Genomic DNA, 288,358 nt, shown 5'->3' with positions numbered 1-288,358 from the left:
ATTTTGAGTATTTTCAACATAAAGAAATGTTAACTGTTTGAGGATATGTTTGAGACATGTTTAACCTGATTTAAATATTATACAATGTATACATGTATCAAAACATCACAGGGTACCCCATAAATAAGAACAGTTTCCATGTTTTAATGTAATGAGTGAATGAAAGAAAGAAAAACCACACCCTAACTTTGGGGTGAAACCACCTGAGCAGTATCCAGCCCAGCATCCTGGGTCCTCCGACCCCAGATCAGGGAGGGTGGGATGGCCGAGCATCTCTTCCCTGTCAACAGCTCTCTGAAGTGCTGCAGGCAGCCCAGCGTCTATTGTCTTCCTTAGAAATCTCTCCAATCTGGAGTAAATTTCAGTCATTTACCAAACATGCTCCACATAAATTATTCTAAACCATGTTTACTTATTCGGGTCTAAAATCCTGTAGATGGACAAAGCACACATGGCCACAGAAAGAGAAAAAAAATCCTCACTGGAACCCAGCCCGGTGAATGTAATTTTTCCCTCTCCAAGAAGTTAAGTCCAGGTTTTAACCCTCTGGCATTAGATGTGGCCACACAACAGAATATATTGAATTACGAGACTTTTATATTTCCCTTTTTGGTCAAAGGCATGTAAATAAATGATCAGGAGAAAGAAAGTTAATATGAAAAAGAGATTCACCAATGAACTCATCAAGAATAGAAGAGAGGGTTCTATAGTCCTTTAAAGATTTTTGTCCCCAGCTCATTCTCCTGTAACTTGATACACTATGACAAGAGTATAATTAGCTTTTTCTTCCAATTTGAACATACAACTTTAAGGATTTTCTGGATTTTTTTTTTTCCCCAAAACACTTTCTTAGGCAATTGGTAAAAGAAAAGCTTCTCTCTCAGGTAATAAGATGTATTTCTACTTGATTCCCCAGCTCATTCAACCTGAGGTTTCAAGGGCTGCATTACTAATTCACAGGACTGTTGTGAGAATTAATTAATTAGCATTTGCAAGATGTTCATATAAAAGGTGCTAGAGAAGAATCAAATCTGGTATAACAGAGGGGCCTCCAAATTGAGAGCTCCTTCTATTATTATTATTATTTTTTAAAATTCTAACTAAAAGTCGGAATTTGGCCAAAGCCAAGATATTGTCTGGAAACACTTGGACAATGGAATTCTGAGGTTTGCAATCCAATTTTTTTTTTTTTTTTTTTTTTTTTTGCGGCATGCTGTTGGTATTGTATTCCTATTAGGACATAATTAAGATAGTATCCCAGGATGGCAGTATTTTCTTTATAACTTTTTTCATTTGGGAGAATGTTTTGTTCAAAGGCAAATAATCCAAGTATATCACAGTGTTCTGGTGGGTAAGAACTCTTGGTCAGGACTCCAGCTTATTTTCAATTTTGACCACTCTTCCTATTTTCCAGATCATCAATGTCAGAGATGAGCTTCTTTTGTCCTTCATGTGGAAGATGTCTGTAGCCATAGCCCCTGAAATTATTCTCTGGAGCCTTCAGGTCTGTACAGATTATTTTCTTTGTTGCACAATTTCTAATCATTTTGGTGCTGTTATCCAGCCCAGCATTATTTCTAAGGTCCATCAACTTCTGGTCCCGAGTCATTGAAGCTCCTATTTCCCCTCTTAGGGTTGTAGGAATGTGCATAGCATCCAGAGCAATGCACCCGCAAAGGCTGCAGCCATCAGTAATTTTACCTGGTTCAATTTCCTAAGAAAATTTCAGCAATCTTACTCACCAGATCCTACCATGCAAGGGACTTTGGCCCTGCAGAAGCAGAGGATTTGATGGCAGAAGGGACTTTATCCTACCCACTGCTTACCGTGAGACAGCAGGCAGGAAGCCTTATGTGCCCAAGAAGGCACTGCCATGTCCAGTGGCATTTTCTTGCTTCTTTTCACTCTGCCTTGTTAGATTGAAATGTTCATCTGGCATTTGTGGTAACAAATCATACAGCCAGCAAGTCTTGTTGAGCTCCTACTAGGTGCCAGGTAACTTGTGCTGAAAGCGGGATACAGCAGTGGAAGGACAGATGTAGCCACTGTCTTCATGGAGTTTATAGTCTTGCATGGAGGAAGGATGAAAAGGTGTTTCCCAGAACTGTATAAGCACAACCAGCCAGTTTTTAAAATCCAGGTCTAATGGACTGCAACCTCTCAATAATAAAAAGTTTTGGCCTTTTGGCTCTTCTTCTCCAAGATAATAGCTGTAAATTCTATTTGACCTTAGCTGCGACTTTGCCATTCTCGCAGAAAAGCATCCAAAAGTGCTTTCATTCCATCCCTGTCCATGGTCCCTTTAAAACAGAAACTCTTAGAACATTCTGATTTGAAGTTAGTATAAAGAGTGTCATGGCCCAGCCACTTGAAGGACTGAAAGAACCTAGAACTTTGCTCCCAGGATGGCATGGTCCTTTATTGTCTCCCTGAGGGTCTGTGCTCCTTCAATGTGCCTGCCCTCCTCCAGTCTGAGGCCATGCAGCAAGTGACTGCAGTGGCACAGTGTGACTCAATGATGACTCCAGTAACGGAGCAACACTTTTTCAACCGTTTGGCTAAAGTCACGATTGTGTCACACACACCACCTTTATCTGCTAATTCAGTTATTCTATCAGAAAAAGAAAGAAATGATATCTGAGAGGATTTATTGTTTGAGGCTTCAGCAGATGACCTTAGGGCCCCAGTTGTTGTTGTTGTTGTTGTTTCCTATAACTTGCAAGCAAATAACCTTATTAGCAAAGTACCTTGTGTGATGCCACATCCTAAGTCTCCTAGACATATGTGTGGTTTGAAATCTCTCCTCCACCAACAGTTTTCTAGCAGGGTAAGATGCTCAGCTCCTCCAGAATATTCCCGAATGTCTGCTGCATTCAGCTTTAAGGGAAAACTTCATCTTTCTACTTCTTTTTTTTTTTTTTTCTTTTTTCATTTCCAGGGGCTGATGTGTTTAGCCGAGGTTGCATTTTTTTTCTATATAAAATACAGATTCTTAATACTATGGAAAGCCACACTGGCATATTTGAGGATTAATTTCCTAGTAACAATGGATTTAATACAAAACATACTTCTATTGTAGCAAAGAAAAAAGCCAAAGGGAGCAATATGCATTTTGCAGATTCTGCCAAACAAGGCAATGTTTGTTTATTATGCTTTAGAGAAAATAAATTAATGTGTTTTGTTTACATTTGCATGCATCTTTCTAAAACACATGTATACACAAAACACAGTTGCTGTTCTGTTATTATTAATATTTTTATGGGGCCTTTTCCTGTTAGTCCATATGTTTTTCTCTAAATGACTTTACCTTTATACCCAAGACTGAATCTTACAACCCTTTCTCACCTGCTGTGACCTCTGCTACCTAAGGAATAACCCTCCAAAGCATGGACTTCTGCAGGGCACTGACTTTCCACTGAATTTTATGGGGACATGGAGATATCATGAAAAAAATATATATATATATGTATATATATATTCTATATTAATTCTTTGTAGAATATCAACATACACATTCCTCCCATAAACTCCCATTTACTCCATTGAATACATACCAATTGTATTCAATGGAGTAAATCAGTGAACTTTTTCTAAAAATGTTAGTCAAACTGAACAAGTAACTACAAGTTTGGAAAATCTAAATTTACAGGCAAAATTCTCATCCCCCTTAAGAAATATATATTCAAGCCTTAAGTTTTATTCAAAAGAATTTTTTTTTACTCTGCAGTATTACAAAAAGTCCTCTTTGTGAAAGGTCTTTGCCTTAATATAACTTTAACAGTAAGAGATCATATTCTTTCCCCTATTGCTTTCTTATTGTTTTGTTGTTGCTTATCTTTTACAGTTTGAATTCAATCACAAATGCATAAGCCAAATACACAAATTACTTATTACTTATTAAAACCCTATCTAACATTTTTTTCCTCTCCTTACTTTCCTGCTTTCTTCACTCCTTTGCTTTTCTGTCTTAATGTGTACATACCTATAGAGAAATATTTATGTATTTAAGTATGTATGTACGTTTATGAAGATGTATGCTTATGTGGATACATCAAAATAAATTTATTTCCAAGATCTATCCAGTGAGAACCATGAAATGATACACCAGCAGCACTGATCACACCAAACACCCAGATCTTGGTCTCTAAATACCTTTCTCCACTAACAGGAACAAGGGTTCTTTGGAGAAATGACTCATTTTAGAGCTAGCACTGGTAACGTACAAAACAAACTTGAAAGAGCTTATGGGAAAAAAAGTTAACAAATGCTCAAAAAATAATGAACAGATGTAAAAAATACACAGGAAGGAACTGCCTTTGACCATTTGGGGAAGCATTTGGATATCCCTCTAAATAATGATTAAAATGAAATTTGATCATTTAAATTAAGTTAGAATGCATGAGACCATACTGACAATGAACAAAAGCAAAAATTCCTTCTTAAAATAAAACACCATGTAATATATATGGAAGAAATTATTTGAGTAGAAAATTGCCATAATGCAGCTACCAGAGTGGTAACTGGTTCATTTAGGAGTTTGCAATGGAGGACAAGATTTCAAATTTTTGCTCTCAAATGTTTCTAGCTGCTTCTAAGTCATCTGAATTTCTAATCTCTAGTAGGATTATTGGGAGCATTAAATACATTTACTGTATGATTTGGGCACAGAGCAATGACTAGACATAATGGACTCCTCAGGGAATAGTAACTGTTACTGCTTTTAACATATTACCTTTGCTAAACAATGGCGGGCACAATGGCCTGATTCAATCATTCCACAGTGTACACATGTATAAAAACACCATGTTGCATCCCAGAGATACACATATGGTTATTATGGTCAATTAAAAACAAAGTAGAAATTTTAAAAGAGAGGTACAGAATATGGAGGCTCTGACTGTCAACTGATTGGCTTTGGGTAAGGAAGAACATGCATGCCACTCCACTCATGTTCCTTTGTTGTGACATCATCATCGCTGTTGTCCTCCTCCTCCTCAGTATGAGCATTATTGTCATCAATAGGAGGCATGTTGCATTTATTTACTCGGTTCCTATGTCACCTCATTTTATTCTTACCACAACTCTCTAAGATGGTGCCTGTTATTTTCTTTTACTAAAAGATTAAGTAACTTGTCCAAAGTAGGACTGGAATTCAAATTTCAGCAATCTGACTCCAAACATACATACACACACTTAAATACATAAATATTTCTTCTAGCATATTATCTCCCTAAAGAACTCCTGATGGTATTGTCTTCCAAGTTTCAAAAAAATTAGATAGTTATATCTGAGTCTTGGCTCTGATGTGAATTTTCTGGCTTTAAAAATTCTTGAGCTACACTAGAATTCTTTTAAATCCTGCAAAGAGCAAGAACCAGCTATCAGATGATGAGATTTAATGACATAAACAGAGGCCTTGCTATGCCTAGGGTATGTCAGATATGCGTGCTAAGCAGTGCAGATAACCTTTAGATTAGGCCCTGAAGCCCCAACCCTAATGTTTGGTAGTAGAATCCAGTCTCATGAGAGAAGAATTTATACTCCATTGTCACACCACCATCTCCACAATACTAAGCATGATGAAAAAAAAAAAAAAAAAAAAAGCAGGAGTTAAATGATTACTGAGTGAGCAAATAAACTCTTTTGTACTATTTAGTGACAATTAGCAAAGGCTTGTGTCTCTGCCACTTTGCCTCAGTTTCTCTATCTGTATAAATCAGATCATAACAGATGCTTCAGAGGACTTCTTGAGGATTCAATAAATCTATGCATGAATAGTGCTTAGAATGGACCCTGCCGCAAGAACACAGTCAACAAATGTTGGCTATCACTATTATTTATCATAAGACCCGAAAACCCTGAAGAAGTCAATTCAACCCTCAACACATGTCTCATTTACTTCTAGAGAGTGGCTGGTAACACTGACTCCTAAAGCCCTTGCATGTGTCTGCATGTGTACATCATCATCTTTTAATTTTACCAAGCATCCATGTCATGCCTACCGGGCAAAACCAGGATTCGTAGAGCTATTCTTACATTTCCCATTCATCTTAGAGAGCTTCCAATCTGGCACATTTCACAACTAATTATAAATAGCTTCATAAGTGATAGCCAATTCCCTTTCACCCCTGCTTGCATGTGATTTCTTATTTTTCCATATTTCAAACCTTGGCTGAAAATTTTTTTATCAATCATTTTTTTCTTTTCCAATTTTCTTCATTAATTTCTAATGGAAGAATTTCTTACTTGCAATCTTGGGATTTAAATAAAATTTAAATTACAGATGTTCAGGGTTTTTGCCATTTTTATATTCATCACATTTCCTTGCCTTTTTTATTTAACTTTATAAATATATTTTCTTAAGAAAACTTTTTCATCTTAATATCACTTAATCTCATTTCATTAAAATTTATATATACAACACAGTGAATCTCACCATTGTGTACATCTACAAGACTGGGGTCCTAATTAAAATAAGACATATTCCATACTTGTATAATTATGTCAAAATGGACTCTACCATCATGTATAACTGAGTAGAACCAATAAAAAATTAAAAAAAAAAATAGGGGCTGGGGTTGTGGCTCAGTAGTGCAGCGCTTGCCTGGCACCTGTGGGGCACTGGGGTTGATCCTCAGCACATATAAAAATAAATAAATAAAATGAAAGTATTGTGTCCACCTACAACCCCCTCAATTTTTTAAAAAAATAATAACATACAAATAAAAGTAAAAATTGATTCATTCAATCCTTGCATCTTTTCCCCATTTATTATATATCTTACTTTTAATCTCTTCTTTTTCTAAATCTAATTCATCATTTCTCTGGCTATGGAGAATTTGAAACATTTCTTCATCTAAGACTCATTACATTTTACTTTATTAATTTCAAGAGAAATTACAACTTTTATCTAATGACGTTCCCATATTCTTTGATACTTACCAGTTTATGTTTTTCCTCTTGTTCTGCAATTCATTATATTTCTTAAACTTCACAATTTAAAATGTAAACACTAGCATGAATCAGACATTACTTTCCTATGTTCTTATATGAATATGCAACCAGTGTAAGTTCACATCATTTACAACAACTAAAATGGGAAGTTATACTGTCCATGTATGTATGATATGTCAAAATACATGCTACTATCATGTGTAACTGAAATAAAAATTAAAAAAAAAATAAAATGTAAACACTAACGCAAACTTGTTGGGGGAGGGCAAGGAGGGAAAAAATAAACTACCTTTTATTGAGTATGTACAGGTGCACAATGTTCCAACAGATTTGCTGAGCACTTTGCCTGCGTTATTGAGTTGAATATTCACTGGGAACTTGTGAAGCTTATGGCCGTTATGTAAATTGCCCAATGTCATATAGTCATTTGGTTGCAAATCCGTATCTGTTAACTTTAGAGCAAGGATGTAATCATTTCCCCTCCAGTCTTCCCTAAAGAGATACTAATTTAATTCTCCTTTTTTTATCATTCATTTTTTACATCAAAATAATGGTGAAATTCTTCCATTACCTATTAAGAAAAGAGCATTGTGAAAGGGGAGGTAGCAAATGGGAGACCAGAACCAGCTGAGGACGCAAAAGCCACACAGGGTGTGGGTTCATCCTGCAGGCAATGGAGTCTCCAGAACCATCTTTCTGTTATGCCAGTGCCAACAAAGAGGGTAGAGAAAGAGATCAGCCATAGTCCAAGCAATAGTGATGTCATTCTAAGACAGACTCAGTGACAATAAAAGAAGAGGATCAGCTTGTTGGCTGCTAAAGAGTAGAATCATCACAATTTAGTGACTCAGTAGATTTGGAGAGGGAAAATTAGGTGTCGGAAGTGACTCACAGATCCCCAGCTTGCATGTGCAGGTAGAGAGGATAGTGTCAGCAGCAGATGTAGGAAAAAAGCTAAGAAGACAGTCTTTTCCGTCTTTGCCTTGGTTCACTCACCATCTTTACCATTAATTCTACTTTTCCTGGAAATTCTGCTAAATGTCCAAAGCCTTGTTCACATGCCTCCTTCCACAAAAGCATGAGTCTTGACTAGGTGGGGAAGGAGTGATGCTTCCCTCCTCTGAATCCCTACTGAATTTGATGGTGTTGCTTGTTTGGTACCTCCCCCATTCTGCTTTGTATGAGAATTGTCTGTGAATCCTCTGATGGTTCATAAAATCCCTTAGGACTGAAACCACATCTATTCTTTTTTTTTTTTATGCATCTTTTTTTTTTTTATTGGTTGTTCAAAACATTACAGAGCTCAAGACATATCATCTTTCATACATTCGACTCAATTGGGTTTTGAACTCCCCAAATACATAATACAGACTCACTTCTGTTACATACTCACATTTTTACATAATGGCATATTAGTGACTGTTGTATTCTGCTACCTTTCCTATCCCCTACTCACATCTATTCTTTTTAACTTCCTATTTCAAAAGAGCTCAACACTGATATATATGATAAATAAATAAATCCAACTAATTTTAAATAGGTGAAATGAAGTCTGATGTTAGCTTTCATTTGTGTGTGTGTGTGTGTGTGTGTGTGTTGTGTGTGTGTTTTAGAGAACAGAGCATCTGTCACAAAACTGGAAGCACCTTGAAAACAGGCAATGTATTGTACAACTCTTGTATGCTACTGTCTCAGAAGGCTCAATTCAATTTCATGGTTCTCTCAATGCTAATTAATTGACATTTATTTTAAAAAAGACTTTTGATATAGATGCTCCCTCTTCATCTTTTTTTCCCCTTAATCCAATTCTTCTATGGTAATTATCTTTTAAGGATGGAATCTTAGCAATGAACATGATCTTAGCAGATTTTGTTTATCTAAATGTAGTCATAACCTCCTTCACTCAGATACACAGTTATCTTCTTGCCAACGTCCTATAGCCCTTGAATTTGTAGAAAGACATTTTAGTACTTTTGTGGCTTTTTTTTTCCATCTTTCATCATATGCTACAGGAAATTATATCCTCTGCCTATTTTTTTTAAAGCTGCTAGCCTGCCAGTTTTGGCAGAGCAAACTAGGAAATAGAGTCTGGCACCAAAAAGGCACCAAGCAACAGACAAAACTCTAGGTTTGAAAAGTAGTGATGCTCCTCAACCTGCTGTATTGGGTGTGAAATTAGATCCTATCAATGTCACGCTCACCCCCGGAGCAAATGTCCCCTTGTGACAACTACATGCTGTGCTTCAAGCCAAATGATAGAATACAATTCCCAACAATTATGTTTCTGGAGCAGAATCTCTCCAAAAGTATTAGCATGTTATTGATTGGCCTGTAGCTAATCCCAAAGCATCTCTGGGAACAAGTGGCCACCACCAGCTTAAAAAGCAGATGTTGTGGGATAATTGGAAGTAAGACAAACATTCACTAAGGGGATGACAGCAACCGTCCAGGGTATGGCATGGTACAATGTCAAATGGAGATGCTACTTCCAAAAACTGGAAGAAACCACTCAGATTATAATAGCAGGGAATATAAGAGTCCCTGGTCTTTCTTCTTTCTTTCCTCCTTTCCTTATGTCTTCCCTCCCTCCACAACCTCTTTTGTTTATTTCCATAATCTTTTAATGAACATCTATCAATTCTAGACCAGAAACTGCTTAATACTGAAAATAAAGTGATGACCTCATCAGAAAAGAGTGAGGATGAAGAGAAAGGAATTCTTGCACAGAGCACAAAGACCATAGATCCCAGCGTGGTATGGGCTGCAGGTTTATGTCCTCTTAAAATTCATGTCTGGAAGCCCACTCACCAATGTGATAGTGTAAGGTGGTTGGGCCCTGAGGATTGGTCAGGTGAGAAGGCATTGTTCTAATGGAAGGCCTAGGCAGCACCACAGGAAGACTGAGTAAGAAGACGTCATCTATGAACCAGAAAGCCAGGCCTCGCAGGCACTTGTTCCCGGATGCTCCAGTCTTAAGAATTGTGAGACATAAATTTCTGCTGTTGATAAGCTACCCAGCTCATGGCATTTTGTCTTAGTGGCCCCAATGGCCTAAAACCCCAGGAAAGCCTCAAAAAGCTGCACCATTCTCAGCTGGTTTCCAAGAATGAGCAGGTGAACATAATTTACACAGTCTTGAAGCCAACATCTCTCTCTATACATATATGTGGAAGAATAATCAGAGATAGGATACCCCCATTTCAGGAAAATTACCAAAACATCCTACAAACAAGAAGTCCTACTTCTATGACTTTCACCTTAAAAAGTAACTTTGTGTTGAAGAGGATTAGGATTTGGAATATTTAGGAAGCTGTGACTCCTGGTGAGAGTTGTAATTCGGATAGACGTCATTTACAACAAACACTTCAAAAAAGAGGTGAATTGAACTTAGAATGAGCTACAAATATGGTGGTTCATAAAGTAGGGGATTGGGGGAGAAATGCTTAGAACAAAGATGTAAGTATATAGTGTGTATGTATCTGTGTGCATGTGTGCACAGACATCAATTATGAAGTCTTGATCAGCACCTTAAGATCATGATTCTCAGAAAAATAGTTCCAAAGTGTGTCAACAGTTAACAGGAAAAAAAAATGTTTGGAAATGTTCTTTTAAACCAAGCAAAGCATGTGTCTTCATTACAAGCTTTCAGAATCTGTAAGTGCCTTTGTGCATTAGGAACCTCAGAGAGAAAGTATAAGATGTGGTATGTTCCATCATAGAATGAGACTATATTTCGAAAAATTGTTAAAAAGCAACCTCTTTTTTTAAAAGCTACACTTCAGGGACGTTAATGAAATCCTCCAAAGCCACCAGCCAGCACTTTCAATTTGGTTCTATTGCTCTTTCTGCTACCTCACAATAGACACCCATTTCCTAAATGTTCCCCTAATTTTAATGGTACAACTTTCTTCTCCTTAAATCTTTTTGCTTTACTATAAAGGAAATCCAATGTTACTGCATCTGCCTGACTTTTAGATGGCACCAGATATCAAAGAAAAAAAGACCTCTTATCCATTCTTAGAAGTAGGATAGAAAGCTCTTGGACTTACATCTCAAAGACAACATCCCCCAGAACAAAAATGTTTACACAAAACTTTCATATCAGACCAATGTAACAAATGTTCTTCCTGTCCTTTGGCAGCATGGCTTTGGGTTTACTCTTAGGATAAGCTCTCTCTCTCTCTCTCTCTCTCTCTCTCTCTCTCTCTCTCTGTGTGTGTGTGTGTGTGTGTGTGTGTGTGTGTGAGATCACTGTTGACTTTTCTGCTAGCACATCTTGACCATTCCCTAATATCTGAGATAATTTCCAAGAGTATAGATTTATTGAATTTATTCATTGACTAATTCATTCATTTACCAATACATTCAACAAATATTAATTGAGCCTGACAACTCTCAACTCGCAGGACTTGATGCCAGTCTTCATTCCTTCAACTTCCCTACTCTGAGTGGGTGCATTTAAATAGTGGAAACATCTACGGAGAGACATTTCCACCTGAACCCACGTTGAGCTAACCATGCAGGTCGCTTTGCCCTAATGCTGAGATCAACTCAAAATGTTCCACTTAGAGAATGAAGATTCCCTCTGTATAGAGCCCTCAGTGGTGTCCTGGGGGCAAAGGCAGAGCTTCCTCCCCTTACACTGGTGCAGGGAAGTTTGCCTCTCAGTACAGAAGTGAGGGGAACAGTCAATACCTGGCCACATATACCTGGGCAACAACCAAGGATGAAAAATCTTCCCAAAGAATCTATGGTTAATACTATGTATAACTATAAGCTCTAAGAAAGAGAGCGGGGTGGGGAGGGAGAGAGAAAAGTATCAAGTACATTTCTTTTGGAATTGACCAAATATATGTATATATAGCAATACGTCAAGAAATATATGTATGGAAAATTCAAAGTCTTCCTTTATCAAATATATCTTTTAATTTTTTTTAAAAAAAGAATCTATGGTTCATATTTTGGAAATTGGTGCTTTGAGCTGCTTCCCATATAAATCTAAACCTGGATGAACTGCAAGAGCACAGCGAGGACCCTTTCCTTCCCTCACCTCATGTCATTGTCCCCACCGTACAGCATTGTCACGTCTCATTTCCTTTATTTCAGCCTATTTATCCTTCCATGAAATCATCTTTTTAATTCGTTTTCTTTTTTCTTTTGTCTGTGTGGACCCTAGAACTTACGTTGCTTGAGGGTAGAGTTTACTTGTTTTGTTCTGTCCCCAGCATTTAGAATCCTATTAACACATGGTAGTCAACCAGCAATACTTGTTGAATGAATGAACTGTTGGATGAATTAATGTATGAAGCAACTAAAAGCCTCTTTTATTTTCCTACCTTATCTTATGTCTATAATAACCTATTTTTTCCCTTTGAATTCCCACTAGAGTTTCTGAAATATTTAAACTAATTAGTACAAAAAATACATCAAATTTCTCTGGAGGTCTATTATAAATTCAAAGGAAAATAATCACATGCAATTAGATTTAATTTGTGAAGGTGAGGCCATGCAATAGTATGAAAAACTATTTTCAGGCTGTTTCAAGCATCATTTAAAAAAAAAAAGTGTTCAATGTGAGTAAACACCAAAATGCAGTTTTTATATGAGAATCCTATATCAGAAATCTTCCCCGAGGCTGAATCCTTTCAGGCACTAGGCCCAGGCCCCTTGCGAATTTGCCTAGCTGACCCCATAATCACAGAAGCAGTTTGCAGCCTAAATCTTTTCACAAAAGATTACTATTTGTAAAATTCATTTCCATATGCTTTGATTGGTATTTTTTGAATCACAATCAGTTATCTCGGAAAAAAAAAAAAGAAAAAAAGAAAAGCATGAATGTTGCAGACATCTTCCTCAGCAAGGAAGAAAGGCTTCTAGAAGCATTTCTCTGGTCTTGAGAAGCAGGCACCTCTTCCGAAACAATCGCCAAGCACAGCATCTTTGATCACCAGGCACCTGTTCATTTCCTTTCTCCACAGTCTACATCAAGTCAGCCACAAAGCCCATTATGAATGCAGTTTTGAGTTTGCCTGGATGAAGTGGTTAGTAATTAGTTCCTTTTACATTTGGTAATTTTGTTAACACAACTCAGTAGGTGTCTTGTTAATTTGTTCATTACTAGGTGGATGAAAATGTGCATCTCTTCTGTGAATACCAATTATTCCTAGATGAGGCAATTTCACCCAGACAGTGAAATTTCCTCATTCTTCCCTGGTTTAAGAATATCATTGCCAGGAAAGAACAGTCCCAAACAAAGAAAGCTGTGGGAGGTGGCAAATGCTGCTCTTCCTTGAAAAAGCTGGGGCATGCTTGACTTTTGCCATCTTAAAAGTAAATCCACTTTCGGGGTGAAAAGGAATTTAGAGGGAAGCGGCAGGGCATGGTGGTGGTGGTATTGCTGTTTCATACTTAGGTGGCTCTGGGTCCTTGGCTTCTTTTTTTGCGGCCATTAAAGGGAAAAGTCACTGAAGGGAGGTAGGAAGGAGGAGAAGGAGGAGTCATCTCAACACCATCAGAGCGACTTTTGTCATGCCCCAGGACTTTTGCCACCAGCGAAACAAAATAAATAAATAAAATTTGAGATTTTCAATGAAGAATTTCTGATCCCCTGCCCATCTTCTGCTCTCTAACATTTCTTCTTTCAGTAAGTCTCAGCCTTCAGATATTTGAGTTTGGGAGGGTAAAACAAAACAAAACAAGACAAAACACTAAGATCTTTGGTAGTATTACCTTTGGTATTATTTACCTCTGAGAAGAAATGAGAGAAGGGAAGCATTTGCATTCCATGGTCATGGACAGGATTCCTTCTTGCATTTGTATCCTTGAGCGCTGCATTTTCCTGGAACACAGCTAACACATTTGCAGACCCCTATTGCCCTCTGCATGGCTCCTGTTGTATCCTCCTTGTTCAGACACATACTCCCTACTATGGTTTGGATCTGAAATGTTTCCCAAAGCCCATGTATTGAAGGCATTGTCCCCAAGGCAACGGTGCTCAAGGTGGGGCTTTTGGAAGGTATTTGATCATGTGGGCTCTAGCCTTAATGGACCAAGCCAGTGATGGAGTCATAATTTAATGGGTTATTGGGAGATGGTTGGAGGAAGAAGGTCACTGGTGGTGTGCTTTTGAAGGGTACATCTCAACTTCTCTCTCTTCCTGCTTCCTGGCTGCCATGATGAGGTGAGCTGCTGTCTTTCACCCTGCCCTCTGCCGCTTACTGCCTCACACAGGCCCAGAAAAAAAACGGAGCCTTGTGACCATGGACTAAAACCTCTGAAACTGTTAGCCAAAATAAATCTTTCCTTCTTTAAGTTGGTTTTCTCAGGTATTTTTTCCTAGTGACAGAAGGCTAACTAACACAGTCGCAGAAAGTCCTGAGAAAACTGATTTCTGCCCTTTGGTTAAAAAAGAGTTTATTCAAATGAAAAATGGCGGGGTTTAGGCTCCTCTTCTCCTCCCTGCTTTTTCCACATTCCGAACCACAGAGGACAGGTAATACTATTGATAAACTTTCAGAACTCCTTTGGGGGGTCTTAATAGGGAAGATTCAATGACCCGAGATCCCAGGAGAAGACCATGACATCGTCAAGGGTCCCTGTTTCCATTCCCCTTAGCTGTGCCCATAGGAGCTTCTCAGCTTCCTGTTCTTTTGGCTGTCTCCAACATACTTTTGTTTGTTTGTAGAGAAGTTAGGTAACAGCTATTGGTTATCTCAATATTTTGTTCTCTCTGTCTCTCAAGTAAAAGAAAGTATTGCCTAAAGGAGATTGCATCTCCTTACCATTGGAATTACTATTGGGGCTACTTTCATTCAATACATCACTATCAGTCCCAGAGTGATGAGCATAGTGTCTACCACGTAGGAGTTGCACAATGAATAATAATAAAAAATAATAAACAGATAACAATTCTCAGATCCTCAAAGCACTGTCCCAGTGATTTTACAAAGTTTAGCATTTTTAATCCTCAAAATAATCATAAGAAATAGGAAGCATTGCCAAGCCTATTCTAATGATGAAGAAATGGAGACACAGAAGCTAAAGGAAGGATCCAAGATGATACTGCTGTTAAGTGGCAGTGCAGGGAGTGAGTGGTTGCTTTCTCGATTTTCGTTAAGTTTCAGAGAACAGGAATCAGGTCAGGTTTTTCCTGGTATCTCTCACGATGTTTAGCAAATAGTCTTGCCTTGAAGCACCACAGTGGAGCTGTTAAGAACTCAGGACTTTGGGATTGTCTGCATTCAAGTCTTTGCTCCATGACTTGCTAGGTCTGTGACATTATGCAACGTCTTTCAGGGGCCATTGCCTCCTCTTACCATGGAGATACCACAGGACCATCTCCAGGGCTGTGAGGCTCAAACTTATCACAGGGCCCGCTCTGAAGAAAATTTTAGCCATGGTGTCTCAGTGACCAACCTGGGGCCCAACCCAACAGGAGCTCAGTAACTACATAATGCCATGTAAGTAAAAGCCTGATGATATGAGTAAAAGAGAATAAACATGCCTATATGCTACTATTTTCTTCCAAACCAGGAACAAAACTCCACTCACCAATTCTAGTGCTCTCACAGCATGGTTGTCAGCTCAAGGATCCTGGTCATCTGTTCACACCTCAAAAGCAGTAGAGGGAACATTGAGCAGGAGGTGTCTGATTCCACAGGGCACTGCTAAAAGCAGAACTGATACAATCTGCACTTTTTTTAGCTGAGACCCTATAGAGAGGCTTCTTGGCTTAAACGGGGGATGGGGACACATAAGGGGAAAATGAGTCTCCAGGTTGAAGTCTTTACAATGTCCTATGCCACAGATGTAGGAAATCTGCTGAGCCCAATGAAATGGGGACACCTGAGTTAAAGACGGGCTCTGGGACACATCAACTCGATATGTTTCCCATGCTGGATGGGAGCCAAGTCCATGAGAAATTCTGCTGTCATTTCCTTTCACAGCCACTGGCAAAATGAGTGTAAAATCTAGTGAGCTGAAGAGACAGGCATGGTGGCAGGGATTTAACAGCAGAGTTAAATAGATGAGACAGAAATATGCTTTAGGACTCGGGAGAGCTGAAATATGGGAGACGGAGAGCAGAGGCCCGTCTACCCAGAGACCAGAGCACTTAGGAATGGCCCTGCTTTCAAGGAGAGAAGTAAGCAAAGCAAGAGGATCCGACTGGGCTGGAAGCCATGTGGGGGCTGCTGGATCCATTTCTCCTGGGTCCCTTCTTTACCATACTAGAAGCCTGCAGCTGGGTCTGAATATAAACACTACTTCTTCAGAGGAGCATATGTAGAATGTAACAAATTAATGCTAACACATTCATTCAATTTCCATTTATTGACACATCATTTTTCATTTTGACGTTTTATCCCCCAAAGGGCTGTTTCAGCAGGCATGGAAAAAGAGCATCAACAAAGGAGGATGACTTTATGATGGCTTTTGGTTGACTCAATAGCTCTGCCAACACCAAAGACCACAAGGAGGCTTTTACACAGATGGGTTCAGAGAGAACATGGTCCTGCCACAGAAGCTGGTTCCTAATGGCATCTGGTCCTAAAGGGTGGCGGGTGGTGGTGGGGGACCGGGGGTCTTTGCGGTAGGTGAGAAGACCTCGTGTGCAAAACCACCATGTGACATAGTCCTAAAGGAAATCATCTGTGCTTACCAAGATTAGAACAAAAAACTTCAAGGAAATTTTAATTTCCTCACTATGGATTTCAAGACCTCCAAAGAGGGAAGCTCAGACTTGGCAACATGAACAATGGAGCTTCCTAAAAAAAATACATAGAGACTTCAAGCAGGTAAAAAGCTCTGGAGGTTTCCATCACCTTACCAGCCATGACTGGTAATGCCTAAACCATAAAACTTTCCCGTCAGGAAATGGTGTGTTAATTTCTCTAGGTTTTGCAGATGAATAAATTGGTGCAAAGAGAAGAGAAGATGAGTGGGTTTGCCTCCGGCCTTTCAATGAATCACTGCCAATCCAAGAATTACAACTCTGAACTCCCAACTTGGAGCTCTGAGCTCACACCTTCGGGATCAATCTTTTAGATCCACCAGACAATGGCTTCAAACGCTTTTTATGGCAATTAGACTAGGAACACTGTCTCCTATTAGGACACACCTACCCAATTCTCCTTTTGGACCTTGGCACAGTTGCTGCCAGTGAGCAGGGAGAAAGAGATATAATTTAGTGCTTGGAGTCTTCCATCTCCAGACAGACTTTTTAATGGCAGAAGCCACACCTTATAAGGAGAAAAGTCTAGAGATGGGAGTTCTCTCCCTGGCATAGCTTGGCAGGAGGAAAGCTTGGATGTGGGGGAGCAGAGAACCAGGGATCTCATCTGTTTGTTCTTGAACTTGAAGCTGACATTAACTATCTTTAGCTAATATGATGCCATAGCATTGTTCCTAACAAGATAACCCACAGCTCTTGAGTCAATGTCTTTCTTCACTGAAAATGTGTACCATATATTAAGAAGCGCTTACAGAGACTTAAAAAAAAAAAAAATGAGCTCTGAGTTTCCTGCTCTAGCTGCTGCCCTCTTCCAGGTAGGCAGTGGCAATGACATTTAGAGATTTCACTGTGGTCTAGACCATTTAGGTCCTATGGGGTGAGGTGGGGAAGAAATGATCCCAAGGAATATTTCGAGTCTAACACCTATCTTCACATATGTTAGAACAAGGGGCTATGGAAAATTCAATTAAAAAGAAAAGGGAGGGGAGGATGCTAATGATGAGTCTGTGAACACCACCATTTCATCTTTTCTTGGCCAGCGTGGGGATGGGGAGTGGGAGGGCAGCTGCTCCAGAAGTTCACAGACTAAATGTGGCAAACTAAATTAATTATTGATGCTCTTCTCCAGGAAAAACACTTGTGCTTTAACACCCCCTCTACTTTAGCTTGTCAACTGTACTTTTAAATCAAATGGCATTTGTTGTGCACTTACTTTTCTGGCAAGGGCGATGCTGCCTAAGTTTTAGAGAGCAGTTTTTCTGGCTCTTGTGGAACCTTCTCCAGGTCTGTACGAAGACCACAGGTGGTCTGTCTGAAATCCACTTTCCATTCCTGAAGGGAAAGCCTGGGAGCTGCAGTTAGACTCCGTGGCCATGCCCTGATCTTACAGAGGTTTCTTAACCTGTCTGAATACTGAGTGGGCTCTTCATGTACTAAGAATTGGCAAGCTTGCCACCCCCAATCTACCAGCAGCACTCTGATCTCTGATCATGGCAATTCACACACCAGCTGGGTTCCAGTCAGGGGACATAGACATCATGTTATGCCAGAGAGAAAGTTATTTTGTTCTTTATACAAAGATTTAACTTCTCGTCTTTAATGCTCATTTTCTCTGGGGTCCCTAAAAGGCAATTCATCCTGGTGCCCAGGCACTATGACTGCCTACAATCTTACTTCTGAAATTTTAAAGTAGAGTAGCCAAGTTTAAAAGTTGGATTTCAAAAGGTTTTGAAAGTACTTACATAAGCTGAGATGGGGAGGCTTGATTGATATTCACTGGGAATTATTTGGGGGAAGAAATGCATGACTCAACTCAGGATACGCCCCAGGACCATATCACCCTTTGAGCTTTCTGCAACCCAGGGATGCCTTTCTGCTCTGAGGCCTTAGAACCATCCAGCCAGGCCTTCACAATAATAGCCAGGCAAAACTTTATCAAAGGGAGAAACAAAAAGCCTGACAGATGATGCTGCCAGCATTTCAGCAGCCAGGTTAGCTTTGTTCTAATGCCATTCTGTCAGGTTTAACAAGCAGATATTAAGAAAACTTTATAGAGAATCCAGATGAAAGGTTGTCGGTAGAGATGAGAGCTGCCAGTGGGCACCGCAAATCACAGCTGGGTGTAGACTCTGCCGCAACTGGCTGAGAGAAAAGGAGGTTTGATATGGGAGCAGCTGCTTCCAACCCCTGCTAGAAGCAAGGCTTAATCATCTGGCACCCGAGAGTCTGGAGCTCCACCTGGAGAGAGACACAGCAAATGGGAGGATTCTGGGTGTGAGCCTCATCATTAGATTAGAAACAAATGATGTATTTGCAGAAATCGGTTCTTGACTGGTCCTGACCTCGTATGACATTTTATATCCGGAATGTGTTCACCTAAGCACACCAGGACAATGAAAGCAAGAAATAAGGAGGAAGCTCAAGGAGGAGATTAGTAATTTGACTTAAGGGCTTGGGGTAGGCTTGAGAAAGGAGGGGAACTGGAGAATCAGAAAGGCTGGTAGCAACCTAAGAAAGAAAAATAGAAGACAGAGTGATTATGTTGTGGCACGTAGGGCAAGCTAATGGAGCTCTTTTATCAATTTGCAGTCACACTAAATTCTTCCTGTCCACATTCCTTTCAACTGAGTGTTTTTTGAAATTTGGATGAGTCAAGATGCTGTAGAAGGGCTGTGTATCAACAATGCACCAAAGGTTAAGTTTCAAGCCCCTGCAATGATGCTGTAACTCACTCGACCACTCATTTGTTCCGTCTCTCTCTCTCAGCTAAGCCCTATTTCTACAAATTAAAATCAATCAGAAAAATTATGTTGGTTTGCAAAAACAAAAACAAAACTCAGCTTTTAAGAAAAACAACTCATCCTCTAAATGCATATCTAAATGAATATCTGTCTCTTCTACTTCTGCCATGCATCTTTTCCAATGAAGCCTGTTCGTGCCTAAAAGAAGAAAAAAAAAACAGAATTATAAATTGCCACCATCCTATTTCAAACCACTAAAAATCCCTTATGCATATCTGCTGGAATGATGCGATAATGCCTGCATTGAGTGAACTCCTTTTCACCCAAATCACATATTTATAGATAGAGATAGAGATAGAGACACAGAGGTGAAATGCAAATAATATAGAGTAACCAGTTAAAAGTAAATCAGTGATTAGTTCATTCAAATGTTGTGCAACCTCTGCCTCCATCTAGTTCCAAAAGATACTTAATCATCCCAAAGGGGAGCTCCAGACCCATTAAGCAGTTCCTTCCAGACCCCTCTTGGTCTCTGCCACCAGCCCCTGGCACCATCATGGTTTAGAAAAGTGTTCCCACAGGCTTTGTTGTGGTGGAGTAAGCACCACTATTCCCATTAGAAGACCCCCCCAGTCATATTGGTTTAGAAGTTTTCTCAAGGTCTGACCACAGTTAAGATCTTGGGTCTAGACACAAATGCTCCCAAAGACGAGGTCGCCCCCACTTTCGGATTGCATTACATTGATCAAAGCCACCACAGCCATGAGCCAAGCTTTCTACAGTCTTTTCAAGATGATTGTCTTTATTCTTTTGTGTAGCTGGTGGGTTTTTCTTTGAGCCAAATGATATACCTAAAGTTCATGTCATTGAGACTTCTCTGAGTTCTCCATTTTACAGGGAAGGAGCACACAGGTGACTACTCAGGGTTAAATGACCAGCCAACAGATTTATATCTGCCAACAGATTTAAAATCACAATCCCTGAGTCTCCTTCCCATACCTCCTCAGCTGTTCCAAGGCTTTACATACATGCACACCGACTTCCATTATAACCCCTATTTTTAGTTACACATAACTTTTAAAGAAGTTCCTCTTGGAAAGTTTGAGGATTTTCAGCAGTTATTTTTGTGATTCCTGAGGAGGAAGACCTAGCTTTTTCCACCTCAGAAATGCCAATTTTTTTTTTCTTTTTACATGTGACTCAAACAGCCAGATTGTCATGCCCTAATTCTTTCTCTTATGGCTCTTCTTCATTCAAGGAGAGCAGTTTTACTGAATTCAGAAGGCTCCCATGTACAGTAAAAAAAAAAAAAAAAATTGTCTAATAAGGTTCATTTACATTGTTACCTGAGGCCATTGGGAGTTGTGCAAAGCGCATTGCATAATCCTCTAGGCTGCTAGTAGGTGTGCTTTACCCCAAAAAGTAAAGAGGAGAGAATTTTCAAAAAGATCAGATGCCAAAAGGGAAATATATTTATATATATAAAAAATGTTCATACTGGTGCAATGAAGAGAGGTTTTTTTTTTTTCCTGCTCTGGGTATTTAGATTTCTATTTTTAAAAACTAGATTTTTGTTTTTAAGAATCTATTCTGCAAACATCATAAATAAATGGCACTGATAAGACCTAATGTACACTGAAATATTCTAGGTATGTGGCCCCCCCTAGAATGGTGAGTTCTGAATTCTCTCCCTTTCCAGTTCAACTAAGAGGTCACCCGTGTCACTCTTGAAAACAGTTGTCAAGGAATGGACGCTCTGGTCATGAAGAGAGGACACCTGAGGCTGTGGATAATGGGCAGGTTCAATCGTGCAACAATTATTTTTAGCTTTTACTCTGTTCTTTCTTTCTATTCTCAAAAACATATTTGATGTTGAAGAAATTGGACAAGGTTTACTCCACACCAGAAAATACCACCAACACTTCGGCAGTCACAAAAAGGAATTATTCTTTCAGGTTGGTGATGGTTAACTCAAGACCATATTAGAACCCAGCAGGATGATAGGACTGTACGTCTAGGCACTTGACCTGGGAAGGGTGGTAAATCTGAAGCCCAATATTGAAGTTCTGTACTTATATGTCCACCCATTTGGACATAAGTCTCTGTAACATAGTCATCATGAGCACTCAAGAGTCCTAACCAACAACCCTTATGTGCTTCAGTGACCACCATGGAATTGTGAGACAAAGAAGGGAAACAGGCCCTAACTCATCAATTCAGTCATCCATCACTCGCTTCTTGGTAAACTTGTAGTCATTGATTATACCAAAAATAGTACTGTTAGCATTAGAATAATGAGAAAGAAGAGAATAATGGAATGCAGGGAGCCCCCTCGAGTCTTAAGTATTAATTCAAGTATTAACTAAAATACCCTCATAAGATATAGTCAAGCATGGCCATGCTTACATCCACTCATGGATTCACATGACAACTGTAGAACATTCCATCCTCAGTCTAATGGGAAAAGACTTAAATGAACCCCTCACCACAGTTCACAGAGCTGATACTGATGCCAAGTCCTCTGCCTGTCAGTATGTGTGTTCAACATGGGTGTAGACCCTGGCATCTCACATTTAAAATACATGATCAAGTGACAGTTTCTACTCAACTCCACAGAAGTTTAGTGAGCGGCCGGAATTCTTCCTGTCATCATGCTAGGAAATGTGACTCTGTGAAAGGTAGATAAAGCACACTCCCTCAGGTCAAGGATGTGAGGTCAAGGGTGCAAAAACCCAGAGAAAAATATCCTTGTCACCACAGAAGAAGGCCAGAATGCAGTCGTGGTTCAGAGAAGGGACAGAAGGAAAGTCCTAGGAGCACATGATGGAGAAACTAAATTCCAGTTGGACCCCAAGGCAGGGGGTGATCGCAGGAGACTCACTAAACCACAGAACTGAGTCAGGTGATCACAGGGAGCATCTCAGCCTGGGGAGCACCCCCGTCATGAGTGCCTTGCTCACAGCCAGTCCCTGGCTCTTCTTCTTTCTCATTTCTCCGAGAGCAGAGTAGAGTTATAAGTCAAGCTTCTGATAGGCCTACACTCTTAAAAATGACTGTATCCCAAATGGAACGTTGGGATTTCCCTGGTCCTTTTCCGTGTGTGTGTGTGTGTGTGTGTGTGTGTGTGTGTGTGTGTGTGTGTGTGTGAGAGAGAGAGAGAGAGAGAGAGAGAGAGAGAAATAATGAATCCAGGATCATTTGTGTTGTTAACTGATAGTAAACATATTAAATGTGCCAAATACACACAGAGACTTGGCAGGGTAAAGACAGAGACAAAATTATGTTTTCTCCATGTGAGGTGGAATAGAGGCAATATCGTGTGTCTGTTCTCCAGAGTTCTGGCAGCTGAAGGCCCACCCTCAAGGACTTGTGCCACAGGATGGTAGTGAATGCCTAACTACTGAACTGCAGAGCTGGTGGACCATGTACCTGCCTTAAGAGACCAGCTGTTGATCTGGGATAGAAGGTGGGGCTCGGACCAGAGATTTCATCTGAAATATTTTGGATCATTGACTCAGAAATATGACTAGAAAGTAAGGTAGACTTTCAAAACTTAGTAATCAGCCTGAGGAGAGAAGCAGACAGGGCTGCAAAGAGATGCAGGAGAACATTTCAAGGTCACCCACATGAGTGAAGACCAGTCCCAAGAGAAGGAGATAGAAGGCTACAGAAACGTAACTTACAGTTCGTATTTTTTTCTCTGTCACCCATTCTGTCATCTTTATGCCCTCCAATCTTTCTTTAATTCCCTCCTTTTTTTTCTGTTTTAGATATGGCTTTTATTTACAAAGGTAGAAATAGTCTTTTTTCAAAAACAATTTTGGCTGTATATCAGACACAGAGGAATTTTCTGGAAACTGCATCTCTTCCATCTTCAACCTAAAAAGGGTAATTCTTTTTGCACTGCCTTTTCTTTCAAGATACAGTTTGATAAGACATCATGAAAATAAACTATCTTCAATTAATCTCCATATCAACATCTCATTAGCACAGAGGTGAGCCAAGGACACAGAGGGTGGCAGCCACTGGGCTGGTCTTGCCACTGAGGTGGAAGCTGACTTGAAAGGTAAAAAAACACAGATTTCAGCCTTAGCCAGCCTGGCTGCTGCTCTTCATCCACACCCACTATGCAGTAGCACATGTAAACCCACACGGGTGGAGTCCTGGAAGGAGAACAACAGAAGAATCATTCAGCAAGAAGGCAGTCCATGTCTGTGACCCCAACGCCTCACTACCCGCGTCGAGAGAGAGAGAGAGAGAGAGAGAGAGAGAGAGAGAGAGAGAGAGAGAGGGTGGGGAGGAGTATTACAGTGTTATCCAATCATTGACCACATTCCAGGTGGTGATAGGTCCAGAATGATGATTATTGACACTCTGAAGAGTCCCCAAGCCAACATGACATTTGGCTAGAAATAGCAAAATTATTATTTTGATAAATAGTATTTCCAAATGTTATAATTGGAAAGGAATGAGCTATTTTAGGTTCTACTTGGATGTGTACCCCAATTATGGTCATCCTGTGTAAGATGATGGTCAAGGGTGGAGGGGCACCTAAATCTTTGAGGAGTTTTGTGTTTTTTTTTTTAAATAGGAAACATATGATTTTCTTGACTCATTTCTATTTTTAAGTCCAAAGTACACATTACCCTTTTTTTTTTTTTTTGCAAAGATGAATCACTGCAGACATTTCATTTTCAATGAAGTTTCATGTCTAAAGGACAGAATTGGCCCATCAGCAGAGATATCAGTGTGGCCACAAGTGAAATAAATGTCCCCAAGTATTTATTATGATATAAATTGGGAATCTAAAACTACTCAAAAACTTAAAAGATGATACCAAGGGTCTTTAGAAAAAAATGGGGAACAAAACAAAACAAAACAAAATCACAGAGGAGTAGAAAATGAAAGAAAAGGGATGTTAAATTTTTTCCCATTTGATCATAAACAAGTATATTGGGAACCAATAAAGAGCTCAGTATGGTTTTGTTGTGAGAGAGCTGGGTTCAAATCCTGGTCCTGGAACCTACTAGTTGTATGACCTGAAGTTAATTACTTCTCATGGAGCTGCACTTTCCCCACCTGTGAAATGGGTCCACTTGTACTGCATAAAGTTTTTACGAGCACTGTGGAGACTGCATTAGAATATAAGCTTTAAGAGAACAAGGCATCTTACCATTTGGAGCCCTCAGAACCAAGTACCATGCAGCAATAGCAACACGGATGCCTAATGCTGTGCCAGATCCTGTTCTAAATATTTCACACATTTCAACACACATATTCCTCACAGTCCTATGTAATGGGTGATATTATTCCCTGCTTTGTGGGTGAGGAAACTGAGGCACTGAGAGATTGGATTACCAAGGTTATGCTAAGAGCCAAAATTTGAACACTGACTTTTTCATGCCATAGACTAATATTTATGGAATGAATTTGATGAAATGGCATAGCACACACTAAGCATTTAGAAATATTCATCCACAAGGTCAGCACTCAGCAAATATTGGTTTACTCTGTTTTTTTTTTCCTTTTGCCTTTATATTTGGGAGGACAGTGAGTATACAAAAAAAAAAAAGTATAGTTGCTGCCTCAGAGAGATGTCATATTATTGAAGAAATCTAAACAATGATGACAACTAGAGAATTATATGAAAGTATATTTAAAACAAAATTGTTTGACATAGACAAGTTGTCTCAGTCTGCTTTATGATGCTATAATGCTACTATAATATAATATTACAGTTCTGATTGGGCAATTTAGCATGAACATAAATTTATTTGACTCATGATTTTGGAGGATAGGAAATCCAAGAATATGGCACCAGCACCTGGCAAGGGCCTTTGTGATGTGTCATTCCATGGTGAAAGGCAGAAGGTTAAGAGAGGGAGGGAGGGAGAGAACCAAATTTCCCTTTATAAAACCTGTTCAGCCACAACAACACTAATGGATTATGAGAGTGAATGAAACTCACAATCTAAGCACTCACATTAGGCCTCACCTCTTAACATTGTTGCAGTAGGGATTAAATTTTCAACACATACTTTTGGTCAAACTATACCACCAATGGTCCCAAACAAGGGTCATTTTGCTCCCCCAGACCATTTGGCAATATGGGAAGAGGTTTTTGATTGTTACAACTTGGGGAATGTGTTCTACTGACACAATTGGGTAAAAGTGAGAGATACAGTTAAATATTCTACAAAGCAAAGAACATGCCCCATAACCAATTCCCGGCTTAGGCGGTAAGGCTATAGTAGTTCTAAGGTGAGAAAGAGAAATACCTGGGAGCTAGAAGAGCCTGAGTTGATTTTGCTAATGAGGTAAGATTTTTTTTTTAAGTAGATGTGAAATGGCATGTTGAAGGAGAAAGCAAAACCTCCATCACCAGTCATCTGAGTTCTATGCACTAGCAAATATATATACTTCTCTCATACCCATGGGCATAAGAATGAGGATTCATGGATTAATCCTAGAAGTAGTCTGAAAGGTTTGACCTGTGCTCACAATTAGGAAAACAATGATCAAGACTAGAAATTATTAACACTACAAATGAACGGATGACACTTTCGTCAACCCAATTAATAAGAACATTTTTCCTTTCTTTATTCACAAGTTTGAGAAGAGGCTTACTTGGGAACCTCATAGATACTCATATATTTACCTTCTCCACCCCAAACCTATAAATCTCTTAGCAAGAGCTCCAACTAAACCCTCAAATGAGATTTAAACATTCCAGGTCATGTGTAATGAGCAGGTAAGACTGATTACAACACCCTCCTTTACTAGAAATCCCTTTTCATGTGTTCCCACAGATCCCCTCTGAAGAGAATTAACCTAAGGGAGCTAGACTCAACCGGATTGATTCACTTAAAAAAGCCTCAATCACTGAAGACCAATGATGAGTGATAATGCCCACAACACCTTGCTATCAAATCCAGTCAAACCCAACCCCATTATCTCACAAAACCATTCTCAGAAAACGAGTATCCAATAGAAGCTAAAAGCACAACCCAGGGATCAAGTGCCAGGATTCATATTCCAGTTCCACTTCTTATGAGCTATGTAACCTTGGACAAATTACTTAGGTTTTCTGAGCCTTCAACTGTGAAAATTAGTTAATAAATTGTCATAAGTATTAAATGCATTAATTGACATAAAGGGCTAATTTACAGTGCTTGACACAGTATAAGCACTCAGTAAAACCTAGATAATTAGTGTTTAGAAAAAAGAGGTATACTAGAGATTAAATTATCTGATGTACTAGAATTTCTTTATAATATTTTAGTGTCAACTATGCTGTTTAGATTTCTTCCAATGGAGGGTGACAAAAAAGATAGTAGATAGTTCTTGCTTATTCCACCACTGGAATCTCTTCTCTTTAGTGCCTTTGGAGTATCTCAGTATTCTCAGGGACTTCTCAGGAAGTTGGTAAATTGTACCCTGGAGGACTCCAGTAGTTCTTTTGACCCAACTTCCTGGGTGCTAAAGTTTCTTGATGAATGAATGATCACAAGAGGCAGCATTATCGATATAATCCCATCATATTTATGTTCACAAAAATCTCACATCCCAAATCTAATGCATAGAGCCATTGATTTTATGTTAACAAACAGCAAATTCTAAATTACTTGCCCAAAGTAACACAAAAACAAATTATAGAACTAGCATTCAAAGCCCTGTGATCATGCTTGGAAGTCCATATATTTCCATTGTTCTATCCAGTCCAGTTGACCACAGAGCCAGCCCAAGAAGTATCTAATTGCTCTGCTATTTTTATCCCATCATTTGCCACAATAAAACAGGGTTAATTAGCCTTGCATTCCTGAGCACTAACTAGGTCGAGACCAGATCCAAAGTAATCAAGTGTATTGAGCAGGATATTTTAGTTACATGTGACAGGCACCCAACTGAAACTGGATCAAGAACGACAATAAATATATTAGATGGTACCTTTACAAATCTCAAACTCTGAGCTTGCTTCACAAGCACAGCAGGACTCAAGTGTTCAACTAGTCTGTCAAGTCCTCCAAACCTTCTTCTCTATCCCCAATCCCCAGAGACTATGTAAGATACCCCCATAATAAATTATGCTTTATTGTTAACAATATTGTACCACAACGGGATCTTTTTATCCATTTTCACTTTTTATTTCAAGACAGGGTCTTGCTAAGCTGCTAAGGATCTTGTTAAGTTGCTCAGGCTGGCCTTAAACTTGCAATCCTCCTGCATCAGCCATCTGAGTTGCTGGGATTACAGGCATGCAACCCCATACCAAGCCATGGGCTCTTCGTTTATCTGATTCATGCTACTCTTTGAGGGAAGAGTCATGAATTTTATGACATAGCTCCAGTACCTGCTATGATTTCAATCACTTTTTTAAAAAAAAGAAGTCAAAGAAAATGAACAAAAATTTAACTGATTCACCATACCATTGCTTAGTTCTTCTCAGTTTATTAAGGGCATAACTTTTGAAACATAAACAACTGATGAAAACGTAACTTTGCCAACAATTTTCCCAAATTTTGTATAAGCTCTTTCAACACAGCCCGTTACTAGTATATAGTCATGGCATACTCTTATCATAAAACCTCTGAAATATTTAGTTTTTTAATAAAAGCATTAAAAGGCTTTCCCATATCACCTATTACAGCCCTGACACACTGAATTTGTGATTTGTTTTTGGTGTGTTTTGCTTGTCGGTCACTTAACTGTATACAGAATAGTAGGAAATAACTAGAGATATTGAAGGAGTGAAAAGATTGTGAACTTTGGAATTATTCAAAACTGAAGTCGACCTCCAGATTCTTCATCTGGTTAATCATTCATTCATTCATGTGTCTATTTCACAAATGATTAGTAAATACTAGAGATATCCAAAAGTCAACTCCCTGTGAGTTTTTCACCAACATGAGTGTTTTTATTCACACACTCCAATCCCCTTCTTTATTTAAATAATGTATTTGGGTTGATTGTAATGGGTTTTGGTGCTTGTAAATAAATGATAACTGAATGATACAGAACCACATGAATTCCAGTTCTCAGAACACGTCGCGACAACAGTGAGCATGTGATGAATATTAATGGCGGGAATGATCAAATGGTTCAACCAGAGCATAGACATAGCTTAGCATGGTGGCAGGAAGGCCCTTCTATGACAGGCAATATTTAAACAAGCTTAGGCAAATGGTAAACCTCAGTGCTTTGCAGGGTTTCAAAACAGCAGGAGGTCCTTGTGCAGTGAACTCTGAGGTCCCTGTGCTTTCAGTTCATATTCAGATACAATTTGGATAAAATTTGGGATTTCATACTTTCTGAGGAAAAGTATTGTGTCCCCATTGGAAAGAATTTCACATTCAGATTTATCTCCAATCCATCTTGCCAACACCATTTTTTTTTTAAAGAACTGAAAACCCTGATGGCCATCTACTAAATATTGTGGAAGTGACTTGGAAAGGCTCATTATTGACACTCAACAGAGAGTTACTACCCTCTTGTTTGATTCTCTTTTAATACTTTGATATATGTCATGGATTTGTCTAAAATATTCCTGCCTGTTATTTGTGCTTTGGGGTGTTTATATGCAATAAATATCTTTAAATATGAAAAAATAGCTAGTGTGTGAACAAGAACTACTGAGACAGATGGGCCTACAACAAACACATTTGGCCTGTTGCAACACATAATTTCATCTTTAAGAAACTGCTATATAACTCATACGATGTACTCAGCTGCAAAACAATCCAGATAACATGGAAGGAACTGGCAGTGATGGATGACGGAATGATTGTTCACTTATTCAACATATGACATTTGCTCTCATAGATTTATCTTCCATTTGAGGAAAGTAATGACAGTTCTATCACCATGTTTATCATTTACTTGCCTCAGTTATCTTCTGCATACAGGTCCACTCCCTTGCTGCTAGGTGTATAAGATTTTATCATCCTATATGCAAAGTGGGTTTGACAGGTCCATAAACTGTACTTGAAAAGAAAAGCAAGTAAAGTAACTTGTTCCCTGGATGATATCTTAAAGTTGATGTTGTATACAATTAATCTACTTCTGCTGGTTTTTCTTCCTCAATGGATAATAATTTATGTGTGACAGGGCACTTGGATATTGATGTGATTGGATGAAAGATAGAAATCCCTTATGAAACTCAGTGCTGATTCATGTAGTACCTGTGGATCTTGCCATTAATTTTATTATAGAAAAAAAATGAGTTATTTGATAACATTTTTATTTTACTTTTTGCCCTAAAATGCCAATTGTATGTATATCTCACTGCATGGCTACCAGTAGAAAACCATGGTTTGGCATAGGAAAATGTATGAAGTTTCGCTTAAGTTAGAACACTATTCAGTGTCCATGTAGAGATGAGAGGAATTTTATCTGGCCAGAGACTGTGGCATTTAGGGTATATGCAATTAGAAAGCAGAAGAGTTGATTTACCATAGCAACTTCATACAAACATGTAAACCATCTCTTAGGAGAAAATGAACTCTGATGAGATAGAAAACTTGGTGCCAATGCTCTTAAAGAACACGGGTCTATCAAAGCAATCAATGAATACTTATCGACTACCTATATTTTCAACAATGAAGTCCACTAAGAAGGAAATTCTGAAGAAGGAAGAACACAGGATAAATTTGAATAAGAAAGGCTTTATGGGTCAGAAGGAAGATAGAAAACTTAAGCAAATCTGTTTTCTACACATGGGGATACTTGTTAACAGATCCCCTCCTCAAAATACTGAGAAAAAAAGAGATTTCTGTTTTAAATCATTAGCCAAACACAATTGGTCAGAGTGTTTCTATTTTCAGACATAAGAGATAAAAAGATGAGTAAGACATTGTTCTTTTCCTAAAATGAGCTCACATATAGGAAAGTTAAAGAAGTTATATTATGATAAAGTGATTCCACAATGCTAAGCATTGTTATCTGAATATCACACACAAGGCATCAGAATTCAGAATGGCTTTGGACTTCTCAATAGCAACACCAGAGGAAAGCCATAGAAATTCCAAGGTGTTGGTGGACAGCAATCTCAGGGTTAGCAGCTGAAGCCAGTGTCAAAGGCATCCAATCCAGATTGTAGCAGGACGTAGGCTCTTGATTTGGCTTTTCAATACTTCTTTAATTGTGATAGGGGGACCAATATCAGCATTATCTAAAATTGGTTACAAATACAAATTCCTATCTCAAAACACCTGAACCTTTAGGATTGGAACCAAGGAAACAGTGCCATAATGAGCCATCCAAGTAAGTGAAGAGCCATTCCTCAAGCTTGGAAGTTACTGCTTTAGGTCATTCTTCAAGGAGATAAAATCCTTAGAGCATCTGATACATGTGAACATCTTATGAAGAAAATTAGGAAATTGTCAACGAGTTTAGGAATGAATTCATAAGTGCAATATGAAAGATACCAAGAAAAGGATAAGAAATGAAAATAAGTAAATTCAGCTAAAGCAAATGTTCCAACAAAAAGACTAAGTAACCTTGGTCTACCTTGTGACTCAAGTTTCACTCACACACTTAGTCACAATCATGTAAATACCAGATATTGACCTAAGGAAACTGAGGTGTAACTATGCTGGGAGACAGGGTGAGTGACAAGAAGTGGGCTTACTTGGTGGGGGTTAGAGGATTGGGAGAGCATGGAGATTCTCCATCATACACAGTAGAAACTTGGAAGATAGTATCTGAAACATTCATTAAGAGCAATATATATCTATAATATTTAAAGATATGAAAGTTATCCCAGAAAGATTGAGCTAAAGAAGTTGAAAATGACTGGTTCTCAGACAAGTGAATGGGGGAGATGGATACTTTTTCACAGTAAATCTTGCAGAACATATTGACTCTACATATTTTGGGCAAGTTTAACTTGGATGAAAAATGAAATCCACAATAAACAAATAACAAAAACATCCCCTCTTCTCCTTGAAGAAACATTCCCAGTTTTTTAATCATCATTTTTCCTTCTTGACTTTTAGAGCCCTTGCTCTCTATCCCAGGGTTGATAAATTATAGATCTGCCCATTTGTTTCGATAAACAAAATTATTAGACTTCAGTCGTGCCAATCATTCACATATTGTCCATGGCTGCTCCCACACTGTGACAGCAGAGTTGTGATAAAGATCGTACAATCTGCCAAACCTAAAATGTTTGTTACTAGTCCCTTTATCAAAACAGCTTGCTAACTCCTGATCAAGTTCACCCATTTAGCACTTAAAATATATATATTTCCTTCTTGCTAGATCTCACTTGAATCTTAGGGCAACCACGTTAGTTAGGTGGTATCTTGTTACCAATGAAACAACAACAATTAAAGAAAATATACTGATCAAGGTCAAATAAGTGGTGGAATTGAGTTTCAAACTAAGATCTGTCTGAAACCAATAGAAATATGCTAAAAAATAAACAACTAGGAAGAATATAAACTTCAATAACATTTAGAGATTTGGAGGTTAATACTAGATACAGGCGTTGTGGCTAGTGTTGAATCAACTTTTCATCTTACATTTTTCTTTTCCTAGATGCAAACTCTACTTAAAGCAAGAACAATGTCTTGATCATCTGCATATCCCATATGCCTGGAACATAAGAAGCACTTAAATTTTTTGATTGATGACAATAAAGATAAAGGTGAAAGGACCACTTATAATTCTCAGAGCAAATTCCATTCATTCTAAACAACTGAAGTGATACCGGTTATTAATTTTTTAGAAGACTAAAATATGCTCTGATCTGCATTTTAGTTGAAGCTTTCTTAAAAAATAAAGCACAATTTTCTGGAAGAAGACTCACATTAAGACATCAGTGATGCCCATTCATCTTCTTGTGGTAAAGCTCAGATTTTCTGTTATGCATTTGTCTCAATGTAGACTGGAAGCTCTCAGAGGCAGAGGCTATATGTTTATATGCCCAGGAAATTCTTCTGGGCACCTGTGTTGTTCCATGACTAATAGCTAAAAATAACTGAGTAATAATGCATTGTTGGTATGAGGTTTGCTTCATGTCCCAAAATGTATTCTGAAAACACTGAATATAAACTTTCTTTAACCAAGTGGTTCTTCAAAAAGTGGAAACCTAGTAAGAACTACTCCAGGGAAAATGACATTATTGTTTTTGCTGGACCATTCCTTATGAATGATATGTAATCAGCTATGTACACTGGCTTGTGTAAAAGCAATGTTGTTTTTCTCTAAAGTGAATAGAGTTATTGAAAAAAAGAATTCATGGCTTGGAAGGAAGCATAGAATATATCAATTCTCACCATTGATCTCCATTACCACATTCCCTAGTCATTATCCAGTGTGTATTCGGATAACATGCAGAGAAAGAATCCCCCCACCCATATACCAATTCTCATTTGATTTCATTCATAAATTCATTTCATTCAAGCATTTAAAAAATTCCTCCAAGATATTCAGGCATCATTTGGGACTTTTATAAAAAAGTGATTTGCTTATGTAAAGGTGAAATCAGCATCTTTATAGCTTATATTAGTAAATTTGATTTAAATTTCTTAGAAGCCCATTCATCTCATTTATCTTCTATATAATAGTTTTTTTAAGTGTCTGACAGGAATGCTACCTTCCTGGATCATTCTCACCTCTGTCTAAACATATCTCATCCTTATATCCACTGCTCAGGTGACCCGGCTTTATATTTCCCCTTCCATCCCAGTTTGTTTAATGCCTTCCCAAAAAGGAATGACCAAAAGTATTGTTTTGTACATTGTTTGACCAGTTGAAAGGGAAGTCTAGCTCCTCTCTTTTCCTTACCACATTTATTAAAGTGCATTTAGTGGAAAACCCTATTTTTAGTAGTAAAATTCTGATATTTGTTCCTACTGAACTAATAGTTAAATCTAAGGTCCTTAAATCTTATTTAAATGAACTGCTTCTAAACCACAATCCTCCTTTCTTGCATTTATGGGGATGGTTTTAGAAATCTAGCCTCACTAGGTGCTGGGGTTGTGGCTCAGTGGCAGAGGGCTTGCCTAGCATTTGCGAGGCACTGGGTTCAATTCTCAGCACCGCATATAAATAAATGAATAAAATAAAGATCCATCAACATCTTTTTTTAAAAAAAAGAGTACTTAAAAAAGAAAGAAAGAAACCTAGTCTCACTATATGTATATGTACTAATTTCTTGTTGTATCAACTCCCCTTGATTGTTCAATTTTTAAACAGTGAGATTCTGGGCTATATGGATGAAAGATACATTATTTTATCTCCAGTCTAATGGAATGATGAATAAGTTAACAAAGAATTATAAATCAGGATGTCAAGTGCTGTGATTGAGCACAAAGTTCATTATTAACACAGAGAAGGGATATACTCTGTTCTTTGTTGTTGTTGTTTTCATTGTAAATCTACGAAAGTAGGGGAAAAAAGCCTATCAATAAAAAGGCAGGACCCTAAAGCTTCCTCAGAAGAAAGAATATTGATGTATGCTTGAAGGTAAATGGAAATTAACCATGCCAAGGACAGATTAATGATATTCTGGACTGCAGTGTCCATCGTGTTAGCCACAAGCCACAAACAGTTCTTGAGCCCTTGTGAGGCAGCCAGTCCAAACTGCAATGTGCAGTAATATAAAATGCACATTAGATTTTGAAGATTTAGTAAAAAAGAATGTAAAATGTCTTATTAATAATTTTTATATTGGTAACATGTTGAAGTTGTATTTTGGATATATTTGGATCAAATAAAGAACATTGTTAAAATTAATTCCATCTGTTTCTTTTTACTTGTTTTAACATGGCTACTAGAATATTTGAAATTACTTATATGACTCATATTATTTTTTTGTTGAACAATGTTGCTCTAGAAAGCAAGAACAGGCAGAAAGATGAAAAAAATAAAGCACAAAATATGAAAATCAATAAAAGATGAAAAAAATAAAGAAGGAATGGAGAGGCTAGGCTTTTGTGATTCTTTAATTTTTTTTGTTTTGTTTTGTTTTTCTTTTGTGGAGCTAAATACGGAAACCAGGGCCTTGAGCATGTTAGGTAGGCAGCCTACCACTGAGCTATATCCTCAGTCCAGATTCTAATTCTTGACTCAATCATGCTTCCTTTGCATCAATCATTTTCAATAAGTAAATATATTATACTTTTCAAACATAAAATTGAAAAATATTTGGTACTGTAAAGTCTCAAGGGTTACTTTTTTCATGATTGACATCAGTCTATCTTTCTTTCAAATTATTACAAATCCAAGTATACTGTCTTTAACTATTGGACATACTGGGAAAGGCGAACTTTAGTAGGCAATGCAAAGATCAGTGATTTCTAGGACCTAAATGGGGGAGAAGATGAATACACAGTAGAGAGGATTGCTAGGGCAGTGAAACTTCTCTGCATGATACTGTAATGGTGAATACATGTCAGGCTCATAGAATGTGCAGCACCAAAAGTGAACTTTGATGTAAACCATGGATTCACAGTGATCATGATGTGACAACATAAATTTATCAACTGTAAGAAAAGTACCACTCCAGTAGGAGATGTTGGTTGATAATAGAAAAAGCTAAGCAGGAAGGGATAGATGCGAAATTTCTGTGACTTCCACTTACTTTGTGAACCCCATACCATTAAAAGATAAAGTTTATCAATTTTTTTACATCACCTTTAAAGCCTACCAGTCTTTTCAACAGGTGTGTTGTGCCATGGTGTGTTGCACTGCTCCTCGGAAGTCTCTGGCGCCCACAGTGGTGATCAGATGGGCAGAACACTCTTAGATTCATTTTCTCCCTTTCTCTATTTCCTTTGATGTATTCCCTTACTCCATTCTGAGGGTCACTCCCAGAAGAAACCAACTGGACAAAACCCTTTCCTTGAACTTTTCTCTTTTAGAGAAACTTAAGATAAGACCATTCTTACAAGGAGATTAGACAAGGAGACCATTCTTACCCTGGAGATTAGACAATCATTGGGATGGTATTCAGAAATGGCTTCCCTCACTGGCCAGAGATTGATAAAGCCCCTTTCACTGATGGTAACACCTGGCATGCCAGAGCATCAAAACTGCAAACCACTCAATCATGGCAGGTTGGTTGAAATGCAGATAGCAGAACTGGTTTATGTGGCAGTAGTGGTATTGGAATGGTGTTGATCATAACTGGTTCCATATGTGCCTACCTAGTTCCTATGTGGGTAATTAAAATGAATATCCTTAGCACCTGACAGAATCCTCAAGATGGTTCTCTAATGTCTGAAATAGAGATGTTTTGAAACAAAAAGCCATGAAGAAAATTATTTATTGAGTAACTCAGAAAGCTTCCAGGGCTGAGCATGATCCAGACTATGGGGCAAAGTGTTCTGCCACTGAAGATGCTTGACATGGCAAACTGATGGCACTGCAGGTAGGTTAGGATATTGTGCAGAGTCCCTGATAAACCCTGATTCAGGTATCATACAGACACACCATGTCTCAAGTTCATGTAATCAAATAGAGAATTTTCTACCAATTAAAAAAACAGCTCCTGGTATCATGCTAGACCTACTGGAGAATGCATACCTCACCATTTGACACTACATGATCATGATGATCATGCAATGCCCATCATGACCTGAGTAAATCAGATTTAGTGAGTCTTGCATTCAGATAAGTGCAGCAGCAGCCTAGCAGATGCAGAATGCACAAGTCCATTGTTTAAATAGATTCTTCTATCACATACCTGCAGTATACTGAAGCTTCCCTTTCCCTGTAGCCTCATAGATGATTTGTAAATCCAGTTAAATCAGACAGAACAAAAACATAGACCTGGACTATGCTGTATTAATACTAAGCTAATTTGGTCAATCATTTTATTGCAGTCTGCTTGGGGATGGGAGAATACTTTGTTGTTCAATTTTTATATAAGAAAAAGTGACTTAACATACAGATATACAAGAATCTGAGTGTGAAAAATGCTTAGCTAATTTGTATGGGACCTGAAAAATAGCACAATTGAATCATTTGTCAGGCAGGGAAATGTGGGTAAGATGTGCATAAATAAAACTCTGTTTATGCACACAAAGCACAAAGGTATTTTTGCCTTTTGACAATGACCATGATAACTGCAAAACAGGTACCCAATAACCAGGTAACATGATGACTTACCTGCGGCTCTCACATGACCTCTCTCTGCCCACTCCAATGTTAGTGCAATCAATCTATGAACAAAATACCCTGATGGCAGGGATGTGGACTATGCACAGATTCATTAGTTCACACCAAGACAAACTTAGGCATTGCTATTGGTGATTATATAGTAGCTCAGCAGTTGCATCTTCAATATGGCACCATCTGTCAAGAAAAACGGTCAATCAGTGGGCAAATGGTTGATTTTGTTAGACTGCTCCCACCCTAGAGGAGACAACAAGTTATTCTCACTGGAATTCACAGCTATTCTCTTCATAAGTTTATCTTTCCAGTAAGTGGTACCTTCTGACACCACCACTGCCTGAGGCCTATAGGGTACCTGATTTTCCAACCTAGGATCTCTTATAACATAAATTCAGATTTAAAAAAAAAAAAAACAGATTCATGATCACAGGTTACCACAACATCCATAAAAAGGGGGGCCACATGACCTGTGTATTTGGGGTACTGTCCCACATGCTACTCTTTTCCCAACAGGGAACACAAGGCTCATGGGATTTTTATTTTTTGACCATTAATGCATTATGATCAAGGCAAATGGTAGAGTCAAATTTCAGGCAAACAGGAATACTCCATTGAGAAGAGTATGATTCTTTTATTTTAAAAAAACTCAGCAAGAAATAATAAGAATAAAGAGATTACTCTTAAAATTGGTGAGTTTTTATAATATTATGATTTCTCTTGGTTGACAGGAATAATGGTATAATGGAATCAGTAGAAATTTTGGGAATCCAATAAATCTGGTTCTAATCCAAATATATCACTTGGAACAAATTATTTAACCTCTTGTTTTTCTCATCTATAAAATGGAATTATAGATATATATGATATGTGTGCTCACATACACAGAGACACACACATACACATATAATTCCTTTGGTGAATGAATGAGATAAAATATAAGGAAAAAACACAAAACCTCTTATAGTGCCCAGCATATGATGGTTATTTAACAAAATGATAGAAATATTTAAGATTCTTTGCTCTTAAACTCTATGCATGCTAATACTATAAATACCTCTTTCTTTTAAGGTGTCTTAAAAAAGAACCCAAATACATAATACAAAATTCACCATTTCACTGATGTCTTTTTGCAGATTAGAAAATCTTGTTCTTAAATATACAAAGTTCTAAAATAAAATATTATATATTAATCATATATAAGTTGCTTCAGTAAGTTTTTCTTGACTAGTCTAGTGTCTGTAAATGAAGCAGTAAATCAACAGAGCCTTGGAGTTTGTATTCTACAGGGAGAGAAAGTCAAGGCACAAACATATATATAAGGTATCAGGAACTGATAAGATTTCATGAAGAAAAATAAAGTTTGTTGTGGGAGATATGGAGATGTTATGGTTTGGATGTGAGGTGACCCCAAAAAACTCATGTGTGAGACAATATAAAACAGTTTAGAGTAGAAATGATTGGATTAGGGGTATGGCTAGAAGGAGTGAGTCATTGGGGGTGTGGCTTTGGGGTATGGATTTTGTATCTGGTGAATGGAGTCCCTCCCTGCTTCCTGATCATCATGTAAACTGTTTCTCTTCTCCATACTCCTCTGCTCTGATGTTCTGCATCATCCTGAGCCCCAAGCAATGGAGCCTGCTGTCTATATGAACTGAGACTTCTGAAACTGTGAGCTCTCAAATAAATTTTTCTTTGCGTAAAATTATTCTGTTCAAGTCCTTTAGTCAAAGCAGTGAAAATTTCCACTCCGATTGACGAAATGCCTATGAATGTTACTGACATGATCTGAAGACCCTGCCCCTATGCTGAAGATGAACTGGGACTGTGGCCTGTTTTGTATGGCCATTTGAAAATGTGTAGGGGCAGTTTCTATTTAATAGGGTTGATGTGAACTCTCTTCTTATAGCAGTCCCCAAGAAGAGCCCAATCTGAGATAGGGAGAGCATGAGAATGACTATTTCAGAACAATCCTGGAAGACCCTCTGAATGAAGGAAGAGAGAACTAAAGGAAGTTTGGTGGGAAACCTTTGCAAATACCAGACAGATGAGCTATCTAAACTGAGAGAACAATGGTGTAGGCCTTGGGAGGAAGCATGCAGGGCGTGTTAAAGGAACAGCAAGGAGACCAGAATAGATGGAGCAGAGCAAATGAGGGAGACATTCATAGGAAACAAGTGAGAAAGGCCATAGAAATGTAGGCAGTGAGGGCCGGGTGGTTTTTGTAAAGACTGACTTCTACTCTAAGTGAGATGAAAGGAAGCAGAAGGTTTCAAGCTGAGGAAAGATGATCTGAGTTATTTTAATCACATTATTCATATTTCTGGTTTGATAAGGGGGCAAGTGTAGGAGCTAAAACAGTAGTAAGGAAACTATTGTCAATATGCAAGGAAAAGAGGATGATGGCTTAGATTCAATTTTCCAAGTAGTGGGGAAAGTCATGAAGTTGTGGGAGGATTGTGGATTTACTTTGATGATCAGGGTAAAAAATAGGATGAAATAATAGATTGTATATGAGGAGGAATAGAGTTCAGGATTACATAAAAAGTCTTGGCAAGAACAACTGGAAGAGTAGAGATGGCATTTGTTGAATCCAAGAAGACAGCAAGAGGAGGGGTCTGAGAGTCCCTGTGTCTTGACATGCTCCTGAATTCCACAATGAACTGCTTCCAAAGATCTGGAGTCAGGCCAACTGAATAAGCAGCCTAACTGAGATGAGTAGTTGGGGTGCTCTGATGAGATATTATTTTTTTCTCTTCTTTTATTCTCAATCTTAAAAAAATATTAAAACACACTATCGTATATCAGTTTATGAAATATTGAGAGTACTCCTCAGAGAATTCAGAGGAGTATAGGACTATACTTCCAGGGTACCATTTGTACTCCTCTCATCTTTTCTCTGGGGTTATAACATTTTATTATCACTGGCTGAGCTTTTCTTCAGGGAAGGAGAAGAGAAGCTAACACTCCTTGCTACCAATGTCCCAGAACACATCTAACTGACATCTTGGTGGTTCCATTTTTATAATTCTATTGTTTTCCTTTTCAGAGAGTAGTTGGTTGATATTTCTAGTTTTATTTGGTGCTTTTATTAAAAGAAAACAGTCTAAAACAAGAAGTCACTGAAAAGTTAATTTAATTGGAATAGGCTTATAGAAGCTCATTTCGAACCGTTCTGGAAAGCACATTTAAAACATATCAGAATTTTCACAAAGCTTATGTGTATCCTAACTAAAAAAAAAAAAAGAAGAAGACTCAAATCCAAGCTTTTTTTTATCTGTATAATCCACTTAAGATAGGAGGAAAATGTCAAGCGGTTTTACATGCCACAGGTAAAAGTAGAAATATAAAGTATCAACAATTTCTTGATAAGAGATTGTAGTAAAAGTTGACTTGTGTATTAGGAATGAAGAAAAGGGTGCTTGAGAGGGACACTGTCAAAGAAAATAAAATTCTTTTGATGCAAAGAAAAAAAACCTGCATATTCAGATACACATGAATGATAGAAAAATAGGATCTGGAGCAAAGGGAAAAATAACATAAAATTTTAAAAATACCCAAGGAACTAAAAAATGCACTAAATCTTAAAGTAAGTAAGAAAACTTAATTAAACTCAAGTTTGAAAGTGGATATTTAATTTCATCTGACTACTAATTTCTTGCTAATCAAGATGAATGATTTTTCCTGTTCAGGAGACTATTTCAAGAAAAAAATAATCCTTGATTGAAGCTAAACAAGAACAGAGACAAGGTTATGTTGTTAAAAATAAATAAATAAAAAGCGAAAATAGATTAATCTAAACAATACCAAACATCTCATGCAGTAATATTTGTGACCAAGGAAAGATTAAAAAATATGTTTCCAAGCCTTTCAGTATAAGTCATTCAACTTCCTCAGCCAGAACTATTAATATGGTCAAAATAGACATTTAAATAAAAATATTCTTTAAATGTGTGTACTTAGTTTGTATGTCCACTTATTGTTGAAATTTGCATAACAAACCTCACATGCTCAGAATAGATAATTGAAAACATATTTTAACATTTACTCACATTCTCTTAAAACTTTCTTGAAAGTCTGAGAGTCTCAATTAAATCTGGTCATATCTCTAGTTGATTTAAAGAGGATACAACCAACTCTTCCTTAGATTGTCAGACTCTAAAAGGTAAATGCAATAAATATAGAATCTAGATGAACCTACATAAATAAGAATAGGAAAGAGATGAAGGAGATGTTACACATGAACAAATTACATGTGATACTCTAATGCCAAAATTTTAAAAAATACATATTGGGCAGAAAAAAATATGCAGGATGATAAGAAGATATTGGATGAAAAGGCTAAAACTTAGTCTTGGTACTTGGGATTGAGTAATATAAATACTTAAAACTAACATCATATACTACATGTCAATAGAATTAATATACTCAGAACCACCAAAGAGAGAACATTCTCTTGTAATGGAGACAGAAACTCAGGTATAGTATGCAAAAGAGTTGCAAAATTGTTGCACTGGGCCAGTGATTCCCCAGAGAACCAAACTTAAGTGCAATGGCTTACTTTTGTGTCAACATGAAAAAAGGGAAGCACAGAGAGCTGGTAAAACATTGTTTCTGAGTGCATGCAGGAAGGTGTTTCTGGAAGACATGAGCATTTGAATTGGTGAATTGAGTAAAGGTGCTCTATCCTCACCAATGTGAACTGGTATCATCTTATTCATTGAGGAACTTAGTAAAACAAAAATGTGCAGAAAGGATGAATTTTTTTTCTCTCTCTCTTCTTGATTATCCATTTTCTCCTGCCTTTGGGCATTGGCACTCCTGGTTCTCAGACTTCTGATGTATGCCATTGGCTTTTCTGGTTTTCAGTTTGTAGGTAATGAAGGGTTAGGTTTCTGTTTCCATAATCATGTAAGCCAACTGCCATAGTAAATCTGTTCATCTATTTCTATATCTATTCTATATCATCTCTATCTATCCATTAATATAGTATAGCCTGTTGGTTCTGTTTCTCTGGAGAACCCTAATACATCTAGCAATATGGACAGCCTCACTTTATGAGCCATTTACCATTACTGTGATAATCCAGTCCATCCGTCAGGTCTTGGGGATTGGGTCAGTATTCTATCCCTTGAGAGGAACATTGGGGAATTTGCTGTGATCTATAGCTATTGCATCAGGACTCACAGCTAAATATGAGACACTAATTTTCGCCTCCCTCCACCTCCCCCACCCTTGCATCTGTGATATGCTATGCCTTTATCAGCATGATGTTGCATGTCACCAGGAGTTTCTTAAGCACCTAGTACTCATCCTTTATTATTAATCTTATGTACTGGTAAAAGCATTATCTCCAAGTTTAAAAGCCAGGGGAAAAAAACACTTTAGCAGCGATTTAATTCTGCTTAAGATTCCTTTCTTATTAATTTGTCATGAATATTTATTTAATATTTTCAAACTAATGGCCAATTGAGATAACCAAACTTTCAATTCTAGAACATTAGAAAAGTTATTCCTGGGTCATGGAGCCTAGTAATGGAGAAAAATCTGCAATAATTTACTTAGGAAATGAAAATACCTTATTTTTTTCTGATAATTTCATTTTTAATTCTGAGGATGCTCAAATGCATGTGAGAGCTGATCTTGGAATCATTTTTAAGAAAATACAGTTTACTCCCTCTGGACATAAAGACCACTAATACTTAGAAATTTTGAGTGTACCATGTCTGGCCACTGCCTGACACTATTATTATTTCAAGAAGTGGCACTGCTGTTACTAATATGGCAAGAAGGAATTGCCCTGCAGTACCTGGTAACTTAGCATAAAAAAGCAGAGAAGAGAAGGAATAAGCCTGCCATAAAACAAGTACTCAATTACTGGAACAGGCTTAGAGACTGAACTCTGCAGCACAGAATTAGTACACATGCATTAGTCAAACATGCCTTCAAGAGAAAATTTCCCCATGCTAAGAAATAACCAACATACTTTCTGTGCCTAGACATGAAGTCCAGCTTGGGCTGTTCTTCTCTGAATAGCAGAGGGCTGTACTGCATTTCTTCTCGGCCTGCTGATTTGCAGTTTGATAGTCAACCTGACCCCAAAGCTAAGCATAAACTACATGTTATTCTAACAGAGACCATGCCAGAGTATATGGAAAGAAACAGAGACAAATATTCACAGATAAAAAAAGCAAACATTAAAACAAGAAAAACTCCCAGGGTTCAGAAGATCACGTCTTTGGGGAATACTTCCTACGAAATGGCATGTCTTCAAATTATACTGTGGACATTCATGGAAGGTGGTTTTATGGTCATCCATTTACCATTCCCAGTGGCATTTACAAATGAGGCACCCAGGAAGAAAACATATGTTTGCAGCAGAGTTACTATATGAAACACTCACAATTCATTTTTCCTTCTTCACTGTTTAGAAGGTTGTTTTTCTGGCTGGTTGATTTAAAGAAATGTTTTCTCTAAGTAAATCTCTTCTGCTTATTAAATCCCAGTGACACTTGTGTGTGAGAACACATCTCATCAGTTACAGATTCCTATCTCTCTGCTAAACACAGCCAGAAAAAAAAAGAAAAATTAAAAAGAAAGAAAAGAAGGAAATTGTAACAAAAAGCATTAGTAATAATCCTAAGTAGCTGGTAACTGATGGCTGGTATATTGATTAATGGCTTGAAAATAAATAGTGGGCAGTTAATGCTGTAACAAACCGCTGAAGTTTATTACACCAATAATTCTGTAAAACTACTAAGTTTCAAGGACCTAGAGATGAAATAAACCATACTGTTTAGCACCCTCCAGCAGTTGTATTTATGGACATTCATTTATATTTCCCTTCTTAAATAAATTGCTTTTGTAGGAAATTGACCACATTTGCTTAGACAGAAAACATGAACATCTGAAATGGTTTATCACTAGATGATATGATCTTGCAAACTTTGTGTGTGTGTTTTAATCTTTTTTATCTTTTCACCTCCCTCTCAGGAAAAAAATACCAGCAGAACTGAGAAGCAAACTAGCTCAAAACAGCATTAGAAGAGATAACGCTAATCAAAGAATTCAGACTTGAACCAGACCTTAGAAGGAGAAGGTATTAAGGACTAATGCATTAATCTGTTAAGCCCCTGTGTCAGCTAGGGGAAGAAAATAAAAAGAAGAAAATAAAGAAAGGTATTCTTTAGTGGAGTGCCCTTAATAGGATAGACTGGAAACTGAACTTGAATTTAGGACTTGAACTTGGATGAAGAATAGCCTTTGAAGTTCTGTATAAAGCAAAGAGCAAGGGAGTCCTAATCAGAACTGCAAGCAGTGGACAGCCTTCACAGTGTGGAACCCAACTTGTTTGCATATTCAAAGAAGATGTATACAGCTATTGGTGATTTTTGCCAATACTGAGAACCTTGGAAGGCACACTGGAAATTGTAAAAAACTACATCCAATTTCTAAGCATCCCTAAGTAATAATACCAGGCTTCCTCGCTGTGCAGATTTCTGTGTCTCCTCTTCCCATACTTTGAGCAACCAGGTGGCTCTGTGAAGGCTCCACCCCAACCCTACTCAGTGATAACTGCCACTTTCAACTGTGTTGATAGTCACAGGCTCTCCTCTCTAGTTCTGAAAGGTAAGCATTTTCACCTCCTTTTTCACAAGTACAAGTTAAGTAACTGGAACTTGTCACACGCTAATTCAGAATAAAGATGGAATTTGTACCTAGGTGCAAACCCAATGCACTTTCCAGCTCTCTACACTTTCCTCCAGAGGGATACATTAGGGGCCCCACCCACACTGCCAAGGATCAGCAATAACTTACTGCAGCTATCATTATGCCTCTAGTTGGGTGCCAATGTAATGTAACTGAATTTCTGTTTCATTAGTGTGTTGTGATTTCATCCCTTAGGGAAAATCAGGACTCTATTCTGGCTACTCTCCTTACAATCCACACAGCACCTCAGTCACATTTTCTCCATGCCTTTGTCCTCCATTTTTACTCACCAAGGACTACAGTGGTCCCAAAGAATAGTGATGATGGTTTTATCATTCTGTGCCAGAGATTCTGCTGAGTTCTTTAAAGATATTTTCTTTACTCCCCACAAGTACCTTGCAAAATGCATACATATGCATGTATGTACTTATTTCAGTGAAAAGGAATTAGAAGCTTCAACAGATCAAATAATTTGTTCAAGGACAAGCAATTGGTGAAGTGGTAGGATGAAGACCTCTATTCAGGTCCACCGGACTCCAAATTCCAAACTTCCAACTACCATGTTATATAAGCTTCTTCTCATGCTTGCTCCCAGGGGTTGAAAATTGACTTCTAACTCCCAATAGAGTGGCCTGGGTCCCCTTCTTAACAGCCTGAGTACTTCCCATTGTGGTGTTTCCTTCACCTCTTAAATTTGGAATTACCTCCTCCTAGGATTTAGGCTTCACAGCCCAGTATATACCAAGATTCTAAACCATCGAGGTCCCACCCATAGTGTAGCGGATGAAGGCTTATTTCAACATCTGCAGATAAGGCTGAGCCCCAAGGATCTGTCCCACCAAACATGGAAACCCACAGTCTCTTCTGTTCTATTCAGTTTTGCCTGCATACATCTTTTATATGGAGGACTCATTCTTCTTCAAACCCCTCATTCAAACTGACAAAGGAGTCAAGTGGGAGAATTCTAATGAAAGTCAAGGGTTGGCTCTGTGTTTCCCCTCAGTTCACAGAGAAAGAGAAGTACGTCTGCTTACCTCCCTTTTCAGACCAGGCTCTCTGCCTGTCCCCACTCAGAGCCTATGTTCTTGGAGCTGCTGTGCATATTTGTTTTAAAAGGTAAATTTCTTAGTACCATATAGAGACGATTTTATTCATATCTCACACCTCCAGATCTCGAGCTCAGAACTGGTATTGAACAACTGCATAGATAGAAGTGAAGGAAGGAAGAAGGGCAGAACAAAATACACTCAAACCCAGCAGACCAAAGTCTACTGGTGGCTACAGTATTTAGAGCACCTTCTTCTACCAGCCAGGTAAATTACCAATGTATCCTCCCAGAGACTAACATAAATTACCTTCAAGAAATAGAAGAGCAAGAAAAAATAAAAAGAGTGAGAGATTGAGATTGTGTTTCTCATTGATCAAATAGTCCTGCTATAGAAACTCTTTCTTTAGTCATGGCCAAAGAACACTCCCCAGGCCCTGCCTAATGCATGTGCATGACTTATCGTCTCTTCTCAATCAACCTCTTGCTTTTGGAAATGCATTTCCCATTTCTTTTTGAAGTACTCTCCATTCCTCATCTAAATTAGTTCCATGATCAGCTTTCTTCATACAGTAGATATGGTTCCTGAAAAAATCAGTAGAAATCAAAACTCGATTAGTTGAATCAGAGGTTGACATTTTAGGTATTTCTAATTTTAAGATTTGAAAATCTGCCAGCATCGTTTCTCAACCTTTAAGTTGAAATTTATCTGCTCCAGACCTTCCATATTTAATATATAATATTTATAAAACACTTTAAAGCACTTGAAGAGTTTCCTTTTTAAAGAAACTACTAGGAAAACTGGATGTAAAATTGAAAATAAAAAATTGCCATCTTTCTAATCCCTGAATTTTATGGGCAAAATGCAGAGGAAGTTGGTAGGTGGTCAGGAAAAGTCATGGGAAAGTAGGATATTCTAGGGAAAGGGCAATAATAACTGATAAGAGTGAATTGTAGTGAATCAGAATTATCTAGAAAAATCTTCAGATGTATAGATATTAAGACAACTCTCTCATGCGATCTTATTTAGTAGGCCTGGGATTGGGCCCACAAATCTACATTCAGGAAGGATTTCCAGGAGATTGCATAGTAGGAGAATCACTAGAGCACTCTGAGAATCACTAGAACAGAATATTGTAGCTTGGTACTTCTGAAGCTTTAATATACCTGAGAACCTGCCCCACCAAGAACTTGCTAAAACACAAATCCCAAGAATATCTGATTCTATGGTCCTGGAAATCTAATAATCTATATTTCTAACAAGATCCATAGATCATACATTTTAGAATCGTGCTGATACAGCATAGTGCTATTCAAACTGACAAAGGAATCCTCAGAAAGTTAAAAGAAATATTGGCTAATATCAGATACCACATTGCAGAGATTTTTACTTAGTTGATCTGCAATCTGTACACCAGGATTTTTTTTCAAATTTCCCAAATTATTTTAATGTGAAGCATATAAATGTCTCTCACATGGCAAATATTTACCCAGGACTTGCTGTATTGGTCAGACAGGTTAGCTGCTACACAAACAAGCTAACTCTCAGTGGCTGACACAATGAGAGTTTGCATTCTGCTTGCACACAGTCAATGTGGCTGTCCTTATTGGGATGGCTGCCCTGGGAGCTCTCCTCCAGGCAAGGACACAGATACACAAGTGTTTTCCATCTGTGGTGCCACAGTCATTCTGTCTAACACACAGGAAGAAGAGAGGATGGGCTAGGCATTTTGGATTGTTAGCAACCTCAGTCTTCCCATCAGCCTGAAAGTCACAGGAATGATCTAATTACAAAAGACTGAGGAAAGTGAATGAGCACATGGGAGGTAGTGAGTACTAATTGTTTGTCTCTCTGGCTGTGGAACAGACACCATGCAAGAAGTGGAGGAGTGCAAAGAACACAAGCCCTAATGCTGGGTTTGAAGTTATTTTAGCAGCCTCTTTGACCAACACAACAAATACTGACAAATCTCACATCAGCTTTGCATCTAGAAGCTGCAAGATTATGATTCTTGCTTCTGTGTTACCCAAAATATTCCAATTCAACAATTAGTTAAGGAAAAGTCCATTTATTCAGAAAACTTGGTGAAGTAAGACATTGTAGTTGATGTACAACTGTTAAATCTACTTCCTTTTGGCTCTTTAACATAAAGCCTTGAAATAGAGTACTGATTTCCATAAGGGCAAAATAGTTTTATTTTGTTTTAATCTTTCAGGGTTGTTTTGAGAATTAGAAGAAGCTGGGAGGCTGTGTACAGTGGTGTGTGCCTGTAATCCCTGTGACTTGGGAAGCTGAGGCAGGAGGATCACAAGTTTGAGGCCAGACTCAGCAATTTAGTGAGGCCCTAAGCAATTTAGGGACATCATGCCACCTCAAAATAAAAAGAGCTGAGGAAGTAGTTCAGTGGAACGCACCCGAGTTCAATTCATAATACCAAACAAAAAAATAAAAATAGAATTAGAAGAAATGCGCTAATAAGATGCTATATGATTCAGTAGGTTCTTGATTCATACATACTATTATTTTTTACTTATTTTGTTATTAATAAGTGTGTTAAATTATTCATTCGGCCCTTTATGTATATGTGCTACTACTTTTCAAATATTTTATTTTTCAAAGTATTTTTATTGAAGAATTCCCATAACTACTTCGAAAGTTTCTTCAAATAAGACTTACCAAGTTCTTGCAATTTTCCATATGGCTCAGAATGCCTGATGAAAGACGGTCAGAGATCTTTGATAAGAATCTGCCAGGGTTCACCAGGGGTGAACCTGGGACCCTGGAGCCAGTATCTGTCTCAAAAGTTTCCTGTTATCATAGGAATTATTACTCCTAACATTGCTCCTTCACGCCTATGAAGAAAAACACTACAAAAATCCCCAAGGAACTAATATGAGAAAGTAGAGCTATTGCAAAATGAGCATAGTTTAAGTTTCATGAAAACGATCATCCGTAATCATCTTCAAAGCTGTCTGTGGCTCAGACTTCCCCATTGGTTCTCATCAGTCCTTCCCCTCAGCATGGAAAAAAATCTCAACAAAAAAGAATCCTCAGTTGTAGATTCAATCATTCTAGTAGTCTATTTTATAGAGGAGGATTTTCATTGTAAGAGGTTAAGTGATTTGCCCAGGTTCAGGTGTCTAAAAGTTAGAGAATCTCCCAAGTCACATATATCTACAACTGGGGGAGCACTTACCCATTAAAGTAAAAAGTAACAGCACAAGTGTGTAGGATAAAAATGGTACATCTGCCTGAAACATAAATTAAAACTTAAAGACAGTCTTGAATACAAGAAATCACAAATACATTCTAATGGGAATGCAAATTTTCCATACTGTGCGATTACACAGAAACTCAAAATGTGTGGTGGGCTGCTTCAGACCATGCCACTATACCCTCGGGCCACTCGTGTGTGCTTCTCAGGAAACACATAAGACACACTGCCCCTCTCTGTGCTATAAAGGGCCATTATGAAATGCCAAATAGAACCCATTATTTGAACCCATTACTGGAAATCTGTCTGCAAATCTCTGTTCAGATGCAATAATGATTTAGGCAGGTCAGACTTCCCAGAAATGAAGGAAAGTGCTGAAAATAAATAGAAGACAATAAATCTCTTAATGGTACAAAGGGGAAAAATAAAGCAAATTATGTTTTATCTGGCAAAGATATCACGGTCACTCTCTTTTTTTTTTTTTTAAATTTATTTTTTGTAATCTTCATTTTTCCTTTATGTACAAAGCAGTTTGTTCAAATTGAAGTAAATTTAGACTACAGTTTATAACATGGTGCCTAGTTGAGCTGAATCTAGGATATAGAAAGTAGCCATTTTCAGAAACCAGTGAGCCAGTGATGATTCTAGACATTGGCTTAAATGAGGAGACAGAAGAAAACTATGTGAGCTACTGATGGAACCAACACACTTGAGTTACTCCTTCTTTATAAGGGCCCCGAGAGAATGAATGATCCATAGAAGGAGAAATAACAAAAAGCAAATGAGTTTTGTTCATTTTTAATCTAATTTAATCATACTCCAACATTCCAATGCAGAGCTCTAGGTAAAGCTTTTTGCTTGAGATGGAAAACTTACCCTAAGCCAGTGAGGGCCTATAGCACCCCTGGAGCTCTAATCTAAATCTCACAATCCGACCATTCCTGAGCTGGCTCCATGAAACTGGTGATAGAAGAAACAATGCAGGTGCTTAAAATGGCACGTACCAGGAAGGAAAATAAGGAATACAGAATGACCCTACCTACTTTTCTGGGTGAGCTGCCCGTGTCTGGAAATGAGATGGATTCGATTACCAATTTTTCTTCCTAGACAGTGGAAGAGATGGGGAAAAGGTGAGACAAAGGTGTGGAGAGAAATACCAAAAACTCGGGAAGGCAAGAGATTGGAGCAAAAATTTGAGTTGTAGGAGGGAAACGGAGGAAGTGAGGATAATAGGTAGTATTTGCTTGGGAATGCCATTCTGCCTACATCCCCATGCCTACTCTGGCCTACTTGTTAATGAGCTTTATTCAAGAGAAGTTGGATAAGAAATTATAGTGTTCACCTGAGAATATATGAGACTCTGGGCACAATCAGGACTACTTGGAGGTCCAAGGCCATGAGATAACTTGGAACTAGGGAGAGACAAGAGGAAGAGTCCAAGCTGCCACTCCTTTCCCATGCACATCTCAAACTGTGAGAGTTTTGAGATGCTCAGGTCCTACTGAAGTGACTCTCAAGGAGTGGCAGTGCCTGGAGGCACAGTCATTCCCAAGGAGCAAAGATGCTGAAGCAATAGTGAGGCCTTAAGAAGACTGCAATGGACGACTCGGGACAGGTACCTGAACACAAGTGAAAGGCTTCTGGAGATTAGGGGAAAACCACTGACAGAGGCTCTGAGAGCTGGTGATAATGATGAACATGCCTGTGCTATTTTGTAATCTATAAATTATGTTCACATTTGTTTCTCACAATAATTCTAACAGGTAGATGTGACAAGAATTATCAGTGTCCTCACTTTGCAGATGAGAAACTGAGTCTCTGAGTTTAAGCAACCTGCCCAAGGTCATTCATCTGGTAAGCATCAAGGTTGGGAACTCAAAAACAGAACTTCTGGCTCTAACTTCTGTGCTTTTTTCCGCTGGAACATATTGCCAGTTTGGAGTTGTGACAGTTCAGTTAACATCAGGGAGCAGAGAGGAATTCGGCACTTTAGGAAAAGAAGTTGCAAAAAAAATTACAGGGCTGACCAGGACTCAAGTCCAGATGTGGAGAAAGATGCTGTCTCAGAATAGCCATGGCTGGCTCACTGGGAGTCCAGGAAGACCTGCCATGGCTGGTGTCTCAGTGAGCCAGGGAAAGCACCAGAGAGACCTGCTCATTGGGCAGAATAAAAGGAAGGTCTTCACTTGAGGCTAATGGAGTATCTCCATAATTCAGAATGTAGGGTGTGTGTGTGTTTGTGTGTGTGTGTGTGTGTGTGTGTGTGTGTGTGTGTGTGTACACACCACTTGTTTATTTGGGCTGATAACATTCCTGGGTAAAGTGTACAGAATGAGAGTGAAATCTCATGCTGAATGAAGACAGCAATATACCATGTGTCCAGAGTGCCTCCTCTTACATTTGGACACTAGGTGCTAAAATGAGTTGGAGAAGGGGGATAGATTTTTAAAATGTATCCAAAGTAAATACTTAGAAAATAACTTAAGGAATAGTAATTGAGATTAGGGGGTGGCAAACTTATTTTGGAAAGACCAGATTGTAAATCTTTCAGTTTTGCATTTCATATGGTTTTTCTTATGACTACTCAACTCTTGCCATTAGCAACAAGAAAGCAGCCATAGATAACATGTGGATAAATGGGTGTGGCTGTGCTCCAGTGGAATTTTATTTACAAAATCAGGTAGTGGGGGGGGGGTGTTGACTCAAGTCCTAGTTTGCCAACTGCTGAGAGAAGGCTCATATCTAATTAAAAGCCTAGATATTCCCATCTCTGAATCCCATTGGAATGGGCTGCTGACATCACATCAGCTATTTGTTATCAACTTTTATAACATCAATATGTTAGTCACCACCATTATAAGAAATGTATTTCTGTACTTGTTAATCAATTATTATTAAGTATATTGCTTTTCAATACTGCCTATGAAATGCTCTATTTAGGATTTTTTTTAACACTGTTTGGTGTTAAATACTACTTTCTACCATAAAACTTGAATGTTTTCTTCTACCAGAGGAGACAAATATTTGTTACACATACCTCTTTACCACTACAAAAAAAATTAAAGAATTCTGTTTAAAACCAATAATTTCATGACTTTTATGATTGCATTAATTTTCTCCTCTATACCTTCAAACTCTCCCCACCCCCATTTGCATTGGTTGATATTTATTTCTTCATTTATTTGAATCCACTTTAAGTTTTTATTACTAAAGGAAAGAGTTCCAAATAAACACACATGATACTACAAGTGAAAAAAATCTATACCAAAAAAAAGAAAGAACATCAACTAAAAGAAATGTGGACTCATTTTCTACCCAACTAGACAAGTCAAGCTATATACCAGAAGGACCAAGGAGAGGTGAAATTATTTTGAAGAAGAACAGGCAAGTAGCCTTTCCCTATAAGATAATGAAATTTCCACAAATTTCAAGTAATTAAAAAGGTGGCTCTGGAATAGACAAATGATCAACAGAATGGACAAAGATATCAGGAACAGATGCACAAATGAATGGAGACTTGGCTGTCACAGATGCAGTAACTGTCTCCCCAAATGGAAATAAAGAAAAAAAAATAGGAGCTTCTTACCTTATACAATAAATAAAGATAATTCCAGATAAAAAACTAAAAGTGCAAAATGTAAAAGTAGAAAATTTTGAAATATAAATATGTATCTTTACACATATACACATGTATCAAAAAAAAACTCACAATATTGAGTCCAAAACCATTCATCAAAAATAGCATAAAAAATAAAAAATCACAGACTAGGAGATTAAGAGAAGATATTTGCAACCAACTATGTGATTAAAGATTAGTACCCCAGAAGACATAGACATTTGTTTTGGTTTGGATAAGTGTCCCTCCAAATCTTCTGTTAATGCAAGAGTACTCAGAGGTAAAATGAGTATATTGTGTGGGCTGTTAACCTAATCAGTTCATTCTAGTTTGACATAGTGGGACGTGGCTGGAGGAGGTGGGTCACTGGGGGTTGTGTCCTGAAAGGGTATATCTTCTCTGTAGAGCCTTCCCCATTTCTTCCTCTCTGCTTGGTGACCCTGCCCTGAGCTGAACAGCTTTCCTCCTCTGGGCCTTTCCTCCTTGTAAAGTGAAAGAAATCTCTAAGAAATAAAAATACAGAAAAATCTAAAGGGGAAAGTATTTAAAGAATCAATAAAGCAGATCTAATGATCAGTGAATATGAATTCCAGAGGATAAAATGAAAAAAAAACAAAGAGAAGAAAATTGTCACAGGAAAATGACATGCAAATATCATAGAACTGAGGGGCACAAAGTGTCAGAATTGAAAAAGAACCGGTGGATGCCCAGGTCAATGTCTGAACAATCACCTACACCAAGCACATCACTATGAATTTCAGAACACCTGGGGCTCGAAGAAAAGACCTAAGAAGCTCCTAGAAGAAAAATAAATCAGATTTAGTACAAAGGGCCAAGAATAAAAATGACAACAGACTTTTCAACAGCAATGCTGTCTTCAAGCTTTAGAGGGGAAGTTATTGACCAAACATTCTAGTGTCAATCAGGCTATAAACCAGATGTACACCAGAGAGACCAGATATTACTAAGAAGAAGATGAACTTAACCTGTTATATATATATATATATTGGTAACTCCATTGAAAGGGGTGATCCAGCAATTAAATAAAGAAAGAAAAAAAATGAAGGATTATTCACAGAAAAAAAAAAGAAAGAAAGCAAAGAATCCACTCCAGAAAAGTCAAAACCAAATTCTTAGGATGAAGCCATAAATACTATGCAGTCCTGATTGGAGGAGGAAGACCCAGGACTCTGAAAGAGAAGACTCCAGGAGAAAGGGAAATTTGATAATAACGAAGAAGACGATGAACATTTGAAAATAATTAAAAATTTGTGGCTAGCAAGTAAAAACATTGACCCAATTAGAAACTCCAGGAAAAACAAAACTAAGAAAAATATGAAATCCTGGTATGCTGTTTAGTTCAGCAGTAAACAATAATTTATAAGTCATGATGATACAATCACTGATTATGAGCTAACATGACTAAAATGCCATCTCTCATCAAGAAATCAATAAACGCTGTGCAAAGGAGATAACTCGAGACCAGAGGCTGCATGAGGATGCTACTGAGAAGGAGCAGAGAGGAGATGAAGGTGTCAGTCCCTGAAAGGTGCAGCCAGTAACTGAGGAAGGACTGGGCCAACAGCAGCCGGGTCCAGGATAAGCCTTTTGGTATTGTTTGATTTTGAATTACAAATATATTGCACTGATAGAAGAAATAAATAAATAAAAACTTTTAGAATGCTCTCTTAGTTTTAAAGTTATGCCAGGAGTCAGGGAGGGAGGAAGTGATACTTTTTAACAAATTACAGAACAGATTTTAATGTTTAATAATAATGTCTATGATAATAATAAATATTGATTGAGCGCTTCTATTTGCTGGCCTGGTAGTAAGTGCCCTCTGAAGCATAAAGTCAAGGAGGATCTGGTCTTTTTTATCTTCCTACTGGCATCCAATCCAATCCTGATCATCTCCTATCTGAACTATAAGAAGTACCTACTAGTTGCCTAATCACCAAACTCTCCCTTTTCCAACTAGTTTATACTGAACTACCAGATTCACTTTCCTAAAACATGACTTTGATTTTATTACCACCTTACTCAAAAATCATCCATCCATGATTGCACTTTCGCTAGTGAATTAGAGAAACTTCCTTAGCTTGGCATTCAAATTTCTACCGGGCCTCCCTGCCTTCAGTTATCTCCCCTGTCGGGTTGCAAAGTTTCCTCACACCAGTCCTTTTGTAAATATGGACTGATTCCCTTTCCCAACATTCTTTGTGCTTTGGACTCTCTTTACATCATACCTTGTTCCTAAAATGCTCCTACTCCTCAATAGTCCCACTAACAAAAATCATATCCCAGTCTTCAAAGTGCAGGAAAGAGACGCTACATGAGTATATTCCACACTGTCATCCTAAACCACAGAGGCAGAAGTGACTTCTCCAGGTACATACCAACAATGACCTCCAGTTTCCCTAATTGCACCCCACCCTCTTCTGCCAATTCTGTGCCCTGCTCAATGCTACTGAGTGCATCACAAGCTTCCCCTAAAGTTGCTTCCTGCTCCCTTCCTGCTCAAATGCTATGCCTCAGACAGTAGCTGTATCCACCCATGGCCACAGGTCCTCAAGGCTGACCTCTTCATAGTTCCAGTTCTTCTGGGGCACTGCTGACTCTGTTTTTCCCTTCTTTCAGCTCTAGGAGATCCACGGTTGCCACAAACTTTTGCTTTCATTCTTCTTTAACCCTATCTGCATCTAAGCAGCCACAACATTAATTTCAGGAGCTTGTGCAACAAAAAAGCAACTATCCAAATGCCACTAAGAAGGAAAGAGAGCTAGATGAACCATCTGGAGTGAATTCTGTGGCCTGCCAGGGACTCTGGCCCATATGACATTCATCTATCTCTCTGCCTTCTATCATAACATGCATCTGCTTCGTCCACAGATGAGGGGTTTTCTGAAAAGGAAGACTGAACTTGATGCCTCTTTGTTATCTAGGTGCCTACCACGTCACAGATATCCGATAAATGATTGAGAAGTAAATTAGTCAGACTGTGCCTGTGCAATGCCCTCCATGAAGATCTGATCATTAGCAGTTCCTGCATGGGAGAGGATTTTCGAATGCACTCTCTGTCCTTAGATGTCACTCTGATTAGGATGACTGAGGGAACACAGTCCTGACAACAGTGAACAAAGGGGAACACGGAGGATTCTGAGGAGGAGAGCACTCTGAACCAGAGATGTGTGAACCCAGAAGCATTTTGAGATTGGCATCATGTGTTGAGCTAGTTTTCAAAGGAATCAGACTTGGCCAAACCCAAAGAGAATTCTGCCAAGCACTTTTCCCCTTAATTTTTAAACCCATGTGTATTTTAAGGGAAATTCAATCCATATGTTTCTGATTCATTTACACTTAACTCATCAAAATGTTGTTTTGTAAGACTTATTTGATGTCTCAGTCTTTTGAGCTTTTGTGAAGAAATGCTTCTCTCTCCTTAGAGAAAGAAAACCTCTTTGGGCAAGTCACACACACACACACACACAATTTGTCCCCAAAAGGTTCGAAGTCATTTCAAACCTCAAGGCCCACAGGTTCTAATGACTCCTTGCTGGACCCTTACATAATACCTATGTCTGTAGAAATCTCAAGGCTTTGGTCAAACAGACACACAGTTGTACAAGGATGCAGGTCTGAACAGAAAAGCTGCAAGACGAAGATAATTAGAAACTCCAAAATGGGAGACATGGTGTATAAAGGTTGGTGGAGAGAGGAGAGGAAGCTACAAATCAAACAAAGAAACAAAGAGAGCAAACAGATCCATTTTCTGCGTACAGAAGTTCAAAGATGAGGCAGGGACGGAGGGAAATGGATGCAAATCTATGTTATGGAGCACACATATTAGAGTTTTCAGAATTCTGTTTTAGAAACCCAAATGCCTCTGCCATTCGGGAAGCAACTATGGGAATGTGTTACTGATTATTTAGATGTGCCTGTTTACTGGAGCAACGATGGTTCTTGCTGTGGACTGTGCCAGCATGCCTGCTTTACTTCTGTCGCCAACGTTGTAGCCACGAAGACATACTTGAGTAGGTCCTTCATTTCTCTTTGCTCATCTCCATTGCTGAATGGATACATAGGAAGTTCTCGAAAACACCACCCTCCATAAGTGTCAGAGAAGTGAATATTTATAAATATAGATGAAAAATGGGCACAGATCATAGATGCTGAGCTTTGATCTCTCCAAGCAATGCATGACACTGTTGTCCACAAAGCAAAGCCAAGTCTGAGTCTTAGATCTCAAGTTGCTTTTTGTTTTGTTTTGTACAATGACCTACCTAAGATGTCATAAAAATAATAAAACTCAAGAAAACAGAAAGTCATCTAAAGAACACGGAGAATGACAATATTCTGGTTGGGAGCTAAACCACCTCGAGACCATCTGTGTGGGTCTTTGCAAAATGTCAGAGAAAGAGGGAACAGAGAGGATAAATTCAAGACTTAAAAAAAAAAGTAACATAATCACAATTTCAAGCAAAAGTAAGATAGAGACATTAGAGAAATGGTATTTTTTCTAGTTTATCTTAATAAGCTTAGGAATTGTTTGACAAGAAAAAATAAAGATAGAAGCAGAAGCTGATATAAGCAAGCATAGGCCCTAAAGAGTGACTTCACCTAGAGAGTAACGTAATCCCAGCTTACAAACACACACTTAGGAAAACGGGAAAGAACTCCAGGAGTTATCCTAGAAGCATGGGTATAAGGAAACACTACTATTTGGGAGGAAAAATCGGGCCATGTTATCTCCTATCAGTTAGAAAGCAGAACTAGTCAATTCTATTGTCTGCCCTACCAAAAGAAATGACACTATGACTTTGATTTTATCCCCCAACTAGAATGAGCTCCTTCAGGATGAGGTAGTCTCTGTTCTCTTTTTTGGATAGAGTAATTAATTTAAGCTTGGCATTTAAATCATGCTTAGTCAATATTTGTGGAATAAAAAGTTGATAAGCCTAGTTCTTCGAGAACACTACCATGTGACAGTCCCATCTCTGCTAATTTTCTCCTCCAGTATATAACACTCACATGGCAAATTGAAGGCCATTCCATCTCCCTCTATGGTCAATAAGGCCAAGTCCATGCATCTGTCCATCTTCGTCCTTTGGGATGGAATGTCCATCATAGGCCTTCACTAGTTCTCTGCACCTTCTTTTCTTCTAGCTCCATTTCATGGGAGTGATTGAGCACTGTTAGGCTCTGCTGAACCCTGTCTGCCCCTGATGAGCCTCCATCACCACCGATCACACCTCTCCCTGGAATTTTTGCTACTTTCCACTCTTGAGTTTTATGCCAGTCCAGAACTGAATCACCATTCTCCCACCCCCACTGATAATATTCTCCATGTTTATCTACCCTTCTCTAAGGTCAGCTCTTGTGAAATTTCTGCTTCTTGTTTTTCACAGACGCTGTTACCACAGTGGCCCAGCATGCTGTAAGCTTGGCTGCCTTAAGACAGCCCATGCTGGAGACACTCATGAGGCAATCACACAGGAGCAGCTGTGTGACTGCGGCTCTCCAAGGGACAGACAGCTCCTGACACAGAAAAACCACTGGGAAAAGGAATGGGCAGTCTGCAACATGGTTGGGGAAACCAATTTTTTCCCTTTTTCTAGTTAGTGATATCAGAAGGAGATTGTAGATGTAGATCAACTGAAACCAGGCAATCAGAACTATGAAACCTGAGAATTAGTAGAGACCCTATAAAAGTGAAAATCAACACTTGACTGGAAGTGAACACTCCACTGAAAGCTGATGAGCCAGGAGCCCTGTTCACATAGCTTATTATACAATTTAAGAGGGAGTCATGTGTGGCGTAGTAAGGACTGTTAGTGATCAACTAGTCTAACTGCAATCCTCTGCCAATGATGGAAAAAATAAAAAAGCATATGACCATGGAAGAAGGCACCTAAACTGCATTCAAGTACCAAGATCCTATAACTAATGAAATATCAATAATAAGAAGAAATATATTTATTAATGCTTGCCATATGACAGGCCCTATCCTAAGTACTTTACCTACATTGCTTTACTTTACAACTACCTCACTAATTTGGCATTATTATAATCTCCTAATAAAATAGTAAACCAGATGACGAAATTGAGGTTTGGAAAGACTGTGTTGTGCCCAGGTCACACAGTATTTGGGAGAGTTAACATTAAAATACCAATCTATCTCTGTGTCAGGATGAGCAAGGTTTTGACTCTCCAAACCCCTGTGGCTTCAGAGGGGAATATTGCCCTAACACAAAATATGCTTCTCACATCAGCTAGGTCAGGGAAGGTATTCTTCTTGGTCATTCAGGGCCTAAGCAGACAGAACAGCCACCATTTCCAACTCTGTCCATCACCTACATGACAAGAAGTGGACCTCTGAAGGTCTCAAATAGTCATTAAAGTAGTGCGGTCCTGAAGCAAGAAGTGTTGCTACTGCTTACATCTCATTGGCCAGATGAATCACACGGGCAAAAGGAAAGGGAACAGGAACTGCAATCTAATCATGCACCCAGGATGTGGAAAATATTTGGCAAGCATCAAAAATGTCTACTGCACTCCCAAAGCCCACACTATTAAAAGCAAATGCTGTATACTTTCAAACTAAGAAATGAAATGTTATTTAGCAACGTTTTTCCACAACCATGATATAATCACTGGACAGGGAATAAGGCTCGCCAAATGTCATTTCTCACTGTCTGGTCTGAGGTACCTCAAGTTTTATATTATGACCTATTTGGAAAGTTGAATTTGCATTAAATTCCAGATACCTGCCCATGCTCTGTCTTTAAAGGCAATATGTCATAGTATGAGGTTAAATATAGAAGCAGTTTTAGAAGGGAGCAAATTTGAATCTTAATGCCTTGTGATCTTTAACCTTATATTATGGGGGAAAAAAAACTTTTAAACAAGCATATCATTTTCTGTGCCACAACAACCCATTAAAACAATAATGTGGACTCTCCCTTTTATCTCAAAAATCATTCCATGCCAGAAATTTAAAGTAATAGAAGTAGCTTCCTTTTGATTTTTATGTCCTCAAATGTCTGCGGATGATGCTTTATAGTTTGCAAACTACGGGCATTTTTCACATCAACCTTCTCATTTGATCAACCTTTCATAGAAGCATCATTTTCATTACAGGTTTCCAGATGAAGAGATGGAGGACCAGGATGGTTTGAAAAAGGGGAAAAAAAAAAAAAAAACCTAGCTTAAGGCCATACAGCTAAAAAAGGCTGAGCTGGGCTTTCTTCCCTGGCTTCTGATTTCAGTCTGTGCTCCTACCTGCACAGCTCCCAAATCTTAGTCACAATTATCCTTTCCTTGGTAAAAATCAGTCGTGGCCTATTCTATTTTTTGAGCAAGATTATCAGACACAAAGTGTCACTTATCCCAAAATGACTCTGACCCATGAGGTTCTCACAGCTAAAGGACCACAAAGTCTCAAGCAGAAAAGTATGTATCTTCCAAAATAATGGCAAAGTTAACATCCCTGAGAATTTTATTCAGAAAAGTTGGGGGGTTTTTTTGGGGTTTTTTGTTTGTTTGTTTGTTTTTTGTTTTTTTTTTTACAAGGCAAAACAAAGTAAACAAGCCCCTGGATGGGAAAATCTTCAAGATGAGAGAGTTCAGATTTATTAAGCACCTGCTATGAACCTCGTCCTAGTATTATTTGTATTAATGATAATTGATGTTTATGAAGGACCCACTCTAAAAAATTTCCAGGGCTCAGAAGCTTACAGCATTATTTAATTTTATCCTTCTAAGGACCTCATGATGTAGCTATGTTAATTATTTCTCTTCTGCACACAAGGAGACCAAACATCAGGAACTGCCTGCCAATATCATGCACAATTGACCAGTAACCCAAATGAGATTTCAACACAGACTGTCAACATAGAGCCTGCTCCTTCTGACTTACGGCCACAGCAATGGAGTGCAGATGAACTCAGGTGCAGGAGGAGCAGGTTCATTTATTTAGGTGTGCTTGAGGTATTATATTCAAACACTTCTCCTACCACTCTCAGACATGTCCCTTTCCTAGGGACATCACAGAGATGATATTTCCATCCATAAAAACAATGTGTATCCCATATTTTTAGGATTAAGTGTGTCACCTTTCAAAGAATGTACTTCCTTGGAGTTGTCCCTCTTTATGCCTTTAATTCCACAATAGATGGAGCGTGTAAAGATGGTCAGTCATGATCTTGGCACACTTACAGCAATCATTATTCTTCATAACTGATGAACTGTTGAACAGAACTGTTGAAACATTTTTCTGTCTCAAAAATAATATTGACTGTGTCGTATTGCTGCCCAAATGTCCCTAACATGCTACTACAGAAGCACAGCAAATAAAACCAAGTTGTCCCATCAGTCCAAAGTGACAGAAACAAGTGCAGTCCTTCCTTGTGGCCCACAGAACTGGGGAAACAGGGACAGCAAACAGACAACTCCGCTGTGGAACGTGTGCCTTTGAGGAAAGCAACACAGAGGGAATAGAGAATAAACGTTGGTTAGGAAAAAATAAAAATTCATACCCATGAACGGTGAGATCCCACTTTCAGAATGCAAATACGGAATCTCGAGGCCTCTGAGATAAGTCATGTACTCTCCCAGGCTGGGCACAAAATGATTTAAAACAACAACAAAATGATGATAATGATGATAATGACCATGATGTTCCCCCAGGACCTAACTTCTCATCACCCTCCTGGTGATTCAGCCCTTCTGGAACACAAACGCTGGGCAGAACAGCAGCTCCTGGCTACTTCTTGCCTCTGCCTCCCGCAGCCTGAGAGACCCTTCCTGTTCCCTCCTCTAGGCCCAGGGAAGGAAGAGGTGATGCTGGCCTTCTGTGTTCTCCCCAGTTTCGTGGCCACCTTGCTAGTGGCCTCAGACTCTACCCACAGACCTATAGCTAAAGGATTAGAGAAATGAAGCCGCGCTGCTTGCTCAGACTTTGCAAATCTGTGAACATCTGCCTCGGGTTCAAATATGGCCACTGCCATTCCAGTTCATCCAAGTTCCCTGATTCCTGAGCCAAAGGACCCATTCTCTCTGGTGATCCCTGGACCTCCCCTCCAGCCAGAAACCAAATAATTAAAATGCCTCACATTTGGGGGAGAAATCAATACCTCCAGGACCCTGTTATAACCTGTAGCTAAAGGATTAGAGACCTGTGCTCAGCATCTATGACTGCTGTATTTGCACAGATTGACTTTTTTCTGAACTGTGATCTAAATATCACTGATGTCCCAAGAGGCATTAATAGATGTATTCTACAGGAAAGCTTGGAGGGAGTCCACTGGATTTTTAAATCCTGGGGTTAAGAAAGCCAAAGGGTTTTCTTCACCAGAAGACATCTCAATTTTTAATATTCTAACAAGTATTATGAATCTTAATTAGAGATATATAATGTACAAGATTTTATCCGATTATTTTAAAGCAAAATCTTTTTTTCCATAAATACTTGATCCATTTACTCAGCCATTCAACAAACACTGGATTCCTATTATGTGATTCTCATCCCTGTGAATATAACAATGATAAAATAAGCAGACTTTACTCTTATAAAGCCTACAATGTAGCAGGAAAATATATATATATATATATATGAAAATGAAAAATACAACTATTGTAAAGGAAAAAATAACACTGGGCAAGGCAGTATTTATGACCAAAACCAACTGCAGGTTGGTGGTAGAATCAACATGCAGGGATACAGCTTGTGTGATTCTAATGAATTATAGTAATTCGAGTGGAATGTGATGAAATGGAGAGGGGGAATGGAATGTATCACTGTGCATTGCCTAGAGCAGACACAGGTCGTACTTTATGAAATTTCTGCAGTTACCTGTATACATAACATGAGGTCACAGCAGGAACTGCATTTCCTACCATGAATGACCGGCAAATGAGTCTGACACCACTAAAGCAACAGAGCCAAGAGTGGCGAGTAGTTCTTACCTTAGATGTGGTGGCTGAGAAAGGCCTTCTGAGGGAATGCTGTTGGAGAAACTGCCTCAGGGAAATGAGAAGCGTGTTCTAGCCTGAACCAGCAGCTCCTGCAAAGGCACTGTGGTGACAGCGTATTGGGCACGTTGGAGGAGCTGTGTGAGCATGCAGAAGGGTGGGAAGAAGGCGACAAAGAGAGAGCTGGGGCCAGGGCATGCAGGTCTTCAAGAACAAGGGGGACAGCTCATATCCAGAACTGGGCAGTGACGTGAGCCCATTGAAATTATAGATGTCAAGGCAGCCACTTTTACTAGGCCAGTCCTGGGACTTCCAGCTGTACAGTGGACACTGTCACCCACTCTACCTGCCTGTCACCAAAGCAGAGAGGCTGCTTTCCATATGCCCACCTTGTGTGCATTTCCCGGTTCTATTACACTTGTTCATGGTGGTTACCATAATCTCATTCCTTCCATGGAAAAGTATAGTAGAGATGAAAGCAAGTCAAGAATAACCCTGAGAATACAAAGTGCCTCGTCCTCAATCCCCAGGCAGGGATCGCACGGGACAGGGCTGTGCAGAAGACCATTAAGAAGGGCCATCAGAACCCTCATGGGCAACGTGACAGTGACACAAGTCATAGATGCCAACCTGACACCTGGGTCCTAATGTGACAGTGCATACTCCACGGGTGACTTCCAGAGACATTCGCTCTTCCTCATACATGCAAAAACTTAGTATCTGGCTTGGCCCAGAATGAAAAGCTAAATTTAGAATCACTTCAGATCTGCGTGTGATTCCAGGAAGAATGCCAGAGAGAGCAGGAATAAGGACAGCGAGAGACGGCGGAGGACAGGTTAAATACAGAAAGCAAAAGAACTGGTCTAACCCCACAGAACGCATCAACCCATTGCTGTTTGTGTTCTCCGAGAGTCAAGTTCACAGCAGCTCAAGGAGGCATTGGAATCTGCAAACTGGAGGTGGATATTCATGAAGTTTGTTTTCCTGAAAGGCGGGTGTCCTAAACGTACAGTGCAATCAAACTGAGTCATTTAAAAGTCAGGTGGCTGCCCTTCCCAGGGTTCATATGGTGGGAATTTGAGACCCCAGGGAAAGCCCTGGCAAAGAGACTGTGTGGAGAGAAGCAGCCTCTACTGCTCCCCCAACCAGGCCAACACTGCCGCAGGTGACTCACTAGGACTCAGGTGGCATGCTTCCTGAGCCACTGCCCCTGCAGAGGTCTCATCTAAAGAGTTCCAAGCCTGGAAATTGCTATGGGAAATTGTGTCCATCAGTAGGAAAGGAGAAAGGAATCCACATGTTCACGATGAGGAACATGTTCAGAGAAGTCACTGGCTTCAAGCTTAACGGTGAGTCAAGAGAGGAAGGAGAAACATCTATAGAAGGGAGACTAGAGAGCTAAAATTAAAACTGCTTTCCTACATAAGAGAGCGAGTGGGAACACCCACTCCTATGTGAAGTTCAAAGTTGGCCTAGTCTGGTACACAACCATTTTCTAGAGCTCAATAACTATCCAGACTAGCATGCACCATCAGGAGTCTCTGGCCCAGCCCTGCCTTCATGAAGTGGCAGAGCAAAAGTCCAGGGGCAGAAGCTCGAAGCCCTGAGGCAGACAAGGAGCCAGATAGGACATCCAAGGGTGGGAGAGGAAAACTCTAGGAAAGGATGGATTAGATGAATTCTAGATAGGGAAGACGGATGGAAGGGAAAGGGAGCCAGCAGGGGATTAGCAAGGGTGGTGGAATGTAATGGACATCATTATCCAAAGTACCTGTATGAAGACATGAATTGGGTGTCAACATACTTCATATACAAACAGAGATATGAAAAATTATGGTACAAATGTAATGCAAATTGTAACGCAAACAAAGTACATGTAATGAAGGCATGAATTGGCGTGAACATACTTTATATATAAAGATATGAAAAATTGTGCTCTATATGTGTAATAAGATTTGCAATGCATTCCAGTTTTGTGTATTTAAAAAAATAAAATCAATTAAAAAAATTCAAAAAGCTTAACACCCTCACCCCCCAAAAATAACCAAGTCAATAAGTGGGCAAAAGAACTGAACAGGCATTTCACAGAAGAAATATAAATGGTCAAAAAATACATGAGAAAATGTTCACATCTCTAGCAATTAGAGAAATGCAAATTAAAACTACACTGAAATTTCATCTCACTCCAGTCAGAATGGCAATTATCAAGAATACAAGGAACAGTAAATGTTGTTAAGGATGTGGGGGGAAAGGTACATTCACTGCTGGTGGGAGTGCATATTGGTGCAACCACTCTGGAAAGCAGTATGGAAATTCCTCAGAAAACTTGGAATGGAACCACCATTTGACCCGAGTATCCCATTCCTCAGTATATATCCAAAGGATTTAAAATCATCATACTATAGCAATATTTATATATATCAATATTTATAGCAGCTCATTTCACAATAGCTAAGCTGTGTAACCAATTAGGTGCCCTTCAACAGATAAATGAATAAGGAAAATGTGATACACATACATAATAGAATATTACTCAGCCTTAAAGAAGAACGAAATTATGACATTTGCCAGTAAATGGTAAGTTAAATAAGCCAATCCCCAAAAAAACCAATGGATGAATGTTTTCTCTGATATGTGGATGCTAACACGCAACAAGTGGGGGAGGGGAAAATAGAAGTTCATTGGATTAGACAAAAGCGAATGAAGAGGGATAGGAATAGGAAAGATAGTGGAATGAATTCCACATAATTTTGCTACATTCATATATGAATACACTACAGCCCAGAGGCTCTGATTTCTGTGTGGGTGGCCGCAGCGCTGATGATTTCTGTGAAAATCCACTGGCCCCTGGAGATCCCATCTGGGAACTGCCCCCACCTAATTTGAAGAGAATATTGAGCCAAGATGGCAGCGGTCTGCTCTTTTTCAGACTTCTTAAAGAGAAGGGTACAGTAAGTAATCTAGAAATGAATTAAAGTAGACCAGAGGATGTGGGTAGGTCATAGGGAATTACTTTGCCATGTTATAGAAGGAACTTGTGCATCTGCAGATATTCATACCTGCCCTCTCATGGATATCAAGGGGCCATTGTATTTTATTTTCTTTTTCACTGCAGCCTAGCACAGCCTTGTCCAAATAGACACACAATAAATGCTGGTTGTATGCGTTGTACTCACCTACGTGTTAAGCTTTGAGAGGGCACCAGCAAAATTTCCCCTGTAAGTCTCCAGACTCCGGACCCAAAGCCTGCAGTTCTAGCTCACACCCGGCTCACAGGAGGCTTAGCAGAAACACCACCTACCAGCGCCTCTGCGGAACTCCAGACTGCGCTCCTCCCATGCAGATCACTTGGCTGCTACCTGTCCACAGCACAAGGCCGTCACCCAGCTCCCCTCACATCACCAGAGACCCACCCCGGTGCTGGAGCAGACCAACTCCATCTTGGAAAACCTTCCACGCCATTTTGTGGTGGGCGTGGCTATCAGGTCGAATCTCCTTTTGAGCAGGTACCTGATTTCCAATTCCTCCCCCCTCCCCAATGGCGTTAACCCGGCACAGAGGCCACCCAACACAAGATCAGCTCTCAGTTGTGCAGGAGTGCAATGCGAACAGGGGACCGCCCTCCTGGTGTGAGCCTGGGGGTGAGAGGTCCCAAAGTTGGGACCTGATAAATAAGAGAGGGGAGGGGACTAAAGACTGGAGCACAGCAGAGAGATCAGGATTTGGGAAATCTCCAGGCAAGAGAGGGTGAGGATACCAGGGGCTCAAGTCAGATGAGTGGTCACACAAAAAGACCCGGGAGGCACTGTTTCCCTGCTTCCAGACACTCCACACCAGGTCCAGTCGTCACACCCTGATTACCTACACCATCCTGAAGGCAGAAACACCTACTGGATCAGCCAACCCCACCTACTGGATGAGAAGAGAAAGAAACGGATCTCTAAAAGTATTTTTTTCTCCTTTCTCTTCTACCTTTCTATCCTTTGGCCCTCATATCCCCAACATATGTAAAACTAAGAACTTTGCATGAAATAGGACTTTGAGGACTGAATCACCTAAATAATGTAATATAGAGAAATTGCATAGCCCTTTTTTTTCATTTCTTTTTCTTTCTAGCTTTCTTTCTTTCTTTCTTTCTTTTTCTTCTCTTTTTTTCTTTTTTCCCTTTTTTCTCTTTCTTCTTCCTTCACCCTCCAAATTATACTATTTGAATATCCTGTATTTTTCTAAAAACATATGTGTGTTTGTTTTATGTACTCTACTATCTTCCCATGTAATTGTCTACCCCAAATTACCTCTTATCTATTCTCCTGCTACTAATACTCTTCACTAGATTTCACCTTCACATTTCCTAAGATATATTAACTATATACTCTCACATCTTCTCCCCTCAACATATCACCTACGCCTGACCCCCAGTTGATTTTCCACCGCCAGAAACTATAAACTTTTTTTAATGAAACTACTGATTATATTTTAAATAATAATTGAATCCAACATTTCTAGACATTGAGAGTAAAGTGTAAATGTCTTAATGACAACAGTTTGTTCATAGGTGATGTATTGTTGATACTGGGATCAGTTAACATTGTCCTTCCCCACAAAGAAGAGATCTTAAAACCCTACAGGAGCACTACAAATCTATAGGGTAAAAACAATAACACACCAGATCCACAGAGCTGGAAAGGAAGACACATGAGCAACATGAAAAGACAAGGGAAGAAAGTGCTACAAACAAATCAAGACAACATACATTAGAAGCATTGGCAGCTACAGCAGAAAAAAACGACAGAGAAAGATTTCAGGATACACATGGTTAAAATGTTTTGGGATCTCAGAGAAGACATAAGAGAACAAATACAGGCAGTGAAAGATCATGTCAATAATGAGCTACATAAACAATTCCAAGAAGCAAAAGATCACCTCCATGGGGAGATAGAGGTTATAGAAAAAACCAAACAGATATCCTTAAAATGAAAGAAATAGTAAACCAAATTAAAAACTCAAATGAAAGCATCACCAACAAAGTAGACCACTTAAATTATTGGACATCAGACAATGAAGATCAAATAAATCATCTTGAAAAGAACATAGATCACACAGCAAAAATAATAAGAAACCACAAACGAAACATTCAAGAAATTTGGGATAGCATAAAAAGACCAAACTTAAGAGTTATTGGGATAGAGAAAGGCCTAGAGGTCCAAACCAAAGGAATGAACAATCTATTCAATGAAGTAATACCAGAAAACTTTCCAAACATGAAGAAGGAATTGGAAATCCAAATTCAAAAAGCCTACAGGATGCCAAATGTACAAAATCACAACAGACCCACACCAAGGCACATTATAATGAAAATGCCCAACATACAGAATGAGGAGAGAATTTTAAAAGCCACAAGAGAAAGGAATCAGATTACATATAAGGGAAAACCAATTAGGATAATTGTAGATTTTTCAACACAGACCCTGAAAGCTAGAAAATCCTGGAACAACATATATCAAGCTCTGAAAGATAATGGGTGCCAACCAAGAATCTTGTACCCAGCAAAATTAAGCTTTATATTTGAAGATGAAATAAAAACCTTCCACGATAAACAAATTTTAAAAGAATTTATAGCTAGAAAACTGGCACTACAAAATATCCTTGGCAAAATATTTCATGAAGAGGAAATGAAAAACAGCAATGAAAACCAGCAGTAGGAGGTAGTACACTAAAGGAAAAACTAATCAAAGAAGAAAACCAATTCAAGTAAAATAACAAAGATAAACAAATATGGCTGGAAATACAAACCATGTCTCAATAGTAACCCTAAATGTTAATGACTTAAACTCACCAATCAAAAACATAGGCTAGCAGATTGGATTTTTTAAAAATACCCAATAATATGATGCCCCAGGAGACTTATCTGATGGGAAAAGACATACACAGACTGAAGGTGAAAGGTTGGGAAAAATCATACCACTCACATGAACTGTGGAAGCAAGCAGGGATTTCCATACTCATATCAAATAAAGATGGACATTACATACTGCTCAAGGGAACAATACACCAACAAGACATAACAATCTTAAATATATATGCCCCCAAACAATGGTGTAGCTATGTTCATCAAACAAACTCTTAAGTTCAAGAGTCAAATTGACTACAACACAATAATCTTGGGTGACTTTAACATACCTCTCTCACCACTGGATAGATTTCCCAAACAAAAGTTGAATAAAGAAACTATAGAGCTCAATAACACAATTAATAACTTAGACTTAACTGACATATATAGAATATTTCAACCAGCATCAAGTGGATATACTTTCTTCTTAGCAGCACATGGACCCTTCTCTAAAATATAGTATATACTATGCCACAAAGCAACTCTTAGCAAATATAAAAAAGTAGAGATACTACCATGCATTTTATCAGATCATGATGGAATGAAATTGGAAATCAATGATAAAATAAAAAATAAAATTTCTCCATCACCTGGAGACTAAACAAAATGCTACTGAATAAACAATGGGTCACAGAAGACATCAAGGAGGAGATTAAAAAATTCCTAGAGGTAAATGAGAACATAGACACAACATAACAAAATCTCTGGGACACTATGAAAGCAGTACAAAGAGGAAAATTCATTGCATGGAGTTCATTCCTTGAAAAAAGAAAAGGTCAACAAATAAATGACTTCATACTACATCTCAAAGTCCTAGAAAAAGAAGAACAAACCAGCAGCAAAAGAAGTAGAAGGCAATAAATAATTAAAATTAGAGCTGAAATCAATGAACTTGAAACAAAAGAAACAATTGAAAAAATTGGCAAAACAAAAAGTTGGTTCTTTGAAAAAATAAATAAAATTGACAGACCTTGGCCATGCTAACAAAGAGAAGGAGAGAGAAAACTCAAATTACCAGCATACATGATGAAAAAGGTAACCCCACAACAGACATTACAGAAATACAGAGGTTAATTAGAAATTATTTTGAAATCTTATACTCCAATAAAATAGAAGACATTGAAGGCATTGACAAATTTCTTAAGTCATACAATTTTCCCAGATTGAGACAGGAAGATATACACAATTTAAACAGACCAATATCAAGGAAATAGAAGAAGCCATCAAAAGCTTACCAACCAAGAAAAGCCCAGGACCAGATAGATACACAGCTGAGTTCTACAACACCTTTAAAGAAGACATAATACCAATACTCTTTAATTTATTTCAGGAAATAGAAAAAGAGGCAGTAATTCTATGAGTAACTCATTCTATGAGGTCAATATCACCCTGATCCTAAAACCAGACAAAGACGCATCAAAGACACATCAAAGAAAGAAAACTTCAGACCAATATCTCTAATGAACATAGATGCAAGAATTCTCAATAAAATTCTGGTAAATTGAATACAAAAACATATCAAAAAGATTGTGTACTATGATCAAGTGAGATTCATCCCAGGGATGCAAGGTTGGTTCAACATAAGGAAATTAAGAAATGTAATTCATCACATCAATAGACTTAAAAATCAGAATCATATGATCATCTCAATAGATGCAGAAAAAGCATTTGACAAAATTCAGCACACCTTTATGTTCAAAACACTAGAAAAATTAGGGATAACAGGAACACATCTCAACATCGTAAAGGGTATCTGTGCTACGCCTCAGACCAACATCATTCTAAACGGAGAAAAATTGAAGGCATTCCCTCTAAAAACTGGAACAAGACAGGGATGCCCTCTTTCACCACTTCTATTCCACATGTCTTGAAACACTAGCCAGAGCAATTAGACAGATGAAAGAAATCAAAGGGATATGTATAGGAAAGAAGAAATTAAATTAACACTATTTGTTGATGATATGATTCTATACCTAGAAGACCCAAAAAAAAAACCTCACCAGAAAACTTTTAGAACTAGTAAATGAATTCAGCAAAGTAGCAAGATATAAAATCAACACTCATAAATCAAAGGCATTTCTGTATATCAGTGAAAAACCTCTGAGAAGGAAATGAGAAAAACTACTCCATTCACAATAACCTCAAAAAACAAAAAAGATACTTGGGAATCAACTTAACGAAAGAGGTGAAAGATCTCCACAATGAAAACTACAGAAGCCTAAAGAGAGAAATCAAAGAAGACCTTAGAAGATAGAAAGATCTACATTGCTCTTGGATAGGCAGAATTAATATTATCAAAATGACCATACTACCAAAAGCACTATACAGATTTAATGTAATTCCAATCAAAATCCCAATGGCATTCCTCGTAGAAATAGAAAAAGCACTCATGAAATTCATCTGGAAAAATAAGAGACCCAGAATAGCTAAAACAATCCTTAGCAGGAAGAGTGAAGCAGGTAGTATCACTATACCAGCCCTTAAACTATACTACAGAGCAATAGTAACAAAAACGGCATACTATTGGCACAAAAACAGACTGGTAGACCAATGGTACAGAATAGAGAACACAGAAACTAACCCACAAATTACAATTATCTTATACTAGACAAAGGTGCCAAAAACATGCATTGGAGAAAAGATAGCATTTTCAATAAATGGTGCTGGGAAAACTGGAAATCCATATGCAACAAAATGAAATTAAACTCCTATCTCTCACCATGCACAAAATTTGACTCAAAATAGATCAAGGACCTAGGAATTAAACCAGAGACTCTGCATCTAATAGAAGAAAAAGTAGGCCCTAATCTTCATCATGTGGGATCAGGCCCCAACTTCCTTAATAAGACTCCTATAGCACAAGAATTAAAACCAAGAATCAATAAATGGGATGGAATCAAACTAAAAAGTTTTTTTTCTCAGCAAAAGAAACAATCTGTGAGGTGAACAGAGAGCATACATTCTGGTAGCAAATCTGTAACCCTCACACATCAGATACAGCACTAATCTCTAGGGTATATAAAGAACTCAAAAAGCTAAGCACCGAAAAAACGAATAACCCAATGAGTAAATGGGTCAAGGACCTGAACAGATACTTCTCAGAAGAGGATATACAATCAATCAAAAAATATATTTAAAAAATGCTCATCATCTCTAGCAATCAGAGAAATGCAAATCAAAACTTCTCTAAGATATCATCTCACTCCAGTCAGATTAGCAGCTATTATGAAGACAAACAACAATAAGTGTTGTTGAGGATGTGGGGGGAAAAGTACATGCATACATTGCTGGTGGGACTGCAAATTGGTGCAGCCAATATGGAAAGCAGTTTGGAGATTCCTTGGAAATCTGGGAATGCAACCACTCTTTGACCCAGCTATCCCTCTCCTTGGACTATACCCAAAGGACTTAAAAACAGCATACTACAGGGACACAGCCACATCAATGTTTATAGCAGCACAATTCACAATAGATAAACTGTGGAACCAACCTAGATGCCCTTCAGTGGATAAATGGCTAAAAAAAAAAAAGTAGCATATATACACAATGGAATATTACTCAGCAATAAAAGAGAATAAAATGGCATTTGTAGGTAAATGGATGGCATTGGAGAAGATAATGCTAAGTGAAGTTAGCCAAACCCCCCCAAAAAAAACAAATGCCAAATGTTTTTTCCGATATAAGGAGGCTGGCTCATACTGGGGTAGGGAGGGGGAACATGGATCAATAGATAAATTCTAGATAGGGAAGAGCCGGGGAGGGAAAGGGAGGAGGCAGTGGAATAGCAAGGATGGTGGAATGTAATGGACATCATTATCCAAAGTACATGTATAAAGACACAAATTGGGTGTCCACCTACTTTATATACAAACAGAGATATGAAAAATTGTAGTAAATATGTGTAATAAGAATTATAATTTTAAAAAACAAGTACATGTATAAAGACATGCATTGGCATGAACATACTTTATACAAAGATATGAAAAATTTTGCTGTGTATGTGTAATAAGAATTGTAATACATTCTACTGTTGTGTATTTAAAAAAATAAAATCAATAAAAAATAAACAAATACATTTAAAAAAAAGTCTGAAAAAGAAAACATGAACTAATGAGGTTATAAAACATAAAGCCAATTTCTATCCAGAAAAGAACTAAAAAAAATAATTTCGCAATTAACCCTAAAAGTTTAATATAGTAGGACTTTTTTTTGACCCATTTACTTATTTTGGAAGAAATTTCTTAAACTAACTCAATACATTCCACTGTCTTATTCCTGGTTTTAGATTAAAAAGGAAAAAAAAAATGCATCTCTCTAAATGTCCGGTAAAAATGATTATTTCCTTCCTTTAAAGATAAGTAATAATATTTTGGATACACTTCATGTTGACTTGAGATGGAAGCAATCTCTTACTGTGTTTCTTATAAAATCAGCACAGAAGACTGCAAGACTGGGAAAATGAATTCTGGAGAATAGCATGCTTTGTGGCCAAGGCAGAAAAGCAGATTTAATAAAGAACTAATCTTCAGAAAGCGAGTGTTGTGTTGTGATATGTTTGACATTCGCCTCACCTGTGGCCTTAATCTTATCCCCCACTCCATCCTGTGGCCTTTGTCATTATCTTAACCAAGTGCTTAGGGCTTGTTGCCATAGTGCTGAAGTATGTTTGCAGAAGAGCCATCACTGATGGGGGCTTGGTCCCTCACCCAAAAGCTCAGACCGCACCAGTCTGTAATGTCAGGATGAAGCCAGGGAAGAATGACGAGAAAGCACTGAGGCTTTCAGCACTATATTTAACATCATTGAAATATTTTCAAGATCATGAAGAGGCCTCTAAAATTATTCAAGGCTGAGCCTTTTATTTGGGGAGATAACAAAATGCATGCGCTTCCCATTTCCTGGACTTGACAACTTTGAAGGGATGGAGAAAAGAAATAGGAAACAAAGATCCACTATTAAATCAACTCATTCTGCTTTTTCCCACAAATCAAAAAAATGCTTATAGTGGGGTAGGGAGGGGGAGTATGGGAGGAAAAGATGAATTCTAGATAGGACAGAGGGGTGGGAGGGGAAGGGAGGGGGCAGGGGATTAGCAAAGATGGTGGAATGTGATGGACATCATTATCCAAAGTATATGTATGAAGACTCGAATTGGTGTGAACATACTTTATAGACAAGCAGAGATATGAAAAATTGTGTTGTATATGTGTAATAAGAATTGTAATGCATTCTGCTGTCATTTATTTTTAAAAAAATTTTAAAAACTAATAAAAAATGTTTATGGTGGAAGAAAATTCTCTGAAATATTTCAAACTTTCCCATGGATTATGATTGCTAAGGTGGCCAACTTTGCATGATCCTAGAGAGAAAGCATTTTTAAATGATAATTAATAAAAGTTAAGATGGTTAAATTTGTCTTCTTAAGAATTATTTTTCAAATTTGGAATAAAGGGATAAATATGGTCAATTTTTCATCAAAATACTTTTATTTATTGTTTGAATAAATTATCCATTCTTATGTTGCGAACACTGGCTTCTCAAGGCTTTTAAGTAGTGAAATTCAATGATTTTGATTCACTTGAATAGAAACAAATGTAGGGGAGGGAATGTGCTGTATTTTAGAATATAGTTTCACAACTTTAAAGTGTCTTTTAAGAGAATTTTGAAAATCTACTATAAAAATAAATAACATTTATTGCAATGAATGTAATAGTGACCACGAAAATATAATTGTTTAAGAAAAAAAAGAAACAACTCGTTACGGCAAATGGAATTGTTCATCAAAATGAACAGCTCAGAAACATTTGCTTATCAATAACAACGCACTTCTATTTACATTTTGTAAAGCACTTTCTCACATATTTCTTATTATAATCCTATGGGATGAGTTACCTTTATTTTAAAGATGAAGTGAATGAAACTTTGATAGAATAAATTGCTTATGGTTTCATTGGCAATAATTTCAGAGATACTGCTTAAATAAATTCTTACACTCTAAGACCAGGGATACTTCATCTGTGTCAGCAAATTCCTCATCAGTTGTACTAATACTGCTTCTGCTCAAAATATTAGTAGGATATTTTGCTTTTAGAATCAGCTTTGGAGCCTGTTTATGAATCACAGAGGAAAATCAGTTTCATTATTTTAAAGTTACAACTTAATTTTTGACCATTGAAAAAAGTATGCAAATGAATGACCACATCATCAGGTAATTCCCATAAGTCAGACACTTTGAAATTACAAAGATTCACCACCCTAGAGGATGTTCAAGTATTGTAACTTGGTCTTAGCAAAAAAAAAAAAAAAATGTTCAGAATAATTCAAATGAATATATAGCCTCTTGTGATGGGTACATTTGAATTGCTTAAAACTGTTTTGTCTATAAAATGAGAATAAACAAAACTCCTGCAATTTTCCTGGAATTCTTTGTATTTTGGTATGACATATGACACACGGGCAGAAATGGCTATTGTTTGGGCAAATTCTACAATTATATCACTTTCTTCTTCTCATCTCTCTAGGATCTGGAACTTTGAGAGAAAAGATTTGGCTGTGTCCAACTGATCAAGATATTTCTGTTTAACAATATGTGAAACATTTAAAAACCAAATCATTAAAAAAATGAGAGAGAGAGTGGAGCAAGGCACTGTGGCACATGCCTGTAATCCCAGCAGCTCAGGAGACTGAGGCAGGAGGATCTCAAGTTCAAAGCCATCCTCAGCAAATAAGTGAGACCCTAAGCAACTCAGCAAGACCCTGTCTCTAAATAAAATATTTTTTAAAAACAGGTTAGGGATGTAGGTCAGTGGCTAAGTGTCCCTGGGTTCAATCCCTGGTATCAAAATAAATAAATATATAGTGGAAGAAATTAACTAAAAAGAACTAAACTCAAATAACAGAACTGAATTGCTAATTTCAGTATATGTATAAAAATTACAACTAATAAGCAGCTTTAGTTATAGTTTTGATGTGATCTTAATCCTTAATCCCAGTTCCCCATCAGGGAACTGATTACATCCAATTATTTCTCCTTGATTCTTGTTCCATTATCATGGTCTGCATTCCATCCAAGTTAGATCAAGAGCTAAAATATTAAGTCAAAAAAATTTGAAATCTTTTCACCTAAAATTATTAGAATGGTTAGCACAGGGAAATTCACCACGTGAATTTCTAGAGTTCTAACTTACATTTTGTTTCAATTTATAATTAGCAAAGTGAAGTGAGAGGAGCATATTATGTTCAATACTTCTGACCCATTCCATTCTGTGTTTGGCAAATTGACTAATCCCAGTGTATATCTAGGGGTGGTGTTTAAAATATCATTTTCTACCCACTTCCCCACCCACCATGGTTCTAATGTCATGGGGTTAAAATTAGCATGAGCACTTTCAGGTCCTTAAACTACTCGTTGAATGATGCAAAATCTAAACTTCTATGGATACTGGGTTGATGAACAAAATTTAACAAATCCTCATTGTTTTTGTCAAGATGATAATTCCCTAGATTAATGCAACCCCAGAGTTCTTTACCAATAATTCTCAGTAATAGCACAGCTAACCACTATACCCTAATTAACAATATCTGAGATTTTTGCTATGTTCCATTCCATTACCTTTAGAAAGAAAAGATTTTACAACTCTCTTTTCTGATAGTTGATGCAATTTTATATTAATTAATCATCTCTAACTGATAAGTGACTATAATGTTTTCCTTTGCAAGCGTCTTGGAAACATTTGTCACTGTCTACCTTTTGCCATAATGGAGAAATTATGGAGAAATTCAACAATTATTCTAAGTCTAGGGATACACGATGTTTCTCGTCTCTATTGTGGTTTGCTGAAAGCATGTAGATAAGTACCAGGCAGACTAATGGAAATGTTAAGAAAACAGAATTTTAGCCACAGGAAAGTTACTAAATATGGCTTTATAGATTTTAACAAAGATGTCACACTCACATACTTTATTATTCCTCTCTTAGGTGAAGATAATTGGAATATTGCTTACTAGAGTCTTCCCTCTGAAAAGCGTTCATCTGGTACTGTGAGCTACTGAGTGAGAATCTCTCTGGACTTGCTTCTCTCTTTTCTGCTCGTTACTGGGGGTTAATGAAAACAGAGCTTCTTCTGACCTCCGACATATTACTATGACTGGCTAAGAAAATAGATAAGTCTACTGCTTTCTTTGACTGTCCCAGCTGTGAGGAATGGTAAAAGTAGGATTTACAAGGTAAAGAAATAATGAATTAGAGTTACCTGCCAGCCTTTCCATCTTGTGTGAGCCTCCGATAAGTGTTAAAGACAAGAGTGTGTAGTTACTGAAGGTCAGTTGCTTGTTCTGACAAACTGCCTTTGTAGTGCTGATCCTCCTTCCCCTCATTCTGGAGACTTCTCTTTGGGCACCTTGGCTATCAATGGAAGAACGCTGTTGGTGGGTCCTGTTGAAGGAGTCGCATTTTGGGCTGTCTTCCTTTTGATTGTCCTGAAAGTAAAAATATTTGAAGGAACCATGTAAGGAAGAATAAACTCCAAGCCATGACAGATGGGCCATTCTTTTTATTACCACAATTAAAAAATCTAGCACAGTACATTTTCATCCTCTAATCACCTTTACTCATTTCCTAGGTAACACTCAGCATGCAGGGAGGGCGGAGGTCCCTTCCTCACCCCTTAGTTCTCCTGTGGGCTCTTGGGATGGATCTAGGGACCTAATTAATATCAGAGCTGAATAATAGCTGAATAACATAATATAATAATAATCAACGTCCAACTTATTTTACACACACGTGGGGAGTTTCACCAAACAGTGAAGGCCAAAAAAGTGACCAAAGCCTGATATTTTTATATTTTTTTAGACAAAGAATGATAAATTTGTGAAGGAATGACAGGGAAAAATGAGCATCTGGCCTAGGGTAATAAATTCTAGGATGTTACTAAGAGAAATATGGTGGATGTAAAAGATAGTGAAAAATCAGGTCATTTCGAGTTTATTTATCTAGGTTCACTGCAGCCCCAATTACCAGTCTCTGTGATGAAGGCTGCTCTCCTTCCTTGGTCTGTGAAGGACATTTCCCAAAAAAAAAAAACCTTTATGGTTTGCTGCATGTAGGGAAAACCAGGCCAAATGACCCTTTCCGAAGTAATAGTTCCTCCAGTGATTTCAGTTTGAAATAATCAATATACCAATTTGGCATTTTTGAGATGGAACGTCCTTAACTCCTTCAACTGTTTAAAACATCAGCCAAAGATCTAAAGGACATTTCCCTGAATAGGATGCTTGAGCTTCAATTGCAGATAATACATACAAAAAGAAAAATCTATGAGGCTTTCTTTACTTTCTGTTTTTTTTTTTAATAAACTTACAACTGCTCTAAAAAATAAGCTATTAACTTTTTTAAAAAAAATCTATTACTGAAATTGGCATATTTATGAGTATGCTAAACTGCATTCCCAAAATGTTATCTAATATGAATTATTTAATTTTTATCTGGATAGGCATGCTGCTCTTGAATTAACATTTCTAGGGGGAAATCACTGCAAAACCTTGTAGTCATTTAATTACAGTAGGTCTTCATTGGCAAATGCTATAGAAATGTCTGAATGGATATAAATGAGAGAGGAACAATTCTGATATTTCATCCACAGGCACGGTGGAATGAGATACTGAAGGTATTGAATTAAGAAGGTGGTAAGAACAAAGAAGCCAGACAAGTGGTAAAATTCCTCTAAGACTTTTAGAAATTCTGACCAAAAAAAAAAAACCACTTAATGATTGGTGACCTGGAATAGTTTGAAACATCAACATTAAGCATAAATAAATATTAATGGCAGGAAGTTGGAAGACAATTACCTCTGGAGAGATGTTCAGATATTAGTTGAGAAAAAGATAATATAGTATTCATTGTTTTATTCTTCTGCCAAATGCTGCCTAAGTACCTATTGTTTAAGGAGTGGTTCACAAACTTTGCTGCACATTAGGATCATGTGGGGAGTTTTTAAAAATTCTGATGCCTGGGTCATATCCCATTTCAATTTACTCAGAATGCCTGGGGATGGAGCCAGGCGTCAGCATAGTTAAAAACTGCCAGGTAATTCCAATGTACAGCCAAGGTCTAAGGCATTTCTCTGTTAAAAAAAAAAAAAAAGGAAATTGCGCATGGTCTCTTTTAAGGAGCCTGAAATTTGGTTGAGGTGATTAGCTGTATACATAAGTAAATATAACATCCAATGCAAAACACACTTTAAATGCACCGTCTCATTTTGAGTTTGGCTCCATGCAGTATTATTTCTCCAAGCGAGCAGTTTCTGACTCCAGGGAGCTCTGAGGAGAATATATTTGCAGTGATGCAGTCATTTCTGGTAGACCTATTTCCAGAAAGAGGCAGACAAGCTGGAAAGGGCCCAAAGAAGGGTAACAAAATGACTAGAGGCCTGGGGGAAGGGACTTGTGGAGAAAGATGAAAAGAAGTAAGTGTGTAAACCTACATGCCATCAAGGTGGGGAGGGGTCGTGATAATAGTCCCTTAAAACCTGAAGGGTGCAAACATCAAGGAAAGCAAGGAATTACTTTGGAAATACAAAGGGTGTTAACTAAGAGTCACAGGATGGTATTATGAAAGAGAAAATGAAGGCACAATATCGGGTTATCCTTGCTGATCGAGGGAGCTAATGAGCTGCAGGGCTGGCTTCTGGGGGAGACATGGCAGCCACATGACTTGAGTTCCTATTAAACAAGTTGGGACAAACCCTTAGGAAGTAGATTATTGTGGGCAATTCTGTATGGCCTGGACAATGGCAGGAGGTGGGGGCCATTGAATGGAAGAGAGGGAATAACTCAAAGCTTTTACAGCCCTACCTCCAAATTAATACTATAAAAAGTTCAAAGAAAACAGAAATTGAGGTGAACCTTTCTCTTTAAATATGATGGCAGATGAGGTGGATCCATTAGCTCTTATTAATGTGTTCATTGAACATGTGGAATTACATTTGGGGGCCATATTTTGTGTACATTCTATGTGCTAGTTTATCTGCTTCTTCATTTAATACAAATATAGTCATTACATGCATGACAAACGTCTGCAAAGACATTTAGGCATAGAAATTTCTGTTATAGTTCTATAACATTCCTAAATAGGGACATCTCATTCCATCCCTTGAAGCCAAAGAGACAGGAGTCTCTCTCTCTCTCTCTCTCTCTCTCTCTCTCTCTCTCTCTCTCTCTCTCCAGGGGATTGATCCCAGGGGCACTTCACAAAATTGCTGAAGATATTGCATATATCTCCAGCCTTTTTTTTCTGTTATTTTTTCTTCTTTTTTTCTTTAATTTAGTGACAGGGTTTCGCTAAGTTGCTGAGTCTGGCTTTGAACTTGCAAACCTCCTACTTGAGCCTCCTGAGCCACTAGGTTTACAGGCATGCACCATGATGCCAAGTTAACTGTCTCCTTTTCTATGTGGTGTTCCCAAATGCTACGAAATTAATAATGGTATCAATAATAGCTAATATTTTGGAGCAATTTCTATGTGCCAGACATTGTGTTACAAACATTTCCATCCATTTTCTAATCTAAACTAGTGATCACCACAGTCCTACCAAGAAGCACTGAGATTTTGCATATAAAAGTAACAATTTTTAAAGCATTAGGTGATATGTTCAAAGCCACACAGCTAGTAATGCCGTAGGGGAAAATAAAAACCCAATCTCACTCTTTCTCTGTTTTTATGGACTGCACAAAACTGGGAATCAAATAAAAATTGCCATCTTCCAAATCCTTCTCATAAACTTTATGGTATCAGAAGAATACCTACTTCATAGAGTTAGTGTGATAAGAAAATAAGATAATTTTAGAAGACATCAAGCAGTAAGCTCTGAATAAATGATAGTTTAAAAGAAAGAAAATACATTAGAATCTAAAACCCACAAATCAGCCATTTCCCACTAATTCATTGTGATACCTTTTATATAAATCTGCAACCATCTTTTCTCTACCTCCCACTCTCTGAAATTATACTGGTTTTATGTAGCCAGGAAAACTAACTGATAAACTCATTTTCAGTAGGCTTCCCTTTCCTCAGAGTCATGCCTTGAACTGTAACAGAAGAGTGGTAAGAGCAGACAGTGTCTATATAAATGTCTCTGTAAGTATCAAAGCCCTATAAAAGTTGAGCACACTCAATCTGAAAATCCAAAATTTGAAATGCACCAAAATCTGAAATTGTTAATACCCACACAATGCCACAAATGGAAAATTCTACACCATGAAACCTTTTTTTCATGCACAAAATTGCTGAAGATATTGCATAAAATTACCTTCAAGCTATGGGTATAAGTCATATGTGAACCATGAATAAATTTCATGTTTAGACTTGGGTCCTATTCCCAAGATATCTCATTACATATATTCTAGTATTCAGAACTCAAAAAAAAAAAGAAAGAAAGAGAAAGAAAGAAAGAAAGAAAGAAAGAAAGAAAGAAAGAAAGAAAGAAAGAAAAGAAAAGAAAAGAAAGAAATCCAAAATCTGAAGTCCTTCTAGTCCCAGGTGTCCAAGATCACCCAGTATCCCAGAGATCCTCAATCTGCACATAGTAGGCAATGAGACTGTAATGATCAAAAGGCAGCCCAGGGCAGACCATCCTGAGCTGATAGTCACATGCAGAAAGACACCATAAACTATAAATCCAATAATGAATAAATAACCAAACATCACAATAACTATTATTTTAAAAATGATGTTTCACATGACAGAGGTAGAGATAATTGTCCTAGGGGACAAAACGGAGAACACACACCAAGTCTAGGAAAAAACTTTCAATGGAGTGAGCAGTAACAGGGAAGTTCTTTAGAAAGGAGTTTAGAATATTCTAGAAACACAAAAATCTGAAGCACCATGAATGAGGTGAAGAGCTAAGCAGCGGTCTTATTATGTAGGGAGATAGATTTGATTCCGAGCATGTTGGAGAACTTACAACATGAAAGACTTTTAAATAAGGCTATGACATGCTCTGCTTAATATCATTAAAAGTTCACTCTAGCAGGTGACTGGATAATAAATGGTGCCCTGAGCTACAGGACAGTGATGGTGGGGGATTGAGAAGAATGGAGGAATAGAAGAGCACTTAGACTATTGCAACAATTATATCCTATCCAGGTGAGTTTTGTTTTTGTTTTTGTTTTTAATAAGTGTTGGCTTGTTGTCTGTGTGTGTCCTCCACAGTGAGGAGGCTGGAGATCAGACAAGAAGTGTTGATCTGAACCAGTGTGGTGGCAGTTGCTATGAGGAGCAGTATGTAAACGCTGGTTATATTCTGGAGGGAGAACTGAGAGGCAGGTTAATGTCAAAACTCCCTAAAGCATCTAAGTGACATGCTAGGTAGTCAGCTGGAGAGATGGCTCTGAATGGAGGGGCGGCTGAACATCAGACACTGTGGGCACTTGTGTATTAATTGTAAATATATTTTCTCATTTGCTGTATTGTTGATGCTGTGGATTCTGGGACTTCATCCCTTCCAGGGATGGCTAATTCCTAGAAATACCAAATGGATACCTGCAATCCCAGCTACTGAGCAGGCGAAGGCAGGACGATTACAAATTTGAGTTGAGCCTTGGCAATTTAGCGAGACCCTGCCTGAAAATTTTTTGAGAGGGAAAGAGGCTGGGATATAGCTCAGTGCTAGAGCACCCAAGGGTTCAATCACAAGTATTGAAAAATAAAAAATCCCCTCTGCCCCAATCCATGCAGGGCCAGGCTGCAGATGAGTGGAGACCCATTCTAGCAGCCCAGAGTCTACCAAAACTAGTCATACCACCCAGTCACATTCTTTTGCTCATTTCTTCCCAGGAAAGCTGAAATAAGGCTCCAGCCCAACCTTTCACCTCACCCTTCAGCCTCCCGGGACTGGCCCAGTGCTTCCCTGCTGGCCCCTGTGGTGTGGCATGCCTCACCTCCAGAATGCTGAGTAACAAAGGACCTTCAATGGCAGTGGGCTCACGATCTGTTGAAAAACAGATGTTTTAAAGCAGGTTGCCATCAAAACAATGGTGTTTGGAGCCTTTAAAATAAAAGAAATCATCTAAAGGGAGAGTGGAGAGGCTGTACCAGAGCCCAGAGGGCCCCTGGGTAACCAAAGCAATCAGCATCCCTGTTTCCGGTTTCAGATCCTGTGGCAACCCAGTGGAAGAATTATTACGGAGCCTTCTCGGCACCCTACAAATCATGCCACATAAGCCACTGCCTACTCCACGTAAGTAAAAATCTGATCCTGTTTCAAAACGAGTAGTTTGCACTAAACCCTCAAGTACAGTTGCCGATCTTCCTAGGATAACAGCATCGAGTTCAAAGTTGCCCACTGGAGTACGTATTCAGGAAGCAGAAATACCTGAGATGCTGAGCCCCCATCCTAACATGCTGATCAGAAGGGGACACGGAGGTAACATTGACACTTGCTGCAGTGTGTGCTATTGAGGTGTCGGGCACCCAAGTGAGCAAGCAGCTGTGTTTCCCAAAGCCCTTCTCAGTCCTGTTCAGTTCCAGCCTGAAGTTCCCACAGGTCTGGAGTGAAAAGAGAAAAATATTCAATGCATCTTCTCTTTTAACCTGAGATATGAACTTTCTACCTGTTTTGGCATTACGATGATCTTCCTTTCTTTAATATTTTTCTTTTAGTTTTAGGTGGACACAATATCTTTATTTTGTGTTTATGTGGTGCTGAGGATTGAACCCAGTACCTCATGCATGCTAGGAGAGCACTCTACCACTGAGCCATAACTCCAGCCCCAAGATGGCCTTCCTTTTATGATAAGGTTGCAAATGTAGAGAGTTTGTTAATTTTCCAACTTGACCAAAATAAATGAATTTGTAGGCATTTCTATAGAGACCTGTCAATTATTTTTTTATTCACTTATTATTACGAACCTGGAATTTATGAAGTTCAGAACTGCTAATCAAATAAATATTAACTATCCAGATATTTGAAAAAAAATTCCATGATTAGTAATCATCCAGATTTCACCTCTCTGTTGCATCTGCCTGGCTGGAGTCACTTGAATGTACCTTGAGTGAGATTCTCCACCTGTGATTTCCAAGTTTCCATTGGGACAAGTTGGCCCTGAGTGAGACAACCCTTGTCTCAATGATGGAGAGAATGCCTAGCCACCCTGAGCAAAAAGTCTACATGTTCTCAGATGTTGAAGAGTAAGGACAAAATTCTTTCGTGACTAATGAATAAATTGCAAGGTGGCACCAGGATCTAATTGTTAAAAAGCAGCACTTCAGGCATGGGGCTGTATTCACTTTGAAACCAAACCAAGCTGGTGAAGATATGGCCAGGACTTATTTATTTATGTAGTCATTTATTTATCTAAACAACAAACAAAATGGCTTAACACTTCATCAAGGTCACTCAGTGCTTCTACTTAGGAACAGCTTTTATAAGCGGGTGTAGGATGAACTTGTGATTTTTGTTTGTTTCTTTGCTAATTCTGGGAGTAATCACAGCATCAAATTTCCGGGCATGGGCATGCTCTTCAATAAGTAGGTCAGACTCAAAATGTTTGGATATTGTAATTAAGGAGAAGGAGCAGGGCCCGCGATGAGAGGAGCGGGAGGAGGGAGACAGAGTCAAAGTGATTAATTATGCAATAATCAGGCCATTCCTTCCTTTTCCTATTGGGGTTAAGAGATTACGATATTAATCTAAAATTAAGCATCTGATCAGATGAAAACCAATGAAAAACAAAATTTCTCCTATTTTCTATGGAGGAAATGAGACAAAGCTTGAGAAGCTCAGCATTCCCTATTGTCACTCCCACATTCACCAACAGTGGTCACACTTGGACCCAGACTATCACAGTGAAAGGAAAGACATTTGTCACTGGGATCTAGACCTCTGACTGCCTTAATTTGTCCAACAACCAGAATGGAGACTTCTGGCAGCACCAAGGGAGGCTCTGCACATTTCGGGTTTTGAAAAAAGAAAAGTGACCTCCCTATTTGTCCTTGTTGGGATTTCATTCAACTGTAATTTAAATTTTCTGTCATCAGACCAAAGAAAGAAAATCCACATATTTTATTTATATAACTATAAGCACACTCGTGTGTACAGGAGTGATGTTTACATAGACCTCTGTGTATGTGTATGCATGTGTATGTTTCCATAAAGGGACAAAGAAAAACCTAATGTCATTAGAAACTCAGAGAAGGAATCATTCTCTGCAGATACAAGAAATAAAAACTCCAATAGAAAATTTGCTATATTTCCATATTGAATTATTTTTGAATTTATGTACTAAAATGAATATAAAAATTTCTTTTTTATGGAATAGTCTCTGAGCCAGAGGACAGCAGTTCCTAAGACTCTCAGTTCCTAAGACAACTTGCTTGCCTACTATAAGATTTACACAAGAAATATTTAATTTTTCATGCTATTTTTTTTTAAAAAAAAAAACAGATTGTTTGATCTCATCATGTAGTTTAAATGAAATTATGCAGGAAGAAGAAACTTAAGACATTTGGTTTAGTCCAATCAAGGAGGAGTCCCCTGGCTTCTTTTCCATCTTCCTCTCCTAGCGCTGACGCATCTCTTAGATAAGTATCAAGCGCCACACTGGTGAGACCCAGAAAGAAGTCACAGTTGGCTGGTTTGCATCACTTCCCAGGGTTGAAATGGAGCTCTGAGGATGGAATGCGGACCTGCTAAAGAAAACAAAAAAGATAAGAAAAGGAAGCCATCCACCTCCCGATTAAAGTGAAGGAGCCATCGAAGGGCAGATTTGAATTATGAAAGAGGTTAGTCGTCAGTATCAGTTGGCATCACCCAAGTTAGAAGCCCCAGCAGATGAGAGAACAAACAAACCAGAACTGTTATCTCTTCTGGCAAACCACTGGCCCTGGGAGCCTGCAGGATTTATGATGACCAATTAAGGGTGTGGCGGCCTGAGAGAACAGAGGACATCCTTGCTGTGCAGATAAAGCGAACCATTTTGAAAACACTCCATTTTTAGAGCTCTTATTTTACCGCAGCAAAAACAGCACCTATGTGCCTCTAAGCATGTGCCTATATATCTAAAGCCTTGGATCCTCTCCTCTCAAATTAAAAATAAGAAGCAATAAGACAGGCTTGGGGACTTGTGAGATGATAAAGCAAGAACTAACTTAAGATGACACTTGGAAAAAACATTGCAAAAATGTAGTTCCCAAAGAGATAAATGTGACTATTCTTGCTTAAGGGATTAAAATAAGTTTTAAAGAAGTTGTTGAGAAATCCAAAATGACCTTAGAAGTATTGTCAGATGTTAAGTTTCAATAATAAACTGTTCAGAGATTGTTCCTGCTGTATAAAATCTTGAGTAGTTAGATTCATCCCACTCCCTCCTTTACTTAAATCTGCCTGCCCTGATGTAAACAAGCTAGATCAGATTATCTGTGAATTGTTCTGGAGTTCTAAAAGTTTACCCTGTTCTTGCATCACTAAGCACGGGGACTGCCAACATCCCTTGCTCAGCATGCATGATTTCTGTCCCACAGGTGGTTCCAAGTAGTTCTGCTACTGATGTGTCTCATGAGCTGGTCAGTCAAAGGCCTCTGTTTTGGGAATATCCACTCCTCACACTGGGTGCTGAAAGCAATGAAGAGATTCCTTTATTTCCTGCAAAACTGGAAACCTACAGCAAAGGGTCCGCCTCTTTAGCCGAAAGATTGGCAAAGTGACAAAGAAAAATTTCCAAAACCAAGCACATGTAGAGAACAAACCTCATATCATTTTAATAATAGCAGCACTCACAAGAACACTCAAGAATACTCCAGACACCACGCAAAGCACCCTGCAGGCCTCCCCTGACTCCATCCTCAAAACTGCCCTAAGGAAACTAGAGCTTCACTTGTGACCAGCAAACAGAGGTATTTGAGCTCAACACATCTGGGTTCAAATCCTAGTTGGCCAATCCCAAATTGCACAACCTCAGAGGACTTACTTTATTTCTTAGATTGCACTCATTGAGTTCACAACTGAGTTCTAGCCCTTCCATAAGTTATAAGCACGTACTCTTCCTCCCAAATCCAACATAAATATGTCCACTTTTCTCCATCCTCGCAGCCACAATCCAAGACTAAAGAGCAGATCCAGGTTTCCTGGGGTCTGAGGCTTATACAATTTGAGAGGCCACTAGGCTATGGATATAAAAACAGTATGTATTTAGAGTAAGAAGAGAAATCACACACTTCAAAAAAATTAAACCTTAAAATTACTACAAACTTTATAAACGCCCCCCCCCGTCCCCCTCCTTCAAAGCATACTGTTCTTGTTCATTGACAGGTTCACACATCTCCCATATGTTTTGGCTATGAACCGTTTAATCACCTTTTCACATGACAACAAGTTTACAAAATAGTTTCGAGTAAGAACAGGACATAATTTTCCTCCAGCAATTTTAAGGATAGTTACTGGTAGCATGAAATGTTTATTTCAGGTTTATAACACATTATTGTAGTATTATGTAAGTGTTTGAGATTTTTGCCAACTTTGTAAAGACAACTTTCTTGTTTCTTTTGTAGATCAACTATAAGATTTCGGAACATTTCATGTTTTTTATGTTATATATCTAATTTTAAATATTCTTTGAATCTATAAAACTTACTAGACAAGTTATGGTTGATGTTCTCATGGAGGATTGTATATTATAATTTTTATGTTATTTTTATTCCATCAAATAGCAAGAAATGTAAATCTTTTTCTAGTATATTTGTATTACTCCTCTTCCATTAATTGTGTCATGAAACAATCAATGAGGTATTCATTCAACTTCTTTTCAAATTTTGTTTCTTCCTCAGTAAACCAACGAAATTTGAAAATTTGGGACTTACACAATTCACTTCTGGCGTCAGAATAATGTCTAGTGGTTTTATTATTAACTTTTCATCATTTTCTTTCATACCTTATTCAATTTTAATCTGTATTTCTTTGATTCTCCAATAAACATAAAGATTATAAGAAAAAGTACCCTTTATTTATTTATATAATGAAACTTCTCCAAAATAGCTCTCCAAACTATGGTTAAAAAAAATGCCCCAACTCAACTTTGCCTAAAAATGCCCACAGCTTCCCCCATAGGACCCTACCAGAGAGGAAGTATGGTGGAGGGAAAGTCAGAATGGACTTAACAGCAACCAAAATGTCTTAATTTTGCAAATATCACAAATGCACACAATCCTTTACCATATTTCATTACATAATCATCACTGATTTTTATGCCAGTTTTTTTTTTTCAAAACCAGCAGGGGTACAACCATTATGTGAACTTATTATTTTTTATAATTGTGCCAGTATTACTTAAAAGTCATTTGTTAATAAACCATCTTGTTCCCACAATTGAGTGCTCTACTGTCCCAGTGAAAATTATGCAACCATGTCTCATATGCAGGAAAAAACACTGCACCCACGTTAACCAAGACTTTTATCTGAATCAATGGGAAGGATGTATACAATTAGGCCGATGAAGAAAAGCTGCAGATTCTGACTCTTGCCAAAGCCATTCCTGTTCTTCTCTTTCTTACTACTATAAACACTATTCTGAACCTCCACAAATGGAACTACTGAAAACCAGTCCAAGTCTTGCAGCCCTATAGCAAGTCACCATATGTGTGCATATGGTACCCATGTATACATACAATATGTATAAGCAAATGGCAAGGGTATTTAGCTATAGTAGCTTGCCTACATTACAGATATTTTATCAAATTACAGTCTCCATTTAGAAACCTAGATAATTAAAGCACAGCGTATGGCACAGTGTTGCTTAAATTAAAATAGCAAGGAAAAGCTTTAAGATTTCAGGCAAGGATTTCCAACAATCCTCTTTAATCAGCAAGAGTCAATGTTTTTCAACATTATCAAGCGGCAAAGTGGCTGCTCTCCCCCGTTCAGAGACGAAAAGATGAAAAATAAAGATCTGATTCATGTCATGTGTAATCAATAGAACAGCAGAAAATGGGTTTGTTATTCCAGGTCTTGAGAGAGCTTATTCCTCTCCATACTGGATTTATTTCCTGGAGACAGAGACATCAAGCATTTTTCAGCGACATAAAACACAATTCAAAGACACCCAGGAAAATTTGGTGACCAGATGAATATAAAGAATTGATAAAAAGAAGAGGAGAAGTTGCAAGAGATCCAAAAGCAGGATGTCGTTATAACTGTTCTGCTCTCTGTGGAAGATGAAGGAAGGCCCTGGGGATCACAGGACACCATCCACATGAAGTTTGAAAGTGTCCATCACAACTCTCATTTCATATATCACACACATCACATATGCCAGGCTGATCATCTTTCAGATGTGGTCTCTGCAGCATTAAACCACTGAGCATTATCTAATGATTATCCTTTTGGACGAGGTTTACAAATCTGGACCGTGTGTGTGTGTGTGTGTGTGTGTGTGTGTGTGTGTGTGTGTGTGCGCGCGCGCGCTGGTTTCTCTCTCTTATATTTCGAGGTTGAGCTCATCTTTCTGTTCAATAACTTCCACTGTCTGGTCTGGTCCAAATTTAGGTCCCACCTAATTCAAACGTCTCCTAAACAAATTTTATTTGCAGGTAAAATGAGCTTTATTATGTTCCTGTTTATAGGTCATGATTATTCTATTTTTCCATTGCTCAAAGATCCAGAAAAACGGCCCACTACTCTGTCCATTGATCCAAAGTCCATTTATCTTCTAACATCATCACAAATCCTTTTCCTCCATTGTCTGTCCCCAAACTACTACACAATGTCATTGCCTAGAAATGCCCATAGCTCTGAAAGTATAATTTTTTTTTGCCATAATGTATACATTTTTATGTGCCTAAGACTTTTCAGTCCCACAAGATTGTAAGCCTCATTAGAACAGGGACTTTTAAATTTCTTCATAATATCTAGTCTTGCTTGAACTGAGTATATAGGAGACACACATTAGCTGCAAATTTTTTTCCTTTGGCAAATTTATCCTCCACCCCCTACATTTATATTTTCCAATTTCACACACGGCTTTTTCCATTGACACTTCTGGAGTCAGATTGCAAGGTTTAGGACCACAGCTCCATCAGCGACGAACCTTAGGCAAGTTATTTTGGGGGTCCTCAATTTTCCCAATGGCAAAAAGATGAAAATAAGAGTAGCTGTGTCATAGGGTTAGTGTCAGGATCAAACAATTGTGTTTTAGCATTGTACCTGGCACCCTGCAGTTTTTAATAAACATCACTGTTACTCTCGGTAACATTGCTCTGTGTTCCTCATTCTAGAAAGACATTACCCAAGTGTATGTGTACTCCACCAAGTAAATATCATTCTTATAGTTATATTCATGGAACATATATTTGAAATTTAGCCTGTTTACCACTTTATTCTTCCTAGTATTACTTTTTACATCTCACATCTCCTTCTAGTATCATGTTCCTTCTACCTGCAGGGCATGTTTTAGACATAGCAGTTCAGAAAGTATGGTACAGAGACCCCTGTGCCTACTCCAGACCCTACCTAGGGATCTGTGACGTCAAAACTATTTTCATAGCAACAATAAAAATTATTTATTATTTTTACTTTCATTCTATCAGTTGAGTTCTCCAGAAGCTACTTGGTATAGTATATCAAAATAGATTGAATGAGAAAAAAATGATAATCCAACTGTCTACCATTAAACCAGAAATTAAAGATGTTTGCAAAAATGGAAAACAATCTCATTCTCCTATTTATTCATTTTATTTTTAGTTGACACCCAATATTTGTGCACTGTGATATTTTGACATATGTATACATTATATAATAATCAAATCAGGGTAATATTTAGAATTTTTCCTTTGTCATTTTTACATCAATTCTTTTTTGGTGAAAAAATTCAAAATCTGGTCTTCTTGTTATTTTAAAATACATAATAAAGTCTTATTAATTATATTCACTTGCTTTGCCATAGAACACCAGAGCTTACTCCTATCTAACAGATATTTTCTACCAAATTCTCCTTCTTTCCTCTCCCCACTACCAGCATCCCCTGCCTCCCCCAGCCTCTGGTAACTGCCTTTCTACCTTCTAATTCTATGAGATCAACTTTTTTTGCTTGCACATACAAGAGATTCATGCCTGGCTTATTTCACTTATATAATGTCCTCTGAGCTCAACCACGTTGCCACAAGTAATAGGATTTTATGACTATTTTTTTCTGAACATTGTTACTCTCATCAAAATCTCTTACATTTAAGTGATAATTATTACCGTTATTTTAAAGTTAATGGGTAAATATTATTTTTAATATTTTAATCCTCACATTATAAATATGATCTGCAAAAATAAAAGCTTTTGGTTCCCCCAATAATTTGCAAGAGCATAAGAGGCCAAAGATAAACAATTTAAGAAACACTAAAGCTTGCTTATAACAGGTGGTTTTGTTGGGGTTTGGGTAGTAAACTTAATTTTTAACTTTTATCTTTATGAAAATGCCAAATTTTTGCCCTCATTCTTGAATGATTGCTTTGCTAAGTGTATAAATAAATGGAAAGTTCTCGAGTTATTTCCTCTCACCTCTTTGAAGGTATCATTCCATCACCTTCTGTTGTCCCAACTAGCCTCAGAGCCTCCGAGGAGGACACTCCTGCCATTGTTGTTTCGAAGTCATTGTTCTTTCATCCTATGCCTGCTTTTAAAATCTTTTTTGTGATCAATGTTCTGTAATTTTACAATAATGGCACAAATTTTTTTTTTTTATCTTCTTAGAGTACACGATGTTTCCAAAATCTGAGGAATTGTAATTTTTTAACAGTTCTGGAAAATTCATACTCCGTTGTTACCACTCTTTCATTCTCTATGTTGTATTTCATTCTAACCTTGTTTTTAATATGCTGCTTAATAATCTTTTGAGTTCCATTTTACTATTATCACAATGATATTTTTCATATTTAGAATTTTTCCTTTGTCATTTTTTACATATTTCTTCTTTATGCTATTTTGTCCATTGGTGAACTTTTAGTATCCTTAACATCATCAGTAATTATATAAAGAGTTGTAATATTCTATGCAATATTTTGTATGTATATGTCTGAAAACCTCAAATATCTTAGAGATCTACGTTGGTTATTCATCAAAGATGTTGCATCCTCATATATTTAAAGATCTCTTGATTGTGAGCTCATTTCTTGATCTTAACTGTAACAATCCTGTACTACTTCATTCAGAATTAGGAAAGCTTTAAGCAGAAAATACTTGCTCCTGAGGATAACTAGGAAATGCAACTCACCTGGGTCCACTTCAGCCCTCTGTATGTCTCAGCTCATCCGGGGAAATCTGAGCTCCCTTACTATTTATCATGATTCCTGCAAAGACACCATCAGACAATTATACCTAAGGATTGTGAAACCATATGTCTTTTCAGAAAGTCTCGGTTAAAATGCAAATATCTTTAGAAGGGAAACTGCCCTTGAGTCATGAGGTGTCTTCCTAAAAAGGATCATAGACAGATAAATAAAAGCAGTGTGCTACAAAGCTGGTTCTTTGGAGAACTTGTCTAGGTTCACAATAGTGAAAAGGAAAACCTTTTATATCTATGTAGAATAAAGATGACAAAGTAATTTCATAAGGTGATAGTGATAGTGTAAGTCAAGAGTGCCATCATAGGAAGGAGTCTAACGCCTTCTGTGGGCCCAGGAGAAACAAGTCCATAAAAACCTGGTAATATAATAATAGCACTCATGTGTGTCAGACACCCTTCTAATTGCTTTACATGTATAATTAATTAAATCCACAAAACAATCTTATTCTTAGGTGTTATTTTGTATTTACACTGAAGCAATGGACACCAGTTAAGTAATTTGCTTGAAGTTACACAGCGAGTAAATGGTGGATAAAATGGTTGACTGTGAAAAGTCTCGCTTTGAGGCTGTGTGCATAATCATTAAGCAGTCTGAATTATGACACCTTGATAAAATTTTCTCCATTTCCAAAGTATTTCCATTTCCAATTTATATTTAATTTTGTGGATTTTAAACAAGCCTAATTTTTTAAGAGTTTAGTATTATTAAATTGAAAAAAAATTAAAATGGAGTAATACATACACATCTCTGGGGTCCAAGGACCACAGAGCAACCCCTCATTTCTCTGATGTTTCTCATTATGTCTCCAGGACTATATGAGATGTGTTTTCTGCACTTGTAGCACTTCTGTGTGCCTCCTTTATGTGGGAGGTGTTTTCTATCTTCAGGATTCATAGTTGTGTTTTTTTACATTCATCCATACTATTTATTGTTAGATGTCTTGGAAAATAATTACATTTTATTTTTCTCATTCTTATAGAGTTTGCATCATGGTATGTTCCCCTTTAGCGAAGATTTCACAATTACAAGTCATCAAAGGTGTGTATACAAAACACATACACACACGTTCCATTTTCCATTCTTTTATGGGGTTGTGTGTTTTGAGAACACACAGCAAAATCCATTTATCCGGATACAAAAAAAAAGAAAAAGAAAAAGAAAAGAAAACTTAGTGATCTATGTAAAAAAAAAAAATGAACAACTAACAAAAAATTTAGTTTTAAAAAAAGACATTTCTAAAAGCACTATGTACATTTCATTCCTTCTAAAACAGATTCCTTTGAGCATAATTTGACCTTTTGTTGGTAAATTTAAAATAAAGTATGCTTATCCCCAATCTTTTAGGATACTTAAGACCAAATTCATTCATTTGAAAAAAAAAAAACTATTGTTTATTTACCATGTTCAAATGGAAAAGCTGGGGCCTGTGCTTCAAACATTATGGACAAAAGAATTCTTTCTGTTCTCAGATACCTCACAGTCCGACAAGAAATAGAGCAATATATTCCCATTTAGTTGTAATAATGAAAGCAATAACTCATACATTAAGGTAAACCTTTAAAAGAGGTGATATTTCACCATCATGCCTGGTCCTCAAAAAATGAAAAGAAATATTCTAGCAGGTATAAAAGAGAGGCAAAGCAAGGAATACATATGGCTAAAGCATAAGTTTGAAGAGACACTAAGAGAAAAATAAAAAGAGGAACAAACAGTAAAGAGGCAAAATGAATAACGGTTAATAGCACAAATGGGGAGTCTGAACAAGTTGATTTTGAACCCCAGTTCCACCACTTATTAACTTCATACCTGACTAGGTTTTGCCCTATCCTAGCTTATTCATCTGCAGTTATGGTTCATATTGAATAAAATAAAGAATGTGAGACTGGTGTGTTAGTGCACACCCATAATCCCTGGGACTTGGGAGGCTGGGGCAAGAGGATTGCAACTTGCCAGTCAGGGCAATTTAGACCCTGTCTTTAAATAAAAATAAAATAAAAGGGCCAGGGATGTAGCTCAGTAGCAAAGAGCTTGCCTAGCATGCAGGAGGCCCTAGGTTCAATCCCTAGTACTACAAAAAGAAAAAAAGAGATGTAATTATTGGTATTATTATCCATGTTGTGATTATTAGAAATGACCCATTTCAGCATTTCCAATGATGGATCTTTGACAGCTGTGTCCCTAAGGGCATGTTACCTCACCAATATTCTGGCCCCAGGAGTGCAGACCTCCAACCCTGTCCACCTACCACCATCACAATAGGCCCCACTACCAATGCCCACTATGCCTGAATATTGCTGAATTCTTGCCTTGATAAAACAGTCCCCTAACTCCTGCTTTCTCCAAACTCTGCTTTCTAAGAAGGGGGTGGTAATTGTCATTTGAGAATGAGAAAAAAAAAATCTACCCATGCTAAAATTCAAAAATGGGCTTCAATTGAATCGGTATTCCTACCCTCACAAGGTTATTTCAAATGCATTTGGAAGATGCTCTTACTGAAGTGATGTCTCAGATAAAGAATTCACTATAATGGTGAGAATTTCAAATACAATGAAAGGCCTGAGGGAGAAATTTCCACACACACACATTGTCAGACTCCTCTAATGAATTATGAGTAGGTGGTTTCCTCTACCAACAAGAAGAGCCATCCCTGCAGACAAGACTGCAGCTGAGATCCAGTTTTGCATTCCTTGCATTTCCAGTAGTGTGGGTGGAAGATTTCATGGCACCATCCAGTTTCTTCTTGGCATGTGTGGGTCATGCTTTATTCAGCATTATGAGACATCTCCTTGAACAATAAGGTTAAGACTATATTTAAGGCAATGGCAGCTAACAGAGCTGTAAATATTATTCAAAAGACAGAGCAGATGAAGCCATGAATACTCACAAGGCACAAGCAATAAAGTCAAGAAATTTTTATAAAGGAGCCAAGAGGAACCAAACTGGTTCCTCCAATCTGGGAAACTCCAAATCCTGCTGTGCCTGAAGGCCTTGGAGAGAGGCAGAGGCTGCCAACTCATCCTTCAGAACTAGTGGGTATCCTCTCTTTCTTCATTGAATTTTTCAGTAGTAACATTTCCAGACACCTAGGAGTTTCCTAGCATCAGATAAATGAGGCTACAAGCATCCATTCATTAGATTTTCTTCCTATGGTTATGGACCTTGCTTTGGAGGGAGGAAGGGGTACAGTGGAGTGACCCTTAGTCTGAGTCATTAAAATCACTCAGCTACAAATTGCTTAGCTGTGAAGCCCCCTACCTCACAATTTCTGCCTGGGCAGCCAGAGAATGTAGCTGATTAATAATGTGATAGGTGTGGCTGGCTGTCCCTAGGTGCTTTGATTAAAAAAAAAAAAAATGTTCGTGCTAAAGACACTATTTATTATAAGCAACACAAGGGTGTGGTGTTTCACTGTTTAGCAATTATAAACTGAAACTATAAGTGCTTTGAAACCAAGCCAGAAAGCAGACAAACCTAAAATAAGACAGGCTACACCCCTCTTTATGGATATCCTGTTTCTGATCTTGATGACAGCAAAAAACATTTTCAATCCCTCCTGCCATTGACCCCTTATAATATGTACATGGAAACCCTAAACAAAAATAAATACAAAATTTGATAATCTCTGCTTCAAACTTTAAAAAAAAAGAATGGTATCGAAGTAAAAGCAAGAAACTTTTACAGGAGTAAAATTAAATCTGTCCAGGAACCTTTATTTTAGAAAGGTTGGTATTCAAATTTTGATTCCTCATGTTGAAACAGATGGGCATAACAGGCATAATCCTTATAGTATATCACTTACAAATTCACTATTTATGTGAAGGATTTATGTTTCTAAAGTACCAGTAAAATGCCTGTACTACTCTTTGTCCACATGCCCCTGAACATTTCCACCACTTTTGTGGTCTCTACCATCACCTGAGGTCAATTACTTCGATATTCACATTTCCTCTCCCACTCACTCCAGTTTAACAGCATTTCTGCTGACTGGTTCTGCCAGCTGTGTCTCACATTAACCTCAAGCTCAAGCTGGCTGATATCATTCATCCCCCTCGTCCAATATTTCAGCAAAATTTTTGGACTTCAAACTGTTCTCAGTGGAATCTCCAAGTCAGGAGTCACAGAGATACAGGATTATAGTCACCTTTTTCCTCTATTTCTCCGGCACAATTTCTCAACCTTTGCTTTATTGATATTTTTGTACTGACAATTCTTTGTCCCGGGATGGGGGCTTAGAGTTGTTCTAGCCCTTCACAGTGTTCCCCAGCATTCCTGGTTTCTACCTGCTAGTTGTCAGTAGTCATACCCACTTCCCAAGGTGCAGCAACCAAAATGCCTCTAGACTTTGAAAATTTCAAGAGAGTAAAATTACTCCCCCACAACCTTTCCAAGGCCCCCCCGAAAATGAGTTTCCTAGAGCCAGATGAATTCTGCCTCTTTTTTGTAGCTTCCTCATATCACTACTATTTCATCACTGTGCCAGCCAACCCCCAGTGGGGACAATCAAAGTCTGCGGTTTTTTTGGAGTAGATTTTTTGACACGTAACGGACAGTGTACTAAGATATATCAAACTCAACAACCAACCATCAATATGTAAGAAAAAGAATTTTAATTTAAAAAATGAGAAATGTTTCTGGAGTCTCTCAAATCCTTACATGAAAGAGAGAGAGAGAGAGAGAGAGAGAGAGAGAGAGAGAGAGAGAGAGAGAGAGAGAGAGAGAGCGAGCGCACCTGGCGCAGTGGCACACACCTGTAATCCCATTGGCTTGGGAAGCCTTGGCAGAAGGAATGCAAATTCAAAGCCAGCCTCAGAAAAAGCCAGGTGCTAAGCAACTCAGTGAGACCCTGTCTCTAAGTAAAATACAAAATAGGACTGGAGATGTGACTCAGTGGTTAAGTGCCCCTGAGTTCAATCCCTGGTACTAAAAAGAGAAGGAAAGAAAAGAGAGAGAGAGAGAGAGAGAGAGAGAGAGAGAGAGAGAGAGAGAGAGAGAGAGAGAGAGAGAAAGGGAGGGACGGAGGGAGGGAAGAAAAAGAAAAGAAAAAGGTTGGAGTCTGAGGGTTTCAATGCTGATTTCATTTCTAAGAGTTTAAAGTTGTCATTTGGAATAGGATGGAGCAGATAAGTAGCCATCATTTAACTACCTAGACAACCTTGGAATATTGTATTCTGAACAAGGATATTAGGCTAAGGTGAACAGGACTATGAGTTCAGGGTATTAGCTAGACCTTAATTGAATCCCACCTTTCATAATGTAATGGTGGGAGACAAGAATATCTAACTCTACTGATCTGTCCCCAGGACTAGAATAATGAATTATTTTTTCTATATTCCACCTTTTATTAGAATGAACCTGCAGTAACTCAAAATGTGAAATGTGTGGCACATAGTAGGTGTGTCATAACAGCTAACATTAGCTAATGTTAGCTAATAACAGCATGAATGCTTCATGCTGACACTGTTAGGGTAGCTTTAAGGTGAAATTGGGCTGGCACGGTAAAGTTTCCATGAGAAACAACTTTAAGACAGAAACAATAGTGCTGCAGAAGCATCCAGCATTTTCTAGAAAAGTAAAAGAAAAAAAAAAGAGGGGGAATAACAATCTTGGGAATCAAACAATAGGAGCTCTTAGGTTCAAACACCTCTCAGAGTTAATGATAATAATAAAATGACTTTAAAATTGGTCATTAAACTTTTACTAGCATCACATGACTATTAATTGATACTATATTAGTCTTGATTATGAAAAAGAGGTTAGAAATAATTACACTAGATCTTTGTGAATCCTCCTGAATTATCTCTATATAACACAGAGAGAGGCAAGAGGTACCATGAAGGGTGTGGTTCACAAAAGCAAGAGAAGAAATGCCTCAAATGGGACAAATAGCAGTAGCAGCGGTGTTGAATGATCCAGTAAGCAAAACACTTAAAGTGCCTGGATGCAGTGAGAGCTACAGATGCCCTTGGTAAGAGCAAGAGCAATTACTAGTTGATGAGGATAATTTCAGACAATGGTAATGAACACACTTCAGTGTTCCGAAGAGGAAATGGAAAGCCAGAAGAGATGGCAAGTATAGACAACACTCAGTGAAAGATAGAATTGGAAGGTGCTAGGAATTAAGGGAGGCTTTCCTAAAAGTTTTGAAGAACTCTCATTTAAATACTTAGGAGAAGAGACTTGTTGAGTTTACAAGAACAATAGGAATGCCATAGAACTCAGTTCCTGAAGAGGTGAAAGTAGGAGATCTAGAAGAAAGATGGTGGAATTAGGCTTAGCTGATAGATGGAAGAGGATGGACTCATCTCTCGTAGGAAGAAAGGGTAGGAAGAAAGGGAGGAACCTGGGCAAGGAGTCAGTCCCTGGACCTTGAAGGCATTCCCACTTGATGGCTTCCATTTAATTCATGAAGAAGTTGCTATCTCACCTCTCTTGTAAATTAGTATTTTTTTTTCTTTGATCCATTTCTCATTGGGAAAACTGACTAAATAACTTTGGTTCATTGCATTCTTTTGATAATCCTTTGTTCTGTTGTAGCCTGTGAACCCACCCATAATGTATTAGCACACGTGCACATACACAGACATGCACATACATACACATGCAAAGGAATATACACACAAAAGAGTGTCTAAGCCGTGTTCCAATTCATTATTATTTTCTCGAGTTGGTAACATTTTTATTTAAGTTACAAATCAGTACAGGATCCAGTCAAATAACACATGATTTCCGTGTTGAGGTTTTGAAATAAATGTGTCATGTGAAGATTTGGGGCTTTTTCATCACAACATGGAATTAGAAAATCACCTGCTAAGAACGTGGCCATTATTGTATGCTCTGTGCAGAACAAAGGTAGTTGATACTGTACCTTGCAAAGCTGCTGTACCCGCCCTTTGTCGCTGCCCAGGTGTTTCCCATGCCTGTGGCAGACTTAGGAGGTGGAGGAGCCAAGCCTGCCAGACCAGTTGCAAAGTGCAGAACATGCCTCAGGGCCTCTATTCACAATCCAATTTGCCTTCAGTACTGTGCCCAGCCTTAGCACCGCAAGGCTGACCTTTCGACACAGGTAAGTTCAGCAACAATCACTTGGCCACAGCCATGGCTTCTGCCTGGTGCCAGGAATTCCGCAGTCTCTTGGGTGACAGCCACTTGGCAGCAATTTTCAGAAGCCCTGAATAAGGCTGTGTGTGTGTGTGTGTGTGTGTGTGTGTGTGTGTGTGTGTGTGTGTCTTCTCTGGAGCTAACATGCAATACTTGTTGGGAGGGAGAAGGAGAAAAGATACAGAAGGTTTGAATAAAAATGGTGTTTCTTCCTTCTCTCTTTCCAGTCTATTGTCATAACACCCTCGCTGAGCTCTGACTTTAATGGGAGTCTCTAAAGATGGAGAAAAAGCAAATGGGAAAGAGAAAAGCAAGAAAAGATAGAATACTTAGACTAAGAGGCAAATAAGGGCAAAAGATGAAATGCTGAGCTGAAATAAGAAATGAGGCCTCTGTGTCTTTGGGTGGCATGTCCTTCCATCTCCTCTGCCCTCACTCCTTTACAGCCCAAACCTGAACTCTCCAAAGTGAATACAAAAAGGGAGGGCAGGGGACTGTTTGTCATAATTTTGGACATTCCATATTTATGGTCTTTGAATTCTTGTAATAAATTCCCTTATATCAGTGGAGTAGCAAGGATTCTTTATGGCATTTTTTAAAGTATTTTTAACTCAGGCTGTACAACACAGAGATAATTGCTTGGCTAATATTACTAGTTGGACAGATAAGTGGATATGTCTGGGAAAAAAAGTATTATTTTTTCAGAAAACCAAAATATTCATAATGATTAAATGCATATCCTTCGTTATAAAAGAAGCTGCTTCCTCATATAATTTCCAAATATGTGTTGATAGTAAATAATACATCCAAAATACCTAACTGAAGCATCTTTTTTTAAAGTTTTACATTCACAGGATTACACCTACAATTGGTTTTAGAAAGAAATGAATCAGAGTCTCTGCCCAGACCAAACTCAGAGGACCCGCTTGCTCTGACATTGGCTGACAGAGAACTCAAAATCACATTCAATGGTGCTCTGAGTGCAGTATCTAGTCCACAGTAAATGGTCACTAAGTGTTAGCTGTTTTTAGCCAATCAGGAAAAAAAAAGTTATTATTACTGAACCAGATGAAAGCTTGTGCATATAGAAGAAAAGGAGAAAAACAAATAAAATACCAATGGCTCTTTGTGAGTAGTGAGTGATTTTAAAGACATCTCAATAAAATGGTGAAAATGGAATCCAAATTCTAAGCAATTAAAGAACAATAAATGTGATATAGGCTACTCTTGAATTTGGCAGTGCAGAGATGTAAAAGGAAAATGATCTTATAATATATCATATTATCAGGGATTAGAAGTCTATCAGATGACTGAATGATCCCCTTCAGAATACTACATTTATTCCTAAATCAACTACCCTTTCTGCTTCAACAAACACTTCCCTGTATCCATACACATATATAAGTACATGTATATTATGTATTAATTATATGAAGACACATGTTAGATTAAAGCTTGAAACTCCACACCAGGTAAACCATTATATGTTTCAAAATGTGCATTTTTTTATTGCAGCCACTTATTTTGCTCACCCAGGCAAGGTCAACTCAATGGTAGCTTGCTGTTTTGGGGATGCCATAATGGTAGAATATGAATGTTCCATTCACAAATGGCCATGACTTCAACTCCATATTTTATAACTTGCTTAAATGACTTACTATCTTTAATTCTATGAGTAGACTTCTGCTCAGCCACAGTTACTTAGGATGATTTCTGGTCTGACCCGAGTCCTTCATGCTGCCCTGACACTCAGTGTTTACCCAAGTTCATAGGTGATGCTGGGAGACTTTGTTAAAAAACCAGATGGGATTTGGGTAGTGTCTTGTCCTTCATTTTCCATGTTGCTAATTTTTTTTTGACATCATGATGCCATTATAACTTTCCATTGCTATTTTTTTAATTAAAATTTTTCCATCTAACTAGTCACCAAAATTTAGTTGTCCGAAGGTAATTTCAAGGCCATCCAAGTATCTGCCACTTTTTGCAGATACTTTTGTCCTTGTGCGTATGTATTTTCTCATCTACCTTTGTCATTCATCTATCAACCTGACCTCTTTTTACTTTCTCTTTCTCATTACTAAATAATTTCCTCAACTCAAATTTCTCCCTATGGTGTGGAGGATGAGGTTACTCTATGCAATAGGCTTTATTTTTAATTATAATTTTTATTATAAAAAGTAAAAAAGAACACCCCCCAAAATGCAATCAAATGTGTTTCCATCAAGTTTGTTTTCTTGTGTATAAATGTTTTAACTTAATTATAACTCTGCTTCAAATCTTTCTTATACAAACATATGTAGTAAACAATAGATATTAATGGTAATAATGAATAGACATTTGTAACAAGAGTATATATTTTATTTTCTATAATTATTTTATTAACATTCTAATATAAGCTTTTATCATGTTGATAATAATAAGCTACCCAAATGTGCCTTTGAAAGCCAGACATGTTACAATATGAACTACCTATTTGGGGACATTTAATTCACTTCCAATTTTTGTAAGTATAAAAATTATTTTCCCAACAATGAAATGAGTTGGAGATACGCAGTTGCAAAATGCTTCCAAAAGTTGTATGATCTTGCTACTATTGTACAAAGACAATGATTTTTGTTTCAACCAGATGAGTATAAAATAAATTTCTTAAGGCAAGTTTAATATATTAATATTGTACTCCATAGATGTTTGAGCTAATTTAGCCACCTGATGCAATTTCAAACTGCAGCCATGTTAATTTCTTTACTTTATCAACTCATTTGAGAATATTTACTCTAAGCAAGTAAAGCAATGCTGTCAAAGAAAAGAGATAAGGTCAGTGTTGCCACTTTATTAAGATTTCTTAAAAACTTAAAGGTATGGATTTGCTTATCATCTGTCTATAGAACAAGGATCTTGTCATTCATATATTCTCTTCTAATTAGCTATTTTCAAGTGTAAAGTTCCATTGTCACCATTTCACATTTAAATAACCTGATTAATTAAAGTTTTATCAGTTAGAGATGACCGATGTGGTATGTTTAGTATAAAGACACTATAAAATCCAATTCCTCTAAGGCTGTCATAATGTTTTATTACATGAAACACCTCAAGAGACAGGATGGGTTTCTTAATTGTTCTGCAGGCATTTAAAGATGATTAAATCACATGAAGCTATCTTTAAAATTGTGGCCATTCCTTAATCTTTCCAGTGGTCACTCAAAAGCTAGCCACATATCCAGTATTAAGAATCACCAGCCCTGGATGTTATGCCTGCTGTATTTGTAATCTCACAACATTATCTGAATCAAGGTACAAAACTTCACTTCCTGGTATCTCTATACCCACCCTTGAAAAGAAGAAAATGTAGCTTGGTGACAATGGCAGTATGTTAGGGAGGCTTCCTTAAAGGCTACTGAGAAGCTATGTGATTTTTTTGTGTACATTAACAAATCCATCGATCGTGTCACAGATATTTCAGAAGCGCAAGTTCTGATTTGCTCAAAATGCTGACAAATCGTTAAAAATATATTGATATTGTTTACTGACTCAGCAAAGAGTAAAGATTTGTCTGAAATGTAAAACTTATGACTATCTGACAAAATGAGGACTCTAAACCAGTCTGTCTTAGCACCACACAAAGAGGTTTCAAAAGAAGGCACCACCCCTTTTTTGTGAAAGAGACTAAAGATCATTTGTCTTCAGATTTTTTTCTTTTGCAACTAACATTGTGCTTCTTGCTGTATTTCATGATCAACAAATTTAGTCAAACTTTTTACATAATTTTATTAATTGTCCAAATATGGCTGAATTTTAAACTTCAGCAAAATAGCAAAACTATGAAGAATAAAAGGTCATGTGGTTGATTTAGTATCAAGGATAGACTGCTCTGTCATAATTAGCCTCAGAACTGCTATGAAAGCTTATAAAGACATGGGTACAGATAAGTCTCGTGGGTCTTTACTGGTCGTATACTTTGAAACCAGAGAGCCTGTTCTACTTCTTCTTTTTTGTCTATTTTCAACTTTTTTGTCTATTTTCTGGTAAAAGTATTATATTCAATGATGGAAATTCTCTAAAGATGTGTGTAGACAAAAGATAGTCACAAACCACAGTGTCCTATGTCTACTCATTATCTATGGTACTTTCCTTTGGGTTTCACAGAAACACAAAGGACCAAGTTACTGAAATTATCTATTAATTCTCTTTCTCTAGACATGATCTCTACCTAAACCATTCTAGACAGATACGTCCTACATTCCAGGGAAGTGAACTTCACAATGCTTTAAGAAGAACATGACCTTCATGTAAGTAATGAATGAATGTATACAGGCCATGTTGGGGATTGTGAAACTCTGGATCCTTCTTAAAGTTGAATCATTCTGGAAAGACAGTTTGGATGAATTCATTGATATTCCCATTTGTGAAGCTTCTACACAATTTCAGCATTTGAATGACAACCCAAATCGTATAAGATTCCCGTAGTCTCCAGAAAGAAATAAACATTTTTTTCAACTCATTAATCTTGATTTATTTACACATGTAACAGTCCTCAATTTAGCCAATATGTTGTTTAGAAAACTCAGCCAAGCATTGCCACACATCTCATGAAAGACTGAGGCTATTTTCTTTTCATCCCCTTGGGAGAAGACAACTTCTTGACAACACATAATGCCTATTAAGTACTTCAGTTCATCTCCTGGTCTGACATTAGAGATTCTGCCAGTCCTTCCTTCCACTATCCCCAGTGCTGGGTAGAGAATATACACACCTCATCTCTGGTATTTTATTTTCTAGAGAAAGTGGTGTCACAGAAACGCATGAATAAAGAGAATTCTTACGCTTTATTGGGCCAACATCTCCATATGACTCTTTCACCGGCTCTGCCATATTCCTTAGTCATGTGTTTTGTTCTCAAGTGCGATAATGGATCTAAGATAAGCCCATAGGAATAGAAGGGCAAATACAGGAAACAATATCATTGGCTTTTCTTGGCCAATTTGTCTCCACAGCAAGGCCATTCTTTACCCAAGACTTCAAAGCACTCAACACATTTTCACAAACGAACTACTACATGAAGGAGCAGAGATGAAATCACCAATTTTGTGAAGAGTGCCAGGTCTCAGTAACATTCCATGGTGGTCAGGCAAGGGGAATAGTCCAAAAAGGAACTCTCTCTCTCCTGGCAAAAGGATTTGGTTCTCATTTGCACATTTGATATATTCTAACTCGTATAATAAAGATAAGGATATTCCCATTGTAAAGCTATCAACTGAAGTTCAAAGAAACAGTTCATCGTAGTCCACGAAAAGCCATCTGAAGGAACACAAGAACCATGATTTCTATTTTTCCAGTCACTAGATTATTTTCCTTCCCATATGGCTGACTTGGTTGCTATCCAAGTGCAGCAGGATCTTTTACCTAAAAGAAATCCCAGCATTTTCCAATTAACCAAATTTATAATAGAGAGACGGGATTCTTCTGATGAGTCCAGGACTGATCTCTCCTGGAGGCAAGCTACTGAATTTGATGGAGCAGAGGCCAAATGGGTAATGACAAATTCCACGTTTTCATGTCTTGGTTCCTTGAGTGCCTGAAAGCATATGGAATGAAATTCTTTCCTGAGACACTGCAGTGATGACAGAAAGAACAGGAGTGTTCAAACTCACAGGATTTTAAGGAATAAAATGTAGAGGGAGCTTTGAGGGGGTGGGGGGGGCAGACAATGGAAGAAAGGAAGGAATGTAAGATCCGTCAAAAGATAGCCTCAACTTCTGTACAACTTGCCTTCTAAGAAAAGCAGTCTTGACGCACAAAAAAAAAAAATGATTCATGGGGAAGAGTAACTGGTTTACAGCACCAAGAAAGGAAAAAATTGTAAACAAATTAAATTAAAATAGAGGGGGAAATGAAGAGGAATAAAGAAAACAAGGTTGAAAGGAAAGTTCATGGGTTTCCAAGTAGACAGATCTGTGTGGACACAGCTCAGATTTCTAAGAGAAATTCTGGGCGTGATTTTTATACAAATTACTTCATCTTCATTAGTATCCTTCTTTCCATTGTAAAAACTGGGTTATTAATGGGGACAATGTGAGATAAGTTTTGACAATAACTTAGTCCAGTGCTTACCATACAGTGACTAACAGATATTAATTTTCCTGTAACTAGGTTAACATAACCTCATCTATCAAAACATACCTCATGTTTCCCATTAAAGCACGTAAATAGAAGTTTAAATGCACTAGAAAAGATAAGAAAATTAAAATAATTATGAGAGCTACTAACTAGGCAATAAATTAATTCCAGATCTGGTCCTGTAAGTATATACAGGTCCTAAAATATGATAGATATTTTTTTCATTCTTATCGAGAAAGCAGATTCGGATACCATTCTGGACATCTCATAGCACATACTACATATTCTTTTCTTACATTCCTTTATCTACAGAAACACATCTACCTTCAATGCATTCTACAAAAATTTCCAATTATTCATTGATTTAAGAATGAACTGGTAACATAAATAAGTGAGACTATTTGCAATCATCCAGACCTCAGCTCGAACCTTGGCCGAGGATATGTAGATCTGACATTCCTAAATCATCGATTTTTATTTTCAGAATAAGAAATTCTTATTATTATGTAAAAATTCACTGCATTAAATGTTTCACAAAAAGTTTTTAATACTCCATGGTATGAAATACCCATTTTAGTACATGAAATGGCATCATCAGATCACTGCTTTGTGACCTCTGGTGTGAATTATTCAAGGAATGACGAGTTGCCTGGTCTTGCAATGGAAAGTCAAGACTATAAATCAGTACTATAGATAAGACATGGAGAAGCAGTGGCCTTTGAAAATGAAAGATCAACAACTGCAAATTGCTTAATTTTTCCTGAAAGGAAATTTCAGTAATTCAGTTTACCTAGTAACTCAGCATTGTTAGTTATGAAAACTCTTCTTTCGTATCCCAAAGATCCATATAACAACCAATGGCGTGTCTGAATTAGTTGTTAGTAAAACTGCCAAACTAATGAACTATAGTGACTCTTCACAAAGAGATATCTGGGACATTAATATAATTCTATAGTGTATCACATATTTAAGAAAGTGTTTTATATTTGTAAGGTGCTATAAATATTAAGTATTCTTAATGATATATTTTTTAAAGATTTTTATGGTCACTCAAGAGGAATTGGTCAAAAGATATCAGAGCTCAGCTGCTTTTTTGAAGAATTTACTACCAATTCTTCTACCCGGCCTTGCCTCATAGTTGCTCACATTGATCGATGTAACCATTCTGGAGCAACTTCCTGGATTCAATTGGCCAAAAGCCTGTTTTCCAACAATCAATGGACTGAATGAACAATTTGCTAAATTTTCTATATCATTTCAGTATTGTTAATATTTGATAAACACTTCTGCTTCCTAAAAAAGATGGAGTAGACATACTTTTCCCTGATTTTCTCACTAATACGAATAACAGCCATGGACAGTTTACTTATTTATTTATTTATTTATTTTAGAGAGAGAGAAAATTTTTAATATTTTATTTTTTAGTATTCAGTGGATACAACATCTTTATTTTATTTTTATGTGGTGCTGAGGATCGAACCTAGTGCCCCATGCATGCTACTGCTTGAGCCACATCCCTAGCCCAACCTATATATTTAAAAAATAGGAAAATAGCAAAAGGTAGAGAAAAAAAGGCAGCTTGGCTGGGACTTCAGAATGACACAGTGATAAGCTTCCTAGGCTTTCCTTGTGTCTCCTGTATTCCAGAATTGAAACCAAAGACACTGACAACTGAAACACCAAAAACACATGCAGACAAAAGAAAGAAAGAAAAAAAAAAAAGCCCCAACAAAGCTTATTCTCTCCAGACAAAGCTCCCAGAAAGGACAGCCTAGAGTAACAGAAACTTTCCCATGAGTTATCTCCCTACTTTGGCCTTACACCTTGGGGGGTAGGGGATGGCGGGAATGTGTAAAACCAAAACTGGTCCTACCCATGCTACCAATGCCACCAATGGCTTAGAAAGAGTCTAAATTTCCATCTCCAGATGACAATAAGGAGGTTTCCCACTCCTTCCCCATTAGAGTGGAATAGTGGAAAATCAGTGGTGACAAGGTCACTGTCCCCTGCATTGGTGTCAGTGGATGAATGGTGAATCTTTTATCATTTCTTATAAATGCATGGGCATCCACAATCATCTCAAAATAGTTTAACTTTTAAAAGTAAGTCTATCAGGGCATGACCTTTTCATTCTTCTTTTTTTTTTCTTTTTCAAATGGCTTTCCTTGCCAGCCAGGGAATTATGAGTGAAAGTGTCCAAAGGCAGCTCTTTCAGAATGGACGTGGATCCCCATGTTCACAGACAGCAGCTGTGAGGATGCTTCACCAGTAACTTGGCCTACCACAGCTGTGGGAAAGAGCAAGAAGAAGAAAGTAAGCAGAGTCTAGCAGCACCTGCAGCTCACTGATGGGTGAGTAGGGGTATATGGATCAATCCTCTGAGGACTACTCAAAATAACTGGGAAACACTCTAACCATACCCTCTTGAAACTAATAAGAAGTTGCTTAACCATTAAAAGTATTTGTGATCTATTTTAAAACTAGTACAAAGTGAATCATGTATTTTAACTGTTCCTTGTAACCTTGACAGACCAGTTAGTTCATCTAGAACTTACTCAATACACCTGGTTACATAAGTAAAATTCTTCACAAAGAGCAAGCATTATCTAGAAAAAGGTAATCATAGACTGAGTAGCTTTTATCTTGCAGGGATTGAGACCAGAAGTGTTTCAGATTATGGATTATTTTTTTATTTTTTAAATGTTTATAAATACATAAAAAGATATAAGACTGGGCATGATGGTGCATGCCTATAATCTGAGCATCTTGGTAGGCTGAGACAGGAGGATCACAAGGTCAAGGCCAGCCTCAACAATTTAGTGAGGCCCTAAGCAACTAAGCGAGACCCTGTCTCAAAATTAAAACTTTATTTTAAAAGGGGGGGGGGCGGGGGCAGATTATGATGATGAAACTCAAGTCTAAACACAAAATTTATTACATTTCATATATAGCTTATACACATATCCTCAAGGGCATTGTACACAATACCATAGTACACCTGTGTTTGGACTGAGACTTATGGCATGAGACCAAGTGTGGAATTTTCCAGTTGTGGCATAATGTCAGTGCTCAAAAGGTGTCAGATTTTGCAGCATTTCAGGTCTGAATTTTTAGGATGAAGGATGCTCAACCTGTATTACAAATCCTCTCCTATGCAGATTAACAGTCTCATTGTTATTCCCACAAGCATTCACTAATTCTTTTCTGTGTGTGGTATAAAGCCAGGCACAACACAAAAGAAAGAAATTTCTGCCTTTGAAAATTTATGACCAAGACAAAAGATACATAAATAAAGAGACATGGGAAAGAAATAGGCAACTACCTGAAGACAGAGCTGCATACTTGTATGCACAAATCACTAGCAGCACCACCAATGGTCCACCAAACCACAGTTCTCTATTCTGTGTTGACCTTGGGCTCGGTTCTTTCCAATCCTACCCAGTCCTCCTGGGTCTCACTTCCCATCTGAGCTACATGCCTGAGGTGATGGTAAGAAGTACTCATTTGTCCACACAACAATGATTTCCTAAAGATTTACCGTGTATCTGTTTCCATGGTAATTATCAGGGTCATAAAAAAGAATAAAACATGATCTCACCTCTCAAGAATTAGTATGGTGCAGACATGTCAACATATAACACCAATCAGGGTGATTAATGCAAAAATACACAACCAGTCAAGGTTGAATAGAGGTATAGAAAGAGAAGGAGCAATTCTACCACACCAGGAGCATCCAACTTATGGGCATTACCCCCATTTCCTTTTAAATAATGAGACAAAATGGAGATATCATTAGTGTGACATCAGAGCATCTGCCTGTTTCCTGGGGAGGTAATAAGACCCAAATGTATAAACTACAAGAAGCTGAGCTACATTCTGGATTGCCGCTAATTTGTCTATAATGTTATGCAAACCTCGAAGCTTTCTGAGTCTCACATTCTTCATTATAAAACTAAAAGGCATTCAGATCTCTCAAAGCTCATATCAGCTCAAAGTCATTACTTAATCACCACCTAAGAGCAATCAAAATAATCCTGTCTCCTTCATTTCTAGTCCTGTAAATTTGGGCAAGTCATTATCTCTCTATGCCTCAGTTTTCTCATCTGTAAAGAGAAAATAATAATAATAATAATAATAATAATAATAATACATCTCCTAAGGTGGTCAAAAAGATTCAATGATTTATTAAATGCAAAGTGCTCAGAGGTGTCTCTAGCACATAGTGTTATATAAATATTACCTATGACTTTTTTATTATTTCAGATTTCCAATGATATTTAGATAGTCCCCTTAAAGTATTGAGATAGTTGCTTACAAATGTAAAAAGTATTGGAATAATCACCTAATAGTCACCACTGGGAATTTGTAAATTTATATGTCAGAGTATGTCAAAAGTATACCCCTAAAACATAAAGAGGGTTTTTGAAAAGCCACATTATAACTTACAAGATATAATTACATTATTTAATCATACATAAAATGATTTTCTCCTGACCTGTGCACCTAATTTTATATCCACTAGGAATTTCCTATTCAAGTGTAATGGTAGACCAAGGGCACTGGAACTTGATCCAGAGGTCTTATTTGGGCCCAAGATTCTGCATTTCTACATGCCTTCAGGTACTGCCTCTGCTTCTGGTTCACAAGCAATACTTGGACAAGCAAAGCACTGAGCCCAAGCAATCAGAAACAGACTTCAAAATAACATGATTGAATTGGTTGTTCCAAAGTCCTGTTGATTGTCCATAACTGGAGAATGTCCTACTCAACACATTGTACAGTCACAATCACATCTATAAAGTGTTTTGGAACTTCCATGGAACTGTGACATGAGTACATACATACACATAAGAGGTTCCACACTGACAAGACATGTTGCTTGTGATTTAATTTATGTAATAAAATTTTTGCAGTGTCAGAGATGGACCGACATATTCCTCATAAGTGGGCCCATACGAAAGGGGAAATATCCCTGATTTTCATTTGAACAACTAGAGAAAGATCTTTGCTTAAGGATGTCTCACTTCTTGTGAAAGTGAGATTTTAACATAAGCATGGCATTAAAAAGAGATTTGAGGTATATTTTGTACTTTAAAATTTGAGTGAGGCTGTGTTCTCCTAGGAAAGGTATGAATCTGACCTTAGAGCTATTTCTATCAGAATCTGAACAGTTAGTTGCACAATACCTAAAGATTTAAGATTAGAAATATATATATCTATTTATAGATATACATTTATATCTCCAATCCAAAATAATCAAAAATGGCCTTAAATCCTGGCAGCTGGAACACAGTCCTGAAGGGTCCTACTCTTTGTTTGGACTTTGAATTGAGATCTTTCCTTAAAACAAATGAAAAATAATTTTGTTGAAATGAGAACATAGCAGTAGTGATGCAAAAGGAGAGTTAAGAAGAAATGAAAGCAAACTGTTAGAAGGCCTGCAGCCAATCTTTCCAAACAGCTCTGAGAAAAGATTGCATGGTTCTCTGCTGCAAAAGATGCAGCAAAGTTAATGGCTCCCTGGCCTGCGGAGACTTGAATAAACCCTCCTCCAAGCCCTGGAAGATGTGCGACTTTGGGATTCCAGAGGTTTCCAAAAACACAGAAAACACTTCCCTCCTTTGCCAAAACACATCGTCCCTTTGTTTATGTTACATTCTCCCCTTCTATATGTTGGAAATAACAAGCCCCCTCAGAGCACTGATAAGATTGAACGGAGGGTAAGGCAAGTGGGAGACTGCTCAGTGGATTCTGTCTTGAAATCTTCCTTCACACCTCTTTCTGAAATGTAAATATGGACTCTGTCCAGCTTTCCCAGTCCGAATGACTTTGGCTGAAGGCGGCTGGTATGGAAGTCATTTCCCTTCTAGGTGCAGTAGCCGCTTTCCACAGACTCAACAAAGACACGAAATATCATTAACATCTGATTCTGAAAAGGTTGACAACCACTTCTTTGTTCCACCCAGCAGTCTGGGGAAAGCTGCTGCACATTACTCGATCATGAGCAAAATTATACCTATTAGGGCTCTGATACGAGTATTGGAATATTTCTCTCATTTGTGCACAGCATTGGAGTTTGAATATGCCTATTGTTTTCACAGTATCCATTACATATTTTAAATGGCATGGAAAGATCATATATGTAAACATTACTTCAGCTGAAGCTGAGTGATGCTTGGCACAGCAAGAGAGGCTGTCGGACCTCCTTGGGCCTTGGTTTCAAGGAAAGGGGTGCCAAGGGATTTTGTGGGGGGGATGGCTGATGGTTACAGGAAGGAGTGAGATGGATTGGCCGATGGGTGCCGCTGCGTTAAAGAAGTCTGGACCCCTTCCTCCAACACACAGGGAAAGGCTACAGGGCTCTATTCTGTGGCATGCAGAAGAGGATGAAAGACTTGCCTGAGGGTCTGAAAGAGTAAGAGCAAAGGATCTGGGAGAACGGAGCTGGAAGACCTGTTGCAGCTTCAGGATTCATGCATTAAAACAGGAGGGGAGAAACGCCTTCAAATTTAAAAGTGCTTCTAAAACAGCCGTTTGGGGTAAAAATGGGAGTTCATAACCCACTTGAATCAAATGTATGAAAGATGATATGTCAGGAGCTTTGTAATGTTTTGAACAACCAATAAAAAAAGAAGAAAAAATAATAATCACATTCTCTAAGATAAAAGCAAGAATCTTAAGGGTTTTTTTTTTTCTTTCTTTCTTTCTTTCTTGAGCACCGATGTTTTTCTTTCAGTCTTCGGAATAGGAAATGGAATTAACCTAAAAACATGAAATCAACTGATTAAGAACTCTTGAAGCTTCCCAGGGTCAGGAGTCAGGCTGATGGCAGTGCCTCATCCCCTCCCTGGAGCAGACCTTGCAAGCAGAAACGTTTCTGCACACAGGAGGTGGAAGCTTCCAGCAACCTGTAATCTTAATCATTTGCAGAGCTGAGTGCAAGCCTCTGCCCCAAGATCTAAGTCCAGAGCCCGGGTCTCATGTTGGAATGTTTATTGACATTTTTCTAAGAGACACTCTCAAAATTATCCTTGCATTTTACTCATCATTAGACCACATTTAGAGTGCATTTTCTGCCTTTTTAGATTAGACTTAGATTTCTCTGATAACCAGGAACATAAACACAAGGAATATGTCGTTATTTGAAGAATCTGGGCCATACAGATAGACAAAAAAAAAAAAAAAAAATTCCTTTAGGCCAAATGTACACTAAAAAGTTTATTGTGCTAAACAATTCTGTTTCCTTGATGGATGACCAACGCTCACTTTTAGTCTGAAAACCTGGCCTTAGGCAACCTTACAGTAACAAACTAATGGTGGTTTACTGCTGTGGAAAGGAGCAAAATTACTTCTTTAACTCTGCTGAAGTTATTCTATAGCAAATCAAATCAACAGACATATTTTTGAGACATATGTAAGTCACTATGCTAAGAAAAAACAAGACACATAAGAGTGTGCCTTCCCCACAAGGAGACTGTGAGCTTATCCACAAAGACAAAAAATCAGATCGAAACCACATGAGGTTCATTGGCGAGTGAAGAGCACAAACAATAGATGCCACCATCAGAGCCCCTCTGACATCAGAGGCAGGAGAGAGCCCAGCAAGAGGTCCGGGACAGCTTGATCAAGGAAGTGAGATCTGTCCATCTTTGAAATCATTGCCACCTTCTAGAATTAAAAGATTAGTAATAAGTGAAAAGATTTTTCAAAACAATATTATAAACAGTTTTAATCTATCTTCTTTCCCTGTGAAGATTTTCTAAAATACCCAGTTCTGCTTGTTAGTAGGCTGTCTTGTTTTAAAAACTTGAGACGATGTCTTAATAATCCATCAGTCCAGTAACATTGAAAAAGATAGGCTATGGCACTAGCCATGTGAGGAATCTCAACTGTGTTGTTTGCCACCTATTATGTTGAAATGGGGGCCAGGGGCTGTCCTCACTAGAACCAGATACCTTCCCTGTGCACATCCTCATCCAAGGTGTATTTATTCTTTACAAAATATATATCCAGGCACTCCAGAGTAGTACACACACACACACACACACACACACACACACACACACACACACACACACACTGCATAATCCTACTTAAGAAATATTGTAACCATAACCCTTAAGTGCAAGTAGATACATTTTCTTCTTTGTATTTTTGTATTCCTTTCTTTTAATGCAGAAATTACTGAGCATAAGCAAGAATCTAATGACTAAGCACCAAACTTTCCAATGGAGTTATGATTTTATTAGGACCCAAATTAAAGGTTATTGCACAGTAACTCTACAATTAGCTCACACCACTAGTGGACAATGGTGGCAGTGTTTCCCAAGAATTGATGAGGATTCCAGGTGTTTTGAACTCACGTGATTATAGTCATAACTCCAGCAACTAGCCAAGTTGCTATTTTACATCCCAAGTACAAAGAATTTGTTTGTAATATCCAAGACAGAACACTATCTAAATTATTTGGAAAATACTCTGTTTTGAAAAGAAAAGAACTGCAATTTATGAACTTCTAACAGGTGTGAAACAGAAAAGTTTACAATCACCAGTTCCATCCATTATTCTAACCAGTATGCCTAGAAATGCATAAAAGTCAACTGCAATTCAAAGGAAATAACCCAAGGAGTTTGTAAATCTTCACCAGTTCTTAAGCAATCTAGTCACATTTAGTAGTTCATAACATTGACTGATCTCTTTTCCAGGAAATGAAATCTGAACTAAATTCCATTAACACCTCCTTCTAAAGTCGACATTTTTCCTGCTGCTAGGGTCTCCCCTCTCTGGAGCTCTTTTGGCAGCCTTAGGTAGGAAGAGTGCAACCCTGTTAGATAGAGGACATGGTCAAGATCCAACCCAGAACAGGGTTCTTGTCTGACTTTCCCCTTGATAAATAAGATGGCTGCATGAGTCTGATTGATTGATATCTTTGTCACTCAAGGTTAAAGGATCACTTTAGCAACTGGGTGCCATGGCACATGCCTGTAATCCCATCGACCTAGGAAACTTAGGCAGGAGGATTGCAAGTTCAAGGGCAGCCTTAGCAACTTAGCAAGGTTACAAGCAACTTGGCAAGATTCTGTCTCAAAATAAAAAATAAAAAGGGATGGGGATGTAGGAGATGTGGTTCAGTGATTAAATGCACCTGGGTTAAATCACCATACCCCCCAAAAAATACACAAATATGTGAGATATATATCACATATTTGTTGATTCCTTGCAACATTAATGTTACATAGTATGTGTCTCTATTCCTCTCTGAGAAACATGTTTTCTCTTCTCATCCACCCCATTCTCTTCTTGGACTCTTAGAACACCAGAATAGAGCAGTCTTAATCATCATCTTTTTTTTTTTTTTTTTTGGTACCTGGGATTGAACCCAGAGGCTTTAACCTCTGAGTCACAACCCTAGTCTTTTTATTTTTTATTTTGAGACAGGTCTCACCAAGTTACTTAGGGCCTCACTTAGCTGCAAAGGCTATCTTTGAACTTGCCATCCTCCTGCCTCAGCTTTCTGAGCTGCTGGGATTACAGGTGTGAGCCACCAAACCCAGCTAGCCATCATCTCTTGTACCTGAGAAGCCACATAATATTTTCCTTTATCCTTCCACCTTCACTTGGTTCTCAGGCCTGAAATAAAATGTGCAGATTCAGAAGGTCAAGTGGTACCAAAATTATAAACTCACCCAATGTTGGCCTATGCAATTAGTCTATAAAAGAGCAATAATTAAATATAAAGGGTATAAAGAGTGGCTTGTAATGTTTTAAACTGACTAAAGAGGAAAAGCATGTGAACTTTTGAAGACAAGCTGTAACAAGGGTGTGATTTATTACATTAGAATCAAGCACAGTCTCGTGTAAATAGCAGTCAGTAGTTATATATCAGAAAGAAAGTTAGAACTCAAGTCCCTGTAACACAGGAGGAGGGTATATATTTAGTTTATTTTCTCAGATTAAATATCCAACTTTTAAAGTGATGCAATCATAATTGACATTTTAATAACAATCCAAATAGAGTACCTTTTGCACATTGGATAATATACAGTCATTTGATACCCTGGGTAATAAAATTCTATTTTAAATACCAGAGATGCCAAAGAAAAAGAAAGCTTCTCCTTAAAAGTAAATCTTAACCAGGAAAAAAAAGAGAGAGAGAATTTTCCACCAAAAGCTCTCATGTTTAACCCAGTGGGTGGATGATAAGAAACTCTTATTTATTTACAGTGCTATTTTCTATTTGCTGTACATTGCTTTAGATATAAGAATTCAAGAAATTTCTATACATCATAGAGGAGGCACAGACAAGGAATTATAATCTCCCTTCACACAAAGAAGCCTGGATTTACCCATTTCTCGAGCCTCAGAGAAGGCAAGGACAATAGTTCCTTTCACATAGCGACGAGAGGGGGAGAAATTAGCGTTAACACCTTTTACTTCAAATACCCAAAATATATTGAACACCTTTGCTGAATATTTATGGAATTCAGACTCAAATGCAATGGCTCAGTAATAATAATTTACAAGGGCAAGCTCTTCACACTCTAGAAATGCTCGTCACTTGGTGATCAAGACACTTGCAGAGGAGCCAGTCTTCCTCCCTCCACCCAGCACACACACCAAAGTTAAAGATGAACAAAGGGCTGGGGGAGCCTCGCCAGATCTCAGGCCTCCATGGCTGGTCAACAACGCAGCCAAAACTGCCACCCTGACCTTCTAACTCCTGACCCAGGACTCTTCACCACACCTTGCTGTTTCTACTGCTTAGAATGAAAAATGCATCTCTGGATTCCCAACCCCTGCAACTACATAAAATACAGCAGTCCATAAGAACCCCTTACTGGATTGGATACCATTTAATTTCTCATGTACCCAGAGCCTGTCAGGTATCTGCTTTGTGGGACCGAGAGCCCAGCCAATTTTGAAGACCCAGAAGATGGAAAGTGCTATTTTAGGCAAGATTAAGTTTCCTCTAAAGCCCAATTTCCAAAGGAAGAGTTAAGTGAATACCTAATCCTTAATTCTTCCTAACTAGTAAGACCCCACTGCCACCCTATAAAAAAATCTGAGTCTGCATGACATGTGGAACTTTGACTCTTTTGCCTCTACTTTCCCACTATTTGTGTAGTAGCAGATGGTACCCCAAAAAAGGTCCATAAATACTTCCTACCACCACCATAAAAATAATAATAATCAAACAATAAAAAGATCCTCCCTTTTATTATCTACCTCCTAACCCCAGACTATCCAATTAGAAGCTGCAGTCATGCCGAACCTTCCCCCTTCATCATTTCCCTCATTCCCATCTAACCTGCTTACAGGCTCCCAGGCCCAAATATGCTTCATAAATTTCAATCATTTAACCCTTTTCCATATTCATATTAGAAAACAATATGATCATGGGTGGAGTGACTGAGGATTTGTGTGTGTGTGTTCCTATACAGTGGGCCTTCTGAACAAAGGACATATTCACGTGGCAGATAAAGATCCCTCTCAGATGCATCTCCCCAGAGATAATGATTTATGTCCCTGAGAATAAACCTAGAGATAACTTCCCTTCTCTCCTGGAGGAGGCTGGCTTACATTCTAGGGTAATGAGTAATCTCTCCCTCTCTCTCTCTCTCTCTCTCTCTCTCTCTCTCTCTCTCTCTCTCTCTCTCTCGGAGGTGGGTGGGAACAGCCTGTTTGGGGTGCTCTCCTCTGGTGTACCTTATTGACATGCAAGTAACACCCAACCCTCATCAAGCCATCCTGTGGGAACTGAGCACAGGGAATATGTGCAAGTCATGTGTCTGGCTGTTGTTTTTGTGGTGAGTAATAAACCGTCTTTGTCTCTAGCCTAGGATACTTATGTCATCTGTCAGTATTTATATATAAAACCAGGGCAAACTGACTTGTTAGTTGCAAGTAGGGTAAAATCTTGGACCATCCCAGTTTTAGACATAATACTGACTGCCACTGCCTTAGATTAAACCCTGCCATGTCCTCTGGTGGTTTATTTCAAGTTACTCCCATCTTCCCCCTGTTGAATATATGTTGCCTTCAATCATCAGAGTTACCTTGGTACTCAATTCCCATGAAGTCTCTTGTCTGTAATCATTCTTCTAGAAGATCACACATGCTTTGGGGAAAAAAAATAAATAAAACTTTACATGACCTTGCACCATCTGGGGACATCTTGGTGCTGCTCCAACCCCTGAGCACTCTGTGCCATTTTCCCATTTTCGCCAGAGCTATCCCAAGCTTCTCTATGCCTAGAATAACCTTTGGCCTCAGTCTCTCCAACCCATTTCCATTGCTACACCATGAACACCTCCTTGTTGTTTCAATACCTAACTCAAATAGCATCTCCTCTGGGAAGTCTTCCTAAACTCTCAAAAGAGTTAGCTGGTCTTTTTTCTATGAAAAAGAAAAGCTTTTGGAAAATTCCATTTATGACTCATGCAGTACATTCATATTAATTATTTATTCACAGGTTTATCTCATCCACCAGATTGTGAGCTGTCTCATTCCAACAAGTCTTGTCCCTTCTAGTGCAGAGTGTGCCTTCAGTTAACATTTGTTGAATAAATGAATGAACAGAAGAAGGAAAGTTGAAATATTTGCAAAGGCCTCAGTTCTTGTCCCTCTTCCTCATCTTCGTGAACCCCATACTCCTGCCAAATCTTGTGCTGATTTCTAACAAAGTCACCCATGGTATTCACCGGCTCATCCACACAAGGGAAGGAATGACAAGCCAGGTCATTGTGCTTTTCATTAGGAAGTACATTTCACATGACACACCTCTGCCACCACATGCACCATGCCGGCCATCCCTCCATCACTAAAATGAAAGTGATCTCAGAGGACTGGGAAACAGCTAACTCAAGAGCAGTAAACTGACAACTGAGTCATGCTGGAAACACTTAGGGCCCTTTGTTTATTAACATTTTCTTTATGAAGACTATTAACGACTCCCCTATTCCACTCAGTCGAGGAAATGAAGTTATTCCATCCAAAAATCCAACTGTTTCTTCTGGTCTTCAAATCCAAAGTGTGAATGAATCTGATGAACCTGATTCTAAGCCAGGGGGCCAACCTACTTGGCTCTGTAGCCGGCTGCCAAAGGAAGAATTCGTTTCACTGGGAAAATGATGTACTAGGCCACCAATCGTGAAGGTAAAAACAGAGCAAAGACCGAAAACCTGAAAACAGAGGAAGGGGCTATCAGGTAACATTTTCATTGGGACTGAAACTTTAATTGGGAGGATAAGAATTCATTATAGACTTTGTCCCTGGAATACTTTGGCTAAGAGATTCCAGTGAGTGTTAAAACCATTACTGAATGGCCTCAATCTAAACAAACACCCACCTTTTCCATTTCACACTGGGATGAAATTACTTCGCTGTGTACAACTGAAACAAAACAAAACAAAACAAAACTGAGGTTGTCGATTTCTCCGCTCCCAGAGGGGCCGTGAAAGCTCTTTCTCTTTCTCTTTGCCCCTCTGCTTTTCAAATTTAGACGTTAGACTTCTCGAAAAAGTTTTCTATCGGGCACTTACACTAGCGCCGGCCTCCAGTAACACCAGCTTCTCTGCCCAGCGCGACGCTGATTTTTCCATCTGCACACACTCAGGTCCACACCATGTCAGCGGAGCCCCGACAGCCGTCAAGGGAGGGAAATGGAAGCCCAGGGCTGTTTACAACAGGAGCCAGTTCATCTGGAGGGAATCAAACAGCAAGAATTGACAAAGAGGATGATGCAGGAAAAAGAAATGTCCCTCCTCTATTTTTCAATTATTCTGAATGTCTGTGGCTCATTCGTAATTGACAGATCAGGAAATGCAAAGGCTTTCTCCAGTCAGGCAGGATCATTAGCATGCAGGAACCTGAGGCTTTGTGCCGAGAGCAACTTTTTATTATAAAGGAGATAAAAATGATGTATTGTATATTATATTCCATCAGCAGAGATCATGAAGATCATAATACGTGAAATACAGCCTTGCCTCGCCCCACCTATCAATAGATCTCTTGCTGCTTCATCCCGACTTGCTTCTGATTTTTGTTTTGTTTTGTTTTGTTTTTTTTTTTACTTGCAAGAAATGCACATAATGAAACTCATAAAGCAAATCACTCAAAAGAGTGATTGGAAACAAATTAAAATGAATAGTGTTTAAATAATTAACACCTGCCAAATGAGGAAGGGGGGGCCTTATTGCTGATATTAAATCACATCCTTTAATGTTTGAAACAGATGACAGTAAGTCATTCCAAGCAGTCAAGACAGGAAGCTGATTTTTTAGTTCTTGGAAAGTTGAATGCGTTTCAATAAAGTTGACCAAAACAAGTCTCGTTTTGATTTAGTTAATTCTACTGCAAAAAGCTGGGTTTTCATTAAATGGTTCTCTGGTTTAATATACTGTAAAGGAACAGCTTTAAGTCATCATTTAAAATATATTCATTATTCAGTAAGCTAATGATGTATGTTCCACCTGGTTGCCGTGGAGCCTTGTAAGTAAAAATTGAGAGTAGTGTCTTGTTACCAAGAAAAAATATCAGCCTTGCCAAGTTTCCAGTCAATAAATAAAACTCACAATAGTGCTGCCGGATAGGCAAATAAGGATGCCTCTGCCCACCCACCCACCAGCAGAAGAAAACCAGAAGAGAAGTATTATCCTAATCTGGACCAAGATTGAAAATTTTACAAGCACTGAGCAAATAATCCTTAGCTCTATTAAGGCATGAAGAAGAAAGACATAATATAGCTGAACTAATGCCAAGGCTTAGAGAGTAACTAATGAAAACTCCAGCAGCTCTCTGCATACCTATCTCTCCTGGGTTTTTATGCCCAGTCATTGAAGGAGACTTTGAGTGACAGTCTTCATGGCCAAGGGCTTTTATTTTTATTTTTTTCCAGCTCAGCTCTTCAAACTGCAAAAGCCAGGTCCTGGTCTCCGAATTCCCCGACTCTGCCTTCAGACGAGGCAACAGTGAGTCTCACTATGACTGGGTTTCGTTTCTTATTTTATTTTATGTAGAGGGTGGCAGCTGAGGAAAGCCTGCGGTGGTGATGACGCTAACTCCCCTTGGCGATAATGGGACCATTCACGTTAATTGGAGTTGGTGTTGCAACCACCTTCTTATAAATTAACACTGTTTTTGACAACCCAGATGCTTCATATTAAAACACATTTGGAAAGTAACTACTCTGCACCTGAAATGGTCCACTTTCAGTATCCCAGCCAAGTAACAGTTTTTTTTTTTTTTTGTAACCTCCCTAAACTGTATAAGGACATTGTCTCCAACTAGAACGAAGGGTATAGAAGGTCAGTCTTTGTTAGAACCAGGACAAGATCAACAATTTGAAGTGGTGAGCCTGTTTTGCCACTCTTCTCCCAAACACAGCTTCATGATTAGAACATCTTCTGGAAAAACGTATCAACTGATTTAACAGCATGTCCTTCAGAAAATGAATCTGTACCAACTATCATATGTGGTTAGAAGTCATGGGTAACCTAATTACTTGGAGGGAGATGACGGTGACATGAGCTCCTCCTTTTTGCATCTTTTCTAAGGCCAAAGCCCTTCAACTTTTCCATTGTAACCACCTAGAGACTGTGTTCTGGTGGGCAGGCCGTAGGACCCAAGGACATGCTTCCAGCTAAAGGTTTTTGGTTGACAACGGAGTCTCAAGAGCTTATTTCTGCACAAAATAACCCAAGCATGCCTTTTCTTCCCTATCTGGATAGGTTCACAAACACTATACAAATTGCTAGTACCACCTACTGGCAAAAACACAGCACCAACCTAATCTGCTCTGCTCAAGGGTAGACAGGAAGTGCTTCCTAAAGACAGGCACTGTGTGTCCTGGTGTCTTGAACCACCACCGTGAGACCCACACCATCTGATCCCACAAGATATTTTTTTTCTAAATATGATTCAATCATTATGAAAGGGCCTTTTAAGCGCTGGTGTATGAGAATCATTTTTATTTCCCTAACATATGAAAAGTGAAGCAAACTACCTAAGTTAAAATACTAAGTCAGTAAGGACTTCCCAGCAAGCCTTTATTTTTCTTTTACCTTGACTTGAGTGAATGTAGGATTACTCATTTTACACTGTAAATCAGTACCCACAGTTAAACCTGAGCTTTTGCTTTGGGACCTGTGGACAACTCATAAGCACAAAATGCTTGAAGTTAGGAACTGTGGGTTTCTTTCATCTTCACAAATGCAAATTAGGTAATGAATCCAGTGCCTTCGTTTTCTCATGTGTAAAGTGGGTACAGTTGGGTTTACAAAAGCCACAGAAAGCATGAAAGGTTATAAGAACATACTTGGAAATTTTTTAAAAAGTAAGAGAGAAAGAGGGATAGGGGAAGGGATGAAAAGGAAAGAAAATGAACAGAAGCGTGAGGAAAAGAAAATGAATGGAGAGTGGGAATAGAGGAAAAGAGAGGAGGAGAGGCCAAGGGAGCAAAGAGGGAAAGAAATGAGACATCTCCACATATTCAAAGGATTATTTGTTTGGACAGTGGGTGTTTAAAAAATGGAACATTGGCAATTTGGATTAAGCAAAACTAATTAAAACTAGCATGAGGGTCATTCTTAGACTGATACAATTTTCAGTTTCTAACAGGGAACTATCACTGCAGTTTTTTGTTTGCTGTTCTAGCACGCCCTAGATTAGACAGTATGAAATGTGATACCACCCTGCTTGATTTATTGTCTTGCAGGCTGATTTTTCCATGAGAGTTAGTCCTGCCAATCTGATTATTTTGTTATTTTATTTTACTTTCAGCTTTATTGAGGTATAATTGACAACCCCAATATGTCCTTATAGAGGACAGAGAACTGGCACAGTGATAATCTGGAAAGCCCAAGAGGAGGCCAGACATGAAGAGGAGACCCTTGATTTTTGCTGCAGGGATAGAGTGGGCAGGTGACTTCCTTCTACTGTTTTCATATGTTCGGGTTTTGCTCACAATGCAGCACAGGAGTTAAAACCATTGGAATGACACAGGCTGGATTCAAACTCCAGTTTTGTCACATAATAGCTGTTCAATTTGCAGAAATGACTTTGTTCCTTCACTTCTGCTTTCTTCATTGAACAGATCTTTGCTATGTATCTACTGCCATCCAAGCATGACCCCAGGAGGACTGAAACATGAGAAGATGGTAAGATTTTTGCCCTGTGAAGTTCCCATACTTGTAAGTTCCATGACAGCAACAAAAATAAAAATGAGTTTCAAAAGAACGAAATGTGGATGATTTATGTAGCTCAGTGCTTGGAGCACAATGAATGGAAGTTGAAAAAATGCTGTCGCCAAAGACAACAGTTCTCGTCCCTCTGAGCAGCATCAAAGTTATAGAACAGTGATTACCATAGGAAGTGATGGACTCATCATATTCACAAATGCACAACCACAGCTGGTCAGTTCCAACAAAAGTCCCATCCCAGGGTTAAGTCCCTTTGCCATCGAGTGCACAGAGGCCACAGGCCTTGCCATTGAGCATGTTTAGATGTTAGCTTTCCAGATGACTATCCTCTGGAGAGATAGGGAGTGTAGCATTTGGAATCAGCCAAGTTTATATTTAGGCTTCATAATGAGTTTTGTGACATTATCCAAGTTTCTTACTTTCCAGCTTATAGACCCACCAATCACATCGTATTTTGTTTTGTCTGCCTGAAACACTTTTCCCTCGAATATATGCTTTCCTTTCTCTCACACTCTTTAGGTGTCTGCTCTTCAAAGAGAACGTTCTTGATTGGCTTTATAAAATAGTAGAGCCCCATCAATAGAGTAGAAGAAATGGGGGTGAGGGAGGAATTAGAAGAGGGTTAAGGAAGTACTGGGGAATAAAATCTACCAAATTATTCCATGTCTGGATATACCACGATGGATTCCCCCCACATACCACACACACACACACACACACACACACACACACACACACACAATTATAGTGCACTAATTAAAATAATAATGATAATAATAATAATAATAAAAGGGAGATCAGTAAAGTGGAGCAAGCAGATCAGAGGTAGGAAGGAGGGCAGGGAAAGGGAAGTTAGTGGGGAATGAGACTGATCAAATTGTGTGCATGTATGAATACACAATAATGAATCCCACTATGATGTATAATCATAGTGCACCAATAAAATACATAGATAAACAACTAAATAAAACCAAACTAATGAAAAAATAAAATAGCAGACCCTCACTGCTGTGCTCTCTTCGCCTACCACCTTCCACTCATCTTCACAGCATGGGATTCCACGTGCCGTTACAGACTCATTTATTTCTTTGCTGCTTGCCTCTGAACTCCAGAATGTTGGTAAAGACTTTGTCTCTCTAATCACCGCGGAGATCTAGCATCTAGAACAGGTCTTGATCCCCAGTGCTGCTCTGAAAGGGCTGGGCTCGGCGCAGCTCAGTGGCAGAGCTCTTGGCCTGCATGCACACAGCCCTGGTTTGATGCCCCCCAGCACTGCCAAAGAAACAAATGGATGCTTTGTACATATTTGTTTAAAAAGTGAATAGCTACCTTAAAAAAATCACCTATACTTCACTAGGATCATAGAGCTATTGAATTCTTCCCTAGGATATGTTGGTAGAGGAATCTCCTGATCCCAAGTTGAATGTCTCCCTGCATTCTAGCTCCTTCATCGAACTTTCCAAATGCTCAATAATTAATTAGCATATCAAATATTGCTCTTAGGTGTTTGTAGTTGAGATCCTTTTGAATATAGAAAAGTCTCTAAGTCCTAAAAACTTTAAGAAAGGAATATTAAGGGAAAAAAAAGCAAGCCTGTCTACCATCTCTCCTTTGTTATCTAGGTCAGTGTTTAACCTGCATCAGAAACACCTGGAAGACTTATGAAAATGAAGGGGGTTGGTTCCATTCCCTGAGATTCTGGTTCAGTAGGTTTGGAGTGAGGCCCAAGCAAGGGCACTTCTCACTAGTTCCAAGTGATGCTCATGCTGCTATGCAGAGACCATGTTTCCAGAATCTCTTCTTATTTCACAATTTTTTTAAAAAAAAGAAAGAAAGAGAGAGAGAAAGAAAGTCTCTGTCATAGTCCTTTATACTTTTGCCCTGACTTTGCCTCAGATGACTCTAAAAGAGAAGTAATGACTGTATTTACTCCCTGATTTAACAAACTTGAAAGTTATGTTCTGGGAGTGTGGGCAAGTTTTGTGTTTTAGTTCTATAATGAAATCTAGGCTTCAGCATCATTAACCAATCTGCTTAATAATGAAAATTAATTATTATGGTCATTAGACTAAATGGTTTCTGTCATCTGCAAAGACATAATTGGTACAGAAAATTGTTTCACAAGTATGAAATAATCAATCAGCAAAGCCTGCCCGTACCCATGATTTTCTTTCTCTACTAGTTTCCACTGGAACAGCCCAAAAGTCACTTTGGAACAGGAAGGAGGGGAGGAGGATAGGGTGAGTTACTCCAATAAGGAAGGGGAGATGTTTGTCCTCTATGCATTCCAACCTAAAGTACCTGTGCAAGTGTTCTGTCACTCTGACAAAATGCCTGAGAAAATTAACTAAAAAGAAGAAAGATTTATTTTGGCCACATTTGAGAGATTCAGGCCATGGTCACTTGGCTCCATTGTTTCTGAGCCTCTGGTGAGGCAGAGCATCAGGGCAGGTGTGTATGGAACAGCAGGCAGGTGGAACCAGACTGCTTACCTTGTGGTGGCCAAGTAGCAGAGAGGGAGAGCAAGAGAGGGGCTGGGGACTAGGTACACCCTTTAGAGACCTACTTCCTCCCACTAGGCCCCACCTCTGAGAGTTTTCACAGCCTCCTGATAGTGCCTTCAGCTGGGAGCCAAGTCTTCAACACATGAGCTTTTTTTAGGGGGGGGGCAGGCGGGGCAGGTTGCATTTAAGATCCAAACCATAACAGTATTCTTTTTGTGGCTCCAGAGGCAAGGCAAAATCATAGGGACCTTTGAGATGCCGCTGGAGGAAAGCACCTTCTGCCCAAGGCCCATTCTATAAATATGGCACCCTTTGACATGTCGAAAGAAATATGATAACGTGGCAGTTGTGAAGATGGTGATGAAAGGCAAATGGAGAGAGCAATGGCAAGTGCACATAATTAGAACATCCGTAGTGAAACCATGAGACGGGGAGAAGAGAGGGTTTCAGGAGAAGACCTATTTTATACGTTATGTCCTGCTTCCTCCATCCATGCCACTAAGCTTGCTTCATCTGATGCTAGACATTAACTGTACTTCTAATAGAAGGGGCTCATCCACCCTGTGGGATTGCAAGTGGGCCCTCGATTGGCAATCAGTATCCTGGTTCAGAACTGCTTCTTTTGTTTTTACTAGTTTCATGACTCAACCTGTTGGCATTAGGCTCCCCCTCTAATGCTAATTCACTATTTGTCCAAATATACAAAGTCATCAAACAAATATTTATTTAACACCTACCTACCTTTGCTGAGTGCAAAATTTAAAAGGCATTCATTGGTGATTTGGATAGGGGATAAAGACCAAGTTATTTAAGAAATAGAAACCTTTCTCTCTACCCTTAAGAGTTTTAAATCTGGTCAGAGAGACGAATATAAATAAAAGTAATTACATCAGAACAATACAAATTAGCATATCTCCCAGTAAGAATATAAAAGCAATTTAATTAGAGAGGAAAGTGTTCCTTATGGATTAGTGTGAAACGATATCACATGCAGACTCAGATGCATCTGTGGGTATAGATAAATATTCTTATGAATGAGACGCTGATTTTGACCCCAATATACTCACGAAACAAATGGATGTTGATACATGCAGAGACGACTGGGATCATTGAAGCTGATAAATAAATTACTAAATTAAGCAGCCTCAATCAAGCATTATTTGTAGGGTACCATGCTACCAAAGTTTATCATGTTTGCTTTGAAGAAAAGTTCTTCATGAAGAAATGTGGCTAATTGTACATTGTTCTAAATAATCTCAGATGGAGAAGGTAGCAATTTAGGGAAGATTGCTCCTAGGATAACAATATTGAACAAACATAAACTAATAATGGGCTAGTGTGAATCCAGAAACAGGGTCAGCTATTCTATGCATGCTCCCCTCCCTCCCATGGGGGACTCAGGGGGACATATTGAACCCAAGGCAAACTGAGCCACGCACTTTCTTTATGGAGCCAACTTCTTCCCGGATTGCAGCGTAAGCATTTGACTTTTTTGTGAGTTACTTCATCCCGATCAACTAGGAAAGGACTTGAACACAGAGAGAACCCTGTGAATGTGCAAAGTCTAATTGTCTTCATTAAAATGAAGAAACGGACACATCCATCTATCTCAGTGGGAATTAGTTGCTTACATAAATCTAAGGATTTGGCTGAGTACAACTTTTTTTTTTTTTCTTCCCAATTCCCATTGTTTGTAACAAGTCTTTTATCATCTGGAAGTCTGAATTAACATTTCTGTCTCTACCAGTTTAGTTGTTTTTTCCATTTGGCAAACTCTAGGTTTTTCCTGTTGTCTTCCCTGTGGGGCATGAATTAGCATAGTTGTGCAATGTTTATTGTTTTATTATTTCTTTATTTTTTTGATGTCATCCTCAAAGATGTCAAATCGTCTTCCTTGAGTTGGACTAGAAAAGCCAAAGATTTCCATGAAGGGGGAGTTGGGAAGATGGAATCTTTGATAGAAGCCTGGGGCTTGATTGGTGAATCTGTTTTGTTTTAAGCACATTCAGCAGGCTGCTCTCTTAGGGGTTATTTCTGTATTCCCCACCCAAAACACACGCACGCACTCATGTGCGTACACACACACACACACACACACACACACACACACACACTCCATTGTTTCAACTGCAGAGTCAGCAGAGCAGCTGAAGATATCACAGTTCCACATTAAGGAGACTATAAGCAATGTGGTTAGGTTCTATACTATCTAGATTCAAATCTCAACACAGTTCCTCACCAGCTGCATGATCTTGGCCCTCTTATTCAATCTCTTAGAACCACAGTTTTAGTCTTTCTATAACAAGGAGGAGAAGTACCCAGCATCATTGTGAAAAATGAACAAAATTGTATACATAAAATACCTTTACAGCATACTTCTAAGTAAGGTATGCAGATACCAACAAGGATACTTTTTTCATGATTATGATAAGAGCTTTGAAAACTATCAATTTTTGATGATTAAGAAGGTAGATTATTCGGCTTGCAAATTATTCAGTGGCCAGAATGATTTAATCCTACATTGCTCTATCGATACAAATCCCTTTATTTCTTATTCTGACAACCTGTCCTCTACAGTGTCAAAAGGACAGGAAGTAAAACCATCTTTAGTGCTATTTCATAGCTATAATACAGGTGGACTGGGGAGATAGTTGTGTCAAATAAATGGAACATTAGCTATTAAAGATTCAATTATCTCCTTCTTCCTTTACTCACATGAGGAAAGTCAGGAGGGAGGGGGAAAAATGACATTGCATTAAAGTGCTTTAGGGATGTCCTGGGGAAAATAAATGTGCAATCTAAATGCAAGGTATCATTATATTATTATCACACTGCATTCATTTAATAAGAGATTAAAGTGTTCCGGTTCACAGCAACTAGACTGGCTTCAAACTTTCCCATGGTTTCTTTGATATTCTTTATTTAAAATAGGCTTCCATTTAGAACAATTGCTGCAATATGTTGGTTTTAACTAAAGCCCTCTTAGAAATCGGAAGTACCTTTAATCCAATCATAAAATTAATTGCTCACTTGTTTTCTCAGACTTGTTTCTTCCCAAGCCAAAGCAACCCCACTTCATCCATTAGGCCAGTAATAAACAGAAAGGACCACAGCCCCTGACTCCACTGTAATCTAGAAGACACTCTCTGAACACCTTCCCTCAAGGACCTTGTGTTAACTCCCTTCTTGTCAGTATAACAAAATACCTGAGATAATTAACTTATAAGAGAAAAAGTTTATTTTGGCTCACACTTCTGAAGGTTCCAGACCATGATGAAGAGGCCCCATTATTTTTGGCCTTTGGCAATATGGCACACCATGGCAGGAATGCTTGGCATGGTAAAAACTCCCACCTTGTCATCCAGGAAAAAGAGAGACAGGAAGGGGCTGGGGCCCCCACAGTCTTCTCTAAGGTACAACCTTAATGACCTAAGAATCTCCCATGAGGCTCCACCTCCCAAAAGTCCTACCACTTCCCAAATATAGCGCTGCCCTGGGAACAAAGTCTTTAACACATGAGCCTTTGACAGACACCTATCCAACCCAGTGGAAGGCCTGAGAGGAGGGAAAACATGTGCAATCCAGGGATGCCGAGAGATCTGAGAAACATCTCCACCGTCTTGTTTGTGTGGCAGGTCGGGTTCTCCAGAAATGGATACCAAAGGAGAGTTTGGAGAGGCAGTCTTTTTTTTTTTTTTTTTAGAGATCACGCAGGGAAAGGGAAAGAAAGGGAACAAGATAGAACAGAGGAGGAAACTGAGTCATATCACACATCCCACAAAGCCTCAGTCAATGTAGCAGGGCCATCTGGAGTGAGTATTTTTTTCCCTGAGTGCTTCTTCAGGGAACAGAACATGAGAACTTTTCCATCACCATTCGGCTCAGTCACCAGATGCAGGTAAGGTGGCTCTCTCAGCTGAGATAGGCCTTAGAAGAGCCAAGTGCCGGAGTCTGGTTGCCAGATGCACCGAGGGCAGCGGCAACAGGCCCTTCTTTGAAGGAGATGAGGGCCCCTTAACATCATGCTCTTCCCCATCAGTTCCACCCGATGGCTTCCATGTAAAAGGAGAGAAATGCATGAATATGTGGCCACATGTTTCCACTGGGGCACAAGACAGTCCTTGTCATTAACTACTCATCAGGAGGAACAAGAACAACTACTCAGGACCAAAGGTAAGGGAGCGGTGGCCAACCCTGCCATATCACTAACCCTTTCTTCTAAAGTTATTTTTTTTTCCAGGCTGGAGTTCGAACCCAGGGCCTCACACATGCTGAGCAAGAACTACACCCTTAGCCCTATGAAGTTTCTCCTTTGCCTTAATTCTTATATCCCTGAATGGGCACCACCTTCTTCCCAGTCACCCAAGGTAGACATTCAGGAATCACCCTTGACCTTTTCCTCCAGCATCAGAACTCAGTCACCCATTCATCCCACAGGGTCTGTCCTCTTAATGGTTCTCCTAGCCCCATCTGCTCATTTCATTAGCCACTAACATAACCGAAGGCCAAATCTTATCACTTCTAATTAAACACCTATTTATCCTTTGACTCTCAGCAAGTGCCACCTCTTCTGGGATGACTTGCCTAAATATCCATCTTTACAGGTCTGTAGAATGGTTCTTACCGCCCCTTAGACAATTGTGGACTTATTGGTCCATCTCTACTTGACTTTAAATTGGTGGAAACCAGGAACAACATCTTATTTAAATTTGTATCCCAGCATCTGGAACAGTGCCTCACACTCAAAAGGATCCTAAACCTGTTTGTGATTGATGCATTTATTGTCCTCTTATGTGTGTGAATGAGTCTGCTAACCTGGGCAATGAAACAGCCTCTGTTTTCCATGCATAAAATACTATCTAATAAATGTGAGGGAGAGTTTAAGGGAGGTGTCATATCAGGAGAAAAATTCTTCCCTTAAACTCCATCCTTTGTAGAAAAGCAAGTCCCAAGAAACTAGAAAGGACATCAAGATAGCACAACAAAAATGGATTTGAAAGTGAGACAACTGAGCCGGGAGCAGTGGTGTGTGCTTGTAATCCAGCGGCTCTGGAGGCTGAGGAAGGAGGATTGCAAATTTGAGGCCATCCTCAGCAACTTAATGGGGCTCTAAGCAACTTAGCAAGACTGTCTCAAAATTTTTTAAAAAATAAATAAATAAAAAGGACCAGGGATGTGACTCAGTGGTTCAGAACCTCTGAGTTCAATCCTTGGTACAAAAAAAAAAAGAAAGAAAAGAAAAAAGGAAATGAGACAATTGTGAGAAACATGATTTTAGAGCAGAGAGGAGATATAGAAGGGAAGAGGAGCTATAATTGCTTGTTTCCCAAATTATCAAATGAGTGATGTCAACAAGTTTGTATGGAAGGGAGCCAGAAGAAGATGTGGGCTGACCCAGCCGTTATTAACAAGGTCAGAGAGAAGACGAAACCAATGAACAAACATGTTTGTTAATTAATTAATGTAAAATACAAAGTTTAATGTTCTGAAAGGCACTAGTCAGTCCTTTGCCAATTTTGCCCATTCACCTTTATTATAGTTCCTGCTACGTCTGGCAAGAGATAAGAGTGGGTGATAAAGGCAAGCTTCTGTTTGGAAAATTAAAAAAAAATACTATTTAAATGTTAGCAAAAACCTATTCATAACTTAATTTCATATTTCCTGAGACAAGATCACAAGGTGTAAGAGAAAACGTCACTAGGCAGAAGCAAGAACAGAAGGCCTCGGCCCTCTGCTGAACAACAGTCTTATTTTTAACTAACTGAAAACCATACAACCGGGGAAGAGGAAAATGGAATCAGCTCTGATTCCTTGCAGATAGCAGATACATTAAAAATGAACAGGGACTTGAGCATCCCATCTTACACCATGTTGTGATGTTCTGGCTCTTGTTCATCCCAGTGGCCCTAGACCAACAAAGGCAGGCAGGTACTAGTGAAGCCAAGGACAGAGCCTCTCAGGGGGGTCAAACATATAAGGCAGCATATAAAAATGGGGAGCAGAAGTGCTTCATTCTTAGAAAATTAGTGAGATACAAATTATCTGACAACATGAAAGATAGAGGGGTATAAACATCCTGAATTATTTAAACAAAAATATTATTATCAGAATAACCCATTTCTTCTTCAAATTCTCATTTCCTTTAGCATAATTTTCCTCTTCTCCATTCCTAATGGCTAAGACATTGCTGGATCCTCAGGACATAGCCCTCTTTCTCTTTTCTTCTTCACCAACCATAAATTACCTTTACAATAATCCTGACATTCTCAGATTTGCTTCCGCAGAGCTTTCCCACAAACACGAGAATTTCACATTAAACCTATTCATTGGAAAGTCACATCTAATGACACCTTGCAGTCCTATTCTTTTTCGCTTTCACAGTCATGGTCTAATCCAGACTGATATCTCCTCTCCTAGGATTACTGCAACAGCTGCCTGAGAGTCTGGCTCATCCCAGATCCTGCTACTCAACCATGCTTAAAATTCTCCCCAGGCGGCCCTGTTCAAATGTTTTTATGGTTTACTCTGCCCTATGGAACAGACTCCAAACTCCTCCCATGTGTTCAAGAATTTCCTTTATCTGGCTCTGCCTACTCACGTAGTTACTGCTCAAATAAAGCCTCCACCTCAACCAACTCACCACGTCTCTGCACATCTAGGATCTTGGAATCACACGCGTCACGCTGCTAATACTGTGACTAGCATTCCTGAAGCCTAAAGAGATCAGGTGCCTTAACTGAGGATGGACTGTGAGAAAAAGAAAATGGGCATGGTGACACATGCCTGGAATCCCAGTAGCTCTGGAGGCTGAGGCAGGAGGAGCACAAGATCAAAGCCAGCCTCAGCAATTTATCAAGTCCCTGAGCAACTTAGTGAGATCTGTCTCAAAATAAAAAAAGGGTGCCGTACAGTGGTGCACACTAATTCCAGCAGCTTGGGAGGCTGAGGTAGGAGGATTGTGAGTTCAAAGCCAGCCTCAGCAAAAAGTGAGGTGCTAAGCAACTCAGTGAGACCCTGTCTCTAAATAAAATACAAAATAGGATGTGGCTGAGTGGTTGAGTGCCCCTGAGTTCAATCCGTGGTACCAAATAAATAAATAAATAGGGCTGGGGATGTGGCTCAGTGATTGAGTGCCCTTAGATTTAATCTCCAATAATAATAATAAAAAAATGTTGGGTACCTTATTTGAGGACATGCTGTAAGAAAAGGAAAATGGGATTCATACTCCCGTCTTTCTCACTCCAAAACTGCCTTCCTAACTGGTATTCTTAACCACTCCACCCTTTCTTATTAACCAAAACATGTCTAGCACTGGTCTGGTTAAATAACTCTATCAGCCAAGACTTCTAAATTGTGCAATATCCAAAGACAAGCATATATTTAAATATTTATGCCTTACTGAAATAAAATTGATGAAAGTGTATTTGGCAGACCCTTGTTCCTTCAAGCAAAACTAAAAGTGAACTGAAGATCTCTGTGAAATTAGAAAACATTTGTATGAGCTAATGAAGACTTTAAACAACTTCTAGGAGAGAACCTAAACATATATGTAACAGTATGAGTTTGCATCGTACTCCTCGATAAGACAACGAAGTGGGGTTTGGTGTGTTTGGTGCAAATACATGTGCTTGTGAATTTATGTCAGTTTCATTCTCTCCCTGTGCTAAAATCAAAGCACATGAACAGCAATTTCCCCTTTTTGGTAGTGCTGGAGTCTCCAGAGAGGGATCTAGCCAAGCCTATAAGGCTGTTTGTCAGAAGTTGCAAAGTGGTGGCCCAAAGACTCAATCTGGCCTGCACGTGTGTGCCATTGGTCCTCGCAGTGTTTGGCTTTAATTGTATTTGTCTCCAACGTTCAAAATTTAAGATATTTCACATAAAAATCCATATTTCCAGATTTTCTTGGAAAACACAGACATGTGGGAACATGGGGTCTCATTCCTGCACGTCAACAAGCCCCTAGAATTCCCCAGGTCTCTGAAGGACCCTCTGACACCCACTCCCTGCCCCACGCTGCCCTATCCTCCATTCTGCTCTCACCTGGCTCTGTACCTCAAGGTCCCCACGCCATCAGAATTTTGAGAAGCTTTTGTGGAAGGGATGAGAACAATGCAACAGGCAGGAAGAACAGAATCCAGGAACTCAGAACATCATTCGAGTTTTTCAGTTTGTTTTGCTTCATGCTTGTGTTTGAAATTGTTCACTGAAACGCTTTCCTGTGAAGGTGGGAAGCACCTCAAAGTTACTTCCCCATCTCCAACGCCCTTTTCATCTCACCAGCTACTTTTAAAATAAAATTTTAAAAAAAAATGAATAAAAGAAAGGACCTAAAAGAGGTAAAAAAGAATCATTTGTATTTCCTTCTTGCACAAGTCTGGTGACGGCCCTGGCCCCGACTTCTCCATCTGAGATGCAATTAGATTGGTGAGGTGATCAAATCCTAGTCATATGGATATTTTAATAAAAACTTATAGAACAAACTAGAAGGAAATTATGCAATAGGTTGAGGAAAGTGGTCTTGTAGATGGAGGAAGGTATAATCATAAAAATAATAAAAAAGTAACCAAACCTAACGGTGTGGAGGCAGGAGAGTGGGATTCTTAAAACCAAATCAAAGGGAGTCAACAAAGTCTTTGGTTTTAAAGGCATCTTCAGGAAGGACATCTTGTTTTATATGCATATTTTAAAATGAGCAGGCTCAGCAATCTCCAAGAGGTTATTATGTCATTTCTTTCTATGCTGCTGAATAAAAGGAACCGGTGATTAAGTAGCAATTCATGATTTAAGAAAGGCAGAGAATTCATTGAACATTTTATAAGAGCATTTCTGGTGGCTTCCCACCTCTGAGAAGCTAGTTTCGATTTATACACCACAATTAATCAGAGAGTCAGAGCCAGAGAGAATTCATCAAAGGAAATGGAAACTTATTTTTGTGTAATTAGCTACTCTGGTGATTGATCCGTCAGTTACTTTATTTTTTCTGTTCACTGCCAATTCTGACTATATATTGTATTATCTAAGAATCTCCAAGTGGAAAATACCTAATAATTTCTCAGGCCCTGCTTAGGTGTTGGTGAAGAGGATAATACGAGAAAAGCTTTTTGCAAAACTGGTTTCCACACTTTACATGTGAACTCCCTTTGAAACTTTGGAACCGTATTCTCAAGTTCCTAGGGAAGTGACTCTCACAATATAAGGACAGAAGAGTAGATTAAGCAACAGAGTAAGGATTTATTGGATAATCAGAATATTAAAGAGGAAAGCAGACTTTCTGTCTTAGAGTTAAGACAATCCATTCAAAATCTTTTGGAGAACAAAGGAGAAATCTGACTAATTTGAAAATTATTGCCATTCTTTTTTGTCCCTGAGCTACCACCAATTCATTAATGTTCTTTTGAAAATCTACATTTTTCATTTGGCAAACAGATTTTCTTCATTGCTTCATACTGATGGGGGGTAAGAGGGAGTAATGTCTTCTTATGTATAAAGTAAACCATATGAATGTGTAAATTTAGACAAATGGGAAAATAAATGGATGTCTATTATGCAAATAGCAGGAGCCAAATGGATATGTAAAATTTCTTAGACCACAGTGGCGCCTTCTCCAAGGAATGTTCTCTGTGCTCTTGCCTTTGAGCCCCGTGACCCTTATGAACTAAAATCAACTCAGTCCTTCACTTATTTGTATTTACCCCTTCTTTTTAGTTTAAAGTAGTCCTTCAGTCCTTCACTTATTTGTATTTACCCCTTCTTTTTAGTTTAAAGTAGATTACTTACATGGGAATATATAAGGATGATAAAAGAATCGAGAAAGGGGATTTTGCTGCAAGGCAGATAAACAAAGGATGTGTTTAAAAACACAGATCTAAAAGATGCACCATGTGGCCCCTGAACCCTCATGTATTCCTCAAAGCATGTGACAAAACTCTACCTCTGAGTGACAGCAGCCCACAGCATTAGGAGAATCAGCTATTCTGACATAACTGCTTAAGGTCATGGGCCCATGACTGGGACTTAGGATTGTAAATATTATCCAAGGGATGGGAGGAAGGACCAGGGCCAAAGTTCTTCTAAATTTTTGCCCGTACTTCTCTTGAAATTATCTTTGGTTTGCCTGCTCAGATTCATTCTCCTGTTTTCTGCACCCTGTCTTGCCCCAGGAGGCTGCCCAGTGTGGACCAACTCAGTAGGACACAATGTTCCTGGTTTCTGGTCATTAGGGCCCCATCAGGAGACTGAGAGAGGGAAGAATATCAAATTGACGTGTTTTTCCTCCAGTTCCCCCTGGACACCTTTCCAAGGAAGGATGCTTCCCTCAGCATCACAGAGACATCAACTTCCCCGCCCCCCAATGCCCTTGACCCTTCCTTGCCCTTACTCCTCTGGCCTATGGTAACAGATACGTTAGCTGCTAGCTCCATGTACCAGCCTTATCCCTCACCTGTATTCCACCCACATATTGCTAGTTAGTGCCCAAATAATAAAACTGGATTATTTTAATTTTAGTGTGTCTTCTCTTTCCATTTGGAACCCTGAATGGTGTAACCAAAGAAACTCCCATGGGACTTTCAAAATACACCATTCTAGAACTTAGCCCAGACCTGCTGAACCAGACCTTCAGAAGGCAAGCCTAGGAAACCATTTGCAGTTTTGATATTTACCGGGCATTTGGGAACCAGTGGCCCGAAGTTCAACAGAACAGGCTAAATCCAACCTAACCCCTGTTTTGGTAAGGTCTAATAATCATTTTTATGTCTTTAAATAGCTAAAATAAAATCTAAGGAATTTGATGACAGGTCAAAATTATATGAAATTCTGTCAATAATGATAATAATAAACATAGCTGTGTTTATTATTTCACATTTGTCTATGGCCACTGGATATTAGAAAAGTGGATTGAATGGCAGCAACAGAGATTATGTGAACTGAAAAGCTGAAAATACTTACCATTGACCTTTTACTGAATATGTTGGTTGGCCCCTACTCTTAATGGCAGGAATAGATTTCTGTTCTTGATCCCTAGCTAAGACATTTCCCTATTATCTATTTGGACTAAATACCAAAAGCAGTGCCAGGCTTGGTAGCTCATGCTTGTAATTCAAGCAACTCAGGAGGCTGAGGCAGGAGGATCACAAGTTAAAGGCCAGCCCCAGCACTGTAGTGAGGCCCTGAGCAACTCAGTGAGACCCTGACTCAAAATAAAACATTAAAAAGGCTGGGGATGTAACTCAGTGGTAAAGCATCCTAGATTCAATCCCCAGTATCAGAAATAAATGAAGACCAAGATAATTTCCAAGTTGTAGAAGACACATTAAAATTAAAATAATCCAGTTTTATTAGTTGGGCATTAATTAGAAAGATTTGGGTGGGGTACAGGTGAACTGTGAGGGATAAGGCCTGTACACGGAGCTAGCAGCTAAAGATCTGTTACCACAAGCCAGAGGAGTATGTAAAATATTGCGAGTTTGCTTTTGTGGTTTTAGATATATTTATGCAAATGTAAATTTACATGTGCATGTTATGTGTTCTAAGTATTTGAACCAGAGCTAAGGGATGCTCCTATTCCATACATTGCAATATATTGATTTAGAAACCCTGTTTTTCCACTTATTTGTTGTGAAATTTGGAAAATTACTGTTCTCACATTATGTAATTTAAGAACTGTTCCCTAAATTGTTGTGAGCAATAAAAAACATTTAATGAAAGAATATAGCTCATGACATTTAATAAAGAGCCTATAGCTATTAATTCCTTTCCTCTACCCCACCGTCCCATCACACAATCATATTTGCTCCTTCACACATGAAAAAGTCAAGGGACAAGGACACATCTTTCACTGCAGTGAACTCAAAGTTTCTGAGTTACTTGGAAAGGCAAAGCAGGCCTTAGAAATGCACTAATGAGAAAAGAAGCATCACAGAGGTTTTTATCTTGTCTTAACACAATAGCCCACACCCTTGGGCACTCTATAAACACTAACTGAATTGGATTTTATTATGCTGTAGACCACATCCAATTCCTCTGCTGCCTCCATCATCAGAAAAGCTGGCTTAAAGTGCATGGAAATAAACAATTTACCCATTGGTCCATGCTTTGAAAAGAAAACTTGCATGTAGCCATTGAGACATTATGCTTTGATAGATTCTACCCCCGGGGTCTGTTTTAAAAATGTAGCTTCAGTTTCTCTTTTATCAGTATACAAAAGTTTTCCAAGAAACACAAAGACTTTAAAGACTTGCCACACAGCATACATCATGTTGTAGAATCATCACAGTACAACAGTACCACCAACTGAAATTGGCTTGAAGACAAAGATGACCTGCTACGACTGAAGAATGGAAAATTGGAAATGAGGTAAATCTATCACTGAATTCTACTCCTTTCATGTATGTTAAAAAATTAGAAGCTAGATGGGGAGTTCCAGATCTATAAAATTCCTTACAGATGATCTCTTCAAAGACTTCACACTGGAGTCCTGGGTGCCTTCACCAATAATTTAGGAGACAGGAAGAGCCAACTTGGATGTGTTTCTCCAACTTCAACCACTTCTTTAACCACAGAAGCTTTGTTTTTGTTTGTTTCATATACTAGAGTTTTGCATAACATTTAGTTTGAAAACTGGGTTTCACCAATAAAAACATTTAGTTGAGAGCTAGTGATTCATATATTGTAAATCAGGGATCAGAAACTTTTCCTGTAAGGAGTCAGATATCTAATGCTTATTTTATTTCTAATTGGCAGATAAAATTACATGTTTAGAGTGTACAGTGTGATGCTTAATATACACACACTTTTTGTGAAATGGCTAAATTGAGCTCATTAACATATACATCGCCACACAAAGTTATCATTTTTGCGGTAAGAACATCTACTCTCTTAGCATTTTTCATGGATAGTAAATATTTTAAGCTTAGCCTGTTATGATTATTCAACTTGACCACTATAAGTGAAACCAGTCGTGATATATAAAAGAATGAATGGCTGTGTTCCAATAAAACTTTATTCACATAAATAAAAAGAGTTGGATCTGGCCTCCAGACCATAGTTTGTAGATGATAAAAGTAAGTTGTAAGTATATTCAAATGACTAATCCAAAGTCACACATCAGATAGTTAGTGATAGCTATGAGGCTAGGATTCTTTCTGCCATACTTAAAAGACTGAGAAAAACAAAAATATGTAAAATACCGTATCTTTGAAAAAGGGGTGGGTCATATCAGAAAAGGTTATATTCAACAAGCATTTCATGAATGCATAGCCTGTATTTGGTACTGCGTCCAACCATGATCACTATTAATACTTGTCTCATAATAATTTGTCTATCACTGCACCTAAAAAATAATGACTTCCAGTGAAAGAGAAATCTGTATTGTTCTTAAATAATCTGAATTATTTGATTTTGCCAATATTGTTCAGTAAAAGGATATATCACTTAGTGGTTGTGATCAGTCTACCAACAGCAACCAATGTGTTGCAAGTAAAAACCCATTTGATCTATTTCATCCATTAGTTATACATCATGATGTGGACCTTGCACCTTAAGCACCCTCTAAATGGAAATAAGTTGCTCCTATTTCCTTTCCTATCTTGGTACCTCTGTATATGAAGTCAACATATCAGACCACAGCCCCCAGCAGTATGGTACTGTTCTAATAAGAGGGAGTCGTACAACCTGATTATCAAGTACTCTTCTCTGAGGCTCAGCCTCTGCTACTGGTGATCTGCTCCCTACACTCTTGCCCATGGCCTTTGTCCAAACAAAGGAGAAGGAAATTATCCAAGAATAATGGCAAAGGATGCAACTTTGTCATTAATTCCTCCTGATACTCTTTCTTCACTCCTAAATTTAGTACTATTTTCACCTTTCCCACATCATGAATTTCAGTTTCTTATAACATCCTCCTCCTTCACAGGTTAGTAAAATTTCAACTGGAAGAATAGTCAATCAAATCTGAGCATATGGGAAATACCACACACTCCTGTAATTCAAAAAGAACATAAGAGGGAATGAAGAACAGGAGAAACTGAAATTGCTATTATGTACATCTATTCTTATGACAGTTGTAATGAAAATGGAAAACAGTTTTAGCATAACATTCCAGCTACAGTCTCAAGATGGTTGTGTTTCGGTTTTCCTTGGCTGATCTGCCTATAGACAACAATAGAGACTCAAAATATCTTTAGAAAATAATTATGAAGATTTACAATTTGAATTTTCATGAACTATGCATCAGAATTTTAAAACGATTTAAAGAGACAGTCTTCATATGTGAATTCGTGTCCCCTTAAACCATAGAAATGAGGCTATCTATTCTCACCTCACTACCCAAAATGATAGCAAGATATTTCCCCAAAGACAATTGCTCATTTGCTCTCTCTTTATACTCTGTATTAATGGGATCTTATAGCTAAAAAGGATCATAAAATTTTCCCATTCGAATAGTTTTATTTTATTCATAAGGAAACTGAGGTGCAGGAAAATTAATAAATGGTTTCTTGAAGTCACAGAATTGGGTGGCAGCTACTCAGCTCTAGCCCTTGGGTTCTCTAAACCCCACTCAGAAGTTGTATCTGCTAATCCACAAAGCTTCACTATCCCAATCATAGTTACCATCATTGTGTGTGTACGTGTATGTGTGTGTGAGAGAGAGAGAGTGACTGAGAATTCAACCCAAACGTGCTTTCCCACTGACCTGCATCTTCAACCACTTTTTTTAAAGAGAGAGAGAAGAGCGAGAGATTTAATTTTTTTAATATTTATTTTTCAGTTTTCGGTGGACACAACATCTTTATTTTATTTTTATGTGGTGCTGAGGATCGAACCCAGCACCCAGCACATGCCAGGTGAACACATTACCACTTGAGTAACATCCCCAGCCCAACCATTTTTATATTTCATTTTATGATAAGGCCTTGCTAAATTGCTCAAGCTGGAGACAAATTTGCAATCTGCCTATCTCAGTCTCCCAAGAAACTGGGATTACAGGTATGTACCACCACACTAGCCAATATTCTAGCCAATATTTACTATCATCATAGTCTTAAAAATAAGCCTTTTTTTTTTTTTTTTGGTACCAGGGATTGAACTCAGGGACACTTTACCACTAAGCTACATCTCCAGCCATTTTTTTAAAATTATTTTTATTTTGAGACAAGTTCTCACTAAGCTGTATAAGGCCTCACTGAATTGCTGAAGGTGGCTTTGAACTTGCAATCCTCCTGCCTCAACCTCCCAAGCCACTGGGATTATAGGCATGTGCAATAATGCAAGGGTAAATAATCCTCTTAAGCATCTCTTGCTTAAATACTTTCTTTCTCTTTTCATGGGTGGATGATTGACAGGAACAAAAACCTGATAAAAATTGATTGAGAATGCCCAAAGACAGAAAAGATATTTTTTGTTTCTTCTCATTTTTGTTTTGGCTTTGATTTTAATTTTCTGGGCATAATTTAGGCCAAGCCATCAACCTTTATTGAATGAACTTGTTCTAGTTTCCATGAATTTGTTTGTGTTTAGCTCATAACTACAAATAAAGGTAAACCACTAGAGTTTTCTCCTGCTGGCCTTTTAAGATTGGCATTAACTCTCACGAACAGGAAGCACTGCTCCTTTTAATGTCCTCTTCAGAGAAGGGTTTCTTGAAAATTCTGTTTCCTATGAAACCTAATTAGAAGTTCTTCATTATCACATTTCCACATTTCTCTTCTTAGCTATAGCCCTTCGTTAGCACCTAGTTAGTGCCTTTTTATTCCTCTATCTCCCTCTCTCTCCCTCCCTCCCTCCCTCTCTCTCTCTCTCTCTCTCTCTCTCTCTCTCTCTCTCTCTCTCTCTCTCTCTCTCTCTTTCTCCCTCCCTCCCCACTTTCTCTCCCTGTAGTTACCAAGTTGGGGGCGGGGGCATGGACTGCTCACAGAGAAGACTGAATGCACTGAATGGTCCAATCAGGAAACCAGAAAAATCTATGGTTGGAGAAGAGCAGGCTCCCGTTTAACTGAACTCCTATAAGAGAAATTTCTCACTCCCTAGAAACTGAAGAAATTAAATTATTAATATCCATGTTCCTCCTCTTACACACACACACACACACACACACACACACATGATCAAAACCTCAGCCTGTTTCCATATCTGCAAATGTGCTTGGTTTTTGAGTTTTGCTTTTAATGAAGCATAAAACCTATGTGGTTTCTTCAACTGCCAAATTGGATGGATGGATGCATGGATAGATAGATAGATAGATAGATAGATAGATAGATAGATAGATAGATAGATAGATATACAGACAGACAGATAGATATGTATGCACATGTGTCTGTGCTCACACTCTGGCTTCCACAGAGAAATTGAGTCACGCTATTGAAAGAATGGTCAGTGCTTATTCAGGCACATGCTGTCCTCACACACAAAGTGCTGGTGAGAGGTGGAGTAGCTAAATTCTCACGCTGCAGGTGGAAGGAAATGGTAAAGCCACACTGGAAGATGTTTTAGCAGTTCTTTATACAGTGGACACACCATTTATCATGAGAACCATAAATACCATTCCTAGTTATTTACACAAGTGAAATAAAATCTTATGATCACCCACAAGCACTTACATAAATATGCATATCAGTGTTATTTATAATTGCCCCAAATGGGAAACAACCTGAATGTCCTTCAACTGGGGAATGGAGAGGTGGATGTAAGCACACAATGGAAAACTACTCAACAACAAAAAGATACAAATTAGTGATACACACTTCAATGTGGGTGAAGCTCAAGTGCATTATGCTCAGGGAAAGAAGTCAGACTTAAAAAGCTACAGAAAAGATTCCATTCATAGGACCTTCTGGTTTTGGCAAAAGCACGGGCACAAGGAGTGCACCTATGGTCAGTAGGAGCTGGGGGAAAGGGGAGGGGTTGGCTATAAGGGACCACAGAGGCAGGGGAAGCATTCCCATCCTTTGAGTGGTAGTGATCAGCTGATAAGCATTTGTCCAAATGCATGAAAACTATAGGCTCACAAAGGGTAAATTTTACTGTATTTACATTGTACCTTAAAAACAAAAGAGTGCTGACACTCTCTCAGCCCTCTAATGTTAAAAAAAAAAAAAATCATTGGAAAGGACTGAATTTTTTTTCCTAATGAGAAGGACAAAAAAATCTTTTCCCAAGCTATACTCATTCTCAAATGAGTGACAGACACCAGTAATAGCTTTTTCAGGACCAACTTTTAGCATCGTTTAGGTTAGAAGCAGTACTTTTGATACAAGTTAATGGAGAAAAGAGACACATACAAGTTGGGGGACTCACCAGGACCTGAGGTCATTGGTGGTCACTGATGTTGTGCATAATGCAGAGGACAGAGGAGTCAAGGCCAAGGCAGAAACAATAACTGTGGCTAATATTGAGTGAGTCTGATATGTGCTAGCACTTCTCTATGAGCTTTATATTATCTTATCCCATTGAATCCTTTCTACCATGCTACAAGGTAGTTTATTTAGCATTGTTTTGCAAATATGGAAACAGGCTGAGGTAAGGTGAGCACCTTGGATCACACTGCCAGAGGGGGCCTGGGGTCTCTTGGATTGGGTTCTTTGAAGAAACAGAACTTGCATTGGGCTTTGGAAACAATAAAATGAGATGAAGAAAGAATGCACATTGGGCAGGAAGCTGTGACTGAGGGTCAGAGGTGTGACCACAGGGTACACCAGGAAGCCTGAGGAAGTAGCTGTACCAGAGATGGAGGCTTTCTTTAGGAAAATAACAGAGAATATTAGCAAATTAGGGAGAAGGCAGCTTGTAGAGGACGCTGGGTGGCATGCTGATAAACTCGGTATTTGTTCTGTGGGTTTCCCTTCCACACGCCATTGGAGATATTTGAGCAGCCAGTCTGGACAATATTGATTTGAAGCTGGCAGGAAAATAATCCTTTTAGAAGATTAACCATATGGTGGTATCAGGGCTGCACAGGAGCTCCTGGGAGCAGAGAAAAAACATCATGCTATGGTTGCCATAGTTAGGTGCTGTCCATGTGTAATCTGACCTAATGTCCATCTCCATCCCCTGGAGTAGGGACTCTTAATCCCATTTTACAGATGAATTGATTGAGGCTTAGATTTGTATTAAAGTTCACTACTGGGAAGAGGAGGATCTGAGAAGAGAGCTCAAGAGCCATGACACTTCTTTGTAAGCTCACATTAAAAGCTCTTGGAAATGCCACAACACCCTTGGGACTTTCATAGTAGTCGGGACACCCAAGTAATGTTTCCAAAGAAGGAAGAAAGATTTCTCATAGGCAATGCAACAGGAAGATTGGCAGTTCTTAAGGGCTATTTGGGTATGCAACAAAAAGAAGAATCAAAGGTATTCAGAGGGTCTGGGGAAGTAGAGGTCTCAGTGACAGAAACATACACTGAACGCCACACAAATGGCATAACTCTGAACTCATGAATGAATTATTTAAGTAATGAATTTTGGTTGATTTTACAAATGCAGAAAGGCCTCACCTATTTATCTAGCTTCTATATATTTCTCCTTGTCACCCTAATGCTTCTCTGACTCCCTAAACAAGAACGCAAAGAAAAAGCAAACATCCACTTTGGAAAAATAAACACTTGCAAAGAGTCCACCACTCAGAGGGAGGGACTGCTTGAGCCAAGGATGCCACACCAGCCCTCAGATCCAAAGGCCTTAGACAAGAGCGGGCTGGCTTTAATGGTTTCTTAGGGGTCCCAAGTATCCCCAGCTCGAAGAACTTAACAGAGTCTGTTGTTAATAAGCTTGATAAGGAAACACCTCTAGAAGTTGTTCAAATACTGGAGAAAAGAAAAACAATCAAACAATGTGGTCCTTCTTTATCCTTAACTTTAATCCTCCATTTGTTCAACAGTAACTCCCTGAGCACTTACCATGGACCAGGCACTGTGCTGGTCTAAAGAATACAAAAATAACCAGGCTCAGGGGCGAATGCCTATAATCCCAGTGGTTTTGGGGGTGGGAGTTGGGGTGCTGGGACAGGGGGAGCAACTTGATGAGACCCTATCTTAAAATTAAAAATTTTTACCAAGGGCTGGGGATGTGGCTCAGTGGTTAAATGACCAAGGGTTCTATCCCTGGTACCAAAAAAACAAAACAAACAAACAGAAAATAAATAAATAAATAAATAATCACCATTCTTTTCCTCAAAGAGCACACAATTTTGTTATTAAAAAAGGATTAGAGTCAGGCAAAGTGTCACAGGCCTGTAATCCCAGAGGCACAGGAGGTTGAGGCAGGAGGATTGTGAGTTCAAAGGCAGCCTCAGCAAAAATGAGGTTCTAAGCAACTCAGTGAGACCCTGTCTCTAAATAAAATACAAAATAGGGCTGGGGATGTGGCTCAGTGGTCGAGTGCTCCTGAGTTCAATCCCTGGTACCCACCCCCGCCAAAAAAAATAAATAAATAAAATAGAAATAAAACTATTGAAAAACAGAAATTCTTCTAGTACTTGCCTTATAAGAGAGGTAAATTTATTGACAATGATAACTGAGTATTTAATTTTATTACCAGGGTATCCATTTTGCTAAGGGTGTTTGCTGCTATTTTTATCTACTCCTTAACCTTGAAGAGGTGAAAACTCAAAGTCACACCAAGACACATATGGGCGTCATAAAAATGCACCACTTAGCCCTTGCAGTAGCTCATACCTAAATCCCAGCCACTTGGGAAACTGAGGCAGGAGGATTGCAAGTTCAAGGACAGCCTCAGCAACCTAAGAAGATGCTATCTGAAAATAAAAGATAAAAAATAAATAGACTAGGAATGTAGCTCAGGGGCAAAACACCTCTGGGTTCAATTTTGCTTATTTGTCCACACAAAGTGCCAGGTGAGGGTGCATTGGGAAATGTCAAGTTTCCACACTCCATCCTGGCAACCACAGGACCAGAAGGAAGAAAGAGCTCTATTCCTTCCCTTCCCCTGTAATAGCCCAGCCCCCTCATTTCACAAACAAAAATGACGAGTGTCCATTCGGGTCCTTGTCTTTGGCCACCTGACATTCCACACTTGCTCCTTTCCCAGTTTCAAACTCCCCCATTCCCAGCAACTTGGCCAGACCCTGTCTCAAAATAAAAAATAAAGACCCCGGATGCAGCTCAGTGGTAAACCACCCCTAGGTTCAATTCTCAATACCTGTCCCTCTCTAAAAAAAAGCACCATTTAGACCTCTTGTGGGGAATACAACCTTTTCTAGTTGTTTTTTTACCAGTTGCTGTCTCAGCACCACATTCAAACTGAAGCTGCATTTCCATCAGGCTACTCCCAGCCAGTGATTAAACCCAGCAAGAGTGAGAACACAGACCTCAATCTAAGATGCAGGGCTCCTCCACAGGAGATTTTAGTTCAAGTGCTCCCATCTGCATAGCTGCAAACTTTCTTGGAGCTGGACTGCAGTCTGTGACTCTTCCTTCCATGTCACCTGCCTTCCTGCTCTGGGTACTAAAAGCTAAAGCTCCACCCACCTACTCCTCTCCTGGGCATTTCCCCCAACATATCTCTATAGTCTGTCCAGTTCTGTCTTGGCATCTGCTTCTCAGACAATGCAAACAAATACCATGCACAAGCGATAAATATTGTCACACTTGGCCTCCACAGAAAACCTTCCTACATTAGTACCCAACCAAAGGTGTGGCCCGCTGACCTTCAATACCTAATGTGGAGCAACTTGCTGTCTTGTTGCTTTGTAAGTATTTCGGAGGTCGTTTTAAGAGTAAATACTTTGGTTTGGATATTATGCAGTAACATCTTTTTTTTTTTTTTTAAGTCCATTAGGAGCAATTCATTGGGTTCTAGTCCAAAACAGATTTGAGGGACATAGCACTTAGTGGGCAGCCAGGGACTGAGACCTCACATTCTTCAGCCCTGGCTATGCCTCTTACTAATCATGTCACCTCCGACAAGCCAATTAACCCCTCTGAACCTGTTTCCTCTGTAATAAGGAAATAATAATATCCTCCTTGCCAACTTCAAAGGACTGCTTTAAGGATCAGATGATTTAATTATGTGAAAGTGTCTTGCAAACTACAGCCCTATATAAAAGTAAGGTACCATGATTGTCTTCTAAATAGCAAATGTAATTGGCCAGCTTTATTCACATTTCCTGGGGAAGGAGCACTGGATGTAACAAAGTAATCGCATATTGAAACACACACGTCTCAGTAGCAGGGTGAGAACACCACACATCAAGTTCTGCTGGCCAATCTCAAGGGGTTCAAAGGAGCAGGTCTAAGTAGGTTACAAAATTATAAACCAAAAGTTCTACTGAAATTACTTTACTGCCTACAAATCAGACTAAATGTATGATGCTGCTTTAAGTGAGGGAAAAAATGGGAGGAAAAAATCAAGTTTAAGGTAATTTCCAAACCACAGTGATTTGGATGAACCTTAGAACCAAATATAATCCTTCCAGCCTGCTTGACTTTGGATAGCAATAATAAATCTCACCACACTAGCAACTTGAGGTTTTCCTTGGTTTGGTTATAAATCACTTTTCATATGAATAAAAGAAGCAAAACATTCTCAAGGGTCCATGGGTATATGTGAATATGTCTGCTTTCTCCCCTAATATTGTGGTTGAATTCAGGTGTTTCTTGTGATGCTTGGCATAAAGGAGGAAACTGCACAAACCTACAAGAGCATAGGTTAATCTTTGGTGTAAATATAAGCCATTACAAACTTTATAGAATTAAAATGTATGAGAAATTTCTTTGTAATGCCCTTAGTCCTGAAAACAGTAACTTCCCAAATCACAAACCCTCAATCAAAACTACATAAAAATTTCCTTTTTCCTGATTAATTGCAAGGAAAACAAATAGCCTCTAGGAGGAGGAGCCTCTAGGACACTGCCTTGACATGAGGGTGATATTTGGGCTTGTGTTAAACTAACCATTTCCGTCCTCCAGTATTTGTTTTGAGTTTTCTATTTCATTACCTATGTTTGGTCTCCACATAAGAAGCCTGTGAGATGTATACCAATGCCTATCCATTCAATTAGATGAATATGAGAAGCAAAATTTTTCTTTTTCTTCTCCTCTACTCCCCCTCCTTCTGATTATTATCATGATTATATTATTATTAATACTTGCCTCAGCAAAGAGAATACTTCTGGATAGAGGCAACCCTGCATCAGAGCAAAACAAACCACTTACTCTAACATTCATGACATTGTTTAAAAAAAAAATCAGGAAAGAAAAATTAATTAACCCAGTTCCTTGAGAAAACACCAAGTTACCTGGATGGATTACTAAAATCTAAAGTTCACCTGAATAACTGACATTTATTCCTTAACTGTTAGTTATCTTAGAAGGTCAGTCTTTGCAAGATCCCCTCAAGCTTACCCTTCCCACCACAGAAATCTCCCTTCAGACATATTCTTCCTAAACAACAGTGAACTCATCGCAAACACCAAAGGCATATAAAATCAAGACCAAGATGCTGAGGAGGCCTGGCAGTTTCTACTCATACAATGCCCTGGAACAAGAACAAAAAGAGGTCTGAGGGTGATTAAAGGTCACATTTATTCATCCCACATGCCTTCAAGGGAAAACCAGCTTTCATCAGCTTTTCCAGCCTTCCACGACCCAGTTCCCCCCTACCATGTGCCCATCCAAACAAAGCATCTACATAAAGACAAACAAATGCGTTCTTAGTGGGGTTGCACTTTCAAATTAAGCGCTATGAACTTGCTTATGTGCATGCAAATAAAATGTCATGCTCATCAGGGGAGCAGAGTTTGGCCTCAAGTAGTATATGGTAAATGGCACATAATCTGATTGAGGGAAAACATCTCTGTGTCTGAGGAGAGACAGTTTGGCCAACTCTTGCTTGTGATGGAATCGACTGCATGCAACTACAGTCCTTTCTTACTACCAACGTCAGTCTTACCTGCTTTATTTATCCATTCATTCATTCTGATAAAGTCTGAGCACTTGCTATGTATGTACCAGGGATTATTCTAGATACTAGATCATCAAAAGGAAACAAAAAAATACTGTTCATGTCTTCCAAGGGTTAAAAGTCTGGTCAGAACTTCACAATTTATACAAAAATGGCAATTAAAGAGAAAGGGACTACAATGCACAGAAATGTACATAACACAACACTTGCCAAACAGTGGGTATGCAATAAATGTTAGGTGAGCAAGAATTTGAATAATTATTCACAGAAGGGTATCCAGAGTGCCACACAGAACTTAGAATCATTCCTACTGCATAATAAGTACACAACAAAATGTCTATTGATTGAACAAATGAAATGATAAATGCAATGAACACATAGAAGAATATCTACCCTACAGAGGCAAGAGCTTCCCTGTGAAGGTGACGTGCAAGTTAGATGAAGAAGATGTGAAAGAAAATTCTAGGCAGGGAGAATATCAGTCATTGGCCAGTTTGGCCATGTAGCAAGTTATGTGAGCTGAAGCAGTAACCTCAGAATATGACTGCATTTACATCACGCCGCCTGATTTATTAGGACTGCAATGCTCTGAATCATGACCATGTAGCCAGTTTCAGTGAAGCCAAGGAGACCCAAGACTACCTTTATGAAATAATAAACCTGGTACATCTTCCTTCCTAAAAGTGATTTATAACCATCTGTTCGTGCTGAAATACAGGCTCCATCAAAGGAAACAGGGTTAATGAATTTTCCAAAAGGAAGCCCACTGACTCACCAAAAAGAGAAAAAGCAGAAGACATAGACAATAAAAGGCAATAGAGAACTGAAGGAAGATGCTGTTTTGAATGGTTCTATGAAAAGTATAAGAACACCAGAAAAAAATTAGACACCAATATTAAACCAAAGTACCCAACAAACAAAAAATTATTCTGCAGTGCTTCAAATAATGTGTTTCAAGGATACATTCCCATCAAAAAAGAGAGAAAGTACTACTACAAAAATAAAATGGATGGTTTTCATGCAAATAAATTCTCAGATTCTCAAAGGAAATATTTAAACTTTGAATAGCAACAAGGCCATAAAGCCAGATATTTCTTTGAATTCTGTGGGATGAATGTTCTGAGAGGGATCTGCAATATATAATCAGAGAAGGATTCTCAGAGCAAGTGACTTTCAGGCTGTGATGTGACTCTGTATTTGCTGAGGGTTTATCTCTAAAGACATAATGACACCAAATGCAAAAATGTGATCGTTTCCCCCCATAGTTCCTTAACAGGCAGTTAGAAGAGCACAGTGGTCTTTCGAGCACTAACTCCTCTGTGTTAATGGGCATTTGTTTCCTTTTATGCCATCCCCATCGTGACTAAGACACATAGCTGGAGCAAACACCAAATCAAATGAAGAAACTTAAAAAGAAAAAAGAAAAAAACTTAAAATCCACTATTTTTTTTGAACAAAGAGAAGGTTTTGTAGTTTTTACAATAATAAAAAGTAAAATGGTAGGAAAGTAATGTCGTTAGTAATGTCATTTAACCATAATTGCTCCCATCGTTGTCTCTTTCAACTCCCATTTAAATATCCCCCGGTAGGTGCTGGGAGTTAAAAGAAAACTAACAGAAATGATCTTGAATTTCTGCTCTCAGGAAGATGTGGTGTGTGTTCCCTCTTCCTCCTTCTAAGTACAGTCGGAGCCCTTGACAAAACATATGAGATGAACATAAGATGACTCTGAAAGACAGAGAGAATGAAGCGGAGCAGCTAGGGACCTTGGAACACAAGGAAGGACACAGGGAGAGTTCCCTGGGTTTTCAATTTGCCTTGTCTCTCCCACACTGACAGCTGAGGAAGTCATAGGCCTAGAAACACAATGAGCTCAGACAAAAATAAGAATCTGCTCTCTCATGAAGGGGTAAGAAAGAGACATCCGAGCGAAGGCAGCAAACTTTTAGATCAAACTGTTCTACTCCAGTGAAACACTGCATGAATGAATAAGTAAGTAAATAACTAACTCAAAGGCAGCAAAGACCAAGCAGGAAGCCCAGATTTTACTCTCAACTCAGTCCCTCAACAAGCCTAGAGTGACTACTAACAAGGCTATAAAATAGATGCTCAAAAAAAACTCAAAAGAGCATTCTTAAAAATGTGCACATAATCCACAAGAAACAGAAAAAAAAAAAAAAACAGGAAAACCAGAAAAAAAAAAAAACAGAAAGTGGTATGTTTAAGTCTTAGCATATAATAATTACATCAAATGTAATCATAAGAGATTCATAAAGCAAATTAAAGAGTATGGCCCAAATATATGGTCACTTTAAATAGAGTAACAAAATAAGTTTTTTAAAAGGATAAAAAAAATTACCATTAAATATTATTCAAAAGAATAATATGGCAAAAAGCATAGACAGATGAAAGAGACTTCAGAATAACAAAAATTACTGAAGACAGACAACAGTATATGCTAATGAAAGAGTTAAATGCCTAAGAAGATACAGTGATTCTAAACAGTGACCTGCTGAACAACAGAGTCCAAAAACATGATGCAAATCTGATAGACTGAAAAGCAGAAATAAAGCCAAAATTAGAATTTAAGACTTCCAAACCTCTCTCAGCCATTGACAGAACAACTAAGAAAATTACCAAGAACACTGAGGCAACCAACACTCCAATCAACCAGCAAGGTCCAACCAACATGTGTTGAATTCCTTCTCTGTCATCCCACCTGGCAGACACATATTTTTGCAAGAATCATAAATGATATATTGAGAAAAAAATATATTCTTTTTTGTTCTGGGGGGGGAGGGTACTGGGGATTGAACTCAGGGGCACTTTTAACCACAGAGCCACAACCCCAGCCTGATTTTGTATATTATTTAGAGACAGAGTCTCACTGAACTGCTTAGCACCTTGCTTTTACTGAGACTGGCTTTGAACTTGAGATCCTCCTGCCTCAGCTACCCAAGCCCCTGGGATTCCAAGCAGGCATCACCTCACCGGGCAAGAATGATCCTATTCTAAACATAAAACAAATCTCAACAAACATAAAAGAACCGAATTCGTCCAGAGTGTGTCCTCCAGCCGATGGAATCAAACTTGAAATCAATAATAGAAAGATAGAATGATAAGCTCTAAATATTCAGAAACAAAATATCACACTTCTAAATAATCTACAGGTCAAAAGAGTAGTAGCAAGATAAATTTAAACATGCATTGGTAACTGAATGGAAATAAAATATAAAGTATGTCAAAATTTGTGAGACATAGTAAAAGCAGTGTTCAGTGGAACTTTATAGCACTAAATATATAGTTAGAAAAAAAGGGGAGCATCACAAATCAATAAACTAAGCTCTGAACCACAAGAATCTAACAAAACAAGAGCAAAATAAACCAAAAGCAAGTTGAAGTAAGGAAGTCATAAAGAGCAGAAGTCAATGAAATTGAAAACAGAAGATAAAGTGAAATAAATCAAGAGATGTTCCTCTTAAAAGATCAATAAAATTCTTAAACCTCTAGCAACACTGACAAAGAAATAAGATAAACACAAATTAGCACTATCAGGAAGCCCTCGCAGTAAATGTTACAGACATCAAAAGGATGACATGGAAATATTACAAACAACTCAAAACACATAAATTTGACAACTCAGATAAAATAGACCAATTCAATGAAAAATACAAACTGTCAGATCTTGCCCAATATGAAATAGATAATTCAGCCAGCCTTATAGCTACTAAGGAAATTGTATTCATAATCTAAATAAGAAAAAAAGAATAGAAATATTCAGGCCCAGAGAGTTTTGCTAGAATATTCTACCAAATATTTAAATCAGATTTAAATATTCAACATGCTCTCTTGCAGAAAACAGAAGAGAACACGTCCCAATTCCTTTTATGAAGCTAGTATTACCCCGATACCAAACTAGTCAAACACAGTAAAAGGATACCTAGTTAATATAAATTCTTAACAAAATTTTAACAAATATAATTCAGCAATTATAATAAAATAATGATAATGAAATTTTAAAAATATACACTATGACCAAGAAGGATTTATTCTATTTACATATTTGAAAATCAATCAATATCATCCACCATATTAGTAGGCTAAGGAGAAAAAGTAATGATTGCTATCAATAAAGCAAAAAGCATTTGACAAAACTGAACACTTACTTGGGTAACAACATACAAAAAGTAACAACATACAAAAAGTAGGAACGGAGGAGAATTTTCTCAGCCTGATAAAGTATATCTACAAAACTTCTACAGCTTACATAATTCTTAATGGTAATACACTAAATCTTTCCCCCTAAGATCAGAAAGAGACAAGGATATCTTCTCTAATTATTCTTATTCAACATAGTGCTTTAAGGTCTAGCCAGTGCATGAGATACAAGAAGGTAATAAAATGTATACATATTAGCAGAAAAAAGAATAACACTAAACCTTGCTTGCAGATCATCTGTATAGAAAACCCCAAGAAAGCTATTTTTTAAATGTTTCTATAATTAATGTAATTTCAACAATGTGGAAGGATATAACATATAACAATTCATTTTATTTCTTTGCATTACAGTTGACACATAGAAGCCAAAATTCAAAATTGTAGTTACTTAAAAATTAAATACAAAGGTGCATATTTATGAAAACGTGTAGAATTTGTAGGCTAAAAATTATAAATGCAAGTGAAATGAAATAAGAGCAAAGTGAATGGAGACACAACCATTTTCATGCAATAGAAGACTCAACATAGTAAGGACAACAATCTCCACCAAACATGCATGCAATTATATCAATAATCACAAGATATTCTGTAGATATGGACAAGATTATTCTACATGATTTATATGGAAACTTAAAGAAATGAGAAATTCTTAAAACAATTTTGAAAAAGAACAAACTATCAATTTTAAGATCTATGATCTTGCTAGAGTAATCAAGACTGATATTGGCAGAGAGGTAGACATAAAGATAAATGAAACAGAATAAAGGACTCAGAAGTAAACTTTTACAAATATGACCAACTGGCTTTTGGTAAAAGTGCAAAAACAATTCAAGAAAAGAAATACAATCTTTTCAACAAATGGTACTGAGGCAAGTGTAATTCATAGAAGAAAGAAAAGAAGTGTCAAACTAAGTCTCACACTTGAAAGTTTTGCAGGATATTACACAGAAGAGAGAGAGGACACATGAAATCTCTCTGTGTTGTTTCTTACAACATTTGAATTTATGATGATTGCAAAACAACAAAAATGATTCAACGAATCTTTTATATGTCTCAAGTAAAGAAAGGAAAAGGGTGAACAAACATTGGTGGCTTGATATGATATGTACAATGACGGACAGGCAAAATTCCTTTAGAAGAATAATACGTTCATCAAGGGAATTGCTGCAGGCCTTGAGGAAGAGCTGGGTTTTGAACTGAGTCTTAAAAGATGAAAAATTTACCAGCTTTCTCTGCATAAAATCTTAGGAGACTAACGTGATTGTGCCCCTCTTACAGAAGTTTCAGTAATGTTAAATCAATGGCCCGATGCAAAATAGTTTTCTATGGCTTTTTCATTTTCTTGGCATTTTTACCATAATGTTAAATTATCAAAATAGCTCATAAAAGAGCAAAATGCTAGAGGAAGTAATAAACTACAAGAAAAAAAATATTATTTTAAAAAAGGGCATTCACCCATTCAGGAGTTTATTAAGTATTAGCAAACAACTGATATATTAGGCAATCAGGTATGTGTTAAGATAAAAATCTCAAGATTCAGTACCAAGTATATTTGAAAACCATTACTTCTAGACTATTTCCTGCATAAGAAACTCCCATAGTAACAACTCTCAACGTATGCAATGATTTGGGGGAGTAGACAAATTCAGGAGCATGTCACAGGAAGGAAAGCATATGGAAAGTTTATGAAAGTTCCCCCCAGTAATTTAGAGCTTTCTCATCAGGAAATTATAACCAGTCTTTCAAAATATGAAACACTATGAAAGTCATTTTAAATTCTTCAGAAGAATTCTGTTAGTGGAGAAACGTATTTCTCAACCTTGGCACTATTGACACTTTGGACCAGATAAATGTTCATAAGAGGGAGATGTCCTGGGCATTGTAGGATATTTAGCAGCATCCCTGGCTTCTACGTATTCAAGTTCCATCCCCCCATCCAGTTGGGACAATTAACTGATTACCAAATGTAAATCCCTGAGGAATGCAAAATTATTCCCAGTTGGAAATCCCTGGTCTAGTGGTGTTATTGTCATTCTGCAAATAAGGACTGGTGTTTGGAGAGGTTGAATAGACACCAAAATTCACAGAATTATGATTGATGGATCCAGGTACAGAACACAGGTCTCCTTGATTCCAAAGGTCACATTTTCTCTACTACATTCAGCTTCATATTAAAGAGTTTGCATCCTAGAGAGAAAGCAGGACCATAAATCAACATTATAAAATGATGTGAGTGGAAGCTGTACATTAAGAAATGACCAAGAGGCTGTAGAGTCAAAAGAAAGGTCTTTCTAGGGTAGACAAGGAAGAGTAAGTGTATTCATTTTCTATTCCCACAATACAAATCACCACATCTTCAGGGTCTCATTATGCTGATATCAAGATGTTTTCCAAAAAGTCTATGATTTTGTCTGCAATTCAGGATCCCTTCTAAGCTCCACAGATAGTTGAAAAAATTCATTTTGTTGTTGTTATATGTGATCCCAATTTTCTTACTGTCTGTTGATCATTCTCAGCCAGTAAAGCTTCATTTAGATTCTTACCATGTGTTCCCTCATCTACAAATGTGTTAACCTACTTCTTGAGGAAGTGGCTTCTTGCAGTCTGTGGCTGCAACTGACTTCTGTAAGAACCCACCTAGTTAGATCAGACCCAGCCAAGATATTTCTGCTCTGATCAATTCAAAGTCAACTGATTAGTTAATCTTAATTATGGTTGCAAAATCCCTTTCTACCATATAACATGAAATGATTAGTTCCACCCACATTAAAGAGGAGAGGATTGAACAAAGTCGTGGAACAATGGGGATCATCTTAGAATGTTTTTTACAACAGTAAGTGGTACCTGATAATATATCAACATCCTCTCCTACATTCCTACACAGCCCCTACAGCAACTGATTTGACACTTTCCCTGATCACCTAATATCTAGATGACCCTAGCAATGTTCTCTGAGTCCCTTTATGTGATCACTCCATCTTGTTTATCTTTACACACAGTGTTGCCTCCTGGATCCTGGAAAAAAATCTAACACATACTTGAATACTCTTTTTAACAACTTAGCTTTCCTGAATATTTCATCGAATAACAGTTTAATACACTTTCTTCTCAGCAACTTATGGAAACTTCTCCAAAATAGACTACATCTTAGGCCAACAGAGCAACTCTTAGCAATACAAAGAAAAAAAAAAGGAATTATAATTCCTTTCATCTTATCAGATCATAGTGGAATGAAATTAGAAATCAACATGACAAAGCCCTACCAAAGCTGTATAAACACAGGGAGATTGAACAATACTCTTTGGATGATGAAAGGGTAATGGGAGAAATCAAGGGAGAAATTTTAAAATTCTTAGACTCAAATTAGAATAGTGATTCAACATACCAGAACCTCTGGGACACTATGAAGGCAGTGCTAAGAGGAAAGTTTATAGCTATGTGTGCCTATGTAAGAAAATCAGAAAGATCCCAAATAAACAACCTAATGACGCATTTCAACATCCTTGAAAAAGAAGAACAAACCAATTTCAAAGTCAGTAGAAAAAAAAAGGAAATAGTTAAGATCAGAGCCAAAATCAATGAACTTGAGAATAAAAAAATAAATAAAAAGGATCGATAAAACAAAGAGTTAGTTCTCTGAAAAGATAAACAAGATTGATAAGCACTTAGCCAAACTAACCAAAAGAAAGAGGGAGAAAAGGCAAATTAATAAAATTAGAGATGAAAAAGGAGAAATCGCCACAGACATCTCAAAAGTCCAGCAAATCATTAGGTAATATTTTTTTAAAACTTATACTCAAATAAACTGGAAAACCCAGAAAAAATATGGATACATGTGTAGACAAATACGATCTGCCAAAACTAAATCAAGGGGACATAGAAAACCTAAACAGACCAATAACTTGTAATGAGATGAGACACAAGCAATAATAAAATGCCTTCCAACAAGAAAAGTCCAGGACCAGATGGATTCTACCAAACCTTTAAAGAAGAACTAATGCCAGTACTCTCCAAATTATTACACAAAATAAAAAGAAGTGGAACACTTCCAAATTCATCCTAAAAAGCCAGTGTCTCACTCCTACCAAAACTAGATTAGGACACATCAATCAAGGAAAGAAAGCTGCAGGCCCATATTCCTGATGAACTTACTATACTTAATGAAATATTTGCAAATCACGTTCAAAAACAGATACAATCATCTGATCCTTGTCAAAGTTGCCAAAAAACACATATTGGAGAAAAGACCGCCTTTTAAACAAATGGTACTGAGAAAATTGCTCATCCATATTAAAAAGAATTAAACTAGACTCTTATCTCTTACGCTTCACAAAAATCAACTCAAAATGGATTAAAGACCTCAGAATTAGACCAGAAACCATGCAACTCCTAGAGGAAAATATAGGGTCAACACTCCAGCTTTTGGGAGCAAGCAACAAATTTCTCAATAGGACTCCTAAAGCTCAGGAAATAATGCCAAAAGTTAACAAATGAGACGGCATCAAATTAAAAAGCTTCTGCACAGCAAAGGAAATAATTAGGAATGTGAAGAGAAAACCCACAGAATGGGAGAAAATCTTTGCTACCTATTCTTATGACAAAGGATTAATATATAGTTTATATAAAGAACTCAAAAAACTTACACCAAAAAAAAAAAAAAAACAATCCAGTTGATAAATGGGCAAATGAACTAAACAGACACTTCTCAAAAGAAGAAATATAAATGGCCAATGAATACATGAAAAAATGTTCAACATCATTAGCAATTAGGGAAATGCAAATCAAAACTACACTGAGATTCCTTCTTGCATCAGTCAGAGTGGCAGTCATCAAGAATACAAATAATAATAAATGCTGGAGAGGATGTGGAGTAAAGGAAAACTTTTACAATGTTGGTGGGATTGTAAATTAATATAGCCACTATGGAAATCAATACAGAGGCCCCTTAAAAGATGAGGCATAGAACCACCATATGACCCAGCTATACCACTTCTAGGTATTTATCCTAAAGAATTAAAGTCATCTTACTGCAGTGATACATGCTACCTATATTTACAGTAGCACAATTCACAAAAATCAAACTATGGAACTAGACTAGGTGTCCATCAATGGATGGATGGATAAAGCAAACATGTTGTATATACACAATGGAGTTTTATTCAGCCATTAAAAAATGAAAATATGGCATTTACAGGAAAATGGATGGAATTCAATGAAATAAAGTGAAATAAATCAATCCAGTGAAATAAATCAAACTCAGAAGATTAAGAGTTGTAGGTTTTCTCTCATGTGGAAGCTAAAGAGGAAAAAGGAAAACAAAAATAAGGGTGGATCTCCTAATAATCAAAGGGATATCAATAGAGACCAAGGGGTAGAAGGTGGGGAGGGAGAGGGGAAGTGCTGTGGAGTGATACTGGCCAAAGTATATTCTTATGTTGTGTGCAAGTACGAATATGTAACAACAAATCCCATCAATATGTACAATTATAATGCACTAATAAAAAATGTGGGTGAATAAAAACTTGGTTTTTCTCTAAGTTTTTCCTCTAACTTCTAGGCATGTTACAATTTCTGTCTATATGATCCCTGATGTTGAAGTCAATTGTCATCATGTTAGACCATTTCATGTGAGTCATGTTAACTTACATGTGGTTTTAAATAAAATATGACTTATCCCTATTTGTTTAATAAAAAATTTAAGGTGTGACCCTAAATTTAAACAACTGACCCAATGTCCTACAGCTTGGCTCAAGTAAGTGACAGTCACAAATGCACATGACTCCAAGTTTATGCTCCTTCTAGTGCTCATTTCCTTCCATACTAGAAGAGAGTGGGCAATCAGTGGTTGAGAAATTTATGATTCTTTTTTCCCTGACATCAAATAACACCTCCTCTCTTCAGTGATTCTCACTTCAGTTGGCACAGCTATCCAAATAAATCCCACCTTGACTTTTCTAAATGACACTTCTACTCCAATCTCATCTTCCTAATTTTCCAAGATCTTTCAGGACAGAAAAGACTGTTTAATGTCTCAGTGGTGTCTGCCCAACCTTGCATAAATGACAACACTCAAAAGTTACTAGTACACATGACAAATGAAATCCCTCATCACCCAACTAAACACCACATTTCAGAAAAGATCTATAAACTAGGAGGAAGAAAGGAATATGGACACCCCACATCCTTTCCACTGTGCCTGCACTCCCAGGACCTCTTTTTACTTTCTATTCCCTACAAGAAGCTGTACATTCGTTCTGCTCCAATTCCACTACCTCCAGACTAGATATGGAAATTCATGCTCCAATGTCTTTTAATAATGTTTTATTATCTGATATAAAACCTCATTTTCCTGTGGCATTTCTATAAAGGAAGCTTCACTATGTCCAACACAGACTCAGATGTACAGACGAACCTATATCAAGGACTGGTGTTTAGTTGTAGGGGAGAGGGTGGGAGATTTTTAAAAAGCAATGTATTTATTAACAGATACTTTATGAACTCTGAAAATGTCCCATTCTGTGAGGTCCTAGAACTTTTCCCTGCTAAGAGGAGCTCATAGTCAGCAGATGTGGACATGAAAACAGGAATTGGAATTCAGCTTGAGGAAGCCAGTGCAGGAAGTTGATGTAGGGTGAAGAAGAGGACCCCATAACTGGCTTGGAGTTCAGGATGCCAGTCATGGGAGGCTTTCCGGTGATAATTCTATGTCAGCTGAACCCTAAAAAGAAGGGTAGGAGTTAGCTAAGGCAAAAAGCTAAAGTGTGTGCTTCATTCAAAATGAATAGCATAGACCCAGAATTGCATGTGGAAGGGACTAATTCAGGAGGCTGTTTGAGGTCTGGGAAGAGACTGTGAGATCCGATAAAAGAACTTGGACCTTTGGCTAAAGAAGAGGGCAAGAGGAAATCACCTGGACAGTTTAAGACAGGGAGTGGCTTGAAGATATCATCACGGCTACAGAATGGAGAACAATTGGGATGGAATAAGCCTAGAAGTCAGAAAAAAAATCTGGGCGACTTTAGTGATTATGCAAGCAAGAGATAAGGACAAAGTAGCAAGGGACAACTTTAGGATTATCCAGTCTTGATGAACAATTGGACCTGAGGGTGAAGGTGGAGAATTAGTTAAGAATGACACTAGGGCTTTGACATGATCACCTGGGTGGATTTGGTGCCACTCACTACATTCGGGAAATCAAGAGGAGAGGCAGATTCAGGGACTATGCAGCTCAATATGCATCGCAGGAGCTGATTCTGAGTTATGCCAGCTTGTGAACTAAGGTGTTGGCAATACCTATAGAATAGGAGCCTTGTTTTTCCTTGTGAGGTATTCCAGAACAGACCATATAGCCAGAGTACCATCTCCTCCACTACCAAGAACCCTTCTCCCAATTGTTTAATATGACTTAACATTAAATGTACATGGGTTCAAAAAACCTTACCTCTCAACCAAAACATGAAAGCAAGGAGCTACACGAATTAAGTGTGTCTGTCTGCACAGATGTTGTGCCCACCACATCAAAGACATTTTGCACTTGCCATGGGGTATAGCTTCATGACCTTGGAAATAAATTTAAAATGTATGGGCTCCCTGAAACCACAGAGCCAACCGAATACGACTTGAATTATGGCAATGCACTGTATTCACCATAGGGGCAACCTAGTGCAAATTGTTGAATTTAAGGGTTTTGAACAAAAGAAATAAGAGAGCCACAACCAAAATTATTGGATATCAAAGTAGACCATTTTCAAATCCTCAGATAGGAAACTGTATCTATATACATATATTGGTCAATAAAAATGTTTACTCAGACCATAACATTTTTTACTAGCTTTCCTCACATTTACCAATACCAGTCCCCCTTCTTGATCATACCCACACTTTCCTACTGGAATAACAGTTGTGAAAAAATTTTTGAAACACTAGAATGCATTGCATTGAACTAAGGCTGCCTGTAATACTAACCTAAGACTACATCTACTTGGTAGCCAAAATAGTAAGCTTTCCTTAAAACCAATAAAAAAAAAAGAACTAGCTGGTTTCACTTCTTCTGAACACAGGATAATTAATTACTTAAAATGTTCAGTTTTGCTTTCTTCCATGGTTTTGAGAAACGAAGAAATATATTGGCACACCAAGTGAATAATTCCAAAAAGACATCATTGTTTACACAAAACTGCATCCATTCTTGTAACTACCTTGTACAAAATATTTAGATAAATACTTGAGTTCCATGTATGGAATAATCCTATAAATATTTCTGCCCTTTTATCAAATTATGGTTTCAGCCTTTTCAGAACTTTTTAAACAAGAGCCACTATTCATGTAGACTGCACCATGTGGTTGACACCATACCAGGCACCTACGTGTGTTATCTTGTTTAGGACCTACAACAATTTTGTGGCAGGTATTACTTTCTTTTCCTAGATCAGGAAACTACAGCCCATAGAGGATTAGTGTAAAGTCAGCAAGAAGGACAGCCAGGAAGCAAGCCCAAGTTTATCTAACTCCAAGGCTCTGCTCTTACCACATTATTGCCCACTTTAAGTTTGTGGCTTTTGGGGATAGATGTGCAAATTCTCCAATTAACAAACATATTTATTTCATGTTTCTGAGTGTGCGTGACTAATTCAAGCAAACATAGGGCCAGGGGTGTATCTCGGCAGTAGAGCACATGTTCAGTATGAGCAATGCCAAGTTTCATTCCTAGTACCAAAACAAGAAAAGAAAAATTGATGCTAAAGCTAACTAATACGGGGTTAAAAAAAAAACACCTTAATGTTATATTTACTTCATATATTTTATATTATAATAACTTATATGTAGTAAATGATATTTTTATAAATTAACATTAAATATACTCACATTGTTATCAGATTCATTGATTATAACATATATATATATTTAAAAGGTGCTACCTTTAGAAAGATTGACTCATTTTACACACAAACAACTCACAGAGTCAATTCAATAAGTTTTAAAAGATGCATATCGCTATAAGAGCAGGTTAAATAATATCATCTGTCCTTTATAGAGTATCTGGCTATATGAAGGGAAGCTGCTTCACCCACATTATCACTTTTAATCTTTGTGAGCCCTTTAAGGGAGACATCATTATCCTCACCCGACACATAAGGGAAGTTAGGCTCAGTACATCTGTGTAGGTGGCATAAGGTTATTTGGACAATGAGAAATGGCCGTAGGACTTGAAGCTAGAAACTCCACTACTCTGCCTACTGAACTTGTGCCCATGAAACTCGATGCTATAGTATAACCCTACAAAACATTTTATAAAGCTCAGGCACTTCCCAGAGACGTTGTTGAAAACCCTGAGTAGCTGAACGTCCATTTTATGCCTTCCATGTGTTAGTAACACTATAAAAGTTAAATTCATTGGCATCTGTAATATAAGAACTAATGGAATCAGTATTCTTTGAAAATTATGCTTTTTTTTCCCCCAAATGTCACCTTATGTTCCACACATATTGTCAAAAATAAATGTTCAGGTTTTAAAGAGGGACTAAACAAAATTGACAATGTAATTTTATCCAGGTACAAAAAGAAAAAAGAAAAATCACAATCTCTTGCCTTATGGGTTACTCCACCAGTCAGGCCGTGATCATAATTTACTATTCTGGAATATAGTTATTCTTCCAATTTTGACATAACTGCCATGTTATTTCACTCACATATTCCTCTGTCTGTCCCGGTAGCCAGAGGCCATTTTTCATTCCATTCATTTGCATCAGAAATTACAGGTTTTGATACCACTGCCACAGCCTGTGTTTTAACTTTGAGATATATTGTAGCTGAACCTCTAATGTGGCTAATCTAGTTCATGATTCAGTATGACTGCAGTTACGGTGCCCTAAAAGGGCTTCTGTTGACAATATGCTGCTCTGCTTTATGCAGAGGAACTCCTCAGGGCTCGGCTTCCCCCAGCTCAAGTCTTAAGATTCTTCCTGTTCTGGTCCCCAAGTAATTCTGTGATCTTGACACTCTTGAGCTTCCTCTTCATGCCCAATTTCTTTTAACCATATGTGAGATATGCACAAATACGGTTTTCTTCATTTCTTTCTCCTTTCTGCCTTCTATACACCAGAGAAGTGAACAGATCTTCATGAGGGATCACATAGGAGCAGAGGTCCTTCCCCAGTCCACTCCAGCAGAGGCCCAGGGCATTTCCTTGGTGCTCACAGGGCACATAATCAGTTCTCCAACAGGACTGTTGGGAGCAGAAACTGTCCAAGGTTGGAAGAGCCATAGGCTTTCCAGTTGGAAGCACCTTGGAGATACAAAGCCCTCAAATGATTTGCTTGATGTCACCCAGTGGGCCTCTGATGAATTGATTCTTGAGTTCCTTCATTCACCAAGTGCTTGTTGAGCATGGACTGTGTCCTAGACACTATTTAGGGACCTGGGGATCTACAGATGAGTGAGACCAAAACCTAGTAGGGAATGAGACACATGAATAAGGAAGGACAAGGAGTTCCAGAGGTGGTGTGGCCTCCCTCTCTCCCTGGCCTAAGAAACTTCCATGTACCTCTTGTTCCAGCTCTCAAAACTGTCTTGGTTTGGATGATAAATTCCACAGTCACTCCAGTTACAGGCGACAAGTAAGAACAACGGAAAGTAAAGGGACAAGAGATGGAATTGTGTTTAGGTTAGCTCTAGTAAACCTTGTGAAACTATTGATCCATGGGGGAAAAGATTCATTCATTCCCAGTGAGTCTCCTGGCTCCTTTGAGAATAAAGGAGGAACTCCCCTTTAGGAAGATTTAAAGCTGGACCGATCCGATTCTTGATTTAGCTGATGTTCATAGTCACATAACTTGTTTGCAACAGAGCAGGCAGTAAATCCAACCACTCTGATTCCCTGTTCAGTACTCTTGCTATTCCCACCCCATCCAAGAGACTGTCCAGGGCAAGTTTGGGGCCTGAGCAACCTCACCTAACTACAGCCTTGACCCCACACCTCTCAAGTACCAGCTTTGTCACCTGCTCCTGTTGGCCTCCCAACACTGCTCCCCTACCTGACAAAATACAAGTATTCAAAGATAGATCAGTTTAACAGAACCTACTCTGACATTTTCCTTGTGAAAGTTACATTAGAAAAAATTCTAATAGTAAGTAACTAATTTCTATGCATAATAATGATTATAAAAGCTACCACTCCATAAGGACACATTTTAAGCACAGTATTAGGTGTTTTATGTACTTTAATCCTCATGATTATTCATCAAGGTAATACCATTGTACCCATCACACAGACAAGAAAACAGAAACTCTGAGGACTCTATGATTTGCCCATTGAAACACAGCTGGCCAATGAGAGTCAGAACTCAAACTTGTTAAGAGGAGGTAACTTACATAAATAATGAGCAAGAAGGGTAGGGAAAGGAAATTAAAGGTCTGCCCTTGGGCCCCACCCAACTGGCCATTACTTGTTCAAGGACAGCCTTCTTGCAGTCAGACAATTCCCTGTCAATCTTGATAAAATGGATAAGGTCTATGCTGTAAAAATTTCCAACATGGTGAAATTGGCACAGGAGCACTAAGCCATGGCGGGCAACCACAGTAACTACCCCAGATATATAATACACAGTGAGGGAGGTTCCCAGACCAAATATAAAATCTCGCATCATGGAAGACTCCAGGCCATTTCCTCTCTTGGAAGCTGTCCACTCCATGTTGGGGTGCGGGGTACTTCCATCCCATTAAATAAAAACTTCATGCATTTTCTAACTGTGCCTCTCAAAGGAAATCTTTTGGAATGACAAGAACTGAGAAAACCCCTCTCCCAGGTATCAAGACCTAGGTCTGTCTTGTCTTAAACTGTAATTTTTTTTCACTACAGTGTAACACTATCACTGTTCTATCCCATTCTTCAAGTGGAAAAAAAATGTTGAAAACTCCTGAAAATCAATTAATTAATCAAGTTAGCTCTTTTATGATTAAGGCATCTATGGAGAAATATAGATGCATGAGACACAGACTTCCTGTAGAGGTATTTATAGACTTTTCAGGGAAATGAAATACCTCTCTCTCTCTCTCTCTCTCTCTCTCTCTCTCTCTCTCTCTCTCTCTCTCACACACACACACACACACACACATACAAACCACATGGCTCAAAAAGTGTCAGTATAACAGAGCAGGTTACAAATGCTACAGGATTCCAATGTCTAGAGTAGAAGAGACCAACATGGTGACCAAGGAAGATCACAAAGAGGAGGTGGGATCTGAGTCACAAATGAAAAGGAGGAGGGCTCCAGGGAGTTAAATGCTACAACGGAGTACAACTTCCAGGGCTCTGCCACTGGTAAATCCAGAAAGTACTGGCTAGAAATGGACAGAATGAAGATGCTGAGACACCTTGAGACAGCACAGAATCATTGTTAGTGGTAGGGGTGCATAAAGTCACTTATTCCCTTGTGTCTTGGGTTCCTTACCTGTAAAAACAGGAAATGGGAATAAATGTGACTACCTTACAAGTTGGTAAGAATGGTAAAAAGAGCTCATGTGTAGTGAGCACTTTGATAGAACAGGTAGCACATAAATATTATGAATATTTTAAATATTATAAATATTATGAATAAACTGTAGTTCTTTTTATTACTTTATGATACTGACAGCCATCTTAGTGGCTTCATCTCTTCTTGGTGTTATGCACCCAAAGAAAACTAGTCAAGAAATAGTCAGCAACTTTTGTAAACTTTCCAGTCTTCCAAAGATAAGAAGCCAAATCAGTTTCCCACCAGGTGTTGACCTCTCACCCATCAAGGCAGCCTTGGCTATTCTCTCCTGTGTAAAATTCAAATGTCATTTTCTTGGTGTGATATGATGGGAAAGAGTCAGGAAGCACAGCAAGAAGCCAAGCTAAGAAGACACTTATGCAAGTCTGGTATATGCTTCTTAGCACACATTAGGTATCTATTTGTTATTCATATTTTAAAAGGAGGAAAGCAAGGATTTATTAAGCATTTATATCAGGTACACTTAAATTTATCTTTTTTATATTCCATAGAGTGTGTACAAAAATAAGAAGTGCCCCATGGTCTGGTTTGTGATGCATTTCCACTTTGATTTGAGAAAATTACAGCCCACAACTCTCCTCCCTTTACATTTCCTGTTTTCTTCCTTTTCTTATTCTGTAGAGCAGAGATAATTAACCCTGGGCTACACATTAAAATTATCTGGATGATTTTTTTTTAAGTTATGGTGACTACGTGTCACCCCAAAGTTTTGATTGGAATGGCTTGGGGTTTGGCATGAGCCTCAGTGTTTTCCAAAATTCTGCCCCATCTCTTAGGCAATTCTAGTGTGCAGCCAGGACTGGAATCTCTGCTAGAGGATTATAACACCTTCAAAATTATTCTCAATCAAGTCCTCCAATTTAAAATCACATTCAAAGGTTGAGTATTTAAGTCTAGTAAGTATGCATCCAAGATCCACAGGAACACAGGAACAGAGATACCACTTTGTAACATAAAGGGAAAGCAGCCACTGTTAACTCTCCTGGTTATTTTTACAAGTACTCAAATGGAGACGACCAAAAAAAAAAAAATCTATATCTCTTCCTCTCCCAAGCTTTAACACACACCATTACCAAATGCAGGAGTATGCAGCATAGCCACAGCTTACATGCCTCTAAGTAATAATGTATTGATTTATAGTTTGCACAAATTGCAATAAATGGCATTTTCTGTTATGTGGTGGGTAATAGATTGTTCTGGAGTGAATACAAGGCCATAATTCATTCAAAGGCTATGCTGATGCTATAAACTAAAATTCAAACTTAAGCAGTTAATCTATGGTAGTTTAATGCTGAGAATGGATTTCGGGGTGGTGTTCAATTTGGTGACTATCCATTATTTTAGTTGAAGCATAATTAAATTGACACATAGAAGAAGCAAGAGCAATATTTCCAACGACTTTTGTCTCTTCTCCTACCTTCCTAATGTCTTGCTTCTCCACGTTGCTCTCTAGAATGATCATTTCCTGCTTCAGAAGCACACTGGTAACAAGGAAAGGTTGTTTCAGAGACAGCTGGCACTGTGTCATTCTGCTATTGAGACTTAAGTGAAACAGGCTGGAGACTATTGTATTAGCCACAACCCATCAGACCATTAGTCTATCAGAAGTGTAGTGGATGGTGTGTGATTGGAACTCAAGTCTGCTGGGGAGAGAGAAAAATATTTTTAAAGATTTGGTATCCCTCATCATCCCAAGTCTCCTCTTGTCTCTTGCTGGTCTTCTTTAACCTCCTGTGCCATGGGTAGATATCCCACTTCTCCCAGAAACTGTGTCCATCTTCTCACAGGCAGAGATGGAAGAAAACCAAAGTGGAAGGGATGGTCCAGCAAAGATCCTGTGAGGAGTCTTCCTCTACTCAGAATCCATAAACCATTAATCCATAAACCAAAACTAAGCCTTTCCAAACCAGACAACTCTACCACAGAGTTTAAGAGAAAAGCCAGACCCCATTTTCTCCAGTAAGTATTGTCTTTGTTGGACTACTTTTCTCTTCCTACTTTTCTCTTTTCTGTGTTTGAGAATAGCCAAGAAGGTGACACTGACCAATTAACTTTAAGAGTCAAGACCTTGACAAGTTAGCTTTAGGAAAGAGCAGAATTTACTCAGGACTAAGTCGTCTATAAAGACTCCATGAGTGCTAGACATATTTGTCATGAATTCCATACCCATCAGGAAAATCTAAGTTAAACTTTGCACCTAGAGAGACATGAAATAATGAGAAAAGGCCTAATTCATCAAGAAGACGTAACAGTTGCAAATGTGTATGCACCTAAGAGAACCGTAAAATATATGAAGCAAAAAAGTGGCAAAACTTAACATGAGAAATTGATCACTCCACAATTATACCTGGAGAATGCAATATTCTTCTATCCAACAGACAGGAAATCATCAAGGATATAGAACTGAGAGCACTAATCAAGATCTAATTGTATATAGAATTGCACCCAACAGCAGCAAAAAAGATTTTTTTCCAAGTTATATGGAAGAAATGTTCACCAAGATGGAAAATACCCTGGGTTATAAAGCAAACATTAACCAACTTAAATAACAAAAATATGCCCTCGTATCATAACTGAATTAAACTGGGAAATAATTATAGAACTATAACAAGAACAGCTCTATACACTTAGAAATCAATTGTTGTTTAGATTTAATATAGAATATTTCTAAATAATCCAGAGGTCAAGGGGAATCTAAAAGGTCTGTTTTGAAAACATAGAAAATATTTTGAACTGAACAAATATGGAAACCAACATAAATAAAGCAGTGCTTAGAGAGAAACTTAGAGCATTAAATGTTATGTTAAGAAAGAAGAAAGGTCACAAATAAATACTATAAGTTTCCATCTTAAGACAATAAAAAGTTAAGCTAAAGGAGAGAAATAAAAAATAACAGTATGCCAGTAGAATTAAAATCAGAAAACTGATAAGGCAAGATCATTTAAAAGATCAGTAAGACTGATCAACTTCTACCAAGACCAATAAGAAATAAAAAGAGAGGGAAAGTAAAAATCACCAATAGCAGAAATAAAAGGAAAGCTATCACTATAGACGGTATGGCCACTAAAAGAAAGGGAAGACATGATATGAGTAATTCTATGTGCATCAATTTACTAACTTGAATAAAATGGACCAATTTCTCAAAATCCAAAAACTATTAAAGCTCACTAAAGATGAAATACATAAGATAATAATCTTATAACTATAAAAGCAATTTAATTTTCTATTTAAAAAAAACATCAAGAAAAGAAACCTTCAGGCTCAGACTGCTACACTGGTAAATGCTACCAAACTCCATCTCAGACTGTTTCATGGAATAGAGGTTAGCATTATTCTGATAATGAAAACAATACAAATGTAGATGACAGACCAATATCCCTCAAGAACAATAATGAAAAAAATATTAGTAAAATTAAAGCAGTGTGATATAAAAAAGAAATAATACACAATGTCCAGGTGTGATTTGTCCTGGCATGTAAGACTGACTCAATAATTGAAAATCAAGGTAGGCCAGGTGCAGCAGTGTCTGTCCAAACTCCCAGCAACTCAAGAGGCTGAGACAGGCGAATCGCAAGTTCAAGGCTCAGCCTCAGAAACTTAGCAAGGCCCTAAGCAACTTAGCAAGACACTGTCTGAAAAAAATATATAAAGGGTTAGAGTTGTAGCTCCCTGGTAAAGTGCCCCTGGGTTAAATCCCCAGTAACAAAATTTTTAAAAGAGCGGGGGGGAATCAATGTAATCTATACTGTATTAATTGTCTAAAGGAAGTAAAAAATGATCTTGTAAACTGATGCAGAAAAAGCATTCAACAAAATTCATGACTTTTAAAAAATTCTCAGTAGAAACAGAAGGAGTTTTCTCAACTTTTTAACAGGATCTCTAGCAAACCTATGGCTAACATTATATTTAATAATGGCTAGTAACAAGGATTTTCAATCTTGTCACTTCTGTTCAACTTGTACTAGAAATCTCAGCCAGTGCAATGATGTAAGAAAAAGAAATAAAGGGAGTGTTAGTCCGTTTTTATCATTAGGACAAAATACTTGAGAAAACCATCTTATAGGAGGATAGATTTATTTTTGCTCATGGTTTCAGAGGTTTCAGCCCATGGTTGACTGACTCCAATGCTTTGAGCCTGAGCTAAGGCAGGACATCATGGTAGAAGTATATGGAGGAGGAAAACTGGCACTTCATAGCATCAGGGAGGCAGAGAGAAAAGGGGTGAGGGAAAAGATAGAATCTCCAAGGCAATACTTCAAGGACTCACTCTTTCAACCAGGTCCTGCTTCCTCCAGTTCACCAGCTCCCAGTAATTCCATCAAGTGGTTAGTCCACTGATGAGGTCAGAGCCCTCAGGATCCAACTCCCCCCCAAACCTCACCTCTGAATGTTGCTGCTTTGGGGACCAAACCTTCAATGCATGAGCTTTTGAAAGACACTCCAGATCCAAACTACAACAGATAGGAAAGAAAGAAATAAAACTGTTGCTATTCAAAGATAAAATACAACTATGTAGAAAAAGCTCAAGCACCTAAAAGAAAACTCCTAAAACTAATAAATGAGTTTATCAAGGTCAACACTTAAACATCAATCCTATTTCTATATACTAACAATGTAAAATTAGAAACCAGAAAAAAATTAAATACCATTTATAATAACAAAAAGTAAAATACTTAAGAATTAATCTTAGAAAATACACATAAGACCTCTATATTAGAAACTACAATTAGACAAGTCCTCAATAAACAGAAATATATCATGCTCAGGGATTAGAAGACTCAACATAGTAAGAAGGCAATTTCCTCAAATTAATCTATAAGTTTAACACAATTTTAATAAAAATTTTAATAAAATCCTAATAGGATTTTTTTAAATGTAGATAAGCTGAGTTTAAAATTTGTATATATGGCAAGGCATGCATGCTTTTATTTCAAAACTAAGAATAAAAATATAGGAATTATGCGCTACAATTTTAAGCCTTACTATAAAGCCACAGTAATCAATAGAAGAAGGTATTTGTGAAAAGATAAATTTATATCAATAGAGAATAAAATGGAAAATCCAGAAATAGATGCACACAAGCACAGACTATTTCAACTCAAATACAAATAGTCTTTTCAACAAGTAGTGGAACAATTAGACTTTCATCAGCCAAAAATAAATAAACTCTAATCTAAACCTTGCCTCACATGTCACCCCAAAATTAGCCAAAGTGGATCATAGCTCTGAATAAAATGTAAATCTATAAAACTACCAGAAGAAAACTTGGGAGAAAGCCTATATGGCTTGGGGACAAGTAGAGTTTTTAAACATGACAGCAAAGTACATCCATAAAAGAAAAAAAAATATTGATAAATTGATCTTTATCAATGCTGAAAATGTCTGCTCAGTGACATTCATTTTTAAGAGGATTGAAAAACAAGGAAGAATACATTGGAAGAAAATGTCTGCAAATCATGTAACTAATGAAGGACTTATGCCCAGGATACTCTCAGCAAGAAAATGCACACCTTTAAAAAAAAATAGACAAAGTGAATAGGAACTTTATCAAAGAGGATAAAATGGCACATCACACAAAAATATGTTCAATATCACTAGCCATTATGAAAGTTCTCATTAAAACTATGACGACACACCACTACTCACGTATGGGTATGGCTCAAATAAAAAGTACTGGTAATGCCAAGTGCTGGCTGGGATGCAGAGCGCCTGCAGCTCTCACATGTCCCTGGTGGAGATGGAACTTGTACAGCCCTCCAGAAAGCAGTTTGAGCTTCTTACCAAATTAAACTTACATTTCCCACCAAAGCCAGCAATCCTATTCCTGGGTGTTTACCCCAGAGAAATGAAAACTTGTATTCACACAACAACCTGTATACAAAAGTTCATAGCAGTTTTAGTCATAATCATGAAAAACTGAAGAGAATCCAAATGCACTTCAATGAACTGTTGGTATGTACCCACAACAGAAAGGAACAGCGAACAGAAACATTAAAGGAGCAACATAGAGGAGCAAACTGTTGAAACACACAGCAACTTGGGTAGACTTCATAGGCGTTTTGCTCAATGAAATAAACCAGTTTCAAAAGATTACATATTATAAAATTCCATGTATGAGGAATTTTCAAAAAGGCAAACACTATGCCAATGGAGGCAGATGAGTGTTTGCAGGAGTTACAGGGAGGCTGTCATTTTAAAGGAAGAGCTGAGAATTATTTGGGGTAATGAAACTCTTCTGTATCCTAATTGAGAAATGATTATATGAATCTATGTGTGTTAAAATTCACAGAACTGTAAACATGGAAAGGTGATAGGCGATAGATAGATCAATATATATACACTATATATATATATAGTGTTTTGTGTTTTAAAATTTCTTTCTTAAAAGATAATGAAAGGAATAATTTGTGCATGGAAATAAACTGAAAGATTATAATTCTGTTAGCATTCTCTCACCAAAACTGAACACCAGACTCCATTGAGCTTTTTGTCTCCTTGCTAATATCCAAAGATGGGTGCAGAGGACAGAAGCTGTAAGGAACCCAGACTAGAGGCAGAAAGGGCTCTACAAGGGCAGTTTGGGGGCCTTGCCACACAGGCCCGGGAAGAGTGAGACTGCATAGCTGCTGGCACTGTCAAGAAATTAGACCAAAAGGGCTTCTTCAAAATTGCAAAGCTCTAAAAGTAGTAATCACAAACTTCTAACAGTGAGTCACATCTAGGACTGAGTCAGCTTATGATGTATTTCTCTTGAGCAACTCAACACACACACACACACACACACACGCACACACACATAAATGGGAGTTAGGGGAATGGGGAACAGTAACTGTGATGTATAGGGGCAGTTTCAGGAGAGGGATCTGAGTAGAATTCTGGAGGCGAGACAGACAGGTGACCTCTTCATGAGGAGAAGACTTGAGCCAACGCTTGCACAAAAAGAATATTTAAATAACCAATAAATATATGAAAGTGGACCCAGCTTCATTAGTCATCAAGAAAATGCAAATTAAAACCACAAAATGATACCACTACACACTCACAGAATTTCTAAAATGAGAAAAGATGAGCTTCCAATGTTGGCAAAAATGCAGAGTAACTAGAACTCTCATGGCTTCTTAGGGGAATGCATCTAAATATTACTGCTATGGAAACTTATTCGACACTGTCAAATAAAGCTGAAACATGTATGTCCTACAACTCAGCAATCTCCCTCCCAAGGATATGCTTTTATGTTCACCAAAACACAGGTTCTAGAACTTTCATACTGGCATTATCCTCTATTGGTTTTCTATTGCTGTTGTGAAAAATTACCACAAATGGGATGACTTAAACCAATACAAATATATTTTCTTATCATTTTTATGTCAGAAGTTCAAAACAGTCGAATGGACTAAAATCAGGGGCATGACACTTCCTCTGGAGAAGCTACGTGCATCTGTGTCCACTCCCTTCCCCCTTCTCAGGGTCGACGGCCATCCTTCCATAGCCGTTCCTTTCTCCATCTTCAGAATACATTATTTTAACTTCCACTTCCATCATTTCTCCACTCTGACCCTCCTGCCTACCTTTCCTATGGAGCCTTGTGATTAATTTGCAGACGTGGATAATGCAAGGCAGTCTTCCCACCTCTAAATCCTTAATGTAATCCTGTCTGCAAAGTCTCTTTTGCCATGTAAGGTATCATCCTCAGAAGGATTAGGACTTGAACATCTTTGGGAAACCATTGCTCTGTTAAAACCCTCAAAAGGAAAGAAGTCAATGTCTCAGCAACAGAAGAATGGATAATGGTTGCACACACACACCCCGGAATTCTATACAAGGAGAATGAGCAACCGTCTGTTACATGCAATAATGTGAATGAATCTCACAAGCACAACCCCGAGCAGAGTAGCCAGAAACAAAAGACTCTATGAGTCCATGTGTATAAAGTACAAAAAGAGGCAAAACTTCTCCAGGATAGAAGTCAGGACAGTGGTCACTCTTCCTTTGGGGGTCACAAATGCTGCTGGGGGGACATGAGAGGACTTCACAGAAGCTAGATGGTGCTTTAGGTCTCCACCTGGGAGCAGATTTCATGGATGTGGGTTGTCTGAAAAAACCGTCAATTACATTATGCTATATGTAGTGTTTTTCTTTTGCATATTTTACTTCAATGAAAAGTATAACATTTGTATCGACAAAGGAAGAAGAGTATCATAGCCCACCAAATGTTGTAACTTGGTGCCATGAGAAAAATTCAAGCTTTAGAAACAGATAGGTGAGACCTATTGCCACTCTTATTCATTCTGTGATCTTTCTATATATTATTTAATTTTTTTGGTCCTCTATGCAACAACACTTTCTGCCTCTGATGTTGGTGATGTTGTCTATGTGGAAACAGAACATAGCAAGGAATGAATAAATACTACCCCTCTGACTTGCTCTTAAAGCTGTGTTGCAACAGAGAAAATACACAACAGGGGGAAAGGAAAGAAAATAAAGAATGATCTCAGAAGCTCTACTTTTTTTTTTTTCAGTGTCAATGCCATGTTTAAAAATATTTGCCAAGCATTGTAGAAGTTACTCCACACCCTGTAAAATTGGTAAAGAAGTACTTCTTTGTTTCTTTATAAACACAGCCTATTTCTTTATAAAACTGCCAGTTTTGTTGTGAAAAATCTTTTTCCAAAGGTGAACCACTTGAGATCCTCAGAGCTGAACATCTGCAGGAAAAATTCAAGGAACAGAGTGGAAAGAGCCACTCTAGGCTTCTACCTGCAGAGCAAACACAGCCCAGAGCATCACACTGTCCTCGCGGGTGGAGGGTATATCTCGAGACCAAGCCAGACTTTCAGCTAGTTTCCATTACGCCGCAGTAGGGCATGAGGAAAAAAGAAGAAAATAAGCACATAAAGTGGGTTTCCCTTGAAATGTAAGATCGTGTCATATTTGAGATCAGACCTATGATCTGGAGCCTTGGAGACTATTTAAAGAGTTCTGGGTTCCTGAAATGATTGAGCCCGAGTCAAGGTCACTCAGACCCACACACAGTCTGCTTTATTATCATCTTTCCAGGGGTTTACATTTCCCCTTCCCAGCCAGAGCATTTTATTTGTGATGTCTTAATTCTTCCTTTCTCTTTTCTCACCCCCATTTTTATTGCCACTGGTATTGTTTCAACATCCATTTTTGATCCAGACTTGAGCTTCTTTTCCATCCTTATCTGGCATCCTCCCTTCTTCTGACTCTGCTCCCCAAGCTTCCCCAAGCGCCTGTCTGCTCCCACGCCTCTGTGCTGGGCTCACCTCTCCCGAGGGTGGCTCTGCAGGTACCTCCACTCTGATGCACTGTTCCTGCAAGCCAGCCTGCGTCATCTCCTCACACCTCCAGAGAAACCTGAGTCACTGCATTTGTCACATCTAAGCTGTCAGCTCACCCCTGTTTCATGTCCTAGGTGGTGTGCTCATCAGGATAAGGCCTGGCTTTTCAATCCTGCCTTCCCAGCACCTAGCTTGGGAGTTTCATAAATGCTTGCTCAACCAGTGTGTCCCCAGCACAGGCAGCAGTTGACACCCTCCTGCTTTTAGTGAACAGTTAAATTGACAATCTTGTATTGCAAATGTCATCAAATTCCACTTTTAACACAAAGATCACTTATCTGTTACCTAAAAATAACCATTGCCAATAGCTATCATGAGACCCCCTTGCTCAGTCCTCTCCCCCCCTCAAACAGAAAACATCCCTTATTTTACAACAATCTTTATGATATATGGAGAACTCTCTTATCTACCATATCGGTGATTTTAAACCAAGAATAGAAAGGAAATGTTGTAAGACCTCCAGGTAACCTACAAAGTAATTATTGCCTTGTCTTTCCTTTAAGACTAATAGAAATTGCTTCCCCACAGGCCTAAGTGATTATCCTATCCTGCAGGTACAGTGATTTTAATGGAAGGGGTTGAAGAACTCTGAGTGGCGGCCAGCCCCTCATGCAAGCTTGTAGTTTTCACTTCACAGGGGATTGTTCTTTTCCTTATCCCCAACTAGAAGAAAGGTCCAGATTTCCAAAATGAAAGCCATTCCCTTTAATGAGGTACAAACTCAACTGAATTTTATGGGAAAGATAAATCTTGATTTCGAGATGGGAGCTCAAATGTGAAAATTAAAGCCAATGAGATGGCCCCCCAAGCAGAGCTGCCAGGATGGTGGAAATCCACACCTGAAAAAGCAACTGTGGTCCCTTGCAAGGAGCAGCTGGGCAGGGATCTGCTTGTCTTATCAGCACTGGGGTTGAACCCAGGCAGTCTGCTTCCAAGCTCCTGCTGCCTCTCAGGAAAACAAGAACAGTCCAGATGATCTCTGCGAAGAGCCCAGAGGAACAGAACACAGACTGCTCTTTTTCAGAAATTTAGCAATCACAGGAAGAGAGATAGGGATGTTGCATAAAAGAAAAGCCAGGCCAAGAAAAAGTATTTTTAGAGAAGGAGAGCTTTGAGCCTGATTTTAGCTTGATGGGAAGGAGCTAAGGGAAAAGGAAGATTAAAGATATGAGGGATGGGGGTGGCAGGTGGCGGAAAGTCCCCCTGTCCCCGCCAGAGGGCTGTAATGCATGCGATCCCGAAGAGGGGTAGACAAGACTCTCGACTTTTAAAAGCAATGAGATTCTGAAACAAGGAAGAGGAATGAGCAGAACACGGGGGAAGATAAAAATAAATTTTGAATCAGAGCAAAGGGAGGTTGAGAGTTCACCGTATATGGCTTCAAGGATCGCTGTGAAATGGGAGGTAATTTCATTGGCTGAGAAGGAGGGGAACACAGGGCTGAGCTAAACCGTGTAAAAAGGCCCTAGAACCTGCTAAGGAAAAAGATATGACAGTAGGAGAGATAAGTGTGAGGCCTGCTAAAGTTTACTCTAGGCTGCAACTCGGGAGCAATGTTACTTGCAAGGCCCTGAGAACAAGGGGTTGGAGACTTGACACTTTATTCTCCTCCATAATTACTGCTCGATACGAGGGAGTTTATTAAAGCTCTCTTGCTTCATTTCCCCTATAAAACAAGTTAATAATCCTTGCCCCCTTCCTATCCCATAGGACTTTAACAAGCATTAATTAATATCTTCAAAGTGTCCCAAATGCCTTGGGAAAGCACTGTATAAGGACTTTTTTCATCACATTTATTATTCTTGCAATCGCATTTCCCCACCCTCTGTTGAGAGTAGCTGAAACCGTCTTAACAGCTGCCTTTACTTTATTCCAAAATGTGTTTGCTAATCCTACCTCGAGTCAGGCATTGAGGCATAAGATGCAAAAAGAACGAAATCCAAAATGTTGCCCAGGTCATGACACCAAAAAGAAAAAAACTGAGAAGTTGAGCCACAAATACAATTTGTGGTCTTTTTAGAACTCATTGTTCTATCCAATGTAATGAATACAAGAAAGGATTTCCAGCTGGCCTTTCCCCAACATGCCAATGACCTGGTAAGAAACACCCCAACTCCTAGCGGGAAAACACAATTCAGTAATGATGAACACTTCTTGCTTAATGTAACGATGCCTGAGGGCTAAGGTATCCATTATTCTACACAACATTTTCTATCTTCATTTTTTAAACATCATCCTGATTCCTTGTTTCTTTCCTTCATTTCATTGTTCAATAGATCTGTGTTCTAAATGGGCAGATGCTGTTTGGACCAAAAGAGTGTGCTTAGCGTCCATGCGTATTCTTCCCTTTCCATTTTCTAAGAGATTGTGGGCCCTTTGTTTTCATTTCTTCTTGAGTGGACAATTAGAGCTGAAATTCTATAATATCTACATTTGCTGCATTGATGCTATTTGTTGGTATTAGGACAGGAAGGGTACTCAGTTGTATCTTTGGTATCAAAAATGTGCTGACCTTCATCCAAATGGTTTCATTCAAAGGCTAATTAACCCAAGGATATCACAGTCCATGAAACCTCTTGTAGGTAACCATCAGAATCCCATTTAGGGGCAAAGGTTACTTTTGCAAATTCTTTTCTGATAAAAAGCAGCCACTTGTTATAGGATGCAGTTGCTATGGTAACACGGGGATAAAAGTTTTATCATTCCATAAATTTTGCCCAAGTTGGCTCCTTTCGATTTAACTGGAGACACCATATAGCATAGTTGAGTCTCACGATGCAGAGTTGAGTTTTGAAGTCAATAGGATTTCTTCAGTTTCTGTAAGTCAAATTTCTCTTTTATTTTTCCATATTACCCCAGCATACAGCAGAGCTCCACTTGGTTAGATGGGACAATGTAGAGGGAGTGGGGAAAGGGAGGCCCGGTACAGGAGCAGCAAAGGGAACGTCTCAAAACCAAAGTCACAGAACTGTCAATCCAGAACTTCCACTCCACACATTTAACATGACCATGATTTAGGTTTTGCTGGGTGGGGCTTTTGCCTTGAACTCCCAAAACAATGTGGTGAGATCTCAAGATTCTTGTGGCCAGTCCACATCAAGAGATCTCCCAAAAGACTGAGTATGCGGATATGTAGCATGTTCACAATTATTTTTACAATTTCTCAAATTTGTATCAACTAAGACTATCAAAAAAACTAGTGTTCTTCTGTTTTACATGTGAGTCTTTTCTGTTGTTATGCTTGAGATTCATTCCACAATCACTTTTACCTTGATGGAAAGCATGTTCAAAAATTTTTCCTAAAGATCTCACAAGAAGAAATTTGCCCCAAGGTAATGCTAAGGAAGTAAAGGCGAGGGTTACAGGAGATTCCAAAGAGATGAAAATGGAAAACACCAATCCAAGCAATCCAGGCAGCAGAGCCAAAATAACTGACATGGGTAGAGGGCTAGGATTTCCCAAGTTCCCGGAGTGGCAGGCTGTTTTCTTAGAACTGTGACAACAACATCTTCCATTGCTCCTGCTTTCCTAGAACCTTGCCATTTTCCCAGCAAAAAGGAAACTTATCCCTTGAAACTTGATCAGATCTTCATGACTAACTGACCAACTAAATAGTCAGAAGTGACTCTATGTGACTCCTGCTCATGCAAATGCAACCCAATCCCACTTTGTTCTTTGAGGACGCTCACCCAGAGAACCCAGACACCATGTCCTCTAGAGGCCTAAACAGACCAAGCAGAGGTCAACCTGAGGAGGCCATGTCACCTGCCTACATAACCTTACCCTCCCCCCACATTATTTTACACATAGCAAATTCCCCATTCTGTTCCCTAGTGACTTTGGGGTTTTTGTTCTCTTCACTGCTGCTTTTTGAAATGTTTAATACCTGTTGAGACAAGTTGCCACTAAAGCTTCTTCAGCCAATCAGCTCCTTCAGGATATCAATGTCCAAATCAACCATTAAAAACTATTAAAATTAAGGATCTAGAAGATGTAATTAGACAGGAGAATTGAGTTGAGGAGATGTGTTGTACAATACGGTAACTAGGTTAACAACAATGGATTATATACTTGAGAACCACAGAAAGAGTAACTTTTTAAGTGTCCTTACCACAAAAAAAAAGATGGTAAATATGTGAGGTGATGTGGATGTTAATTAGGTCAAGTTAGCCATTTCCTAACATAAACGTATTTCTAACCATCATGCTGTAGACCATAAATATAGATAATTTTTGCCAACTGAAAAAAAATCAATTCACACTTAGACCATAGAAAACTATTAAATTGTGTGTGTGTATGTGTGTGTGTTTGCACACACGTGTGTGTAAACATGTAGTTTTAGTTTCTTAGGACTACTGTACAAAGTTCTATCTTTTCGGAGAACTGTTTTAGTCAACTTTTTCTCTGCTGTGACTAAAAGATCTGACCAGAACAATTTTAAAGGAGGAAAAGGTTATTTGAGGGCTCATGGTGTCAGAGGTCCATAGAAGGCTGGCTACATTCCTCAGGGCTCAAGGTGAAGCAGAACATCATGGCAGGAGAGTGTGGCAGAGGGAAGCTGATGATCAGAAAGCAGAGAGAGACTCCACTTGCCTGATACAAATATATACCCACAAGCCATGCCCCAATTCCCACCTCCTCTAGACACACCCCACTCAGTTAATTCCTATGGGGATTAATTTACTGATTCGGTTAAGACTCTTACAACCCTATCATTTCTCCTCTGAACCTTTTGCATTGCCTTCACATGGAATTTGGGGAGACACCACATGTAAACCATGACAAGATCACAGTTCAATCCACAACACACGCGTGCATGGAGACACACACACACACACACACACACACACACACACACACACCTCTACTTTCTGGAAACTTGGTTACATGGTAAGTGTTGAGAATCATAACTCTTTTCTAAATAACAAAGCAATTGTGCCCCCAACAAAATATTGATTAAATCATGCCTCTCTCCATATCATTCAGGTAATCTGCTTTATAATATATTAAATTTTCATGTATTGATAGCTCAGATTGGAATATTCCATTATGATCTATTTTCCTCTCTCCTTGTTCACATACCATATTGCCTTATTTCTTAGAATTTCATGACATATTCTATTAACTTTAGGTGTCTCTAGACATTGGAGACCCAGCTCCCAGCCCGTCCCTAGACACTGAAAGAGCCAACAGATGGCATCCATAGCTCCTCATTAGAGCCCACCGAGGCTCCAGGGAGACTGCAGGGCTCTTTATCCTCCATCTTTGGCCTCAGCACCCTGAAAACTTCAAACTCTCAGTATTACTTCCCTCATCCTAAGTAAGCCATCTGGGTATTTCTTGAGATAGACCTGGTTTCCGGGTGGCCAAACCAGCCCACCAGCCTTCCTCTGGCCACACCCTTTCCTCTCCCAGAGAATGCTGGATACCACCACGGGCTGGTTTCTTGAGCACATTGGCTCCAAGAGCAGCACACACCTGAGCTACAGGAACAAGCTCCAGGAAAACCAAGAGATACATAAACCGTGCAGACCTAAAGGTCTCCAAACACATGACACATCAAGCTTTACCCTTTCTTAATTTGATGACACAGAAGTGCTGGGTACAACTACCAAGGACCTGTCACTCAATTCCTGCCACTGCTAAAGTTGCATTGTTTTCAAAAATAGTATTATCTTCCCAAATAGTATTATCTTCCAAATAATTTCTCCTCTCTTTCAAAATTATTTTTCTTATTCCAGAAAAACACCACTTGGGCCTAATGAGTTGTTTATTTGCTTCTCCAGTGGACCAACATGCTTTGCAATAGCCTGACTGCTTGGTTACAAAGGGCCCCAGAGTGAGGCCTCTCCTGCTATAGACTAAGCTGGACAACTGAGTGCCCCAGAAAGATGTTCTACTTTTCCATCTCTTTCTTATTGCTTCCCCTTCTCTTTTGTTCTTTTGATTTAGAGCTCTGTGATGCTTAATGAACAATACACTTCCCAGCAGCTATAAAGCAAGGAAAACTCAGTGAGGATTATAATCACAATTTCAATTATTTACACATGTTAGAAAATATTGCCTTTGGGGTCTCAGAGTTATTTACTCTGGTGTTTTCTTCTATTTTGAAGTGCTAAAATATTAGCCCTATTCATTACAAACTGATTGTTTTTAACATGGTTCTTCCCCCTCCCCTCACCCTGTCTGAAATCCAATTTACAGACTGCTAAAGGCCTCATAAGTTTTTTATGGATTATTTCCTGGGGTCACATTAATCTGGCTCCTTGTTACTTTACACTAATTTCACTTTGCCACAGTAAAGTAACGAGATTCGATCTCTGGGGAATTAATCCATAGAGACCTCTTAATGAGGCAAAGCCAGAACGGAGTGCAACTACTGTATTTAATTCCCCCAAGCACAATGGAGAAGAAGGAAGAGGTCGTCCTGCCCTTCCCTACAATGTACCTTGGGGCGAGTCCTGAGAAAAGAGCAGGGTAGGGCAAGGCACAGAGCGGGGCAGAGAGGGTGCCAGGGCTGCGGCCCCAGCTCCCTGCAAGAAAACCCAGAAGAGCAGACAGGAGACACAGCAACCCAGCCAGAGAGCAGGGAAAGGATTCCTTCCTTTTACTGCTTCCTACTGACACCCAGAGCATAATTTCTCTCCCCGCAGCCTGCTGGCTCCACCTTCCACATCCTGGGGCACTTTTGCTTTCAGGGGAAGCCTGAGTGGTAAGAAGGCTTAATAAAATTCTATGGGCCTTGTCTCTTGGTCTCGGGTTCTTAGGAATTCCTTTTCCAAGAAGCAGAAGCAACAAACTCTTGCAAAGATTTGCAGAAGTTCAAGTGCAAATTTTCTATTAACTTGAGGGGAAACCAAAAATCCACTCAAGTTGAAAACTGAGGTTCAGAATACCTTGCAGTTGTTATAAATGCAATGGCAAATTGATCCAAAGATTAAAAAAAAAAAAAAAACAGTGGTAGAGAATATATGTTAAGGAAATGTGGATATAGACACAGGGAAAGCCCTGGCACAGTAGCAGGAGACGAACAGACACATACAGGAGCAGCTATTGGGATCAACGCTACTGCGCTATTCTCCCAGCAGACTGTCATTTAGCAATGATTGGCTACTGGACACATGCTTAAGAAGTAACTTACTGTTTTTATAAAGTACTCTCCTATACATTATTTTACTGACTGTTCACATCAGTCCGGTAAGATGACTGATGTGTCATCCCTATTTCACAGATAAGGAAACTAGTTATTTAGAGACTAAATGAATATTTAGTCTCCAGTTATTTAGACTCTAAATAACTAGAACTTGGAACTTCTACAGCTCTATTAAGCATCAGTCAGGCTTTCAAAGAAAGGATAAGCCAAACTCTTAGGCAGTGTGAGTGGGGTTCACAAAGACCATCAGGAAGCACAACCCACTACTGAAGTAACCAGTGTGGGGAGTCTGCTCTAGCCTGTCTGCTCTCCTTGGGTTATAGAGGGTGACTGGTCTGGTTGATGAGTTTGGGAAAAGAAGCTGAGCATGCTTTTCTCAGACCCTTCCTGCTTCTTCTCTTCCTAAGTGCCCCCCTGATCAAATTTAAGAGGCTCCCATTTGTGGAAGACCTGAGGATGTGATGTCTGGGGTCAGGGTTGAAGTATTAGCAAACTTCCTTGGTCCAGGAGGGAATGACCCATGCTGCAGGGTACTTTGTCCATTGATACTCACCTGTCTTACTACTGGATTCAACATTCCAACTGGAAGAACAGGAAAAGACATATTACATATGACAACTTGCCCCCACCTTGCAAAAAAAAAAAAAATCCCAACACATAAGTTATCTATGAAGTGAAGGCATCACTAGGGAATTGTGCTCATTTATGCAGATGGAGAAGATTGCAAGTCACCAAGTCTTGACACTGATACGAAGCCTGCATATAACATGGAAAGACTGTGTTACCTTGACTGTTGTCTTGGAAAACAATTTGATTTTTCAGAGACACTAGGAGAAGAAGATATGGTCTCCTGTATTTACTGGAGAGTTAAGTTGTGTCATAGGAGTGCAAATCATGACAAAACACAAAAGAACTTAGTGACTTAACCTAATCTGACAGTAAATTAAAAACAGCCACTAGGTGTGGTGGGCCACGCCTGTAATCCCAGCAGCTCAGGAGATTGAGACAGGAGGATTTTGAGTTTAAAGCCAGCCTCAGCAATGGCGAGGCACTAAGCTACTCAGTGAGACTGTCCAAATAGGACTGGGGAGGTTGCTCAGTGGTTGAGTGTCCCTGAGTTCAATTCTCTATATCAAAACAAAACAAAAACCCACCATGATAATGATAGTAAAGTTCATAAATAGCATAACCAGAGGCAACCTTGGTCTACTGACCCATTTGTACACCTGTAAACCTGCCAAACCCCTCAGGTAAGGTTTAGGACAGAATTTGAATTGTGAATCCACAGCTAGTCAAGCTCCCAATTGTCTTTTATTCATCCATCAGTTCTTCCAACAGACTTCAACAGCAGATCCCTCATTTATCACTCTTCAATTTGTTGGATTCATGACTTGAGAATTTTCATACCTTTTTCCACTTAGACCTAGTTGCCAATATACTTTCAGAGACCATTAATTAAAAGAAATTGAGTTCAGTGATTAGATATCGCTCCTGACACTCAATCTTGAGGGATAAAATAATGTGAAGAAAAAAATATCAATAATGGATGTCTTTTTGTTGTTTTGTTTTGTTTTGAATAGTTAGAACTAAAGCAAGAAAATTCTTTAAGAAGACTACAGGGTACAAAAAGTTTTCAGCCGAAAGGCGATCCCTGTTTTCTAGAAAGAGAAAGAGCACCCTGGGATTTTGGCAAGACCAATTGTCCTATAAATCTATCCAAACTCCAGTAGGAACCGGAGCTTTTAGTGTAGTCTCTGAGACAGAGACAAAGCAATAGAAAATTGAAAATGGATCGTGTCTCCTGGCCAAAGAAGCAATATAAACAGGACATGTTTGGGGAAAATCCAGCCTTGCTGGTAGTCAAAGAAACAGAAATTAAAACCAGTTTTCATTTTCACCTCAAATTATTGCAGATTTTTTAAAATGGATAATTGTCTGATTTCCATGCACAGCAAAGGAGCCACTGTTTGCTGAGTCAGGATCCAGAACATGTGTGTGACTCCCTCAGCTGAGATGAACTGAGATAAAAGGGTCGGAAAAAATGAACACGATCAAAATCCAGGCAGAAAATGCGGATATAAATATCCAAAGAGAGATGAGGAAGAGTGGCAGGTCCAGGAAGGGCCAGAGGTGGCATGGAGGCAGAGCTCGGAGCCAGGAGTCTGAGGAAAAGCAGGCCTGGTACAAACCAGCCACAAATGTCAGCAAACAAAGCTCTGCTCCCAGGCCAGGGGAGTAACAGGGACCAGACTTCACTTCTCATCTTAGGCAGTTAGAAGATCTGGACAAAATATCATGAAACCAACAGTCTTCAGAAATCAGCCCACTGGCATAGTAGAATAATTTGTTTTAAGAGAGGGGAAGGGTACGAGCGACCCAGCCAAACAACTGGAGAGCATTTCCAGACCCCATCCAGGGAAGTAGGGACCAAGAACCCAAAAAGATTGAGCCATCTTCCTGAATAGACTACGTGGGATGCAGTATTCACAGCCTGAGGCAGACACAGCCCCAAAGGCAGAGTACTAGAGAGAGGGTACACCGAAGAGAAAAAGTCCTGAAGATTTGCAGTGGGTTCCTCCGGAGTCTTTTGCTAACTATTGATTATCATATGCACATGAGAAAACTACAAAGTCCAAGTACAAAGCACTGGAAAAGAGCTGGCAGAACCATCTCCAGGAAAACACAGGATGAGAAACCAGAGCAGAAGGAAACTCCTAATACGCAAAACACTGAACAGTCCTCAGAAGACATTGCTTCAGGACGAGGGCCAAGTTAACCCTCAATTCCCCCTAACAAAACAAATAATGGTGTCTTGAGGGAGGGGGGGAAGTCCAAAATTGCTTAATTGCTTAAAAAAAATGAAAGCATCCCAGTAACCAATGATATAAATTTCACAATATCTACATCAAATAAAAATATTACCAGCCATGCGAAGAAACAAGTAAATATGATCTACAGGGAGAAACGTCGGTCAATACAAAGAGACCTAGAAATGACAGAATTAGTAAACGAAGGTATTGACCATCTACAACAGATATTCTCCATATGTTAAAGAGAGTAAAGTCCAAGTAGGGTAAGGATGAAGTATGAAAAAATACAAATCAAAATGATAGGAAATAGAATATCTGCAATGAAAAATACCCTTGGTTGGGATTAGCAAGAGATTCGTCACAGCAGAGCCTGTGGACAGCAAGAGACGGCCACCACGGGACTTCACAACAGGAAACAGGAAGAAAGGATGCAGGGCCGGAAAGGAATAAACAGATTGGGTGAACGGTGGCCAGACCAGGTGTAATTGGAGTCCCAGAGATGGGGGGAGGGGCAGAGACCTATCCAAAGAAATGTTGACTGCATGTTTTTGTGTTTTTGTTTTTTTTTTAATTTGAGGAAAACCATAAAGCCATGCATCCAAACAACCTGAATGACCTCCAAGCAAAAGAAACATAAAGAAAACCACATCAAAGCCAATGATAATTAAATCACAGCAAACAAATGACAAAGAGAAAAATCATAAAAGCATAAAATTACATAACGAGGAAGAAAACGGAGAACAACAGGTTTCTTATTAGAAACAAGGCAATCCTGAAGACAGCGAAGTTGCATCTTTAAAGCACTGAAAGAAAAATCTGTCAGCCTAGATTTCTATAAGCAGTGAAACTATCTTTCAAAGTGGAAGTGAAATAAAAAAGAGAAGAGGAGCAAATGATCTTGTGTCATGAGTCAATAGGTAAGAACAGGAGACAAAGGAACAGGCTGATGAAAGTAGGAGGAGATGAGGATCTGTTCACCTAAGTGGTTCAGGGAGATTCCCTCTGAAGAGGCACTTGAACAGGGAGGCCATCGTGAAGCTCTGTGGGTGAAAAACAACCCAGGAAGTGCAAAGGCCCTGAGACGGGAGTGTGATTAGTGTGTTCAAGGAAAAGTAAGGGGAGTCGTGTGATTATTGATATCACAGTAAATAAGAGAAGAATTCAGAAAAGGGAAACGGGCCAAAACAAGAGAAGTCTTTTAGGAAGTGGTAGCGGTTCACCAAGGGAGAGGTGATGGGCTGGGATGGGATGATAAGTATGGCAGGTGAAATAATAGACCCCCTCCCTCCAAGATATTCACATCCTAATTCCAGGAACCTGTAAATATATCACCTCACCTGGCAAAAGTAACCTCCAGTGCAATTACAGTAAGGACTTAAACTAGGGAGACTATCCCAGCCCGCCAGGAGGGGACCCATCTAATCCCATGATTCTTAACAAGAGAGCCCAACCCTACTGTGGCCAGAAGCAGGTGCGACTGTGGAAGAAGACCAGAGTCAACGTTGGCTTTAGGAAGGGACTACAGGGATCCCAGCCTCATCTCTGGGCCAACAGATTCATCCCCAGAAGGAAACCCAGGGCGGCTGCCACTGTGTTGTTTTAAGTCATCGAATCTGTGGCAACTTGTTACAGTGCCAGTAGGGAATTAGCCTAGTGGACAGGAAGGCAGCAAACTCACTGTGACCACAGTGGAAAGAACCAAATGGAGGAGAGAAAGGGCAGATATGCATGCAGGAAAAAGAGAGCCAACTTCGTGTTTTCTGTGTCCGGGAATCAGCCCTTGAATTTAGCTCCTACGTAAAAAGAGCTATTCTAATGGGCCTCTACTCATGCCAATCATAAAAAAGAGAAACTTTCATCATTCTTAACAATTCCAAAGAACAAGCCATGCTTATCAAAACAGAGTGGAAGGCTGAAGCCATGTACTGGAATTCCAACAGGCTACCATGACAGAAAGTAATGGCGATAATCACCACGGCTCTGATCCTATCAAAATCAACTTTAGCGACAATAAAATCAGGTCATTAGAGATGGTCTCTGCATAGGCCCAAATCTCTCATTGCTTCCCACTGAAGTTTCCTCAGTATTTTTGGCTAATCACCCTTCTGAGAGCGGCTCAGAGCAGAGCATGTGCAAGTAGGTATCCATCTCTGGAGCAGGGCTGTCATCTACAGAAACTCTTTTGCTCAACCGGGAGGATTGTCAAGACCACCCCTTGAGTCCCAGCCTCCTACACCCATGTTTCCAGAACCTTGAAGTCACTCTTAATAATCTCAGTGAGATCAGTCGATATTCTTCATGCCCACATGGATGAAAGTCATGGCATAACTGTTGTTGAGCCTGTCTCTACAAATTCTCAGCATCTGGCCTACATCTGGGCCGCCTCAGAAGGGTGTCACTGATCGCCAGAATTCTTTTCTTCTTCTTGGAACAGCCTTCTCCAGTCCATAAACCTTCCAGTGTTTCCAGTTCTTGATCCTCTTTTGTGGGAATAAATTTCTGTGTCTGCTAGTGAGATATCAAGAAGATCCAGAAGAAAGTTCCTGCTCATTTTTAGATAGGATTCATTGGACCCAACCCACCCGTAGAGACTGTGGACTTGGGCCACAGATGGGTGCCTCTTTGTAGAGAAAGCAGAGTCAGGGAGAACAATGGCTGCTCCAAATCGGTGGCATGGCACGCCAAACCCTGCACGAAGCATTCTGTGAGTGGTATTTCATTTATTTCCGAATACCACCACTTTGAAGCAGGTATTATTATTTCCACTGTAAAGATAAAAGAATTAAGACTTGAAGAGCGTAATTTGCCAACGTTCTCACAGTTGAAAGATAGCAGAAGCAGGATCCAGACCTAAGTCTGTCTGGCCCCTCCAGTCTAGGCACTCTGACTAATAATGAAGACAAATCTCAGACTCCTTGACCTCCATCTCTCTCTCTCTCTCTCTGTCCCTGACCCCCATATGTTCAAACACTTAAACACAAGGTTGGACCATGTACAGCCTGCAGCAGAATTCAGATGCCCTATTCAACAACAATGGCCTCCATTTGTCTTACCTACCAAAATATTTGGGATATATTTGCTACCTTGAGCTATGGGTTATAAAAGTCTAATGGACTGGAAATAAGTGGTCAGATTTGGTTGGAGAGATTCATTTTTAACTGTACCAGCACATTTGAGTTTCTATAAACCTTATTAATACCTGATGTGCGCCTAATCTTTTAGTCTGTATAGCTAGTGGTTCTTCCCACTTGAGTGAGTTGCTTCTAGAAATACACCCCAATCATTATTAGTAATCCAACCACTCATCCTGTTGGCAGTAAAACATGGCAGGTAAGAATGAGTACTTTGGTGGAGAACCAACTTGGGTTCATATCCCAGCTGTGCCACCAACTGTACCCTGAACTCATGGGTAGGTCATAGCTTTCTATACCCCACATTTCCATTCACAAAATGGGGATAACAGTACTCCACAGGGTTGTTAACAAGGACAGTGAGGTGATGTGCATAAGTCTCCTTAATGGCACACAGTAAAGTGCCAACGAATATTAGCTATTAATGTTATTTCCACATACCCTGGGACATCAGCACAATGAAACCCAAGGACCAACTATGCAGACCAAAGCGGCAAGCCCTTCACCCTCTGAACCTGCACAGAGATGTCACCAACATATAGCCTCTGAACAGAGACAGTGCTGAGAAACACCAAGAGAAAACTTGTCACTAACACATCTGGAACATCTCCTTGCCGTCTCCAGATAGATTCTCGACTTAGTCATGGCCTGGCATGCTAGGCTTCTCTCCTGTCTCTCTTCCTCTCTTGCGTTTCAGTGGTGCCTCCAACGGGAGCCCCTAAAGACGACCCATAAAGGCACTCTATTGGCTTGAGAAAAGAAAATATGAGGACTTTAGTTTAGATTTTATATTCTTTTAAATAGTTTAAAAATGAAAATAATTTTCTTACATTAATATCTGCATTTAGCCTATGAATACTCATATATATGTATTAGAGATACATGCTCATTTTGTTTACAGGGCAAATATGAAGATGAGAGGTCTATTCTATTCCTAAAGGGACAGAAGGTTAGAAGCTCAGGTGCCCTCCAGAGTTGAGCTGGTAGATGGATGCAGGCAGAAGGAAACAGTGAAGAAAACGAACACTGAGGAGTTCATACCTGCCTCTGGGTGTTCAAAAGTAAAAATATTTTGAACATCTCTAATATTTTTTTTACAAACCCTTGCTGAGCAAGGTGGAAAGCGTCATATGCTCAGGGGGACCTTGTAGGTAAGCTCCCTTCAGTGCCATTTGCAGACTTCAGACATCGTTCAGAGCCCCAGTCCAGGCTATGGGGCAGTTTAGAGGACTTCAGACCAGGACCTGGGTTGAGATCCTGACTCTGCTCTTTCCTCATGTGACATGTCATTGAATAAGCCGTTCACTCTGAGAGTCCGTTTCCTCATCTCTCTACGAAATAATACACATTTTAAAGGGTGTTGTGACAGCTAAGTGACAAGATGCAAGTCCATGAGCTTCAGCGACTTCAGGGACCGGCAAATGTAAATCATGCACCCCTGGGGCAGCTCAGCAGTGAATGGTATGGGTGGACGCTCTCTGGAAGAAGGGGGAAGACAAATCTCCTTTGTCACCCTAGGTAGAAGAATCTGAGAAAAAGAATAATTTGGGTAACAGAAATAAAATCTGCCCTGTTTGTCAAATATTGAATTCCCAATCTCAGACATGTTCAAGCTGGGGCTGCATGTCTAAAAATAGTATAGAGATACTCTTATTTTGACAGAACAGTTTGGAGTAGTCCCTTTTACAATCCTTTGAAACACTAAAATGATATTCTTCTGTCATTCTAAGCCAAATAAAAACAAAACCCATCAAAGAGTAACACAACTGCCAGCCATTTGGGACATCTCTGGCAGATCAAGAGGAAGAAGAAAACTCTGTGTCCACACAGATAACTTCTCACCATCCAACTTCTTAGTTCATCCACGATTGACCCAAACATGCCTCTCCTAGGTCCCTCAAGACCATGTGAATTATTCTATGTGCTGAGATGTGGTTCTGGACAGATGCTAAAGATCGGTAAGTGACATCAGCTCTCAAATCTACATGCCACTCATGCACAAATATTCCATCTCCAGTCCAGACCTGTAGAATCAACCTGTAGCCTTCCTTCTTGCTGGGATGCTTTCTAAAACAAGTCTATCATCTTCCCCTCACCTCGTCTTCTAGGATCTTCCATCCGTCCATTCTCCTTGGCCAGAAGCCTTGAGATCGTCCTTGACCCTGCTTAGTCCCTTACTCCCTGTATCCTGTGACTTCACATTCTAAATTGCTCTTCATCATATCCACTCAGACCAAGTTTCTGTTTTCTGTTGCCTGGGTTACAACAGTAGCCTCTAGTGTCTTCTTTTTCCTCTCTTGCCTTCTTCTCTTCATTCACTGCATGGAATTCCCACTACCCACAAGACAAATTCAAAGCAGCATTTCCTCAGGAAAATCTTCTGTTCTCTCTGTCTGACCAGCTTAGATTTGCCTATTTTACACTCTAAGGGCATCGTCTAGCAGGTATCACAGAACAAGTTGTATGCTTCTGTGTGATCCTGTCTTTCCCCAGTAAACTTTAAAACACATGAAGGCAGCCAAGGTTGGCATTTTTGCTCGAGCCTGGATCATAGTAGGTCTTAAATAAATATCTGCTTAACAACTAAACAAATTTAAAAAATGATGACTTAAACAAAATGAATGACAGATATGCTTATGTCAGTCACTTCCTCTCTCCAGGCCTTATTATAACGCTAAAACTAAGAGGTTAAGGGGTGGTCATGGAATGAACAAGAGAAGAAACAAGGTGACATCTAGAATCACTAACTACTATAACATTCTTTGGTTCCAGAATGAAATTTAAAAAAAAGAAGAAGAAGAAGAATCAAATAAAAGAAAGTTATGTGTGTACTGAGTTCACAAATGCATCTTTTCCCCCATAAATAGAACAAACAGATGCTCTCTGCAAGGCCCGCAGCACATCTGCGTGGATGCAGCCGCAGCGCGGGTGTCCTGGGAAAGGAGCAATTTGCATGTTTGCTTTCTGCTGTGCACAAGCTTCACATCTTTTTGCCAGATAGCTCTGCAATGGCGGCACTCAGATAGTCCAGGTTGTGGCTTGGGATGTGTTCTTCAAGTTCACCTTCAGGGCCCGTGCTGAAGAAATATTCATATTTATTTTTAAAAATTTTTTTTAATTAAAAAGAAAAAAATTGCTGGCTGGAAGGTTGCTTCCCTCCCTTGCCACCCTCCCTTCCTCAAGTTTTCACATTTGAATGTTGTCAAGTTATCATGCATCGACTAATCAAAACAAAGGGAAGATGAGAAATGACTAAAAGTTTCATGCCAAGTCTGAAAACCGCCTGAAGGATGTGGTGACACCAGCCATTCAAAAGACTCCACTTCTTTCTGAGAGAATAAGACTTTGATTTGTTTACAGTATTTTCTGTCAAGGGCCTGGACATCTCTGGTTTTAAGAATTCCCCAGGTTCCTGGGTAAGGAGCTTCCTTAAGCAAAGTGAGATATATAACATCCTTTTTTTAAAAAACAAGGCAGTAGCTGAAATAAATTGAAAGTGACTTCTTTATTCCCACAAGAGATAATACCAAGACGAAAAGGCGGGAATGGGAATTATTTGCCCTGGGAGCCCTGGCTGCAGTGCACTTTAATCTAATTTGCATATGAGACTGGGAGTTCCTGGAATCCAGTTCCCCAGTGGCTCCTATACTCCCACCCTGTTTCCACCTCTGACTCCACGCTGCTTTTACATGGTAACTGGACAAGGAGCTTAGTAAAAGCAGCAAGATTCATCTGATCCTTTAGAAAACTGGGCGAAGGCATCACTCCAAAATGGTGACATCTCCTCCCTGAACCTTCGGTAGTTACCGAAACAAACAAGGGGAATACTGTATCTACTGACAGCGAAGCCAAAAAGAGGAAAAAGTTAGTGTTTCCTACTCAATATATTTTCTTCTTTCAAACTTCAGACAGCTTCGCCCTTACCACACCCAGCTACTTGTGACTGGTTCCAAGGAGTGACACCAACCGATGAAAGATGACATTTTTGCAGCCCTTTCCCTCCAAGACTCATGGTGAGGTGGCCCTTCTCCAGTAAACCATACACTTCATCGTCTGTGTACGTCTTCCTGTCCAGGGAGGAATGAGTTCCAAAGGGGGCCGGGGGCTTCTCCCGCTGTGGGAGGCAGCCCTGGACCAAACCTTGGGAACTGGAAGCCGAGATGCACCATCAGCCTGCTCCCCCCTCGGAAGCTGAGTCACGGACCTGGCTGGTTTATTTAATCACTTGGAAAGTGGTTAGACTGAACAGGACGTGTAGTGATTAGTAATTCAGACGGTCTCAGAGCTTCATGTTTTTTGACTGTGCGACAACTGCAGCCTTTCTGTTGGAGTCAACAGGAAGTGCGAGCAGCAGGCCAAATTTGACACCCCTTGACGTCACCAGGGATGGACTTCAACCCTCGTTTCTCCACCCAATAACACAGATTTTGAAAGTGAGCCCTTCTGGATAAACACTTCCACCAAATACCAGGGGCGGGATGGAGAATTAAGTTTTGAAGAAAACCTATTTCGATAAGTCAGATTTAATCCTTGCTTCTTAACCGGTTCTCATTTAATACAAGGAGACAAGGATGTGGTCTCAAACAGACATCTGAAGATAGTGAGAATAAAGACAAATAATATTTGTTAAATAAGCTGCTCTTCAAACCAACTGGGAAAAAAGACTGGGATCAAAGCAAACACGAAATCCATTTTTCTGACATTTTCCTCATTATGCTATATTTGTGGACCATCCCAAACTAGGCACAGCAGGACATGGCACATAGACAAAAGGGACACAGATAGACATCACCACTCCTGGTTAGAGTTCCTGTTGCAGTGATTGATTCAATGTCAGCTATTTCCAACTACAATTGTTATCATGGCAATGACATTTAAAATGTGATCATTTTGCACAGAAGGTTTAGTGAAAGGCAAAGTCATGCATATACATCTTTGCACTGAGCTGTATTTTCCTTTCTATTCTCTTTCTTCTCCAATGCACCCCATACCTGGCCCCGAGATTAGTTTCATCCAGTATCACTGCCTTGCACCTATTCCTCTAAAGAGGACATCCATTCTATAATGAAGCCTGGGGCAAATCCATCACCACCACCCCCAAAAGGCCCAGGTCATGTTATTTGAAAGAATAGAAATTTCTCTATTTTATAAAGCACATATTATTTCATAAGAAAAGTTAGTAAAATAACTCACATGAATTTCCCAATATTTTTGTTAACTGACATTAAAACTATTTTTAAATGAAAAAAAAAGAAATTTCTCATATAATTCTGATGGTTGCTCTTTAGAAGCAATTGATGCTCATCATGGAAAATTTTGTTTATTTCAGACCCTTTGACAAAAACGGGAATGATATCCCCTGCTAGGCCCCAGAGTTTCTCTTTCCTGTCATTTCATCCTGACCTCGACTCACACCCTGCCCCATCCCAAAGAAACATTAAACATCAGCACCACCTCCTTTTTTAAAGTCAACAAAGACTTAGGGAAAGGAGCTTCTTAATGTGTAGAATAAGTCTGCCAAACTTCTTTATTTTGTAGGGATGGTGTAGTATCCTGGGGAAGCAGAACATCAAAATGCGGAAGAATTTAGCAGGAGAGGGTTCCCCCAAGCAAAACAAGTGAAGAGTAGAAGCCAGGCAAGTATCTACATGGAGAACCCTCAGACAGCCCAGGCAATATGGCCCTGTCATGTTATATGAGAGCAAGGATCAAGTTGGCTGGACCACCAACTCAATTCCTTATCATTCCTTCTCCTCCTCACAGTGTGAGGCTCTGAGGCAATCAGTTACCCCCAAAGAAATAATGATAATAACAATAATAACAAAGTCCAGCAATTATCAGTGTGGACTGAGCAGTTAGTAGAATGAACAGACAGGAAGAATCCTAGTACATCACTGCTCACTACAAAACATCAGGGAATATTTTCCTGAAGGTGAGTAGGAGTCTGGGAAACTGTAAAGCTGAATGCCATCCACCCCCTAACCCAACCCTTCACCTCCCCATGCCAGGGAGGGGCCAGGTGCACCCAGATTCTAGCACTGGAGGATCAAAGACCTCCTTGGACTAGGGGAAACCAAGACATAAAGGGAAGCCTTCCTTGGCCTCCATCTCCCTGTGTTTTCCATCTGACTACAGATGTTCCAATCACAATCGAACACTGTTTCCTCTGATGTCTTATGAAATGTTGTGTCAGAATGGTTTCTTAAAATATATTCTCACTAGCCAGTTGTGGGGGCATGCACCTGCAATCTCAGCTACTCAGAAGGCTGAGGAAGGAGGATTGTGAGTTCTAGGCCAGCCTTGGCAACATAGTGGGAGCTAGTTTCAAAATAAAATAAAAAGGACTGAGGATGTAACTCCGTAGTGAAGCAACCTTGGGTTAACCACCAAGATAACGATAACAATAACAATAATAAATCACATATTACACACACACACATATATATATATATATATATATATATATATATATATATATATATATATATATATTCTCCAGTACCCCTTTGGGAGAAGGTGATCAGTTACTCTATCCCAGGTACCTCTCTACCTATGTAACACAGAAGGCCAGTCAACCTTGCAATCATTTAAATTTTATCTTTCTAGTTCCCCTACAGACTACTTGGAAGCAATGGCTATTTATCTTGGTACACCATCCCCGTGGTATTTAGGGTGTCTTACATGAATAGTTATAGCCTTTGTCCTGTATGTCATTGATAGTCATCTAATACATGTGCCAGAATTCATTTCATGTCCTTAATCAATTTCTTTATCTGTAAAGTAAAAAATAATATATACTCATAACCATAAAATTATGAGGATTAAATTAGTGTGACCCTATGTGCTTAGACCAGGTATTAGAAAACTTTTTCTATAAAAATGAGATAAAAAATATTTTAGACATTGCAGTTCCTACAGACTCTGCCTTGATTATTCCTCTCTGCCATAATAGATCAAAATCAACCACAGATGAGTGAGTGTGGCCATGTTCTAATAAAACTTTATTTAAAAAAAAACAGGTGGGGAGCTGGATTGGGCCCACAGGCTCTGTAATTTAATGACCCTGGGTTAAACGATAAGTGTTCAATAGATTTGTTATTGTATTTCTTATCCCAATCAGTCCTGACAGTTCTTCATTTTCACATTTTGCTTGTCATTCCTAACAACATCTGTGACTGAATTCTGGATACTTTAACTGACCCACTCATCACTGTGGAAAGGAAATGTCGGAGGATTTTTATCTTGCTTATACATGCATATCATCTAGTGGTAGGGAGGTGTAATTGCAAGATTATTATTTATTTTTTTTCTTAACATCCTGGCCTCATTCAAGAACATCCTGTGAGAGGGTGGCTTCCTGATTCTACCCACAGTGGCAACTACATCTGGACCCAAGGAGGGACCAGTCAGACCACCTGTTTTATAAAGCTGTTCCAACAGGTCTTTGAGGGATGCTTATAACTCAGGGTGGTGTAGAAAACCAAAATTTCTTCACTGAGGAAGAAAAAATGAACCTATTTCAAGAAATAGGTTCAATCCACTGTATCATATCTGTATGTGTGTTCAATAATATTTCTGAGAAACAACACAGTCTAGATTTATGACTAATCTTAAAATTAGCCCTCACTATATCATTGAATAATCCCTTAGTTTGAGAAGTAGGAAATTTCTCATTGTAGGTCATAGTTTCTGTCTCCATCCTTGGTCTATGCTGTCTACCAATAATTTCTTAGGTCCATTCTAATCTCCTTCACACTGACCTACACCACCTTTGCCACTGCCTCACCTCACAGGCAATAATACCTGCTGTTAAGAATGTTTCTCTCCACTAGACAACAGAGATCTCAGTCTCATCCTCACAAACCCCGTTTCCAGAACTCTGGTTCTTTGTTTCCCATGTTTTTTTTCTAGACATTCTGTCAATCAGTATATTTTCTTTTTTAAATCATCATATTCTTTAGGATATATAGATAATATATATTGATATATAGATGCCAGAAGATGATTCTTTAAAAAAAAAAAAACTGTTAGCATGGTGGAGTGAGGAGATCAAGAGATAGTAAAAAATGCCACTTGTTAATACTAAAGGAAAAAATTTCCCAGCTCTCTACTTTCTCAGGGTATATCTCCTTGCTAAACAGAAGTCACTTGTGGACATTTTTTTGCCTTACTCCATAACGTGAACTCTGAGGCATGGTGATCTGATGTTTTTCCTCCCTTGGACTCAGTAAGAAATCACTGAGTTCACAGCCCATCAGCAAGTTCATATCTCACATACCATCAGTGAGTTCAGAGCCCAGTTCATCTCCCATCAGCAACATTACTGAGAGCTGAAGTTTTTGACGTGCTGTCAGCATTATTGGAGGCAGCCTCCCCCTCCCAGATGGCTCTGTCTGCCCCTCTGGTCCCTGAGATGCGTGGGCACCTATGTTTTCTCAAACCCTCATCATTACCACAACCACCCCCGCCTTCGGCCACAACCAGCTGGCCTGGGGCCCACTTCCCTGCCTCATTTCCTGGGCATCTGGGCCCCTTTCCCCTGGCTCCTTCTGCATTGACTTGGGATAGCCTGGCTCAAATTTTGAAGAATTCTCCATCTTCTGTTTCTAAACAAAATCTCTATTTTGTTTCCCCCTCAAATCTTAAAGCTGACCTGAAGAACTGAGCTCAAAAGCCACACCCCTATAGGGACTGCCTGTGTGATCGGGGGCTGCTTGCTCTTCCCAGGGTTCACACTGACTTGTCAGATTTTCCAGAGGAGTCTTATAGCACAGCCATTCTTCCTCACACCTACCTTGGGACTCGCTCAGCAATGTTTAGGATGCTCCTGGGATTCCATATGAAGAGAGTGCTGGGCGTTAACAGAGCACACAAAGCTCTTGGGAGACCCGAATTCTGCTCCTGGCTATGGCAGGAAGTAGCTGGACATCAGTTTCCTTAATAAAATAAGAAGATTGACTTCAATGAGCAATGGAGTCCCTCTCAACTCAAATAATCTGTCACTTTAGATTTATATCAGATTATTTTTTCAAGAGGCCATCTGGGTTTTAATTATAGTCATGTGTCACTTAACAACAGGAGTGGGTTCTGAGAAACGCTGGATTAGGCGACTTCACTGCTATGGGAACATCACAGAGTGTGCTGACACAAACCGAGCCAGCGATGAAGGTCCATGAGCCATCTAACGCCATGAGACCGTTTTCCTGCAGGTCCCATCATGGACCTCAGTGTTGATATCTGATGCATGACTGTACAAACTATTGATCCTCTTTTTAGGTAAAGCTGCCAAAACAATTTACCAAACAATTCTGTGCTGCCTGGTGATCAACCTCCTACCCTCTGTGAGCAGTTACTCTAAAGCTTTGAAGTTTTCACCTTCATGATTGGGGTGGGGAGCCAATTCATGGCTCTTCACTTTGGGGCATGAATATTTCTTCCAGACATATCCTGACCACCGAGAGATCACTCAGCTCTGACTTGAGTCTTCCGAGTTATGAGCTCAGGACCTCATTCCTGTCAGAGCTGTCTCCCCTCGGTACGTTAGAGCCTGCACTTCAGAGGTGCCTGGATTCAGCACGGACTTCACTGCTCTCTGCATTAGAAAGGGCCTGGGATCCTTCTGGATCCTTTGTAGGTTGGCTTTAATTTCAGAATTACTGTTTCCAAGTTCTACAAGAAAGAGATATTTTTGAATCTTTATTTGTGGCATATATCCTGCTTATGCCAGCAGATGCGTCAAAGATACCACAACTAAAATAGGATTTTTATAGGAAAACAGAAAGTAGGGCCTGAATTCATTGCTGACATCATGTGCACTCCCTCAGCTATCTAGCTAGGACTCCGCTCCCTTCTAGCATTCTTGACCCCCTACCCCTTCTTTATTATTAAGGACACATGTACAGAAAGAGGGTCTGTGGCTATCGGACTTCTTCCACGCCAGCGCTCATAGCCCAACTGTGATTGCACTTCTCCCTTTCAATCTCACAATCGGCTGTTGTGCACATGAGTAGTGAGTCTTCCCAAGAACAGATTGTGACTTTAGGTGGAGAAAGAACAGCCACGAGGAGCAGATGAACTCCCAGTGAGCCAAGATGGGGACCTCGTCACAAATGTCCCTCAGAAGACACAAGGGAAGACATAAACAAACACACAAGGAGAAATAAAAATCACAGAATAAAAGATGAGGTGCAATTATCTTAAAGACATTGGGAACCAGATTTCCCTAAGAGATATGGGATATTTTATGGGATACACACAATTGTGTGAGTTTTATTCTCCAGTCAGATTCTGTAGCTTCAGGGAAAATATTGAGGTTACTTCCCTACTTTTCTTGTGTCCTCCCCCAAACAACTGTTCTACTGTATTTTGTTCCTTACAGTAAAGAACAAAATGCCATTACGCATATCAATCTCCCCACCTGGAATGCCTGTCCTCGGCCATAGGAAATTCCACTCATTCTTCAAGGTCTTTCTCTCTGTAACCTTCTTCACCACGTCTTTGGATGCAGAGGAGGAAGAATGAACAAGCTGTGAACTCAAGAGTCAATGCTGCAGAAGCACTGAGCTTGTTATTTTTGTGGGGGCTTTAATTTTGGAGGCAGAGACAGTGAACTACAGAACGGATCTGTGGGGTAGAAAACACTGATGAGCCTGAGAACTTTCTAGACTATTTTTTAAGGGTGATTTTTTTTGTGAATTCTTCCTAAAGCACACTTTATATTATATATCTAAAAATCACACACTCCTCCTCATCAGCTATTGTGCTGGCCTGTGAGTGTGATCTGAGAAAGCCAAGGGTGGAAAGAAGAGCAAGTAAACACCAATAAAATTAAAAAAAAAAAAAAACTTGTCTCAAAGGGAGACCTACAACTTATTGACATTTCCTGTGTTCAAGCATTTTATTGTACACTTTATGTGACATCTAATACATTGAACCTTCATCTATAAAATGAAAAGCCTCTGTGGTAAGTCTGAGTATCTTTGCTTTAAAGTCAAAGAAGTATAACTTCACGGTAAAGTTGAGTAGCTTCCCCAGGATGCCACAGCCAGCGTACAAAATCCCAGGTCAATCCAATTCTACAGCCTCCATTCTGCTTCTCCACAAGTCCTCCCCACCGCATTCCAAGAGCCGGCAGCCCCAGTCCTTCCACCAGTACCCTCTCAACCGTTGCAAGCTCAAGGATAGCTGCAAATTCATGATTCTGAAACTCAGCCATGCGGTAAGAATGGTTTAGAACCACTGGTCAAATAGTCTAAGCTCAAAGGCAGTTGGCAGCATCTTCCCATCTCCTGTGTGCCCTGAGGAGCCTCCAACCAGACATTTAACTCTGATCTCCAAAAAGCACGTTCCTCCCTTGCCTGAAACCCTCCATGGAGAATGGCTCCTTTTCCATACTTCCTCTGTAAGCCTTCCACCTCGCCAGGCACAATTCCTCCTTCTGAAGAAATCTCCAACTTCCTTTTTCTACACATCTCTTCCAGCCTCTGCAGTTCACAGTACTTGAATTTCCTGCCCATGTATCACATCTCCTAGTCTGGGCAGTCTTCACAAGCTCAGTACACTGTCATAGTTATCTTAGTTCATCGATGCTTAATAACACCACTGAATAAATGGACAAATTTAAAGATAAATGTCTTACGTACATACAAACACATTTCTACTTAGTACTTTCAGTGCGAGAGAAAGGATGATTTCTAAATCCAATGGATAATTTTAGCAACTTGTGATCCATGTTTAAGAGGGTAATTTTTTAATATATGCCTTTAAACAAATACGACAAATTTAAGTATCTCTGCCCTCTTTTCTGGAAAACAGAATTCTTACTACTCACACAGGAGACACAATCAGAAATTGAAGGTAAAAAGGCAGTCAAAAAAGTATTTATTGAATTGAATTGTATGTCACTGAACTGAATTAAACTGTAAGAGGTCTTAGCTTCCACTGCTGGTTGGAGCTGTTGGGGTGGAGTGTCGAACCTGACAAGAGAAAAGAGCCGTCTGTGGGCCCCAGCTCTGGGTCAGGACCTCTCAACTCTGGCTGCACATTACAATCACCTGGGGAGCTGTAAAAAAATTTGGATGCATGCTTCCTACCCCTGGGACATTTAATTTAATAGGACTGAAGTAGGGCTTTGGCATCCATAGTTTTTAAAGCTCCCTAGGTGTTTTTAATGTGCAACCAGCCATGAGACGACTCATCCAGGGGAAATGTTGCTCCCTCAGATCTGCAGTTCTCTGTCTGTGGGAGGGGTCAAAAAAACGAGCAATCTAGTCTTAAGTAGTGGGTCTATGTGCATCTCATTTTGCACACTGTGGGCCAAGATTTTGTACCTTCCCACAATCGGCTCAGCAGGAAAGCTTGCCTGCAACCTGCACCTCCCGAACTTGTGTGTGAGTGTGCTTGTATGTGTTGGGTGGGTGACACTTGCACGTATAAGCAAATTAGACACTCCTTTTGCTCCAGAAAGAGGCAAGGAGAAAACTCAAAGAGTTTTTACCCGGATTTCATTCCAACCAAGCAGCTCTCTGCTACTTTTGTTGTGTACCATTGGCATCAGGTAAAGAGATCCAAAGAAAACACTTGGGAGATATTGCAATACAGCCACAGCTGTGCCTCAACAGAGAAAAACTGCCTGGGGCTTCCCTTCTCTTCAAGCTTCTTCAGCACTTTGTTTTCCTGTTTGGAAACAAATGAAACTGAAAAAGTTTCAAGATGCTTTTCTACAATTACACAATCTTCCCCTCTCCCTCCCATCCAGAGCCTGCACAGCAGTAGCACCTTATTGTCCAGCCCCAGCAACTGAACAATCCCAGGGACAGAACTCTTCCCCTCGTAGCTGCCGCTTTGCAAGAAATTCAAAAACCACTCAGTCTGGCTCTTTGTTGTTGTTTTTCTGCTGTGTTTCCAAAAGCCTCTTGAAGATTTCATGTTTGTGTTTTTCCCCTTTTTCTGGCTTCATGTTCTCCTATGTAAATGAAGAAAGCTCTTCCAGTAGGAAAGAATGGCGCATTTGGAACATTTGCCGATTTCATACACATTTGCTCTCATTTATAAGTAACTTTGCATACAAGAGCATCCTGTACTGCTTAGAGGAAATCCAGAGCAATTTAAGAAAAAGCCCTCTAAAAAAAATCAGTTCCAATAAAGGACAAGGCAAATAAAAATGAAGCTATGCACATTCAAATGAGGAATAAATATTGCAGTCTTATTGCTAGATGTTATTAAATTTTATTTATTTCAGTCTTTTGTTATTCAGTTATTAAATATGCAATATTTTCCCTACTAAATCTTTCTTAATACAGGCACTTCAGATTTGACAACAAGTTCTATTTTTTATGACCGTGCATTTACCTTTGGGTTCTACCTGAAACCTGTACCATCTCCCACCCTCCATCTCCAACACACACCAAAAAAGAAGAGGATAAGAAAAAAATCAGCAAAGTCACAGCCAAGGAGACTTCTCCTCAGTTCTGTCTTCTTCAAGGCCAGAAGTAGGGTGAAGCAAGTGAATCAATAAAGAAGAGCCATTTGAGGCAGAAAATAAAATTGAGAATACTGAAACTGTCTTTATTGAAAATTTTGATAAGCAAAAAGTCTGCATTCATTTAGAATTTTAAAAATATTGGGTTGAAATATTATTTATCTTAATTACTGTGTTTTAGTTGTGCCTGAAGTTTTATGTACAGGTTCCAGTCTTGACATTCCTTGCACAAAAAAGAACGGGTTAGACTGACACAGCAGAGTTCAAGGTGTAGATGAAACATGATTCTTTACATTGCGGTGTTGAAAACTCGGGAGCCCAGGTATCCCAGTGTTTTGGCAGTGAACATGTCCCAAAAAAAGATAGTAATGCAGTCAACTTCTCAGGGATCTTGGATCCCCTTGAATCTGAGTATCTGAGTCTACAGATCATGGCTAGAAACAAAGCAAAGTCACGTGACTTAGGAAGTACCTACTAAGAAAAACCTCACACCTGCAATCCCAGTAACTGGGGAGGCTGAGGCAAGAGGATCACAAGTTCAAAGCCAGCCTCAGTAACTTAGCCAGGCCCTCAGCAACTCAGCAAGACCCTGTCTCTTAATAAAATAGAAAAAAAGAGCTGGGGATATGGCCAGTAGTTAAGCGCTACTGGGTTCAATCCCTGGTACCAAAAAGAAAGAAAAAGAAAATCCTAAAATATTCTCTGAGCTCTTCCCATGGATCCGTGTGCTTAGTGCTCCTGAAGCAACTATGAACAAGGTGGCTTCAACAAGCCTGCAGGGTTCTCAGCCAAGTGAGAAACTCAAAATGGGTTTAAAAAATTAAAAAGCCATGATACAGGTACTGTAATAAAAGTAGTTTAAGAAAAGCCTCAGCACAGAGGAAAAGGCTTCTGATCTTAAGAAGACCCTTGAAGTGAACAGCACAGAAAGAAGGGACCGTGCATGTGTTATGCGACTCCTCTCCTCACGCACAAGCTGAGATTCTGAAAGTGTGTGTGTGTGGCTGGGACCTCCTGCTAAGCACAATTTGAAAACATACCTCAGAACGTCTGTGTGGCGCATGTGCCGCCTGCCATCCCCACACCCCTGTCAGTAGGACATGTGCTTCGAGTTGTTTTAACAGTAGTAATTATGGCACACATTCAGCTATCTACACCCCTCTAGTCTGGTTCCACTGGTGACCAAGGACACACATTTGTTTAACAGCTGGACAAAGATGGAGGTGCCAAGTCTTGTCATAAAACAATTTACCTCTGCTCAGAGTTTAAGCATAGGAGAAATCAAACGTCAGCTGCTTTATCACCAGTCTGGCAGCTGATGCCATGCCAACAGTTACTTCTGTATGAAGACTTAGGAGCAGTACAGGTAAGATCCATAATTGGGGTCATAAATAGAAAGGAAGGAAAGAAGCTGTAGGGAGATGGGAGGGCAACAGCCCAGGAAAAGATTCTCTGCTGAATTCCCACCTCTGCATAGGATATTATGTCACCAGGACTCTGAGGACTTAGGAGAAAAGACTGAGTTTATTGATATGAACTAGTTTAACCTACAAGTAAAATAAAATACCTCGGTCTAAGCTTATCTTCCATAAACTGTGTCTTCAGGAAGTGACAAATCTGGGTCATTTATTTCTTAAACTCTCTAGACTCTAAGGTACATAATCCTATCAGGGGAACACTCACTTGTATTCCTGATGGTTCTCTCCAGGTGGAGGACGGACTGGTGAGTTCGAGATGTGCCTGAAGACCCCCTTCATCTACCCTGACAAGCTGACAGATGGGAATACATATTCTTTGCTCCTCAGGAGGGAGGCCAGTGCCTGAGGCCAGCTGACAGGATAAACACAGCTCATTCTGAGGTTCTCCATGGAGAAGCCACAGCCCCATGCCTCAGTCTTTACTCTTCATTTCGTCAGTCCAAATAGAACTAGACTTGGCACCTCCATCTTTGTCCAGCTGTTAAACAAATGTGTGTCCTTGCTCACTAATGGAACCATTTCCCAAACCTCTTGGTCTTTTTCCTCAATGGGTTCCGATATTCAGCAGGGAAGAAGGATACTACTTCTTGCCCCCATTTTTCCATGTCCCCCAGTTTTTCATTAGTATTAATTATGTAGCTTGAATTGACCAGGCAACCAAGTCTAGAAAAGTCACAATGAAATTCTAGAGCTGGGAAGACTCTCCAGAAGTCTCTCGCCTTCGGTGCAACAGTGCAACACACAATAGCAGTAATGTGCTCGGCAATTGCTTGACACGGCATCAATTCCTTGTAGCTTTTCTACAGTCAATAAACAGGTACCTACCATTAATCCCATTCTGCAGATGAGGAAGATTTTCAAACTCCACCCAGGTCACATAGCTAGTAGCTGAATCAGAATTTAAAGACAAGTCTGTTGAAATCCAGAAGCTCCTGGATTAATTTAGATGTTGAGTTCTTACTCCATCAGATGGATGGCCACATTCTGCGTAGAGACCAAACACAACTGTGATCCAGTGAACATTAGAAAACAAAAGTCACAATGACATTTTTGCAGGTACAAGAGTGACGAGACTTTTGGAGTCACAATACCACTGCTAGAATTCTTGCCTAACCTGTGCAAGACATCAGAACCTTGGGATTTGTTGGCACAAATAATTGTTTCAGCAGTAAATGCACAAAAAGCACAAGCTCTGCTGGGCAGAGTGACTAAGAAAATGTGGTGTTTCTATCAGAAATTTGTAGTTTTAAGATTCCTTTGTGTTTTAGTGGCACCGACACACAAAGGGAATTAAGCCATTTTGATCTCCAATAATGAGAAACATGGCTGACGTTCAGACCTGAAACTATTTAACGCAAGTTAATCCTTGAAACAAATCTGGAATGAAATGAAGGAGAAAAAATAAAATCTTATGATGGTAGACATCAACTAATGGGTTGCATTTCTTTCTTCTCAATTAGAAATGGCAGAGGGGTTTTAATTATTTTTCCTTAGCAAGCACATCAAAACATATCTACACCAAAACACAGCAAATATGTTATAAACTTATTTAAGGCAAAGAGCTCGTCAACACTGTTTGCAATTATGAAATCATTTGGGGATATGGTATTTTTTTGGAAGGAATTGTTTTTCTCTTAGATGCAAACCACATCATAGCCCATCAGACATAAATCTTTTATTGTATCTTCAAGAACAAAAATGTAAATTGTGTAACAAAGGCGCCACTGATAAAATACAACTAGCCCCCCCAGGATCATTGAGATGATCTCATTATTAGAGGAGATAACAGGGAATGTTATGGTTTCAAAAATGTTCTTTTGGGGGGGGAAATGGAATTAAATGCTGCCCAAGAAGTTCCAAGGAGGAACTTCAGCCTTCCACTTCCATGTTATCACAAGCATTAAAGAAAAAGGCAGCTTTTCCAGAGACTCCTTTGTCTCTTTGTAAGCAAGGGAGAGTTCAGCAGAAATAGAACAAAGCAATATAAGGCACTTTCTGAGAGCACCCATGGCCTGCATACTAATTCCACAACCATGTAACACCAACCTGTTGGTGCTTCAGTCTCATTTTTTAAAATTAAGCATAAGAATAGACCAATTTCATACTTTTGCTGTGGGGATTAAATGATATAATAAATGTAATACATGTAACATGTACTCGATTGGTGCTTATTATTATCATTATATCAGTTTTCAAAAGAAACAAATGACCCAACACTAGACTTTATCATAGTCTAGAAGTTGTGCAGAGCCAAGCAAGGGAGTGAAAAATGGGAGTTCACACTCTCAAAAGCCAGAACCAGAAATAAGTATGCAAGTATAAACTCAGCTGAGAACGCAAAGGGCAATTAAGTAATGAAGTCCAGGATGACAACTGTAGAGGTGGTGCCCATGGTTTGATTATTGTGTTTCCAGTTCAATGTTATCACACAACAGATGCATCACAGAATTAGTTTTCATCTAATTAATTACTCTTACCTTTTTCTGGATTCAGAAATCTCTATCTTCAGTGAGTGTAGAGAAAATAAACCCAGACATAATGGACTGGGATTCCACAGTAAGTCTCCAGGTCCTGAAAGATATGTCAGGGAGTTGTTACAAGACAACCACCTTCATTGGGGTCAAAAACAAATAATATTTTCTCTCAAGGAAGAAGTAAGAGCCCCAGGATCTGAATTTAAGAAGGTAACAACTAAGGAAGCTGCAACAATTTTACTTTCATGAAAGCCACTGAGGTTTAACCTATCTGCATGTTTCTCAAAATGATCTATTCACATGGGAGTTACTATTTTTAAAGTCCATTCTGAGGCTCCATATGAATCAGAATATGTGAGGATGAGGTTTATAAATCTGAAAAAATGTTCCCCCAAGATATTTTTACATTAAACTTTGGGAAAAACTGGACCATGAGTCGTGCTGGCCTAGGCCACTAGGTCCCAACTATGGCAACAAGAAGTAGAGAAGGATAGGGAATCAGTCTATGAGCATGTGCATGGCCACGCTTCAGACTCCTCCAAGGTGAGCATTATTGATTTAAAATGTTCAACCATTCACCATCACATGAAGATGTGAGGAATTGTGGGGATTAGAAATAATTTGGCTGAAATAATTCTGATTTCCTCACTGTAGTGTGCTGGTATCTTACAATCAATTGGGATAACTGTCAAACTTTGAGGACTTCTCCTCTTTGAGCTACAAAAAAAAAAGACTAAAATGTTGAAAGATGAAATCTCTGCATCAGGGGAGCTGTAGCAAAGACAGAAAACATGCAAATACATTAAGCGCTCAGTGGATAGTTCCTGAATAAAACTCAGTGAGAAACAGAAAAGTCTTCAAGTGAAATGAACTAATATTTATTGAACACTTATATGCCAAACTAGGTGTGATTACTAAGCAGAATTATTTTATACTCTAAGTTACCACCAGGCCTATGGTCTTCTGCTGAAGGAAACTACCGCATTATAGTCAGTCCCTTATGAGGTAAACTCATTGCAAACCCTTAAAAGAGGACATTTCTATCATGTACCAGTGGACACAAAGGCAAGCTACTTCCTGTCCAACCTTTTGTGAGGTCACTTGACTAGAAAGTTCTACACTTAAAGTAGGAACAACACAAACCATTTGAATTCCCTTGGGAATTTGTAGTAGGGATGTGAATTTCTTCTTTAATCTCTCCTCTGACCCAATAGTGCTAGAGATTCTCTTCCCTGTTTCAATAATGAGGAAATGGAAGCTGATCAAGGACTAGTAATATTATATGTTCAATAGATTATATGCTCAGATCATCATGGCATCAAAGCTTACACTTGCAGGGAAGGTAGACCTAGATTCTCTAAAATCATGTTGCAAAAAAAAAATCCATAAAAAGAATGAGTTCTCTAATAATTGAAACTACAACAAAGAGAGCCATCCCAAGATCAATGGAAGTTTCCATGCAAAGATTGAATAACCCTGACTGAGGTCGCCATTCTGGGAAGGAAAGGCTGGACAAGATGACTTCTGTAGTCTCTTCCAACCTAAGATATTATAATTTATTGGCAAGCAGCTGGGCACCATATTAAGTAAATTCCTTTTTTGTCTTGGCAAAAGCCAACTGTATTCTTCTTGCAGAAACTTCTTTTGGCAGTCAGTTGCCTTGTAAAAGTAGGAAAGAATCTGGGAAAACTTTATTTTCTACTCAGGATTTTCAGAGATGGCGTATGGAAGGGTGGGATTGAAGGAATATGCAAAGTACACCACACTAGTTAAACATGCTGGTAAAAGAGGTTTATATCCTGGCTCTGCCTCTTAGGAGACTTGTGAGTTTGGACAAGTTGTTAACCTTTCTGAAATTTATCCTCTCATCTGAAACAACCTAGCTCACAAGGTTAGTGTGAGAATAAAATAATGCATGTAAAACACTAACACAAAGTACATACCAAACTATCCAAAAGTGCAACTATTAGCTGTTTCAGAGTACAGTTAGTTGGTGTAGAATCACGTCTTACCTTGTGTTTGATGAGAAGAAGTTACTGAAAATGCCTAGAGTGTAAGGAGCAGGGTGGTAATGAAGTGATGAAAGAGGGAGCATTCTTCTTTAAATTAAAATTGTTTAACATCTAGGACACAGAGCCTGGGCCTTACAGTCTGACAGACGTGGTTTTTCATACCTGTTCAATATCTATAAGATCTTGAATTAATGGTTTGGCCTGTTTCTTCCTCAGTAACCTAACCTGTAAATAGGAATAGAAAATCAGTAGGGATCCTTTTGGCTACAAGTGACTGAATGCCTGACTGAAACTGGCTCGAATAATTGTGGCTCGTTTTTCTAACATATCACACGGTCCACAGGTAGTCAGTTTCGGGGGTGATTCTTACAGCTCAGCTGCTCAGAAGGCCTGTTGGTTTCTCTAAGATGGTCTTGGCTCCTCGCTCATGATCATAAGATGGCTCCTCCAGTTCTGAGAATCATAGTCTCACCTCCAAATTCCTCAAGTTGTCAGAAGGTGTGAAAAGCTTCCCCTTGTGCAGTTTGCCTTTCCACCAAGAGAAAAATCTTACCCAGAAGCCTCTAGAAGGTGTCTTCTTAGGTCCCATTGGCCAGGACGGAGTCACATGCCACCCCTAAACCAGTCATGGGGGAGAGGGCATAACACTAGGGCTGAGTCATTGTTTATCTCCCAGGGTTAGGCAAGAGCTCCTCATATCAGAACAAATATAGAGTTTTGTTAGTGAGAAGGAGTGTAGAGGGTGGATGGGCAAATAGTAGTGACTGTTCCATGTATCCACCAAAGGTGTTGAGAAGCTTGAGTGGTGCCATAATGCTTCTAGAACATGGTAGGTGTTCAATATTTCTTTGTTTCTCTTTAGTAATTAAAAGATCTGAACTCCATAATCTTCTTCAGTTAAACTATCACAAAACAGGAAGTATTGATTTACAGAGATATATTAGAATTTGTCACTTAGATCATACAAAATAAGCCATTTTTAATATATAGATGCCTTTTATTTTAAAAAAATCATCACAGTTATGTAAACATTGAGCCGATGACTCACTTAAATTGCAATTCAATGAATGTAAATTAAACAAAACACTCATACCCATTTTCTGACATGCTTCAGTTGTATCCTAAATACCTATATTAATATATCATAATCATCTCCATCATCATTTATTGAGGGTTCATGAGCATAGAAGTCATGTTTAGGAATGGGAATGAAGTGCCGACCATAGTTCAAAAGCTTATAGGACAAAGATGGAGGGTTCGTATTGGTTTATAATAAGAGGTATCCACATCCAGTTGGCTAGAAATAGAGTTTTTAAATAACTCTTAATGAACACTTTTTTAATTCGATTTTGCACAGCTGTGAACAAAATACCTGCAAAAACAACTTAGAGGAAGAAAAGTTGATTTGAGGCTCACAGTTTCAGAAGTGTCAGTTTCATAGATGGTCAGTTCCTTTGCTCTGAGGCAGAGCATCATGGTGGAAGTGCCCAGTAAAGGAAAGTTGCTTCCGTCACAATGGGCTCAGGAAAGACAGGTGGGGGGAGTTTTCTCTACCTGGACCTCCCTTGTTCTTCATGAAGTTTGTACACATCTTACAAAATTCAACTCATTTGTTCTTCTCCTTTGCAAAGACTTTCTGGTTTTCCCACATGCAATTACTTCCTCATCCGCTCTTCCAAAGTTATACCTGTTAAGTCCCACACATCATAATTATTTACTCACAAGTCATTCCCTCACCAGACTAAGAATTCTTGGGAGCAAAAACTGTGTCATAATTAAAACTAGTACCCCCAGTGTCCAGTGCATTGCTTAGGAGATATTTCAGTAATTGTTATCTGCATCTGGAATGTTCCCCCAAAGTTCCATCTTGAAAGCATGGTTCCCAATGTAGCAAAGTTAAGAGGTGGGACTTTGGGGCAGTGATTGGATCATGAGGGCTTTGGCTTCATCAGTAGATTCAGTGTAAAAACAGATTTGATGGATTAACTCATTGACTACTGAGAGGTGGGACCTAGTTGCAAGAAGTGGTCATGGAGGGTATGGCCTAGAAGGGTATAAATCTTTTCTCTGGACCCTTGCCTGCCCCCTCTTTCTCTGTCCTTCTCAGCTTGCCAAATGCCATGAGCTGAGAAGCTTTCCTCAGCCACACCCTTCAACCATGATGTTCTGCCTCATCTCAGGCCCAAAGCAATTGAGTTGGATGACCATGAACTGAACCTCTGAAACTATGATCCCCAAATAAACTTTTCCTCCTATAAGTTGTTCTTGTCAGATATTTTAGTCACAGTGATTCAAAGCTGACTAACAGCAATATTAGCTTCTCTTTGTTTTGAGTACACACTATGTGCCAGGCACCATAGGAGAAGCTTTAAATCTTTTATTGAGTCAACAATCCTATAAGTGAAGAGAATGAATCTAAAAGAAGTTAAGTTCAAGAGGCTTACACAAGGCGGACTTTCAATTTGGACCTATCTCTACCCTTCTCCAAAGCCTGAATACTCTCCAATATGTTACGGAGCCTTTGTGGCTAGAGCATTTTCAACATTAACCAAAAGTACCATTTATGTTTCCTTTAATTATTCCTGTTCTCTTTTATACTTTTTTTTTTACAATAAACAACTAGAAGTTGTACCCTTCATTTATTAGAAAGAAAAATAAGCAAAGCAAACAAATTATTATTTTCATTTCCTTCTTCTAGACAAACTCTATCGTACATTGCTGTGATGAAAGGCTTAAGCAAATGTGTGATTATTCTATAAATAAGCCATCTCAATCTGGTATTAATGCAGAGTAAAACTTGGTTGCCTACTGCTGAGGTTTTAGAGTAATAATCAGATTTCTTCCTCTACATGAAGAGTACATGTCTGAGCCAAGTAGAAGATAAAAATATATCTTTATTTCTGTTCATACTAAATTTGAGAGCAGAGCTGTAGGGCCAGTGCACCCACCCCCAGCTTCTGTGAGTGTGGCCTGCTTAGCATCTCATAAATGGCCCTCTTATCAGGGAGTTGTCTTGGCCAATGGGACCATTTCACTTAGAAGGTACAAGACCACCTTCCGTTTCCCCATAAGCCATCAGCCCTCTTGTCTCAAGGTCAAGCTACTGCTGTGATCTCCCTGTGTGCTAGGTCTTCCCCCAAAGAGCAGATGTGCTTAACCTTAACCAGGACATGTGCACATGTCCTTGATCACTCAGCAATGGTTCCTTCCCTATTCTGTTCCCCTTGCTCCACGATGGGTTTTCCTGAGAAGCACTCTCTCGGGAAATCACAAGAACTTAAATCCCTGCCTCAAATTCTTTTAGAGAATCAACCTCAGACACAAGATGTGATGCCCCATCAGGCTTTCTGATTCTACTACTCACTCACACACACACACACACATACACCCTGAAATTAAATTCACCAGCACCAACCCAGTCACAGAACACCCTGGTTTCCATAGAGAGAAGGAGGTCAGGAAGAGACCCGAAACGTTGACTGGGTACCTTTTTCTCCCTGAGGAGCAGAGCAGGAGTTCCCTTTTAACCACTGCTCTGTGGGGTGGTCACAGCCTTCATGTGGAGTTGGAGGAGGCCCAGCTTAGGAGGCAGAGCTCACACCAGTCAGAACGCAACTGAGTCAGTTAAGCACAGTTCAATTTCAGTGGCTCTCAGCCTCCTGTTCCAGTGCCTCTGTCCTGAACCGACCTGAATAGCAGCAGTGGGGACCCTGCCCAAGTCAACAGACAGGCCTGGAAGATAGTTCCTCTCCCCAGTGCGCATACCACGGACAGTAAAAGTAACCAGTAGACAATCAGATATCTAACCTCAGCGTTCAAATCCTAGCTTGCCCACACATTATCAGTATGAATTAAGAAAACTCCTTCACCTTCCTTAGGCTTCCTTCCTGATCTTTAATTTGGGATAATAAAAGTACATTCCTTATATGGTTATGGTGAAGACGGAAAAAGTTAGTGTATATAAGATGTGTTCCCTAACTCCTGAACAATACCCTCCCAGTAAACATGAGATATCATTATGTACCATCAATACAGGTGGGAAACTAGCATGTACCCCCTGCGTTTGAAGGACAATGCCAGGAAAACTGTGCCCTCTGGAATTAAAGCAGGAAGAAACAACCCATGACAGAAGAGACCGCCTGTCTAGAGAAATAGCTCCATCTCAAAGGTGCTTTCGAATAAGAAGTGCAGATTTTCCAGACTCTAACTACAAAAGTCAGCTATAAACCAAAGCACCTAAGGAATATGCTCAGAAAAGTGTGATTGATATTTAAAAACTAGTAAAGAAAGTTGAGGGACTGGGGTTGTGGCTCAGCGTAGGGAGCTCACTGAGCACATGCGAACGAAGCCCTGGGTTCGATCCTCGGCACCACATAAAAATAAATAAAGGTATTATGTCCAACTACAACTTACAAAAATAAATATTAAAAAAAAAGTTAAGGCCACTTCAACTATGCTGCAACATATCTACCAAACAACATGCCTAGTGATAGTATCTTTGATGACTGATGCAGGACAAGCATTAGTTACTAGGTTTGTAGCTGCTTATCAAGTATTGTCCCCCCAAAAAAGTGACATTTGGCAGACGCAAGTATTCTAGTCATTAGGAAATTATTCTCTACAACAAAGTAGTAATAGTTCTCAAGGTTGTAATACAACCTGGGCTACATATTACTGGTATAGGACAGTAATCCTTAAAGTGGCCACTTGACCACCAGCAGCAGCAGCACCTGGGAACCTGTTAGAAATGTAAATGCTCTGTGTTTTACAGTCATTCCAGATGGTTCCAGTACGTGCTACAGCTGAAGACTCGCTTGTGGATCATTCACACATCTGTACTTGATTTGGGGTTCAAAAGCAATCTTGAAATGATGAACTTGATTTGACAGGTGTCTGATACTAGAGAGGGGTAGTATGGCTAGTGTACAGAAATCATCTGTTTGCTAGAAAACTACTCCCCTAGTCAGGAGTAATCCCAGCTACTCAGGAGACTGGGGCAGGAGGATTGCAAGTTCAAGGCCAGCATGGGCAATTCGGAGAGACCCTGTCTCGAAAATATTTAGAAAAGGAGTTTGATGGTGTAGCTCTGTGGTAAAGCACTTGTCTAGCATTTGTTTCAATCCCCAGTGCTTCCAACAAAGGGATAACTATCCCTTTACCATAAACTATTAGCCTTCTGGTGTACCATAATTTCTTGAAATTTTTATTAGTATGGGACAAATTCCAAGGGCCTGACAACCCTAGAACAACTGACAAGCTTCCTTCTCAACCTGCTAAACTTCCTAATGCGTCTCTCTCCGTTCAGCTTCTTGGTCTTAAAGATTCTCCCTGTCAAAATGGAAAAAAGACATACATCCTTTAAGGCTGCAAACACAGACACAGAAGGATCTGGATCTCATTGCTACTACCACCATCCAAACACACAACCATGCATGAGGCTTGGACCAAGAAGAACTGAAATTAACTGTATCTTTGCACCTGTTTCTAAATTCATAGGAACAACAAAGTCAATAGAAATAAATCGATCTTGATAGAAAACATACCTATGATCCAACACTGAAACTACATTTAAATTGAACAGAATTGACTTGCCCTAAAATAAGATGTATATGGTGCTTCTTTAGTGTGTGTGTGTGTGTGTGTGTGTGTGTGTTTGCCAAAACCCTATTTTAGGTTATCGATATTTATTCTTCATATTCCTAATAAGAATTAATAGTCTCAGGATTGTCATGGCTAATAGATAAACAGTGGTGTCTTTGCCATCTTGAAACGCTTTCACTGGTGAGAGGGAAAATGGAAGAGTGGTGGAGGAGGAGGAAAATGCACTGTGTTAACTAAATTTGTTATATCACTTTGGTTTATTTCCCTTTGAACTACGTTTTAATCAAAGCAGGTTGATTTCCACTTCGTGAAAATGTTTCATTTCAGGCCACTGGAGTTTTATGGGTTTTCGACCACATTTTATTAGAGCCTTGTAAATCTTATGAAATTCTGGAATGTCTAGACCATAAAAACCTGTCACTTGAACGTGTTTTCTGTGGAGATGTTTCTCTTCTATGCAGACTCCTTGCTTTGTAAAGATTTGTGGAGGGTAGGAGGAAAAATAGGACCCTCTAAAATATTCCCAGAGTACCTGAGTTAAAAGATCACCTTTTCATTTGACTGGGAATTCACCTGTCACAGACAAAACACTTTGTAGAACTATCTAAAAGACTGAAGCCTTTTATAATAATAATTTTTAAATCCCATCAGTCTCTGTCTGCCTGCCTTTTGCTTTGAATCCATTTAAAGGCACATGGTACAAAACCCATCTCTTACACGGATTCAAAAATCAATGATGGACTCTTGTCACAATCGAATATCTATCTCCATTTTTTAAAGATAAATGAGTTAGTAGGGAGAAACAGCTCCCAAGATTGCTGAAAAGAACCCTCAAAATTTAAGCAAATTCTATAACAAGGAAAAAGTAGTCCACAACTTTAATTAAACAGGCTAACCTCCTAAATGCTATTAAATGAACTACCCCTTTCTTGTTATGAAGTTTATCAATTCAGCCTCGGAGCAAACAGAAGCAAATTGGCATTGTTTCCTATTTATTTTTTCTGAAGCACTGAGGACTGTTGATCATGCATGAGTTTCTGTATTGTGATTCCTAATGCTATTTGCATTGAAGCCCTTAGTTACCTGTGTATGCTGTATCAACGCACCAGTGAACATTGATGGATAAATCCAGATATGTATTTCATGCTAATTTTATGAATTCATGTGGAACCACTTTCCTACTCTTAAAAAAAAAATGAAGGGAAAGTTACTAACACTGCTTACACCTTCTCCAGATGGCTTGGGTTGAGGTTTAGGAAATCCTTGGTATCAGGAATTAATTCTGTTCCTGGAGAAGAGGGAGTGGCTGGGAGTCTGCCACTGGGTAGCAATCAGGAGTTATTTACAGGAGCCAAGAGTGGCCCAGAGTGTCTGGTTTAAGACATCTGAAAAGTCACCTTTGTCTCTAGGCAACCTTTCATGTGAACATTTGTAAGTCCTCACCCTGGGAAAAGATGTGAAACATCTGAAAATGAGCATATTAAATGAGTTATATCTGAAGCAGGATACATAATCCGTACTGTGTGATTTTTAGACCCATTCTTTCCAGTAAGCATGTGGCTCACCGAGTTGGAATCAGAAATTTTAGTGTCTCTGCATTTAACTTGTCCTGTAACTTCAGATGGATGGTTCACCATTTCTCCAAGCTGAGCTTCTTCATTTGAATAAAATATTGGTTGACAGTTTTAAATCTATTAGTCAACTAATTGAATAGATAACTGAAGGGCCTCTCTAATCCCTGTAAGTCAAAGATCAAAAGCTTTAGATCAGGGTTTGAATGTGTGGTAATACAGTGAATAATGAAAATTGTTAATCTCATAACCCTTATAAGTCGATTCCATAAATAATATACAATATGAATGCAATAAGAATATTCAATGACATTTTTACGGCGCATCATGTCGCATATTACACACTGTTCCAAATCCTCGCAGTCACCCACTGTGGTATTATATTTAATGAGGAAAACAAGTTCAGAAAAGTTACAAGATCACAGGCAGACACAGACTACAACTCCTTGATGTCTTAACATATCAAAACAAAAGGAAGACAGAGAAAAAAAATTAAGAACTGCTTATCTTCAGACTAAGAAGACAGGGCAATAACTCTTGAAGAGAATAACTTTATCTCTACTACCACCATATGCAGTGTGAGCCCCAAAACACATGTTAGGTTTTATTAGAGAGGGAGTCCCAGAGATGTGAATAATATTGTGGTCACCGTCTTCCTTGAGACTCACTTATCTTTACCTATATGCTCTCAAAAAAGCATTGTGGTATATTGGAAAAAGAATATATTCTGGAGTTAGAAGATCCAGCTTGACATTCCTGCTCTGCCACCTACTAGTTGTCTCTCACTTTATGACATTTCCCAGGCTGTCGAATGAACCTAATAATTCTATAGGCAAAAGCTTTTGAAAACTATATATTTCATATGAATATCAGGGATTATTATTAACAACAACAATAAAGCAATAAAATGTATGGAGTAATAATATAATCCCTTTCAACATATATTCATCTGTCATCAAGTCACATAGAAAATAAATTACAAGCCAGGCTCAGTGGCATACTCCTAAAATCCCAGCAGCTCAGGAGGCTGAGGCAGTAGGATCACAAGTTCAAAGCCAGCCTCAGCCACATGAAGGCACTAAGCAACTCAGTGAGACCCTGTGTCTAAATAACAATAAATAAATAAAAAGGGCTGGGGATGTGACTCAGTGGTTGAGTGCCCCTGAGTTCAATCCCTGGTACCCTGGCCCCTCCCTGCCAAAAAATAAATTACAATAGTTTGAATGAAGAAAAAAGGAATTCTGCATGAACTAGGCAAGGTCTAAATTATAAAGGACTTTTTAAAAAAATACTTTACTATTTTAAAATATTACTTCAAGTTTGGAAACTGTAGGAGAATTCATGTTACTCAATTTTTGAAAAATCAAAATAAATGGAAATATATATATAATGCATCAAAATAAAAATTTGGGAGGAGAGAAAAGAAAGTACCTAGGAGTAGTAAAGGGAACAAAGTGTCAAACTAGATTATGAAAAATGGAGGAAATAAGTTACTAAAGCAACGTCACTAATTATGCAATAAGCTTTTCTGAAACTCAAGACCCATAGTTACTATAGACTCAAAGTAAAGTGGGGATCCACATGGACGTCAAAAAAGACCAAATACCCACAGTCATGGATAATTAGCATACATATAAAATAAGCTGGGCACTGTAGCTTGGCAATAGGAATGTGAGACAGGGTGGACAATGGGCAATTAGAAAAGAAGTGTTAAGTTTTAGTCTGTTACTGATATCAAGGAGAAAAAAGTCTAGCTCAGACTCTCAAAACTTACAAACTGCAAAGTAAGACTGCATGGCATACTTTATTTAGCTCAGGCCAAAGAAGTGTGAAGTCTGTGCCAGATCCCAGTTTCTAGTTTGTTGATCTTTTTTGTATTGTAAAGAAAAATAATTTGCTAGGTTGTCCAGGCCCATTGAAGATAATGTTTAGAAATATCCAGTTGACTCACAATTCACCATGTGAACAGCATTACCATTCTGTTGTAGTCACATTCCTATGACTACAAAGCAAGAATATTCTTAATTTCTATCAACATTTGTTGAGCACTTAGGCAAAATAACCTCCAAAAGCATCTCATTCTTATCTTCCTGATAACCTTACAAGGTGGACATTATGGACATCTTGATGAGGAAGAGGAAACGAAGACAAGAAAAGATGGGGGAAACATGCTCAGCTAGCAAAAGATGAAACAGAATTCAAACCCAAAATCAAGTAATTAAGTAATTTAACTTGTAAATATACTAACTCATTAATATTTAGAAAAACACAATTCAAATCCATCCACCACCTGCATGACTATAATTTTAGGAAGGACAACAGTAAGGAAACTACAATAATCAGGAGTTTTCATTGCATGAGTGGGAGGCAGTGTGCCCAGTGGGTAAGGGCTTGTCCTGAACTTGGATCTCAGATAAGCCTGGACTTGAACCCCATTTCTGCTACTTGCTGCCCTTGAGATCTTGACCCTCTTAGAGCCTCAGTATTCGCACATAAGTGGATTAATAATACCTACCTCTAAGATAATACTAATCTCTTTCTGTACCAGTGATTGGAACAAAACAATTTTTTGTTTGGTATTACTTTTATTATAAATTATAGTGTTTCTGTATGACATCTTAAATCCTCTTTTTAAAAAGAAGTTTATAAGCAGAGCTTAAAGGAAGCAGCCCTACTGAATTCATATTTTCATATTTCATGAAATTTTCATATTTCATGAGTCTGCTCAAAAGAAAACTACTCAAGGAAAGACAGATAATTTGGACTCATAAGAAAGACTGGTAACTTAAATTGCAGTCCCATCTTCCATTTTCCACAAAGTAAACTTACTTTGGCATAAGTGAGCATTATCATGCCAGGGCTCAATTTGCCAAACTTGATATAGTTTAGGTATTCAGTGCCATCACAGATTTCTCAAACCTTGAGACATATGGTATACTGCATTTCCATAAAGTAAGACAGGAAAATATTGCATCCTTGCAAACCTGGCACCATTGACTGTTGGCGTTTTCCATGAGAGCAGTGTCTCTTTAAATAAGTTTTTTCATTAAACAGAGCTTGCTGAATACGATGGTGCCAGACTTCACCAGTGTGCCTCTGAATGTCAAGACAAGACTTTTGAATCAGGGAAGACACACACACACTGTATTTTTCCCTCACAGGTATCTGTTAAGTAGTTGGTTTCCTTGGGGGCAGCAGAAAGGGCTTAAGCTGTTGACAATCTACTCTACCAGTTAGAGACAGACAATGGAGTCTCTCTTTCCCTCCAAAGCATAATTTATAAAATAAACAGGAACTTTCCAAATTCAACACCAAAAAAAAAAATTCATAATTGAGATCAAAGTTTGCATATTTCAGGAACAGTATTGCTGGGAGAATCCAGATTGAAAGAAATGTGTACACTTGTTGAGAAAATAGCTACTGGGCCCCCTACTGTAGATCAGGCTCTATACTAGACTCTGGGAATATAGTGATGAGTAAGAGGAATGTTACATGCTGCTGGTCCAAAGCAATCCTTGTGTTTAAGAGGACTTTTAGGTTGAGCACTGGCCTTACAAATCTGGTAGGGCCAGGAGGAAAGCCACAGTAATGGTGATGTAGGGACACTGGCGTCATGATAACCTGGCTGCAGGTCCTTGGGTCCCTATATCTCACCCTTGGCCAAGTTTCTAAACTCTCAGAGCTTCAGCTTCCTCTGCTTTAAGATCAGGATGCTGATATGGCCCTTCTTCAAGCGACTGTTCTAAGTTCTGTCTGCTTCGGACTGCAGGAGTGAATGGAATATGTATAATACTCAACAAGCAGCAATTTCTTCCATCCCTTTGTTCATGCCCACATATCTTGAGTGCAAAATGGAAATGTGTAAAGATAAGAAATTGAAGTAGGAACTTTGGTTTGCCTCTGCAATCAATCAAGGCAGCGCTCTCTTTACATGAGGTGCAACTATTATGTTCGAGTCTTCTAGGAGCAGTTTATTCAGAAGAGGGCAAAAGAGGAACAGCCCACATTGTCTCCTTGATTCATCCTTTAAATAATTTTAACCAGTGATTTTGGGCAAAGCAGAAAGCAGAAATAAAGAAATAACAAAACACTGAGATAACATAATCTACAAATGCTCACACCAAAATTAACTCCGTGATCTCCTACTGGAAACCCACAGGCAGCCAGGATACCACTCCTTCTCAGACCATTCCTGGTTTTGAAATAAAAACTCAAGCACTTTGCCTTCATTCAGCTCAGGGAAGGTAGCAGCTTAGGCATGAAGAGCAAGCACTGGGAAGGAAAAACCCAGCCGTGGCTGGCTGCCAACCCTGGGCCAGTCAGTCTTCACGAGAAGGTTGCGTCAGAGGCTTGGAGCCTGCTGGAACCTCACAGCTGCCTGCAACACGAGCTGGGACCACCCAGGCCGAAGTGGACGGGCATGTGGAGGAACAGACAAACAAGAGAGAATGCTAGAGCCCTGCCGTTCCAAGCCCATGATTCTGTCCCTCGGCTTAGCATGGACTTTGAGAAAGTCCTGGGCAGAAAAGAAATCAAGCACAAGCTAACTGGTCCTACGATTCCCACAATTAAATTGCTTTATCAAGTGAGCATCATAATCCCCCAGAATGGAAAAAATATATATTTTTTAGTGGAAAATCACCCACCCAGTATTCCTGACGTAGTTTTCAACTGGTGCTGTGCTCTCACCCCGTGTAATTAACATCTTACCTGTGGGTGGCTGGGAGGGTGGCTGTGCACCTCTCTCATCATCATCCCAACACCTAATACTTCCTGAAATGCTTTATACAAACAAATAGGAAGCGATGTTTCTGGAGACAGACTATTTCATATCAGGCTTTTTGCTAGCTGCTCCATTCTGCTCTTGGCAAATGTATTTTTTCTAACTTAAATGTCAGAGGACAGGCCCACATCACTCACAGCCTTGCTCAAACACAAACAAGCCTTGCCAACTTGTTAAAATCACAATGAGATACGGTAGCAAATGTGGGGGAAGCCTAATTAAAGAGCTGGACCTGGCATCCCAAATGGAAAGCCAAGTACAGTACATGGCCTTCTATCAGATCTGAATGGAAACCCTGCTCCACTGATGATGGATGTCTCTGGGAAACACACGCCCTCCTAGCACCCAAGGTACAGATGCTTGGGAAGGAGATCAAAACTGCAACCAACACCTGGAGGAAGACACATTTTGCCCACAACCCAATTCTAGAGATGCTGATTGCATAGGTCTAGGGTGCAACCTGACCATCAGACTTTCATCTGTGTATTCTCCCAGTGACATTAATGTGTAGTCCAGATTGAGAAACCCTACCAAAGATTCCTGAGATAATAATCACCCTTTTAACAGAATATTTAAGTAGGAAGGCAATGTATCATGGCAAAGCAATTTACTATATCTATCAGAGCAAAGCACAGCAATAATTTACTACATTGCATTATAAATGTTGACGTTGCCTCTTGAACTAGACTAGAAGCTTCGGGAGGGTCTTTTGTCTCCAGTTGCTTGGAGAGAGCTCCAGACGTTAATAGATGCATTGGCTCAATCATTGCAGGGATGCTCAGAAACATCACAATGCATGTTTAAGCCAGACAGACTCAAACCTTATAAAAGCACGTTTTCTACAATCCTCAAATTTTAGTGTGCATCAGAAGCTTATTAAATATAGAGGTTTCTCTGCCTTACCCAGAAGCTAAACAGAGAGCCTGAATTTTTCAGCTGGGTTCAGCAGTAACTGCACAAGAATTCCTGCTGTGCCGGGTACAGCCCAGGAACAAAAGAACACAACAACAAAATCTGTATCACTGCGATGAGAATCCATCAACCACCTGTTAAATGCAGGTAAGAAAAGTCTCCCTTAGTCAAAGACACATCACAGGTTAAGGGTACTGAGGGCAATTCAATGCACAGAAAGAACGTCTCTTCCAGACTCCAGACAAACAGTGGAGAGGCGAGTGGACCGAGGATTCTGGGTTCTCTGTGGGATCCTCAGCAGCCAGAGGTAGTGTTTCTGGCGACAGCTACACTTTCTCTCAGTGAAGGGAATCCAGATGAATTTCCTTCCAGAGTGCCCAGCAGGGCTTCAACTGAAGCTGCATTTCTTGTGACCTTAGGTAGACTCGGCAGGAGCCAAGTTTTAGAAAAACCAACAAAGCAAGTAATCTTATGCCCTCAGAAGAGATTGGGCAATAAATACATTTTGGCATCAAAGTTCCAGCATGGCTGTGAAACAGAACGGTCTCTCCATACGCACTTCTTCCTCTACAGAAAGTGTGACCCTGGGGAGTAGAAAAGGGTTTCTCTTCTCCAAGCCACCAACTTAGAATTTAATGGACCCATTATGCAAATGACCTTCAAATTCTGGTCCAGGAAAAAAGAAGAAGGACCTTGGGCCGGTGGCTGAACCTCTTCATTTCTTTCCATGGGGAAATTACTGCTTACTTCAGTTTTTGTGGAGATCAAATATAAATTTCTGGGTATTGTACTGATGCACGTTAACTAATGGTAATCATTATTATTATTATTATTTCACCTTCTTTACCTCCTTCTGGTCCTACTCAAAATGAAATTCATGCCCAATTGTCTAGTCATAATCCTTCTACTTACTCCACAGTCATTTTACTTGAAGTACTGATCTATTTCCTCTATCCTTTACTGTCCCCATAGAGAGAATCTTTAAAACACTCAGGGGACCACCCACCATCAGCCCAGATAAAAGCATTAGGTTAGCTTCTGTAACAAATAAACCCCCAAATTTTGACAGCTTGACATCTTAAGGACTGATTTCTCATATAACAATCCAAAGCTGGTGTCCTGACTAGTGGGTAATCGCTCCTGTGTGATTAAGGCACCTGCTCCCTCCAGCTGTCTCACCATCTCCTTGGCCTCAAAGGTTTCTGCACCCCCATGACAGACAGGGAAATGGAGAAAAATAGTATTTTAAAAGCCCGGATCCAGAAGTGAGTCACATCTTTTCTGCTCTTATTCCACTGGTGATAAGTGTCACATGGCTATACCTAGAAGTGAGAATGGAAGACAGAGTCCCTGGCTAAGAATTTCCTCCAGGCAACCCTCACATTGTGCAAGGGAGAATACAATCTTTTAATGGATTAGCATTCATCTCTACTAAGGAGCTTATTTCTAATTTGCACAAAAGTGATTTCTTCCTCACTGAAGCCCTGAAACCTAAATTAGAAGGAACATTAGAATCTTCTACTGGAACATGCTATAAATGCTGACATGCTTCAAACACCCTGGAATGGTCATCCAGCCAATGCCAGATAATTAGGAGAAATTTTAGTGAAGAAGTTTCCCTTTCACTGTCCCAGTGGAGCATCTGTTGTAACAGAATAAGTATCTGCAATACCTCATCAGGCCTCAGGCCACATGAGTGTAGCTGTCTACATCTTCCCTTTTCCCCACCACGTGCCCGTGGCTCTTCAAATGTTCTTAATATACTATGGTTTTCAAACTCTTCATCATCATGTCTTTTCTCCACTGCAAGTGCATCATTGGTCACGGTCCCAAAAAATATTTGACCCCTGCCAGATGAATGCAGTATTCCAGACACATGACTGGCTCCCTCATTCACTGTCATCTTTTCTAAATTACACTAACCAGGCTCACCGTTCTTCCTTCACCTTGCATTTCTTCTTTTTTCTTCGATTTTAATTTCTTTCTTCACACATCCTGAACCAACTGATATCTTTAGCCTCCATTTGTCTGCTCCCATTGTTATTTAAATTCCTGCCAGTCACTTTCTGGCCCATCACCAAATTAACATTCTTGCAAGGGCTGTTCAGAAAGTAAATTTACAAGGTGTTTTTATGTAACTGATTTCAAGAGATGGCAAGTAATCCCTGTAAGTATTTAAACAGCATCTGATTGCTACTTTTCCACATACTCCAACAGATTCACACATTTGTTATGCCACGGGGCCAGCTTTTTCATGCCAGCTGAGTTAAAATTGCAGGCTCCTTGGTTATTAAATCAACTTCATATCACATCAGCGAACACAAACTTTATTGAGTCCCAGGCTTGTTGCAAATAATGTCTCCAAGAGACTGAATGTATTTTGCTTGAAACTGGGGTGCTCAGACCTTCTCCCTCCTCGAGCATTGATTTGTTTAGTGATTTGTCCTCAGAGTGTTTCCAGGGCTTTGGATTATGTCACTTTGCTCACTGCTTGCTATTCTACTTCCTCCCCAGAACGGGGCATGTCATTCTGATATACTTTTAATTAAAAATATTTTGCCATAAATTTAAACAAGTTGACCGTGAAATTCTGCAACAGAAACTACTTTTTTTTCCTCATTTAAAAAAAAAAAAAAAACGAAAACACATGTTTTAAAAGACCATTTAATGATATGAAAAAATATTCAAGATATATTGGTAGAGGGAAAAAGCAGATTTGTAAAGCAACAAACACAATATGAATCCATATTTGAGAAATAGAATGTATAGTGTACATGAATGTGCTCACCCAGGAAGCTCCTACAAAATTCACCAGTGAGCTATCGTCAGCTACTCTCTTTGTGAATTATGTTTTCTGGAGACAATTTTCTTCTTTTTTTCCTTAGCTTTAATCTCTAAATTTTCTGTAAGGAAATTGAAACTTGAATAAAAGACAAAATATAGGAGTCACTTATTTCTTTTAAAATCTATTTAAAATGAAAGCCTGTCCAAAATTATTGAATCTCTTTTTTTATTATTATTCTATTTTTTTATTCAAGATCCAAAACAAACTCTGTACCTTTGGTGCTCAAAGAAACATCATTATGAACTGAAGGTGTGTGCCACGTGCCATCCATATCTTACGGCCCCAGCCCCCAGTGTGACTGCGTTTGGAAACTGAGCCTGTGTGGAGGTCATTAAAACTAAGTGAAGTCACAGAGATCGACCCCTGATCCATGGGGATTAGTGTCCTTACAGTAAGAGACATTAGAATGTGCTCACTCTGTCCCCACCCCTCCTCTTTCCCCCACGTGAGGGCACACTGAGCAGGCCACCATCTGCAAGCCAGGAAGCTAGTCCTCACCAGAAACTGACCTGTCCAGCACCTTGATCTTGAACATTCCAGCCTCCAGAACTGTTATGAAAATCAATGTCTACTGGTAAATTTTAATGGTATTTTGCTATGGCAGCCCACACTGACTCAGGCAAACATCACAGTCCAACAAAATCATCTCGACTACTATGCATCAGCAGTTAATTTCGTAGTTGATTTTTTGAGCAATCTCACCATCGATAACCCTTGCCCATGGTCCCCAGCAGTGGAAAGAGAGGCAGTTCACTTCCACTGAATTCCGGATGTGGCAGGATGACTTTTCCTTCCAGGTATTTTTGACTCTTCTCCATACTCTGCTGATGACCCTGCCTGCTCCTCTCTGGGGCCCTAGTGTCTTCACACGCGGTCAGCTGAGAATGCAGTAGGCGTTTAGTAAATGAAAACAGAGTTAAGGACACACCGCTGGGGTGGGGGGTGTGGCAGTTGAGAGTTTTGGGGAGTCATTGTTGTAGCGGCAGAAGTGAAAAAGGCAGGTGGAATTAAAGAAAAGAGAATGGAAGGGTCTTGATGAGTACATCTTCATTTATGAAACCCAAAGATATTTGCTGTGGGGCCCAGAATGTAAATTCAAATTAAATCAAGCCCCACAGCTCAAAGCAAAACCTCCCCATAAACCATCTCCCACTGACTTCAAAGGTAGGGTTGGGCCACAGGGCAGCAAGGCAGAGAGAATATGGAATGTGCCTGCAGCTCTACACAGAGTCTGTTGCACAGGAGAACTAAAGATCTGAAACCCTGGAGGTTATACTGACCACCATCCTCTGGGTCTTTGGGACCCCGCAGTTCAGGGTAGACTGTCCCTCCCTTTCCCAAACATGAGTCCCTCCTGAGGCTCGTTTTAACTGCAGTCCCTGGATGCAGGGGCTGCTCCTCAAGTCCAAGGGCTCCGGCTGCATTAGTAGAAGCCAAGCTTGCTACAGAGCGTCCCTCCCTCCCTCTTGGTTCAGGAACATATTTCAAAATGCCACTTTATTAGCAGCTAAACAAAAACACCTCTTGGACAGGGATGAGGGAGCGTGGAGTAAACATGTCATCCCCACCTATTGTTCTGCGCAGTCTAAATTCTCCTATGATTGATTATAAAAGGCCGTTATGGAGGAAACTGCTTTGAGTCTGCTGAATTAAAAACAAACAGTGAGGCATTCAACGACGACCAGATCTGATGGATTAAAATGCACTGAAGAGAGACATCTCCGGCATTGCCTGAATAGGCCAAGGCAGAAGGAGAAGGAAACTCAGCCTGCAATTTCCAATCGAGGGAAAGCTGGCAAAGCAACAGAATCTGAGGCTTCCTCAGATTTACACTTTATCTGCTAATTAGCATTAACATGCTCGGTCGAGGTGTCTCACCAGCTTGTGGCACAATAAAAAACCCCCCCCCGGAATGTGTTATCACCACAGAATGCATAATTACTTTAAGCACTGGCTGAAAATTGCAGGGTACTTCATTTCAGAATTTGTATATATTTATTGTTAGAGATAAACTTGTTGAAGTATATCTAATCTAATTTTATGTTATAATTCCTGTTGAAGATAATTTTAGTGTCAGCAAGCCAGGAACTGAAGTAAATACTGCCACAAATTTGTAATACATTAAGATATCAGAGCAATACTTCCACTCGGCCACGACTCCATTCGCATGTTGTTTAAAGACGGAAAAGAAAAAATTCTCAGATGACATCAAAACTAGAAATACATCCTGTCTACTGGCCACTACCTGCCATTTATGCTTACTGGAAGAATCGACCAACATGGACACCCTCCTTCAGTTCCTTGGAAACGTAAATCCCTTTTCAAAGAATTGTAGATTTCTGTTTCCCTTAGGTTAGAATTTATTATTTTTGTTAAAATCTCTTTAAATGGCTGGGTACCTCCCCACCAGGGAAATGCATTAGGACAGATTATTTGGCTTTAAATCATAACTAGGCTAATATTTGTTTTAAGTTTGAGTTAAGACCTAGTTTCAATTCCTCCTTAAATTGTTAAGCAAGACAATTTGGGGCTAGAAAAAGGAAACTATCAGTAATATGATATTATGGCAGAGGCTACCAGATCGTGCACAAGCAATCTCTTATTTTCTTACTAAATAGGGGATTACGCGAGAGCTCTGCCGGCATGCAGGCTGTTCATTTCTGAGCGGCATTCTGCAGAGCCTGCAAAATTTGGAAAGATGTGGAGATAACGCTGTCTCTGCGGAGAGAATGCTAGATCTGGTGCCATGTCTGTTCAATAACCGGCAATTTCTCTGCCTTTTCCTGCCTTGTTTCTTGGGGGAGAGGGGGATATACGGGGTCACGTGGTTCACAGTGTTAATACTTTCATTCATGTAGTTTGTGTGTTTAAGATGTAAAAAGCTTTTACCTACTGTTCCCTGGAGGAAGGTATTGAATTCAAGGATCCCATGGGCTATGTCTTATTATGATTCTTTTGGAAAGAGCCCTAGGATTTTAATGACGCTCTATTCGCCTCCTCCTTGTGTGGAAACTTGTGGGAGCTGGTGACTCGGCCGTCTCCCAGCACTGAGGCATCTGTTTGTCCAGCAGCCTTCTTCCTATCTGTTGCAGGAGTTGAGCCCTGTAGGTGAAAAATCTCGAAATTCTTTGCCTGGGGAAAACAGCCTCACTCGGGCCATTCAAAGCCCAACTGAATTTTTCTTCTTTATGGTTGCTTTTAAACCCGGAAACTTTATATTTTATATTTGATTGTTCCTAATGATAGTTGTGAACCAAGTTCAGCATGTTAAAGGCAAGACCAGTGTGTAAACCAAACCTGGGCAACCCTCTGATAGAATAAGGGCGCACAAAATTGAGGTCTTCCCTGGGGCCAAGACATGCCAGGAAGGAGCAGCGGCAGCAGCAATTCATGTGGTTTACTCTGGTGGCCAAAAGCATTGAAAAGGTGTTAACCCTCCTGCTCTGGCTAAGGACCAGTTAAGTATTTATAAGATGCTGCCTCTGGTTCGTTCTGTGGCTCCAGAAGGTTGCGGGAGAAGAGGACCATTCTTTCCAGGCCTCATTCCTGGCCTGTTGGGCAATGTTACAATGTGCTCTGGAAGCCGCTATCCTTATTTCACCTCTGAAGTTGTTTCACCTCAAAGAGCCTGTGATTCCCCCCCAGTGCAAGAGATGCCCATTCTCTGACCGAGTGTGGAAAGAATCTTGGAATCTTGCTGAATAAAATAACTAATGATGATTTATAGTCACAACTGTCTACGCTACACGAAAATCCACACTCTTCTTCAACTAGCAACTTGAACAAGGAGTTCGATACGTTCACTGAAAGCTGATAGGTCTATTAGGGTGTGTTCTAGGGAAATCTGTGTGAGTCCATTTGGGCTGCTATACAAGAACACTCTAGACTGAGTGGCTTATAAACTACAAATAGTTCTGTTCCCAGTTCTGGAGCCTGGGGTAATCTAAGATGAGGGCAGGCATCAGCAGATTGGGTTCCTGACAAGGTCTTTCTCCCCGACCCATTGTGTTGGTCCAGAGCAGAAAGAGTGAGGAAGCTCATCAGGGTAACTATCTCATTCACAAGGGCTCCACTCTCATGATTTAATCACTTGCCAAAGGTCCCACCTCCAAATACTATCACATTGGGCATTAGGTTTCAGTATATGAATCAAAGGGCAAAACATTCAGTGGACAACACCTCCAAATCAAAAATATTTCCAAAATATTTTTGTACACGAATTTGCCACAATTCATAAGAGGCAACATGTGCTTTTGGCCATAACCTAAGTTTTTTTGACCTAGAAACTTTTTAACATCTTCTTTGCATCATGCGTGGACTAGAAGCCTGATAGAGAGACCGCTTTGCCCTATGAAAGGCACCAGGCAAATTCTGCTTCTGGGAACCAGCAGGGTGTTCTCCTGCGACTGCCCATTTATTCTCAGACTCCATCATGAACCTTCATGTGGCTCTTCCTTCCTCTCGTTCTAAGATGTTTTCATGTTTGTTTTCCAGCTGATGTTATTATTATTTATAACACTTTTATTACTCCCACTGACTCTAATTTGAAAATATACTTAAAATTCCTTCTGTGAGCCCCTAGAAGAACTGCAGGAAGTAGCTGACTTTCTGAAGCCAGTTATACAGAGGTCAAAGTTGATGATGTTCAGTGACTTATCAGGAAAAGAGAGAACACACTGTAGGTGTGTGATGAGAGCTTTCTAAAGGGATCAGACACAAAGACACAGGAAGAATTCATGCCAGGCCCGTCGGAACTACCAGCAGCCTGAAGCACTTGCCACTCTAAGGCAGGTTGCATGAACTCATAGATGAAATCATCCAGAAGGTGCCCTTCACCCACCCACACACAGGAGCTATGGCCCTTAGTAGAGAAACAAAGATGTAGATAACACATGGTCTAGAAGAAAGGAAGAGAGAACTAAATACCCAGAGGCCCCTCCCCTCCTGTCTTTTCTCCTGCTGCCCCCATTGGCCAACTCAAGGAGAAGTCAGAAGGCAAGAGAACCTTGCTTTTGCTTCTCAGGGCACAGAGCAGGTGGAGAAGATCAGTCGGGAGGAGCAAACAGACTGCCCAGCCCAAGTGGGTTACCAGAGTTATTTAACTTATCCTAAGAAATGCTTGATGTAAAACAGGCTTCCCATGAGCTCCTGTACAACTATAAAGCCCAACAGTAAAACAAACTTGTTACCACTTTTCACTTCTTATGGATTTTCATAAGAGTCCTCAGAGGCCAACAATTACTGTTAACTGCAGTTGTCACCAACGTCATAGAAGCACACATTGCAGCGTATGTATGTCCAAACATGCTTAGTGGTCTTTTAACTGCCTTTTATCAAGAGCTAATATACAAGCTTTTAATTATTTCCTAATTGTTTACATTTTCCTTTATGACAGGGACTTGTTCACTCCATATCAAAAGGAGGCTCTGTATCTTTGAGATTTCAGACATAGTTTTATCATTTCTCCAAATTTATTAACGGGACCTATTTTTTCTCATTTTAAACATGATCATTTAAATATGTCTTTCAGCTTTGTTTGCAAGACAACCTCTAGTCTAAAAGTGATGCTTAGCATATCATTAACTCTCTCACATTCTCTCCCTTCTCCTAGATCTGTCATAGACCATTTCTTTCTGTTTTAAATATCTATTCAACGGCTATACTGAGAAGATCCATCTGCAATCAAAGCAGTGATACGTCTCCTCTACTGATGCTTCTTTAACTTTGTTTGGGGGATGTAATATTGATATCATCTCCACCTGGAACAGCCTGATGCTCTGTACACCTGGAACCCTCATATTTACTCACCTAAATCTGCCTGTATTTTGACCTGTATTTCTACTTCTGGGGGGTTAATATTCTTAGTGACTTAGTAGTTCCAGTTTCCTTACGGATAATCCTTTATTCGATAAAATAAGTAATTTAAGTTGTAATGACATCTTTTCTTCAACTTTAAAGCACCAATAGGTAAAGCATTCTTTAATTCTTCAATTTTGGTTTCTGAAAAAGCACCTTTAATTTTCAGTTTTAAAAAAATGTGGCCAAAATATTTTTATTTTCTCCAGAATTGGACTTTGTACAAAAAAAAAAAAAAGTATAATAAGAGGTGTAGTAGAAAAGTGCAAAAGCTTTGGCTCCAGACCCACACAGCCCTGGGCTTTAGACCTGACTCTTTTCTTGGAAATCATTATTTTGAGCAAATTCTTTACCCTCTTAACTTTTCTTTCCTAAACTATAAGTGGTATAAGAATACCTACTTGATAAGAGGCTTTTGTTTATTAAATCAGGTAATCTCAGTAAAATGCCTGGGATATAAATGATGGATATCAGTACCTTTCCCCTTCCTATTCCTTCCTCTGTCCCCCCACTCACATCCCATGTTGTCTTTGGTGACTCTTGCTCACCAGGCCTGACCTAGGAGCCTGGTGCTTCGAGGTCTCTGCATGATGTTATGTCCTGAATGGAGTTCTAGTCCTCTCTTTTACTGTGCCTTTTCTTTTTCTGTTCTGTTCTTTTTTTTCCCTCCCATGTCTATCAGAGCTAACAAAGCTGAAAAGTCTCAGGCCAATGGGGTAATGCAAACATGTGAATCAGGCAGGAATAAGATAACAGCGAGTGATAAAGATGGCGGGAAACCAGGGAGTATTTACTCTGTCTACAAACACCCAAAACACAATGCACATACACACTTTGTTTGCCAAGCAAAACAGAGCAGCAAGTTGAATTTGGCCATGAGCAGCCATGTTGTGAGCTTGCTTCCAACACATCCACAGGCATTCGCTGTCAGCTCATCTCAGGTGAACCCATGCTGCTGACATGTGAATTGGGGTTATAATCATGAGCAATTTATTATAAAACTCTTCTGAAAGCACCCACATGTGGTATATAAGAAATCACAGGCCTCTTTGCAGGTGTATACACGTAATAATCAAGGTTATATGTTTATTTTTCTCTACCAAAGAAGCTGTAGACAGAGCCAAATATTTTCCTGGATTCACAGAGTTATATTCTAGAAGGTTGAGAAAGAGAGCTAAGAGTGTTTTTTGAAATAACACATGCCAGGCAGCTATGCAGTATTGACATTCCAGCTATCTCTGCAGGACGTCAATGTTGCCTCATCTGCGGTGTGAGCACCAAGTGCTACGTTATATGCATGAAGAGTAATAGAGGCCATGAGATGACATCTCGGCCAGCATGATCATCACATGGACTCCATGCCCTGAGGACAGACAAATGTGCACGTCTCTCTTCCCTTGCCTCTCGCCTTCCCTTCAGGAAGGAGGCCCCCGGGTACCCTCCAGCAGGGAACAGACATAGCCAAAGGCAGCATACCAGCACAGGAGGGGAATGAGAAGGGACAAAAGAACCCAATCGCTGTAGGGAAGGAGAAAGAAAAAGAGACGGGAAGTTCAAAGAGCAAGAGGTGAGGTTCTGAGTCCAGAAGAGAGCTGAGTAGGCAGCCTAAGGTTGAGAAATGAGAACTAGGACTTCTGCAGAAGCCAGGGATGTGTCCAGCTAGCAGCATCAATCCTGGAAGTCCATCTCCTGTAGGGACTCTAGTAGGTCAAATTCATGATGACAATCAAAGGAACAAACTAACCGGTCCATTCACTGTACTAAATTTCATGCTTGTATTAAAAGAAAACCAGTTTGGGACATGAATTCTGTGACCACTTCTCTTGGATGTTGGAAAGGTAGTGCTGAGACTTCATAGATGTCAGTCATTCAATACTGAAAACCACTCTGTGATGGAGGAATTACCACTATTACTAGTTTTCTTCACTTTGGAAGCAAAGTGCCCGATTAGGGCCCATGACCAATTTTTTTTTTCTCCAAGCAGGTGCCTTGCATAATGCCTGGCAATGATAATTATTTCATAATGACTTCTGAATAAAGTCAAAGAATCATCGGTGGATGCCCTCCAAGTACAACATCAATGAGGCCTGGGGTAAATGGATTTAGAGTGTGGTTGTTGGAAACAGGGTGGGTTCTTGCTCAAAGATTCAGGCACCCTGGGGTGTAGTGAACTGATGTCAGCCTTTATAAGTAGCATCTATCATCACAAAGCCAGAGCCAGGCTCTTCTGCATGTGCCATGTGGAATGGAATATGGGTCTTACACCTGTGGTGTTTGCTTTTTTTTCAGACAAATATGCAAACTGATAACAAGACCATCTGCTTCTTCATCCTCAGATATAAAAGATGACTACACATGCAGAGAAGTAATCATTTTGCTCTAACTGCTCATCTGATTGCATAAATATCTTTTTTACAGTTCCGTTTTAATAAATTGCTTTAGGATTTTCTATCCCTCAGCTTTGTTTATATATTCTTAACTTCCCAAGAATGTAAAAGTATCAAGTGAATTTCTTCAATTACAACATCAACAACAACAAAACTTCTCTCTTAGAAATGAAATCCCAGATTTCTACCCTTCCATTACGCTGCTTTAAGGAACTATAAGGCATAATATTTGAAAGCTCCAGATGCAAATGGATGAACAAAGATGAGTCAGGACTTCTGACAAGGCAGTGGGACCCTGGGACAGACAGCCCTATTGCCATCCCTGCCTGCTTCCCTCCTTCACTCTGGTTCCCTTTGTTCAGGTTGACCCCAACTCTACTCACACCTCCTGGGACCCTGAACCAGAATGGCGGCAGCTGCCAACACAGCTGGCGTCTTTGACCTTCTGCTTATCCTGACCAATGATGTAAGCAATCCTCTTCTAGTCATTTATCAACACTGTTTTGAAATCTTCTAAAAGGGTATCTTAGGAAACCAGGAATACAAACATATATAAATGTATGGACCCTGAACATTTACATACCACATGACTTTTACCTTAAAGTACCTCTAGCATAGACAGATGCAGCTGGTGAGCCATCTGTGTTTCTTCCTGAGCTCCACCAATCTACCAAAGAGCCTGAGATGCAGGAAAGGAATAGGGGTGCTGGAGTCCAATGTGAGTCCTATGCTGTGAGTCAGAGCCTGCGGAGCTAGCTATGGCTGGGCTTTGGTTAAATCAGGTTAAAAGAGTATATATTTTTTATAGTTTTTGGTCCTGAGTTTCCAAGCTAATATTTCTTTAAAAATAAATATGACCTTATTTTTGTTAATATAAAGGGGAAAGGAGCCCATGGACACATAACAAAAACAGCAGGGATCCTTTAGAGTAGAGATGTCCAAACTGGATCCATTCACTCCAGGAAGTGATGCAGTAAGAAAACATTACAGCTTTTCTATTTATTTTATCATATTCTCTTTAAAAATGTTTAGCTTTCACTCACACTTTAATATATAGAGGGTATGTATGTATTTAGTATAATATAGAGTGTTACGTAATGTTAAATAAATACCGATCTATAGGGTGCCTGATCAAAAATTTTTCACTGAGGAGTTTATGATGAAAAGAGTTTAGAGACCCCTGCCCGGGAATATTAACAGTGTGGTGACAGTTTCCATGGCAACCAAAGATTCAAAAAAAGCTGGCAGAGCTGGACCAGAGGGTCAAACCCAAGAGTCAAAGGCCTGACACACTGATCACTCCTGTCTAGTGTTTTCTTTGTAACCACATCGTTGGCCTTCTGTACAACATTATGCTCAGTGCCCAAGCTTTGAACCACACGGATCCTGTCTCCATAATTTCTATGTGAATTTGGGCAAGCTCCTCAAGTTTTCAAATCTTGATTTTTGTTTATGTGAAATGGGATTAGCAGTACCTGTAACATCTGGGTTATTGCAAAGACTAATTGTGATTTTATATATATATATATATATATATATATATATATACACAAAATGCTTATATTGCCTGACATGTACTGAGCTCTTAATAAATGATGATTATTATAATTTCTATTTGAGCCTTAAAGATCCTTAAAATCAAACATCTTAACAAGGGAAATTCCAAAATTTCGGCTTTTTCTTTAGGGGATAGTCCTTTCTTACTCCCTAAGTAAGAGTAAGGGACTTGCCAGGGATTTCTCCGTTTTCGCATGGGTTAACCATTTAATCCCTAGGGGCTAAATAATATTATTTTCTATATTTAATTTATCATAAAACAAAGATAAAACAATATGCACAAAGAGGCTGCATATTGACTCACTCAAAGGTACTTAGCAAGCTCTTCAGCACTAGTGCTAGGATTTTAACCCCGGCGTGGCTCTGAAATCTGGTGTTTACCTACTAGCCAATGGTTTCTCAGCCTGAGCACTATCACCAGATCAGCCGTGTTGCAGGCAATGTCCTGTGCTCTGTAGATATTTAGCAACATCCTGCCCTTGGTCCACTGGGTGCCAATAGCCCCTCTCCATCGGTTTCAATCAAAAATGTCTCCAGACACTGCCAGATATCCGCTCAGGGACAAAATCACCTCTAATCGAGAACCACTGCTCCACACCAGCCTTTACGGTTCTAAATTTTCTTCCTGTCCTTAATCCTGGCCTGGACAATATTATTTCCCCCATTTTATTTAGTACAAAATTAAGGCACAAAATTAATTCCTACTTGCTCTTACTTGGGGGTACGGAGAGTGGGGATTGAACATAAGAGCTCTTTACCACTGAACCACATCCCCAGCCATTTTTATTTTTGTATGTTTGTTTGTTTTGAGACAGAGTTTTAGTAAGTTACTCAGGGCCTTGCTAAGTTGCTAAGGCTGACCTCAGACTTGCGATCTTCCTATCTCAGCCTCCTGAGTAGCTGCAGGCGTGGGCCACCGTGTCTAGTAATTCTGACTTTTCACCAGGATTATGCAGTAGAACCGCCTTTAAAAACCATCATGCCCAGACTGCATTCAAGTCTTTTGTCTCCGTGTCTCTAGAGCAAGAGGGCGAGACCCAGGCCTCTGCTTCCTGAAGCTCCCCAGGCAATTCCAGTAGCCAGTGTTCAAAGCCAAAGCTCTCCTTATTCTTTCAGAAACCAATTCACAGAACTGCTTATTCACTCTGTAATTATGACTCAAACTCTGCAATTATAATATACCTGTACTGTAACTTTTTTCTTGAATATCTTCCTCCAAATGTTCCCACTCTGTGTCCCCTCAGGTCAGATGCCTTAAACGTGTCCACCTCCCACCACCCCAGCCTTCCTCCTCTGTTTACCTCCTTATTTTTGCATATTGGTCCTTCTGAAAAGCTCTTCTCTTGCTTTCTCCCTACCCTGTATTCAATCACCATCACCCTTCATCTGTTTTCAGCTGACGTTAGCTCAGAAATCATACTTTTTGGAAACCAGCCTCAATCCTCCCACTGACTGTCATCTCCCATACCACCCTGAAAGGCTCTGCAGAGCCACTATCCACATTATATTTCCACCTTTGATACTGTCGGTTTCCCCCTCCACTTCCTCATTTCTACCACCAAGGCCACTAGACCAGTCTCCCCAAAGGCTAGAACCACATGCTTTATCCCTGGACACCCCGCCACATACCTGAGTCTGACACCCTAGGAACAGCCTAATGAGTGCTAGCTGTAGGATCCAGTGAGCAATGTTCCCCGTTTCCTTATCTTCATCTTTTCCACCCTCCCACGGGTCTATGTGGTGGTCCTGTTTCCTCACTGCTTTCTCCCTGCACATTTCATCACCGCCAAGCCTCCTTCCTCATCCTGAGCCATCTGCCCCCCTGGTGAGAGCGTGGCCAAGCATTCTCACTCCCTAGGACTCAGGAGCAAAGCCAGGCAGCTGTGGCTGGAACTCGTCTCCAGCTTTGACTCCTAAATGAAGCTATCATCGGCAAGCTTCACGTTGTGGTGAGCCTTCTCAGGCTCAGATCAGCTTCCATCTTTACCACAATTCTAGGCTTGCACAGTAGAGCCCAGCAGTGATCATGGAACCATCATGTTCTCTCTGTGTCCCGGGTTGGAGAATAATTTGATTTGTTTCCCATAATGGAGCTTCCTGGCTATCCACTGGCTTCATTGCAGGAAAATGATTTCCTTCTGCAAGATCCCTGTCATTTAGAGCATCTTTAAAAGGCACTAGATATTTGCAGAAAACATTTAAACTTAGTCTGTTTCTTCCTATAATTTCTTCAGGAAAAGCACAGCATGCAGAGTATATAGAGGAAGAGGAACTCAGCATGTATACAGAAAGTCCTCCTCATTAATTCAGAGAGCAGGGGAGGCATGGATCAGCGGGGTGCTCACTTTGACATGATGCCCAGACAGGTGCATCTCTCTCCTACTGCTGGTCTGACTGTGACCTCCGCCCACATAACTGTATGAGTGGCAGAGGACTGACCTAGACCAAGGTGGGATTCTGAGAATAGCAAACACATCTTGCTTAGGAAGCTCTCACAAACCTAACCTTCTAGAATCATCCTTCCCCCTCCCTAACCCTTCCCAAGTGTCAACAATGTGTCCTTCAGTTAATGGCCCTTTCTTACTCAAAACAATAGTGATTTCTCCTCTGTGAAGAAACACCTTCCTTCAGAATTTCCAAAGTACTATATGGACTGCTACTTACTCTTATTATTAATCAATAATGATGTTATTATTAAGGTGATTTAAATATTTGAGATAATCAAAACAAAACTGACTTTTCACCAAAAGTAGAATTATATACTAGCTAATATTTTTGGCATTACCAATCATTGTAATCATGCTTGTTTTGTTAGCAACCCTCTGGAATAGAGAGATTTTTGTCAGAAAGAATTGATGAAGTTGACTAAGGGTGATTTGTAAATAAGGTAAGAAAGGAGGAAAGAAAGAAAGGATTAAATGGTAAATAAAATCCTCCAAACATTTTAAATGGAAACTATTCTGTGAAGATTAGACAAATAAGAGCTTCAGTAAAATCAACACAGATATGAGCAACATATCAAATGGAAGTTTCTTCACTTTGTAGAAAAGTCACACAAGCTGCTCCATCAGATAATGACCAACCTCCTCCCCAACTTTTCTCAAAGTTAGTAAGCCATAAGCTACTAGGTATTCCAGATGTAAACTGCAGAACTTAAAAGACTGTTTATACTATTTATTCTTAGAGTTCCCCTTCTTTATGAGACATGATTGCTTTGGTTCTCCTAAATACATTTCAATGTTGTTTTTTTTTTTTAACCCAAAGAGATAACTAGCTGCTCTTGTATGGATTTGTTCAAGAATAAATATTAACTGGCATTGAAGTACTGATCTTATATTATGCATACTACTTCTTGCCAGAATAAAGTTTCAGTTTTTATATGTACATTTATAGATATACACATATGTGTATCTATATACAGACGAATCGACTTTTATATAGAGACACTCTGGATATGAAAATGAGACCTTTATTTGCTTGTATAATGTGTCAAAATATTAAAACTGGAAAATTCAGCCAAGTTCTTCACAGTTTTGCTTGAAAATATCTTTTAAACTCTCTGCAAATTTGATTCCCTTTCTTCAGAATCTCAAAAGAATCATGGGTCAATCTCAGCTTCAAAAACAATTTGGTGCCAGGACTACATATGAAAAGAAAAAAAGAATCAGTCACCAGAGAGGGGCCGGGGAAGGTAAAAATTAATCAGCGTAAATTTAAGGTAGAAGGAAATTATTTCCCAATAGTCACATCTCTCCTTTTTAATCAAAGAATCGGGAACCAGATTTTTGTGAGCACCCTAAAAGTCTCCCAACTTCCTAACACAGATCTCATTTGAAGGAAATAATACACAACTATTAATATAAGTCATGACAATGAGAATAGCTGGATTAAGTCCCCAGAAAATGTATTCATCCTCACATCACCCCACATTTTCCTCGAAAACTCCCTCTGTCCCTGTCACTCATTATTCCTCTCATCCATCATCATACCACCACCTGGCTTGGGATGAGCTACTAGGGATGTGCCACCCCAACAGGACTATAAGCTCTGAAAGGTAAAATTTGGGTCATTTTCAGCTTTATAAGACTTAAAAACAGTGTCTGTCTCCTTCTATCAATTAAATAAATGTCTGTTGCATTAAGAAACCAATACTGAAAAAAAAATAGAAATGCAGCTGACATTCACATTTTCACTGCCATCACTCATTGCTCTTAGCAACTGCATTTCTGAGTCTGAAAAGTGAGCCAAGCATTGGACGGCACTTCAGTGCCTTCACAGAATAGTTGAGACTGCTCTATTATTTAATTGCAATCTCCTTACTCGTTCCACTATTTCCATAAATGCACTTCTATATGCTCCAGAGAAATTATACAGGTCATCAGAGAATAAAAAGCTATTGTGCAAAAGAAATGGACTACTTACTCATTCATCTATTCATCTATTCACTTGTTCATTCCATTGGTTATTCTTTTGTCAGTTCATTTCTTTGCTTCTTCACTTATTTTTATAATACTCAGGTGTGTATAACTGGATTCACTCACTGGGGGCACTCTCCTCTTCTCATCAGTACCTCATCTTCTCAGGTAGTGACATATCATTAATGGGAGCTAAATAAACTCATATGGTATTTGTCATCCAAGGACTTGATCCATAACATCATATTCACTTGGTCAAAATAACTTTCTCCCCTGTTCTCTTTTTTAGATTACTGTTCTAATGAGGTGATTCCATGCAGGCCAAGTTTAGTCTTCCTGAGTAAAATGATTATAACTCTGCCATTTCTTCTTTTATAACAAAATACCTGGGTAATTGATTAAGGATGAGGTTTAATTAGCTCACAGTTCTGGAGACTCATGGTCAGGGCACCAGCATTGCACAGCTCCAGTGACAGCTTCCTGGCTCTATCACAACATGGTGGATAGCATCGTGGGATGAGCATGTGAGAGAGGGAGAGACGAAGACAGGAAGCCAGAGTGAATTGGTCTCTTTTTATAACAACTCACTCTCAACAGAGCCACCTGGGAACCAAGCTTCAAGAACATGAACCTTTCAGAGACAAATCACGACCAGACTGTAACACACTCATTATCCATAAATGCCAAAGTCTTCTAAGTCATATAAACAAATGATCGAGGAAGGAGTAATCCACTATGGAGCTGTGAGTGACAGCTCACCACTCTTCTTCCTGCTTTTCTCTTTGGATACTGTCAGCTCTGTCCTGGCCAGGCTCTCAGGTGACTTCTCTGATAGCATCAGTGGCTCAGGTCCCTGTCCTGTCTTACCTATCTATAGTTCTTCTTGTATAAACGGTTCCTATGAGTTATAAGAAAAGGCAGGAGGTGACTGGGGCCCAAATTACGTAAAAAATATTATTCTTTCCTGTATTATACAACTATTTCATTATACAACAGTCTTTCATAGACAGTACTTTACTTGGATTTCACACAAGTCTTTTTGATATGTCTGGCATGTACGGTGGAGAAGACAAAGCTGAAACTCAGCAATCATAAAACTTGGCCAAGGTCATACAGTGACAAGAGTAGGTAGGACCCAGACTTTCTGACCCCCTAGCACAATCCTTTTCCTTCCAACCCCTTCTCCTACCTTCTCCAGGCCACACCCACAAACAAGAGATGGTCACCAACCTACAGGCCTTCTTGTGGAGGACTGGAATTACACATAGTTTTAAAATAACATACAATGCTCTGTTTTCCTTGTTCCACTATGTTTCTCATGATGGAGTTGCAAGAGAATAGCTATGAGGCAAAAACAATCTGAAAATCCCATCTTGATTTATTTGCAAATTCAGTCTTGGCTCTATTTTGTATCACATTACAGACCGCATGTCGAGGACAGGCTGCTAAGGTTTGTATTGAAATGACCTAAGGGAGGACACGTCTTTGCTCCATTCTTCACTACCTCCATCCTGACATTGTTACCATTACTCTTTGAATCCTTTCCTCAAAGTGATGTTAACAGTCCTGAAAGCCATCCCTTCCCCTAGAATCCAAGCAAATGTAACTGATTCTCTCTATCCAGGCCTCTGGAGGTCAATGGATTCCCTTCCTTCACCTCAACACTAGAAAGATTCATGAAGATGCCCCACGCACCAACCAAACCACTTTTTCAGCCTCACCTCCGCCCTGGCCACTCTCCCCACCATTGTTCCAATGTGTGAGTTCACAGGTCTCCCACCAGGAACAGTCCTCCTTAATCATCCTCCATAACTCACAACACATCATGGGCATTGCACAAAGAAATAATGTAAAGTTTCATCTGAAAACATGGGTCATTCTGAGCCATTATGGTCCATACCTTGAACATCACTAGCATCCCAAGTCATTTCACTTGGGTTTCCATTTGTTACTCCAGCACGACCTTCATGGGGAGGCATAAAATTCTGCTGCTAAATGCAGCATTAACCTGCACTTGCTCAAGGAAGGCTTCCCCCACCCTGCTCACCACCAGCTCAGTCTACCTGCCCCTCCATCCCGGCCTGGGTCCTTCTGGCTTCTGCAGTTGTATGAACCTTCACAAGCCACGTGCAGCCCCCAGGTGTCTATAAAACTTCCCTGGATTCCCGGGGGGCTCTGCACACTGATGTGGGCTTGAGTAGCACGGACAGGCGGGTGTGCCAAGCAGCCGGTTTTTATTCTGCAATTTGCCAGAAGGGAAATTGCTAAAATGTTTTAGGGCCCCCTCAGGAGAATAAAAATGTCACACTGCCTTTAGCTTTTATCCCTCACTAAAATCAATGTTTTCTAAAAGAGAGAAGCTTTTAATACTCTTATAAGAGTTTTGCTTCAGATCCAGCTTACATTAATTAGTCACATACTTTTGGCCAGAGTTTTTAATAACTTCATTCCCATAACAATCAGCTATGAATCATCATCTCCACCTCGAAGTTGTGGAAACTGGGGACAGGGAATTGAGTGGTCTACCCAGGTCACACAGTGTGAGGGGCAGAAGCAGAATTTGAACCTGGCTTCTGGGACTCTGACATGAATGTCTTCACCATATGTCACTACGTTTCACCATTCTCTGATGATGCCCCAACAGTGGGACAGAGTGCGGCTACCACAATATGCTGTGCCTGAGTCCTCACAGAGTTACTGGGGTTCCCTATTCATGCTTGCAACAAAATTCATCAAGAAGCAACCATGTGCCAGGTATTCTCTTAGGTATCAAAGACAGAGATCAAGACAGACAAAACTACTGCCTCACAGAGTTTACACCTACTGTGGGCTGCAGTCAATAAACAAGATGCAAAAAAAGTAAAACATACACTATTTTAGCAAGTATTAAGTACTAAGAAGAAAACACAAATTAGGGACTAGGGACATGAACTGTTATAAGATAAGAAGGGTTGAACCAAGCGTAGTGGCACATGCCTGTAATTCCAGCAGCTTGGGAGGCTGAGACAGGAGGATTGTGAGTTCAAAGCCAGCCTCAGCAATTTAGCAAGGCCCTAAGAAACTTAGCAAGATGCTCTCTTTAAATAAAATATTTTAAAAGGTATGGGGATGTAGCTCAGAGGTTGAGTGCCCCTGAATTCAATCCCCAGTACCAAAAATAAAAAAAAAAAAGAAGAAGAAGGGTTGAAATTTTCAATAGTATGGCCAGAGAGAACTTCCCTGAGAAGAAAACAATTTGATATGTTTTGGACATTTTAATTGCACTCAATTATCATATTAGTGTTTGCGCTTGAGGATTATTTTTAGAGAATCCCATCATTTTATTTCTAGGAACTGCATTATGAGAATCAATCTATCGATTGTTAATTAACTATACCATTACTTATAAAAATCAACTTTGCTTTGGCTAATGGTTTAGGATGAATCTAAGATTCCCACAACGATGGATGTGGTTTGGACAGTGTAGGGATAGCAAAAGCCACAGAGTGGACCAGCCTGAAGCTCGAGAACCAATCTTCTTGTGGTCACCTTGCTGTACGCCCTACTTGTCACCCAACTGTATTAGGCAGTGTTCTGTGACTTTAACAAGATACTTGAGATATTTACTTATGAAGATAAAGAAGGTTTATTTTTCCTAATGGTTTTAGAGGTTCCAGTCCATGATCAGATAGACTCATTGCTTGTAGGTCTCTGATGGGGTGCTGGGTGGGGTGGCAGGGAGCACATGATAGAACACACTGCTTTCCTTTATATTAGAAAGATCTGTCAAATGACAATATTGTGACTACATAGGGTTGATGTAGGATTAGGAGAGAGCAATCCCTATACACCATACAAGTCTATACTCAGAAGCAGATCCAGTATGTAATTTATACACTGAATGCACAGGTACAAATGTTAATGAATAAGAGAGACCTTACTTAGTCTGGGTGACATATTCATTAAAAATTGAAAAGTAAAGACAGCCGTGCAATCCTGTTTCTTTAAAAGAACACTGATGTTGGCATGGATCTGGTGTGGCAAATAGCCAGCACTAAGAAAATGTTTTAATTTGAGGTGTGAATATAAAATAAAAAGGCAGAGTTTCTTAGAAAAAGAAAGGTTTCAAGGCAATTCCTTAAACATCTTGAAAAATAGCAGCAAAATTAACCTCAGTTCAGGATTTTGATGAACAACATTTACAGGGATACAGGTAGAACGACCGAGATGATTGTTTTTCATTAGTTAAAGAAAAAAATAGCAAGTCCATCAGGGACAGGGAGCATATTGCCATATCCCTGCTCACCAGACATATAAGAAGAAACCCAAAGAAAAGGCTGATTCTGGGGACACCGACATATCCAATGACAGCTGGTACCTGAGCATGGTGGGACGATTTGCTGTAAATCCGTGGTTCCATGGTTCTGCAAAGATGCTTCTGTAACTAGATAGCAAGCGCTTGCAGGCAAGGACTAGGTGCATGGTCATGCTCCTCTACCCTGCAACTCCTTGTCATTGCTTTATTTATTAATTTACTTATTTGGTACAGGGGATTGAACCCAGGGGCACTTGACCACTGAGCCACATCCCCAGCCCTATTTTGTATTTTATTTAGAGACAGGATCTCACCAAGTTGTTTAGTGCCTTGCTTTTTGCTGAGCCTGGCTTTGAACTCAAGATCCTCCTGCCTCCACCTCCAGAGCCGCTGGGATTACAAGCATGCACCGCCACAGTACCTGGCTTGTCACTGGTTTTTATATATTGGGTTTTAGTAAGAATTCTTTAAAAAAAAAAAAAAAAGGCCCATTGTTAAAAAAAAAATGTTTGGAAACCATTTCTTTCAAACTATCATGCATTTCCATGCTAGCATCTTTCAGTATGTAGCTCAGTGCATGACTGATAACAGTTACCCCTTGGTTATTTGCTAAGCGATCAGATCATGTTAGAAACCTGGAGGCAAACAAACATAACCTAGCTAATGTGGAAATCAACTCCATCCAACTTTAACCAGCATCAGCGATTATGAATTTCAATATTGGACCAGCACAGTCAAGATGGCTGAAGATGAAAAATGGAATAAATTTCATTTTATTATCACTGAAACAACACAAAATTGTAAAATGAGAAAAACAATGTAACAGAAGATTAACAGATAATTAGGTTAAAGAGAGAGAAAGAGAGAGAGAGAGAGAGAGAGAGAGAGAAAGAAAGACCCTTCAGTCTGTGAAATCTGAGCTGAATGTCTCTATCATCTGTCTGATCCTGGGCTGACTTATGCCCACTAAGCCTCAGACCAGTTGTAAAATGGAGATAGTAACCATCCTTGCTTCTTTGGAACATTGTGCAGATTAAATGAGATATTCAAACAGAGAATTCCTAGGACAATGTGGCACATCAAAAGCATTCAGTAAATATTAGCTATATAATAAATATGTGTGTATATAAAGCTGTGGAGATACTAAAATCATATAAACCTGTAAGTTTAATATGTGTTGATTAGCAGCAAGATTCTTTTACTCACATACATAAAAAAACTAATTTGTGAGATTTGGGGCCAAATTAAGCAGTAATGTTGGAAAGCCCATATTCCCATCGCACACACAAACTCACAAGTGCATACACACTCACATACACACTTATGCACACACACACACTCTTACCACCCTATCTCTTAATTATTCTATCACCTAGCTAAACACTAAGTGTTATGGTTTAGATATGAGCTGTCTCCCAAAAATGACAGGATGTAAAAAAGGTTAGAGGTGAAATAGTTGGCTGTGATGAGGGAAATCTCTGCTTCCTGATTGTCATTGCCTAAACTGCTTTCCTCCACCACTCTCTTCTGCCATGATGTTCTGCCGTACTTTGGACCCAGAGCAATGGAGTTGGCCATCTATGGACTGGGACCTCTGAAACCATGAGCCCCCAAATAAACTCTTCCACCTCTAAATTTGTTCTTGTTGGGTCTTTTGTCCCAGCATCAAAAAAAAACTAACTAAAACACTAAGGCTCTTTTGGAAAAGATTTAGACATTATCAAATCCAAGTCCCTCATGAATCAGCAGCTTAAACGAGTCTAGAGTAATGAAGTTGTCTGCCTGATGTGTTTGAAATTATCTTAAAAAGGATAGCTACTATTTGAGTTCTAACTATACATCAGGTACCACAATGAGCAGCTTACCTACAATTCTCTAATCTCTCAATAGCACCCCATGAATTCAATGTGATTAGCATTACCTTTACACACACATACACAGAGAGAGATTAAATAAATTGAGCAAGATCCCAGCACTAGTATGTGCAAGAGCCTGAATTTAAATCAGGTGCATATGATTCTAAAACCTCAGTTCTGTTACCCTCTAATCTATAAACTAGGCATCCCAATTCCCCTTTTCCTTGAGTCTTGACTTCACATTATTCTAGATACCCAAATTGATGTGCCTCTTTTCATCCGAGAATACAAAAGTCCATCTCTGATTCCTAAAAGACTCACGTCACATTTTTAATAGGTCTGATGTCCCAGCCAGGGAAGTTAAGCTGTGTCTACGTAATAAGTACTGTCGGAGTACTAATGAGGCAGCTAGCCAGTCTATACCCACCATATCGTCCAATCTTGTTTAAGTGTGTGTTTGTGGAGAAAATAAAGTAACACTGGGGGTCGGATGAAGTTTTCAGTTCTCTTCTGGACGTTTTGTTTCCATTTCAGAAAGATCTCATTCTCTAAAATGCAGGTATCACGTTCCCCCTGATTGCAGAGAGCACTTCTGTGAACCAGTTCCTAATGAGCAGCCAAAGCAATGGAGGCATCTGGTCGATTTTTGTGTGTGTCTTCTTCCCATAAACACCAATGAATGAAGCATTTGCTGCTATACATAAAACCAACACAGGCATATGTGATTTAAAGCAAGAGTGTTGCTGTGATATTGGGGTTTCCTAAACATCACTATTGGCAGCAACACAGTTGGCCCTCTGTATCTCAGGGTTCCCCATTCAACCAACCACAGACCAAAAGTATTTTTTTAATCTGTACTCAACATATCTAGACTTTTTTGTCATTATTCCTTTACAAATATAACAGCTATTTACATAGCATTTACATTGTAAGTAAATCTATGGATAATTTAAAGTGGGAGAATGTACATAAATTATATGCAAATATTACACCAATTTATACAAGAGATTTGAGCATCCTTGAAATTTATTCTCTGAAGAGTCTTGAAACAAATCTCCCCATTGTACATCAAGAGATAACTCTATTTTCTTGGTTCTTTATACTTTATAACCAGGGCAATGGCATATTCCTGGAATTCTATTGACTTGGGAGGCTGAGGCAGGAGGATCACAGATTCAAGACCAGCCTCAACAACTTAGTGAGGCCTTAAGAAACTTAATGAGACCCTGTCTCAAAATTTTAAAAATAAAATGTCTGGGGATATAGGTCAGTGGTAAAGCTTGCCTGGGCTCAAATCCCAGTACCAAAAAAAGAAAGAAAGAAAGAAAAAATCTTATAAACAGAGTTGAAGACGTAGCTCAGTAGCAGAGCATTTTCCTAGTATGCACAAGCCCCTGAATTCAATCCCCAGCACTATCGTTTAAAAAAAAAAAATCTTGCAGGCAGTAATGTCTGTATGACTACTAAACATTCCATTCATTTATTAAAATATTTCCAAGCACTTACTATGTGCCAGGCACTGAGCTAGAAACTGAATATTAATTTATTAAAAATTTTAAATCTTTATTACATGAGTGTGTACCAAGTCCAGTATTAAACTTAATTCCTTTTCATACATTACTTCATTTAACTCTCAAAACAGTGAGCTGGAAGCTGTTATTGTCTCTGGCTTACAGATGAGGAAACAGTCTAAGTGACGTGATTAACTCCACAAGACCCACAGTTATTTAGCAATGGAGCTGGGAAACCTCAAAATAGAATGTATTTCTCAATGACCTGGATGATGTTTGACCCCGTAGAGGTGTTTACTGGTACTCCCCAAATGACCTCAATGACATACGTTCTTTGTTCCCAGGTTCTTTGGGACACACAGAGATTTTGACCCTCAAAAGCCTTACAGCTTAATTGAATAGACCAGGAGTTTTCAACTTGTGGAGTTCTTTCCTGCCAAGGAACATCCAGTAATGTCCAGAGACAAATTTTATTTTATGATTGGGTTATCATGATTGCTTGTATCTAGCAAGTAGAGTCTGGGGATGCTATCAAACACCCCCACAATACAAAGGACACCCCCATACCCAACACACTGTTGATAAAGAGTCAATGTTGAAAGCAAGACAAAGAAAGACATAACCAATCAATAATGGAAATTTTAAATTATGGAAACACTCCCAATGGGGGGAAGAACTCAATCGTGAAAAATAGTTCAAAGAGGGAAGCTTCGGAACCTGCGAGCTAGAATAGAAGCTTCGCTGTGGGAAAAACTTGCATTTAATCCCAAGTCTGCCCTCAGCGGGGCCCGTAACTTTGGAGAAGCCACAAGGTCCTCTTCTCTAATTGCAAATAAAAGTACTGACCCTGAAGGAGTACTCCAGCTCTTGGGATGATGTGTGCGTGGCCCCTGTCACGCCAAAAGTGATGGCCATTCTGGAGAGGAGGTTTCAGTTGCCTAAGTTAGAGATCATGTCAAAGTGACTAAAAGAGTTGGACTCGATTTAGTGCGATGGGGTTATTTCAACTATTTTAATGACAAAACAAGTCACCACCTGGTCCCACAAGCTGATGGCGGCACAAATCATTGCGTTCCTGGACAAGCCCAGAATAGAACACAAGGTTCCTGCTGCTCCACCGTGACCTTGACTCCTCCATGCTTTTGGTAAGGGCCTTCTCTACCTGAGGCCACTACACAATTCCTGAGTTATACGATTCCACTTATCCCCTTTGATTTTTAAAAAAAAAAAATTGAGGTAACAGAGGGATCATTTTTTTCCATTTTTTTTTATTAATTGTTCAAAACATTACAGAGCTCAAGACATATCATCTTTCATACATTTGACTCAATTGGGTTTTGAACTCCCCAAATACATAATGCAGACTCACTTCTGTTACATACTCACATTTTTACATAATGGCATATTAGTGACTGTTGTATTCTGCTACCTTTCCTATCCCCTACTATCCCCCCTCCCCTCCCCTCCCATCTTCTCTCTCTACCTCCTCTGCTGTTGTTCAATTCTCTCCCCTTTTTCCCCCCACCCCCTTGCCCCTCATAACCTCTTATAATTTTGTGTATCACTGAAGGTCTCCTACCATTTCCATATGTTTTCCCTTCTCTCTCCCTTTCTCTCCCCCCATTCATCTTCGTTTACTGTTAGTCTTTTCCTCATGCTCTTCCTTCCTGTTCTATTCTTAGTGGCTCTCTTTATATCAAAGAAGACATTTGACATTTGTTTTTTAGGGCTTGGCTAGCTTCACTTAGCATAATCTGCTCTAATGCCATCCATTTCCCTGCAAATTCTATGATTTTGTCGTTTCTTAGTGCTGCATAATACTCCATTGTGTATAGCTGCCACAATTTTTTTATCCACTCATCTATTGAAGGGCATCTAGGTTGGTTCCACAGTCTAGCTATTGTGAATTGTGCTGCTATAATCATTGATATGGCCGTATCCATATAGTGCGCTCTTTTAAGGTCCTCAGGGAATAGTCCAAGAAGGGCAATAGCTGGGTCAAATGGTGGATCCATTCCCAGCTTTCCCAGGAATCTCCATACTGCTTTCCAAATTGGCCTCACCATTTTGCAGTCCCACCAGCAGTGTACAAGTGTGCCCTTTTCCCCAAATCCTCGCCAACACTTATTGTTGTTTGACTTCATAATGGCTGCTAATCTTACTGGAGTGAGATGGTATCTTAGGGTGGTTTTGATTTGCATTTCTCTGATTGCTAGAGATGGTGAGCATTTTCTCATGTGCTTGTGGATTGATTGTATGTCCTCCTCTGAGAAGTGTCTGTTCAGGTCCTTGGCCCATTTGTTGATTGGATTATTTGTTATCTTATTGTTTAATTTTTTGAGTTCTTTGTACATTCTGGATATTAGGGCTCTATCTGAGGTGTGAGGGGTAAAAATTTGTTCCCAGGATGTAGGCTCTCTATTTACCTCTTTTACTGTTTCTCTTGCTGAGAAAAAACTTTTTAGTTTAAGTAGGTCCCATTTGTTTATTCTTGTTATTAACTCTTGGGCTACGGGCGTTCTATTAAGGAATTTGGAGCCCGACCCCACAATATGTAGATCGTAGCCAACTTTTTCTTCTATCAGATGCAGTGTCTCTGTTTTTATATCAAGCTCCTTGATCCATTTTGAGTTAACTTTTGTGGCTGGCGAGAGAAAGGGATTCAATTTCATTTTGTTGCATATGGATTTCCAATTTTCCCAACACCATTTGTTGAAGATGCTATCACAGAGGGATCATTTTAAAGGGCACAGTGAAAACCCAGTTTCGACTTCCCCTTCCCTTTTCTCCCTTTTCCACTCCCAGCATGCCCTTCTCTCCAATGGGATTTTCTGCAACCCAGGAGTCAAACTTCCTATCAACTTTTAACGAGAAGATCTGCATCTTCAGAGAACCAGTAAAGTGACCCTAAAGCCCACCTAGGATAAGGACAGAATTCTCCACTTTCAGGCCCATGTCGGTGTGAGTCCAAAGTGTGGGACTGGATTAGGTCCTGGGGGAGAGAGTTAGGCGCAGGCCATCTGAAGATCTGGCAGAAGCCAACCCACTGTGTGTACGGTGTTTGCATGGGACCCTACAGCTCAAAAAGATCTTTTCTTCCATGGGAACCTTGAGATAGTCCCAGTTTCCTGGAAAAAAGAGCTAGAATGTCTGGGAATTATTCAGGAAGAACTCGTGAAAGGGTCTTACTAGGCAGGTTTGAACAAATTGCTTTGCAGCAACATGATCCAACAATCCCACTGCTGGTATATTTCCAAAGCAAGTAAAATGTTTATGTCAGAAACATCTGAACTGCCAGGTCCGTGACAGCACTATTCACAATAGCCAACATATAGAATCAACCTAAGTGTCCATCAAATGACAAATGGATAAGGAAAATGTGGTGTGTATATGTAACAATGAAATATTATTCAGCCATAAAAAATAATAAAACCCTGATATTTTTAGCAACATGGCTGAACCTGGAGGACATTAATAAATAAGCCCGGCATAGGAAGATGAATACTGCATGATCTTACATATTGCACAATCTTAGAAAGTTGATCTTAGCAAGGTAGACAGTACACCAACTCATAAACTATCTTCACAGAACCTGCTCAGTCTTTGCACACCTAGCCCTTCTCCTCTTCCCAGCCCTCTGCCAAACTAGCTTGGGGCAACATTGTTTCCTTTTTATAAAATGCTTTCTGGGATTTTAGCAATTCTATGTGCTATGGCTTTTCAATCACATCAAAAGTGGACTTTTGCCTTCTTTTAAATTCCAAAGGAAATCTTCCTGCATTGAATGCGTTCCTGGCTTGGCCCTGCTCTCTGACGCTCTGCAGTGAAAACAACAGTAAAACAGGGCCTGCAGGACCCATCCTTTGCTGAGGGAGCGTGACCGTGGTACAGATTTATGCTCCCATGCCTTTCTGTGGGAACAAAACTGTGTCCACCTCTGAGAGTTGCTTTGAAGATGAAATAAGGAAGGAAGTACTCCTTCTAAATTCTCTTGCTTAGTACCTGGCACATGGAAGGCACTCAGGACATGATGACTGTTGCTACAATGATTATTATTGTAGTTGTTCAGTATTGTTGTTCATCCTCTGCAAAAATGCATATCCATTCATTCATTCGACACTGACCTAGGTTTGAGTACAGTGTAAACAAGACAGCCAAGATCTCACTGAACTTATCTCTGAAAGCCAAGAGCCATCAATTCCAGGTGAAGAAGCGAATGATTTACCTAACTTCAGATGGTGACAGCTACTATAAAGAAAATTACAGCAGTGTAGTAAAGAATGACTAGTTGGGAATAGGAACCTACTGTGAATCCTACGATCAGAGCAGGTGTCCTTGAGAAAACTACCTTTGGGCTAAAAACTGAATTTCAACAAGGAATCACCAAAAGAAAGAATGGGGACGGAGAAGTTTCCAGAAAGAGAAAACAGCAGGTGTAAAGGTCCTGGGGTGAGAACAAACCATGTGTAAAGAAAGGAGAGAAGGCAAGCATGGCCGAAGTGGGCAAGCTGGAGAGTAGCTGAGACGAAGTCCGAAGAGCAAGTGGGAGCCAAAGCAAGTGGGCTGGTGGGTCTTGGTAAAGAATGTGGATTTGATTCCAAGTGCAATCAAAAGCCAGTGTGGGGTTTTAAGCAGGAAAGAGTGAGTTTTGATGTATAATTTTAGAAGGTAACTTTAGCTTCAGGCTTCTCAGAGGAAGAAAAAAAAGTAAAAGCACAGAAGCACAATTAGAAAGTTAATAATGGAGTAACCCAGGATGGAGTCACGGTGGATCGAACAATAAGCAATTCATTCTTTCCTTTTTCCAGGTTGTTATGAAGAATAAGTGAAATAACATAAATACATTGAGGACGATTCCTGGCATGGAGTAGATACTCAAAATATTTTAATTCTCATCTTCCAACTGCACTACAGCAGAGATCTCTATTTCCACAAAGAACTCGAAAAGGCAGATATAACGCGTGTAGCTGGGAGTGCCAGCAACTTGAATTCTCATCAACTAAATGTTGGTACAGCAACATTATAATAAGGCCGAGCAAATGCCAGTTTCAGCCGGGTACATATTGTTTTGTGTTACCATTCTGTTAAATCTCCCAAAACTATTATGCTCTCATGTTGTAAACTCATTTAAAAAAAAAAAAAAGTAGCACAGGGACCATAATGTGTTTTGAATTCACATTCTAGGATCACCATTTTCCTCGAGTCCAAAGAGAAGATTAAAAATTCTTCAATTTAAAACGGTACCAGATATGTCTTTCAATTAATGCTGAAAGCGCAGTCCGGCTGGGTTGAATTAAAGCCTCATGCTTTGCTGCTATCAGCTAACGGGTACTATAAAGGAATTGTTGTGAAATAAACGCAGGGAATACAATGTTAATTGCAATTCATGTGAGGAATACAAAATGTAATCGATGCTAGAAGAAGCCTTGGATTAGAGAGTCCATGTGATCTAGGAAATAAAAGACAATGTCAAGGAATTGTTAAGGATCCAGACTCTAAATAAAGGCTTCCTGGAATGGATCTGTCCTTCCTTTATTTAGTCCCCAGTTTGTGACCTTGAGGAAGTCCCTTGACTGCTCTGAAAATCAGTTTCCTCATCTGTGGATAATAATACCCCTCTTATCAGATGGTGGTCAAGAGTACCTGTGATCATCCATTCAAAGTGTTGAACATGATGCTGGTATAAAGTTTAAAGAAATATTAGTTGTCTTCATTACCATGCAGTACCCAAAGGCTCAGCTGAAGAAATTGGAATTAGTTATTCTGGAATTGAGAAGGCTGAGTACATAATTTAGATTTTCATGATGAAAAAAAAAAAGTGCCACAATGTATTAAGACTTCAGGGCATAGATGCTGTGCCAACATTTATGTTAAATAATGAAATGGGGGGTGGGTGTAGCTCAAAGAGAGAGTGCTTGCCAGGCATGGATGAAGCCCTGGGCTCAATCCTCAGTACTGCAAAGAAGAAGAAGGAGGAGGAGAAAAGAAAAGCAGCCCCCAACATTCAGAAGCAAGCCTGGCAATCATAGCTGGGCCTCATAACCCTTCTCCCAGATTTCCAGATGCAGCCCAGGTCACTCTGAGACCACGAGATAAATGAGACAAAGCAAAATCACTCTGAAACTTCGTCCATGCACACACAAAAGCAAAATCACTGTGCCACCCTAAAAAAAATAAAAATAAAATCCAAGCACTCCTTCTCTCTCTCAAAATGAATTGACTGCTGCTATTTACCAACCCAGATTTCTGTTCCTGTTAGTCTCTGCGCCCGACTGTAAGGTTTATTGGGATGTGCAATTATAGAATTGTCCTTGTTTTCTGAAAGCATCTAAATTCAGGTGAACCCTTCCCAAATCACCCACCCAAGGCCCAAATCCTTATAATAGCTCCTTACTAATGCCCTCTTATTGAGACACCCCATAGTTGCCCATGGGATACATTCTCCCTTGATGCAACAAGAAAAAATGCAACTTGTTAAACTATAGGGGTTTGTTTACCCTGTGGTCTTTAAGTTAAGCACATGGACCATATCGCTCATTTAATCCTTCTTAAACGTCCCTGTGTGGCATGCCATACGATCTCTATTGAACAGCAGAGGAAACAGCTTCAGAGAGATCTTCCACCTAGTAAATGGCAGACGACAAAATCCCAGGCTCGTAAATGCCACTATTTTCTTCTGGTCTTAAAGGGTCATCATACATACCATAGTTAGGCCAAATGATGACTGAACAAAAAAAGAATTGTTGACAACTAACAGGATGGATCAGATGGGGAGAGGGTGTCAACAAGAAGGAGATAATGCTGACGTTGGAAAGACACACTAATGTTACGATCAACAGACTGTTTTTTTTGAATGAAAATAACACAAAGGTAAAGAGAGAAATACTTTGACTTTGGAAATGTCAAGCAATTTAGCAGGGCAGAAAGAGAGACCATTCTCATGTCCTAAATCTCTATGGCTGGCCAGCACTTGTGTTGGCATTGGGAATATGAAAGCCACTGTGGCCAATATTATCCTTTAAGAGATTGAAAGCATTTGCTCCTGTAAACAATGAATGATGTTTTTTTTTTAACATTTCAAATTTATTATCGTAATTGGATAATATATGATGGGGCTTTATTATTTTTCAGGCAGAAAGAGGATAACTGGCAAGTGAGCATTTAATGGGGAAAATATATAGCTTGCACAATTTAAAAATAAAATCTAACAGTTTGCATGTTTAGCACCTTTCATGCAAGAATCTGAGTGTTTTATAAAAATGAATTCTGCCTCCTTCCCTTCCCCCAAACTCAGGAAGAGGCTTCATTCTACAATTGTAAAAAAGGCTTGTGAAAGCAAGACGAACAACCTCCAGTGCCCAGAGATGTGGGCCTCTCCTAGTTGAAGGGAGGACTTGGCTGATCTTCCAGAGAGGCACCCATTCACTCATGGTAGCTTGCTTCCAGGGAAGCCAACCTCCTCCTTCAGACCTGCTCTCTCCTCCTCCTCTGCCGCTCTCTGCCACTTTAACTCCTTTGTCCCCCTCTTCTAGGGCTTCTCATCTTCTTTCCTTCAACTCAGGAAACCAGTCATTCTGTTTTATCTCGATTCCTTTGGATAGTCTTCAGGGAATGTGAAGGAAAGAAGAAGTTCAGGGGAAGAGGCAGGCTTTGAAAATCATGTCCTTGAAGGAAACACCTGCAAGGTCATCAGACCCCCAGTAGGATTCATCCCAGCTAAGCTTACGTGGAATTCATTCATTTTTTTAAATAAATGTTACTGAAGATTTGGTTATCCAGGTAGCAGGGGGGGAAAAAAAACAGAAGCAAATTCCTGCCTTCATGGGGTATACCTCCCACTCAAGAGCAAGCCAATAAACCAAACAAATTGTATTGTGTATTAGAGTGAGCTAAGGCTATGGAAAGAAAGAAATCAGGGAAGAGGGGTACAGACCAGGAAGGACATTTTTAAATGGCATAGTCAAGAAAGACCTTGTTAGATGATGGTAGAGCAAAGATCTGAAGGATGTGATGGAGCAAGCCGTAAGATATCTGGAAAGGGATGTTCTGGGCAAAAGCAATAGCTAGAATGGAGGGTTCAAGCTGGGAGGCCTGAAGTATGGCCGAAGTGGAGAAAGTGATGGGGAGAAGCAGCCAACAGAGGTAAACCCAAACCAGGAGTTGGCAGGCTGGGTAGCATCTCATAGGTCATGTTTATAAGATCTTGGTCTTCCTTCTGCATCAGATGCAGAGCCATTGGCATTTTTAAAGACAGGAGTAATATCATCTGAGAATATGAAGGAATCTTCATGGTGTTTTAGAACAAAGGGAAGTAAGAGTAGAAGCAGAGTCCTGTTAGAGTCCTGGCCACAATTTCTGTAAAAGGAGATGGTGGCTTAGGTCACAGAGGTGGAGATGGAAGAAGCATAATAGTTCTCAATGTAGCCAGGTGTGGTGGTGAAAACCTGTAATCCCAGCAGCTCAGGAGACTGAGACAGGAGGATCATAAGTTCAAAGCCAGCCTCAGCAAAAGTGAGGCACTAAGCTACTCAGGGAGACTAAATTTTAAAAATACAAAATAAGGCTGGGGTTGTGGCTCAGTGGTTGAATGCCCCTGAGTTCAACGCCCAGTACCAAAAAAAAAACAAAACAAAACAAAAAAACCTCAATGTATTGTGAAGGAAGAGCCAATCATTTTACTGATAGATTAGATAAGGATCATTCGAGAGTGAGTTGAAGATGATACCCACATTTGTGCCTGAGCAATTGGAAAGATGGCATTACCTTTGAGCAAGACAGGAGAGAGTGAAGGTTCAGCAGGTTCAGAAATGAAGATTGGCAGACGACTTTTGGGTTGTTTCCTTCGAGACCATCTATAGAGGCAAAGGGAAAGGCATGAATCTGGAGTTCATAGGGAGGTGATGGCTGGAGCCACAATGGAGTGAGCGCAGGTGACAGAAAGAAGCAGACTGAATCCTTTAGACATTGGGGAGATAAAGGGGCTCCTTACAGAAAACAGGAGAAGCCATTGGTGATGTGCAGAAAAGACTGGAAATCAAGTGAAGAAGCAAATTCAAGAGCAAAGTGTTCACTGCATCTCGTGCATCTCATGGTAAGATGGGCAAAAAACGGCATGAAAAAACCAGACCCGTGGACTGAACAGTGTGGGGTCACTGGCAACTTGGAGGAAAACAGTTTCTGTGATGAAGAAATGAGAGTAAATATGTATGCTGATGAGAATAATCCAGAAGAAGCGAGAAATTCATGATATGAGAAAGGGGACTGTCGAAGAGTAGGAACAAATATGGAACCCACTGTACCTGGAGCGGACATCCTGAGATGGGAGAATGGATGTTTCCTCTAGACAGCATCAGGAGGGACAGGAGAAGATAACAGGAGACAGGGAAATACGGTGATGGTATTTGGTGGAAACTATATTTTGGTTGCTTCTATTTCCAGTAAAAATAGGAAGCAAAGTTGTCTCCACTGACACAAAGTACTGGAGGTTTGAAAGGAAAGGAAGAGGTGTGAACTGTTTGTCCAGAGCAGCAGTGAATGGATGAAGTAGCAGAATTCCTGGGCAGCACTAGTATGTACATTAAGGTTCATAGTCACAAATTTAAAAATAAGGTAGGTAAACCATTTTGTTGGTGTGGTCATTCCAGCCACATTGAGTGCATAGGTACAGGCAGCGAGGAGGCAGAGAGCTGGACTTAACCAAAGGGAGGTTTTCCCAGTGAGAACAGGAAGCAAGAGGGGCAAGAGCACTGAGGGTGGTGCAGGGTAATGATGGCAATGACTGGCCGTGGTTGGGAAGGAAGAAATGTGATTGGAAGGGAGGGCGAGGGAATGGTCCAGAGATGCAGGTGGAATTGGATTAGGAGGTAAGCAGAGGGGAAAGGTAATAGGATAAGCAGGTTACAGGGCCCAGGACGTGCATGGATCAGCAGCAGTGGGCTGGGAGAGGAATTGAGCTGGAGATAGGAAGTGGTGGTCAGATGGTGGGATGCCTGAATTTGAAATGATGAGCAGGTGGTGCAACTCTCGATCCTAATCTAGAACCTCGGGAGGGAGTAGTTGAAGCAGGATAGAGGAATGGTGCTGGAATGAGGTCACTGGAGGGAAAGAGTTCAAAGGAACTGACTGGCCAGAATACTGGAGGTGCCATTTAGATATTCAAATAAAGGGGGATGACCGGAGAAGAAAATGAAAGGGATCCAGGAGCTAAAGTCAACAATGAAGAGGAGCAGTCAGGGGGCCACAGAAGACCGTAACAAACAAGGCAAAGGGTGGGATCATAGGAGACAAGGAAGTCAAGTGTATGGGGTTTGGGAGGAGAGGAAGGGAGAATGAATGATTTGGAAGTGGAAGTGGTGACCTAGCGATATACAATGGCACTTCCAGGCCCAGAGTAGAAGTGATAGAGGGATAAGCTACCACTGGAGAGGACCACAGTGGGAGCAGTGAGTGTTGATGTGTGCACACACACTTGTAGACAAGCACACTTCTACACAAACACAAGCACTCATATAGCACATATGCATATATATTCATTCAAATACGACTATACATACACAAACCTCTCACACACTTAAACATACAAACATGTACAGACATACATATATACAAACACTTGTACACACACATCCTCTCCATACAAATACATATTCACACACACAAGTGCACACAAGGAAACATACAGAGGGTGGATATATGTTTAAGTAGGTGGACATTATAATATGTGAAATACATCTCATTGAAACTGATTTTTAAAAATAGAAAATATTCAGAGTTCTTTAAAAGCAAGGTAATTGTACCCCTGATGTGTGGGGTCAGGTAGAAGGAAGTTGTCAAGGAAAATTTCTTATAAAGTATCTGATGAAGATGTCACCAGATTTTATATATATATATATATATCATAATGATTTTATCTTTCCATTCTCAGGGCGCTCTCTAAATGTCGTATGTGCCTTTCTATCATACTACTCGAGTATCTGTCCTAAATTTTCTATAAGATTGTAAGGTCCCTGAGGATCTGTGGACTCTCTCCTTCAGTTCAACACCCTTGGTAGGATGCAGCACTCCACCTAACTCACTGAGGTCCACAGAAGTAATTTCTTTAAATGTGTTGAATTAATTTCAGCATTTGCCATTTCGATATATGAAAGTAATATCTTACAAAGGCATGTTCAATAAAAGGATGTACTTTGAACCAATACTGTATTTATTCACATGAAAATTAAATCAAACATAAATAAGAATATTTTATTATATTAGTTATTGTTACTAACCAATGATCATTTTAGGGACTGAGGCTAAGAAAGAAATAAACAGATAAATGCTCAGCATGCAACTTTTAGAATTATATACTGAAAAAAAATATATAGAATATAATTGCCAGGGAAGCTATTTAAAGCAGAAATATGAGATTAAAAATGCCAAAGGTGTAAACAACTTTAATCTGTTAATTTATTACACATGTCTCTTACAGCCAAGTTTTATTTTAAGATTAGATCTTGGATATTCTCACTGCATTTCGGCAAATGAAACTCAAATTTTCTAAACTCAAATGCTATACATTTTTCATCTTTTAGATGTCATTTCATCTCCTTTGAAACTAAGTTGATAGCTGCAATTTAAGGATTGTGACTTTATACATGTATGTCTTTTCTTTTAAAGTCTAAAAGGCACTTTGACAATACTTATCCGTGTCTGCATTCCATCAACAGACTGCTTTAGGGAACAGACTGGCTGTGGAAATAAGAGTCACTTTTTTATATTAGAACAGCAAACATGGCTTTAACTAATAAAGATGATTCAGGGCGACTTGCTGAGGACAATCCTTCATTCAATCGCACATGAGAAGGTGTGAAAGCATGCTACGGACCCCATATTACACACCAGATCGAAATTCCTGCAGCCCTTTCTTCTCTTACAGCCCAGATTCTACTTGGCTTCTGGACATATCTGACTGCTAACTTAATCCTCTGGCTATATAAAGGAGCAGTCACAATAAAAATTGAAGTCCGATCATGTATTTAAAAGATGATTCACTACCGAGGGAAAGTGGCTTTTGAATAGGTCTATGTTCTCCAACTTTCCAACAGGGGCTGTTGCTACCTCTCTCCCTAAAACACTGTTCTCCAGTTACACCACCATGAAATGTGACCTTTCTCTCCAGCTGGCACTGAGGTTCAGCCATCATCATTAAAAAAGTACAGGTGTGCTGACAATTCCAGCTAGCACAACAGAGGCATGGTGTGAGACTTGGTGGATGGGAAGGGAAAATTTACAGAGAGGCTTGCTCAAAATTGAATCCTTAATATAATCTTAATAGCATGGGCTCTTTCAGCCACATATTAGACCTCCCTTTACCCCCACACCCACATCCTGATTGACTGAGAGCGTATATGAAACTGCATTTCATGGATATTGTAGGATTTGAGTGCACAAAGTACAGTATGCGCTCCAGGAGTGATTTGTACCAGTTTGACTCTGCCTTGCCTCCTACAGCATGCAGTCCCCAAAAAATGAGAAATTGCCGACTAGGTGATCTTCACCAGTGGAGAAGCTTCAGACTGTCCTGGGGACCAGAAAGGACAGAACCAAGAACAGTAATAAGAAAAGGGAGGTAGACCTCATTTCTACATATGGAAGAACTTGATTAAAACCATCACAAAGAACAATGGACTTACTTTAGGATGCTTTCCTTCACAGGTGTGTTCAAGAGGTAGTAAGAGACCAATCACCCATTAAGAAAAGACATCTAGGGGGTGGCTTGTCCTAGATAACTTGAAAGACTCCTCAAACTCTAAGGTTTTATTTCAGGTCCCCCAGGCAGACGTCCTGTTGTTGATGTATTTCCTGTCCTCGGGCTGCTCTACTTTCTCTCACCAGTGCAACTTAGCACACACCTTCCCTCTTTCTGGGCATCCTTCCACCCTTTTGTCCCTTTATTACAAGTTTATGTGTCCATTTTCTCACTTCCTCTGCTTCCTCCAGTTATCACTGTCCCAGTAGATTTGGGCAAGGACACTTCCTTATATGCTATTTGGCACGTTTTCTCTCCCCTGTCGCAGTACTTATTCCAATTGACAATACTTTGAGGGTAGTAAACAGCATGTCTTTGTCATAATTCTATGTCCATCATCCATGGAGCTGGCAACCTAGCCAGATCTCAGTGAGTATGTGTTGAATGAATCAGTTACTTTATTAATGGAAACTCCACTCTGGCTTCCCCAGAAATCCATTGCACCCAGAAACGGTTTAACCAGAGATACTTAATCTTTCCTAGTTACACATTTTATGGGTCTCAAATCATTTTCTTACCAGACACATGCTCCCAGTAGGACATCAGTACCATTCGCATACCATAGGAATATTTGTGTGAAGTCTTATCACAAAGCGATTTTAGAATTAGCACACTTACCTAATATTCACCCAGGATGCATGTACCTATAAGGCCACTTACACCATAAAGTCCATTCACACCAAAACTATCTTTGGGCTACCCCATATATGACTCAGTCTCTCATTTTGAATCAAGTAAACTGAGTTCTAATAAAGATTCCTGACTCTAATAAGGAGTCCTGACTCTTAACCTGGCTAGTAAGAACTCTTATTATCCAGCTTCAAAAGGAAACAACCCATCCCACAAGTAAACCCATGGGCCTCCTACCCTTCCGGTTAAAATGTTCTGAATCCTGTGATGTGCAAGACTCTTTGCTCAGCTACTTCCTGAAGCAATCTACCACAAGGATAAGGGGGGATAATTTAGCCCAGAAACTTCAATGAATGTATGGATATTAATCTTTCATTAAAAGAAGATAATTCAAACCACTTTTTACATGATATAAAATGTATCCATAAACATTACTGATTTAAGAGGATCAAACAAACTAAAATTTAATTAGTGATTGAATAATGGTCAAATCTATAATTTCATCATTTCCCATATTTCCCCTACTTTTGAACTATCACTGCTTTATGACTGTTATAGGGAAACCGCTTTAGTAATTTGAGACTCAGCAAATATAGGTAGTTGGATATAGAAGCGGACAGCCCATGCTTGCTCCCCTCATCTACTGCCTCATGACTGAAGATCAAAAATGTCTACCATTAAGCTGTCTAATACAGGTAGTACAACAACTCTTTGGTCATTGGTTCTGTGTAGAACTGAACCTGTCTTTACCCAGAAAATAAAGACATATTAAAAAATAAAAATAAATGTCTGTTACCCATCCCATGCCTGACTTCCAGACAGCTCCCTACATCCTCGTTCATCTGAGACCCATCCTCTCCTCTGCTCCTGTTCAGCCACTATGCTCACTGCCTTTACCTGTGCCTCTTCAATACCTGCCATAAAGGAGCCTCCACCCCCATCCCTACTCAGGGGTTGCTTACCTAGATAAGTGTTTCTCAAACTCTAATGTACTTCAGAATCACCTGAGGATCTTGTAAAATGCAGATTCTAATACAGGCAGTCTGATTGGGATGTGACATTCTGCTCTCCTAAGAGATTACATAGAGTGCTGATGCTGCTGGTCCATGGACCACAAACTCAAGCTAAGACTCAGTACAGAATCCATCAATCTAAGCAGCCTCAGAGTGTCTGAACGTTTCCAAAATGGTAAGCAAATGTCATATGTAAGGAATTTACTAAAGTCTCTCAAAGGAACCTGTGCACAAGTTAGTGACAATTAGCCAGAGTCGCCGGTGTTCCACTTTAAGCCATACCATCCGACCTTCTGCTCTCCTCCACTCTCCCACAAGCTGCCCCTGAAGCATTCATCCAGCAATCCTGCCAGTGAGTGGTTTTCTATGCCCAACCAGATTTCCATTATTCAAAGTCTCTGATATGCTGTATACATTTATTTTAAGGAGCTCCAGCAGGAGAAAAAGAAAAAGGTTTGAGATTAATGACTCTGAGACAGGAATTAAAATAGCATGAAGTTGGACAAAGAAAATGATTTGGAGAGGCAGAAAGACCTGAGCTTGAATGTTAGCTCTATATCTACCTAACGTTATAACCTAAGCTAACAGGTTAGTTAGCTTCTCTGTGTTTCAATTTTCTCCTCTGAAATGAAACTAATTTGTAAAATAACAAGGACAAAATTTTTGTCACATAGTTTTTATAAAATCGATTAGTTACCTGCTCCCTCACTCTTTATCATAGAGGAAGAGAAAGGAGAAATGAAGATCTAAATTACAAGTAAATCAATTAAAAATAAGATCTAATAAATCAAGCTCACATTTAACAAAGTGTCTTTCTAGGCTTGGATTCAGGATAATAAGAATAATATCTATTTTAAAAAAGGCTTGTAGGTAGTTTTTCGTTAGTATCTAAAATAGATCAGAACTGAAACTTTGGGAGAAATTTTTAAGGTAAAAATAAGGAATTCTTACACCACATTTCAACCTTTCTTGATTTGAGGAAATTGTGTTTGAAAATGCTTGCTATCCAAGAACTCAGAGTAAATATGTATCCAATTTTAATACAACACTATAAAACTGTTCTGGAAAGTTAAAGCAGGTTATTAACAGACTCTGGGTGGCAAAATATATACTCTAGAGGTACAATGATTTCCCATGGGAAGAATTAGGATTAGGGACTCCTGATCATTAGCCTTTCAGATGTGACATCATAAAAATGCCATTAGACTCCTTATCATATCACCACTAGCCCCATTTCCACTGAACCTCAATGCAGCTAATCACTGTAGAACTAATGCGAATCGCCCCCATTTCATGCTCAGTGTGATATTACACCTCCACTTGTTTGTGCCAGAAAGCTAAGCATGTAAGAGATTTCATGGCCCCAGCACACACGGGCTTTTTAAAAGTCATGCTTACTATTCTGTCATGTGCTATTTAAAAAAAAAAAAAAATACTACTGCAAGAATTTGGAAGAAAAGCAATCTCTTTGGACCAATTTGTCAAATAAGCAGAGTTCAAAGCTCTAGTTATCTCTTCTTCTAAAACATTCTGTTATCCCTCAAGGATAAATGTTTCCATTTCTGATAAGGTCCTCGTCCAACCCAAATTACTAGCAAAGGAAGTCTTGGGGGAAAATGTGTTTACTTATTTTTCCACGTAACATCTTCAAAGAAATTTAAAGGAAGAAAGAACTGATCCTAAGGATATCTTCCAGAAGTAAAAAAAAAAAAAAAAAAAATCAGTAAGACATTTTCTTCATCTCCCTAAAACAATCTTTATCTCTGAGGAAACTGAACCAACTCTCAGGATCCTACCTCCCAAAGCAATGTTTGTCCAAAAGACTTGTCCTTATTTATCCAATATAAAGATCATCTGTGGAGTCATTCTTTATACCCCTAAGATTCACATTAAAGCCAATTTTAAAATAATTTGCCATTTACATATGTTTTCACTAGATTGAAAGTCCAAAGTGATTCAACCCTTACCATCCCAGCACCTAAAGGCAGAGCCATGTTATCTCAGGGTTTTGTTCAGCGAGATGGAGTGCTGGGTTCTGAACGAGATATGTTCCTCATGGTGAAGGGTTAAAAGAGGACACCCAACCACCCTCTGGAAGTCATTAAGTTACAAAGCCCCAAGAAGATAAAAGTTTCCATTTTCTAAAATGTAAATCAAAAACATATTCATTAGTATTGCAAAACAAACATGCAAATCTTCACCACTTGAAAAGCTCGGCTAAATATGTACAAGGGCTAAACCCGAAAATACATCTGGTCCTCGGTTTCAGAACTTGCTTTTTTGGTTTTATCTAAAGAGTTTGTCTGTCTTCCATGGTTGGCTTCTTGGATTATTGCAATTCATAATAAGCCTTTTAGCTAAGGATGAAATAAACAAAGATAAAGTCTATGTCCTAGTTTTAAATGGTCCAGATGGGATGATTTTTCCATATGTTTAGCACACCCACTGTTTATTAATCATTGCTAGCGGAGCTTAGAGGATTACTGGGTTTACTGCCTGGGCGAGGGCTGAAATTTACAGTTTGTATAATCTCTGTACACCTTTTTAATATTCTATCCTTTGTGAATTGTTCTTTGTGCTTAATTCAGGTTGGGTGTGTGTCCAACTCGGGTGTGTGTGTCTGTGTCTGTGTGTGACCTATTATAGGCTAACGAATCTCAGCCAACTGATCAAGAGGAGGCTTTTGTGCCCAAATTTGGATACAATATCAGTCTTAAGGAATGTGTTACATCATAACAATGACAATGTGGGTAAAACTGGCAATACTTGACTCACTACCCTTTACAGTGATTTACTTGGTGTCTGGCAATCTGTTTTTCATATGATGTTTGTTTCTCATAAACGGTTTCAACATGGGACAGTATGGTGTCAAGATAACAGTCGTATCATTCGTCATTGCAGAACGTCCATGGGGCTTGCCAAGAAAGTACGGTTCTTTTATCTTGGGCTTCTTACAAGCCCTGACTTTCTGGTGGTTGTTTCTCATCAACACGCTGTATTGTCCTTTGAAACCTGACCATCACTGCCTCTGTTATGTGTCATTTCAATTTATCGTGAGGGAAATGAAGTCCGTGGAAGGGTCAGCATGGGGAACAGTCAAGGGACAAGAGAGGAGGAGGTTCTGGGAGTCAGTGTAGTGGGGACAACCTGAAGCAGAGAGTTAAAGGAGCAATAAAGGTACCCTCCATGTCTCCCTGCCCTTTTTGAAGTGGGTTGGCTTGTCCGGGATCGAGTAGGTTGCCGCCATTCTCGCAAGGGTACCAAGCTCTCTAGCATATTTTTAGTTGTAAAGTGGTGGAACAACAATGTGGGGGGTAAGAAGGAGGAACCTCTGTCTTTTTATATCACAATCATAAAACCTCCCCATCAATCTGAGGGAAGTCTGACAGAAGGCTTCCATATTTGGAACACCCCCTAAAACTTGGAAGGAGAAAAAAGGGGGGGAGATATTCTTTAAATTTTCTTTTAATAGAATTGGTTAAGACAGTTAATGTAGAAAATGTTCTATTAATCACGGATGCTTTTTATAGTATTTCTACATGGGTTTTGAGATGCGGTTTTATATCTTCGGCAAATAGAATAAGGGAAGACTGCTGTAAAGCATAAGAATAGACAGCTGTGGGCTCAGAAAACTGAATATTCAGTCTTTCCAAAAAGGTTTTGAAATCACTCTGCTGGAATCTCATATATAATAATTAAGCTCTGAACAAGTATCTTTTACACTATCCTCCCCTATGCTGTGGGCCCGTAACATTGGCCTTACACAATAGTATACAGAACTTGTGTTCAGAAATAGCACCGTGTTGTTTTCAAATGTGTTCCCTAATAGAGCAGCATGATGACCGTGAATGGGAATGATCTGACTTGAACTTGGAATGTCAGTTCCAAGAATCAGATGGTGGTAAAGTGTTCTGGGAAAAGTACATAAGGAATCTACTTCTGATATATCGTCTTAGTTTGTGTGACCACTCTCCTTTAAGCATTGTTTTCAGGCAAATCAGTACCCAGCCTCCTCCAAAGTGTTAGCCTAAGGGCCCTTACTATTCAGAGAAAAAAATATGTCACTATGACTAATCAAGAAAAATATATATATTGCTCCTTTGAAGGATCTGGTGCATATAGAGCATAACTCAGAAGAAAAAAAAAATGGGGCTTGTCAGTTAATAAGATTAGCCACCTTCCAAAAATTTCTTATGGTGGAAATGAAAAGGAAAATTCTAGAAAGACATCAAGCTCCTTCAAAATGCACACTCTCGGGCTGGGGATGTGGCTCAAGCGGTAGCGCGCTCGCCTGGCATGCGTGCGGCCCGGGTTCGATCCTCAGCAGCACCACATACCAACAAAGATGTTGTGTCCGCCTAGAACTAAGAAAAAATAAATAAATGTTAAAATTCTCTCTCTCTCTCTCTCTCTGTCCCCCTCTCTCACTCTTTCTTTAAAAAAAAAAAAATGCACACTCTCATCGGATTGCCTGATTTTGTTCCCTGTTGTACCATTCCTATCCTGGTCCTTTCCACCTGCCCAGATTACCGCAGTAGCCTTCTTAATGTAAACCTGCATTTTTTTTCCAATCTCTTCCCAGTAATCCAGTTTATAGACTGCTAGGCAAAATGACTTTCCTAAAAAATCAATTTTATTGAGTCACGATCCTGCTCAAAATGTTTTCCACCGAGCACAGGACCAAGTTAAGTTGATTTCCAAAACCCATTGAATTTTAGCCCACCACCCTACCACCATTTGGCCTTGCCTCCCTTCATCACACCATATCAATGTCTAACTCCTAACCTCTCATTTCCCTTCTCTTTGCCTGTCCAAATCCTCCCCAGAGTTCAGGGTCTTTCTGCTTCATGAGGCTTTCCCAAGCTCCTCATCAATGGCTCCCTTCTCTGGACCCATAAAGCTCCATCTGTCTGACTGTTCTGTAAACATCAAGACATAATCATCTGCTGCCTTGTATCATTGGTGATAGTTTTGTGTCCATTTTGTGTTTGATTTTTAACCATGTGCCAAGGATGACAAGAATTATTTCTAGATAATTACATGGAGCACCTCATACAAGCCAGACACGATATTAGGTACCTGCCATGAATTATGCTTCTAGAGCATAAATGCCCTGGGTACACAGCTGCTTTGCCCACACTGTACCTGGCAAAATGAACAGGTAATATAATTCTCTGGGCTCCAGCGTCTACATCAACATTCAGCGTTAGTGCTTGATTTTGAAAATAATCCAGAGACACCAAAGGAAGCCCTAGATGTATGGAGACATTTGAGAGTATCATAGTCAACAGAGATACTATTCTCATAGGGTGAAAATAGTCTCTTCTCATCTCAGAATTTGTTCTCCAGATTTGTCAGTGTTTTTGTTACATAAATGAACTTTTATGATGCTCAATTATTTTACTGTGATTTTCCAGGTCTATACCCTTGAGTTGCAGGCACTGGTTAGGAGTTTCTGAGAGGACCAGCTTAAAACTCAAAGCTTCTGAGTGGTCATTTTTTGTCCTATTCCTGACTAGATTATAAAACTTAATTATTTTCATTTTTTTCACACTTTCGTTAAATTGGGGGAGAAAATAAAGATCTCCAAATCACTCCTACTGCTTTGTTTCTTACAGATTTTATCTTGGTCTTAAAGGCACCCTTCAGCCACTATACCAATATAAGAGCCTCCCATTGAAAATAGTCAAACAAATGAAAGGAACGCTGGGCCTCAAGACTCTTATTGAATTAAATGAAAGCTCTGTGGTCAGGATGGCCCAGATTGCCTATCTATACAGGAAAGATTACCCACAGAAGCCCCACCCCATACTTCACTTTTTTTTTTTTTTCAGAATAGTGAAAGCCATGGATGCCAACTGAAATGAGAAAATTTGAAGCCAAACTTGGCCCAGTAGGGAAATATATTTTATCCTACCACATTTTTACATTTGCATACATGGCACCCTTCAAAGCCAGAAGTTTATATTTTCCCACCAAGACTCAGCATGTGTGAAAAATGCTTTCCAAGAAATGAAGACTGGCTAAGATGCAAATGCAAATGTGGATTTGTGGGCAAACATATGCAGTTTAACCTGAACCGAGATCTTTCCCCATAGCTTGGATGAGCTTGGTAATAACCCAAGCCTCCTTCAGAGAAGAGCTCTGAAGCATTAGGCCAAACTAAATTCAATTTAACAACCTCAAAATCCAAAAAACAATGGCACAGGAAGAGAGTCACCCGAGAAGCAAATTCATTTCTCAATAAAGAATACTCTATAATATGCAACTGGAAAAAAAGTGGGGGAGGGTTCAGTAAGAGATAATATGCTTAAGGCTGGGAATTGTTTGCTAGTTCATTCTTTCTATGAAAAGGATTATCTCTGAGACCACAAAAATATTCCAAAGCCTCTCTCTCCATGACAGCTTCTTCTTTTCTTTTTTTTTTTTTTTTTTTTTTAAGAAAGGGAACAATACTAGAGTACTAGAATTCCCCACTGACTTCTCTCTCTACAAGTATTCTCAAAGTAAAGATGTGGACAGATGGTCTGGTGCCAACAGGGATGATCAAGTTTAACTACTGCTCTCTCACTCCACCATCCTAAAAAAACGGTTTGTTTGAGGTTGTTGAACATATATACACAGGTTTAGATCTCAGAGGCTATGAATTTATAGCACATTTCAGAACAAAGGAAGTAGCTCACATGGGCCTGAACCCACAGAAGAAGGTGGGGAAGTTGTGACACTAGACGCCATCTTTCCAGGGTGCTGGACCTTGACCCACATTATCTCATCCCTGAGCAACTAAAGATGATTTACGCTTAGTGGCACTGACTCTTTTTGTGTCTTTGAAAACAAAAGAAAAAAAGATGTCCAAGAAAGATTATGTGGAGATTTGAAATTTATTTAATGCATGGTTATTTGCCTACATATGGCCTAGGCCTGTTTGGGACAAACTGCCAAGAATCTTCTGTGGTTCCCAGGAAACTCCCAGCTTCAGATCCACTGCCCTGACTTTTCTGTATCATTTTAATTGTTCCAAAGAGATGCTCCATAGTGAACAGCCAAGTACCGATAAACCAGCAATTTTGCCAATCTGGATGTGAAAACTAAACAAGAAATGGAGAGATGTTCCCAACTCAAAGCAGAATGTCTTCGGTGGTCATTTGTTTTTAACTTTTTTGCAAATAACATTTTATTTGGAACAGCTTCAATTGCCAAACATGACAAATGACAAAAGCAGGCATTGGAGAGTGGCACTGTGCCCCCAGCCCAGGGTCCTCAGAAATAAACAAATTTTTCTGTGGTGTGGTACAGTGCCAATTTATGAAAAGGAAGCCAAAATCCTGAATGAAGGCTGAGCTCATAAAACTGTTCTTCCCCTTATCAAGATGAGGTTTTAGGCTCTCGGATTTCAAGTGTTTGCTTTGATTTTTTATTTTTCTTAGAGCAGCACAAGTAACTCTCATGTGTTTTGCCTTGGGTGTTAATTAATATGGGCAACTAACACTTCAAGTAGAACACAGCAAACTCAATTAAGAAATAGGAGCTCTTTATTAAGTACTTACTATATATAAGGTAGGAAGCTAGCTACTCAACACAAGAACACAAAAGGCTATGAAACATGACTCCATCCTGAGTTTCTCCTTGAGCTAATAGAAAAGCAGAGAAAGATACGGCAATAAAATACAAGCTAAATGTCAAAACATGGTCAGACAAATCAGTGTTTTAGGAGTTGGGAGAAGGGCCTGGGTCTGTGAAGAAATGTTGAGGAAAACAAATGAAATGTGAGCCGGACCTGAGAAGGAAGAAACACAGATTAGTGACAAAAAAAAAAAAGACAGACTTTCGTGGCGACAGGTAAACATGTACAAAAGAGTCTTGCTGAATCTGACAGTGTCACAGTTAGAGATTATGTGTTTTTCTTTTCTCTAACTCTAATTGAAATTTATTTACATATTGTTATTTATTAATCTCCCTACAGAGAAGTAGCCTTTGGCTATATCAATGGTTAGATTGAGATTGAACAAGTCCTAATAAACAATTTTGCAGATACTAATTGGCACCACCTGCACACAAAAGTGAAAAGGTACTTGTTAAAAATAGCCAGAAATATGAAGAAACATAGAGTTGGTGCTGTACATTTGGTCTGAAGTCTAGATTTTTTCAGAGCCATGTAAGGGGTAGATGTGAATGTCATCATATTCCGTGACAAAGCTTCTGGTGACATCCTTAAAAACTGAGCCTGTGTCATACAGCTCTGCCTACTTAGTGCCTAGCAAATTGGCTGGGATTTTAGTAGGTGTTCAGTTAGCACATGGTAAAGTGAAATGGTCTAAATTACATACCATACTGATCAAAATGTGAACAACTGTGGGATGTTTTCCATATTAACTGGTATAGAATAGGCCTTGCTCAGAATAACCTTTGAAAGTATTCACTTACAACATTGCTTTCTACATCTTCAACTTTGGGCATCAATATAAATATTACCTTTTGGTTCACCCCATCAGTGCCATCTGGGACACAAAGGAGTCAGGATCAGTAGGATTCTCCTTTTTCCTGAAGGGTTCCTTGTGTGTTCCTTAAGTTGTTATACAAGAAGAGCAGAGTCCACAAGGTAGGCCCAAGTGGACCCCTGCATGATGACCTTCATTCATTGACAAAAAAAAAACAAAACAAAACAAAACAAAACCTTAGGTCATGAATTAGTGGTGTGTTGACAGGGTGGCATGAGCTTAGAGAGGCAAATGAGTTCCAGTCTGTCTCTCAAAGCAATAACAATTCACAATAGAAATTATACAATGTTCTAAGGAGTAATTGAGCTAGTCTGAAATTAAAAGAACTATGCGTACACAAGATAATGAGCAGATTTATTAGGGAGAAAGGCAGATTTATTAGGGGAAATACACAGCTGAAGAGGGAATTATTGAGCCAGCAAAGAAACTATGGAAAAGATTGCCCAAGACAATCTCAACGTCAACTCCTGGGAACCTTCTGGGTCTCCCAAAGACAAAAGCTACCTGGTTTGGGACATACATGTTCTTTCATTTATCAAAGAACTTATAGATCCCAAGACTACATTTGTGACCAGCTGAAATGTGGATCCTGACAAAGTTTAAGAGAGTCAAAAGCAAAGCAGGAACTTGTCTGAGCTCCAGTCAGTAGACCTGCACCCATGTGACCCATCAGAATTTCCATCTGGGTCTTTAATGAATACACTCATGATTCATGACCTCTATTTTGTACTTTCCTGGCACACATATAAGTCTGGCATGATTCAATGTCCTACCCCCAAATCTTTTTTGAGCAACAAACACAGGCAGCACCGGAGCAGCAACGTCATTGGGAGATCTCAGGGAGGAATAAGCTTCCGCAGGCCCTCAACGTGCCTCGTGCATTATGATAGGCAGGATGCAGTCAAAGGTGAGTGCTGTGGCTGTGGGCTTACCATTGAAGGTGGAAGACCTCAGCTCAGATCAACATATGAAAGGAAGCAGAAACAACCCAACAAGTAATCATAACACGCATGAACTCATATCAGGGGAGGTTGAGCCTTTGAAATCAAAGAATGAGTGTGATTATCTTGTGAGATAATTGAACACAGACAGTGCAGAGCAGCCTGTAAGCCTGGGCGGGGAGGTGTTGAGACAGACTCCCCTCCTTCCAGTCCCCTCTGGTCTTCCATGACTTTCCCACAGGTGTTCTGCTGCCACTGGAAGTAGAGAGGCAGCTGGGTGGCAGCCAGGAGGAATGTTCCTCTTTGTCTTTCAGCCACACCCAAACCCACAGGAGAGAACTCCCGGGCAGAGATGCCAACCTCTGGCACAAAGGATAATGCAGCAGATACAGAAACAAGTCTCCTTCCAGAAAAAGAAAAGGAGCTTGTCAGGCAGATGGGGCCTAGACAGTCTTTAATGAGGCCTGGTAATGCCCAGGTAGGAGCTTCAGGGAGTCACTGTCATTGACTATTAAACCATCTCTGAGTTGCTTTGTGAGATTGAAGGGACACTTAAGCCCTGACTCTTTAATGGATCCCGTTGACCTTCATTAAAACTGGAAAGACAACTGTGGAGCTTTTCTAAAATCATCGGCTTTTCCAAATGCATATCTGATCCTAAAATGTGGCTGGAGCTCAGCAGCATAAATTTCTCAGCTCACCCACCATCGCCCTGATTGTTGCTGGACAGAGTGCAAGCTTCTGTCCTCGCTCGGCAAGTGAACCTAGGATTCCCCTTCAAACATCCACGGGGAATAAGCATTTTGATTCTTCCAAATCCTCAGGTGTTCCTCTCATCTGGCACGGATGGCTTATAAAACCCAGAATTTTTCAAACAGCGGTATGTTTGCCATCTGCGACGGTACAAACTGGGTCATCTGCAAAAGAAGTCACGCCCCTTCTCAAGAGCCCTTCCAGTAGTCCTACCAGTCAGCCCTTTCCTACTTGTCTTCAAAAGAAGGAATGACCAAGACTTACTAAACCTCTGATGTCACTTACCTGCTACTCTCTCTCCACCTCTACCTGTTCCCAACCTCCTCAAACTCCAAATGCCACAAATTTTTTCAAACTGGCAAAAAAAAAAAAAAAAAAAAAAACATGGTTCCCAAATTCCGTCTTGTTAATATGCTAGTTCTATCAGAGTACCAATCTAATATGCAATTGTTTTATGTAAATCTCCCAGCTAGATACTATGAGTGATATCAACGAATAAATAAATATGTAAGTATATTTATATCTATATTTACATGCACACACATACACATATGTACATATATCGGTGTATGTATTTACATATGCATACGTGGGCATACATATGTATTATCAATAGGGCCCTGCTTTCACTGAGATTCCAAACATTGTATGAACAATGGAGCAGGAATGTCTAAATTAAGTATAAAACGAGATATTCCATAAACTTACATTTGCAAGTTGCCTTGTGATTTGACAGCTATGTCCTTGTTTATTGTGTTGCTTAGTTCTTAGGTAAATGCTGTAAGGTAAGAGGCTTCTTATCATCCCGATTTATCAGGACAGCCCTGAAGATGGTACAGTCAAATAACTTTCCTGAGGACATCCATTGGCAAGGGGGCAGAAACCTGCCTTTAAACCAGGAATTCCAGTTCCTAACCCCCTGCTCTTTCCCAAGTGAGGTGATGTCAGGAAAGTACAAAGAAGGTGCTATTGGAATTCAGAGGAGGAAATGCAGTGAAAAACCAGAATGTTCTCAAAACCACATCACAGAGGAGCTTCTCCCCCGGGCATCTGGCTGCTGTGTCTCCAGTAACTGGTTTATCAAACAGTGGCGGCAAGTTCAGCCAGCAGGGTCCTTCCCTAGCTTCTCGGTCACACAGAAGAGGCCATTGTGGTTTCACCATTGTTCTCCAGGCCCTGCAACATCAACTTTATCTTTATAATTGCAAAGACGTTAAGGTTGCCAGATTTCTGTATTGAACAATAAAAGGATGTTCTGGTGAATTATCAGATTTTCACCAGGAGACATAAGAGGTAAAAAGAAACAAGAGGCTCAAGGGCCCTCGGGTGGCTTTAAACTCTAAACCAGGAAGTTGCAACATCGGAAACCTAATTTTTTTCATTCAACAAATGTTTATTAATTCCCTCGTTCATGCAAAGCACTGCACGAAGCACTGAGGTTTCAAAAATGAACAAGCTGAATAAGGCACATGCTTCTGGACTGGACGTTACACATCTGAGATGTTTAGACTTTCTGGACTGTAGGAGAAGCCATTGACAGACCATTCCAATTCAATGTAAGCCTGCCTATAACAGACTCCCTGCAACCTGACTCTCATTGCGCAGTCAATGATGTCTTAAAGTCCAATTCTCCAAACAAAACTTGGTTCTCAAGAATTTCCTGACCACGCACTTTGGGAATTCCTGCTTTGATTTTCTTCCAAGCCCCTTGGGGCCTCCTTGGGAGGTAGGGACAGCTATGTCAAATCTGTCTCTTCCTCCCTCCCAACTGCCCCCAAGCAGCTTTCTCTCTGACCTTCTTAGAGAGATGTTTATCATTCCCTTTTTAAAACCAAACCCAAACTCACCATAGCCTCCCCACTGCTGATAACAACATCAAAAGGCCCTTTTTCTGGTACTTCCTCTTTCTGCCAGGAAAGAAGCATACACCAGGAGGACCTCCCACTGAGCATCTGTGGAACAGCTCCTCTCAGAACCTGGCATTTTCCATCATCCAGGTGAAACCTTTCCTGATCTACAAGTCCCAGCAACTGGCTGCGGAAAAAAAGTAGGTTTATTATTCAGAAGAGCCTGAATTTTCTGTGATCTCTTCCTCTTTGGCATTCCCATTTCTCCATTGTTCAGATACAAAAGCAAGGAAGGTCAAACTTTTAAAAATCATCACAGATTACTGTTTTCAACCACTCTATGTATACGGCTCATTAGGTGCCAATATGTGCTATGTGCTAAAAGCAGTTCTGAAACAGAGGTAATCGAAGTTCTCCTAGCATGGTACAAGGTATATTCAAAGAAAGAACATGATTTGATCATGAGTAAATGATTTGAACTATTTAGATGTTCAATTCTTGAACTTTCAACTAGTAGTTGGATGAATCTGAACTATTACGCTAACTGATAGCTATTATGGAACAGCTTATTCTGATAATGCAAAAAGACAAACATGGTTGAAAAGTTTCCATGAGAATTGCAAGTCCCACAGCAGGAAAAATTTACCCAAGGGAGCCAAGGAGATGTTCAAGTCACAAATGGCTGAACCCTGGGAGAACATCAAAAGATTGTTTCCAAAGATATGCTTCTCAGAACTGGAATCCTCCTAAATACTGTGCCAAAAAGGACTCTATCATCACAGAATTTGGAATATTCAATAGAGAAGAACTGCTCTTGGAAATTCCCAAAGAATATTACCATAACAAAGAGTTTGAACCTGTTTAACTTTGTGGAACCCTACCTTTTCAAAAGTCATTTGACCACAGAGGTGGAGGGTTTTTTTAAAAAAAAATATATTAACATTTTATAAATGGGAAATACTGCAGAAGAGGAAATAAATCCACCTAGGAAGAAGGATGGATTCCCAAAATGGAACTAACGTTCTCACATGTAACTGGCTTAAGGGTGCAGCCGTGTTGTTATTACGTGTCTGTCTAGAGCCTGCCAGACTGAAGTCATAGCTAATGCATTTTTCTTTTTCTAATTGGCATTCTAAGCCTTGGCACCTGCTCCTTAATCTGAATCTCAAGACCCCACCTCACTTCAATAAAGTGGCCTTGCTGAAGCCACTTCTCCATTTTACACACATCCAGCTCCAAGACGTTTTTTAATATCCTTCCATGCATGTAGTTTCTACCCCAGAGACGGCTGATTCCTCCAACCATATTTCATAGAAACCAATATTTCTGTAGAACATATCAGCCCCTTTTCAGGTAAGGTAGCCGCCAATCAAAATCTAACTTCCTGGGAAATCAGCAGTGACTTGAAAGTACCATTATTGGAAAGACAGCTGGTGGATCATGCAGCTGGGCAGTGAAGACTTAAATGGAAATTGGGCTGAAGTAGATTGGAGATGTCTCTCTCCTGCTCTGAAAATGCACCCTTAAAGAGCCCCTGAGGCTAGCCTGGGCGGGCTGGTAGACTGAGTGAAAATTGTCACAGCACCTGAGATACCTCCATAGAGGGGAACTTGCCTAGCTTCTCATATCAGCCTGTTGACACCTTGCCCAGCTCACCACCAGAAGGAAAATGACACATCTTCTATTTCCATAGCACGTTATAGATCTCAAGCACTTCCTTTGAGGTTTCCCCCTGAAACTTCATTCTGCAATTTTTTAAGAGGCCATTTTCCTCACTGAACCTCAGTTTTTCTCATCTGAAGAATGACAGCAGGTGGGTCACATGACAGTCAGGATTCCTTTCAGTTTCTCATTCGTTCATTGAAAGAATGAATGAATATTCATTCATTTAAAAGGCTTCCTGAGCCCTCTCTGGGTGCCAGGCACAGAGCTGATAGCAATGTCCCTGATAGTAAGGGAGGCAGCTCATCCACAAGGTGAACTAACCCACAAACCCGTGGCCAGATAAAAATTGCTTCAAGTAAAACAACTAGAGACTTTTAAGAAGGAATAAAAGAGAAACCTGTCACTCCATAATACTTCCAATACTCACAGACACTGCACAGAACTGGAACATCAATGCTTCTGAGATATTCAGCAAGGTGCCCAGGTTCCTGCATCCTAAACTGTCAGTGTTCCCAGGAGAGTAATTCCCTGCCTGCAGCCCAGCAGGGAGGAGGTACAGTTTTTGAAGCTGTGCAGCTGTGAGCACTGTAATTCAGATGGGATAAAAAAGAAAAGAAGAAAAGAAAAGGGAGGAGGGGGAGAGAAAGAAAGAAAGAAAATTGCTAACTAAAAACAACAACAACAACAAAACCTTCTCCATCTACAATCTGGCTTGGCCTGGCAGCCAGCTTGAAAATCTAGGGCAGAACGCTGGGGACCTCCCACCAAGAACTATGGCTGATTATTCCATTCTACATTTTTAAAACAGAAAAGGAGGGGGGGGGGAAACTTCTCGGAAGTGCAAATGAGGATTGAGTTGCAGGAAAGCACCACAGGCCGTCATCTCTGAGCAACGGGGATTTTGTTCTCTGCATGGAGATGCAGTCTGACAAGTCAAGTTCACTGCAGTTCACATTGCTGTGAACACAAAGGCCCAGGAGGCTCCCATATGGGACTTGTGGCACACTAGCTTTATCGCCACTACAGCTGCCGGTAATTATTAGTAATGATAATAGATAATATTTATATAGCCTGTCTCAACTAAAAATCCCAAGACATATGACAATACCTACAAATTTAGGTGTGTGCCGCCACCCCTAACAACCTGCTCAGGGATGGCTTTCCCGTCAGAGCCATGATGCCAGCAGGTGACAGATTATCACCAGGCACCCTGCCTTGGCAGCAGCTCAGGATGGAAAGCTAAAGGGTGAAATTTAAATATTAATTCAGGCTTAAAAAAAATGGAATGGATCCTTCAATAAAATGCAAAGAGGATGATAGATACATGTCATTTGACATCTTTCAAAATCTATAATGTACAACACCAAGAGTGAATCCCTGGTATCAACTATGATGCTAAAGAGATAACGATGCATTGTGCAGGTTCTCAATGTGCCACTCTGATGCCAGATGTTGGCAGTAGGAGGAGACTGTACTTGTGTGGAGGTAGAGAGTATGCAGCAATTTTTTTGTACTCGTAGCTCAACTTTGCTATGCAACTAAAACTGCTCTGAAAAATAAGGTCTATTTTAAGAAAAACAACAACAGAGAGGCACAAGTTTCTTCGCAAGAGGCTGGGGCGGGTTCTGTATAACTCAGGCACACTCTGCTTAGCTCAAAAATCTTTCCTGAGGGTTTCTGGATTCATTTAGAAGTACATCCTGAGATTCAAGGGCAAGTAAAGTAACTGGGAAGTGAACCCTATAGAAACACAGATCAGGAATTGGGAACTGGGGGAGGGAAGGGAAAGAAACACCAAAAGTGCTTTGGGTAGTTGGTGAGTACCCTGAGCCCCAGCCCTCTGGAGAAGCAGGAGACAGTAAGGACCCTCCCTCAGAATTATCCAGCTCCTCGGGAGATGGGAAGCCCTGGTCCCTACCTACCAATTCCCCATTTTTCTGGTTGCAGCTGCTCCTGAGACATCAGCTCCCTAGAACTTCTGATTTGTCCCGCATTTCTGCATATCTGCAGACAGGGAAAACAAATACATATCCTCACGCAGATGACCCAGGCATTCCTAGGAAGTATCCTCCCAGCTCCCAGGTGAATCCTCCTGACACCACCCACTCCTCTGGGTTATCTACCCTATCTAGTCCTGCAAAAGAAAAATGCTTTTTTAGTAGAAAGCAATGAAGTTTAAGTACTTCTAACTCTTACGGAACAAGAAAGAAACACCTAAAATGGTAGAAGCCAAAATAAGGTTTTAAATATCCCCCCTCCCCCTTACGTAGTCACACCTATCCTGCAAAGGGTGGTAGATTATTTGTTTTAGTAATTAACAGAGACCTCTGGTAAATAATTAATCTCATGCTGGGGCTGGAGCAGCGGCACTTGGCAGCCCTGCACAAAGAAACCCTCACCGTGAAAATATGTGGATGTGTTTAAAGCATTTCAGATTTCTATGAGATATGAGTGCCTGCCGTCATGGTGGCGCATAATGAGGCTGGTCTCACGATGTCGCCTCAAAACAGCCGTTTCCTTCGAGGAGGTAAACAGTAATCTAAAACATGTTGTTTTGAGCTGTGAAGTTTTAAAGAACTGCTGTAACCACAATAATACTGAGGCTTTTCCCTTCATTAATATTCTAGTTAAATACACACCAGTGACAAGCCACCCCGCCTCATGATGTCCTGGGACAACTTTTTAAAAAGTTTTACATTGTCTGCTCTATTGACTCTGCGTTAGGCGTTAAAAAAATAAAAATACCGTTTGTTTTTTTTTTGTTACTGAACAACACAACCAAAGAGTTTTTAAACTCTATGTAAAATATACACTTATTTTAAAGTATTAAGATGTTACTCAGAAAGTCATTCGATACAAGATTAAAGACAAGATCCAAAGTTGAGTGTAAAAGGCTAAAAGGTGGCAGACATGGTAAGGCACCCCTGTAATCCCAGCAGCTCAGGAGACTGATGCAGGAGGTTGGAAAGTTCAAAGCCAGCCTCAGCCACTTAGGGAGGCCCTGTCTCAAAATAAAACATTAAAAAGTGGGGGATGGGGCTTGAGATGTGACTCAGTGGCTAAGCACCCCTGGTTCAATCCTTGGTACCAAACAAATAAAAGGAAACATGAAATTGCCCTATAAGCCTTGTCATTCAAAAGCAACCTTTTCCACCACTCCTCCATCTCCCATTTCTGTCCCCACCCCACCTCAAACCCACCAGGCTAGTGAATCAATAAGAAATGTTGGCCATTCAAGATATGAAAAACAAATACTGTGAAGAGATGGTGGCCTATGTCTAGTAGCCCAGAGAAACAGAGAGACTTGCAAATTCACATGGAGTTTGACTCTTTGTGCGATTCGACCTATCTGGGTGTCTAAACTATAGTTTGTAAAAGTGCAGAAATCCTCTGTGAAGAAATACATTTCAATAGGTTCAGCTCTTTTGTGTCTTCTTTTCTCCAATTTGATGACATTATTTCCAACTCTGGCAAAGAGCACTTTGCTTCCATTTAAAGGCTTCAATTTGTGTACTGCATTAAGGGGTTGCTTTTTGGTTTTGGTTTCCCCACTGTAGAGGACAAGGATCCAACAGAAAATAAATAACCTTATAAAAGCCTGTTTTACAAACCTAAGCCTAAAAGGAGGCAGTAAACATCTTACCTGACTGTTTCTTTTTGAAGCCAGAGAATAGACACTACTTTCTGTTTTGTCCTCCTCAGCAACCCGAAGCAGAGTGCCTACCCCTTGGGGCAAGCATGCTCCTGAGACAACACTTCCTAGAGTCAGAATTAAGGTCTCAGTGTCAATATCATCCATTCATGCATGCAACAAAAGTTTATTGGGCACATACTACACACCAGGCCTGGCTCACGGCAAACCAGGCAAAGTCTAGGACTTCATGGTGACTGTGAGGCAGGCACGGGTCTCCAGGTAGCAGCCTTCCTCTGTACTCCATGGCTAATGATTTTCCTTTCATAGGAGGTGAAAAGATATCCTGAACATTCAAGAGCTGTCTCCCAGCTACTGGAGGCCATTCTACACCGACACTGGCCCCTGTCTGTCCCTATAAGTCATGTCCATCTCTTACTGGCCTGAACTGTTTGCTTCCTCTGAAACCCAGCATTGATTGTCTCTGGCACAAAAGGTGCTCTGCTTTCCAATGGGCACCCCTAAAACACAAGCTCAAATCTTTCCCACAGTCCCTCACCAAGGAGTAGAAAGGAGGTGCTAAATTTAGACAGCTTTGGATTTAAATGCAAATAGAGCCACTTTCTAGCTGTGAAGCCTTTGGGTAAGAATTTAACTTCAGTGTGCTTACCCTCTTCTTTTTTATAAAGGACACCAATACAGACGTGATGATCATTTATTTTTTTTTTTTTTGTGAGAATTAAAGAAAATTCCATTTGAGCCTACTTCTGTTATTTGGAATCCTGTCACTATCATTGGGCACTATCGTTAACATGCAAATTAGACAAAAGATCAGTTCACACAGATTGCCTGGTCCTTCGGCCTGGATAACTTTCCTGATATTCTGGAAGACATCTTCACTTAAGGTCCAGCTTTCACTAGAGGTACTGAGGAAATTCATTTACTTATTAATGAACAAATATCCACCGTTCTGTGTAAAACTATTGTGACTGGGCTAGAATTCGTAAAATCTAACATGTGTAAAACATGCATTCCCTGCCAAAGCACTGTGTGAGCATATTACACCCATCATGCCATAGACGGTATGTTTGTGTGTCACTGAAATCCTAGCTGCAATTAAAATCCTAACCCCCAATGTAATGGTATTAGGAGTTGAAGCCCTTGGGACATAATTAGGCCATGAGCATGGAGCCCTTATGAATAGGATTAGTGCCCTTGTAATAAGAACCTCAGAGAGCTCTCTCACCATCTTTTCACCACCTGAGGATGCAAGAAGAAGTACAGTCTGCAGACCGCCGAGGTCCCAGAAGTCCCAGAACCCAACCATCCTGGCACCCTGATCTTGGGACTTTCAGTCTTCCAGAACTGTAAGAAATAAATTTCTGTTCTTTAAGCATTCAGTCCATGGTAATTTGGTATTGCTCACTAAGACACATCATCACTTCAATCACAAAGGTCATGATTACTCTTATTTTAAGACAGATTAGGAAATTTGCCCAAAGCCAGTCTTTCGGGTAAAGTGACACAGCCAAAATTTTAGCCCGGAGCTGCCTGACTTCTCAGCAAAAAAATGTCAGACTCACTTCATCATGGCAAAATCGCAAATCGCATCCCTTAGCTCCTGACCTGGGCAAACTCAACCCAGGCAAATGGATATTGAAAGAAGTTCCCATTGCAGCTGCTATTAGCAGAAGGACAGAAATTTCTCTTCTGTAGGCTGCATATTAGATGTGAATCAAAGTGACTTACATTCAAAGCTGTCCTTTGGAGAGAAAATAGGGTGAGGACCTACACCATCATTTCACATTATCAGAGATTATATATGGTGTCCATTAAGCTGCAAGCCAGGCAACAAACCAAAGGTAGACCTGCTCTCTTACCTGGTATATCTCGGCTAGACTATAAATCTCCCCTCTACCCTGATTCTCAGGGTTCTTTTAAACTCTCTCACCCTGTCTCCTAAATCCGTTTTTCTGAGACTCACCCCCAATCTTTGCTGTAACCCTAATCTAATCTTCTGCTGAGGTGTCTTTCAGATTTGACCCTGTTTTTATAGTAATTCCCTGACCCTGGCTCCTTCCTAACTCATGGTCTCAGTCTTTGAGTTTTATTTACTTTGTTACTCACAGGCCTTTGTATGACTCTTTCATAGCTGGCTTCCCACCGGTTTGAACATATTGTCTCTGGCCTCAGTCTCAGCCCCACCCTGGATTATCTCTTCAGCAGAAGTTAAAGAAATATGAGAATTATTTGAAAAACCCAAGACGTACTACCTGGAGAAAAGAAGATTCAAGATGCCCATATGAAATGTCTTCAGATAATCAAAAGGTTACCCATATGGAAGAAATTCTAAACATATTCTGTGGCTCCAAATGAGAAATGAGAACAAATGGGAAGACAGGTTTCTGCTCAACATAAAGAACATTCTAACCATTATGATTGTCCTATGATGGCATACGCTTCTACTGTAAGCGATGTTTTCTTAAAACCGAAGCTATTTAAGCAAAAGTTTAATAACCGTTTCTTGAGACTGCTGTAGAAGTGATTCATGAATCAAGTTAAGAGTTGGTCTAAGTACAGCTGAGGCCCTGCCAACTTTCGCAATGCTACAATTTGAGATATGGGAATAGTTTTTCTCAGGCAATGGGTGAAACTACAACTCTCAATAAAACTCTCTTGTGGTACAACATTTCTTAAATTATCTCTTGATTCTTTTTTTTTTTTTCTTTTTATCTAATTTGTTCAGAATGCTAGCGAGCCCTCGTATGGTTCTAAGACAGAAACTATTAGGAGATGAGTAGAAGCTCACATTGCTCTCCCAACACACTCAAACCCATACACACAAATGTTTTCTGCTCAGCTTCAAGAAAGATGGAGCAAAAAAGTTTTACAAGGGCTTCCTGTTAGAGTCTCAGTAGAAAGAATATCAAAACCTATGTCTGAACTACCATAGAAGGAGGCAGTTTGTTTGTGGCCTATTTCCCACCTCCAGTGGAAAATATTTGGGGTTTCAAATTACAATCATTTAAAATGTCAAAACTATCTTCACAAAACACAACCTGAGGCTATATTCAGAAACCAAATGAAATTCCATGGAAACCACTTACATTGCTCAGTGGATTGGGAAGCTTTTCTTAAAAAAAAAAAAAAAATCCTCCTAACCCAGAGAATTTAAAACTCAATTAACGATACTTCTTTTTTCGTGAATCCCTCAAGTTTGCTGCCTCCATCTAGACTGAAACACAAAAAGGGGGACACAGGTTCTAAGGCTTGGGTCTGTGTCCCCTAAAGGCATATGTGTTAAATGCTTGGTCTCCAGCCTGTGGCCCTGTTGCAAAGTGATGGAACCTTTAAAAGGTGGGGCCTGGTGAAAGGAAGTTAGGTCATTGGTCCCTCAAAGGAAGTATTGGGACCCTGGCCCCTCCTCTTCCTGTCTCTTTGCTTCCTGGCCACCATGAGGTAAGCAGTTTCGTCCACCATGCACTCCCGCTGTGATATACTGGCTTGCCAAAGGCCCAAAAGCAACATGGCCAACCAACCATGGACTGAAACCTCTAAAACTGTGAGCCAAAATAAATCTTTCCTCTTATTAAGCTGAGAGTTTCGAGTATTTGGCTAAAGTGACAGAAGCTGACTAACACACATGGTATTTCAATACATCTGCCCTCAATAAAAAAATTATTCTTTAAGCTATGAAGTGATATACTTCATGGCAAGAGCTTTTATCTCCACAAAATATGTTCTTTAAGAATGAACCCAATTCCATTGGATGGAATATTACACAGCCTTTAAACATTATGTTCATAAAAAAATTAATAGTAACAATACAATTATTATTGGAAATAAGAAGCAGCTGTTTAAAGTTTATTAAAGAAGAGAAACCATATTTAAAAGACTGTGAGCTCTGAGTCAGGAGGCCTCAGTAAATCCGTCCTTCAATTATGCCCTCTGCTTTACACACACAAAATGACAGATAAAATATTTTAAAACGAGGCCCAAGAGACACAGCTGACTCATAAACAAGATAAATACATTTGAAGACTAAAGATGAGAAAGAAATGTAAAATGATGAGCAGGACTGACATTCAGGACTGCTAGGCTTTGGACCCAAATGTGGCCAGAACAAGTAGGTATTTGTCTCCATCAGGGTAAAGTGAGATCATGTCTCTAGTCAGTCCCAGTGCTTGCAGCAAGAGGTTGGAGTGGTTTCTCTCAGTCCTTTCACTCCAGTGGAGATACAAACATGAAAACAGCTCAGGCCATCCTCTGGAACAAGGGCATCTCAAGTCCAGAAAGGCAGGTGGAACCAGGCATCAGCTTAGACTACTCCCTGTCTCCATGATAGGTCCCAAATATCCATCTCCCTGTATTCATTTTCTGGGGTGGACATATCAAAATATCCCAAGTCACATAACAGAATGTACACTCTCACCATTCTGGAGGCTAGACTTAAAATCAAAGTGCTGGGAGGGCTGTGTTCCCGCCGTGTTCCCACCAAAGACTTTAGAGAAGTATCTTTTCTTGTCTTCCAGTGGCCCCAGCCATTTCTTGGCTTGTGGACACACAACTCCCATTTCTGCTTTATTCTCCATATAATTACATTCTCCTGTGAATATCTCACTCCTCTATTTCTTACAAAAACATTAGCCATTGGATTAGAACATTCTAATCCAGTAATGATCCCATCTTGACCACATCTGCAAAGACTAGGCGCCAAATAAGGTCACATTCACAGGTACCAGGATTAGGACTTCAGAATTTCTTGAAGAACACGGTTCTGGAAAATACCCTGAAGCAGAAAACCCCATAACTGCCTTTATCAGATCAGGCTCTAGGTTAGGGACTCAGAGAGATGATGAGTGAAAGAGATTGCAAAATCACTAGAGAGAGAGAAAAAAAAAAATTACCTCCGGCCCATACACCCTTAAAACAAGCACAGGAATAAAGTTTTCAAACCAGGTAAAGATGTGCTGGGGATGTAGCTCAGTGGAGACTTGACTAGCATGTTCGAAGCCCTGGGTTCCATTCCAGACACTGTTCCACAAAAAGAGACAAAATGCATAAGAAAATATGATAACACTAAAGACAGTCAATAGCCGGGCACAGTGGCACACACCTGTAATCCCAGTAGTTTGAGAGGCTGAAACAAGAGGATCATGAGTTTAAAGCCAGCCTCAGCTACTTAGCAAGGCCCTAAGCAACTCAGTGAGACCCTGTCTCTGAATAAAATACAAAAAAGGGTTGGTATGTTGCTCAGTGGTTAAGGCTCCTGGGTTAAATCCCCAGTACAAAAGAAAGAAAAAAAGAAAGAAAAGAATGGATTTTAATACAGATTAAAATTAACTTCATGGCAATATCAGACTTAGACTTTTAATTGAATTTCACTAAAGAGGTTAAAAGCCCGAGCATAATAGAACACACCTATAAAGCCAGTTACTCAGGAGGCTGAGGCAGGAGGATCAAGACTAGCCTCAGCAAATTAATTATAATAAATAATTTTATTTATTAATTATACCAAAATTAATAAATAAAAAGGACTGTGGGTTTAGTTCAGTGGTAGAGAGTCCCTGGGTTCAATCCCCAGTATCCTACCCCACCCCCCAAAAAGATAAATGAAGTCATCATGTCCACAAATAGAACAAAGAATTATTAGTAAACATATCAACAAGAGCAAGGGACTATGAAAAATGATCAATTAGTCCTGAAACATAATAATTCTTGTCATTCAAATAAAAGTGGCATGACTGGATGAAATTTGGACTCTTCCTAGCTAAAGAGAAAATTCCTTCATTAGACAGTTGTCCTAAGGGAGTCACCCAGAAAATGACAGAGAGGTGACACAATTGAAAAAAAAAATCTTTAGAGAAGTGGTGAAGAAACGTGGAAAAAAGAATAAAAATTTCCAATAACTAGTTAATAGGAGTCCACAAAGTGAAGAATGTAAAAACTGGCAAAAAGCAATATTTAAAATATTTGCTGCACATTTCACAGTGAAAGAGAGATGTGAGATATCAAAATAACAGAGCCTTCTGATTAGCAAAAATAAATTCTTTTTTTTTTTAAGAGAGAGTGAGAGAGGAGAGAGAGAGAGAGAGAGAGAGAGAGAGAGAGAGAGAGAGAGAGAGAGAATTTTTAGTATTTATTTTTTTTTAGTTCTCGGCAGACACAACATCTTTGTTGGTATGTGGTGCTGAGGATCGAACCCGGGCCACACGCATGCCAGGCGAGCGCGCTACCGCTTGAGCCACATCCCCAGCCCCCCAAAATAAATTCCTGTGGCAGGATTTAAAAGGTAAGGAAGCAATCCCAAAAGAACCAAGGAGAAGACATGCATTGTACACAAGTGAAATAGAGCTAGCCCTCGAGAAGACTTCTAAACTGTGGCCATAGAACAGTTATCACACAGAGCTGGGGGAAAGTATCAACCTGGAATTTTAGACCCAGCAAAACTCTCATTCAGAAGCTGTAAATATGTTTACAGAAATGAAAGACCAAGGATGTTTGTCACCAAAAGACACTCTAAAAGAACTACTGAAGAATGCACTTTAGCAAAAATAAAGATAAATCCAGAGTGAAGGAATGAGATGTAAGAACAAAACAGTAAACAGACATGGGATTTCTTAATATCAGGAAATGAAGTTAACTACTAGCTATAAACAATAATTGCTATTTTTTATATTTAAAAGGCATAAAACTATAACTCAAAGCAACTCTAGCAGAAAGAAGATGCTCAGTGGATACTTCCAATGTCTTAGGGCTCTGAGAAAAGAGTAAAAAATACTAGAAATAATGCAATATAGAATCATGGAGCTCAATATAGGTGGAGAAAAGGCTGGAAAAAAATTAAATCAAATGTTAACATCATTACCTCAGAGACATGTAATACTGAGTATTTTTCTTCCCTTATTACTCTCCTCTCTTTTCAATTCTTTAAACCAAATATGTAGTTCGTTTGTGAAGAAAATGGTAACCACCTATATAAAATCACCTCTAGTGTCCTATTTTCTGTTTTCCGTTAGTCATGAAAGGATGTCCATTACTTAAAAATAAAAAATGACAGTGTTGATGGTACAAATGACATCTGGCATTTCTTCAAGATAATCTGACTTTGTGCATTGCTGTGCTGTCTGGTGTCTTAGCTGAGGCTACCATTACAAAACACCACAGCCTGGGAGCCTTAACAGAAATGTATTTCCTATGTTCTGGAGTCTGGAAGTCCAAAGCCAAGGTGCCTGTGGATTCGGCTTCTGTAAGGTTCCTTTTCCTGACTTGAAGATGAATAGCTTCTCAGTATGTCCTCACTTGTCCCCTCCTGGAGTTGTACATATGGAGAGGAGTGGAGAGAAAGAGAGAGATCTTCCTCTTCTTTAGGGCCATTAATACTATTGTATTAGCACCTTCACTTATGTATCATTTAACTTTAATTAACTCTGGAAACCCCTAACATCATCACATTTAAGGTTAAGTCTATAGCATTTTACTTTTGAGGGGACAAATTCAGTCCCCAGCAACTGGTAACCTGGAGATATTTGCCAACCCACTTAGCCAGTACCACTTCAAGAATGTGCACAGAAAGCCCTCAGTGAGTCAACAGAACTGCCTAAAATAAAGAAAATTTCATTTTATACATCCAAGTACTCTTTACCTCAACTAGCAAATAACCAACAGTTGTCAAGAAGTAGAGCTTCCAGTCCCAACAGGCATGAGAACCGCAACAGCTTCTCCATTACACATCTCTACTCGATACAAAATCGTTGCATGTGTCAGGCAGAGATAAGTCCTTTAAAAGAAAAGAAAGCAGAGTATTTTGATACTATATCCAGTGATCTGGTCAGCAGAGGCCTGAAGGAGCCAAGGGTCACAGAGCAATGAATGGAAGAACATTCCAGGCAGACAGAGCAGCGAAAGGGAGACAGGATCATCAAATGGGGCTAGGCCCCCAATCCCCAGATCTTCAGGAGGACTTCAGAATTTACTTAGAGTGACAGGGGAGCCACTGAGGAGAGACATGATCTAACCTATTTACTGACTTTGTGCTGAGAATAGGCTCGCCTGGGGCAGGGTGAGAGCAAAGAGATCAGCTAAATGACATTGAAATAATCTGGAAGAAAATGTAGTGCTTTAAGTATAAGGGTGCTAGTTTGAATAGTGGCTGGATTCTGGATGTACAGTTGGCCCTGCATACCCATGGACTCCAAACTGATAAATCCAACCAACCACAAATTAAAAAAAAAAAAAAAATTAAATCATGGCTGTATTGAACATGTACAGGCCTTTTTTTCTAAACTCACAATATAACGACAATTCCTATAGCATTTACATTGTATGAGATATTATACATACTCCAGAGATGATTTACACTATCATAGGTTATATACAATCACTATGCTGTTTGATAAAAGGGACTTGGGCATCTGTGCATCCCGGTATCTGCACAAAGGGTGAAGGTAAGGGGGTGGGGTCCTAGAACCAATCCCCTGAGGCCACCAATGACTGAATCCTGAAGGTAGAAGTGTTTCCTCCAACCACTTCACCTCCTCCAAGACATGATAGGAGTTCACATATACCTCCCTAAATCTCTGGGCAGGGGTACTCGTTTTATAGAACTCTGGGAGTCAGAGCCTGGCTATGCCTTATCCAGTCCCCGTTGAGGAGAAAGCCAGAGACAGGCTTAGGGAAAAAAACTTAGGAGGTGTAAACTGACTAAAATATCATTTGTTGAATATAAAGACAGGCATTAAAAGTTGTCCCTATCTCTTGAATTAATTTTATTCAAATCCACAAAGGTTCTGAAGGCCAACCCTGCTATCTGGCATGCCGTGCCTAATCTCTTCCGATCACTCATCCCCACCCCTGCAGAATAATGAAATATTTGCCAAGAGGACCAAGAGAATTGTGCAACTAAACACAATATGCTCTTTGAAAACTTCATTCCTCCCTCTGTTCCTATGAAGGCCACACCACACACATCTGCCTTACCAAGCCTATTCGTAGGCAGTAATTATTCTGGCAATAGAAACTCTTTTAAGAAATGGCTCCTATCTGCTTTGAACCTCAGACTTTCTTCTTAGTAAACACTGGCTAACTAAGCAAGAGAATCTTTTACTCCAAACCCTAAGCCAGACCTCGATTGTTTGAACCAAAGTTATAGTCCAAAGAAAAAATAAACACACAATCATGTTGTATCTCTTCCATTTGAAAGCATGTGCTAAAACGGATCCACTAGCCAACCAGTTTAGTATTTCAGAGGGGAAAAAATTAAATACAAAGAGCCATTCTAGATAATAGGGAGGGGAGAGGACTTACTATAGGTTGCTGGCAAGCTGCCACGCTGTGCACATTTTTACATTTTTAAACAGTACTTACCCCATGCTCTCCTTAATCCCATTAAATGAAAACTTTTTCTAATTTTAAAATTAAATTTCCTGTATTTCCTGAGAGACTTCCAAGTTATTCTCCCCTCCTCCTCCCTAGGTCCCATGGTATTTCTATAAGAAGAGGGGCATTAGCCTCCTGGACAGATTCCAGTTGGCACAATTGCCCTTGGCCTTGCTTAGTGCCCCTGGGGTTTTCCACTGGGCACAGATTGTTTCCTTACTTCCTGTTCCAAAGTAGTGCAAGTATTGCCCTAGAGCTTGTGGCTCGCAGCTGTGACCTTCCCCCCACCACATGGGGGCATGCTACAGTCATTCACCTTAAGTAATCTAAGCATGTACTGCAAACTTCTTTATCACCCCAAACATAAGTAGACTTTGGGCACACGCCTTCCACATGCAGGCATTTACTTATCATCTATGTCCTTTGTGCATAATTTTATAAAGGAGAACCAGAAAGAAACATTAAAATAAGATATCTTATTTTCATCAATTTCAATCATAGAACAAAATAATTCAATTTATTATTAAAAACTATTTGAGTGCAAACCAAATGACTGAATATCTGGTATTACTTTGGAAAATCTTAGTAGTACCACAATTCAAGCTGATGCATTTTTCAGCTCTGTTTATTTAGCCACTTAATCTCATTAACATTCTTAATTAAAAAGGATGTATGTCCACCACAGATGCATGCCTCCCAGAAGAAGGGATGTCACAATGGCTGCATTTATGGTATCATGCTTTTTTGTTAAGTATTAATTATGCAAAGGTTTGGGTTGAGATTTAACTGATATGTTTCCTTCTTCTCTCTGCCACTCATTTTGGCTTGCAGACTAATTGGAAGATGCTGTGCTTTTACATTTTTCACAGATGGGTTAAAGTCCCTGAAAACTTCTGAGTAGGTTGGAAAATTCTGTCTCCACGTTTTTTTAATGTGAAGACACGTTGAAATTTAATCTCCACTGTAATGTTACTAAGAGGTGGGGCCTTTGCAGAATGATTCAGTCATAAGGGTTCTGCCTTTATGTTTGGATCAACATCTTCATAAAAGAGTCTTCAGAGAATTCACTTATTCAGAACTCCTGCCTTCTTGTCTCGTGAGCACAAACTGTTTCTCCCTGGGTCACAATCAGGAGTTATGACATCTCCAGTGAGTGGGAATTCAGTATCAATGTGGACAATGGTGGCCTTTAGTTGTTTCCAGAGTATTGACACACAATTGCATTTTAATGCACCAAGCTAAATTCTATAAATTTAGTTTGTAGGAGGACAGAGTGACAGGCACCATCATTAAAGTAGAGACAGACATTAAATGTGCTGCCACCTTGATTTTAGACTTCCACGCTCCATACTGTGAGAAACAAATTACTGTTCTTTATAAGTTACCCAGTCAGATATTTTGTTACAACAGCACAAATGGACTAAGACAGATTAAATATATTTTCAAAAATATCTCTTAGCTAGTATTCTAGTGAGGGCCACTTGATATTACTTTGTAATGCTTGTGATTAGTAAAATAAATTTTAGAGGGGCAACTTGTCTTAAGTTTGATAATTCAAGAAATTTATAACAGTAAGATCACTGTTGAAATTGTGTGCAATATAAAATGTGGACACTCACAATCTCAATATGAATTGCAAAAATACCTATTGTATTGTATTTTCCAGGGAAACAAAACCAAAATAATGAAAGAGAGCAAGACAGAAACAGAGAGAGAAATTTATTTTATGGATTCCACACAACTGTGGGGACGGGCATGTCTGCTATCCATATAGTAGGCCATGTTCTGGAAATTCAGCAAGGGCTGATGCTGCCATCTTAACTCTGAATTCCAGTCTTTGCCCCTGAGATTATCAGTTGATTGGATGAGACCCACCCATGTTATGGAGGGTCATCTGCTTTACCCAAAATCTAATAATATAAATATTAATCACATCTAAAATGCTTTCACAGTAACATCTCATCGTTCTTTTTTAATTTATTTTTTAGTTTTTTTAGGTAGACACAATCTCTTTATTTTATTTATATGTAATGCTGAGGATGGAACCCAGTACCTCGCGCATGCCAGGTGAGCACGCTACCGCTTCAGCCACATCCTCAGCCCCTCACAGTAACATCTCAACAGATGTATGACCAACCAACTGGGCACCATAGCCAGATTGGGAGACAACATCAATCTTCCCATGTATGAGGTTTTTTATTTTTTTTTAATAAGTGTGTGTGTGTGTGTGTGTGTGTGTGTGTGTGTGTGTGACTTTTATAAAATTTATAGAATTTAGTTTGGTGCATTAAAATGCAATTTTGTATCAATACTCTGGAAACAACTAAAGGCCACCATTATCCACATCTATACTGAATTCTCACTCACTGGAGATGTCATGACTCCTGATTGTGACCCAGGAAGCAATACTGGATGGCCTAAGTATGCAGTGCCAACCTAAGTATTAAACATAAGAAATGTTCACTTTCTACTTAATTTTGTAGAATAAAAATATAAATAGAAACTGAAATATTTCTTTACACATGTCCATTGAGCAGAAGCATTAGGAGCCTCTGAGGAAAAACTTGAGAACATCAAAATAAAAATTACAAATTGTGTTAATAGTGCATATTTTTAGGATAGAGCTGCTGAAGCTGACTTGGTATCACTGAGGTATAGCCCAGGGGTCTGATTTTAACCATCAGCCAAATAATTTTATTAACTTGGACCCAGGTTAGCATAAACCCATTCTGACAAAATAAGGAGTAGAATAAAATTTGGTTCTATAGCTATAGCTTGGGCAGAATACAAAAAGCAAGGAAAAAGATGGCAGCAGCAGGCAGAGCGCCCAGGAAGAAAGATGATAAGCTCAAGTCCTCAACAAAGAGGCTGCTGTCGACAAAGAAGGAATCGGTGGCAACATTGAGCAAACAAAAACATCTGTGGAAAGACGCTTCTGTTAGCAGAATTGATTGGATAAAGTTTCAGTCTATACAACATCCACTCTGAGCAATGGTAGAACAGGAGATTGAGAACTAACTGCCAATAGCAATAGGAAAGGTAGCAGAATACAACAGTCATTAATATGGTATTATGTAAAAATGTGGACGTGTAACCAATGTGATTCTGCAACTTGTATTTGGGGTAAAAAATGGGAGTTCATAACCCATTTGAATCAAATGTATGGAAGATGATATGTCAAGAGCTTTGTAATGTTTTGAACAACCAATAAAATAAATAAAATAAAATAAAATACAAAAAAAAAATAGCCGTACAAAGAGTAAACCTGATCAACATAGCATAAAACATGCAGAAGAGGGTCTGAAGCAACTGCACCCCAAAGAAAAGAAATCTAAACTTGAAGCAGGTTAGACCTAATTCTCAGAAGAATGCCTATGGGCTGAGGTCTGTCACTAGTGGGGATTAGAAACTTCTATCAATCCCACACTGTCATCATTGTTCCTAATCACGCTTAACATATGGTAAACCATGTATATGTTCTGTTGCAAGGTATAAGGCCCAATAGTTAAGAAGCCTTCCAAGTATTACTATTGGCAGATCACTGAACTAAGTAGACATACCTGGCTACTGTACTTCAGAATTTGAGACCCAAAAAGATTTGAAAAGACACTTCACTAAGGAGAATATCAAAATAGGCAATAAATTTTTGAAAAGATGCTCTGCTTCATCAGTGTTTTGCTCAGCTTTTTCACTGCTGTGACAAAAAGACCTGATCAGAACAATGGTAGAGGAGGAAAAGTTTATTCAGGGGCTCAGGGTTTTAGGTCTCAATCCACAGACAGCCAGCTCCATTCTTCAAGGCTGGAAGTGAGGTAGGACATCATGGCAGAGGCACACG

General features: G+C 39.3%; 1 long non-coding RNA gene across 3 annotated transcripts; it reads right to left on the bottom strand.

Moving 5' to 3' along the window:
- Window positions 1-91,233: 91,233 nt before the first annotated feature.
- On the bottom strand, window positions 91,234-272,204 carry LOC120892922 (uncharacterized). Of its 3 annotated transcripts, none has more exons than XR_005737747.2 (7): window positions 271,939-272,204; window positions 203,778-203,871; window positions 202,126-202,284; window positions 196,760-196,837; window positions 195,137-195,278; window positions 118,061-118,219; window positions 91,234-91,310 (listed from the first exon to the last, which is right to left on the bottom strand). It is a non-coding gene; the product is annotated as an uncharacterized LOC120892922 (long non-coding RNA). The 3 variants fall into 3 exon arrangements; XR_005737749.2 differs by lacking the exon at window positions 91,234-91,310 and adding an exon at window positions 105,919-106,806; XR_005737750.2 differs by lacking the exon at window positions 91,234-91,310 and adding an exon at window positions 115,244-117,911.
- Window positions 272,205-288,358: the final 16,154 nt, after the last annotated feature.

This window comes from Ictidomys tridecemlineatus, chromosome 7 (assembly GCF_052094955.1).
Source record: "Ictidomys tridecemlineatus isolate mIctTri1 chromosome 7, mIctTri1.hap1, whole genome shotgun sequence".
Lineage (NCBI taxonomy): Eukaryota > Metazoa > Chordata > Mammalia > Rodentia > Sciuridae > Ictidomys > Ictidomys tridecemlineatus.
This window is presented reverse-complemented; position numbering and strand designations above follow the sequence as displayed.